General features: G+C 39.0%; 1 protein-coding gene and 2 pseudogenes across 3 annotated transcripts; 2 read left to right on the top strand and 1 right to left on the bottom strand.

Annotated features, from left to right (window-relative positions):
* Positions 1-69,986: 69,986 nt before the first annotated feature.
* LOC150004288 (large ribosomal subunit protein eL42-like) lies at positions 69,987-70,318 on the top strand (annotated as a pseudogene).
* A 45,499-nt stretch (positions 70,319-115,817) lies between these two features.
* LOC150004287 (uncharacterized protein C11orf16-like) lies at positions 115,818-116,447 on the bottom strand (annotated as a pseudogene).
* Positions 116,448-122,789: 6,342 nt separating this feature from the next.
* Positions 122,790-275,971, top strand: SULF1 (sulfatase 1). Of its 3 annotated transcripts, none has more exons than XM_090283593.1 (22): positions 122,790-123,079; positions 205,687-205,759; positions 206,064-206,295; positions 216,714-216,953; positions 226,326-226,477; positions 228,766-228,935; positions 238,940-239,090; positions 240,037-240,212; positions 241,506-241,634; positions 241,892-241,948; positions 242,733-242,862; positions 254,432-254,645; positions 256,840-257,092; positions 258,329-258,425; positions 258,872-258,966; positions 259,292-259,357; positions 260,391-260,563; positions 262,823-262,965; positions 263,060-263,183; positions 264,994-265,027; positions 266,679-266,744; positions 275,870-275,971. In XM_090283593.1, the coding sequence occupies exons 3-22, from the start codon at positions 206,109-206,111 to the stop codon at positions 275,898-275,900; spliced, it is 2,688 nt and encodes an 895-aa protein (XP_090139719.1). In that variant the 5' UTR covers positions 122,790-123,079; positions 205,687-205,759; positions 206,064-206,108; the 3' UTR covers positions 275,901-275,971. The 3 variants fall into 3 exon arrangements, with proteins under 3 accessions (XP_090139719.1, XP_090139718.1, XP_090139720.1); XM_090283592.1 differs by lacking the exon at positions 122,790-123,079 and adding an exon at positions 146,539-146,818; XM_090283594.1 differs by lacking the exons at positions 122,790-123,079; positions 266,679-266,744 and adding an exon at positions 146,539-146,818.
* Positions 275,972-288,358: the final 12,387 nt, after the last annotated feature.

Here is a 288,358-nt window from a genome sequence, read left to right as displayed (position 1 = left end):
TGTTCAATGGATAAAAATAGTTGCCCAAGAGAGCAGTGGAAATGAGAAACATGATAGAAAATGTGCTCAAAGAAGTAGGTAGACAGAGGCCAGATTCAGTAGGATTTTAAGGGCAAAGGTAAGAAGTCTAAATTTTATTGTAAATGCGATAGAGAGCCATTCATTGGAGGATTTTTACTCAGGGGAAGAACATCATTGATTTATGTTTTTTGAGATCCCACTAGCTGTGGAAGGGAAAACAGTGTGGAGAGGGGCCATTATTGGAAGCAGGATACCATTTAGGAACTTATTGCTGCTGTCCAGGTGAGAATGAGGATGTCATTTTCTGAGATGAGGAAACTGGAAAAATAGAACATGTTACAGAAGGTAAAAACCAAGAATCCTGCTTTAACTAAGTGTAAAATGTCTATTAACCAAACAAGCAGAAATAACAAGGAGTTTCATACACCAGTCTGGTGATCAGGGGAGAACTCAAGGCTAAAGACAAATATTTGGGAGAAACTAGCACATATAGTCTCTTACCTTGTGGGGCTGGTGACATACATAGAGGAATTATACAAATAAAGATGAGAATGAACCCTAATAACAAGCCTGCTGTGCTAATCTGTTGGGCAGAAACAAGAAAGTCATCAAAATTAAAGAATGAAAGATAACAAGGAGAGTGCTCTTTCATTAAATGCAAAAATTAACTGAAATACTAGAAAAGGACTCCAGACTACTTGGAACATTTTCCTAGACTAAAAGTATTTTTTATGTGTTCATCACATAATATTGTTATTTTATCCCTTATTCAAGGTGGCTTTTCATTTATACGTAGCTAATATTTTAAATTTTGTCAAAGAAAAACAAATCATGTCTTTACCCATTACCTGATATTTTTGTAGCTGTAAAAAGAATTCATGAACTTAAATATAAGAAAAGTGGAAATGGTTCTAAAAAGAAAAGTGGATATCTTCCTCCATGTTTTCATATGAAATGAGACTTGATTTGTATACTGTGGCACCAAGCTTAAGGCAGTGGTTCTGCTCAGGGCTAGGGAAGTGTGGGACAGGCAGTGTTTTGACTTAGGGCGGCAACTCGAGGCTGCTCAGGGGGTAAACTTCTCATAGAGGTGCTTCCTCTTGCAGAGACTCGGGCTCTTCTCATCTCCCTGGCCCACTGGAGAATCATTGTTGCAGTGAGCCATTACTTTTTATTAGAGTTTGCTGTCCATCAAGAGTGTTGAGGTAGAGCGTAGTTGATAACCACTGCCTTAGGCATTAAAAGGGAACAAAGCTTACTTTGGAGCCTATTGTTAACTATCCAGAGAGTAACAAGGAAAAATGGATTTGAATGTTTCATAAGAGAACAAAGTAATAATAGAGTCATTATGCTCTTAATTTCTATTCCATTTAAGAATATAATATATTTTTAAAACTCTTAGCCACCTAAACTGTTTTCATAACACAAAATGCACAACAAAGCTTAGTAAAAAGAAAACTTGACATCATAGAAGAACATGGCATACTGCAATATTTAAGAAATAAACAAGCCAACTTGGATGTGGGTGATATTATGGGTTGAATTATATCCCCCCAAAACTATATTGAAGTCCTAGCTTCCAGTTACCTCTGAACGTGAACTTATTTGACAATAGTGTCCTTGCAGGTATACTTAATTAAGATGAGATCAAAATGCAGCTAGGTGAGCCCTTAATTCAATAAGAAAAGGTGAGAGACACACAAGGAGAAGACAGCCATGTGACAAAGGAGGCAGAGAATGAAGTGTTACCTCTACAAGCCATGGAACAACAAAAATTGCAGGCAACACCAGAAGCTAGAAGAAACAAGGAAGGATTCTCCCCTTGCAGGTTTTGGAGGTGGCCTGGCCCTCCCACACCTTAATATTGGACTGCTAGCCTCCACAGCTGTTATCAATACATATATTGTTTTAAGCCTCCCAGTTAGTATTTCTTTGTTACAGTAGCCCTAGGAAACTAATACAACCTCCGCTCTGTCACTTAGTAGCTCTGTGATCTGGGACATTCCTTTACTTCTCTCTGCCACAGTCCTTCTAATGTGACATGGGGATCATAGTAAAAATACTTAATAGGATTGTGTCAAAGATTAAAGAAGTAAATATACATAAAGTAGTTATAAAAATGTTAGGTGCTTAGCCAAGTTTATATAAACTTATATTACAGTCATGAATATGTAAAGGACCAACGTCAGCACCTGATACACAGATGGCATTCAATGAACAGTTGTTTTCTTTCTACAGTTATAATTTCCTAATCATTATTCATTTAAAACATGGTAGCCTTTATAAAATAATAGACAGTGTTTTACTATTCAGATAACATTTTTTTGTCTCAGATAAGTCTTTTGATACACTTTTTAAATTTTTAAAATTTGTATCCTGAGCAAATGAAGACTACCTTCAAACCCACTCTTCACTACCCAATCCTTTGGTGCCAGCACATGGAATTTAAATTTGGTTACTAGACAAAGAAAGCTTTAAGTATATAGATTACTTTTCAACCCCATCACCACCTCCAAATCACACTCATTTCAGAATTTAAATCATAGAAACTTAGAAGTTTGTTTTTGAACTTTTGAGTTCCTGATCCTTCAATGCAGACATTTGAAAATTGATGGAATTCTTAATTTGTGTGAATGCTCACCCGATTTTGACCACACATTAATATTTATTAAGAGCTCTATGATCTCTTAAAAATTAAGTACCTTTTACATATTTCAGAGAGTAATTTTATGCTACACATCATATCAACTATTAGTACATAGCCATACTTACAAGCATGCACCCATTGTTCTTGTCCCTAAAATTTATTTTGCATACATTCATTCAGAAAGCATTTATTGAATTATTTTGTACAGACCACCATTGGGAAAAAATAAAGTAGAGAAATGTAAGAAACTAATAATATAGGGAAGAACAAAACATATAATAGGAGCAAGTATATGAGCCATCAATTCCTCTCGGGGCAAACAAGAAAAGCTTTATAGTGGATGTAGCATTTGATAGAACTATTGGAGGATATGAATTTAAAAAACATAAATTTTCCTTTTAACTTTTATGTTTTCATAATAATTTCAATGGCTTGCAAGAACTGCAATAAAAAAAGTGGACTCATTGATAATCCAAAGTATATGAAAATTTGTCCAAGGCAAATGTAAAACATTTGTCAGAATTCTATTGAGAGCATTTGACTTCAGAGCCTAAAAGCAAAATCTGTTCCTTAAATGACAGCGGTCCTCAGAGTAAAGGATGATGGGTGTGGGGTAAAGGAGAGGGACCTGTGCCGACAATTGCTTGTGAAACAGAGGTGGCCACTGAAGAGTCTTCTGACATGTCTTCACATACCACCTGCAACAGTTATGAAATTCAAAGAAATGGGAAAAGTTTATCATTATTTTAATTCTAGTGGTGTTTGAAAAGTTAATGGAAAACCACCATTTTAATACAGTCTTCCTTTTGGAGTTTGGCAAAACAAACCCATAAGAGAGATATTGGTTTTGCTTTCTTTGGCAGAGAGGTACAGTCTAAACTTCTTTCATCTGAAACTCTTTACCATGTTTGGAGGGAGAGCAGCTGAGATCATGACCCACTTTTGTATTCTCCAAGGGACCCACAAAGAAGCTTGAACCATCCAGAAAATATTGATGCTCAGCAGGAAGCTACAAGAACCATTACCAAAAAAAGAGAGGGAGAGAAATTTAAAAAGTGTATAAAGATATATATTCAGATGTATCAATATACTGATAAAAAGCTTTTAGATTGCAATATTAGTCATCTAAAAATGCCCAATGGAAAGTACAATGAAGCCACAGAGAGCTGCTAACCAATATCATTAGCTGCTTAAAATAGGAATTCATAACTAACCACAAGACTCTTAGAGAAAGCAGACAATGCTTTCACAGTGCCTAAATTGTCTTAATCAATTAAGGCAATTATGTAGATAATTAAAGAAAACCTAGCTAAACAGTCTTATAACCTGAAAATCCTATTTTGTCTTCCTAGATTTATTGAGATGTATTGTCCATTGTTGTTCAATTTTCCATTTCGTTTTGAGTTAGGGTCAGATGGAAGACCTTAGAGAAACATGGTCCTAGGCACATATTTCAGAGACTTTATGGCCTGACCAGAGAACAGGAGAGTGCAGGCCCTGGTATCAAATGCAGGCTCTTATTTCCCAACTCTGGAACCCTGGCACGTTTACTTGACCTCTCTGAGCCTCAATTTTCTTGTCTATAAAATGGAGTAAACAATACCTAATTTCTGGGTGCAGGTGAGGGGCAATGCACAGTGTTTGATCAATGAGAGTCATTATTATCCCTGCATGTTCAAGTAGCTTTTCAGTGTCTTGATTTAAGTACTTCACACTTTGAGTTAGAATTAATGTCATTTTTTAATCTGAAAAGACTTCAGTGGGAAACAAAAGAACATGTTTCAGTTACTTTTCTTACAAACCCTAAAAGCCTTAGGAAGGTCTCTCAATTTCAGACTTGAGAAACTGGCATGAATAAAGCCTTTTCTTTTTTAATAATAGAAATTACATGAAAAGCAATCCTCTTCATGCAGTCTCATGGGCTTTTGCAGACACTAATGATCCTGGGAATGAACACAAGCTAGCACCTGGACTTGCTGCGCTGTGATCCAGCTGCCCTCCACGACGAGCCACAAAGACTGGAAAGAAATGTGTAAGGTCATAGTAACATACACATGAGTGCCTCTCAGACACACTATTTCCTTTGGACAGGACAGTAAAAGTCAGAGTTCAACAATCTACTCATTGGAGATATTGAGATGTTTCCACAGGTGAAGATTTTTAAATAAAATTCTATACAGATTTTTCACAAGAAATCTAGGCAGACCTCTAAAGAACTGGTCTGAATGAAGTTCCATGAAAAAGATACAGTAAGGCCTGTGTTACTACTTGTCCACTCTTCCAATATATCACTCCATAAATGTTCTTCATATCCTTCTTGGGCTTATGGGATTGGCTTTAGGCCCTTCCAAAATGTCCTCTTCCCATGCCTTTACTAGGAATGGTTGGGTGTACATAACTGTCTACTTTTCTTTATTGCTTTTTGACTTAAAAGTACAGTGGGAATGGGACTTCCGGCCAAGGGAGGTGTAGACAGACACACGGCATCTCCCTCCACAACTAAAAAAGAATACAACTACCTCAAAACTAGAGACAACCAGAAGTTCCAGAAACTAGAGCTGCATGGAAGTCCAACAAACAAAGATATAAAGAAGAAATACTCATGCAGACAGGTAGAGGGGAGGAGCTGGGGTGGACAGGATGTGGTTCGATGGCAGCAGGAGCGGCAGCAGCAGCAGACCAGCAGAATGTGCAGTCACATGTTTTTAAAAGTCAGGACAGACACCTGGGGAGCACTCCCAGAACCAGCACCAGCACCAGCACCAGACCAGACCATGCAGTTCACGGTCCCAGTGCCAGGGAAAATAAAGCCTCATTGCTTTGACTGTGAAGACCAGTGAGGGTTGGGGTGAAGGAAGAAACTGCCAGTCCCTCAACAGAGTCCTCTTGTTTAAAGGGCCCTCATGGTTCTAGAATGTCTGCAGACTCACCCACTCTGGAAATGACAGCCAGGGCAACAGCTAGAGAGGTGCCAGTCCCATACAAAAGTGGGGCGAGTGCTGATCAAGTGGCATTGTTCCCTCTCAGAACCCTCCCCAACACACAGCACCACAATGTGGTGACACAGTTCACCCTGTACTGATGAATACTTAAGGCTCTGCCCCTTACATCATAACAGGAGTGACAGCTCTACCTAAGAAAGAGAGGCAAACTAACACAGGAGCCTGTCAAGATGAGGAGACAGAAAGTATTGCCCAAAAGAGGGAACAGACTAAGGTTCCAGTGGGAGAACTAAGTGAAAAGGAGATAGCCAACCTAACAGATACAGAGTTCAAAGCACTGGTGATAAAGAGGCTCATAGACTTGACAGATATCCTTAAGTATGGCAAATGCATAGGGAAGAAGTGAAGGCTATGCTAAGTGAAACAAAGGAAAATCCACACAAAACCAATGGTGAAGGGAAGGAAACCAGGGTTCAAATCAATTATTTGGAACATAAGGAAGAAAAAAACAGTCAACCAGTTCAGAATGAGGAAACATGAATTGAAAAAAAATGAGGAATGGCTTAGGAATCTCTGGAACAACTTTAAATGTGCAAACGTCTGAACCATAGGGTTGCCAGAAGGAGAAGAAGAAGAGCAAGAAATGGAAAACTTATGTGAGAAAATAATGAAGAAAAACTTCCCAAATTTGGCAAAGGAAATAGAAATACAAGTCCAGGAAACACAGAGAGTCCCAAACAAGCTAAACCCAAAAGGACAACACCAAGACACGTCATCATTAAAATGCCAAAAGGTGAAAGATAAAGAGAAAATTATTTTTTAATATGCTTTGTTGATTATGCTGTTACAGTTGTCCCAATTTCTTTTTCCTCTGATCCCCTCCTCCAGTGACCCCCCTCTATCCAGTTGTCACCCCTTTTAGTCCATGTCCATTGGTTGTGCATATAGTTCTTCTTAACATCTTCCTGTCTACTCCATTTCCTCCTACTATGGTTCTTAATTCCTGCATCATCTCCCTCTCTTTCCTCCCTCCCCACGGACCTCCCCCGAATATGTTCCTCGTACCTATAATTCTTTTTTCACTCTTGTTGCCTACTAAGTTTGCCTTTGTTTTGATTCTCTAGCTTCTGTTGTTGGTTCTTGTGATACAGTTTTCATTTTAATGTTCGTAGTTTTGATCCTCCTTCTTCTAAACAAGTCCCTTTAACATCTCATATAACAGTGGTTTGGATCTAATGAACTCCTTCAATTTTACTTTGTCCTGGAAGCACTTTCTCTGCCCTTCTATTCTGAATGACAGGTTCACTGGATAGAGTATTCATGGCTGTAGGTTTTTGGTTTTCATTACTTTGAATATTTCTTGCCAGTCTCTTCTTACCTGCAGTGTCTCCTCTGAGAAATCAGCTGATAGTCTAATTGGGACCCCTTTGTACGTGATTCTTTTCTTCTTTCTTGCTGCTTTTAAGATTCTCTCTTTATCTTTAATTTTGACATTATGATTATAATGTGTCTTGGAGTGGTTCTCCCTGGGTCCAGTTTTTCTGGAACTCTCTGTGCTTCCTGGACCTATAAGTCTATTTTCTTCCCCAAGTTAGAGAAGTTCTGCTTCATTATTTTTTCACATAATTTTTCCATTTCTAGTTGTTCTTCTTCACCTTCTGGCAACCCTGTGATTCAGATGTTGGTCCCCTTATAGTTGTCTTAGAGGTTTCTGTGCCTCTCCTCATTTTCCTCACTTTTTGTTTCCTCTTTCTGCTCTGGTTGACTATTTGTTCCTTCCCTATGTTCCGATTTTTTTTATTTGATCTCTGGATTTTATTTCCTCGCCACTTGTCTCGTATGTGTTTTCGTTCATTTTAATATGACTAGCCTTCATTCCTTCCCTGTCTTGTTCAATATCTTTTGTTAATTCTGCAAGCTGCCTTATGACTATAGCTCTGAATTGAGCCTCAGAAAGATTTCCTATTTCTTCATCGCTTACGTCTCGTATTTGCTGTCTGGTGAGCTGCGTCACCAGGATCTCTATCATGATCTGTGTCATCCTGACAGTTTTGTGTTTACCTTTGCTTCCTGCACAGAGCTGTCACACTCCTAAGCTACAGAGGGTGAAGCCCCGTGCACTTGTCACTACTGGGTGACCCTTCTCACCACACTGGTGCTTTGTTTTGGGCAGGGGTCCAAGATGGATTCTTGCCTTTACTCTTCGCTGAGAGACTGGGAGCCTCCTCCTCCATCTCCACACCCTCTGGACCTCACAGTCCGAGGCAATGGGGGTCTACCTTCCCCACCATTAGAATCGTGAGCTGATGGGTCTCGACTGCCACAGGGAGTACTCCCCTGGCAGTTTCGCCGCCGGTCCCAGCAGCTGCTGCTGGCAGCACAGCTTGATCTCTCTGCCCCTGTTTCGCCCCTCCTACCTGTCCGGACGAGCACCACAGGGTTATAACTTCATACGTTGGACTTCCTGTAGTTTTATTTTCTGGAAACTGGTTTTTTCTGGTTTTGTAGTAGTTGTAGTCCTTCTTAGTTGTGGAGGGAGACAGAGCATGTCAGTCTAAGCCTCCATCTTGGCTGGAAATGAAGAGAGAATCTTAAAAGCAGCAAGAGAAAAGCAGAGACTTATTTACAAAGAGGTGCCTGTAAGACTCTCAGCTGATTTCTCAAAAGAAACTTTGCAGGCAGGAAGGCACTGGCAAGAAGTATTCAAGGTGATGAAAGAAAGGACCTACAGCCTAGATTACTCTATCCAGCAAAGCTATCATTTAGAATGGAAGGGCAGATAAAGTGCTTCCCAGACAAGGTAAAACTTAAGGAGCTCATCATCACCAAGCTCTTATTATATGAAATGTCAAAGGGACTTACTTAAGAAAAAGAAGATCAAAATTATGAACATTAAAATGACAACAAAGTTGCAACTATCAACAACTGAATCTAAAAAATAAAAACAAAATTTAACTAAGCAAACCAGAATAGGAACAGAATCATAGGTATGGGGATCATTTTGAGGGTTATCAGCTGGGATAGGGAAGGGGGAGAAATGGGGAAATGGTGCGGGGGTTAAGAAGCATAATTGGTTGGTACAAAATAGACAGGGGGAAGTTAAAAATAATATAGGAATTGTGAAGCCAAAAAACTTACATACACATGGACATGCACTAATGGGGGTGGGATTGCTGGAGGGAAGGGGGGTACTGGGCAGAGAGGAGCAAAGGTAAATAAAATGCTACTACTGTAACAGCATAATCAATGAAATATAATTTTTAAAAATGTACAGTGGGACAAGGACCAGCAGAGTAGGCTAGAATAATGGCACCCTCCTTGGGGACCATTGTAAATATTGACTCATGACATGTTCTCACCAATCTTGCAGAAAGTGCAGTTGCCTTTAAAACTTCACACATAACCCCCCCCCCAAAAAAAATTCCACATATCTTAGGCACTGTAGTAGTAAGTTATAAGGTTATAATAATGAGCAAAACATTGATCAGTGGATTCAGCCCATGCACTGAAAGAGCAGTGAAGCATGCCCATCTTCACAAGACTAGGTCATGCTCTTCAGTGTAATTGCTACAGGGTTGGGGGTTATTGATGAACTTCTCTATTATTATGATGAATCAGGGGAAATAGGAAAATTACAACCCTAGGAAGTCAGACCGAATAATTCAGAGTATTCATATTTCAGTGGGAAAATATTTTTAATGGGGGACAATTTCTAATCAGCATGGATTCTGATCTGCATAATGAGAAAACTAGATTTGGTTAAGGATAGTACAATGTTCCATTCTACTATTAAAAAAAAAAACTCTTGGCTTCAAAATTAACATATATCAAAAGTCTTCTTTAGTGATTTTTTATATTCTTCTAAAACCTCTCAGTAAACACAACAAATAGAAAACAGAATTAATGATTCCACTGGCTTTCTTCCCAGTCTAAGTACTCACACAAATGAGATTTTAATATTTCTAAACATCTGCATTTCATTCACATCTTCTCCCAAATAGAGAATTTGAGACAGAATAAAGAAGGAACTGACTCTTCGTCTACAGAACAAGGGTGCTCTGGCCTGAATGGACCAAATGTCTTAGAAAGTCCATCCACTGAGAGAAAATCCATAAAGCACACCTCACGCTTCTATGCAGTTCTGTGCTTCCTCCTACTCAGCGAATTGTCCTGGGTAACTGTTTAAATTCTTTAGATTTGGTAATAAACAGTTGCCATTTTGACCATTTCCTTTTGTAAAGCCACAAACTACAGAATAAATGAATAGCTCCTTTCCTTTGATGGCCCTGCCCAAGGGCTGTTTTAGCACCCCATAAATCCTGTAATTGTATAGGATCATTTGGCAGCGTGTGGATTTTTCTGCTAAATCACAGTGAGAAGAAGATCAGGAGGAAACCTGAAAAATAAAGCATTCGAATGGCACGAGATTTATAGTGGGAGGGAATGGAGCTGGCAAAGCCCCAGCAAAGCCTTTATTCCTGGTAAGGAGAAGGCATGGCTAAGCATCAAGCATCTTCCATGTCGGCCTGGAGCAAAGCTGAGAGTTGGATCCAGTTCTTTTTCTCTCCTGCACATCGCTGGTGTCAGTGAGGTTGTGATGGGATTCCAAAGCAGGCTTAGCTGTCAGGGATATGGACTGAGTGAGTTTTTGTTCTTTTATATAGATGTTCTGTAAATGGACTTATTACACGGTGGTGGGAAAACAGGCATGGGAAACAGCACGTAACCATTTGTGCATGCCTTGTTTTTTGTTTGGTGTATGTGTGTGTTTTCCCCCGAGGGTCTCTATCAAATCAATGTGTGTAAAAGCACAGTAGAGTTCTGCCAATATTTTATAAACGACATTTTCATGTGTCAACAAGAAGTCAGTGTGGGGTAAACTAAACTATTCCAGCTCTTAGGGGGATGCTGATAGTGGGTTTGAAATCCAAAATGTACCCTATTTAATAAAATCTGTTCTATTGCTTGGTTAAGAAACTTCAGTTGCTTTGTTTATTACTGCTTGGAGAACTGCGAAGTAAGAAAAGACATAAACTATTTCCCCTAATGGTATCAAATTTAAATGTTTTCTAGCAAGTTGAAACCAGCATAAAGCTTTAGTAATTAACAGATTAAGATCTATCAACAGACTCTTTACATCAGAAATGGAAAGGAAAATTACAGGTCTTTTAAGAAGTTAAGGCTTCTCATAAAGCAATGGCAAGGAATAACTGCATATCTTAACGGAAATTTTTTTGGCAAAAGAAGCAGTGCTAAATTATATGAAATGTGTAATTCTTTTGAACTCTCTGAGACTGGGGATTCTATAAAATAAAGTTTCAGGTTTTTGAAAATGATAGCTAATACTTAAAGATACACATTGGAACTAACTAATTATACATGTTGCCTGCATTGTTACTTATTCAGGGCAGAGTCTGGGGCCTCCCTCCTCTCTCTCTCTATACTCTTTCCCCAGGTGATCTCAGACACTCCCAGACCTTTGAAAGCCACATGTGTGCTAGTGAATCCCAAATTCAATATCCCACCTCTGAGCTCCTACTTGAATTCCAAACTGGTGTGTTTTAGTTGCCATCCTAACATCTCTAATGTCTAATTATCAGGCAGCTCAAAGTGAACTTGTCCAAAACAGAACATTCTCGTTAGGTAGCAGCTAGGAATGAGCAGCTAGAGGAGAAATAGAGGCAGGGCCCTCACCATTACAATCTAACAAAGAACTTAATACAGGAGGCAAGAAGCAAAAGAAAGACATGTCTCACCAATTGACTCAGCAGCCCTGAGCTTGGTTTGATAAGATTACCGGGTTCCTGAGCATGACAAGCAAAATAGTGTAGGAGGGAAGAGTCCTTGAGAATGTGCTGAGAAAGGGGCCTTCTGTAACAATCTTACTAAGACTGTGGGATGTCTTGAATATCACAAGGAGGAATCATACAGAAAGTGAGGGACAATCCTTGAGATTCTATGCTGGGAAAGGAAGGTCCTGTAACAATTTCATTAAGACAAAGAACCTTCACTAACTGAGACACGTTTGTCTCTCATCTGAATTCATGTCTTACAGGCGAGACAAGAACTGAGGCAGGGGAGAGACCCTCTTGACTCACGTCTCTCTCTCCCATCTGTAACAATTTGATTTTCAATGGCACTACATACACGTACACATGCATGTGTGTGCACACACACAAACATCAAAACAAAACCAAGACTGTTTCTATCTAGGTTTTACCCATCTCATTAAAGAGTATCACCATCCTCCCAGTTACTCAGACCAAAACCTAAGAATTTCTATTAATTATTTTCTTTATGTCTCGTATGGAATCCTTCAGCAAAATCTGTTGACCCTTCCTCTGCAACACATACCAAACAGTTCCACTTCTTCCCCGGCTACTGCCCTTTTCTAAAGCACCATTGCCTCTCTGGCTCCTTAGAGGTTCTCCTACTTCTATTCTTGTACTCAGTACAAGGAAAGAATTTGGACAGTTTTCTATGAGAAAAAGGAACCAACTGAAGGTTCTTGAACAATGGTACAGAAATTTAACAGTCGGTAAAGTCAATTAGCAGAATGACAGGATTCCACTGTGACAGAGGACTATTGAAAAGGTGCAAGAAGATGGATGATTGATAATTCAATCATTGCTAACAGAACAGAGCAATTTCACTAAGTGGAGTCAACCAAACTAAGTCAAATATGAGGATGTCCCCCTACCCTCATCTAGTCTGTCCTGTCACTATTGATCAACTGGCAGAAACCAGACACTACATTTAAATACTATGCCTTTCTTTACTGATGTAATCAGTTAAATTGTCAGTCAACAAACACTTATAGAGCAAGTTTGCAACTAGGCACCATAGTCTACATGAATGGTACAAAGATAAATGGCAGAGGGGCTTCTAGAAACTAACAGCCCAGAAAACAGAAATGCAAGCAACTCATTACAATTCCATGTGACAAGTGCCATGATAGTGGTGAGAACAAGAATCAGTTGTAGAAGCATCCAAGAAGACTTCATTGAGGAAATGACATTTGACTTGGAACATGAAGATTGAATGGGGTTTACTGGGTGGCCAAGGAAAAAAAGAATATTATAAGCAGAGAGAACTACATGCAAAAATGTAAAATCAGTGTTTTGTGGGATTGGTGAGTAAAGACTTAGTGGTCAAAAGAGAAGACTTTTCTTTTTAAATCTAAAATTTTTTTTTATTTTTTTTTTATTTGTTTGTTTGTTTTGTAGGGGTAAGGTACTTTTGCTTTGGGTTTCAGGGAAAAATCAGTGTCTTTTTTGGGCTCTAAAATTTTTATGTCTCCAGCTCAGGAGCATTGCAATTTAAAGCCCCCTAACCAATCACATACTGCATATTGACTGTACCTGCCATGTTCAGAGGTGCAGAGCAAGGGATACAAAGATACATGATGTAGCCACTGCCTTCAATCAAGTGACAACTTAAATAAGTCATCCAGAACAGCAGGACAAATTAGAAAGAAATCCCCTTCAACTATCAGAAGTTTAGCGGGAACTGATTAATTTGTCAATTAAAAATGTAGAGCATGGTAAGTTAGTGAGAAAGAAATGGATGGATGTAAACATCTTTGCCCTAGGAAAGGGAGATAAGCATTATGCTTTTACAGCAGATAAGGGAACAGGATGTCAATTTTGTAGCTCCAGCCTCTGCTTGCTCTCTGCATTGCCAAAGAAGATCCTACCTGCTCAGACTGGGAGGGCTGTATGGAGCATGGTAGGGAAGGGGGCCGCAGGGTCATAGGGCCCTGAAGTCCACAAGCTTTGCAAGGAAGTGGGCCTTCAAAAGTCCCTGTAGCCTTGGAACATGAACTTATCAGAGGTAATCAGCATGAACTAACACAAGACTGAATGTTTACTGGGCTCTTAACTGTTTACTCTCATCACAACCCTGTGGGGTAGCACTAACAGTATATCCCCCTAACAAACATGAGAAGTGGATACAGAGAAGGTAACTGACTTGCCCACTGTTTCCCAACTGTGTTAGTTTTCTGTGGTGGTTGCAACAAATTACACAAACTTAGAGGCTTAAAACAGCAGAAATCTGTTTTCTCATAGTTCTGGAGGCCAGAGCATGAACTTAAGGTGTTGGCAGGGTTGCGCTTCTGGAGGCCAGAGCATGAACTTAAAGTGTTGGCAGGGTTGCGCTCCCTTCAAAGTCATTATTGAAGAAGCCTGCCTTGCTTCTTCCAATTTCTGGTGACCCCAGGGGCTCTATGGCTCATGGGTGCATCAGTTCACCTTCATTCACATGCTTTTCCTCTCTCTGGTCTCCTCTTCTTCTAAGGAGACTTGTCCTTGGCATTAGAACGGGGATGATCTCATCTTGATATCCATAGCTAAACTGTATCTGCAAAGACCTTTTATTTCCTAATAAGGTTACATTCACAGAGTCAGGGTACTAGAACACAGGTATATCTTTGGGAGAGCCACCATTCAACCCACTAAACCTGCTATCAAGACTTGACTCTGACCCATGGGGAAGAGGATTTCAGTAATGACTGATAATTCATTACTTCATAGCCCAAGAGAATGGGGGCTTGTGACAAAAGATGATATATCTTTTACCCAATATTGTGAAGTGAAATTCACACCCACAACTACAGATGTCTAATGCATAAGGCTGGGCCAGTTTTACCCCTTTCCCAAGGAAACCCAGTAAATGTTTAAAGATAAAAATTCACACCATGTTTCCCAGGCATCCCAAGGAGCTAAATGATTTTGCCAATCTCAATAAAAGAGCTTTTCTAATGTGAAGAAGAAACAGAACCTTTTGAGTTGGGGAGAATTCTCGATCTCCTGATGAACAGGGAAGCTTAAATTATTTAACTACAAGAGACTTCTGGCTAAGATGGATACACTGCATCTCCCTCCACAACTAAGAAGGAATACAACTACCTCAAAACTAGAAACAACCAGAAGTTCCAAAAAATCAAACTATATGGAAGTCCAGCAAACAAAGACATAAAGAAGAAATACTCATCCAGACAGATAGGAGGGGCAGAGCCAGGGCTCTCTAGGGCACTGTGTGGTGGCAGCAGTAGCGGCGGCAGCCACAGGCCAGTGGAAAGCGCAGTCACAGGTTTTAAAAAGTCAGGAGGGCCACCCGGGGAGCATTCCCAGCTCCTCACCGGACCTCACAGCTCACAGTTCCAGCACCAGGGAAAATCAAGCCTCATTGCTTTTGACTGTGAAGACCAGTGTGGGTTGGGGTGGAGGAAGAAACTGCTGGTCTCTCAGCATAGTCTGCTTGTTTAAAGGGCCCCCATGGTTCTAGAACATCCACAGACCCACCCACTATGGGAATGATGGTCAGGGGAACAGATAGAGAGGTGTTAGTCCCATACAGAAGTGGGAGAAGTGCCTGGAAAAGCGGCAAGTGCTGAGCAAGTGGCACTGTTCCCTCTCAGACCCCTCCCCCCATACAGTGCCACAATGTGGTGAAATGGTTTGCCCTGTACTGACGAATACCTAAGGTTCCACCCCTTACATGTAACAGGTTCAACTGCTCTACCTAAGACACAGAAGCAAACAAACACAGGAACCTGTCAAGTTGAGGAGACAGAGAAGTATGGCCCAAAAGGGGGAACGGATCAAGGTTCCAGTGGGAGAACTAAATGATGAAGATATAGCCAACCTAACAGATGAAGAATTCAAAACACTGGTGATAAAGATGCTCATAGGCTTGACAGATATGCTTGAGTATGGCAAACGCATAAGAGAAGAAATGAAGGCTATGCTAACTGAAACGAAGGAAAATCCACACAAAACCAATGGTGAAAGGAAGGAAACCGGATTCAAATCAATGACTTGGAACATAAGGAAGAAAAAACAGTCAGCCAGTGCAGAATGAGGAAGCAATAATTGAAAAAAAATGAGAACTTCCCAAATTTTGTGAAAGAGATGGACATACAGGTCCGGGAAGCACAGAGGGTCCTGGGCGAGCTGGATCCAGAGGGGGCCATACCAGGACACATCATGATTGAGATGCCAACGGTGAAAGATAAAGACAGAGTCCTGGGGGCAGCAAGAGAGAGGTGGAGGGTTGCCTACAGGAGGGTGCCTATAGGATTATCAGCTGATTTCTCAGAGGACACTTTGCAGGCAGTAAGGGACTGACAAGCAGTATTCAATGTGATGAAAGGCAACCTGCAACCAGGATTACTCTACCCAGCAAAGCTATCATTTGGAATGGAAGGGCAGAAGAAGTGTTTCCCCAGACAAGATAAAGCTAAAGAAGTTCATCATCACCAAGCCATTATTATATGAAATGTCAAAGGGACCTACTTAAGGAAAAGAAGATCAAAACTATGAACACTAAAAAGACAACACTCACAACTATCAACAACTGAATCTAAAAAATAAAAACAAAATCCAACTAAGCAAACCAGAATAGGAACAGAATCATAGGTATGAGGATCATTTGTAGGGTTATCAGCCGGGAGGGGCGAGGGGGAGAAATGGGGATGTGGTGCAGGGATTAAGAAGCATAATTGGTTGGTACAAACTAGACAGGGGGAAGTTAAGAATAATATAGGAAAGGGTGAAGCCAAAGAACTTATATGCACAACCCATGGACATGAACTAAAGGGGGTGAGATTGCTGGAGGGAAAGGAGGTACTGAGTGGAGGGGAGCAAAGGGGAAAAAATTGGAACTACTGTAACAACATAATCAATAAAATATAATTTAAAAATTATTTAATTGCAAGACCTCTAGCTTGGGAGTTGAGGCCCCTAGTTTTCCAGGCATTTAGCTACATGATCCTGAATAAATTTCTTTGCCCTAAGTCCTCAGTTTCCACATCTGCAAGATAAGACAGTTAGAACAAGTAACTCTTAAGAGTTTATGACCTGCTTAAAATTTTTTACTCAGAAAGGTTTTTATGATTTTCTAATTTTTACTAAGCAAAAAGATCTGGAAGGAAAGCTGTTATATTTGGAGCCCTGGCTGCTGTGGCTCAGTGGATTGAGCATCGGTCTGTGAGCCAAGTGTTGCTGGTCAATTCCCAGTCAGGGCACATGATTAGGTTGCACATTAAGGTCCCCAGTTGGGGACATGAGTGAGAGGCAACCACACAGTGATGTTTCTCTCCCTCTCTTTCTCCTTTCCCCTCTCTCTAAAAATAAATAAAAACAAACAAATAAATTATTTTTTTAAAAAGCTGTTATATTTGAATATTCATTTGTCTGTTGAGGTATATCATATTCCACTTCATTCTAATATAAACTTTAAAAAGAAGTTTTCTTTAGAAGTTTCCTGCAAACTTGAAACTGATATTAGTCACATCTGCATTGAAAGTTCACCAAAGAATTCCTTTGTAAATTAGTCATTTTAATAACTTCTGAGAAACTTCAACTTTAATTTATGACCTAAAATCACAGAATAATTGTAATGGTACAATTCATACCAATAAATTGTTTTTTGGGGATACAAACTGCCATTTCTGGGAAGTCATTGGTGATTCAGCTTAAGTTGCTGAAGTATTTGCATACAAAATTGCAGAAGATTCTGGAGCTATTTTAATATATTCAAATTCTTTCATTTTTGCCCAAGTAATTTATAAATATTTTTGGAAGAGAGAATGTATGTCGAATGAATCAGTATGTTTGAGTATCAGCTTCTCATATTTGAGACTATAGGTAGTGATTTCACAGAAGCCAGGTCACTAGCTTTAGGAAATGGTTCCTGTCCCTTCCCAGCACTACCGGAAAGAACTGTTAAAAGAAATGGTCATCTTTTCCTTTACAACCACCACCATATTGTAGGCACTGATAACACAGGCATTCAGTGAAAGTGGTCATTAAACAGAAACTCCAAGACACCTTTATTCTGCAGGTAACATATTGAGACTACAACTGCCCCTTTCCCGTTTTCTCTGGATGCATTCAGAACTGCCAAACTCAGCCTGCAAGAAAGGACAGGGGATAGAGAAGTGAGAACAGGGGATATTTTCAGTCCTAGGAACCACTTCTGAGCAAATGCCTTCATTACTAATGACTGGGGCTTCACCAGCTCATCCTGCAAACACTCAGGGTTCCCAGCAATAAACAAAATTAACCAAGAAAAAAAATAATTTTCTATTTACCAGAAACCAATTTCCCTACTTATTTCACAGTCAACATTTATAATTTCATCACTGTCATTTTTAAAAATCATTACTGTGCTCAGTATCCCACCTCAATCGTCCTGACAACTGCCCTCATGTAACCTCCCAGACACACATCACCATCCCCACTCTTGACTCCATCCTCCAGAGGAAAGAGATGAAGTTAAAACCCTCTGTTCACTTCTTTACCAGTTTTGCTGCCGAGATAGATCATTCCTACATATGCCTAGAAGGAGAAAACAAACAAATAAACATGTTATCATAATCTATGGGTTGGATCCACAGTGAAACCTCCACAGACTATTTTTTCCCCCTTTACAGCATATGCATCCCCTGGAGTGAGATGTATCTTTTTATATAAAGCACCATCGCAAGAATAGGGAATTAGAAATTATGCCATAGCTCATTGCTTGGTATAGCTATACTTTGAAATAGAGTTCTCTGCCCTTGGGAACTTAGAAATCTCACTGTGAAAGACAACACACCTCCAAATCAAGTAGATACACAGAGGTGTGTGTGCTACAGAAAGTAGAGGTGGGAGAGAAGGCAGGGTGAGGTGCATGGTTAGGGAAGGTGTCATGCAGAAAATAGGCCCAGAGTACACATGGAAGAGTGAGACCCAGAGCTGGTCTGCCTGAGTCTCTGTCCACCCAGGGGACTGGGCAGGAATAACCTGGACTGTCACCCAGTCCCAAATTTATTCTGCCCTCTGCCATTCTTTGTGTGACTTCTGCTAAATTATCATAAAACTTTGAGCCTCTGTATCATCTACCAAGTGGAGATGACAATATTAATGTCATCATTTAAAACCCACTTCTTGTGTTTATAGTCTTGGTCTGTCTGTGACTACTGATATTGTAGACAATAGCTTCTTTTGGAATATTCTTTCCCTCTAGCTGTTGAGATACCACTGTTTGATTTTTCTTGGCTCTAAGATGATGTCTTCTCTCTCCCTTGAAGAGTAGGGTTCCTCCACTCATGGACAAGAACAACAATATGGTGATTGGGAGGTGGGGGCGGTTGGAGGTAGAAGAGGATATAAGGAGGATAAATGGTAATGGAAAAAATACAATAAAAAAAATTAGAGCTCCTCAAAATATGGTCTTTAACTCTTCTCTTATTCCCAGTAATCTCCTCCTTACCCATGGGTTTAAATAACTTCTCTACAGTTATGGTTCCCAGATTCCTAGGTTGGACTTAGCCATCTCTTCTCCATTACATGTTTATATATAATTCTTACTGGACATTTATACCTGGATGCTCCCCAAGCACCTCTACTCAACATGTTCAAAACTGACCTCACGTTTTCCTCCAAATCCATTTCTTCTCATGTATTTCCTAGCTCTGTGAATAGTACCACTATTTATCCAAGTGATTACTTATGTTCAGAGGTCCCCAAGACCAGAAGCAGATTTAACAGTGGGTGCACCAGGCACACGCCCTGGGCCCAGACTTCTGAAGGGCCCCACAAAACCCCAACTTTACACTTTTTTCTAATGACACCAAGTTTGGTTTCATTACTATGCTTCATAAAATATGGTTAACATGTATTTTTATTTTTCCTGTCTCTCTCTCTTTTTTTAAGGGGCACGATATTTTCTTCTGTGCCCGGGGCCTCAACTGACCTTAATCTGCCTCTGCCCAAGACCACCCTCAGTTTCAATAATTTGTGAGAAGGACTCAGAAAAGCTGTTACACACATGGTTACAGTTTATTGTAGTGGAAGAGTACAGATTAAAATCAGCTCAGATAAAAGACACACAGAGCAAAGACCAGGAGAGACCAGAGACACAAGCTTCAAGTAGTCCCCTTCCAGTGAAATCGTATAGACAGAGCTTATTTCTCTTAGTGATGCTGTGTGACAATACACAAAAAGTGTTACCCTCCAGGAAATGGTGTATGTACATCCTTTCCCTGCTCTCATCTGTTATTATAATTTTCCCAAAAATAGGAGTGCAGAAGTGCAAGGGAAAACATTCTATATTTCACATTTTAAAAAAATTGTTGACTTTAGAGGGAGCGGAAGGGAGAGAGAAAGAGAGAGAAAAAAGAAAAGAAAACATTGATTTGCTATTCCAGCCATCCATTCATTTAATGGTTAATTCTTATATGTGCCCTGACTGGGGATAGAACCTACCACATTGGCATACTGGGACCATGCTCCAACCAACTGAACTACCTGGCCAGGGCCCATATTTTACATTTTTTAAATACATGCTTTTTGCCTCTCATTTCTTCTCTATGGTTTACTCTGAAATAATCATCAGAGATCATGCTTTTAAATTCCATAATGAGCCTGGCGTATCTGATACCAGATAGAATATGAAATATAATCTCAGTTAATGAGATCACATGAACAAGCCATCTAATCTAGATACAGACACATCTAAAAAGTGGGTTTAAAGAGTTTTTGGATTCCTGCTACTGTTTGCATTATTTTTACTAGTTATGGGTCTAGAGTAGTTGCAATATATTGTAGCAATGTTCATCATTTAAAAAATAATAATAAACCTTTATCACTGAGAGCCTATAAATGTATAGATCTCTTTAGCTAAGATGTGAAAATTTCATTTTCATTATATCCTCTTTTAAAAAAAAGATTATGCTTTAGCTTTATTGGCTGTCTGACAAAGTAGCAGTATAAAAAATGGAACAAACAAAAAAGGTTTTGCTCTTTTTTTTTTTACCTTTTTGCATATAGATTAGTATTAATTACCGTGTAATGAGCTGAAAATTCCTGCCAAGAAGCAGAGGTTTGTAGTTTCTTTAATGAGTATTTTCTTCCCACTGGGTGAAGTAAAAATTTTAAAGTGTTAGGGATTTGCACTTGGAAAACATCTCTAAGCTATTTATACAAGCAAGTCAACAGGAAAAGCACATTTTCCTTTTACAGCCTTTGTAGTGAATTCATGGGCCTGGCGTTTCTGGCAGTGAGCTGCTCTTAGTGGGAGCTCTGAGTTGTGGCATTGGACAGGGTTTGGTATAGCGGAGGAGTGAACAGGACATCCTCCACCCACCAGCCTCCACCCTCCAGCCTTAGGCTGGCTGTGACTTAATCTACGCTCCAAGTCCTCACGTCCTTCCCATTTACTCTCCAAACTAGGAGAAACCATAAAAGTGTGCTTTCTTACTCTCATCTGCAAAATGGATTCAGCCTAAAACAGGTGCCCCAACCACTGAGGAATACTGGTAACAAGATGCCACCAATGACATAGTTTTTTATCTTGTCCCAATTTAAATGTTTGGGGACAGTTTTCCACCACTGCCATTGGTAAGAACATTTTTGAGGAGGAGGAGTCTACACAGAAAGATATATAAACAAAACTGAACTACTCCGGAGTCTGTGAAAATGCACCTCCTCCAGTTCTGCTACAGACATGGGACTGATAAATACCCAGTTTCTGTGATCTGAATCTATTACTGCACCTGCTCCCAGCCAGACACTGGGCTACATGGCAGATCCATGCCTGTGACAGACCAAACCTGAGAGACGCTGGGCTCCTCACATGGTCAGCTTTGGCCTGGCCAAAACCTCCCCAGTAGAACTGATGCTCTGCCTCATCTTCCCCCTTCTCCTCCCTCTTCCTTCCCTCTTTCTTTCCAGGGTTTTTCTCCCTATGTCTGGCTCCTTTCCCTTTTCTCCCACCCCACACACCTTGACTTTTACCACAATAGATCTCCTACATCTCCAATGTTGCCTTGATGTCTACTTCTGTGGGAACTCAGATTAATGCAGTTTTTGTTATCAGTTGCAGTTACATTACCTTGACTATATTAGAAAACCCAAAATAGCACTCTATCAATGATCACCAAATCCTATTTCTCTCCAGTCTGAGGGCAAAAAGTCCAGTATTGGTGTAACCAAGGAGCAGTCTTTTTGCCCCATTATCTGAATGCTGGTTTTCATCCTCAAGATTGCCTCATGGTACAGAATGGCTGCTAGAGCTCCAGTCATCCCATCTGCTCCAGGGGGAAAGTAATGGAAGAAGGACCAAAATAGTATTCTTCCTAATAATCCGGCTCCCTTTAATAGTCTTCTGTGAGGTTCCACACAACTGTCCTTTTTCTTTCATTTTCTAGAACATAATCATATAATCATTGGGCATACCTATAGGCAAGGGGGTCTACAAAAGATGAAATGCTACTAACATTGACATTCAAAATTGCATTGGATGTTCTATTACTAAAGAAAAATGGAAAATAAATATTTGTGACAACTCTCAGTCTCTTGCACCCTGCTTTCCTTCTCCTTGCAAACATTAAGAAACCGGATAATGCCTGGCTTTCTAAGAGGAGTTCTGACATGAGCCCCCAGCCATCTTTGCTCAAGGCAGTAGGACCATGATCCCTTCTTCCTTCATTCCTCAGGGGCATAGACTCAGGATTTGGGGGCATAAGTGAAAGTCTTTAATTATCCTGACTACATGCAAGTATATATTCTACATGTCTTCATAATTATAGTATCGCGTTTAAAATCAAATGAACATAAATATCAGGAAGAATTAAAACCAAATCCCAGCTCTTTTGTTCTCTAAGAATGTGAGCTAATGACCAAGCAATTAAGCTTTTCTGCAACATAGTAAGTGCTCAATAAATGCTAGTTAGCTCTTGGTTTGATATTTTCACAGGAGATGAGGACTTTAAGAATAGGGTCCAATGAGTGGAAGAGATGCCATATGAGGAGTCCATGGCAAAGTACTTTCCAAAGTCTCTTGTCAGTAGCCTAAAATTTACAGCAAAAATGGCTGAGAGTATAGAAAGATGCTTGAGTAAATAGGTATTGGACAGCAACCTTGGGTAAATATGCATTATTAAGTTTATAGCTAAATAGCTCCTTGCTTTCTCCTACACTGGAAACCAAGGAACAAATACATATTCTGTTATATTTCTTAGCATTTGTATTCCTCATACATTGCCCTGCTTCTCATAGGCTAGCAATAGCTTCCTGCTCAACTGTGAAAACAAATGTCCAACTCGAAACTGAGAAAACACTCATTTCGTATCGAATTTTTAAACAAAAAAGCATAACTTATACAAGATTATTTTTATAAACAAAAATATGCACAGAAAGCATTTTGAACAAAATAAGTTTAAACCCCACGATATAGTAAACACATTTAATCAACTGAGTTGAATTCATTATAAGAAGAAAAGAGAGTACCTGGCTTTGATAGTCAACATATGTCAGCATAATTTTACAATAGTATTTTTATAAAGCCCAAGAATGAATTGTTAATCTGTTTGCCTTGGAGGGAAATGGATGAATAGTTGAGTATGTTATAAGAATTGACAGGGCTCTGGTCTAAGCATACTTATCATATAAGGAACAAGATGGAAATAATTCTACATGGGAAGATTTGCTTTGTGTTGTGTAGTTACATAAATTCCTTCTCTGCTTTATATATCAGTTCCTTAATTACCATGCTGAATTCTTGGCAACCCAAGCTGTATTATCTAGAAAAAAATAATATGTTAAATTTTTGCATTTATGTACTATGTTAGTGTACTTTAACACAATTAATCTGACCAGTTCTATTTTTCCTACAGTTCCATCTTTTATTGATATCTTTATTTTTCCTAATTGAGAATCTTTTTGAATATAAAATATATACTTCTAAGAGTTAAATAATTGTACCACTTTAGTAACACACACATACACATGCACACAAGCATGCACAAAACTTCCTTAAGTATTTTTATCCAGAAACATTTTATTTTCTTATTTGGATCAATCAAGCTCAGCAACATAAAATATGCCTTGATAACATGAAAAATAAGAAAGAGATTAAGAACATTAATCAATTTAGACTAATTAAAGAGATATTTATTTTATAATATGGTGCCCAACATGTAACTTTTTATCTTTATTTTGTTATAGGATGAGTATCAAATTGGTAAAATGTATAATCCTCTTTCAAGGGAAAAATCATGATCTCTCTAAAACTATTTTCTGTTTAGAGAATTACAGAAAATGACAGCTTTGAATAGAACAACCTAATGAAAGCAGTGCTGCCCTTAGACCCAGACTAGAGAGGCAAAAGTGTTCTACAAAGCTCTAGTAGCATAAACCAGGCGCAAAATAAATTTATCAAGTGACATGCACAACTCTTTCAAAACTGATAGAGGAATTCAAGAGTTAAAGATTTTAACCTTAGTTACAGTTGATAGGCTTAAGTGATTAATCCACGTGGAAAGCTATTATTCCAGGATCTGGAATGCAAGACCTACATGACTCCAGGAGGTGGACAAGTGATACAACTTTTGTGCCCTAGTCGGTCTGCAAGCAATTGGGATAGTATCTGAACCATTGTGTCCCAGGGAGGGAACTTTCAGTGAAGTAGATAAAGAATTGTTGATCAGCAAATAAAGAAATACTAGGAAAATCTCACAGGCCTGAAACTATTATCTGATTAATTTTTTTCAAACCCCTTACCTATCATTTTCTTCTCCATATAAAAAGGTCAGCTTGGGATGAGATTAAGATGGTTTTTAAGGTACATAACCCACCATTTCCTCAGATCACCAGCATCTGAATAAAGCACGCATAAAGATTCTATCCTTGTCTCTACTTATTGGTTCTGGTAGTGACAAGCAGCACAAATGCTGGTTTTTCTGGTTTCATAACCAGTGCTGATTGGTGCTTAACAAACTGCTCAAAGGGATAGGGAACCTTATTTGTAGCATATGCTGATTTCCAAGGTATAAATACTCCCACCCATCAAAGATTTCAGGCTCCCAATGTGATATCGTTGACCTCAGAATTGGGGAAGATGTCACGATGGATTCACTTCAGGGTCCAGCAATGCCTGTGACCTTGACCATCCCTTCTAGTGACTAACATAGCCAGGCCATTGGATATCTCTTGCCCTATGGTTACTAAACAAAAAGTAACTCTGTCAAAATGTCATGAAGTTTTCTGTGTTGGGTTTCTGATGGCATCCAAGATAAACCATGCTGTGTAGTGTGGGGAAGGTTTGAGAGGTGAAAAGTTTTAGGTAAGAAAAAGGAAAAATAAATGAATGTGTCAAATATTTCCTCTTTGTAGGTGGTGAAAAGGGAACACTTGTACATTGTGAGTGAGAATATAAATTGTTCCAGCCACTATGAAAAATAATATGAAGTTTTCTCAGAAAAATTAAAAATAGATCTACTATACAATCCAGCAATTTCACTTCTGGGTATATAACCAAAAGAAATGAAAAGAGGGTTTTGACAAGATATATGTATTCCCATGATTTTTGCAGCATGATTCACAATAGCCAAGATATGGAAACAACTTAAATCCCATTAACAAATGAATGGATAAAAAATATATGATACATATACACAATGGAATATTATTCAGCCAAGAGAAAGCAGGATATTCTTCCGCTGTGACATGGATGGACCTTGAGCACATTATGCTAAGGGAGGTAAGTCAAACAGAGAAAGGCAAGGACTGTATGATATTACTGATATCTGAAATCTATAGAAGTTAAACCTGCAAAAAACAGTGAGGAAAATGGTGGTTACTAGTGGATGGCTGGTGGTGGTTGAGAGATAAGATTGATGGTGTTTAAGGTAGCAACTTGTAATGAGTAGTAAATAAGTCATAGAGATATAACACATAGTATAATGAATGTAGATAATAATATTGTACTATAATGATTTAATGTGGTAAATATCACTGCAATGGGAGTTATAGTACAGTATCTAAATGAATCAAAGTAACATGCTATACACTTTAAACTTATACAATATTACATGTCAAATTTATTAAATTAAAAAAATTCCCTCTAATAGCTTAAATTCAATAGATTCTTACATAAGAAAATTTCATAATTTAAGCAAAAATAACATAAATCATATGGATCAAGTTTATAATAATTTATAAAATATGTATGTTTTTATTTGATTACTTCTCCAAATATCATTAGCCCATCAACAAAACAATTGAGTAAACACAAGAAAAAATAAGTCACCTGTGATATTTTACCTAATTTTAATTATATTAATAAAGTAACTTTACACATATAGTTTATTTTGTTACATTGTCTTATTTATTAAGGTAGGAAGCTAGAATAGATTTTACTGAAGAGATGAATAGCTTCATATGTAACTTTAAGTATTTGTACATTGCTAATTAAACAGCTGTTATTTATGAAATTGATTTTCAATATTATTATATTCAATATTATATTTGTATGCAAAGGTACTACAAATAAATCCTTTCTGAAAAAATTTTTAATTAGCCAAATATTCCTGAAATATGAAATAGAAATTTAAAAATTCAAATTTGAATTTTTAAAACAAAAATTATTTTCCTTCCACAATAGTTAAATGTGGTATTGACTATAAATACAGACATCATAGTATTCCCATGGAGGATATTTTGATGTCTAGAACCAGATTAAAGACATGAAAATAGTACATAGTATTTTTATTTTCTTCAAAGATTTTCTGAAAGCCAACTGTTTTCTCTTGAATTTCTTTTTACCCAAAGCCTGTGGATTTTCTTAATTGAATCATAGTCATTTGGGACTGTGTTAGAAAATTCAAGTCAAATAATTGAAACTCCCTTAGTCTTAAATATCTTATTTAAAAATGGGAACTAAGGATAGTAGTACATGTATAGCATACCTCCACTGTGGTTTTTGGTGTTTTGTGAGATGGTATATTGGAGCATCTAGCACAGACTGGACCTTTACTAAATGTCTGTTGCTCTTGCCTCACTAGAATATAGTTTCTGTGGCAATTATTTAGTATACTTTTATAGTCCTCTGTTACTATTTAATTCAATTTTGATCCATGGAAGACAGAGACTATACCTCATTCATTTTTAAATCTCTGTTTTTAAGCTTGGGGGCAGGTACATTTCCCAGTGTTGGACAATATCAATACCTTAAGTGTAAATCCATTAGGGTATATACATTCTCTTGTGGAACATGAACCATCAACATATAGGACAGAATAAGTGTTTACCTGTGTGATGTGGTGTGACTTGAAGTAATCCAGTTTTTAAAAATCCCATTCCATGGCATCTCATATTCCTAGAACTTAATTACTTTGAGTTTTCTTTGCTTTGGTCTTCTTTTAATATACAAATAATCCTAAGAACTTTAAAAACATTTATTCTCTTTGTGGATACAGAGGCAATTGCACCAAAGGCTGGTTAAAAACTAAAACTAAGGCAAAGAGGAGATTTTGCTAGTATCTTACCAGAACTCGCTCTAGGGACTTACAATGATTGCAAACAGCTGAATACCGAAATTTCACAGTTGGTAATATTAATACTTAAAACAAGCAGATATTACACTTTGGAAGCCATAAAATTTTCTAGCATCTCAAACTAAAACAACCCTTTAGTGTTCTTCATTTTGCTTCCACACTGCAGGCCCTATATGTGGCTTCTTCCATCCAGAATCATAAAAGGAAGTGATAGGAAATAATTCTTCATTCTCACTCATCAAACAAACTGTCATCCTTTATAGACATGCCAATCAAACAGAAAGATGAAAAATACAAGATAGAGAATATCTGCCAGGATCTGGAAAATCACAGAAGTGGAAAATGATATAATAAATGGAGTTAATGCAAGGCTTCATTGCCTTGGTCAGGAAGAGAGATGGTGGGCAAGGGGTTGTGCATTAGACACACGTGTTACAGAAAAAGCCAAACATGACTAAAACCAGTTAATTTAAACCCATCTATTCAATCATGCTTGTTTCTTTGTTTTTTTAAGTTACTGTTGATGTTTACCAAGCTATTTAAGGCAAAGTCATTCAAGATAATCTTTCATTTGCTCTGCACAACAAGCAATAAAGTTCTGGTAAGCAATGAGCTTATTCAAGTCCTGGGGAATGAAAAGTGTCTTCAAACAGGGCCATTCCGAGTCCTGAGTGAACCCAACCTCCTTGTATGGAAATACGGTGTCCGCCACCTAGACTGTGGCTCTCTGTACACATCGCCTGTTTGCCAGTTTAGAGTCTGCCCAGGAAACCCTTCTCTTTGTTATGCTGCCTTGTTGTAGCCTAGTTTTAAGAACTTGTTTCAAGACCCTAGGCACAGAACACTTTTTAAAAGCTGCTCTTGGGGGGTAACCAGAAACGGAAATATGGAACTTGGTCCGATACCTACTCTCGATATCCTTGCTTGCTCATAAGAGAAGATAATCTAGTAGGGCAAGCTGGGACTCCTCAGGGGTGGTGATGCAGAAAATTAGTTTAAAATACTGCGTAAAATTACTCTTATTGATGATGCACCTTTACGATTTTCAATGCATTTCCACATACTTTGCCTCATTCAATACTAACAACCCTGTGAGGTATCATGCTTTATTTCGCAGATAAGGTTTGGCTAACGACACATAACTAATAGGATTCCAGTCCAATTTCTGCATTTCTCAGTCTGTGCTCTCTCTGCTATGTCACGATACCACACACAGCAAAAAGCTCAAGTCAGTCTTCAACTGAGGAACTCATAGAATTGCTGCTCAACTTTCTTTTCCATTTTAAAATCAACTAAAAAAAAAAAACTCTGTTTTATTATTTCATTAATTGCTCATCTTTTCTTTTCCCTGTTTGCATTCCTCCTTCATATCCTTCATCTGAAATAGTTGTCACTGTATCAAAGATTTTCTGTGGGAACTGGGAACTGGTGAACAAAGAGGCATGAAATTATAAATGCTTTTTTCATATTTTATTCTTTAATTTTACATTCATTAATAAATTTTTGGAACTAAACAAGCTCACTTTTTAAATTAATTTATTTTTCAGTTACAAATTGACATACAATATTACATTAGTTTCATGTGTACAATGTAATGATTAGACATTTATGTTCCTTATGAAGTGATCCAGCAATAAGCCTAGTACCCACCTGACACCATACATGGTTATTATAATCTTATTGACTATACTCTCTATGACAAGTAGTGCACACCCCGCACATACAGAGAAGGAGTGTGGTCATGCTTCCCATAGGGCAGTCCTGAGCCTGGGCAATTAGGAGTAGTGTCCCTCTGACTCTCAAAACTGTCCTGATTTGAACAGTAAATGATTCCCTCAGGACCAAGCAAAGCAGATCACCTTCTGAATAAGCAAAGGATAAAGGAAGGCATTTCCGTCTTTGCAAAATTGCTCAAAGAACTTGCCTCTGTGGGTTCCTCCAGCCTACCAGTCGCCGAGATGGCTGCTCATTGATCTGAAGCTGCAATGCTGATATACTGGAGTATGCTTATTTCAGTTTGATGGACTGCAACCATGAAGGGCAGGGGTGCCCATCATATAGAATGGCATGTGTTCCAAAGGTCATTTATATTTGACTTTGGAGAGCAGCACAGCTATTTTCATACCGTTTTTTCTTTGGCAAAAATAACCTGGACTCTATTCCAGGATCCAATAACACATTAATAGCTGTTCTTGGAAAGCTGTTTCTTCATTAAGCTTGAGAAACCCCAAGTTAAACAAGTTTTTAAATAAACGCTTAGACAACCATTTAATTTCTAATGTGCTTTGTGCACCTTTAGGGGTGGATAGATTGTATGGAATATTTACCAAAGTGGTTTGGCCACAGACAACAATTTGGGAAAACAGTGGCTTAGCTTAGGTTTCAGACAATATTAAAATAGTTTTAATAGTGATTTGCATATTGTAGTAATTAATAAACATCTTTAATTGATTTTAGCTTCACAACCACACACTAGCTTAGTGATGAAAAATTGCAAATTATTTTGAGTAAGTGTTTTCAGCTAAAGTAGAAAATCTGCCCTATGAACTCCTCCTGGAAAATCTTAGGAAATCTTACCAGGAAGAGAAGGTATCTAAGGTCACCACATGAAGGACTGTTTAATTTTGTATTTTAAAAAATGCTCCTCACAAATTATTCTGCTAATGTTACCTGCTACGTGTAAGACAGTAATTGGCTGAAAGTATTATAAGGAAAAATTCTACTGTCTTTCCTTTGAATTTGCAAATAAAGTTAGATTCAGAACCAATATAATTTATTTGTACATATATGCACTTGTGTGTGTGAGAGAGAGAGAGAGAAGGAGGCTGTCTGTGTTAGGGCACTCTGTTCTTGCCTTAATGTAGCATTTACCACATATTATTTGTTGCCATTTTGTTATTGTTTCCAACAAATCAGGAACAGAGTATGTCTTTTCTTCATCTTGGCATTTCCCAAAACCTAGAACAGCGTCTTTCACAAAAGCATATGCATTATGTGGATTTTCAAAAAATCTCATAGCATTTTTAGGGCAATTAAGATCACTAATCCTTGTTGTTTGTTTGTTTTTAAAAAATAGTATTGTCGGGTCACCATTGAAAATGACACTAATCTTTAATATATACATAGTCACCGAAGTTCTTCTTGTCAGATCTCTTTTATTCATTTGGTAAAGAAAACTTTTCTTCTGCAAGTATTTACCACACTGATATCTCTTTTATCTGAGGGTCTCAGCTGTTGTACAATTAGTAGTGAACCATTTTGGTACACTACTGAATTTCCTTGGCTCCCAGGAAAATTGTGTCTTACTCCAAATTAAACTTTACAGCTACAAAGCTAATAAGACATTATTAAGGTAGACACCTCTTCAATTTTTGTTGTTTTATTTTATAATCTATAATTCAACCTATCATATCCTAAATTAATTAGAATGTTTCATAGTTATATTCCTGATATATTTTCCCTATTCTATCCTTTTTATGTGCAACATATTATTTCTGTTTTCATTGGTTATTAAGTTTAACTGGCCAAATTTTGATCTTCTATTTACAACCTCATATTATTTTTAGAATGAGGCTAGATATAAATAGATATGTAAACAGAAGAACAAGTAAATATGCTTAAACATTTTTCTTATTAAAACATTTCCAACCAATTACATAACTACCCTCTCTCTCTGTATCCCAGATGTATACCATCTTTTGAAATTTTCTCCACAAATTCACAAAAACTTGATAAAAGTATAATAACAATTTTTTTAAAGTGTGAAACATTTAATCATTTGTGACTTTCCAGGTATTTTATAAGAAAAATAAAACTATTGTGGCCAGTGTATGTTGAGTTTAGTTTGAAGAGATTACTTTAAGCTTCTTTCCCTGGGTTTTATAACTTTTTAAATAATTTTCTGCTTACTCAAGATAATAATAATAATAGTTATGAGAGCTTCATTAGAGTTGTAGTACTTTTGTAGTACTTTTTGTTTTAATCCTCACCAAGGATACGTTTTTACTGATTTTAGAGAGAGAGGAAAAAAGGAAGGGAAAGAGAGAGAGAGAAACATCAATATGAGAGGGAAACATCAATTGCCTCCCGTACACAACCCAAACAGGAATAGAAACCACAGCCTAGATATGTTCCCTGACGGGGGATGGAAACCACCTTTGTATGGAATGATGCTCCAACCAAGTGAGCCACCTGGCCAGAACAGAGTTATAGTGCTTTTTATATGCCAATTACATATATGATTTATTCCACTTAATTTTTAAAACAAGCCAATGAGAAAGATTCTATTATTATCTCTCTTTGATATATAAGGAAAACGGAACTGTGTAATTTAAGTAACTTTCTCAATGTGACCCAACTTGAAAGTTATGGGGCCAAAATTTGAATCTCTGACCCAAAAGCATATCATCGCAATCCTAATAAGTCATAATTTCATAACAATTTAAGTCCCAATGGTTATACTTCATAATAAATTTTTGAAGAATTTTTTAAGTTTAATTTTTACTCTCAAAAATATAAGCTTCTTGTTTCCTAAAAATATCATTTAATATCTGTAAATTTGAAGGAAACATTTGTTTTAATTAGCAAGACCGACCCTGTTACTAAACAGAGAAACCAAAGTCAAATTTCTCTTCCCCAATAAAAAAGTAAATAAATTGAAAAATTATCCTTCCATAAAAGATTAAAAATAAAGTGGCTCATAAGAACTTTATTAATACATTGTTAAATCGGTTGCTAACAAGATTTCTTTTTTCCTTTCAGCTGAGAACAATTTTATTTTTCCATCAAACACTAATGCTGGCTGGGTTTAAATCCCTTTCCTTTGACAAAGGAATTGGATGAATTTGTTATAGCCCTAGGGTTTGTCAGTAGGTAGATTCAATATTATGTTCACACATTAGGCCCCTGAATTTTATTTTGAAAGGGGGGGAAGAAAATAAGAAAACAAAACTCTAGAAAACTGCTGCAAATAGGGATATCAAATCCATTCATATGTAAACAATATCTTCTGTTATCAAAAAATACCACTTTAAGTCCTCAGAGGTACCATTGTATCTGAGTACCTCACACCTATGACTGTCTGCTGCATCTCCAAGTGGACAGCGCCCTGTCTGTAGGAAATATGGTTTCCCTGTTTATTTCACATTTGGAATGTTATATCTGCCAATCTGTGACTTAGGCATTTTAAACCTGGAAAGGAAATGACTACAAAATTTAACAATTCTCCCATCCAATTCTAATGGAGTATCCAACATTATTTGTTATGCAGTTTTCTTTTACTGACATGATCATCAGTGTTTCTTTTGTGGTGCTAGAATGTTGACCTGGGGTGGCAAGGGCAAGGGTGGGGAAGGGGAGGGTGGAATGTCACTATACTTGACTGTTTTTAACCAATATTTCATGCTTGAAACTCTCCCACACCTTCTAATTGGGAACATCAAATCTACATGCTCTGAAAGCACTTAGAGTGTACCATGTCCAACCCCTTGTATCCCACTGATAGCCTAAGAGAACTGCCCACAGTTAAACAGGAAGTGGCTGAATCAGGATTACAGTAACTCCAAATCCAGTCTTCTTTTCACTTTGCTGTCTTTCTTTGATTACTCTGCCTCTTTTTCCATTACTGACTTCTCTTTGTCTTTCTATTGCCTCACTGAGGCTACCCTGAAAATTAGGTTCCCAAGCCTTTTCTTCAGAGATGATTAGATAAGTCTGGGTGTTCTCATTCACTCCACATCCATACTTCTTATGCCTTTTCTCGCATGTGCATCACACTTCATGTGAATGGAATATACCATATATGGAAACCAGCACGTGGAAAACTCAAAATTCTAATTCCCCCCAGATCAGCATTCCTTCCCACCACTTTTTAGTGCTCATTTTATCACTATTTCCTAGTCTCTTAAATTCATATTTAAGGAATCATAGTCTTAGTTAAGTTTTCAAAGAGTAGTAAGAGTTTAGTCTTCAAAATGTTATGTTACAGATAACTGTGTTGTAATAAAATTGAAATGGTTTCCTACGTACCTCAAAGTAATTCTGTAGTAAAGTCTTTCCAAATATTTTCCATAATGTCTCTCAGATTCAACCAAAAGGTTGATTATTTTTTCCATTCTCTAAGTCATTTCTCTTGCCTTCCCAGATTTTCATGCCTAGCTTATGACAAGTGAGCTGTTCTCTTTTCCTTTAGACCAATACCTAACTGGTGAGGCGATTAGCCTTAAAATCTCTTTCATTTCATCTCTCCTTCCTTCAAGAACTTCCCCTGCCTACATCTTGTCCATGTGATCGAACTGAAATATCAAGCCTCCAACCTAATAACTGTTTCTTCCTTGCTTATCTAATACCCCTCATTTATTTCTGACATGACCCCCCAGGTAAAAATAACTAAAAAAAAAAGAAAGAGTTGTAGGTAGAAGTGAGCAGAGAGAGATGAAATTAATGGCAGAATGAGAATAATGTGTCCCACTAGAAAGCATGAGCTTCACAGCCAGGCAGACTTGGGTCTGAATACATGTATATCTATATTTCTATACATTGTACCCTCCTCATCTGTGGTTTCACTTTCCATGGTTTTAGTTACCCATATCAACTGCAGTCTAAAAATATTAAATGGAAACTTCCATAAATAAACAATTCATAAGGTTTAAATTATGGCATGTGTCCTCTATGCTTGCTGCCCAGACAGGAGCAGGTATGAGACAAAAAGGGAAGTTGGATTCGAGGTCAAGCTGGGAAGAAGTGATCACATAAGAATTTGAGAATCTCTGCTCATAAACTGAGCTACCTCAGGAAGAGAAGAGAGGGACCTGAGACTGTGGATAGATAGATTCTAATAGCTAATTTGCAGTTTTGAAAATAGAGGCAAATTGCTATTATATACATAACATTTGGCTTGTTTGTAAAAAAAAAAAAATGCTGGTGAATTATTCCTTTTTTCCCAATGTCTGTGCTACTCTAATTAAGCATGACCTTTTATTGATAGAAGCCTCCACAGGGTGCAAGGAAGAGTACCTAAGAGCCATTTGATACGTTTACTCACACATTGGGGGCAGAAGAGGCACATTAGGACAGTATCCCCTCAGTTACCAAGAAGCTACGTGACCTTCTGTGGAGCTCTTCAAATACACTGTGAGCTGTTCCATGGGTCACATGTGGTCCTGTGGAAATAACAGGATATGGATATAATATGTTCTCTGGGAGCAGTTTGCATACCTGCTCCCTTTATTTTTTCCTATCCTTCTTCAGGAGGCTTTCTATCTAGAAAGATAAAATAAAAGAATTGACATGATAGAATCTATGCTGACCATTTAAACCTTCAGGAAGTAATCTTTTCCTCAATTTTGAAGAGACTCCAGGTGACAACGGAAACCTATAGATAATCACCTCACTTTAACCCTTCCACTTGCACACATTATCAGAACAGGAGAAATCAAAAAGTGCAAAAGGAAGCCTTGCACAAAATCATTCTTTCTTACAGGAAGGTAACCCCAGTCTTTGTAAAATGATTACCTATTTATAGAATTACATTTAAAAATTAAAATAAGTGGTGGTTTTTATTGTAAAAACTTGAGCATCGAGCCTCAGAATGTTTCCCAATGAAAACTGGCCATTCACTATTGTCTTATCCTAGATTGTAATAGTTCCCTACTGCTGCAGTAACAAATGACTGCAAACTTGGTGACTTGAAAACAACACAAAGTTACTATTTAACAGTTTTGTAGGTTACAAGTCAAACACAGCTTTCACTGGGCTAAAATCAACATGTCAGCAGGGCTGCACTCCTTTTTGAAGACACTAAGGGAGAATCTGTTTCCTTGCCTTTTTCAGCTCTTCCTCCACATTCAAAGCCAGCAACTGTAGGTTGAGTCATTCTTACACAGCATCACTCCACCCTTCTCTTGTCACATCTCCGCTGATTCTGTTTTCTCTGCTCTTCCATCTTCCACTTTAAAGACCCTTACTGGACCCAATCACATCACCCAGGATAATCTGCCTATTTAAGGTTAGCCAACTAGCAACCTTAATTCCATCTGCAGTCTCCTTTCCCCTGTGCCATATATCCCAACATATTTACAGTTTCCAGGTTTAGGACATGGACATTTTTGGAGAGGTGGGGGCAGTGAGCATTATTCTTCCTATCATTCTTTTCCAAATAGCAACTAAAAATACCTTATTTCCCATAATTGCTTGGTCCCTGCACAGAGAAGTGGTTTAGAGTAAAAGAAAAGCAAGATCCATGCCACTACCTACCCAGAGATCTAATAACAGAAGAAGAAGAAAGTCCAGGGGAAAGAAGAGGGTGCCAGTTCCTATTGCTTTAAAAAGGGGTGGCTGAGGAAGGCATTCTAAGCCCTGAAAGATTCCTGGGACCACTTGTTAAAGAATCAAAAGCAATATCCCCTATGAGTACCAGCCAGACTAACAAACTGCAGGGATTAGAGTGCCAGTTCTGTTAGCTTGGGTATTTCTTGGGAGCCATGGCTTGATGTTACGGCAGGTTTTGCAGAGCTACTGGAGAGTGGTCAGCAAAGACAGATGGACTGCCATTCTCAAGTTGCTATTAAACCTTGGAAATTATATACCTGAAAATCAGTTACACCTTTACACATCAAAAATGTATTCATGTCAGAATTTATACTTACTGTAACCAATTTTTCTTATGCCCTACTGACTTTGAGTATTTTAGGAAACAGTTTGACAAAATCTAAAGAAAATTCTGTTATAAAATGTATATTTTGGAGCTCGTAACTGCAAAGGGAAATTGTCCTGCAGACCTTTTCAAAATATGTTTCAGTTGAAAAAACTTATAATCTGAATAAAAGGAAGTAATCAGGCATACCATTTAGTTTTGCATGTATCTCCCATAATCAAAATAAAACTGGAAACATAAAATTCATTCTGGGCTTTAATTTTTACTTGGGAAATGTAACCCATTTATGCTCATTGTGATGATTAATGTGTAGTTACATATCTGTCTTATGCTTTTTGATTTTTATTCTCATTTATCCTTACCTTTATTTCCTGTGTCTTACTATACTAATGGTTTTTCTTTTTTGTTTTTTTCTCTAGTGAAATGAGATGTACACTTATAGTTTTAAATTTTGCTAGATACAAACATTTTTATTTTAGAACCCATATATTAAGTATGTTTGTCTATCTTGTATTTAATATGGGTTGAAGTTGCAAAAGAGAACAAGATTGGATATGAAGTAAACAAATGAAAAAGTAAGCAAGATGCAATGGGAACTAAACAAAGATAAACAGTAAATGGTGGTGCCATTAGTTATTATGGAGACCATTGAAAGAGGAAGAGGTAAAGGTAGAGAGGTAACAAAGAGCTCTGCATTGAACACATTATCCTTGATATGCTTTGAGTCTTTCAAGTGGAGTTACCATTAGCAGTCAGATATAAAGTCTATAATTCAGATGAGAAGCCCACATGGAACAGAAAACTTGGAAATCATCAGCCTTTAGGTGTTACTTAAAGCCCTGGTACTATCTGAAATAATCTAGAGAGAAGAAACTGGAAGGAGTGGAAGGAGAGGGGTGGAGAGAAGAGAAAAAGGAGGGAAGATAAGATGGCTCAAGACCAGGTGTCAAGGTGCCTCAAAGTTCTGTCAACCTAAGAAACATTCATAGAATTTTGTGAGTTTATTTGAGATAATGCTCCAGAGAGTGGCAGTTTTACACTCTATTTTATACATTACAATCAAAAGGGGAGGTGTAAGTGGATTACATGAAATCCTTTGGTGATAGATTAGGGAGATGGGAGGCAGCAATGTGGGGTGCGGGGGGACATCTGGAACTGGATAAAAAGTAAAATAATAGACACATCTTTTACATAGGTGGGTACAGAATAGTTAACAGTGAACAGTTAACATGATAACAATAATAATGAGAGTATTTGTGACCTCTTTCTGGTGCAATACCTGTGGTTTGAGGGGTCTGGAAAAAGGAAATTTGATATTCCAAACATATGTTATTGTAGATGCCAAAAGACAACAGACAGGCTCACTTAAGGAAAAGATTGACCTTCGTTAGGGAAAAATTTCAACGTAGGTCATGACTACCCAATATGACCTGATTTTAGTTAGAAAGTTTTTAATTTCAGACCATCCTATGTGGTTACATTAAATCTCTTGAGTTTGTAAGACCACCACGCAGGCTTACCCTGAGCTTGTCAGGTTTAGTACGTGACCCCTTTTCTTCCACACTTTAAAGGTTGGTAGAAGTGAAAGAGCCATCAAAGAAAATTGGTAAACATGTTGGGGGCCCTAGAATGTGTGAGCATGCTGATGGAAATGATGCAGGAGAGAGGGCAGAGCCAATAATTTAGGAGAGAGGGAATTAAAGTAGCATGTCTTAAAAAACAGGAGAATATAGATACAGAACAAAAAAGGTAAAATTCTCTCTTTACCTGAATCAGATTTGAAAAGGTACTTTTGATAGCCCTAACACAAGAGAGAAATGTTAGCCCTGGCTGCTGTGGCTCAGTGGATTGAGCGTCGGCCTGAGAAAAAAGTGTCACTGGTTCGATTCCCAGTCAGGGCACATGACTAGGTTGCACATCAGGTCCCCATTTGGGGCCATGTGAGAGGCAACCACACAGTGATGTTTTTGTCCCTCTCTTTCTCCTTTCCCCTCTTTCTAAAAACAAACAAACAAAAATAAATAATTTATTTTTTATTAAAAGAGAGAGAAATGTTGGGTCCTTTTCTTAACCCACCCCTTCCATCAACTTCCAAACTTTTGTTAACCTGATATATGACTTTATACCTAATGTTGCATCACTTAACGTTACATGTATTTACTTTTAAGGAACACTTTTTGTTTTTATTTATTCTTATTATTTAGACTCAGCACCAGATTAAAATAGTTTGTTATCATCAACACTGAAGGAAGTGTTTTACATTTATTGCATCATTAAATGCTAATGCTAACAAAGCAATACATTGATATGAATTTTGTTCTTAGCAGAACAATGGAAGTGCTAAAATTTAACTCAGCTGTTTTTTTTTTCTTATCTGATAAGAGTCTTTATTTGGCACATGGAAAGAATTCTTAGAGCTCTACAGCAAGTGACAAAAACTCCAATTAAAAACTGGGCAATGGACCTGAATAGACACCTCCTCAAAGGAGACACACAAATGGCCAATGAACACACAAAAAGATACTTAACAACAGCATTCACCAGAGAAATCCAAATCAAAACCACAATGGGATACCACCTACATGCACCAGTATGGCTATAATTTTAAACAATGAAAAATAAATATTGGCAAGGATGTGGAGAAACCAAGACCCTCTGCATCCCCTATGGGGATGCAAAATGGTGCAGCCAATGTGGAAAACAGTTTGGTGCCCCCCAAAAAAGTCAAACATAGAACTACTATATGACCCAGCAATTCCACCCATAGGGTCACGTTCACAAGAATTGAAAACAAGGGCTCAAAAAATACTTGTACACAAATGTTCATGACAGCACCGTCATGACAGCCAAAAGGTAGAAACCACTTGAATTTCCATCAATGGCCAAATGTGGTATAATATGTGTTACTATATGATAAAGGTATAAACAAAAACTGACATATCCACACAATGGACCATCATTGAGAAGAGCACAAAATACCGATGCATGCTAGTTAGTGGATAAACTAACTCAGCTGTTTTTGTTTCACTTTTTTGGCTTATTGATGAGTAAGAAAGAACTTAAAGGAAAATAAATTATGGATTGCCCTATCTTCCCCTCTTCTCTATGTCATTGTGTTCCACATAAGTGACTGACCCACACAGACAACTAACATGGTAAGTATATTAGTTTGCTAGGGCTGCCGTATAACAATGTACCACACAGGCTAGATGGCTTAAACAACAGATACTTGTTTTCTCACAGTCTGGAGACAGAAGTCTGAGATCAAGGTGTTGTCAGAGCTGGTTTCTTCTGAGACCTCTCTCTTTGGTGTATAAGTGGCTGTTGTCTTCCTATATCTCAGATGGTCTTCCCTTGGAGTGTATCTGTGTCCAAATTTCCTCTTCTTATGTGGTTATTGGATTAGGGCCCACAGTAAGAAAGGATGTGATAGCCCTGGTGTGGCTCAGTGGATTGAGTGCCAGCCTGCAAACCAAAGGGTCACCAGTTCAATTCCCAGTCAGGGCACGTGCCTGAGTTTCAGGCCAGGACCCCAACTGGGGACATGCGAGAGGCAACCTCTCCATGTATCTATTGCATATCAGTGTTTCTCCCCCTCTCTTTCTCCCTCCCTTCTCTAAAAATAAAATACCAAAATCTTTTTTTAAAAGAAAGGATGTAATAGCGTTTCCTGGTTGTTCATGCTTCTTAGAAAGGCATTGCCTTCTTTCTGCATTCAAAGTCAATTCTGGTTCTAGTGGAAAGTATGTCTCTGGGGGTTGTCATTCTACTTACTTACTCAGAATAACACACTTACTTATACTCTCTCTGAGTCCCACTGAACTGTTATGCATTGTGCGTCCACTGGAGTTCCGTGTTCCTGGGGCATTAAGAAGGCTGAATGAGAATGGTATGGCAAGAAATAACATACACATTGCATGTAACCCTTCTATTCACACCCATGCCCCATTGTTCCTTACAAAACACAAGTTCAGATGTAACATTATTAAGAATTTCAAGATGGCAACAACAGAACACCAAACCAGGTGCTTGTAGGCATGAATCCCTGTGTGGTTGTACAGACTGCATGCCCAAGAAGCTGGCCTTCAAAACAGATGTGATCACAGGGTACAGGGAAGACTTCTATGCTTAGCCTCACTTCTGACTTGGCCCAAGACATGGCATAGTTGGAAATCTTTTCTCATCATTCCTAGGATTGCTGTGTGATTTCAGCAAAAATACCAGACACGACTGATGAAAATGTGTAGACTGGAATACATCCAGTAAAAATGCATAGATCAGAAATGCACAATTAAAACAGAAAAAAAAAAAGTTAAAAAATACACAATCTGCAAACTATGTTAACCACAACCTGTAACTATGTTACTGTTTTTTTTGCAGAAAATACTAGATCTTATATTTTATAAATGTATCTTATATGCTTATAAATATTAGACAAAATAAAACAATGTGCTCCATGTCACTAAATGTAGATCCTCTTATAATAAAATAGTCTTAATTTTTTAATGGGCATTTTTATATCTCATCTTTATTTCATCAGCAGAAGCCCCAGACAGGCTGTCAGTTTCCAAGCGGGACACCTGGGTGCCCTAAGCTTTTTCCTGCCTGACCCTGCTGTTCTGTTTCAGCAGTTTCAAAGTATGTGTCAGCCACTAATGGTTGGTCAATCCAGGCCCATCTGTGTGGTAGTTACTGCCATTCTTCCCAGTGTCTGGCAGTCCATTACTTGATATTCCTAGTTTCCAGTGTTGTAGGAGCTCTGCATCAGTTTTTAAGCCTTCAAGAGGATTCAGCAAAGTGGCAGGAAAGGCAAATCAGCTAGCTACCTTCAGAGCCAATAAATCTACCTGTTCTCTTGTTGTTGAAAAAACAAAGAAAGAGTAATGGATTTTCTGAGCTCAAAGTGCGTGCCTTATACTACTACTTTATCATATTGGTTTGGAACACACACACACACACACAATTATATTCTCTTTGGACACTGACTCAAAGACACAGACAGGACTATATTTAATTCACCGAATTTCCCTCTTCCCACTCCTGTGTGTCCTTTTTTAGAAGCTAGAGTTCCTGCTCTTATGGGATAAGACACAAACAGAAAAATGTAACATGTCAGGAATTGGAAGTGTAATAAAAACATTAAACAGGGATGAGAGTTATGTGAGGCATGGGAGGTGGGGTGCTATTATAGGTAGAGTCATCATGGACACTCTTTCTGATGGGATGGCATTTGAGGAAAGACCAGAAGAGAGTGAGGCAGCAACCACACAGAGACGTTGGGGTTGGGGGAGGGGGGAATGAGTTCAGCAGGAACAAGAAGAGCAAAGGCTCTGAGTCAGGAGCTTCACATGTCTGAAGAAGGGCAAGGAAGCCAGTGTCCCTAGAGAACTGTAGGAGGAAAAGAGTTCTAGAGTTTAATTGTGAGTAAGATGAGAATCCATTAATGTGTTCCTAGCAAGGAGGGATGTGACCTGTTCATTGCAGAGGTGTAGATCTAGACGGCCAAGGACTAGGTGAGAGACATGGGAGAAACCTTCTGTAATTGATCAGAAGCAAAATGATGGCAGGTTACACCAGGAAGGTAGACGGTGAGGTGTGATAAGGTTTGGGGTATAATCTGAGAGATTTTCTAAATCAGATTTCAGAAATGAATGAAAAAAATTGTCAAGGCTGACTCAAATTTTTTAATCCAAAGAACTAGAATAGAATCACCAACTGTAATTCCATACTTTTTGTTTTCCTTTATCAATAAAGTATATTGCAATGCAAGTATGCATTTGGTGTGATCATAATGAGCAATCTGCAGTTTATTCCAACTTATAAAATAAAATAAAATTTTAATACCTTGGTTTTGTTGACTATTAGGTAATAAAGTACATGTAACATACCTCACGACTTATAGTTTTCATTTCAGTGTATTTAACACCACTTTTAGACTCTTCTGCCCCTCCTTTATGGGGACACCTAAAGAATAAACCAGCACTCTGTGTTCCCCAAATGTAAGCCCACTTTAGGCTACTGTTTTCACTGGAAACTACTTTGGAGAATACTGAGTATTTTTTTATAAAAATGAATAAACAAACATAATTTATAAATGATCACATTATTCATCCCCAAACTAAGACATATTTAAGTATGAAAGGGCATGTGATAATAATTATACTGTACTAGTGGACATAACCCTGGCTGGTTTAGCTCAGTGGATTGAGCGTCGGCCTGCGAGCTAAGTGTCGCTGGTTCGATCTTCCAGTCAGGGCACATCAGAGAAGGAAAACTCTGATTCCAAAAAACCTCCACTGCCTTGTGGCATACCTCTTCAGGGGAAAGGCTAAGGGAGTAAACCCCGACAGAAAATCCGGAGCCGGAGTCCCTAAGGCGGTTTGACGTTGTAGTCAACACCGGCAACTCCTGCGGCGCACCTGAAGCCAAGCTGTATTGACTCCGTCTTTCCCTTGGATCCTTCAGCTGCGAAGAGAGGGGGGGTCTGCTGCATGGGCAACAGCAGACCCTCCATATCACCCTGCCCAGGCTCTGTAGCTTCAGCTTCACTGGAGAGGACACTCCAGCGTCATCGCAAGATGTCGATTCAACACGGGAGGAGACATATACCGTGTCACTCCCGAGTTGGACTGCACAGCCATTCTCGGCGGTGCAGATAGACTCTTAAGAAGCTACACCATCATCTCTCGAGACGGACGGCTGCCGACGACTAGTGGACATATACAAGGATGGTCCCAGGTAGCCACGTTGGGCAACATAACAAGAATAGACAGAGGCATGAACAAGTGATAAGTAGGTCCCAGAAGGGTGATCTGCTGCAGAGGGCTGAGGTGCGTGAATTATCAGACTTGACCCTGGCTGTTTCTGCAGCACAAGATGACCTTCCTTAATGGTGGGGCATGGAGAAAGTGTTTCTAAGCAGAGGCAATTATGAAGGCATATGTTAGGAAAGGCACCTGGTTTGGTGCAGTACAGTGTGGAGAAAAGAGAACAGAAATTGCAATATCAGAGTCTGGTCAAGAAAGCTGATTCAGGGCAAAGTTGTCATCCCAGTGGCAGTCAGAACCAAAGTGGAAGTATAGTCCTTCACCCAAGAGTCACAGTCCTGTGAAGAGCCCTCATACAGCTTAAGACAGTTCAATGTCCCAAACATCACCTAATGATTGAGTGGTGGGATTCCTGGTGCTCTATTAGCCATATCTAAATGAGCCTCAAGAAAGCCAGAGCTTCGCTGGGGGAGGGAGATGCTGGGGGGAGGGGAGTAAAGGGGAGAAAATTGGAACTATTGTAACAATATAATCAATAAAATACAAAAAAATAAAAAGCTTAAAAAAAATAAAAAAATTTTTTAAAAATCCAAAAAAAATAAAGAAAGAAAGCCAGAGCTTCAAAAAGGAATAATGCCTGAGAGAGACTCACAATCTACATCATTTTACACAAATACAGATAACAAGATATGGGACACATCCTATTAAATACATCAAAGGCTACTCCCCAAAAGCATGAAAATGCCTTCACGTTTTTCCCTGTGGCTATATGAGAGTTTCTCTTGAGCAGTGGTTCCAAATGGGGTAGGATTACTCCCTAAGGAACAGATGAGCATTTTATGGGGGAGACTGGGTAGCACTTTTGACATTTCCCTATGCTAAAGCCAAGGGAGCACAAAGAATTGCCTTATAATCTACAGTAGTGTAAATCTGTTCATAAGCAATCCAAGCCTAGAACCTTACTCCATCTTATATGTATAAACACAAACTATTATTCAGGATGTTCAAGGAATACAACTACTATGTAAATTGAGGAAAACTGTATTTTGTTCACAAATTTATTAATAGCTTTTTGACATTTTAAAAAATTACATTGCCAACAGTAACACAATATTTGAGTAGCCAAAACAAGTCTGCGTTTTAGAGATCCCATTCACATAGTATTTGCAGGCATGTCCTACCTCATTATTTCTTCTAGTTTAATGTGCCCAAGCATGTACATATTGAAATATGTACATATTTCATCATGTTACTTTATTTCTCCTTTATGTCTATGTGATGACATTATACCGATTTCAGTTTGGAATCAAAAAGGGATTCTGTGGGGGTGTTACAAAATATTGGTTATAAAAAGAGATCATTGGGTCTGATAGGCAAAGAATTGCTACCATAGTTAATACTGTGTGCATCCTCAACTTCACTGTATTTTACCAATATTTCTTCTAGGGCACTTGTTCTGGTTGATTTTCCCACCAGCAGTGAGAACTTTAATTGTTCCACATTTTCACTTCTAAAAACTTATTGCCCTATCTAAAAGGTAGGACATAAAGCCAAATTGTTGTTCAATTTCTATTTCTCTGATACTAGAGAGACTGAGAAACCATTTCACATATTTGTGGGCCACTCAGGGTTTCTCTGAGAATTTCTGATTCATATCACTTACCAACTTTTCTCCAAATGCCCTTATATGTTCCTGACCTCACCATCTTTTCAATGTTGCTTTACCAATGTTTACCACTCCCTGAAATTTCTTTTCACTTTGATTTTTGATTTGGATGTCTTTTATTCTATGAAAGTTTTCCATTTTAATGAAAACAGATTTGTTAAAATGTCTTTTTTGCTGATGCTTTTTTGTGTCTTTAATTTTTTTCCTATTTCAAGTTTAAATTTCTACCAAAAGTATTAACTTTTGCTTTTTACAGGTACATCTTTAATTTTTATTTTTGTGATATGAATGAGGTAGGAATCTAACTTTTTCCAATGAAATAACTAATTTTCTCCATTATTCTGTATTAAATTATTTATCCTGTACCTATTTATAATGTCTCCTCCATCATATCTGTGTAGAACAATCTCTTCTGTTGATCAGTTTATCTTTCTATTACAGAAATAATATCACTGTCTTAATTAGTTCAGCTTTATAGCAAGTATCAATAATCAATAAAATAAATTCCCCTATTTCTACTACCTATCTTCAAAACTGTTCAGGCTATTCTTAATTCTTAGTTTCATCATATCGATTTTAAGATCAGCTAGTTACTTCCATAAAAAAACCTACAAGAATTTTAATTGGAATTGCATGAAATGGATGAATAAATTTAGAGAAAAATGACACCTTTGTAATATTAAGGTTTTCCATCTATGCATCTTTCTTTTTAATCAAGTCTTCATTTGTAGTGTGGCAGATTCTGCCACTTGCCTTCCCAACAAACTCCTTCCTTTTCTTCCTTGATAACAAAGTACAAATATATTTTTTAGAGATGGCAACATGCCCAGCCTTGGGTGACGAACACAAGGCTGGTATTCAATAAGTGGCAGCTACTTACTGTCATCACTCTATGGTCCACCATTTCGTAACCAAAGCAAAACAAAGCTCTACACAGAGGTCCACAAATTATGGCCCACAGGCCAGACCTGCTCCATTTCCTGGTTTTGTAGAGAATTGTTTATTGGAACCCTGCTATGCCCTTGTATTTACATGCTGTCTATATCTACTTACACACTACAGCAGAAAACTTGACTAGTTGTAACAATCTGACTACATGGCCACTGAATTTTATCTGGCCTTTTTACAGGAAAACTTTGCCAACTCCTGGTTTAAACAGTGTTCTTAGCCAGATATTGACTTGGATCACTATATCCTCTTCTCCAGATGCTTACTGTTCTGCTCTACTTTTCAACTTAAAGTGTCCACGAGGCCCAGAGCTGGCTGAAAACTTTGGGAAGACTTTAAACTCCTGATAAAGGCAATAACTATCAAAGAAAAGCTTGCTGTCACCAACTCTTCCACCTTTTTCCTGCCTCTGATATAGACTTGATGTCTGGAACCTTGAGAATGATCTTGCAATTACAGGGCAAGCACTAAGCGGAGGATGCCAGACAGAGCCAGCTAATAATTTGCAAGGCCCAGTGCAAAATGAAAACGCAGGGCCCCTTGTTCAAAAAGCAGGAAAAAAGCGATGCTGCAGGTACTAAAATATAAACCTTCTTCCTGTTTTTCATTGTGTCTCTCTTGACTTGCCATTTTTAATTTGCTATTTAATAGTGTTCTCAGTAAAGAAAAATTGAAACCTCAACTTAGCATGAATTTCACGATTTTCTTTGTATTGTGCAATGCCAGTTTTAAATGAAAATCTGAGCATTTAGCTCATATGAAGAACCCCAAAATTACACAATTTGTATTTCATAGCTCAAATATGCATATATATTTTATTCTTAACAGAACAACAGCAGTGCTAACTCAATTGTCTTTATTTCATGTCTTGATTTGCACACTTCCTACCAACACTATCTACCCTGGACTTATCAAAGAGCAAGGAAGGACTGGCATGGCTCAGTGGACTGAGCACCAGCCTGTGAAACAAAGGGTTGCTGGTTCGATTCCCAGCCAAGGCACATGCCTGGGTTGCAGGCCAAGTCCCCAGTTGGGGGTGTGCAAGAGGCAACCACACATTGATGTTTCTCTCCCTCTCTTTCTCCCTCCCTTCCACTGTCTCTAAGAATAAATAAATAAAAACTTAAAAAAAAAAAAAAGGAAGGACCAAAAGGAAAAGACACAATGGGTTGCCCTATCTTTCCCTCTCTTTATATGTCATCATTTTCATTATACATAAATGAAATGACTAATATAGGGAAATGACCTATAAGTAAGAAAGGATATGACAGAGTTCTTTGGTTGTTTGTGTTTCTTAAATTTGTGCCTTGTTTCTGTATTTGAAATAAGTTCTTGTTTGAGTGGAAAATGAAGCCTCTCTGGGCTTCATCATAGACGTAACAACAAGTCTAACTAGTACTTACTTTGAGCCTCAGTGAACTCCAGCATGTATCATGGGTCCACTGTGATTCTGTGCTTGCTCACAAAGATGATTCATAAGTGGAGTCAAAGGAATGACAGACACACGTATTGCATGTGTCTCCTCTGGTGACACACATGTCCCTTTGTCCCATTGGACTCCATTTACTAAGCACAAGTTCAAAAATAAGTTTTTAAAGATTTTCAAAACAGGAATAGCAGAGCACTAACCCAAGCACGGAACCCGGTGTGATTTTTATGGGTCACACACCCATGAAGCCAGCCCGATGGCAGGGCAAAAACAGTGCAAAGAGCTGAGATCATTGTCTCATTGTTGAGCTGCCAAAACTAACTACCTTCAGATATTTTCTTAACTAGACAATAAATGTCCTCCTGGTTTAAGTCTCATTTTCTTTTCTAACAGCTAAAACTACCTTATGACTTGTCAGATTTATCCCTAGGCACATCAGAGATTTTATTGCTATTACACAATATAAACTTTTCAATCATACTTTCTAATTATTTATTTCTGTGGTATGTAAATATAATTGATTTTTGAAATCAGAATCTTAGCCAAATTATCTTATTAGCTCTAAGAAGACTTTCTTTGACTCTTTTAAATTCATTTGGGTCTTAATCACAAATATATAAACATAATATATAAATGTTAAAAGTATTGCTTTGTCTTTTCAATCTTTACATCTTTTTTCTTCTGGCCTGACTATAACTAGCATGTACCTCTAGTACAATGATGAGCAAGGCTCCTGCTTTTGTTCCTGACTTCAAAGAGAATTCTCTGTTCATCATTAAGCATGCTAGTTGCTATAGAATTTTGATGAATTCTTGCTATCAGCTAAAAGAAATTTATTGTTATTTCTATTTCATTGAGAATTTTTATAATGAAAGGAAGTAGAGTTTTATCAGATGATTTTTCTACATCTATTGAGATAATCAAATATTTTGTGTCATTAATATTTAATGTAGAAAATCACATCAAATCTTTAATTTTAATCCTTCTTTATATTCCTGACCTAAAGCCAGCTTGATCACAATACATTATAATATTATACACACATACTCACACACATACCCATACACAAATATGCATATGAATCTAATATGATTATCTATTAAATAAATGTTATTAGAGCATCACTTTCCTTTCTTGTCTGGTTCTGTTATCAAGGTTATATTAGGCTCATAATCAGAGAAGGAAAACTCTGACTCCAAAAAACCTCCGCTGCCTTGCGGCATACCTCTTCAGGGGAAAGGCTAAGGGAGTAAACCCCGACAGAAAATCCGGAGCCGGAGTCCCTAAGGCGGTTTGACGTTGTAGTCAACACCGGCAACTCCTGCGGCGCACCTGAAACCAAGCTGTATTGACTCCGTCTTTCCCTTGGACCCTTCAGCTGCGAAGAGAGGGGGGGTCTGCTGCATGGGCAACAGCAGACCCTCTATATCACCCTGCCCAGGCTCTGTAGCTTCAGCTTCACTGGAGAGGACACTCCAGCGTCATCGCAAGATGTCGATTCAACACGGGAGGAGACAGATACCGTGTCACTCCCGAGTCGGACTGCACAGCCATTCTCGGCGGTGCAGATAGACTCTTGAGAAGCTACACCATCGTCTCTCGAGACGGACGGCTGCCGATTAGGCTCATAAATGGAGATGGGAAGCATTCCTTCTATGATTATCTTCTTTACTTATTCAGTAATGCACTTATTTAACCAATATTTATTTTGAACATGCTATAAAACACAGGAATTAATTGTTCCTTAAATGTTTGGGGAATATTCCTATAAATGAACTAGATAGTGTGTGGGGTTTTTTTTATTTGGTTTGTTTTTAATTGCTAGTTTAATTTACTAGTTTATTTCTTCTTGATTCCACTTTTTCCTAGAAATTTTTCTTCTCACTTAAGTTTTTTAATGTGCGAATAAAGTTCTTTATAACTACATCATGTCATTATTATGTTTCATACGTTTATAAGTTTATAAGTTCATATTCGCACTAGGTTATAAACTCCTTCAGGCCAAGCACTAGATCCATTCATCTGTATCTGCCTGGGATCTAGTACATGACAGATCTTCATGTACTGTTAGTTGGGTGAGGACTAAATGAATGTCCATTTAAAGAAAACTGTGGGAAGTCTTTTTACCTCCAGTTCATATGCTGTCCTAATATACAATTTTATTTTTATTATTTACTATCTTTCATTACAATGCAGAAATGAAAGCATCTAATTTCAGCAGCAGATTTAGAAATATTTTACTACACTTAAAGAATAAATCAAGCCCACTTTAAACAACCATTTTACTACTTTATGTGATTTTTTTGTATTTTTAATAACTTAATACTCTAAAACCAAATTTTGCGTCAACACGTTCAGAAAGTTTCTTTTTTCTTTCATAAATTGAACCTTTTTAACCAAGTAACAGTTGCTAAGAGATTTGGAATAGAGATTAGCGTAGATTTAGGCAGCACAAACGATCCTTTGTGCATAGTCAACAGTCCACTTTTCAGTTAAAAAATTAATATTTGTGCCTGTAATGCTCACTAAGACAAGTTTGAAAATAAGCTAAATATAATCCTCCTTAATTTCTGTGAGGACAGAACCACTTGATCTGATTATGTAATGTCAAAACCTCCAGTTTACTGTCTAGATGCAAAGCGCCTCTAAGTTGTGACGCTGACAAGAGCCTTAGGCAATAAACTATCTCTTGAAGGAGCCGCTGAACACATGCTCAGGAGTGGTCTGTCCAAAGAATCTTAATATGAAAACCTTTTAATACTTTTTCTCATAATTTTAGAAATAACTCAGTTTTTTTTTTAGTCTATCATTTCGTTTTATGAATTCCCTACACTTCTTGCCAATTTCCTGCACTTGAGATCCTTAATGCCTTTCCCCAGGGACTGTCTCCACCAGGCACAGGCCCAGCCACAGCAGCAGGGAGATCAGCCTGGCTGCTTCCATGAAGTCAGCTTCAGGACAAGGTCACCTGTGGTACACAGCCCATGACTTCTCTTTGGACAACATACCTAAGCTTCATTGTATACCTCTGACTCTCATGTTCTGGAGATTCCCAATCTCATCACAAATCTTCAAATAAACAACTCAGTTTTACCAATAAGACCTTTTTAAAAATGCTCCTCAAAGACTGCCTTTCCATAGGCACAAAGGACAATTGTGTGAGCAATCAAAATTTGCAGTGTCAACGAAGAGATAATAAAGCTATTCCAAGATGCAGAATGAAAACTACGAACCCATAGCAAAAACACTCTTCAAAATGAACTGTTAATCAGTGGCTGATATATCATGTGAATGCATATATGTGTTAGAGAAGGAAACTTAGATATTAAAACATTAGATATTCACAAACTTTGTGATTCATTTATTCTGCAATATTTATGGAGCATCTGCTATACAGTTGTCACTCTAGTAGTTCTTGGGAGGGGTACAAAAATCATGCTTCTGTGGAGTTTGTAATCCACTGACAGTGATACAATAGCTCCTATAATCATATTAAAATATGTGAATTACTTTCAATTCTACCATTTATTCTTGAATCAAAAATGCAGTTGTACACATTTGCTTTCATATTCTTCACAGCTCCTAAATTTCTAGCCTTCTATGGGGAGAAAATGTTAGATTCCTCCAGAGTAAACCATAAGCAGCTGAAGTACAATGAAACAGTCATACTGGGGACCAAGGGAGAGAGAATTTTATACAATGTAAGTTAAGGACTGGACCAGTGATTATAAAACTTGACTATACATTGGCAGGACTGGCTACATATGGGCCCTTGTTCAAACACAGGAAGGTGCTAAAACATAAAGATCTTTCCCTTATTTCCACCTTCTTTATCTTGGCTAGTCATGGTATTTTTTATTTAAAATGTTCTAAACGAAGAATATTTTATTTTATTTTAGTATATTTTATTGATTATGCTATTATAGTTGTCCCAATTTCCCCCTCCCCGCCCCCCCGCTCTGTACCTCTCTTCCCTCCAGCAATACAGTAGTCCCTCTCTATATCGCAGTTCACTTTTTGCAGCCTCACTGTATCACGGGATTTTTAAAAATGTTATATTTAATTATTTATCACGGATTTTTCACTATATCGCGGGATTTTGCGGTACTGTATACATATGTTGTTAAAGTTACGTAGGTTTAAGAGTGTAGGATATGTTTAAGAACATAAGTAGTGTTTATAAAAGTGTGAAAAAGGTTAAGAAGGGACTGGGAACAGTTTATAAGTGTGTGGGAAGGGTTTATAAAGCCTTAAAATATATATAAATATTAAAATAAATGTAAGGTTCCTACTTCGCGAATTTTCACCTATTGCAGGGGGTCTAGAACATAATATCTGCAATGAGAGAGGGAAGATTGTACCCTCCTCCCTTAGTTCATGTCCATGAATCATGCATGTAAGTTCTTTGGCTTCTCCATTTACTTTACTATTCTTAATATCTCCCTATTTTGTACCTACCAGTTATGCTTCTTGATCCCTGCACATTTTCTCCCATTCTCCTCCTTCCCCCTCCCAGCTGATAACCCTCCAAATGATCCCCCTACATATGATTCTGTTCCTGTTATGGTTGTTTGCTTATTTGTTTTTGTTTTTATTTTTTAGATTCAGTTGCTGATAGTTGTTAATTTGTTGTCATTTTAGTGTTCATAGTTTTGATCTTTTTTTTCTTAAATAAATTCCATTAACATTTCATATAATAACAGCTTGGTGATGTTGAATTCCTTTAGCTTACCTTGTCTGGGAAGCACTTTATCTGCCCTTCCATTCTAAATGATAGCTTTGCTAGGTAGAGTAATGCTTTTAATCACTTTGAATACTTCTTGCCAGCCCCTCCTTGCCTACAAAGTTTCTTTGAGAAATCAGCTAACAGTCTTATGGGAACTCTTTTGTAGGTAACTCTCTTCTTTTCTCTTGCTGTTTTTAGGATTCCTTGGACCATTATCTCCTCCACTTAGTTGTAGGTGTAGCATGCAAAACTTGGGACCGTGAGTTGCCAATTTTCACTGTACTATTAGAAGCATTGGTTTGTCATTAAAACCATCTAGTATGCTGACAATGCACCTTCTCAGAGGTTCTGCTGCAATGAAATTTCTGGTGGAGAGGACACATTGGTAGTACTCATCAAACTTCTAAATGTTAATTAAAGCAACATTGTTTGGAGGGATAAAAAGAAAAATAGAAAACAACTTAAATGTCCAAAATAAGAAAATGATTGTGTAAATTATGGCACATCCATATAATGAATTACCATGCAACTGTTGGTGAAAATGGCACCAGGTCTTAGACTGGTTGAGCCACAACAGACTTTGGTTCAGCAACCTCGGTACTTGAATTCTGCCTAAGAAAGAATTCAGAGTCAAGACTCAAAACTATAGTAGAAAGTTTACTTAGAAAGTCACAGAGATAGAAGAAATGAGCTGTAGAAGAAATGAGATCAGAAAACAAGTTTCAGAGGCAAAGGAAGGGCCCTTGGACCTTTGGAGAAAGAGAGGCAAAAAAAAAAAAAAAAAGTGCCTGGTGGAAGGGGTGGGGAGACAGCCACACTGGGTCCTCTGTTTTGAGGGTATTAATCTGGAGGTCTCAGCGGAGGATCGCAATAGAACATTCATCAGCTTTCCAGGTGTGTCCTTTCAGGGTAGTGGTTTCTACTAATTGGTTGGTGCCAGGGCAGGGGATCATTAGTCAACGCAGCTGGTCCTGATGTCAGTCATGGCATTTCTTGTCTAGTTTTGCTGCTTTTCTGGGCCTGAATCTAAAACACAACTGAGGCCTAGATGTTATTCCTAGGGGTTAATACTTAAGGGAGGAGTCATACAAGGGCCTGTATGGAGTCACAAGTGGTCACTCTTTAACCCCTTGTTCCCCCTCCAAGGGAGTATACCGCATGACTAGTGACACATCAGATGAGGAAAGGGGAGGGGAGGGTCGAGCCATATGATCAGTGATATGAAAGGTGAGGGGGTCTAACCTGCATGGTCAGAGATATGAAAGCTCAGGAGAAGGTCCAATCTGCATGATCAGCATATGTTAGAGGAGGAAAGATTACCCTGGGGCGAGGTCCTTGTTTTCTAAATTTTGCCTGTTTCTAGGCACCTGGGGCTTTCTGCCTTGGTAACTTTCTGTACCTGACCCATTATTCTTGCTCTGCTCATGCCTATCTACTTACCACACAACCATTAAAAAAATAAAAATAAGAAGATGTAAATCTGGATGTTCTGACCTAGAAAAAAGTCCATGTTATATTGTCAAGAAAAACAAGTTTCAAAACTATATAACTTATAAGAGCCCATTTTTATAAAATATAATAAATAAATCATCTATATATCTGTGTATGTATATATAGACTAAGAAAAAAATCTGGAAGGATATCAATTAAAGAGATATCAATTGTTAGCTATCGGTAATGGAATTTGTGTAACTTTCACTTTTTAATGTATACATTTCTATTTAGTTTAACTGTGTTACAGTTCTGCATTAACAAAGAATAAAAAAGAAAAAAATATGAGAATACAAAAACAAAAGTTGGATTCCAAAAACATTATGTATACTCAAAGACCTTATGACTTACAGGGAAAAAAGCAGGAGAATGATATTTTAGGATATTTAACATGGAACAGTCTCACTCAAGTCCTTGCTATTGTTCCCAAGATGTCCTTATTCCTTCAAAAAAAAAAAAAAAAAGATAAATAGTTGCAATTGTCCATATTAGGGTGGAGAATAACCAAAAGGAAAGCCCTTCCTCACTAATTCCCATCTCCATAGAAACTGCTTAGCTCTCCAAACCTCTTGTCTACAGATATTAGCCCACAGTTTCCTGATATTAGGCAGACTGAGCCCAAAGCCTATACTCTCTTACACTGTGACACCTTGAAGAGTGAGGTGGAAGAACAAAAAGACTCATGCCAAATTTTTTAAGACCCCACTACATCAAACTTAAATCTTTCCTGTTTTTTGTTTTTGTTTTTGTTTTAAGTTTTACTTAGAATTTGGCCCTAACATAAATTTAAGAGTCCCATATAAAATGTGTTATCACAGTTCCCTTAATCCTGAATATCCCTTTCTGTTATTTACACTCAAATAGTACATTGGTAAGAATTTCCTCTCTTCCCTACATTTTTTTAAATATATATATTTTCAGAAAAGTGAGGCCAGGCTGTGGCAATTTTTAAGTCACTTTAACGTGGGAGTGATAGATGAGCAGTATTTACTCCGCATGTCCCTTTGTTCCTATTCAAGATCACAGGTTGGGGGGTCGTCGGCAGCCGTCCGTCTCGAGAGACGATGGTGTAGCTTCTTATGTGAAGCTACAGAGCCTGGGCAGGGTGATATGGAGGGTCTGCTGTTGCCCATGCAGCAGACCCCCCCTCTCTTCGCAGCTGAAGGGTCCAAGGGAAAGACGGAGTCAATACAGCTTGGCTTCAGGTGCGCCGCAGGAGTTGCCGGTGTTGACTACAACGTCAAACCACCTTAGGGACTCCGGCTCCGGATTTTCTGTCGGGGTTTACTCCCTTAGCCTTTCCCCTGAAGAGGTATGCCGCAAGGCAGCGGAGGTTTTTTGGAATCAGAGTTTTCCTTCTCTGATGTGCCCTGACTGGAAGATCGAACCAGCGACACTTAGCTCGCAGGCCGACGCTCAATCCACTGAGCCAAACCAGCCAGACAGGTTGGGGGATGTTATGGTAAATAGCCTAAAGCCGTTGGAAAATAATTTAACTCAGTGGTTAATTGGATTTAATAATTGTACCAGAGCTTTCAGTGCATTGAAGTCCACTGACCTGAAAAAGAGTTATCAGTCTAGAATTCTGGGGTTAGTTGGATTGATAGACTCTTAGAGATCATTTAAGTCAGAATTCTAAGCATAGGAGCTTTAAAAAACAAAGCAAAACACAGATTTGGAGACACACAAATATCCATTAAGTCAGAATGTTACAGAGCAAGGTCCCCAAAATTCCCCAGCGCCTGCGGTTTGGGGATGGGGGAGAAGACTCAGTGGAGCACAGCCATTTTCTTAACAAATACCTAGTTTCTTAATATATAAATAGCTATGGCCATTCCATGCGCCAAGGAGATGGGACGGGCTTTGACAGTAGAATGGTGATGAAAAACTTACACAGCCTGCATAAAATTCTACAAGTGGCCTTGACTGGTTGCTATACATAGACTGCATTACAGGCTATGGTCAGGCACTTAAAAATAAGGTGGCAGCCATTAAGCGGGGAGCTCCATGTGGTCTGTAAGGAGGTAGAAGAGAGCCACATGGGTGGAAAGAGAGCAAAAACACCTCCCAGCCAGCCTTAAAGTCAGGTAGATAAAAAGATGCCATGTGGTTCTGGATTAAAAACTGAAAAACACCGCAACACAGGCAAAACCTCCCCAGTCAGGCACAAATGATTGGCAGCTGCTGGTAAAGCTGAACTGTTTCCGGGAAATACAAAGCCATGAACTTCTATTTTCCTGGAGGGAAACAGTACCTCTGACTTTTCTCTTCTAAAACTAGTCTGGTTTGGCAGAGGGTGGCAGAACTATGTATTTGCGGATGTTTTAAAGAAAGTAAGGCTTAATGGCAGAAATACACCATTAACCTAAATCTGTATAACCTTTAAATAAACAATTCCTTTTCTTTTCACCAAAATCTGGTATTGAGAGTTATGCTTTTTGGCGGCGGGCAATCTAACCCCTCATAAGTGAACAGCCCGTGGATTCTGCTTCAATCTGAACAGCCCATGGGCTGTTTCAATCATCCATGTGAGTGAGATCCAAAAATTTACATTTTTATTAATATATCAAATTATTTCTAATCAACTAAATTTGGAAAATACTTTCCTAGTATCACCTGCCATCCTCCCCACCATCCGTTTTACAGATAATATTAATGCATGGATATCTAGCTCAGAGATTGCAGACTCAGGGCCATGCGGACACAGATGGTAAATGAGAGGGGTGACCCTAGTTAAGACAGTAGAAAGTAGTGAGGACAGTGGTCACCAAGACAGCATATGTTCCAGCTCAAGGAGCTGCTCCTACTCAGTTCTGGTCAAGTGTCATGGAAAAATGTAAGCCCAAGATCAACAGATTATCCTTTTTCTTTCCCCCAAGAGAAACTGAAAATCCAGATTTTTAGGTGGAATCTTTCAGTTCCCTAAATGCTGTGGGTAAAACAAAACATATGTTTTGGACTGAATCTTGGTCTTTAACTATCAGCTTACCACCCCCTAATCAAAAAAAAAAAAAAAAAATGATTCATCTAACATCCTGCTAACGGGAGTTCACCAACAGGAGTGCAACTTTGAGAGAATAATTGAGGTTTTTTATTTCTTCTACCCTGTGCTCTCATTTCTTCATATACAGCAACTTGTAAAAGTCAGAGGGAGGATGATCTTTAAATTTCCTCCCAACACTAGATTTTATTATTTTATCCTAGTCAACACCTAGAGGGTTTTTTTATAGTGACTTGTTATGAGAGGCTTGCTTGGCATTAAAAAAAAAAAAAGCATAGTTTACACAGCGGTTAAAGTAAAAGTTAATATCTTAATGAAAGTGTAAATCCATTCCCCTAATTATGTCCTTTGCTCCAGACCAACAATCAGAAACAAACTGCTCAGTGGCTCTATTTTCATTAAACTTACCTTGGAAAACAGTGAATTTTCAAAGTTTACATGAACAAAAATGGACGTTAGGGAATATTATTCATGAGAAGTATAGGTAAAAAGCTTAGCTGCAAAGCAATGAGCAAATTAAATACTGCAATCCTCTCTGGTGTATTGGTATTTCCTAACACTTGTTGATAACCATTTGTAACCAGCTCCTGCCCTGCCCCTACCCGCCCCAGCAACACTGTTTTCCCAGGTCCCTTCCACTTCCTTGAGTGAGGGAAACCCAGAAGCAATAATCACAAGGTACTGAGAAGACTTCCAAGGCTAAAACTGTCTTCCTCAAGAGGCATAAAATCCCACACTTCACTTCCTCACATCCCTTGAAATTCTATCCCTCAGATATGCATTTTGGTTAACTTGCTGACCTCTATTCAAAGGTGAACCCCCCGCTGGGAAGGCTGCACCCTAGGGTGGATTGGTTTAGCAATTTGCTTTATTTGAGAGCTGCTGAAGACACATGGTCACAATGCATAGGAAAGGGAACTTAGGGACCTGAATCACCGCAGAGGGTCACAGACCAGCTGAGACCAGGAGACAAACAGCAAAATTACCCAGACACTTCAATGTGAAGGAAACAAACAAAAAAGGAACTAGAAATAGACCCAAAGCAAACTTAATCTTACCCCAAGACTTTACCTGAAGATATCTCACAGAGGAGTAGGGAAGTAAGACATAGACATTGCTGCCGCCATATTGAGGAAGCTTCAAAGTCCTAAAAATTGTTCCTTTCTCCTCATACACACCTATTCTCCCCTCCCACCATTTCTGTTTTTCTATCTTGAGTTGGTAATTCCCTTTTAGTCACTTACACTGAAATTTTGCAAAGCTTACCAGGGTTTGTTTTCAATTCATATAAAGACCAGTTATTAATTTTCTAATAAAACCTAAACCAAGAAATAGCCTTACATTGATTACAAAGGCACACTTAATTCATTTTTAAATTAGTGAATGATCTTTTTCCTTAGAAACATCTCTGTATTGTTTTATGTACTAGAAGAAAAAAAAAGCTTACCATTTTGTTGTTTTGATAACAATAAATATTGAAATTATAATTTTTGAAAGTAGCTGACTTTAGAAAGGTTCTTCTTGCCTGGGGTATCAGCTCAGTTCAGACTGACTTTTTGGAGCAGTGTTCCAAGTGCCCAGGGCCTTTTCTTTTTTTAACTTAAAAAAAAAAAAAAAAAAAAAAAAAAAACTATGGGTTTGTCAATGAATTCAATAATAATAAAGACTTCCGTGTTTGCTTTTTTCCCTTCTTTCTTTTATTTAAAACTGACTTACTGAAGGCCAAAGACATGCCAGCCATTGTTCTAGCTTCTTAGATTGCAAAGACAAATAAAACACTCTTCTTGTCCTTAAGGAAAAAGATGTGTTGATAAAAATCACCAGATTATTTGTTCATTCCAGAATGTAAGAATCAATAAATTGCTCTATCAGAGAGGAGAGAGTGATGATCTCACTCCTCACTGAAGTAGTCAGGAAAGTCTGTGGGGAACACATGAGAGCCATGCTAAATGATGAGAGGGGTTTGCTAAGTAAATAAGAAAAAGGGCATTTAATCAGTAAAAGCAGGCTGAGTAAAGGCAAAGTGTGGCCAAGGAATTGTTCATTGGTTCCATGTGATTGAAAATTAGTCAAAGACCATGGGAAAGTACATTGAAATAGCAATCATAGTCTAAGAAAGAGATAGGGGTGCACAGCTAAGCATACCATGCTAAAGAACTTGGACTTAATTCAAGGAGAAAATCGGGAGTTGTTGACAAACGTTGAGTGAGACCAAAATTGTATTTTACAACATTCCTTTTAGATTAGGGGATGGGGGGAGAGGGAGTGCTGGGGGTGAGGGCAAGGGTTGAGGGGAGGGCAGGGATAGACTAAAGGCAATATTTTCACACACATCTCTTTTAATCCAATAAAGAACTCTGAGTAAGGCAAGACTTCCTTGTCCTCTCTGTACAGATAGGCGTTCAGGATAAAAAAGGTTAAATTACTTGCCCAAGGCCAAGTGGTAGACAGAGCACTCAACCCACATCATCTGATTCTCATCCCAGTGAGAATCAACTGGGCCCTGCGGGCTTCATCCTCTCAGTGGGATAGTAATAGCTGTTATATAAAGAACACTTCCAGTTGGTCAGGCACTGTACTGGGCACATCATCTTCATTAGCTCTTCTAAACTGCAATCAAATGTGAAGTATAAATCATTATTCCCACCTTATAAATAAGGAAATGGAGTGAGTAAACCAGTACACAAGGACATATTATTTAGTCATAAAGCTAGGTCTCAAAACTGGCTTCCTGCTACTAAGCTATAGTTCATCCCTATGTTCAAGAAGAAAACCAGCAGTACACCATCAGCCTGCCACCGGAGAGGCATTCACAAAGGTAGGATGTTGATTGAAAGTTTGAATCACGTAGCAAATTAGTGGCAAAGCTTCAACTAGAAAGAAACCAGATCTATCTGCCAGCATTCCTCCCATAACCACAGTTGGCAACAATCTAATCGAGACCTGCTTCAGTCAGACGAAATTGGCAAACTCGCACGGAGAAAAGTTACAGAATGTCTGACGTTGGGTGCAAATCTCCAGCCTCTGAGATAAATCTTTCAAAACCTCATCTTCTTTCCGGTACACTGCCAGCTCAGTGGGGTGGCGCAGGCAGGAGCTGACCCTTTAAACAGCCTCATAATCAGACCTTGAAAAATCCAACAGTAGCCTCTGAAAGCTAGATGACATGGGAATAGGTACTTGTGACCTTAAAGAGCCTGAACCAATTTATAATTTTTTGTATAAAATGAGCTCAGCAAAGTAACAATGAAAGCACTTCACAAAGAGAGCTTTCTTATTTCATACCAGACTTTGAACATTACCTAAAACACAATTTCTCTTCAAAACGATCTGGAAATATGTGATTACACCAGAAAGAAAATGAAGGTATATCGTGAGGAGACATTTGTCTTTTAGGGTTCTAACTACAAAATAATTAAAATCAATGGAGTGTATAATTATACAGAAATGAAACCTGATCACCCTAAAAATTTCTCTCCTGCCCTACCTCAGGGGGAATAAGCCAGACCCTGTGTTTTTTCTTGCTTATATTTTCTGTATTAATCTTGTCATGATTTGTAAAAAAAAAAAAAAAATCCCGGTATATTGCAGATGGATTTCCCATCTCCTGAAATTCCCACGTAGGAAAAAAGTCTCTTCTGCCTTGGTGTGTGGGTGGCACTTTTGCTGCTTCCTGGCAAGCAAAGGTGGCCAGAGGCACAATGGCCCCATGGCTGTGGCCCCTCTCTGGGCCTGAGACTGTGGCTCTTTGAAGAACAAAGACCTTTCTCCTTACAGGTGCAGAACTGATAAGAATGGTCTTTTTCTAAAACTATAAAATTCAGATAAATCTCTTTAAAATGCTCATGGGCTAAAGTCTTAACACAGAATATGTCTTTTGAAAAGTCCATTTCATGATAACCTTATTTACCATTTAGCTGCTTGTTAAATCTGTAAGGAGATAAGAATGGAATTCATTTTTCAGATTCCAGTCAGAATTTGTACTCTTCTAGAAACTATGCGACCCACACAGATTTAAATCTTGTTTAAAAGTAAAACTTGACCTGCTTTTTCCTTTACATTTTCAGCAGTACTTCAAGAAACAGTCTTGGTCAGTATATATCAACAATTTTCCTGTATCTAGTGGCTTTGAGTTAGTTTATTACTTAGGAATTACTATTGAAGGTTTTTTTTCCCCCCAGCTAAGTTTTCAGTCATCATGCGAGGAAGTGTGCAGCCTCCAATAAATAAGCATCTCTCTACAAGCCATTCTTGCTCATGTGACAACACTGATTTAAGAAAGAGACAGACCCACATATACTATTCTCTCTGTTTGCTTATTTCCCTATTCCTATCCCTTTTCATCTATCCCTTTTAAGGAGCTTTAAGAAAAAAACAGAACAAAACAAAAACTATGAATTATAACCCAAGCTCCTAGAGGTGGACAGGCAGTAGTAAAAGAGGCATCACCATAATTCACTGTATCTATTTTCCTAGCTTTCTTGCTGAAAACATTACAGCAATTTTGGGATTCTAGAGCCTGCTGCTTTTGAACGCTGAGTTGGTTCTGCTCTGCTTTCCTCTGCTGTATCTGGACCATTTGCTTTTTAGGATCCTAAATTGGCCATGACAGCCCCAAATCAGAGGTTATAAATTAAGGGAGGCATAAAAAACTTCCCATTTTTCTCTCCCTCAAGATAAAGCAACATCCTGGAGAATGCTAGAGTCCCTAGGCTAGCTGCTTATCAGTTCCAGAAGAGGCTGATTTTTTAAAAGGTCCTTTGACATATATTTTAAAGCAAGACTTGGGAGATTTCTCTGGAGTGAATTTTACATGGATATTTAAAGCCCAATAGAAATGTTGATTAACCTGTAGTATTTGGGAATAGCTACTATAATGAATGCCCAAGTCAAATTTCAGCCGTTTTCCAGGAGCTCTGTGGAGTTTACAGATCAGTTCAGATGCAGTTAGGATCTTTTTACTGTGATCCTCTTTAGGGAAATAAAAAAGGCAGGGCCTCCTGGCTTGCACTGTCAGAGTAGGAACAATAGGTCTTAATTAAGTTCTTTTTTCTTTTTTTTTTTGAATGACTCCTTGTTACTTCAATGCAGAAAGTTTTCAGAAAGGACGAGGAAAAACATTCCTTGTTCTGTTTATGTACAAGCACGTGTATTTAATAATTGTGGGTCAAAATATATCACAAAGGTTTGGTCTTTGAGGAAGGGGCTGAATTTCAGTCTAAAGAGGATGGTTAAGAAACAGAGAGGTGGCCCACTGCACCATTTAGCTCAGTTTTGGGGTTTCAATCAATTGCCTCTTCTCAAGAGATTCTGCCCCCACCATCTTTACAGGCTGAGAAAGTGGGAAAAGAGGGTTTTCTTATTTTTTATTTCTTTTTCCCTTGTCTTTTTTTTTCTTTCTTTTTGATAAAAGAGTGAAAATCATGAGTGAAGTTTCAGGTATACAACGGTTGCTACACAAGTATCAACTGACTCTTTTCTGACTACAGGATGTCTGTGGGTGCCCAGCAATTTAAGTTTCAGTTCCTTGCTGCATATTCCCTATATTACAATGTCTACATTTACCAGACCCAAACAGAGAATTCCTTATGCTAGTTTATGGTTTTCATACCTAAAAAGGTATCTATTAACTATTTTTCATTCATGAACATCCCTGGCTAGAAACAACATTTTCATGTAGAGTCTGACAAAGTTAAACATTAAATTTAAATGATTTAAAACTAGATGACCAAAATCAGCAATAAACTAATTTTAAACTATTTCACTCCTGGACACTCTTCTAACCATAATAATTTTGTTTCTCGGTGTTTTGAGATTCTTAAACTACTGCATTTCATTTTCCATTTTCATAATTGCATATACAAATGGTAAAATGTGTCAGAAAATGAGGGTCTGATTTATTTTTAATATGCTTTATTGATTATGCTGTTACAGTCGTCCCAATTTCTTTTCCCTTTGTTCCCCTCCACCCAGTGACCCCCCATCCCTCCTTAGTCCCTCCCTCCTCTTAGTCTATGCCCATTGGTTGTGCATATAGTTCTTCTCAACATCTTCCTATCTATTCCACTCCCTCCTACTATGCCTCTTAATTCCTGTACCATCTCCCTCCCTTTCCCTTGTTCCCCATGCCTATAGTTCTTTTCCCACTCTTGTTGCCTACTGAGTTTAACTTTGTTTTGGTTCCCTAGCTTCTGTTGTTTGTTGTGATACAGTTTTCATTTTAGTATTCATAGTTTTGATCCTCTTTCTCCTAAACAAGTCCCTTTAACATTTCATATAACAGTGGTTTGGATCTGATAAACTCCTTCAGTTTTACTTTGTCCTGGAAGCACTTTCTCTGCCCTTCTATTCTGAATGATAGCTTCGCTGGATAGAGTAATCGTGGTTGTAGGTTTTTGTACTTTATTATTTTGAATATTTTTTGACAGTCCCTTCTTGCCTGCAGAGTTTCTTTTGTGAAATCAGCTGAGAGTCTTATTGGGACCCCTTTGTATGTAATTTTCTTCTCTCTTGCTGCTTTTAAGATTCTCTCTTTATCCTTAATTTTTGACATTTTGATTATAATGTGTCTTGGTATGGTTCTCCCTGGGTCCAATTTTTTTTTTTTTTTTTTTTTTGGAACTCTCTGTGCTTCCTGGACCTGTAAGTCTATTTCCTTCCCCAAGTTAGGGAAGTTCTGCTTCATCATTTTTTCACACAATTTTTCAATTTCTAGTTCTTCTTCTTCACCTTCTGGCAACCCTATGATTTGAATGTTGACCTGCTTATAGCTGTCGCATAGGTTTCTGAGCCTCTCCTCATTTTTCTCACTTCTCGTTTCCTCTTTCTGCACTGGTTGACTGTTTGTTCCTTCCCTATGTTCTGATTGGTTGATTTGATCCCTGGTTTTCTTGCCCTCACCACTAGTTTCATATGTGTTTTCATTCATTTCTACAGGACTAGCCTTCATTCCTTCCCCATCTTGTTTAAGATCTGCTGTTATGTCTGTAAGCATTCATATATTCAAAGCTTTGAACTGTGCCTCAGAGATTTCCTATCTGCTGAGCTGTTAGATTAGATATTTACTGTCTGGTCAGCTGCATCACTGGGATCTCTATCGTGATCTGTGCCATCCTGACAGTTTTGTGTTTACCTTTGCTTCCTGGGCAGGGCTGTCACACCTCCTATGCTATAGGGAGCGGAGACCCGTGCACTTGTCACTATGGCTACCGGGTGACCCTTCTCATCACACTGTGGTGCTTTGTGTGGGGGTGGGGGTCCAAGATGGATTCCTACCATTTACTCTCCACTGAGAGACCAGGAGCCTCCTCCTCCGTCCCCACGCCCTCTGGCCCTCACAGTCCAAGGCAATGGGGGTCTGCCTTCCCCAGCATTGGAATTGCAAGCTGATGGGTTTGGTCTGTCACTAAGGGTGCTCCCCAGGCACTTCTCACCTTCCCTTAAATACAGATGTCTGTGTTTACCGCCGTCCTGCCACTGTTGCCACTGCTGCTGCCGCCAGCACAGCTTGACCTCTCTGTCCCGGCTTCACCCTTCCTACCCGTCCAGATGAGCACCACTTCTTTATAACTTCATACATTGGACTTCCATGTAGCTTTACTTTCTGGAACTTCTGGTTATTTCTGGTTTTGCAGCCGTGGTATTCCTTCTTAGTTGTGGAGGGAGACGGAGCATGTCAGTCTAGGCCTCAATCTTGGCTGGAAGTCAAGGGTCTGATTTTAACCTTAAAAATTCAGTTGTAAATTTTGAATAAAAAGTATTCATATAGAAAAAAAGAATAAAATCCTTTTTCTTTTTTTTTTGTCTTTTTATTTGTTTGATTTAAAACTCTTAAGGAATTTTGTATGGCTGATTTAAGCCTCATATATTTAATGTAACTTCCAAATTTTTGTTGCTGTTAATTAAACTGAAGAGGAGAGAAAAAGGAAGATGCCAATTTTAGGAACTAGAAATGTGCCATATGGGCAATGACTTTGTTTACATGGGGGTGGAGCTCCCCATCATCCTCCATAGTGCCCCCTGGGGTGGCTGTCCTCTCTTCCTGCTTTCCTCTAACATACACTCTTCCTTCTCCTCTCCAAGCTTTTGCTGTTATCAGAGGACAGAAATAAAACATTTGCTGAGTCCTTACATGTACCTTACACCATACATACAAGTTACTTCTACACACCATCCTGTTGAACTCGCAAAAGAACACTCTGAGGTAGGAATCTCTATTTTACAGGTCCTAATCCGGGCCAGGAAGATAAATATATTTACTGGCCCAGTATCACAGAGCCAATAAGTGACAGAGAACAAGTTTTCAAAATGCTATAAATTATTGTAGCTAATGTACAAACAGTATATGGCGGGAATGTCATGAGGATGATCCATTTCATTCTACCTGATGAGGAGGAAGGATTGAGGTGTTAAAAAAGACTTCATAGAAGAGATGACTGGAGTGAGCTCTGAGGATGAGGAGAAACAAGAACAAAGAGAATGGAAGAGAAATTGAGAGCTACCCAATTCTGGAAGCAGAAAGCAGAAGAATGAGTGACAGTTGAATTAACTAGCAGCTCTACAGAAATTAAATCCTTGACCAGCAGGGGAAAGTGAAGAATTAGGCCAATTTTTACCATAGAACAATCCCAGAAAACCTTAAGAAATGAAAACACTATGTATTTCTGGAACTAGTGATGAAGTAGGACCAAAAATGGCAAGATCAGTTGAACGTTTGCTGTAAAACCAAGTCCTATATCCTTAAGGGGAGAGCATTAGTCTTTCCCCACTGTGGCAGAAGACAAGAGCTATATTTTCCAGAAAGAGAGCCTGAAGAGACCAGGTACAATAGAGAACAGGAATATATCATCTGAAAATAAGGGGGATTAAGTGAAATTTTACATGCCATGGGCAGAGACCCTATACATTCTTCCCCACCTGAGCATAAAGCTGTTCACAATATTCTTTTATTATTTTCATGATATCTATAGTATCAGATACATATGTCCCTGTTTCATTCTTAACACAGGTCATTTAGCATTTTTCTTTTTCTTGATCAGTATTCCTAGAGGTTTATCAATTTTTATAATCTTTTCTATTCTTGGCTCTGTTGGTTTTTAAATTATTTTCCTACTCTATTTTATTGATTACTATACTTCTTTTATTATTTTCTGTCTTCCACTTTCTTTGCATTTACTTTATTCCTCTTAAACTTAATAAGGTGAAAGTTTAGACAGTGATTTTAAACCTTTCTTCTTTTCTAATACACGCATTTAAAGCTGTACATTTTGCTCTGAGCACTGCCTTAGCTGCATTCCATGAATTTTGATATATGGTATTGTCATTATTATTTAGTCAAAATATTTTCCCTTTTTTTTACTATAATTTCTCCCGTGTTTAGTGAATTGTTTATAAGTGTGTTAGTTAATTTCCAAACACTTGGGTTTGTATTTTTATATATTTGAAAGAGAGGAAGAGAAATATCAATGTGCGGTTGCCTCTTGCACACCCCCAACTGGGGACTTGGCCTGCAACCCAGGCATGCGCCCTGACTGGGAATCGAACTGGCAACCTTTTGGTTCACAGGCCAGTGTTCAATCCGCTAAGCCACACCAGCCAGAGCTTGGGAATTTTTATGTTAAGTGACTTCTAATTGAGTTCCACACTTTGCATGGTTAAATTTATTGAGATTTGCTTTATGGTGTTGCAGGAGATCTCTTTTGGTAAGTGTCCCATAAGCACTTGAGAGAATGTACATTCTGCAGTTGTGGGTCTAGCGTTCCATATATGTCAATTAATTCAAGATGATTCATTACTTTGTTCAGAACTTCTCTATTCTTACAGATTTCCTTGCTGGCTCTATCAATCACTACGAGCGGCATATAAAAATTTTCTACAGTTATTTTAAAGTTCTTGTCTGGTGACTTCAAATCTATATCATCTCTTGGCCTTCTATTGTTTGTTTTCTCTCATAATTATTAGTGACATATTACTACTTCTTAGTATGTCAAGAAATTCTACAACCGACATTGTGTATAAAAACAGTAGAGACTTCAAATAGCTGATTGCCTCACTTTAACCAAAAAATGAACTGGATCAAGAAGGAGTCTTAGTAAGATTCATTTTGCCTCTGCATGTTACCTTTTTCCTTCAGTGTGGCCCACAGCCTCCTGGGTCTTTGTTTCCTTAGACCTGAAAGTTCAAAAGAGATTTGATTCTGCTCCTTAGAGGTTTTGACCTTAGCTTTCCCTATAGATTGAATGTTGTGTCCTCCCAAAATTCATATGTTGAAAGCTAATCCCCAATGTGAGGGTATTAGGAGGTGGAGTCTCTGAGAGGTTATTAGGTCATGAGGACAAAGCCTCCAGGAATGGGATTAGTGTCCTTACAAAATGAAGTCTCAAAATAGGGAATAGAGAAAAAAAGAAAGAAAGAGCCTTAGCCAGGTGGTTCAGTTGGTTGCAGCATGGTCTTATGCACCAAAAGGTTGTGAATTCAATTCCCAGTCAGGGCACATACCTAGGTTGCAGGTTCCATTCCCTGTTGGGGTGCATACAGGAGGCAACTGATCGATGTTTTGCTTTCACATTGATCTCTCTCTCTCTCTCTCTCTCTCTCTCTCCCTCTCTCTCTCTCCCTCTCTCTCTCTCTCTCAAGTCAATAAACATATCCTTAGGTGAGGATTTTTTTTTTTTAAGAAAAAATATGGAGTGTCAGCGCCCTCGTTTTTCCACTGTGTGAAAACACAGCAAAAATATTGCCATCTGTGAATCAGGAATTGGTTCTCACCAGATGCCAACACCTTAATCCTTCATCTTAGACTTCCCAGCCTCCAGAACTATGAGAAATAAATGTCTGTTGTTTATAAGCAGAGATAAGTATCTGCTGTATTTTGTTATAGCAGCTTGAACAGACTGAGACCAAAATTAACAGACTAAGCCTAAGAAGTGAGTTGCAGCAGTAATAAATACCCAAGAATGTGGGAACAGCTTTGGAACTAGGTAATGGTTGAAGACTAGAAGAGTCCTGAGGTGCATGCTAGAAAAGTTTACATTGCTATTGTTACCTGAAAGGAGACCCAGCCCAGAACAGGCCTGCTTCAGGCCAGCCTATAGTTGTGCGGGTTCTTGACTTCCTGCAGGAAAGATGCCACAGCACAAGTCCAGGTGATTGTGAGAGTGCATTCATTAAAGCCAGGAACGGTGAAACAAGGAAGGGCTTAGGACAGAAGGAGCAACAGGAGAGAGCCTAGGCAGGGCTGCTTTGGCTCTCTAGAGATGTTATAGGAAAGAAATGAGCCAAGGTGGGACTACAGTTAGCTCACTGGAAAGTCAGAGAAAAAGGGGTCTTGGAAACAGGTTCAGGGGGTTAGCCCAGGACAAGATGCTGCTGCTCATTGCTCCTGTGGTTGCAGTTCTCATGGGGACCCTTAAGTCTAAGAGCAGAGGCGAATGAAGGTCAGTTGAGGTCCCGGGCACAGAAGAAAATAGTGGGCCCCTTAAAAAAAGAGAGAGAGAGACAGGGAAAATTAAAGTATTTATTTAAACACACAAAACACTATTTTTAAAACTGTAAATGACACAAGTTCATATCCACGAACTAATTTATATCCCTGCGTATCTGCAAAATCATAACTCTGCACTGCAGAAGAACCTTTTTAAGTACAAAGTAGCAAATACAATTCTATTGCTCCAATGAGCAGTAGAACAGCCGCGTGGGGCCTATGCAGCGTAGTATATATATAGTATGTAGCATAGTAATGAAATCATGAAAATAAGCAAATATAAATATACTATCAGGTTTTACCGCCGATTGTAAACTTGTATGTAATTAAAATTGCATATATGAAACCAAACTTGGTGTCATTAGAAAAAAGTGTAAAGTTGGGGTTTTGCAAGGCCCTTTAGAAGTCAGGGCCCAGGGCGCGCTCCCGGTGCACCCGTCGTAAAATTCACCTCTGTCTAAGAGAAGGAAAATTCACTAAAAAAGGAGATTCCAGCGGGAGTGTCCCAAGGACAGCACTGGCTTCTTTGTCATGAGGGGTTTTACCTGCTTTTCAAAGGTGGGGATTTTAGGGGAGATTTCAATAGAATATTCATCAACTTTTCCAGGTGTGCCTTTTCAGGGTCGTGTGGTCTCCACTGATTGGTCAGTGCCAGACCCAGGGGGTCATTAGTCATTGCAGCTGGTCCTGGCATCACAGCCTGGTTTTGCTCCTTCTTTCAGCCAGGAGCTGAAATACAACTGAGGTCTAGATATTATCTCCAGGGAACGAAGGTCACAGGGTCTAAACCACATGACCAGCGATATGCCAGGGGAGAAAAGGCAACCTGTGGGCAAGGTCCAGCACCAGTTTTTCCCATTGGTAGGCAGCCGGGGCTTTCTGCCCTGGTGACCTTCTGTATCTGGCTATAAATTGCTTGGCCAGTTTGTTCAGCTCTTTGTCTCAGTTTCCCCATTCCACTTGCCAAGGAATTTTCCTAGTTTCTTAACTGTCCTGCCTCACCTGTCCTGCAGCGTAGTATGTGTATAATATGCAGCATAGTAATGAAATCATGATAATAAGTGAATATAAACTTTGAAATGAAAAATCTTTTAAAGGTTATTCTGGTGAGGTCTCAGAAAGAAAAGAAAGGTGGTATAAGAAAAACCTCAATCTTCTTAGAGAATACCTAATTAATTCTGAACAGAATTTTAAGGATGAGTTTTCTGAATTGCTTCTGGGGTTTCTGGATTTAGCAGTCTGATCTGATTAGATTTAAAGTAGTTTGAATCTATTTCTAGTAGTAAAGAGAACAATCCATGGTGTGATGAAGTGTTTACAGAAATATGCAAAAAATTTGCACTGGATACTCTGAATCAATCACTTGTCAGAAGCAAGGAAAACAAAGAGAAGCAGAAAGGAGTTAAGTGATTCTATACATGCTTTCAAACATATCTGGAAAATAAGAACTATAATAACATGTATTAGTTGCTCCTAATATTGCTAGACAAAGAAGCAAAAGAATGAGGTCAGAGAATCAAATTCCCAGCTCAAAGGTCACGGAAACGGCCTAACAATATTATGAGTGCCCTGATGCAGAGCCTTATCTTCTGCAGCTGCAAGGCTAAATTTGCTGAAAATCAAATGCAGAACCTTATCCTGTGACTGGTGAATTACAACAGAACCCAAACTCCCAGCCTTGCAGGGTGTCTACTGTTAAAGGGAAGGCACTGATTAGAAAAGAGTGGGATCCTGTAAGGTGGGAAGACCCTGACGAAGCTGGGGATATTGAGCCCCTAAATTCTGAGGAGGCTTCTTTGCCAGTGGGAGAATTCTCTCTACCTCAAGGGGTCACCACCTCCCCACCTCCAGTAATATGGGCCTCTGCACCTTAGTTTGAGGAGATTAATCCTGCATTGCCTGAGAAAACAATAAGGATTTCCCCTGAGGCTGCTGCCACACAGGACAATGCTGATTCTCCTCAAGATTTCCCTCCCCCATCATCCCTCTTTGCTTCTAGACCTGTGATTAGACTCAAGTCCCAGCAGGCCCCTAAAAGTGAGGTACGAAGTGTGACCCATGAGGAGGTACACTCCACTCCAATATAACTATTGGAGTTGTTGACATTTATAGAAGCAGAAATCTGGGGACCATGTGTGGAGATGGATACTAGAGGTATTAGATAATAATGAAAGGAACATAAAATTGGATCAGGCCAAGTTTGATATGAACTCACTAAGCAGAGATTCTGCATTTAATGTGCAGTTTTGGGAGCTAGAAAAGGCTCTAACAGTTGGGTTGGTTGGCTGAAACCTGGCCCAAAAGATGGCCCACTGTTGGCAAATTGGAAATGTCTGATGTGGAGGCTAAAAAATATTAATACTTTTCTACCCACCTTCTAAGTCCTTCTGTCTGGGCTAATCAAATTACCAGAGACAGATTAACAGGAGAAAATCAAAGTTTTAATTTGTGCATTGGGAATTCACGTAACTATAAAAATCCAAAGACAGTGAGGCAACATTGGGTATATGAGACATTTTTGGGCAAAGGAGAAAAGTGGAGAACAGGGTATTAGATTTCAGAAATGAGAACATACATGGCAGGAAAATTCTTGCTAGGCAACTCAGAAGCAATGGGACACAGGGAGTAAGTATTTAGTTAACAAGCCCCTGCCTGAAGCCCTTTTGTTTACTATACTTAATTCAAATTAGGCTAAAGTGACATTTTAAACTCTCCTTCCTGATGCCGGTTTCTCTGAATCTCTTGGGCAGGAAAGGTTGTGGTGTTGGGGGGAGTGGGGGCAGGGAGGGAGTCAAAGTCTCCCTCCAAGTCTTTTTTTTTATTTTTTAAATAAACAGCTTAAAATCAATATCTTGCTTTCTTTCCACGCAGATAGCACTCTCTCAAACATGGTGAATGTTCCCAAAACCTGCCGGCCTTTCTGTAAGAAGTGTGGCAAGCATGAACCCCACAAAATCACACAGTACAAGAAGGGCAAGAGAATTATTCTCTGTATGCGCAGGGGAAGCGGTGTTATGGCAGGAAGCAGAGTGGCTATAATGGGCAGACTAAGCCAATTTTCTGCACACAAAAAAAGGCTAAAACCACAAAGAAGATTGCACTGAGGCGTGAATGCATGGAACCCAACTGCAGATTTAAGAGAATGCTGACGATTAAGAAATGCAAGTGTTTTGAAGTGGGAGGAGACAAGAAGAGAAAGGGCCAAGTGATCCAGTTCTAAGTGTACTATTTTGTTTTATTATGCGACAATAAAATTTTGAGGACTAAAAATAAATCAGCGTATCAGAAGGGCAGCTTCAGGGTGGCAGAGTTTTGGTTCCCTTCATGAACCTCCTTTGGTTTAAGGTAGAGGAAGTGGACCACCTTAGATTGGAATGTTAGATATTTGTCACTTAGGACATACCCACACCAGGAGCATTCCAAAGACATACCTTGCACCAAGACTTTAAGAAATAAATTTGTGAGGGGAACCCCTTCATCCTTGAAGAGTTCCATGATTGGTCTTCCCTGTAGGCCACATCTGACAGTGTGAATTATAGCCACTCAATTGTAAAACCTAAATGCAACAGGAATAATCAGAGTGGTGGCACCAACCTCCAAAGGCAAGGTGGGTGGGATTCCTGGAATGGATGGCAGAGCCAAAGCAGAAATCAGAATAATCTGACTCTCACAGGACTAGGGTGTTGGCTACTTGGTCATGGCATTCCTGAAAGTGAGACAGACAGGAAGCCTACTAACTTCTTGATTGGTATGAACAATAAAAGTTCTAGAGCAAGTGAACAAAAATCTAACTCAAATCATGATAACACAGTCATTGCCCAACATGCTGAAGACTCCCCAAAACAGCCCCCCACACTTCTCTCCTGAAGTCCAGGCTTATATACGTAACTGCAAACTTGTTATCTCCACCTGGATCTCAACTACATATCTCTACTTTAACGTGTCCAGAACTAAACTGATGTTTTCCCCAGACCTCCACCCACAGCCTTCCTCATTTCAGCAGATAACATATTCGTCCCTGAGTATCTCTGACCAAGATCCATGAAGTTTCCTCTGTTCTTTATTTCTCGCACCCTACAACAAATCTATTAGTAAGTCTTGTTGGCTCCTGCTACTTACTATACAAGTAGCTGTAAGAAAGTTACCTCTTTAAAATAATTTCCCAAAGGGCAAAGAAAATAACTGCTATTTAAATTTTATGGTATGGGACTTAGTCATATTTCCATGCCTAGATTCAAAAGAGGGAAGAAATGTGGGCCTCCTTGTTCTTAAAAACAAGTCAGATGTCTTTTACTCTGGAGACCAGATCCCTAGAGTCAACCCCACCACAGATTCTAAAGAACCACAAGCCTCTATAGATTGATCTGTGGGCTGATATTCTCTAGAAAACTAGCATTAAAACCAATTTTCTGAATACTAGATGTAATACTGTGTTGATATTAATGTATACCAAGAACACCATAGAAAGTTTATTTTCCTACCTTGTCCAGCCAAATTCCCTACCTGTTTTCAGCTAGGAATCTGTTACAGAGAGGAGAACCACTCTAGCTAGTTTATGAAAGCTCATTGAAAGATTGATTAATGGTTATTAAATGGCATATGCAATTGTTGGCAAGGCCAAACAAACATAGGTCTAGGTAAGACAGGCATTCCTCAGAATTACAAGGGGGTGAAGCTGTCCTCTGCAATCAATAAGTCACCTGCAAGATTGGAAAAATCTAGAACCACACCACTACTGTCACAGTCAGGAAGCTGCCTAAGAAACACCAGTAAATGCCACACAGTATCAGCTAAGAGAAAATAGAAACAGTGGGAATACAGTTTCTGTCTTGCTTCCAACTTAACAAGAACAGCTGAGCATCTGATTGACAAACGTAAGTGATATTCAGAATCCTAGCTGAAGAGAGTCTAGGATGAAGTTGGAGTGCGTGAAATGAAAAATCCTATGTAAAAGATATAATGTGCACATTTACATTGATTACAAAAGAATTCTGTTAATTAGAGTGGAGAGCTAAAACAAGGGAGCATGGAAAACTATTTTCAGTAGCACTTAAGATGGCCTTTCCCTGAGTGGAAATACTAATAAGTGGTAAAGTAAGCGTTTTGAGTTTTATTTTTGCCTCTTCACACCTCCTTCCACAATGCACTAGTAAGTAGTAAAAAAAGCTGAAAGACATCAAGAAAAGAAACAAGATCCCTCATTTATTTAATAATCAACCAAGGAAAATCTGAGCCTTGGATGAATGTTTCTCTACTGTGAGGTTTACACCAAGAATAAAATAGTTCAGATTATAGAAAAAGACAGATGTACAAAGAATTTTAAAATTTAGGTTTTTAAGTAAAATAGTTCAAAATAATTTTTTAAATAGATAAGCCTGGAGAAAGAAGTGAAAGACAAAGGGCCTTGAAGCTGTATTTGAATCTAAATCACAGCACTTGATTAAAAATGTTTGCAGTGGATCTAATTTGAGTTTCAGCCCAAAGAGCATCAGCCACCTGGGAGTCTAGCCTATCATTGCCTTTCTGTGAGCCTTGGCTGGTCATTTTAAATAGACTGTAAATGAGCCTCCTCCAAGGTTCTTTCCCTGAGGCTTGGCCCTCTCTTCTTACCCCCATTTACGTCCCAAATTCAACTGCTTTTCTTTCCCTCTCAGTTTAGCCACCAAGTAGGCTTCTTCTTGAGGTTCACCCTTACCCTCAACTGCCACATAGTTGCACTGAAGTGTTTGTTGAATTGATTGATTGATTAATTAAAGAATAGCTGAAGAGAGCAGTCTCCCCAGCCTCATATTTCTTTGCTGTCCCCCTTTAAAAGATCAGCGCCTCATCAGTATAACAGATAAGAGAAAATTACAAGGTTCTAGGCTCTTAATAAGTTCACTTCGTCATTGTCCCTTTTTCTCCAATCCCTGAAATGTTATTTATTAACCGATACTCAGTAGCCTCTCTCAGCTGGGAGCTTCTCTCAGCTGATCTTAGATTTGGAGCTGAACTGCTTAGACTCTTCCCCAGCTCGGAGCAGAGCATTCAAGTTCAGACTGGCTGTGATCACCTGGAGAAAGTACTTTCCTCACGCCAAGGGTTCTTCCCCTGTTCTTCAGACCTTTCCAAACCAAATTTATAGACTCCTGTCTCACTCCTTTGTAGCAATTGTAATTTCCCCACAACGGCTGCAAAAATAAGTTTCCATCTTACATGTTCTTACAATATGATTCCGACTCTTCTAGGTGGGGTGTGTTCCCTCTCCTTGAATCTGTAATTATGGTAGGAGTGATGTCATGTGACTTCTGGGACTAGTTCATCAAAGGTGATAGAGCTTCTGCTTGGGTCTCCTGGGTTGCTTGCTCTTGGAAACCATGTTGTGAGGCAGCCCAAAGTGGCCAACTTAGAGAGACCTCATGGAGGGGCCAGGCTGCTCCAATGGACAGCCGCAGGGAGGGCCTAGAGAGCAGCCATTTCTGATATGTGAGTGAAGATATCTCCAGATGATTCCAGCCTCTACTTGTAGGAACTGTGTCACTCGGAGAACCATGAGGAGACAGCGAGCAGAAGAAAAAAGTTTATTGAGGGAATTAGTAAGCAGGGAGGAAGCTGTGCTGCAAATGGCCCGACTCCGGGGTCCTAGGGAAGAAGGGGCTGCTTTATAGGGGGAAGAAAATAGAAACTATTGAATTCAGTCATTATCTCGCAGGTGTGAGTCTAGGGCTCTCCAAGGCCAAACAGAGCTTGGGTTGATGTACCTCACTATCATGGGAAACTCCCAGACAGCTGCAGTTGGGCTGGGGGAGAGGGGGTGGCATGGGAACCAAGGCTGTCACTACCTACCCCTTAAGTCATCCAGACTTTGGCAAGCCACCCCTACTCTGGCCTATGCAAATTCCTAATCTTCACAATTCTTGAACATAATGATTGTTTTATTCCACTAAGTTTTAGGAGCACTTATAATGTAGCAATAGTTACTAGAACAACCACTCATCCATTTTAAAAAAACATATTAAGTTTCTAATATGTCCTAGATGGGCATTTTTAGTCCCTACCAGGGGAAATCTGAACGACACTTCCTGGTCCTCAGAGGAGTTAACAGCTACCTCTTCCCCTGGTATAAGTCTGGTTGGCTTTAGTCCTCAGAAAGTCTTTTCCTTGGCCCAGTTCTGTCTTAGTGTGTGTTTGTGTGCCACACAACAGCGATGTCATTGCTAAGGCTGACCCACCCTTCAGTGATTCTGGGATCCTTCACCATTATTCTAAGTTAATGTTAAGCCAAAGCTTCCTGGTTGCCATTGGGTCCAGGTGGGGAAATTCTCTTCCCAGGAGTTTATTTGTCTAGCATGTTGCTTCCACATGCTTACTGCTTTCTTTTTCGGCAACATTTGGAGGATACTTACAACTATATTATAGGATTATTTTGAAGGGTCAATAGGACACATATGTCACCTATAACACTGAGCACTCTAGGTACTCAATGCATAATAATTTCTTGACCCCCTCATCACTAGTTAAAAGGTCTGGAATTCCCAAAGGATATTCTAGAATATTCTTGTTTCTAATCTGAGTAATATTCTAAGTTCAAAGTCCATTTCCAAAGCCAAAATGATTGTCATGCTCTGTGACTAGAGTTCGATCTGGCTAATTTTTTTAACCTGGGGTGGGGAGGGTCTTCAGACATTTTCAGGATCCCACAAGTTTACCAACATTATTAAATATTGCATTCTCAGCACTATGACAATCTTATAAATATAATTATTTTGCAGTGTTAATGAAGAATTCAGAGAAATTTTTATAGAGTTGATTTTAATTTCTTCAGATGCTGTTTCTCCTATGGGGGAACCAGAAGTCCATAGATACGTTCTCTGTATCCTGAAGGAATTGTTGTTATTGTGTATTGTTGTCATTGACGTTGTTTATCATTGTTGTAAAATAGACTTGACTCTTTAAATATAATTTTAAAGCAATGGCTTCAAACCTGTGGTCACTAACCTTGAGAAGGGCCAAGTCGGGAAAGTTCTTGAATCTACATAGGTCCAACAAATTTTTAGACTAAAAAAATAATATATTGCAAACAGCTTTTCTTTTGTTCCTCAAATGTATGTAAATATCATTAAAATTATTAATTTATTTTCAAATGCTACTGAATTCATTCATATTAGTTTTAATACAATTTATTTTTCCAACCAATGGCTATTGATAGTATAATGACTGTGATACAGGAACACAGAAAATATTTTCTCTGTGAAAAGGGTTCTTCTGCTCACAACAGGAGTTCAAGTGTCATTTCTACCTATCTCCTCCTTCTGGTATTAAAGATGATGGATTCAGTCAGCCACCTTAGGGAACCAGGGAAATTTTAGAATTACAGCTTTTAATACAAAGATTGCTTAACCATATATAATGCTCATAATTTTCACCAAGGGAAAACAGGAGTTATTTCATAACATAGGTCACATTATATTGCAACAATCCAACTTGAGTGGGGGATGGAGGTTGTTTCAAAAAGGGCAATGGCTATGTTTTTGTACAGATCTCTGATTTAACAATATACAATGTGATGGCGAAATAACTGGGACACATTAATCAGTCTGTGACTACCACCACAACCCTGAATTGAGTAAGATATTCTTCATAGGAAAATATTCATTTCCCTGGGGAAAAAAAAGTATTACTGTTAGAACAAGACTGAGTTTCAGATAGCTTTTATCTTCCCACACTTACATGACAAAGAATAATGTAGCTAATCTTTTCTATGGTATTTCTTGCTTATTTCTTAAACAGAAGGATTCCTGTTTCAAGAAAATCTAAAAATGTCCACATCTCTTTCAAAAACCTGGGTGACCTCTAAAATGATTTCAATTTTATGAAGGTGGGGGCACAGGGAGGAGTGGGTGAAGGGAATCGCTTAAAAGTTATTGGTTCACTGCCATTATAATGAAAACCATGTGTATAGGGAAATTTACAGCCATAAATCTCTCAGTGCACATAACTTCTAATTAAAACCTCATAACAATCTTTTCCAAATAATGGACACAATTTTGAGATCTAGTTTAATTTCATTATTTCAGAAATGACCGTGAGAAATGTGTGTCTGAGAATGTGTTACTGCAGTACTGTCACTGGGACATGAGAATAGAAAGGCATAGCCACCATCTCTCCCATAAATGTGGGAGAAGGGAGGTGTTGACTTTCTAAAAATAGCATTTACTGTACAGAATTCACATCCCGTGGGTCTCAGATATCCTATTCGGTTAGAAAGGCACCAAATTGAGATAACTGGTCTGTCCAGTTATTGAGCCTTTACACCCTAGACAGAATTCATATTGTGTTGAATAAAAATGATCCAAACTATGCCTACAACACAGATCAGAGCACATGGTATTTTGTTGGTCAAAGGGACAGAGTGAGTGTTGATGAAACCTTGAGTCCATTCTTGGATCCTAACATCTCAAGCAGTTCAGTTTGCCTCTTGGCAACTCCTTCTCACCAATTCAGAGTGTTCACAAATTCCAGGGAGGGCAAGTGTTTTCCGGAGGAATACAGATTGCACTGAAGGTCACACAACACAGGGTCAATGGTTCCAGTTTAAGCCAAATTTCAAAATCATTCTATGAACAATGAAGAAAAGATTTTCTTCCAGTCAGAATCATAAAGAAAGAACAATAATTTGGCCCTTAATGTAGAATGTTAGCCGCCTTCTTTATTCGGGATCATTTCTTGTCTCAGTTGGATGATATTGGTAATAGTAACAAACATGTTTACTCTCATTTAAATGAAGCACTTATTCTGCCCTAAGAATTCCTTATTGAACTCCTTTTCTTTCTACTGAAAGTCATCAACAGGTCGTCGGCAGCCGTCCGTCTCGAGAGACGATGGTGTAGCTTCTTAAGAGTCTATCTGCACCGCCGAGAATGGCTGTGCAGTCCGACTCGGGAGTGACACGGTATCTGTCTCCTCCCGTGTTAAATCGACATCTTGCGATGACGCTGGAGTGTCCTCTCCAGTGAAGCTGAAGCTACAGAGCCTGGGCAGGGTGATATGGAGGGTCTGCTGTTGCCCATGCAGCAGACCCCCCCTCTCTTCGCAGCTGAAGGGTCCAAGGGAAAGACGGAGTCAATACAGCTTGGCTTCAGGTGCGCCGCAGGAGTTGCTGGTGTTGACTACAACGTCAAACCGCCTTAGGGACTCCGGCTCCGGATTTTCTGTCGGGGTTTACTCCCTTAGCCTTTCCCCTGAAGAGGTATGCCGCAAGGCAGCGGAGGTTTTTTGGAGTCAGAGTTTTCCTTCTCTGATGTGCCCTGACTGGAAGATCGAACCAGCGACACTTAGCTCGCAGGCCGATGCTCAATCCACTGAGCCAAACCAGCCAGGGGCCATCAACAGGTATAAATAACTATACAAATACAGTAAATCTAGTGGGTGTATTAACACTAAGTTAATTCATCAACTATGAATATGCTTTAATAATAGTTGATAGAACTTATTAATAGTACTTTTATTGAAGCAAAATACCATTTAAGTGTAGGTAATACAGGTGATAAACTTTGAGCACCAGCTCAACTAGAAAACATATGCACTGCCTCTGTGCCAATGCAAATAGAGTTTTATTGAGTGCACCTGAGTTTAAGCCTCCTTTTAGTATTCCCTTTTAATGGCTTAATAAGAACCAGTTATAACCTAGCTAGCTTGTGCATATGTGTTTAAAATTCAGATAGCTACATGAGACAAGCTTATCAGTTTATAAAAATTCATCAGAGGCAGCATAACATGGATTTAATATATTTTTTTTTAATTCTATTTTTAAATTAACCTGGCCCTTTGTTGTAAATTATTTTCACAATCTGCTTAGAACATCTAAAGCCTGGCCTATCAAAGGTTTCCCAAGACCCTTAATTCAGGCCTGGCCTTTATGTTAAAGAGCTCAAGCTGCTGTTTGCAACAAGGACTTTGGGATTACGACTGAAGGAGCTACCTAAGAGTGATCATTCTCCACAAACATCTGCAGCCTTTGAGATGGCGACCGCTCAGAGGGCTGGGAAGCAGGCCATTATGGCCTGGCCTCTGTGTCCTCTCAGCTGCAAGCAAACCCGAGGGCCAGGTGCAGAAGCCCCACTCAAGAGGAGACTATAGACCATCGTAATAGTCACAGCGATTATGAACTGATAATTATTCCCCCTCTATTTCCTCATTTCAACCAACTGGTCACTTCACTAATTATTTTCTCTTTACTACTGAAAATGGTATCCTATGGCTCAGGGGCTGATTACATTTTTCTTTCTGGCAAGACTTTTATTTCAAAATTAGGTAGCACGTAATTTGTTAGATTGTACCTATTAGTCACAAAACTGAAGAAATCACCCTATTGACTATTTCATAGTGGAAAGTTGGAAGGTTAATGCAAAATATTATACTCTTCATTTTTTAAAACTATAAATCCATATGTAGCCCACTTGATTTTTTTTTTATTCTGTTTGTATTGGTTGAGCAACTGCTCAACTTATCTTTGTCAAGCTTTCCTTATTTTCAGAAATAAACTTAAGAAGCTGTATTTTATTTCTACGCACCCACTAAAGCACGCCACTGTGCTTGCATTCACAATGAAATAAGCATTTTTATAGTCATGCGCTATATGGCCAAACACTAATTAAAAACAGAATGGAGCTTTTATTTCCCCCATTAGAAATATGAGGACCTAAGTGTCTTTAGTAGAACAATGGTTTTCATTGCTATGCAACATAGTTATTAAAGGCTGAACACAAGAGTTTCAAATGAATATGATGCCAGCAAAAGGGCTGCTCAGTGATGTTAAGCTAAGTAACTGTCTGCCAAAATTAAGTGCTGAAAGAGGACATTTGGAATGAGATGTTTAAAAATTAAATAATTGAAACAATTGTAAAGTGGGCACAGTGCTCTCATACAAATGAATGTAAATCCTTTCATCTAGACTCTCAAAACTTACCAACTTGCCAAGTTTTCATTAGTACAAGAAAATTCCAAATCGTATAGACAATTTCAGCCAACATCAGTGACATCTTAAACAGAGATTTAACATTTCTGGACATTTTGAAGCTATGAAGGTGAAAAAATTGTTTTCCATTTTTTTGTTCTTTTCCTCACTGGGGGAGGGAAGGAAGGAAGGAAGGCAGGAAGAAAGGAAGGAAGGATGGAAGGAAGGAAGGAAGGAAGGAAGGAAGGAAGGAAAGAAGGGAGGGGAGGGAGATAAAAGATGAGGAAAGAAAGATAACAGGTTAATGGAAATATTAAAATCATGCAAATAATCAAGGATATTTCCTAGAGCTAACATAATTCTGCTACCTTATGAATATTACCTCTATTATGTAAAAATTGGTTTGCTTACAAAATTGTATTTATTATATTAAATTTTAAAATAAACCCTTCAGGCAGCATAAAAATTACTTCTTGAATTTTTCTTTTTTGTAATAATAAATAGAAGCTCATGCTGTTGAATATTATGGAATCCAACACTTCTTTCTTACTTAACTTTTCTAGAATATAACAAGCAAACTAAGACTATAACAAAGAATAACCAATATTTTAAAATGTACCTTACTGTGTCAAATGAATTCAGAAAGCACTTTTAAAAATAAGTTGTTTGAGAATAAATAGGGGAAAGATGCAAACTTCATTGACTATTACTTTTACTACATGAAATATTGTCTAGGACTCTCCGTTGGAATTGTATATTCCATATAACATTATTTCAAAAATCTCGTTCTTTCTCTCTTGCAGTGTGGAAACGTTCCCATATGTTAGGAGTTGGTCTAACCATTTTGCCGAGGGAAATGAAAACAAACAGCATTTGGTGGCCAACTTGAACATAAACACCAAATAGCAAACATTAGGTACAGATCCAGGGCACATGGCCCCTCAGAGTTAACTGTGCCCAGCTCTCCAATTCCCCAGGATCTGTCTCAGCTAAGACCGGCTTGTGAATTTTCCATATTGGGAGGGAAACTCCAGATTGGGAGGGATTCCACTAGGATTTATACAGAACTTGCAAAAACACTCATTATTGAATTTAATACATATATTGTGTGTTTAATTCATATACTGTACCTGCTATGATTCAGATATCTAGGTGTTTTCACACGCCTATTAATCTAAAGTTAAAAGTGATTTAAAAATGTGCCAAAGGCACTTATTCTTTATTTTTTTTAAAGTAAAAACATAGTACATTTTCCAAATACCATGTTTGTCATCAGGCCACAGGTAGTAAGTTCCAATTTATTTTAATATTTGCTCTTGGTTTTCTGCCCCACACATTTTCAGCAAACAAATAAATATGTTTTTAAAATTCTAACTTATTTAAGAATATATGCTTATCATAGCTCTGACTCTAGGTCCAAGATCACAGTATCTATAAGTGCCCTGAATTCTCTCTGTTTCCTTTCACAGAGCAATGTGACTGTCACTTTGAGGCAGAAATACTTTGGCTCTGGCCATCTAGACCTCTGCAATGGGGCTGATATTCATTGGATATAATATTTAATAATCTAAAATCATGGATTATTTTATGAAAGAGGCTTCTTAATGCATGCCTTTTGGAGATTTTTGTTCTTTTCTCTCACTCTCTTACTTTCTTATTCTCTCATTGCGAACTAAACTGGAGATGGTAACATTGAATCTATTCATGATGTCGTAAGTTCTTTAAAACAGCAGTGACCTGAGTACACCCAATTGTCCAGCATGTAATCCTGCAAGCAGACAAACTGCAGCACACCATGCCGAGGGAAACTAACACTCAGCATCAACTACTTAGACTGAGCAAACCGAGCTCCTTTTGCTAACCACAACTCACTCCACTGCCTCATAATTGGACAATTACCCTTAACTACTTTTCAAAAGTAGTACGTGCCATCTGTCTCATGGTGAAGCATGATTTTTACTTCTTACTTTCCTCAGGGGGATGCCAGACGTGGGGGATGCTAAACACATTAAAATATGGAAAAAACTTCAGGGCCAAAGTCTATTTTCACTTGTTTGTTGTGGACCTGTTCACCAGTTAAGAATGCTAATAATATGAAAAGAATTCCCAGAAGTTTTTTGTAAATTTCCAGTTATATAGGAGTTAAAGATAGTCACTTGGAGGAGTCAAGTATAGGTCAAAAGCAAATACTGTGGCTGTGATTCTTAGTTAGCTGGTCTTTAAAGGGGCAGTGTTAAGTGGCAACTATTCAGTTTAACCTCTCTTAACCTCTACACTATGTGTGACTTGCAATTTTCTTAGTCATGATGACATCACAGTATATTTAAACTCTACATTTTAGACCCAGATGCATAATTAAACTACACTACCTTCTTTCTCACCCTAGAAACACCCACACAAAATCTCATTTATGAAAAATAGAAAAATTATTTTGCTGACTTTATGTTAACTTGATATCCTTGGTTTTTATATTTTCTCTGGAAATTCAATGAGTTCTTCAGATTCACAAGATTTTTTTTTCTAAAAAAGTATAAATTAATAAGATACTTGCTTAATAAAAAAATTAAATTTTATCTTGTGTTTGTTGGTGATCAAATTTAGAATAAACCTAAAACCTGAGATTCTGGTAGGCATGTACACCGCTATCTGGCCAGCATTCCACTTCTTCTGGAACTTCTCCTTTCCCAAATGCAACCACCAGTGGGTCCAAGAAAGAAAGGCAGTGATCTTTCATGACTACCCACACCCCTCAAACACAGGGCCACAGTCAATTGGTCTAGGATTGGGTATCTGATCTGAAATAACCAATCAGATTACTTCTGCAACTCTTTTGTCCTGAATGCAATGTGGAAAGTTGGTCTGTCTCTAGTGGTAGAAGTTACATAACAGGAAACTCAGTTGCTTTTAATGTTCATGTCCCCTGACCCATAGAGGAGGACAATCAGCTGTTAGAGGGGATGAAACTAACAGAGAAATAATAAGGTGAGAGACAGAATGTAAGACACCTGTCAGCATTCATGTCCCTAGTTTCTGGTTTCCTTAAGACCAGTCATATCTTTACCCTTGTGGTTTAGCTCCTGAACCCTTCCCCTTAGTAAGTTCCTCTGCTTATTTAAGCTACTTTTCAAGATGGCTTTCTGTCACTTACAACTAAAACAAACAGAATCAATACACTTGTGCTGAATCCTAAGTAATATAGATTTTGAAAATAAGAAAACTATGATTACAATGAAAACAAACTATTTGACATTGGTATTTATCTTCATTTGTTCTTCAGCACAATAATAAAGAAAAAGGCTGTGAAAAAAATCCCAGAATGTCCAAGAAGTCCAGCCCATTTTGCCCTCACTTCACCTCTAAAATCTTTTTTTTTTAAATATGTTTTATTGATTATACTGTTACAGTTGTCCCAATTTCCCTTCCCTCTGCTCCCCTCCAGCCGGTCACCCCCCTCTCTAGTTGTCCCCCTCTTTTAGTCCATGTCCATTGGTTGTGCATATAGTTCTTCTCAGCCACTTCCTGTCTACTCCATTCCCTCCTACGATGTTTCTTAATTCCTGTATCATCTCCCTCCCTTACCCCCTTCCCCCTCCCTGCTGACCTCCCCCCAAAATGTTCCCCATACCTATAGTTCTTTTTCCACTCTCATTGCCTATTTAGTTTGCCTTTGTTTCAGTTCCCGAGCTTCTGTTGTTGGTTCTTGTGATGCAGTTTTCATTTTAGTGTTCATAGTTTTGATCCTCCTTTTTCTAAACCAGTCCCTTTAACATCTCATATAACAGTGGTTTGGGTCTAATGAACTCTTTCAGTTTTATTTTGTCCTGGAAGCACTTTCTCTGCCCTTCTATTCTGAATGACAATTTCACTGAATAGAGTATCTGTGGTTGTAGGTTTTGGATTTTCATTACTTTGAATATTTCTTGCCAGTTCCTTCTTGCCTGCAGGGTCTCCCTTGAGAAGTCAGCTGATAGTCTAATTGGGACCCCTTTGTACATGATTCTTTTCTTCTCTCTTGCTGCTTTTAAGATTCTCTCTTTATCTTTAACTTTTGACATTTTGATTATAATGTGTCTTGGAGTGGTTCTCCCTGGGTCCAGTTGTTTTGGAACTCTCTGTGCTTCCTGGACCTGTATGTCTATTTCCTTCCCCAAGTTTGGGAAGTTCTGCTTTATTATATTTTCACTTAATTTTTCAATTTCTAGTTCTTCTTCTTCGCCCTCTGGCAATCCAATTATTCTTATATTCAGTCTCTTATAGCTGTCCCAGAGGTTTCTGATCCTCTCCTCATTTTCCTTGCTTCCCGTTTCCTCTCTCTGCACTGGTTGACTGTTTGTTCCTTCTTTGTGTTCTGGTTTGTTGATTTGAACTCTGGATTTTATTTCCTCACCATCTGTCTCGTATGAGGTTTTGTTCCTTTCAGTATGAGTGTTTTTCAATTCATTCTCATCTTTTTCCACATCTTTTGTTAATTCTGTAAGCCACCTGATAACAATGGCCCTGAACTGAGCCTCTGACAGGTTTCTTATTTGTTCATCTGTCAGGTTCTTCATCTGTTGCCTGGTGAGCTGTGCCACCAGGATTTCTATAGTTGTCTGCCTCATTTTGACAGATGCGTTTTGTTTTCTTGGGCCGGCTATAGGGGGCAGTGCCTGTGTACTCGTCACAACCCAGCGACCGGTGGCGATCCGCAACCTTTTTTGCCATGCTGTGGCCCTTTGTCATCACTACCCAGCAACCAGTGGCGATCCACAACATATTTCATGGCGCTGTGGCTCTTTGTATGGGGGCGGGGATCCAAGATGGATTCCTGCCGTTACTCTCCGCTAGACTTGGGTCCATCCTCCCACCCTCTGGGCCTCACTGTCTGAGGCAATGCAGTGGCTGCTTTTCCCAGCGTTGCGGTCGGGAGCTGCTGCAGCTCGACTGCAGACAGGACTCTTCTCCCTGCTGCTGTCCCTGGCGCCACCGCAAACAGCACCGCCCACCTTCTCTCCTCTTACCTGCCCAACAAGCGCCACTGGTTTATAACTTCATACGCTGGGCTTCTGTGTATTTTTATTTTCTGGAATTTCTAGTTATCTTTTGTTTTGACGTAATTGTATTCCTCTCTAGTTGTAGAGGGGGACCAAGCGTGTCCGTCTAAGCCTCCATCTTGGCCAGAAGTCCTCACCTCTAAAATCTTGTATCATATATGTTGAGAGTCAATAAATCATCATTTGGTATTTTCTAATTTTCTCACGACTAACAGGAACATAAGAGAAAAATAAAATATGTCTCATTTCATTACATTTGCCTTATATGACTGACTTTGTGAAGAGTTACTGCCTTAGTAATTTGGTTAAGTCACATGGGGAGCAAATCTAAAATAAGCCAAGATTTAAATGCAGGACTTATTTCAGAGTCTAGATTTATTTTTAAACCACCAACTATGCATTATCTCTTTTTAACCAAGAACATTTTATCCCTCCATGTCACTTCCTTTCTTTTTTTTTAAATGAATTTTCAACTTAAATAAAAGTTGAAGGAATAAGACAATGATAAGTCCAAGAACCCTTTATCTAGATTTGCCAATTGAGGTACATTTACTCATTCTCATGATAGGTAGGTAGGTAGGTAGATAGGTAAGTAAATAAGTCAATAGATTGATTGATAGATGCTAAATTACTTGAAAGTAAGTTGCAGATATGACACTTCATCCTCAACACTTCGGTGTGAATCTCTGAAGATTCTAGACTGAACAAATTTCCTCCAGCTGTTTTGTTCTTAGCAGTAACACTTTTGAAAGGGTCAGGATGGTTGTCTTACAAGTGTCCTACAGTCTGGATTTGTCTGATCATTTCCTCATGAGTAGATTCAGGTAAAACATTTTTGGCAAGAGTACAGCATAGCTGATATTTCGTGCTTTCCCCTAAATTACATCAGGATGCATATAAATCCATTTACTTAATAGAGAGAATGCTAAATTTGATCACTTGGTTAATCTTGTTCCTGTCAGCTCTGCCATGTAAAGGTACATTTATTTCTTTGTAATTAATAAGTAATTTTAGCATCAATTGCTAATCCTTGCCTCAATCAATTATTATGCTTATGATTATAAATTAGTAATTTGCTACTTGTATTCTGCATTTTACCAGCTAGAGAAGAGCTTTTTGTCCCTGATTCCTCACCTTTTCTTTTTTGAGTATCGTAATAGATTCATGGATTAATTTGTGTTGAATGTGTTATGATCCCTTACCATACTATTCATTTTGATGCTTGAATTTGGTCAGGGGAAGCCCCCATTAAGCCAGTAACTGTGTCCTTTTACCATGTTTCCATTACTCTTAAAGCATTTTCTTTCTTTTTTAGCACAAGGTATTCCAGGCTCACCTCGAAATTCCCTACTCCACACCTGGAATCAGACATTTTTTCTTGGAGCCTTGATCCTTTTACTGGGGAGTGGTATTAGAGACCAAGATATGCTCATTGCTTCTGGAGTGTAACTGCTTTAGGCTCTTTCAAAGGAAAGAGCCATGAAATAAATGTTTAAAGATGAGTTGATACTTACATCTCTAATACAAATCCTGTACCACAGCATTTTTCCATCTTTTACAAGGCATATTTGTGTATCTTCCCAGAGCCCTGGTTCCCAAGAATATCAATATCATTTACTCATTTGCTCTAATCTACAATGCATATAAAATCAATAAACAACTTCAATGTCAATAACAAACCTGCTAAGTTCAAGTTTTCTCTGCCGTTGTCTTAGAATACTTACTGCTAACAGTATAGAACCAGAATACTGTGTAACCTGGGCAATCAGGTTCTCATTTTGAGATGCAGTCAAGTTCATTTGTCCTTTAACGCCATGACTTCCTCATTCCTGAATTTTGAACTTTCATTTATCTTTATTTTTGACTAAATTATGTCTCTAAGTAAATTTTTTCAGTTGATATATATTATCTGAGTCCTTGCCATATCTCTGAACATTTTTGGCTTTCGTTATGCATGAGTGAAAATTTTCATCTCCTTGTCCATTTTTTTTCCTTTTTTATTGAATTTATTGGGGTGACACTGGTTAACAAAATTATACAGGTTTCAGGTGCACAATTTCACAACACATCCTCTGTACACTGTACTATGTGTTCACCATCCCAGCTTCCTTGCCAATTTATTAATTTTATTCCAAGTATGTTATAAGTTTGATGAGATTGCTAAGTGGAATTGTATCCTGTTGTTTTTCTGCTTATAATAATAGATCACCAGTGTATTTGTTTTGAAAGAGGCTACATTATTAAATCATCTTATAGCTCAAATAGTTTTGTTTTGTTTTTTTGCTTTTCTGAAAGATGAATACATCATCTGAAAATGCAGAAGCTATTCTACTTGAGGACAAGCTCACTTCCAAAAAGTTGTTCGCTAGCCCAAATGTTTGTTAGTCCAAATTGACAGCATATGAACAGTTGTTAGCATCCATCGGTGTTAAGAAAAGTTGAAGTACTTTTGCTCAAGTGTGTTAAAATTAATTCACATATATAGCACTAAGTTTATATGTTAAACACCTGCAGAAACAAAATCAAATGCAAAAGCTACTGATAAACATTGAAAGGAATGCAAAATACAATTAGATTAGGTTAATTATTTAGTACCAATTGCCAGTGTCTTTAATAAATTAAACACTGATATACAAATGGAGTTAGGAAGAAAAAGTAAAAGCAAGCTAAATAATTTCCCAAACATTATAGGTGTATTCTTGACTTTGTTTAATAAAGAATTATTACCAGATATTGAACATTGCCAGATGTCAATGTAATATGTGTTTGCTATCTTGTTTGAGAATATTCAACTGCTAGAGAAAACAGGCAAAATAAATGGGATGAAGAAAACCCGTAGGAAAGGTTAAGCACAGTCATTAAGCGACCACTTCATGAGACAGATGAAACTCATAAGATTTGCTAATTGTAGCTAATGAGTAAGCTGGAATCTTGAGAGACATAGGTAGCATATCCAAGGTATTTCATATCTTCCCTCCTACTTTAATATTTTCTTGAGACTAAAGATCAGGTTCTAACCTATTACTGTATCTCTGCTGAGCATCTTAAGTTAGTGCTTTGAAGAGAGATATTAAAGAAGTTTTTCTGAATGAGTAAATATATGAATAAATAAGTATTATATCAAAGAGCCAATACACTGTCTGAATCAACTTCTACTAAAAACTAACCTCACATTCCAAATTCAGACCTTGATACTGTAAATACTACTTTTGATTTTATCTGCTAATCTTAGTATAAGGGTTCAGATAAAAGAGTACCATTTCCAAGTGGGAATAATGCCCCCCCTAAAATCTTCCATGGTCCATAGCTCCATTAAGACACCACCCCATCTCTCACCACCAGTGTACTGTCGATTTCTCGAAAGGAGTTGTCTACACATAGATGAAATGGGGACATTTGTTTGAAAAAAGAAAGGAAAAAAAGAAAAAAAGGCAGAGCAAAGATAAGTTGGAGTGGAATAGAGGATAGGCATATGTTACATCTGAGATACCTGTGAGGTGCCCAAGTGGAAATGCAGACAGGCTGTTATGTGGTCAGCTTCGTCTCCAGTTCTTCACTGTTTCTTCTCACTATACCCACAGACATGAGCCTATTCCCATCCTAGCCCTATTTCCACATAATAGACATCAAGTAATTGCTGAGTCAGATAAGTTAATTTAGCATGTCCTATTATGCCCTCTTCTAATACCTCATTATTTTCTTTCTTTTGTTTGCTATTTTCTCCTTTCCTTCTTCCATTCCTTTTTTCCTCTTCCCCTTTCAACAAATATTTATTTGAGTGCCAATTAAATGCCAGACACCATGCTGAGGCTCAAAACTATAGTATTTAGCTAAATAAACAGGTAATTTCCCCTCTCCTCTTGGAACTTAGGATATAGAGTAAAGACTGGCCCTAATTAAATAAGTTTGTAAATAAAATAAATAATAAACAATGCTGATAAGTGCTGCGGAGCAAAAGCCCACTATACATTATATTGAGGGGGACTGATTTAATCTAGCCTGGGTTGGAGGTAAAGGGAAATTTCCCAGTGACATGGCCTGTGAGCTGAAGGAGCATGGACATGAGCTTGGGGCACAAGGACAAGAGCAAGGAGGTGCCTGGGCAGAGGACCAGTGCTTTCAGGGAGGTTCTGGTTGAGGAAAGGTGGATGTGGGTAAAGAACAGAGGATGATGGAAGAGTTCTGTGAAAAGAGATGTGCTCATTGTCCATTTCTATTTAATTTTTTTGCTTTTCCTTGTCCTTTTTCTCTTTAGGTTTTTCTTTTCTTGTGTGTTCTTGTGTCTCTGTTAATTGATTTTATTTTTATTTTCAAATAGCCCAAATATTGAATAACCAGTACAAGATTAATGTATTTAATTTCCTTCCCAAAGTTTAAATGTGTGCCCTAAATGAAGATTTGGGAAACATTGGAACTTGGGAAAGAGTTCATGGGGCTTTATATTCTTGAAGGCTAAAATGATATTTAAAATACTTAAATAATTTATACCTTAAAGAGAAACAATTTAAGAGTCCCCAGTATATATTGAGTGAGGCTGTATAGTGAATTAATGAGAAAAATTTAAAAATCTGTTTATGATTCAGTCTCTTTAGATTTACCATCCACCCATACATCATTAATGACCATGGAAATTTTGATGATTATGAAGGTTTTACTTGCTTTGGTTCGTAACATATATTGATCAATTTATACCAATATGAGATATTGAATAATATACAAACCGTAAGAAACACATCTTCAAATATAGAACAATAATGAAGACCATAAAAATAATGAAATTTCTGCACAATTATCCCAATGTACTATTCAGCAAACCTGTAACAATAAATCTATCTAATCAAAATATTTACGCCAAGCTATCTCTGGTAATTTAGAACTACGGTTTAAAAGAGTAACTATAGTGATTAATATATCTAAATTTTTAAAGTATATTTTATTGATTATGTTGTCACAGTAGTCCCAATTTTTTCCCCTTTGCTCCCCTCTTCCCAGTACCCTCCTTCTCTCCAGCAATCCCACCCCCTTAGTTTATGTCCATGAGTCATACATATAAGTTCTTTGGCTTCACCCTTTCCTATATTATTCTTAACTTCCCCCTGTCTAGTTTATACCAACCAATTATGCTTCTTAATCCCTGCACCATTTCCCCATTTTTCCCCTTTTCCCCTCCCAACTGATAACCCTCCAAATGATCCCCATACCTATGATTCTGTTTCTATTCTGGTTTGCTTAGTTGGATTTTGTTTTTATTTTTTTAGATTCAGTTGTTGATAGTTGTGAGTTTGTTGTCATTTTAGTGTTCATTGTTTTGATCTTCTTTTTCTTAAGTAAGCACATTTAACATTTCTTATAATAATGCCTTGGTAATGATGAACTCTTTTAGCTTTACCTTGTCTGGGAAGCACTTCATCTGTCCTTCCACTCTAAATGATATCTTTGCTGGATAGAGTAATCGTGGTTGTGGGTTGCTTTTCATTGCATTGAATACTGCTTGCCAGTCCCTTCTTGCCTGCAAAGTTTCTTTTGAGAAATCAGCTGAGAGTTTTATAGGCACCCCTTTGTAGGTAAGTCTCTGTTTTCCTTTGCTGCTTTTAAGATTCTCTCTTTATATTTCACCTTTGGCATTTTAATGATGATGTGTCTTGGTGTGGTCTCTTTGGGTCTAGCTTATTTGGGACTTTCTGTGCTTCCTGGACTTGTATGTCTATTTACTTCACCAAATTTGGAGAGTTTTCTTTCATTATTTTCTCACATAAGTTTCCAATTTCTTGTTCTTCCTCTTCTCCTTCTGGCACCTCTATGATTCTGATGTTGGTATGTTTAAAGTTGTCCCTGAGATTCCTAAACCTCTCCTCATTTTTTTTCAATTCTCATTTGCTCATTCTATACTGGTTGACTGTTTTTGTATTCCTTATGTTCCAAGTCATTGAATTGAACCTTGGTTTCCTTCCCTTCACTATTGGTTTTATGTGGATTTTTCTTCATTTCACTTAGCCTAGACTTCACTTCTTCCCTTATGTGTTTGTCATACTTAAGCATATCTGTCAGGCCTATGAGCATCTTTATCACCAGTCTTTTGAACTCTTCATCTGTTAGGTTGGCTACTTATTCATATGTTAGGTTGGCTATCTCCTTGCCACTTAGTTCTCCCACTGGAACCTTGATCCGTTCTCTCTTTTGGGCCATACTTCTCTGTCTCCTCATCTTGACAGGCTCCTGTGTTTGTTTGCCTCTGTGTCTTAGGTAGAGCTGTTGCTCCTGTTATATTGTAAGGGGCGGAGCCTTAGGTATTCATCAGTATAGGCAACCCTTTTCACCACATTGTGGTGTTGTATGTAGGGGAGAGTTCTGAGAGGGAAAAATGTCGCTTGCTTTGCACTTACCCCTTTTTCCAGGCACTTCCACCACTTCCTGTATGGGACTGGCACCTCTCTAGCTATTGCCCTGGCTGTCGTTCCCAGAGTGGGTTGGTCTGTGAACATTCTAGGACTGTCGGAGCCCTTTAAACAAACAGACTCTACTGAGAGATCAGCAGTTTCTTCCTCGGCTCCAACCCCCAGTGGTTTGCACAGTCAGAAGCAATGAGGCTTCACTTTCCCCGGTGCTGGAACCGTGAGCTGCGTGGTCTGTTCTGGGGCTGGAAACACTCCTCAGGTGTCCCTCCTGACTTTAAAATGTGTGACTGTGCTTTCCACTGGCCTGCTGCTGCTGCCACTACTGTCACCAAACCGTGTCCTCTCCACCCTAGCTCCACCCCTCCTACTTGTCTGGATGAGTTATTCTTTATATTTTTGTTTGTTGGATTTCCATGCAGCTTGATTTTCTGGAATTTTTAGTTGTCTCTAGTTTTGAGGTAGTTGTATTCCTTCTTAGTTGTGGAGGGAGATGCAGCTTATCTGTCTAGGCCTCCATCTTGGCCAGAAGTCCCTAATATATCTAAATTGATTTCACATTTACTGTAAGTAAAAGTTATATATATGCAAGATATATAATTTGTAGATAGATGCTACAAATACAACTCACATATGTAAATGTCTTTCAAAGCTTCAGAAAATGCTTTAAATTCATAAAAAATTAATTCTTACAAATTTCTGTAATTTTACATTTTTATGTATGAAAATAAATCAATTGATCAATTAAAGTTTACAGCAGACATTTCAAAGACGTTATAAGAACTGTTTGATATATTTTGAATGCTGGAATATGTTAATTATATTTCAGTCTACTTTTTAACATGTGTTAAATCACTAAATTTTAAGTAATATGTTTTTTACAAATTATTCTTTTATTTAATATTTAAATTAAAATAAATATTATGTGTCATTTCAGAAATGCAGAAACTTTTTAATTTACCTCTATCTTATGAATTTTAAATGTTAAATATACTTTCTAAATACAATTTTAATTGTGTGATACATAATATTTTTATCTAAAATAGTTTCTTTATAAATCACTTCATAAATACGGGTGATACGATTACAAAATTTATAAAGGAGGCCTGTGAGATTATATATTACAGTGAAATGAACTCACTGATCAAAGGTGTTGGAGAACTGTTCTACTCTACTTTAATTATTTTCCAAAAGGTTTGAGTACACGCAGTAGGTATAACATTGAAGGAGCACACACACTTGCTAAGCACATAACACTATTCATAAACTACCACAATTTGTTTATTCTTTTCTAATATTTTTAGAAAGTTAAAGGTTTTTTTGTTTTTGTTTTTTTTAATTAATTTTTTTTAACAAGGTTACTTTTATTTTATTTATCTGTTTTTAGAGAGAGGGGAAAGGAGAAAGAGAGGGAAAGAAACATCAATGTGTGGTTGCCTCTCATGTATCCCCAACTGGGAATCTGGTGTGCAACCTAGTCATGTGCCCTGACTCGGAATGAAAGTTAAAGTTTTAATACACACATGTATATATACCCACACTCAGACTGTTGGTGAAAATGACATTTACAGATCTCACCAATCAATGGCATATACATCTCAGTAAATAAAAATAATCTCTGAGATTGTTTTAAGGGGAAAAGCATCTAAGAAGTCTTTAAAAAACTTAAAATGATAACTATAGAATTGATTTATCCTCCAAGTATTCAAGCAGACAAGGTCAAGTTAAGCCTTGATTGGCATGTAGAATTGTATGTATTTCAAAAAGTGTATAATTTTAATTAAGTTTTAAGTCACTTTAGATGAAAGTATGCAAAGAAAATTATTTTCCTACTACAGAATCACAGCGCTTTAGCTTGGCTCCCTGAGGTCTCTACAAATCACTTAATCCCTTTTCCTCAGTTTCTGGCTGGGAATTATATCCCCACCATATAGAGATGGGATAATCAAATACTCTAACATCTATAACAAGCTTTGAAGTTTGGTAATACGATGTACTGGTTGGGGAGCAGCACTATTGTTTTCATTGTGTTTCTTTACTTTTTTGACACAGGCTTTCTGTGGATGTGTGTCCACACAAAGCATTCATGGTGTGTGTGTATCAAATTGCCACATTGGCGGCTGCCTGTGTTTACACACAAACCATCCGCTTACTCTTTGGTGAATATCTATGAACTATTAATATTGGATATTTCCCATTATTTTAGCTTACCTCAGAGTCACTAGAGTTATCGCATTAATAGAGATCAGAAGTGCTCTTAATGTGCACACCATACATTGGAAAACAACACTTATTCACAGGTATAATTTGACAAAAAAATAGTGTGATTTTATAGTCTGCCAAATGATTACATCATCAAGCAGGGTTAGTTTTTAAATATGTATACATGATGAAGTCAAATACTGCCAAACATATGTGACTTCCTGAAATCCCAGTGAAAATAAAAATGGGAAGACTGTTTCATTGATAACCATTAGAAAAAAGAACCTTAACAAAATTAGACATATTTCTCTTTCCTTTCTTTGTCAGTTTTCATCTCAGAGTGATATGAAGGCTTATGTTCAAACTGGAACTGAGAAACACCTCTCCATTATCATTGAAATTTAGACCATTTTGCCAGACCTCTCTTTCACAGAACACACACAATGTCTTCATCTGCAAAAAAAGATGTAAATTTTGTTAAATGAGTTTATCACACAAATAAAGACTCAGTTGAAATATTAATCTACTTAAAATACTACTTATTTATTCCTATATTACATTTACTCTGAAAATTTTAAACTAACAATAATTAAAATTGTTTTAGTTAGATATGATACTTGTTTATGATAAATGACAATATCTTGAATACATTCCACACAGAAAAAATGAATTCAGTCACATCGATGTAGTCGCATTAGGAAATAGTTTTGTAGCTTTTGCTTTGTTTTTATCAGGTGTTCATTACTTGCTAAATGCTGAAAAGATGAATGTGTGAGTGAATGAATGAATGAATGAGTTGTACGGCTTCAATAGAAAAAATTTTTGTTTTTTCACAGTCTGGAGACTGGAAGTCCAAGACCAGGGTGCCAGGTGGTTTGTTTCTGGTGAGGTTCTCTTCTGACCTTGTTGAGTCCTGCATGGTGTAGAGAAAGAGAGTGCTCAGAGCTCTCAGGTGTCTCTTTCTACAAAGACACTAATCGATCAGGGACCCATCCTTGTAACATCATTCAACCTTATTTATTTTCTTATAAACCCCATTTCCAAATATAGTCACATTGGGGGGGACTTCAGCATATGAACTTTGGAGGGACACAAACATTCAGTCCATACATCAGGTAGCCACCATTATAGTATCATAGACTAGAAACAGAATAGTTTCATCATATAGTTGGAATCATACAATATGTAGCCTTTTTAGATGTACTTCTTTCATTTTGTAATATGCATTTAAGTTTCCTCTATGTCTTTTCATGACTTAGTAACTAGTAGCTCATTTCTTTAGCATGGAATAATATAGCATTGTTCAAATGTGCTATAGTTTATTTATCCATTAACCTACTACAGGACATCTTGGCTAATTCCAGTTTTTGATAATCATGAATAAAGTTTCTATAAATATTTTTGTGCCAGTTATGGTGTGGACATATGCTGACAATTCATTTAACTAAATTCCTAAAAACATAATTGCTGGATGAAATAGTAAGACTAAGTTGAGCTTTGTAAAAAACTGCCAAACTATCTTTCAAAATGGCTGTACCATTTTTGCATTCTGATAAATGAGAGTTCCTGTTGCTACACATCCTCACCAGCATTTGATTTTAAGGTTTTTATATTTTAGCCATTCTAATAGATGTATAGTAGTTTATCATTGTTTTAATTTACAATTCCCTAATGACATTTGATGTTTAGCACCTTTTCATATGCTTACTTCCCGTCTGTATATCTTCTCTGATGATGTGTCTATTCAAATTTTATGCTCATGTTTTAATTAAGATGTTTGTTTTCTTGTTGAGTTTTAAGAAGTTTTTTGTTGTTGTTGCATGTTTTGAATAACAGTCCTTTATCAGTTATGTGTTTTGTGAATATTTTCTCTTAGTCTGTAATTTGTCCTTTCATTCTCTTAAATGTTCTTTATTTTTTAAGACTCCATTATGTACCAGGCTCCGTAACTAGAGACCAACATTACAAAAATAGATAAGATACAGCACCTATCCTCAAAGGGTCCATAACCAAGTTGGGGAACAGACATTAATAACTAATATCTACATTTCAATTGAATTGTGGAGAGCAAGACAGATGCCATGTTTAAAGCATGTGCAGTCCGACCTGGTAAACAACATGACACAGCAGAGTTCCAGAAGCAACATAAAGAGCATGTGTTTATCAGAGCTGACATAAACAGCATGTGCTTATCAAGACTGAGCAAAACATGTTTATGAGAGACTGTGCAAAAACAACATAACTTCACAACCACGAGGAGCATAAAAGCAGAATCCTTGAACAGACAGCTGAGATGGCCAAGAGGGAGAGAGGGTCATGCAGCGATGTACTACCACTCCAATGCACCCTGCTCTAGTCATTCCAAAGCACTACAGACTACCTTGTAAGAGTCTGGCCAGCTGTCTTCTGGACCCAGACTTTGATCTGGGTTCTTGGAACTTTACTTCTTTAACCCCCAGTTTTCTTATGTGATGTTATTGCTGATTTTTTCTGAGTGATTATTATTGTTATTGGGTTATTATAGATTTGGACTGAATCTGCATTAATAAAAGCTGAGTGAATAGCGTAGTTCCCTGTGTTGACTCACTGTTATTCCTTGGAGCCAGTATTACCTGTAGGGGCTTATGGTTGTACAGGTAAGTGTCCCAGGGCTTTCAGTTCCTAAGGCCCAGGTCAGATGACCCTGAGAGAGGTTCAAGGACTGACTTATAGGAAAGACTACGAATCACAAAACACTTGCTCATGACAGACATAGTGCTTTACAAATATATATAGAATGTATTTTTGGTATAAATTCAAATTAATAAGGAATCATTGATAATTCTTCACAGAGAAGATAAAAAAATAATGTAAGATTTATAGAATGAGTCAGTATATCTTAAGTCGAGAATGGAAAGAGCACTGTAACAAAAAAGAGCGTGTGCTAAGACATGAAAATGTAAAAAAAAAATGAAATTGTTCAAGGTATTGCACATAGTTTTACAGTCCTAGAAGGTAAGGAAAGCCCATATTATTAAGGCCTTGATAGTATTTATAAGGATCTCAGAGTCATCTCATAGTTGACCAAGAGTCTTAGAAACATAAACTTGTTACAAAGAAGGAGGGATATGGTCAAATTTGTAATCATGTGGAAGTTGGACTATCAAAACAAGTGGCAGAGGGGCCACTTAAGCATTAGGAGTGACAAAGATGAGTATATTTTAAAAATAATTATGAGATAAAATTGATAATATTTAATAATTGAATGTGAAGGTAAAGAAGAATGAATCTTTGAAAGCATCATCAAGGTTTTAAGTTGGAATGATTGATGAATGGTGTTGCATCTAGTGAGGAAAAGAAATACTCAAGTTAAATGAAATAATAGTCTCCATTTTTCAAATATTTAACTTGGGATGACTTTGAATATTTGTCTAGAGCTGTTTCTGTCAAGGTCCCAACACAAGACATATGGTGTACTCAAAAAGAAACTGTTTGAATAGACTTAATGAGTAAACTACCTACCGAGTTGTGAGTAGCAGTAGAAGAAATCAGTAAGAAATTATAAAGCATCCCAATTCTAGTGTCATAAGTAAGGCTCCTCCACTCCCAGGCTTGAAGGGATAAATGAAGGGAGCAGTTACCAATTCAAAGAGGCTTTTAGCTATAGCTGTAGACAAAAACTGTGGCCATCAGTACAGGAACACAACCACTAACAACACACTGGTTGAGAGAAAGGCCACCAAGGGATAAATATGCTCTCCTCTCTGCTCTCCCACAATTCCTTGTCAGTGGTTTTCATTGACCAAACACAAATGGAAGGATAAGGAAAGAGAGCCTATTTATGTGTCCATAAAGGTGGGCTTCCTGGGGCCCATGGCAGTGTATGGAAAGGGGAAGATGGATCTGGAGATTCAGAGAGCTGGAGAATATCCTCCACAGAGAATATTCTAGAATATTCTAGGTTAAAGGGAGATCTATAGATTAAGTTTGGGGATTTATCATCATGCAGGTTACAATTGAAATAATAAAATAGAGATGAGGTCTATTTCACAAGTTAGAAAACTTAATTTGTAAATAATTAATTCATAAAGTTTTAAAGTTATACATACTTATAATATGTAATATAATTTTAAGTGTAATTCAGAGTTATTTGCCTCAAGACTGTCAGGTAATAAAAACTGATCTTCTGGATCCTAGGCCTTCTCTTTCTCTCTTTTTACACTAATGATCTTAAACAACGATAGCAGGCATTGGCCATCAAACTCACTGATACAATTTTTATAGTGTGCATTAGAATACTTTTTTTCTCCTCTATGCCAGTTTTCATGGTTCAAATTAAGATGAGCCTATGTCCTAGCTTCAGGGATGAGCTCTTGTCCCAGACTCAGCCAATTAGAATAGACTATTCCTCTGAACATATGTAGGTGATTAATTCAGGGATTATATATCCCTTACTACCCCAATTAGAATAAATGGTTGAAAATGTTGGCAAAAAGGCTTTCACCTGAGATTGCTAAGGTTTAAAGATGTGAACCCAGAGTTGCTGAAGGCCTTTTCTGCCACTACTGAGAAAAAATCTAAGATTAAAACCAAAACACACATAAAAAAAATAAGAAAGTGGAGGGAAGAAAGGTTCTCTAGCCTGCAATAGAGAAACCAATTGAAACTGGACTTCATAATTATGGAAAGAAAAAAATAAAAAAAGATATGTCTTCCTTTTCATCCCAATGTCAGTTTGAGTTTCTTGCTGTCACTTGCAACTGAAGGAATGCAGGCTAATATATATGAGAATATATATGTTAACTTCCATTAATATATAAAATTGGTTTCAAAATTGTATTTGAACTTAACTGTTGAAGATCCAAGGTTATATAAGTTGCTATTTTTTAAGAGATTGTCATTAACACATGAGCCCTTTAATTATGACCCACAAGGTGAAATTCACATAAAACTCTGAACTAAGTGAGCTATCCCAAACCTTCTGGGCCCTTTCATTCAGGCAGATTTCACAATAAAAAAGAAAACGACAAACTATTTGAATAAACCTGGTCGTTTAATTTTCACATTTCTGTTTTGTTCTGGCAAGTCATAACTTAGAACCTCAAAGCATGAATAACATAAAGCAAAATTGTGGTAATGAAAATTTTATATTATTAAATACTACTTCTAGAATATTTAAAAATTCAAACAAACTAATAGCTCTTAGTTTTCCATTTGCTTTTATGTTTTCAAAATTCAAATGGGACTGAATTATTGATAGATTATATTGTGTAATTATTAATTTATATATAAATAATTAATGATATTCAAAATTGAAAAGTATTGCCTGATATATAATGCAGTTCTCATGACAGCAGAGCTATTCTCAGTTACAGAAGTGTCTTTTCAATTTGCAGTACAAGGTTATTTCAACATTATAAAAATACAGTTTTGTTGAATGTAAGTAGAATTATTTTTAACATATGCATAAGATGGCTTCAAGATTTGGGGATAGAAAAGAGTAAAACGGGCGTTCCTACAAAGATGTTTTCTTCCAGACCCAACAGTGACAACATTAAACCTGCCCTCTGTAAATTGTGTCATCTGGTCCTGCCGAGGAGAGGCCCCTTGCTATGTGGCGGCCATGACCTTCTCCCCTTCACGCTAATTTTCTGGTTTGAGTGCACGTGCTCTGAGGCATAGAAACTGCTTTACTTTCCTTATTAAGATGTTGACACAAGTATCCCCACAGTAGTGAAGAAAGGCTTCAAAATTGAAATGAACCACACTTGGAATTCAATGTTTTTGTCACGTGGGGTTTCTTCTTTTCTTTCTCCCGTTCCTTTTTCTTTTGTTTTTATTTTGACGAAGACTGTAACAGCAGGGAAGGTATGGACCCTGAAATCGCTAGAAAACTAAATATTTCCGCAGCACTGAGAGGCATTCAGTGCTAAAACAGAAATTTAGGTCCTTTTATTGTTCTTCTGTAAGGAGGAGTGTTTGTTGTTGTTTTTAATACAAATGAATTAGAAATAATTTCAGGGTAATGAGACAGCCCCATGTTTCAGGATACCCTGCTCTCTTATCATTTACAGGGTGTTGGGTGGTAAAGTGAAGAAAAACGGGAAATTGCCTAATTGGAGTTCCAACGACTGAGTTGATAAACTAGAGAAAATAAAAATGATCAGTTTTTTACTGATTGAAGTGACTTTTCAGAAGAAGGGATTTCAGAATCAGTGTCACTGAGCGCCTGTTGATAAATCCATTGTTGATTGTTCCTTGGAACTTTTTGTTTTATGTACTGTTCTCTGTTTTCTTCTTCTGTGGCATAGCTTCATAATACATACGTACATAAACATACAGACACAGATAATTGTGTCTTTTTAAAAAAATTTACTCTCTACCTGGCTGCTGTGGCTCAGTGGATTGAGCATCGGCCTGCGAACCAAGTGTCGCTGGTTCGAGTCCCAGTCAGGGCATATTACTAGGTTGCACATCAGGTCTCCAGTTGTGGGCGCAAGTGAGAGGCAACCACACAGTGATGTTTCTCTCCCTCTCTTTCTTCTTTCCCCTCTCTCTAAAAATAAATAAATAAACTAACTAATTAATTAATTTTTTAAAATTTACTCTCTAAATTAAATTCAGATTGCTGATATTTCATTGTTCTGCCAAATCACAGTCAAAACAAACTTAGGGGTTTATAATTCAAAAAGCAGTGAGTAATTCGATAAATATATTTTAGTTCAAAAAATAAAAAAGAATATGCCATACCCTTTATATATTTATTCTTTCTATTCTCAAAAATTTCTTTGGTATTTTTCAGGGGGAAAAAAAAGGACAGATTGTTGGTCTACCTGAACATAGATAAAAGAACAGATTGCACACAGATTCACAAAAAGTAGAGGAGCCCAGCAGGTTGGTGTATAGGAGGGAGTGGGGTGAGAAGTAGGCAGGGATTAGAGGACAGGTAGCTCAGGAAGGTGAATCATAAAAATTAAGGAAAGAAGGGTAGGTTCTGATAAGTCTACCCATCTTGATCTATCTTTCCTTATGCCTTTTAACTCCTAAATTACTCACTGCCTGCTTTTAGATATTTTTACAGTACTTCTAAAGAACAATTCAAAATCTAAAAATAAACTTACACAGAAGCAGGATTGCTTCTCTTGGTTTTTCAGCTGGAACACCTGAGATCCTGAATGGTGCTTAATGGACAACATTGGCTCCCTAGAGTAAAAAAGAAACTCTTCCCAGAGCCCAGAGCTGTGAACCCTTGTGTGATATTCTCCCACTCCCCTGCTGATACCTCTATTTTTTCTAAGGACCGAAATGGAAAGTTCAATGTTTCAGGGATCATCTGTGTTGTTGCATGTGTCAGTACTGTTTCTTTTAATGGCTGAATAATGTTCCATTGTGTGGATATGCCACATTTTGTCCCTCCATTCATTTGTTGATGGACATTTGGGTTGTATTTAGCTTTTAGCTCTTATAAATAGTGCTATGAATGTTCATGTGCAAGTTTCCATAGAGTCAGAAATTAGATTAGTGGTTACCAGAGGCTGGGGGAAGGGAAAGTGGGGAATGAGTGCTTAATGTATTCAATATCTCTTTTTGCAGTGAAGAAATATCAGCGAGACCAACAGTGAAATTGAACAACTTTGTAAATCTACCGAATGCCACTGAATCATGAGCTTAAAATGGTTAAAATCATCAATGTTATATTATGGGTATTTCACACTAAAAATGAAGGAGTAGCTCACTTTTTCAACTCTGTCAGAAGATAAAATTCCCTTCTCGCTCCTACCACCTCTTACTTGCCCAGGCAACTTCCTCTTCCTCGCCTTTAGTAAACTCAGTCTTTGGCTCTGGGCAGTGCTGGGGCAGCACATCCTGCACTTGGAGCCCCACATGCTCTCCTCCTTCCTTGCTTTGGGAAGAGGAAGTTATCTACATGTTCTGTGTGCTGCTAGAGCCACTGGTCTTCATCAGGATGAGCAGTGAGGCAGACTGACCAGCAACAAGGTGCTAAGAATGTGTGATCCCTTACGTGTTACCAGCAGAAGTGAAAGAAAGAGATCCAGCTTTCCTCAGTTATTGGGAATTTATAGTACATCAGACCTGGCAACCAGCTGTGGAACTCCTCCCTGCCTTACCTGCACCTCAAGTTTTCTTTCTTGAGAACAGTGACAGTAAAACTACTCTGCTCACTCCCTGTTTCTCAGTTTTTGTCTTTACCAGCTGATTGGTCAAGACTTATTTTGTTTCTGAGAAGGGTTTTATTGTGCATTTTTTTTAACCACCATGGGTAAGATTTTTCACTGTGCCTAATAATTAGAACAATACTAGTGGTAAGAATTACAGAAGGATGTTTAGACACTTCACATTAATAAATAGATGACTGTTACCTGCTACACACGTATTGATAAAAATCAGTTTAAAATTAGTCTCCAGGATAGGTTTGCAACACAAAATTATTTGCTAAAACTGAAATCGGAGATCCCAGAATTAGGTATTTGTGTGTCTGCAAAGAAGGAGGAAGGAGACTAATTACACAGGGGAACAATTTTTAACATAATTCCTATTGAATTTGATTTTTCAGCTGTTTTAGACTTAAATAAGCATGCTGATTTCAAAACTGCAGTTAGTTTTCTTCTATCATGTCAAGTTTTTTCTGTATAGCTTATCTTAATGCGACCACTCTAGGCTGGATCAAGCCTGGATCAGGGGAAGCACTAGTACTCTCCTATTGGCTGAGAGCAAACCTCCCTTGAGTGGGTAAGGGTGGGGGATGACCATGGGGACCAGCAACAGGTTCATACTTGTCTAGGCTATTCAGTTACACATGAGACAGTGTGGTGAGAGGTTGTGTGTCACTCTGTAGAGTGAATCATATTCTGAAGTATAGTCTGAGTTCTTATCTGTATACAAGGAGAGAGCAGAATTTATTTTTTTATTTACATACCTACTTATTTCTTTTCCTTCAGATCATGTCTGCCTCTGCTATTTCTCATCATAAGTGCCTAAACAACCCTGATTCGTTTTGTTATATCTGTGGCAGTTTCACCATTCTCAGTCAAAGGACAAACATCAGCGCATTTGTCAGGCAAGCCTATTTTGCATATTTTAAAGTAAAACTTGGTCATCAAGATAAGACTTGGGTCTCTCCCAAGGTTTGCAAGCAGTGTGTTGAGAGTTTACGGATGTGGACGAAGGGAACACGTGATAAATTGCCATTTGGTATACCTATGGTTTGGCGAGAGCCCAGAGATCATTCAAGTGACTGTTACTTTTGTATAGTGAAAACATCAGTATAGATAAAATGAGAAAAATAAATGTAAAATAGAGTATCCTAGTCTACCATTAGCTATACACCCAGTGTCTCATTCAGCTGAAATCCCAGTGCCAATTTTCACTGAACTACCCTCTTTCAAAAAACAGGAGTATGGTGAAGAACTAAATGACAGCAACGATGAGGATTTTGAAATTGAAGATGACTCAGTTCATAAGGGATTAGATCAGCATGAGTTGAATGATTTGGCACAAGATTTGGGACTATCCAAAAAAGCTTCAGAACTCCTAGCATCTAGACTGCATGAGAAAAACTTGCTTGAAAAAGGAGCAAAGGCATCCTACTTTTGATCAAGAGAAAGTGCATTTCTGCAGTACTTCCGAAGTGACAGTGGCTTTGTATATTGCCATAACATTCATGGTTTAATGGAGGAATTCCAATCTATAATGCAACTGAATGGTGACTGTTCGTCAATAGCTCAAAGCAGAGCTTGAAATGTGTCCTCCCCCACAATGGCAACTTATTTGGTGCAATCCCAATGGGCCATTCAGTTTGCTTTCATGAAGAATATGAAGACATAAAGATAGTCATTGATCTGTTGCAATATCATAAGCACAATTGGATCATCGGTGTTGACTTTCAAATGGTCTGCTTCCTTCTTGGTCAGCAGCATGGATACACCAAGTATCTCTGTTTTCTGTGTATGTGGGACAGCAGAGCTCATGAGAAGCATTGGGTGGAGTCGAACTGACCTCCAAGATCTGACCTCAAACCTGGTGATCCAAACATTCTACATGAGCCACTTCTTGACAGAAAGAACATTATATTCCCACCTCTGCACATAAAACTGGAGCATCAGGTGAGCTTGTCCACAGATTGAACACTCCAGGAAAAGCTATAAGCATAAATTTTTATCTTAATATGTATGTTTGGTAGCAGAACGTTACTACTTGTACACAATTTGACATACAGTAACAATATATAGTCTTTATATGAATAAAATAACTCTAAATAAACAGTCTATTCAGGTAATTTTTTCTTTATTTTCCTTCGTATGTACATTTTATATGATTTTTGGGACAAAGGAAAGGTATCCTGTACCTTAAAAACTTGATGTGATAGAGAAAAACTCGTTTATTTTTGGATTCAGACACCAAAATTTAGTCAAAAACAAGTGTGAGATTTAACTCAACAAAAATTGTGTTCCCCAGTGTTATTGCCTTTATGATCTCATAGACGACTTGGGTTAACCTCATTGGTAGAGGAATTTGCCTTTAGGAATTAAAATAAGTATTTTGAAAATTTAAATTCAGTGAAGAGCAATTCTAAATGGTCAGAATACTCAGACCATAATTATTTTTATTTATCACTAGGGAAAACCTCAGAACACTTGATACAGATTTGTTTGGCTAGTCACCTTAATTTTTAAAAGTAACAGTTTCAGTCTGCCACCTACACTATGACAAAATTCAGTTGCTGTATTCTTTTTCTTTTGTCTCCATTCTCTCTGAAATTTCTTTTTTCCTTAATGGAAGACACCAAAGATATATTTCTGACTCATTGTTGACTTATAGACATTTTCAGACAAGCTTGTTTTGAATCACAGGAAGTTCCTTTGAAACTTACCTAGAAACTGAATGAGTCACTATTTTGTTCTCAGCATCTTTTTCAACTAGAATTTTTTTAAATAACAGCTTTATTGAGTTGTAATCCACATACTGTATAATTTAGCTATTTAAAATGTACACTTTAAAGCTATTTGGTATAGTCACAGAGTTGCACAACCATCATCAAAATAATTTTAGAAAATTTTAGTCACCTCCCAAAGGAACTTCATACTCATTATCAGTTGTTCCCCACTCTCCCCTCCCCCATCTCCTGGCAACCATTGATCTACTTTCTACCTCTATGGCCTATTCTGGATACTTCACATAAATGCAATCATGCAGTATGTGGTCTTCTATGATTGGCTTATTTCACTTAGCATAATGTTTTCAAGGTTTTACCATATTGTAGCATGTAGCAGTACTTCATTTCTTTTCATAGCCAGTTAATAGTGCACTGTATGAATATTAATTTATCTATGCATACATTGGTGGCCAGTTGGATTGTTTCCAACTTTGGCTATTATACAAATGTTTCTCTGAACATTTGTGTACATGTTTTTGTTTGGACATATGTCTTCATTTCTCTTGGGTTCACATATAAATTTTATTTTATTTTTATTGTATTTTTTCATTGCCATTTATCTCCCTTACACCTTCTTCCATATCCACCCACTCTCCCAACCCCCACAATCACCACAGTGTTAGGCTAACTTGACTCTGAATGACGTGGGTAGATACTCTGAATGTGAGAATAAGTGCCTGAGAAGATTGAGAAGAGGGAATCAAAGGACATTAAAGAGTAAGTGGATGAGGCTTAGTTCATTGCTTCCTCAATTTCCAAATCCCTCTGAAGTAATACCATCTAATAACATAATCTCTTCAAATCATAAAATTACATGTGGGAAACTGAGGACCCAATAAAGTTAAATAACTTACTCAACCACTTGTTGAAAACCAAGCAGGACCTAGAGCCTATGGCTTATAATTCCTAGAACACTGCTTTTTTAACTACCTGCATTGTATCAGCATGCTCTCTGATCCAAGTGGTGTCTCATTAGACAAAATGTCTGAGTATCCTATTGGAAAAAAAGTTTAGAACTGGGTAGGATTGTCTTTATTTCACCAGGAAGAGAAATAACAATTTCTCAGTTAATCAAAGATAACACTTATGGAAGGCTTATTATGTACTATGCATCAAGCAATATGCTTTGCTTGAGCTACCATATTTAATTTTGAAAACAACCCCATTTTGCAAATGAGGGAACCAAGACTTATAGATAAGAATTTACCCAGTTTAATATATGATGATGAAGAAAGTTAAAGCCAGACGCATCTCACTCTAAACAACTTGGTTCTTATGTGTTCTGCTCTACTGGTAGAAATAGGTAAAACATTCTCTGCCTGCCTTCCTTGTCCTTCCACTCCCAACTGCTGTTTTCATAGGTTATGAGTTTTATTGAAGTTTGTGAACTAGTACAGAGACCATATTTTCCAAACTTAAATTGGAACACAGAATCCCATAATGATTTTTTAAACGAATGACTAAATATTTGGTATAAAGGTATTTTGCAAAGATATTAAAATTAAATAACACTCAAGGATGTTTTAAAGAAATCACCTTTATATCAAAGTTGATATTAAAAATATATATAAGTATATTTGGGAAAGGTCCTGGAAAATGCAAGAATGATGAATTAAATAGCATAAAAAAAGTTTTGGAGTGGCTGCTCTCTGATTTCCCCAAAGAAAAATCCTTATACCTTTCCAGACCCATCACCTCCCTGAAATTCACCCACCTCCTTTACCTTCTGGCTGAAATCATACATAGAAGATCAATGTTCTCATTAGCCATAAACATACATTTCTTTCCAGAATGAGCTAATATTATAAAGAACAAACTATCAGTCTGTTTTTAAAGGTATAAAGACACCACTTCCTATATGAGCTGTAATTTCAAGATCACGCACATGAAGATTCTAGGTTCTTATCCTTTTATACTCCTTAATTCTCCCTTTTAAGTCATCTGCTTATTCTCCAGGGTAGGCTTAGTTTTAGCTTTAGGTTTAATTTTCTTTTCTCTGGTGACTAGGCAATCTGTTATATTCGTGAGTGGTCTAGGAATTCTTTAGTAGAGTATGAATTGCTCCAAACTCTGGGTCTATTGTCCTTGCTTATGACCTTTAGCCCCAGTTTAAGTCTTTTTTCATAGCTTCAGGACACTCCGCCAAGCCCATGCTACAAAGTCTTTCTAAGTTTGGCATTGCTTGTCAGATTGACCCTCCGTGACAGTTTTTTTTTTCTTTTTCCTGCAATAAATATAAAAATGGGTGCCAGTTTATTAACTAAATCAGACTTCAAGGTAAATCAACTACCCTTGCTTTAATGCCCATCAATAATCCTTTCATTTTATCATATTTTCTTGCCTATTTCTACCTTATTAGATATTTATGCTTAAAGGTTAAATCAAGCTTCTCTACTCCTCGACTTCTTTCTTTTTATTCTTTGATCTTACATTGAAATCATAATGCTGGATTTGTGACGTCACTCTCAATTGTTTCCAGATGGTTTCTCATGATCAAAAAGAAGGTGAAGCCAATATATGTTAGTAAAAAAGTGGATCTTCAAACAGGGGAGATGGTTGAGAAAAAAAGTTTCAATAGAATAATGTTGAAAATACAAAACAACTATAGGTAAATTGCCTTTTCTCTCTGTCTTAAAATAAAGTCTTTGATCAATTGTGCCAATGTATGAAAATTTGAACTCTAAAGAGGCTAGGCAGCTTTCTAAACCCAAACATCAAAAGATTTGCTTCCATTAGAAAAAATTAAACTCATGATACTTTGAATGGATTTGAAATTCTCTAAAATGAGCTCTAATAATAACCTTTACAAACAGAAAAGAAAAAAAAACAGTAGGTTATGTGGCTTCGTGCTACCATTTTCTCTGGTACATTAGCTTTCCAAAGATGGCATTTTGGCTTGTACCAAATAAAAGGGCAAAGGTTACCAAATGCAAGCCTGGGGAAGCCAGAATGGAGAAGAGCTATTACAATGGAGGGGGAAATCCAAGCTGTCAGCCCTGAATGGACAGAAATAGCATGTGTGAAATTGGCAACCAGTAGCAGCATGGCACCTTAAGAAGGGCCAGGAAATGAACTCAACCAGCGTTCTTATTTACTGTATTAGAGCTGCAGTTCTGGTACAGATTTAAGATTCATAGAGAGAAATGTCTGGGTCTTTGGTAACTTTGGTAATATTCAGTTCAGAAAGCAATTTAATAAATAAAATATCAATAAAAATGGTAGAAAAAATGATACAGAGAAAAACACAGATAAAGAATAAAAATCACCCATCATTTTTCCCAAGAGGCTCTGTTAACAATTCAGTACATTTGCCTCCTCTTACACGCATTGCTTTACAAAGTTTTAAGCAACTTGTATATATAATTTTGATTTCTGCCTTTTTATTTACTATTGTATCATAATTATTTTCCCATATCATGAAAATGTCTTCATAATCATTGTTGTTTATGTTCATAGAACATTCTGCCATATAAATATACTGACCTTAATTTACTTAACCATAATTAATTCAGCTACTCTTTCCCCATTTTTTTGTCCTCTTCTAATATATTTTCTACTGAACAACTAGAGCGATTCTTTTAAAAATTTGAAGTTGATCTTGTTACTTTCCTTTTTCAAACCATTTAATAACTGATTATTCTTAGAAACTACCACTATCCCTAGCAGGCTCTGTGGGGCTTTAAGTCCTTTCTACTACGTACATCAGTATCACCTGGGAACTTAGAAATTCAGAATCTCTACCTCTCCCCAAACTTACTGAATCTGCACTGCATTTTTATGAGATCTCGGGTGATTCTTGTGCACATTAGGCTTGCAAAGCATTGGTCTTCACGATCTGGCTCTCCTGCCACTGCACTAGCATTTTTGGGACCAGACTCCTCAGGGACCCCTATGGTACAGCAGCACTCACTCACCATGCCCCTTTCCCAAACAGAACCTTGGCAGGTGCTATGGACTGAATGTTTGTGTGCCCCAAAATTCATATGTTGAAGCCCTCACCTCCAATGTGATGGTGTGTGAAGATGGGGTCTTGAGGAGATAATTAGGTTTAGATGCAGTCAAAAGTTGGAATCCTCATGATGGGATTAATGCCCTTAAGGAGCAGATACTCTCTGTCCATCTGTCTCTCTCTTTCTCTCTCCCTGCTCCCCCCTCCCCACCCTTTCATGAGAGGACACAGATTTAAGGCAACAATCTGGAAGCCAGAAAGAAGATTCTTACCAGAATTTGACATAGCTGGTACCCTGATCTCAAACTTCTGACCCCCAAAACTGTGAGAAAATAAATGTCTGTTGTTTCACCACCCAGTCTATGGTATTTTGTTATGGCAGCCTGAGCAGACTAGGTCAGCAGGTGTGCACTGCACTCTCTGCCCAGAAAGATCTTCCCATTACTTTCCACCAAGTTAATTTCCACTTTTCCTTCAGAGCCCAGTTTAAAAGGAGATGAGAGGTCTAGTATCCTGAATATATAAGGAGCTTTTACAACTTAACATCAAAAACTCAAAACAACCCAATTTAAAAATGAGCAAAGAACATGAATAGACATTAAAAGAAGATATCAGTTTTCCAACAAACATATAAACAGATGCTCAATGTCATTAGCTATTAAGGAAATTCAAGTCAAAACCACAATGAGAAGCAAACAAACACAGGAGACTTCCAGCCAAGATGGACACTCCGTCTCCCTCCACAACTAAGAAGGCATACAACTACTGCAAAACCAGAAATAACCAGAAGTTCCAGAAAATAAATGAAAGTCCAACGTATGAAGTTATAAAAAAGTGGTGCTCATCTGGACAGGTAGGAAAGGTGAAGCCGGGGAGGAGAGGTCAAGCTGTGCTGTCCACAGCAGCAGCAGTGATGGAGGCAGGACAGCAGTAAGTATGGACACCTGTATTTAAGGGGAGGCGAGAAGCGCCTGGAGAGCACCCCCAGCTGCAGACCAGACCCGTCAGCTTGCGATTCCAAAGTCAGGGAAGGCAGACCTCCATTGCCTTGGACTCTGAGGTCTGGGGGGGGTGGGGACAGAGAAGGAGGCTCCCAGTCTCTCTGTGGAGAGTGAATATCAGGAACCCATCTCGGACACCCACCCCCACAGAAAACGCCGCAGCGTGGTGAGACGGGTCACCTGGTTGTGACGAGTACATTGGGGCTTTGCCCCCTATAGCATAGGAAGTGTGACAACCCTACCCATGAAGTAAAGGTAAACATAAAATGATCAGGATGGCACAGATCATGATAGAGATCCCAGTGATGCAGCTGACCAGACAGTAAATATCTAATCTAACAGCTCAGCAGATAGAAAATCTTTCTGAGGCACAGTTCAGAGCTTTGGTTATAGAAATGCTTACAGACCTAACAGCAAATCTTAAACAAGACAGGGAAGGAATGAAGGCTAGTCCTGTTGAAATGAACAAAAACAAATACGAAACTAGTGGTGAGGGCAAGAAAACCAGGGATCAAATCAACAAATCAAAACATAGCAAAGGAACAAACAGTCAACGAGTGCAGAAAGAGGAAATGAGAAGTAAGGAAAATGAGGAGAAGCTCAGAAACTTATCAGATAGCTATAAGCAGGCCAACATCCAAATCATAGGGTTGCCAGAAGGTGAAGAAGAAGAAATAAAAATTGAAAAATTATGTGAAAAAATAATGAAGCAGAACTTCCCTAACTTGGGGAAGGAAATAGACTTACAGGTCCAGGAAGCTCAGAGAGTTCCAAAAAAACTGGACTCAGGGAGAACCACACCAAGACACATTATAATCAAAATGTCAAATATTAAGGATAAAGAGAGAATCTTAAAAGCAGCAAGAGAGAAGAAGAGAATTACAAACAAAGGGGTCCCAATAAGACTATCAGCTGATTTCACAAAAAGAACTCTGCAGGCTAGAAGGGACTGGCAAGAAATATTTAAAGTAATGAAAAGCAAAAACCTACAACCACGATTACTCTATCCAGCGAAGCTGTCATTCAGAATAGAAGGGCAGAGAAAGTGCTTCCAGGACAAAGTAAAACTGAAGGAGTTCATCAGATCCAAACTCCTATTATATGAAATGTTAAAGAGACTTGTTTAGGAGAAAGAGGATAAAAACTATGAACATTATAATGAAAACTGTATCACAACAACCAACAACAGAAGCTAGGGAACTGAAACAAAGGCAAACTAAGTAGGCAATGAGAGTGGGAAAAGAATTATAGGTATAGGGAACATATTGGGGCGAGGTCAGTGGGGAGGTGGAAGGGGGGAAAGGGAGGGAGATGGTACGGGAATTAAGAAGCATAATAGAAGAGAGTGGAGTAGATAGGAAGATGTTGAGAAGACCTATATGCACAACCAAAGGGCATGGACTAAGGGTGGGGGGACAACTGGAGGGAGGGATGTCACTGGCTGGAGGGGAACAAAGGGAAAAGAAATTGGGACAACTGTAACAGAATAATCAATAAAGCATATTTTTTTTAAGTTAAAAAAATACAATGATACACCATTTCACACCCACTAGGATGGCTAGAATTTAAAAATATAATACTGAAATTGCAAGCATTAGTGAAGATGTAGAGCAACTGAAATCTTCATTTAATGCTGCTAAAAATTTAAAATGTGGAAAGCAGTTTGGTGGTTTTGCAATGAGTTAAACAAATAATTGCCATGCAGCCCTGATGGGTGTGGCTCAGTAGGTTGGGCATCATCCTATAAAGCAAAAGGTCACTAGTTCAATTCCTGGTCAGGGCCCATGCTGGGGTTGCGAGTTTGGTCTCCCACAGAGCACATGTGAGAAGCAATTGATTGATGTCTCTCTCAAATTGATTTTTCTCTCCCTCTCTTCCTCCCTCCCTTCCTCTCTCTCAATAAATAGATAGATAAATAAATAAATAAATAAATAAATAAATAAGAATAACCGTACAACCTAGCAATTCCACTCCTAAGTAAGTACCCAAGAGAAATACGCAAATACAGCCATATGTCCACACAAAACTGGTATGCAACTATTCAGAACAGCTTTAGGAATAATAGCCAAATATCCATTGATTTATAAATGGATAAATAAAATGTGGTATATCCATACAATGCAATATTAATGGTCCATAAAAAGATATGAAGTATTGATACATATTAAAACATGGGTGAATCTTGAAAACATTATGCTAAATAAAATAGGCCAGACATAAAAGACCATATATTGTATGAATTCATTTATATGAAATATCCAGAACTGGCAAATCTATAGTGACAGAAAGCAGATTTGTGATTGCCAGCGGCTGTGGAGAGGAAGGAATTAGGAGTGACTGCTTTATAGTATTTTGCTTTGTGTGTATGAGGATACCTCTTTTTTTTTTTTAATGATTTTAGGTGAGGGGAGAGAGAAAGACAGGCAGACAGACATCAGTTTGTTGTTCCACTTATCTATGCATTCATTGGTTGATACTTGTATGTAACCTGACTGAGGTTTGAATCTGCAATGTTGGTGCATCAGGACGATGCACTAATGAACTGAGCTACCTGACCAGGGACGAGGCTACCTCTTGAGTTGATGAAAATGTTCTGGAACTAGATGGTCATGATGGTTGCACACATTATGAATGTAGTTAATGTCACTAAATTGTATACTTTTAAGTAGTTAAAATGTCAAATTTTGTTATGTATATTATACCAAAAATAAAAATAATAATAAATGAGAAGAGGGAGAGAAGCAGAAGGAAAAGAAAACAAAAAAAGGGCTGGGAGAAAAGAAACAAAACAAGATGAAATAAATAGGCCAAGATAAAAGAGAATTCTAAAAAGTATTTATTTACTGTGAAGCCCAACCGTCCACATTTTCTTTGGCAACTCTTAATATTTGATGCTACTGATAATCAGGGCTTCTTAAAACTTTCCTGTATTCTCATATGTCAAAAGGAAATGCTTCTTTCAATCTTAGTCCCTGGGCACAGATCTGCTCTTTATATTTTTCCTCTCTCAGAAGCTTCAGCAGTCGACATGCAATCATCCAGCTTGAATTTTCAGTCCTCACCTCTCTCCTGAGCTCAGAGATGGATATTTCCAACCCCCTCACCATCATCTCATGCTCAATACATTCATAAATCCTGAAAAGTTTTCCCATTGCTGCTTTTCTCTTATACCATTTTAGCTAATCATCTGAACTTATAGCATCTAAAGCCATGTATATGGCTAGTACACTAAACTCAGAAAGATTGCGGTCATCTTTCACTCAGTATTTTCCTTCATCCAGGATCTCCCACTAGCCAGTAAATGGTGTTGATTTTTCCTTCAAATAGTCTTTGTATCCACCCGCACCCTTCTATCTCCACTGCCAAGTCCCAGGTTCAGGTTTTCAACACCTCCAGCCCCATTGCCTCTGGTGGCCTCCTGGCAGGTCCCTGTAAATCCATCCTGCACCTTGTGGCCTAAGGAGCATGTATGAAACCACAGCAAGCTTGTGTAGAAAGGTTTTGGGAGATCATCAAATCTGTTGCACTGAACAGAAAAAATGTATGAGCCAAAACAAACCTCTATGTCCTAAGTCCATGTCGATTCCCTGACTATTAAGATATGGGAGGGGGGAAAGTAATAAAGGATGAATCTCAAGATAATCATGGCCCCAGTGGTCAGCAAAGCCAATCTCTGCTTGAAGGGAGTACACAGTCACAGAGTCCCATAGAATCACAACAGGGAGCTCAAGCACACCTCTGTGCGCCATTTGAAGAACTTCACAATCCAGGCACAATCTGTGCCCCTCCTGCCAAGTGGGTCTGCAACATGAGAACAAAGGAAATAATAAGATTTGGCCAACAGTGAAAGTTTCAAGAATTATTTGGGGGGGGGGGTGGGATTTGGGAGCCATACTTTGTTAGTATATGGTTGCCTGGTGGAGGGTCTTTCAGTGCCTTGGGGGTTGCAGAAAACTTTAAAGTGGAACTTGAAATCTTCTAACATTCTCATTTTAAAATGCTAGAACCTTTTACATTTATCCTTTAGTTACTTTTAAATCTCATGTATAATCCCATAATCAAGTTCACAATAACCTAAACTGTTCTCAAGCGTATTTTAGGGATTAGAACTCACTTCTGGTCCAAATGAAGCATCATGCATGGTGATGTCCTGAGAAAGCAATTCATGCAGTTAAAATTCCCCTGGGATTAATTAAAGGAGTTGGAATGATTACAAATGGGATTTAAGGACTGCCATGGGGATACTTACCATATTTTAAAAATGTCAAATGCATGTGACTGTTAGGCCCTGCAAAAGATGTCAAGACTTAGGAAAATGAAAAATGTCTGAGAATCTAATATAGAGAGTGCAGGTGTACACAGATGAATGTACTTGTCTGCACATTATTTAATATTACCTGAGCATCTTTGGGTTCTAAGTGCTCCAGTGCCCTTGAGTTGGTGAAGTGGGGAAATGAGATCCCTCCTACTAAACTCAAGAGATGGCTCATTCATTGTAGGAAAATTCTTCTTTAAGGTTGTTAAACAATTCAACTAAGTAAATTTTAAAGATTTTATTGGTTTTATTCAACGATTCATGAATCAAGCAGCATCCAATCTAGCAGATAGCAAGGAGCTCTAAGGAGCTTTAAAAAATTATTTTTTAATAGACTAAAGGAAGCAGGAACAAAGAATTTATACTAGACACAAAAAAAGTGGGTTGGTTATTTCAAGGTTACTTTTCTTTAGGGGATGGCAGGAGTCTATCAGGCAGATTATCTCACTAGTGCTGATCAGGAGGCTCCTAATAGACAGGTTTAAGATTTCATTTCTGAGAGGGCCAGAACTGTAATTAACTTATGTCTCATTTTGGTGCTGTGGGGTTTAGCATAAGAGACTCCATTTGGGGCCTGTTGTCTTGTTTTGAGCAGGGTTCACTCGCATCTGTCATTTCAGAGCAACAATGGGCAGTTATTTCTACAATTTATAGAAACCTCTCCATGTATAAGGTACCCTTAGACTTCATAAACACATATAGAAGCATGAGGGGAGTTAGGATTTAGCAAAGTGATAGAGACTTGATAAAGGATCTTACCATCTTAAAATTCTCATAAACAGACATTAGAAAGTTGAAACAAGGACAAAATTCGTTAGTGATATCAACTCTGAAGGTAGGTGTTCAAATCCAGGTTCTGCTTCTTGCTAAGTGTTTGACCTGTAGTAGAGCACTTTATATTTCTAAATCTCAGTCTTCTGTGTATATAATACAGATAATATAGGATCTTCTTCATTGGAGTATTTTGATGGTTAATTAAGCTGATCTGATGAACATATTGAAAAGCCTCAGTCATTGTGAGTGTTCCAAGACTATTAGCTATTTTTATTACAGTAAGAATTTAGAAGAAAGTCCTCTTAATAGTATAGGTCAGGAAAAAAATAGACAACACTAAATAAATAGCAAGAGCTTTAAATAAAAGGATTGGTCAATGCTCGCAAGGTTTACTTTAACAGGAAAAAATTAAATAGTTTTTAAAAGTAAAAATCATTTCAAAGAATGGAGTTTTTTAAATCAATTTTACTTGCTTAAAAAATAAAAACCATAGTAACAAAACTCTACAGTGTATTGTTTTATAGCATCTGGCTTTAGTGTTGTAATTGATGACAGTTAGGAGCAATTAAACCATTAATTGGAAATCTGCATTGATGCAAATCAGAAAGGAAATAAACTACTTCAACTTTAGCTTCTGACATATTTACACTGGAAATCAAGGCTTTTGTTAAATTAAACCAGAAAGAGCTACTTAGCATAAGAAAGAGTTAACACTGGTTCAGGGATATCCTATTTTTTAAAAGGAGGTTTGTTGGAAAATACTTGACAAATCTGCCTTTTAAAGCAACTGCAAAAATATTGTGACTGTTCTTTTGACAGTCTTCCTAGGAAACTTAGCCAATGTGAAAAAAATTGAGGTTGTCAAAATAACAAGCAAACTACATTTTACAAATATCAAGAGAAAAAGAAGCAGAGTTTTCTATTTTATACAATTGTGGTTTTTGCATATCTTACTGCGTGAAAACTAAGAAAAATTAGCATTAAGGATGGGTTAATAATGTCAATTTGTTAGATATCTTTCTTAAAAGATCTAGCAAAAAAATCTAGGCTTTTATTTAGCTTGCAGAAATTACATTGGCCTACTCATGAACAACTGAAGATTGCTGCTCATTTAAAAAACTATATATTTATGGAAATAAGCATTTTTATTAACATCTGTAAGTTTTGGTTTCTTAGTAAAGACGGTAATAGTAACAAGTATGAGTGTGCAGCTGTTTACCATCTGTTACTCGGAACTTTTACGTAAGTACTTACTTCCCAGTAACGTTAAGTGAGTACTGGAACCATATTACCTTCCTCAAAATGAGAAAGGCAGGTAGGTAAGGGACTATATTCTGCTTATGAACAGCTATGTACTCAGCAAGTCAGCTATGTACTCAGACATAGAGGCCTTCAAGCTAACTGCTTAATCTCCTTAGACAAGCTGAGCTATGTTGTTCAAGCAGCACTTGGAAATTCTACCAAGACAAGCAACCCACTAGTATTGGAAACTTTTTATTGAAATCTGTTGTCAACAAAAGTACAACCAGCCTAAGGAAAAGTCTTATAAGAGTTTATTTAAGCCAAACTGACGACAACTGCCAGGCTGCAAAATCTCAATGGATTGGCAAAATGCTCCAGAGAATGACTGTTTTGTAACTCCTTCTACACATTAGGATCAAAGTAGGAGACATGAAGATGGTTACATGAAATTTATAGGTGGTAGATTAGGGAGGCAGGAGAAAGCAAAGTGGAGAAATCTCGGGGATTAGGTAAAAAACAAAACTAAGAGATACATACTTTTACCTTGGTGGGTGTAGGGTAGTTAATAATTCACATTTGCAGCACACAGAGATGGCATTCAAGGAACAAGATTCCAATGAGAGGTTCTGTGGTCTCCTGCTCTGATGTACAGGTTGTATCCTGAAGGGTCTGGAAAAGGAGATTACTCTGACATTTCAAAGGTATGTTATCTTAGATGCACAAAGACAGTAGATAATTTGAAACGTAAAGAAGCTACAGGCCTAGGATGTGACTAGGAACCATGATCTGCTTTTAGTTAGAATGTTTTACGTTTACACCACCCTATGTAATTACTTTGGTCTCTGGGTTTGTAAGACCAGCCATGCAGGCGTCCCCTGAGCTGGTCAGGGTTAATATGTGGCCCCTCTTTCATCCACACTATTACGCCTCTAAGCGGGGGCACCTACCTGACTCCACCTAGAGGCACTGTAGCTATCTTGCTATTCCAGAAGTGAACAGTAATTTCTTCTTTCCATGCTCTGGGGGGATCTCTCGCCTCCATGCCCAAGACAGTGGCAGGGCCATACCGCTGTCTGTCTGTCTCCCAGGGGTCCAGCACCTTGCCCCCAGGTTGTAGTGAGTATTCCATGGATGGCGAGAACGGAATGACATCTTCTCCTAAGACAACGCTCTGCCACTGGGCTGGCAGCTCTGGGCCTGTAACAAGAGGAGCCTCAAATTCCACAAGCAGGGCTTCCTGCCTTTCCAGCTCTGGAGCAATCTTGATCTCAGCCCAGTAATAAAAGCCAACCGGTTCCCTTTTTGCCAGGACCCACGAGTCAGCAGCGTCTCTTGCCCTCCCCGGTCAGCTGGGTCCCTGCCATGCTGGGTCAGCAACGTGGAGATACGGTTGATAAGATGCACATCTGGCGAGGGGGTTGTGCCAGGTGAGCCAGGGTGTTTAGAGGGCGAAGGAGCAGGTGAAGGCGAGGTTCCAGGGAGGAGTGGTGCCGGCCCAGGCGGAGACCTCCAAGGTTGTGGCCACGCTGCAGTATTTGGGCAAAGGCATCCCAGGCTCTGCAGAGGATTCCATGTCCAGGAGAAACCAGTTGCCTGAGAAGAAGCACCAGCATCATCTGAGTTGCAGCCCAGCAGAGGGCACCGGGCTGGGACGCGGCTCAGCTCTGTGGTTAGCGGCCTCTCTGGGGGCCCCACTCGCTCGCACGGTCGCTCGGGGTGTCCTCTGAAGCACCTGTCCCGGCACCTCAGTTCAGGAAAGGGCTGGAGAGAAGGGTTACAAAGATGAGTAGCATACATTTTGTGCTCCCAAAGAGTTTGTCATTTTAAAATGGATTGGCTTGGGACCCTAAGAGAAGAAAATTCTACCCATTTTTTTTCCACTAACAACAGTTTTGTTTTGTTTTTTTAATTTTATGGAATTACTTTTGCCCTGTGCGTCCAGTTTTCTATTGTATTGGTTCAGTGATGTTGTTCTACCACTAATTTTTTTGGCTTCAATTTGCCTGAGGCTCAGCTTTACATTATAAAGTTTTCAAATAAACGTAAGAAAAGCAGTAAACTCCACTTTTAAAAATATGATTCTGGTTGAGGAGCAATAAGCTGTGTTAATGTTCCGGACATTAGGCAAATGACAGGGAGAGGTTCCTGCCCTAAGTGACAATTACGTTGTGGCCCCAGCAAGGAAAAATTTCAGTTCAGGATCTGATGTCGATTTCTCCCAAAATCAATATAGCTTTAATCTCATTGACATTTCCCCAAATCTCTAATCCTGTATATTGTGGGGGGGAGGGGGGGGTGCAGACACTCATGAAAGTAAGAAAGGAAGATGATGTGTCCCATGGAATCTATAGCTTTTTATAATAAAATATGACCACAAGAAAAATAATTGTACCTAATAATTAAGAAAAGCTCTGTTGCAGTTATAATCATATCTACCTAACAATTCTCATGTCTTTAAGCACTCTGGTAGCTTAAAAAAGAAATACTGCATAACAAAAGTCATATAAATTCACTATAACTTCTCAAATTATGTAAAATAAAACATAATTACTCCAGTTTAGGAGAATCTTTGCATTTTAAATTTTGTTTGTAATGAAAATACCTGTTACAATGGAGAGAAAAATATATGAAGTAGTAGTTTGAGTCATTGGGTTTATTCCATATTCCAATGACTTAGACATTTTTTATCCTTCCCAAACCTTGCTTTTCTTATCTCTAAAATAAGGAATTCAGATTTTTTTTGACGGGAGATAGAAAGTTTCCTTTACCTCCAAGTTTCTTTTGGCTGGTCTAATAATTAATTCTACATTTAACAAATTAACAAGAAAAAAGCATCAAATTTAATTGCATACATACATATGGGAACCCCACATACATGTGAGAGCCAGAGACAGAAAGGAAGTACGAGGTCTATATGGCATTCTAAGCCAAGGATGAGGTAAAGCACCTTGGGGTTTCAAAGGGGAGGAAGGTCATTCTCAGGATGATAAGAGCAGATGTTTGGTAATTAGAAGTTTGCCCTGCCTTATAGATAGGTCATAAAAAGTTATTTCTGGCAATAACTCTATGGGAAAGGCTCCTAATTTGAATTCTTTAAGGAAGAGGTAAAAGTTTCTCTTGAGCCCACAGGGCCTTAACTGCCTTCATCTCAAAATAATCCACACGTCAAAGTGGCACATCTAGGGAGACCTGCTCTGAATCCCTTCAATTTGTCTGTTATTCCTTCCAAAAGCAAAATTCTTCCATACTCCCTGGACATAAGTGATGTCCACTCTTGCATCAAATTTTCTACTTCTTTTCCACATTATTTACCATAACTGGGAAATATATGTATTCCAAGTGAAAGATAATTATTTGACTCATTAGCTTTAAGATATACTCTACCTCAAATATCCCCAACCTCACCTCTAGGGAAATCAAACAAAACCTCCAGTTCTTATTACCAAAATTCACATTTTTCTCTTACTTGTTATCCATACTTCCTAACAGTATGTCTCAAATTTATTATCTGTTCAAATGAGGACTAATACCCAAGGCCCCAAACATTGGTTTCTACAAATATGTATTTTAAATAGATTTTTTAAATTTTACTACCTTTTTGTCATATTCTATTGGATGTAGTATCTTTCGCTAAATTACCCTATTTATGGGTCACTGTTTTGTCCTACGTACCTTAGCACCTCACCTCGTCCTCCTATCATTATTTACAGGACAGTCACACACATCTTTTCAGCATCCTCAGGCTTGTGCTTCCTGGAGGGAACATCACTTAAGTAATAAAACCATTCATCTCATATGAAGAGGACCACTGACCCCAGCGTCACCTCCCATATACGTATGCAGTCATCAGAAATATGAGCAAGTCTAACGCTTGTCGCATGGCACGTGACTTCATCTAACAAGCAATAATTTCCCCTCTCTTTCTGAGAAGTAGTTGGTTCAATGTGACTAAAAGCAGTAAAGTTTAGTGAAGGACAATAAGTAAATGCCTGAAGGTATGTAGCCATGAGTGATTTAGAAGATTTATTGTACATCTACAGATACTCTATATGATATGAATAGCAATGAGTTAATTGTTATAGATATTTCTAACATGGAATTTCAGATGACATTTGTCATTTGTTTTAAATTTTTCAAAAATCTACAAAAGGAACATTACCATCAAAGAATTCATCTGTATAAGAAGCTTCACGCATTCCCATCCTATCAGATGGGGTATCTGATAGGTGATCAGAACTTTTCCTTGACTAATACTTAGATCACAGATAACTTCAGAGTCAACCTGAGACACAATTTTAAGAATAAGGTATTTCATCAGAATTAGGGGAACCTTATTCTCTATTACTATTTATGTCAAAGCAGGTGTTGGAGAACTGGTGGTAGCAAAGGTAACATAAAGAGGAGAAATCTCATGCAACCATTTGGTCTTACTCTGTCCAAGATAAAACATGGCCATCACAAAAGATGGGCTTCTAAGCTGTTGGTATCTTCTCAATTCTTGTAAGTAAGGCATGGTTTACCTAAAAAATAACGCTGAATAGAATTGAGTTACATCCAAAGTAAAGACAGCACAAATTATGAGAGCCCACCCTTGCTGAGTTCATCCTCCCTGTACAGCAGATTCTACTCTAGTCACACTAACTTCGGGGACTCAGCAGCATCGCCTATCCACAGACCCATGGCACAGGGCCGCCTGTGACAGCCAGGATGCTGCAGACCCCCGTTCCCTCGCTCCCCACTAAGTGAGAGGAGTGCTCTCAGCCTCACTGATCATTTGTTTACTGCTCTAAGTCGGGATTCTTGGCCAATGGGCAGCACAAGGGGGAACCATGGTGTCTTAAGTGCGTTAAATCTTCATATTAGCCCCCTGGCTTGGTCAATCTTTATGGTGACTTTGTTCTCTTTTTTCCAAGCATGACAAACAAGTGGTTTTTCTTTTTCACTTTAATGATTCTTTAAACAAAAAGGGGTAGTTTAGGACTTTCTTCAAGGTTGATAGGTGTGTCTGTTTAATTAGGTTTTTATTATACTGTATTGGCTTCCCTGAAAAGAAATTACAAGCAGCAAACAGGTGATAATAGAACAAGACTGGAAGAAACAATAACCAAGGGGGGACATCAGTGTGGCAGCAGTTGACCACAGGCAGTTTAGGGATTAAATGCCGCTTGCATCCTCCTTGGCCACCACTCTACTAGTGATAAAGTGGATGTGGACATTTATGTGCCAGTTATGTGTGTGCATAGGCTATGTATGTAGATACAGACCCCGCTAAATGCCATCTGTGGAGGATGAAGGCTGGTGAGCTCAGTCTAGACAAAGATCAGTGAAGCTCAGAGTACGGGTTTACAAGGGTTGGTCGGTTACCATGGAAACTAATTGGCGCTAATAAGTAAAGGGACATTTTAGCGGTGGGAACAGAATAGGAGGGGCTATTTTTCAATATCAGCGTTATCTAAATTAATCTTTCATTTTTAGGAGTATCCTTACTTAATTCCCATGTTAAAGCTCTTCCTTCCGCACGCAACCTCACCCTGATCAACAAGCATTACATTCAAATGCCGAATATCGTCTTTTAGAATGCGCTGTATTTCACGTTTAGATCTTTCAAGACAGAATCAATTTCACTTTTTTTTCCTTGAAAAATAAACTGTTTGCAGATGGCAAGGAGAAAGGAAGGGAGGTAATGGAAAATTCTTAACTTCTACACTGACACTCTGCTGAGCACTGAAGCTGGCTACAGGGAGAGGGGAGCTGGGACCTTATCCTACAGCACCAGCTTCAGGTTTTTGTTTGAGTTGATTTTCCCTAACAAAAGCATTTCAGAACATCAACCAAAAAAAAGAGTGCTGTTGTGGCCTCATTTTACAAAGGTAATGTTTATATACACTGCAGAGAGGAAGAATTAAGATCATAGCAAGTGAGCAGTAGCTATTGCTCAACTTGTACTTTTTAAAAACATGTTTTAAGTAGAACAAATAGCTGAAGTTCTCAGTCAAAGAGAAGTAGTGACTGAGATTTAATGAAAAGATTTACAATTAAGTTAGAAGCAAAGTGTGTTAAAAAGCACTTTCAACAACAATGTGGGTCAGAGCCGAGGACACTTGGGAAATGTCTTTTAAAAGGTGTGTTACAAGAACAGAGTTGATAAAACATGATTCAACACCTTCACAGTTTCTTAGGTTTTACTTTTGTAACTCAATTTCCAGTTTAAGAGAATGCAAACTACCTTAATAATGTCTCCGGGGTCTTCAAAATCTATGCAGTTGAGGTAATCCAGATTTCCAGACGTGAGTCTGGTTGGAATAACCAAAAAATAAAAAAATAAAAAATAAATTTTAATGAAAAAAATTACCTTACAATAATTGGCACAATTAAAAATTTTATGGTGCCCAAGGGAAGTTTTAGCCCCGTGGTGCTCCGTGCCATTGCTGAATGTCTCTGTGTTGATTATGTATCTGGATTTAGCTGATTAATTGTAGTGGTTGCATGAATATACTACATATTGTGAAACGGACGCCTCATAATCATTGCTGGAAAGAAACTGACTAAATGAATCAAGGCTCCAGCCTCTTATTCTGTTTTTCTCTCCTTCTTCCCTACAACGCAGTGACAGGAAAAATTCACTGTCTGAAAATTACAGTTCTCTAATCCTGTGCTTCAAAAAATGGCACCAGGAGACACAAAAATTCATGAAAAAAAAAAAAAAAAACATGATAATCAAGTCCATTTTGCTGGATATGGAAATAATTCTGTTTGTGCTACTGGAGCTCCAAGTATTAGATATCTATCTATTCATAGTCTAGATTTTAATGCTTTGAGAAGGTTTAAAACTGGGGCCTTTTAATCCAGGGTCCCGCTCCCAGTTCAAAGAAACTAAAAATTTTAATTGTTGACTTCTCACACACATGGTCAAAGAGTTGATAATATTTCAAATTCCTGATTTTCAAAATTCCTTAGAAGTCTGATCAAATTTTTAAAAGGTGAGATTTGCAGCAATTAGTAGACTTTGAGATATCTCCTAAAAGTGGTGTAACAAGTATAGCCATTTTTCTGGTTCAGACTGCTATCACATTAATTAGTTCTATAAAGCCATTTAGAGGAGAGAGAAAGAGAGAGGAAAAGAGAGAGAAAGAGAGAGAGAAAATGCACGTAAGAAGGAGGTATTGAAATGACCCCAAACTGAAAACATTTCAAAGCAAAATTGTTAATGAGCTGTTTGAGCGATACGGACATTATAAGTGCAATTAACTAGAAGCCAATAAAAATAATCAATGACAGAGTGCAGCCCTCTGGTACCAAGTGCTTTTACAAAGAGATGTCTGTGAAAACAGCAAGTGATTTAAAAAGCCACCTCTCTCTATGGGTGCGCATGCTGTTTTGCACGCGTAGAAACTAAAATGATTTTCATTGACTGTTTCTGAGGTTCCGCCTGTGGCAAACAGTGAAGCCGTATGTGGGAACAGAGAAGTTTCTGCTCTGCGCTGCACTCCCACCCCTGCCTCCCAAGGAATGCTGGAGGCAGCCACCAACCATCTAATCAAAGGAAGGTAGCAGTTCAGATTTCAAAATGTAGATGTCACATTTCAATGCAAACTGCTCCTACATTAGCACTTTATCAGGGTGTCAAAAATAAATCTTTTATTTCGGGGGCGGGGAGGGAGTGCTCGCTGAGGAAGAAGATTGCCGTCACTGGGTTGGCAGGAAAATATTTTGTGTGTTTCTGTGCCTCCTTCGAGGGTCCCAAACGTCCCCCGGGGGCTCAGGGAGTTGAGAAAAGTAACGCACAACTGGCCACCAGGAGAATCCATGTCCTCCACCTTCTCCCTAGCACCTCCCACTTCTCTTTTTATAGCAGTCCTTTCTCTGAGCAAATCTCAGGTTACTTGACCGGGAGTTCTCAGACCTCCAGTTTCAGCCCTGCCCTCAGCCTCCCGTCGGTGAGAGACACCAGCCCCAGCAATTGGATTGGGCAGCCCGTCTTGACACACCACTGTGCTGAGTGCTTGAGGACGTGTTTCACCAGATGGTTGGGGTTAGTGTGTGTCATCACGTTCGAGTGGGGATTAGGAGCAGGAAGGCTGCCTTGCTGGAGCTGTGTGGTCTTCTCCAAGTGAGAGTTGCAAGCATCAGAACGACTTTGCCTGTGGAACAAGAGGAGGGATTCATTTTCTGCAGCCCCAAGAAAAGCAGGGGTTTTTTTTCCAGGTAAAGTCAAAGAATGCATCTCTCTCTCTCTCTCTCTCTCTCTCTCTCTCTCTCTCTCTCTCTCTCTCTCTCTCTCTCGTTTGAATGGAATGCTAGCTAGCACAGCACACTTGTCAAAGGCAGTTATTACTATCTTCTCAATGCTGCTATTGTACAGCTGACAGATAACAGTGAATTTCGCTTGGTGCTTGGCTCTCTTTGTAGAACTAACACTCCTCCTGCCTTGCTCTTGAAGGTGTAGCTGCGAAAATGCCTTTTGGAGCCGTGTTTCGACCCTTTAACATCTTTGTTACATCCTAGACATTGTTTAAAAAGGATGGGTAAGGCCGAGAATGCCTTTATTTTCGCTTTCAAAATTAAAATTCACTTTCAAACTGTTGCATTTTACTACTCCATTTATAAAGATTCTTGCCAGGGTCTATTCCTGAGTAGCTGGCAGAGATGAAATGCTTTCTTAACCGATTTTTGCAATGTTGATCATGTCTGATTTACAATGGACCAAAGTGTTTTTAAACAATTTTGGAGATGGGCTCCAAAGTTTGGAAACTCCTTAAGGGCAGCGGCGGTCCTCTGAGCAGCTGATAGAATAGCTTGAAAACAAAAATGCTTAGAGCTAGAAGAGAAACAGAAGAGGAGGAAGTAGGAACATGCTCTTTAACTCAGCCCTCAGCAGCCGCAGGGGAGCAGTGGGCGGTAATTCATTTGCAGATCTGTTTGTGAAAGTTTTACAAGTCATTGAAAACTAAAGCAGCATCTCTGTAATGGATCATTAAAGTCGCTACATTTATGGGTTTTAAACAGGCTATCTGAAGTGTTAATTAAATGTAAATAGATTTTCTGGCTTGGTTATAAACAAACGCTTTTTTAAAAAAATAAAAAAGGTTTTAATTATAAATTAGTCATTGGAAATTAATGTTGATCCGGTGCCTGAGCAACATAAAATGAGTTGTCATCATACATGTGAGGAGCCCGTAACGGAACCACTCTGCCCAAGGCACCCACCAAAATGAAATCAAACTGAATACAACAATGGGTGTATGTTTAGCTTCGGTGTAAAAAGGCCTTTCGAATGGATGCCCTGTTTTTACAGGGATCAAAAATTAAATTTCCAGCTTCCAAATGTTTACTCAGGCTAGTTAAGTCAGTGAGTTACTCCTTTTGCACCCGAACCGACTTGGCTTCCCACATCAATATTCATATACCTGTGGCGCTCACGATTCTGGCTCCCACTGGACGTTCACATTTGGTTGAGAAACCCAACACTATTGTCACTCGCCGCAGGTGAAGAGATTCAATGAATAATACTGTATATAAGCTTTTCTGAAACAGGAGCTGGTTAATAGGTTGTGCAACAGGATTTATGGCTCGTGCTTTGTGATTTTTATATTCATCTGAATAAAGATGCCCGTAAAGTTATGTTTCAAGTTGCATTATATACATTTTTTACAACAAGACAGGTGGTATGTTTAATGATTCAAACAATATTTTAGTGATTCAGAATGTTCTCTGGTTATGGTCTTAGACATTCAGTGAGAAAATATCCTCATAAATAACATGCAGTTATTAAGACTGAACATTATCCGATTTCCAATATTACATAACCAAAATAGGACTAACATTAGCTTCAGCTTTTGGAATTCCAGTCATTCCATTTTTGCTTTACAGTGGAACTGGGATTTTTTTTAAAAAGGCAGAAAGGCCAACCACTGGCCCATGCTTTGTAAGGCTTAGATCTATACACATGGCATGTCACAGGTGCAGTGCTGACGAGCAATGCCATTTTTCACTATCGCAGAAATGTTTCAGGAGAGAGTAAAGTTCCTCCTCACAGATGGGCTTCTCCATGAGATGCGGCGTGATGACATCGGACAAAGGCTAGTCACTGGTTAGCCACTGGAGCCCCACAAGCATGTGTTGCTCATGTCACAGACTGTCCACCAGGCTGCCTGCCTGGGATTCTGACAGTATGGGAGACTCTCACCCCACCCCCGCCCGTCCCAAGTCAATTATTAGCAGGACTAGGAAGATGGAAACGAGGAAGGAAGTGTTGAAGAATAATAAATTCACACCTTAAGAAGGCAAAGGTGCATGTAAGTCCCCCTACTATGAAGTCACTGAGCAAAACTGAGTCTGCTTAAAAGACAGTTGCCCAGAGGGCAATCCCAGTCTCTTGTCAAATTCTGAATCTACTGTTCCAGATGGTAAACATTCAGAGACATATTTATGGTGACTTCTACATACCTCAGTTTGACATTTGGTTTCTTCCTGACAGCACTTGGGCTGGTAACACACATGAATTTCCCATCAGTATTCTAACAGCTGTAAAAGTGTTTAAGCACCAGGGATCTCCGGCTCAGGGAAGTGAAGAATAACTGGGGTGCCGATCTCAATTTGCACTGTTGATGCATCCCGCTCTCGTGGCATGCAATAATGGGACACATCCTCAAGGCGAAAAGTGATCTGAAAGCTGGATTTATTAAGTTACAGAATCCATCTTTATGGTGGAAGGGAAAACTAGAGTACATTAATCCAGGGAGTTACTGAGCTCAAGGTAAATTATGAGTATGGACCTTCATCAAAGGACTAATAGGGATTCTATTCTGTTTCTTACTTAGAAAATTTATGTGGCTCAGAGACACTGCTGTGGTCACTTTCATTGTAACAGTAGAGACGAGGCCAATGTGACACTTGACTTATTTTTTCTCTTAATTATACCTGTATATCCATATGGGAATGGATAAGAGCTTGGTTCTTTTGTGTTTTAGATTTAAAACAGTTTATTTTGTAAAGGTCCATAAACTGGATTTCTGATACTGAATATTGAGCTTTCCCCAACCATTTCCATGTGTATGGGGCCAACCAACGCGTCAGGTCAAGACATCTGGGCCTTTTGTCCTTGTATAATATTTTTGTATGGAGAGCATAGAACAAATTTAAGGGGATTGAACTTCTTAAGAAGCTGATTCTAAATATGTTTTTATTTTTATTACAATTATTAACTTTGAGGGAAAAGAGGCTTATATATGAAATTAAGTCTATGGTCATATGGTTAGGTGAGATCCATGGAGGGGAAATGGTATTTGAAAGAAGATATTTTTGGGGAAACGTTTGTCCTGAAATATGTTGCTTATTTAAAATATTTTCAATTCTGTCTCCATGTGGGAAGGAGGGGAATTAGCCTTTTAGCTTTTTTTCCCCTCTGATATCCCTCTTACCCTCACAGCTAACTTGTCATCAAATTCAGTGAGTCTTTCCTTTCAAATGCCTCCCACAACTGGCTTACAGATACTACTCTAGCACAGTCAGCTCATTACAACAGCCTCCTAACTAATCCTCTGCCTCCATTTCTCTCTTCTGTCCACCATTACAGACTAAACTTCCGAAAACACTTCTTCCATCAAAGCTTCTCCCAGCTGAGAAATCCCACATGGACCCGCAGTACCCACAGGATAAAGTTTGAATTTCTCAGTCTGATGGACTGACCCACTGCTATTTGGTCCCAACTTTCTGACCATATCTCCTACCAAATTCCTATAGCAGTCTACCCTTTCCTGCAGCTGAAGTGGCCAGCTCAATGTCCCCCCTTCCTGGTCTATGCTCCAATCCCAACCCACTCTAATTTTCTGTCTGGTTCTCTGCAAAATGAGAATTTGTCATCACATGCAATCTGTGTTTATAAGACTATGTGTATAAGAAGTATCATCATTCCATATACACATCCTTCAAAGTTTCAGCTTAAGTTCCACCTCCTCCAAGAAGCCTCCCCTGACTACTACATCTCCCAGCAATGTTTTCCTTACCTTGAAGCTGACCATTAATTATCTATGGGCTGCACTTAGTACAATCACCTTGTTTTTTTTATCCTGCTTTCTACTTTGCCTTTTATCCCTTGACTCCTCAAATAGGGTGAAGTCTCCTAAACCAGAGACTGGCCTGGGCTACTTTTGTGTCCCCCCCCCCCAGAAGACATTCATAAATGTGTGTTGACAAGCTCACAGGGACATTCAAATATCCCAGGCACTTTTCTCTCTAGTTACCCCAAGTAGAGTGATTTGCTACCTCTAACAGCCCTCTCCCCATGAGAAGAAAGAAAAAAAAAATGATGAAACTTGGTTGGCTGTTTTGGACTCGCTTAGGAAAAAATGACACGTAAGAAGAATGTAAAATTATGGCCCAAATTAAGCTTGTGTATTATATGAAAAGCCCTTATCTATTTTAGTTTCCTATAACTATGGTAGACATTACATCTATTAGCAGCCCCTCTATTATATAAAATTTCAAATATGATTTCGGAAGCAGAAAAGTACAGTCTTTGGGTTTAGACAGATTGGTTTTCTAATCCAGGGACCACCTGTTACTAGCTGTGTGGCTGTGGACCGGTGAGTTAACTTCTCAGCTCTCTCCTCTGTAAAGTGGATATGGGGATACTTACCTCGGGGATGTTATGCAGAAAATGCTTTAAGCACCTGGCACAGTGCATGTGCAATAAATGGAAGAGAAAGAAGGTTAGTAGGTGCATATAGATATATAGATATAGATGGCATGAATGTGTTTACTTCAGTTATGTAGATCATTAATTTTATCTCTTTATGGGTGCCTTTAGCCTTTTCTTCTGCCACCAAAGGAAGGGGCATGGGGAAGAGAGAGAGAGATAAAGAGAGTGAGAAAAAAAGGAGAGAAAGAAAAAGAGAGAGGGGGAGGGGTCTGCTTTGGGCATTTAGGGATTTGGAGCAACTGAGTTAATGGATCTGTAGAGACAATGGTGACTGTTGAATACACTTTGCGGGAGGAGCAGAGTCCTGGGTCCTACATGAAAGGGTAATAAAGAGCAGGCACTGGGCCGCAGTGCTGGGGAAACAAAGGACTGAGCAGTGGACCCCAGCGGGGAGTGGAATTCACCAAAGGGTCATGTGCTCCTCTTCCTTCCTCCTGGCTCACTATTTAGAAAGAAATAATAACTTGGCAAAACATTGTAGAGAGTCAGGTCAAGCTTCCAGAAGTAATTGGTAAAGCAAGATACCATTTAGACAAAACAAGGGCTTGGACCTTTGCCATACCTCACCTCCAAACCAAACTTAACAAAAAGCTGAAAGCAATTGGCTCAAGCTCTGGTCTGTTCCCAAACTCTGCATCCACCATCAAACATGCATGCCTTCAATCTGTGGCCTTTCCCCAGAAGGGCACCTGACTGAAAAGTTACCAAACAAAGCAGGGAATGCCACGAAGCAAATATGTCCTTGGACATTGGTCATTCAATTTCAGTTTTCATGATCTTGGGTTAGATCAAAGGATATTCTTTCTGATCCTGATCATCTGGTGTGCACCTGCCCCAGGCAAGGGACAGGAAGAAACGGAACTCTGCTAGGATGAAGGGCAGGGCAGTATTTCTAGAGATCCCTCCCTCTTGTGACTATAAACCTTTCAAAGAACCCATCTTCAGCTGTAGCACCTACACTACCTCTCTTTGCCCTCAAAATTTGTAATCCATGAGCTACTGTACAATAACGCATGACAACTTTGTTAATTAAAAAAATGTGGCTCTCCATTTATCTTCAAAGGTAAACCCTTTTCTAATATAATTTTTTTTTATAGCTACAAATTGGTAGGAAACTATTTCTATGTTTTCTAAAATGTGAATCTAAGGGACTTTGACATGTCACTGTTTAGCGGTCATGGGTGAGGTTGATATTAAATTGTGATGGTCAATAAATGAACAGACATACTGTGTTTCTGGGTGAGAAATCTTCATCAAAAAACATAAAATCTCCAAAAATTAGTCTACGCAGTTCATGTACTGCTAATCAAATTCTCACACAAGGTTAGGTGGCTGATGGTGGGAGCGGAGTTCAGGACCTTGGAAGAGCCCAGATGGCTCTGGTTGAATGTGACATAAAGATGTTGAGTTTCAGCTGGATAATAAACTCATGAGCAAGCCTAGACACTTTTGTAAGAAAAGAGTGCCATAGTAACAAAGAGACCTGTTTTATCATATAACTAAGCACATTATAAAACTGCAATTTTTGAATTTTCTGTTCCTAAGCAATTGACTCTGATGTAGATTTTTATCTACTGTTGTATATTTTTGCTTTTATTGTATTCTCCTTAGTTTCACCTCCATCATTTTGTTGCTATTGTCCAACTCTTCCCTTCAACTACAAATTGCTGCTGATAGATACTAGTTATGTTGCTACAACTAACTGAAACCCCAAACCAGCATTTTCCCATCTGCAAATATAGCTCCTAGTAAATGTATGTAACTTGTCAAAGTCACAGAAAACAGAAAAGGCCCGAAACAAGTTTTTCTCGGGAACTCAGGAAAATCTCCCTGAATCCATTCACTTGATGGAAGAGGCCTAAAACATGCCAATCTATGCATTGTCCCATTTTTCTAGCAGTAACAACACATCCCTAATAAACAAAATGGAAATCTGAATTACAGAGAGTTTTGTTTATTGTCCAACTTTGTAATGTGGTGGTATAGCTCAAAGGCAACACCTGCTATATTAATTTAAAATAAAACTGAATATTAGGCCCTTATAAGACATCCCAGGGTCATGGAGAGAAATGATTAATTGCATGCCGACTGTGCATTTATTGGTAAATTAATTTAAAGTGTGCACCTGTGGATATTTTCTTCACACTCCTATCACTAATAGGGCTTAACACCAAAATCACCTTTCTATAATATAACATGTCCTCTGGACAGACTTCCTGCCAGTTTAAAGCCTCCCCCGTTAACCCTCACCTGCCAATAATCAATCTTCCCCTAAATAGAACGTCCTAGTAAACAGATGTGCTTCGCATTGCATCCAGAAATTCTTGAAACTTCAGCTTTTAACTTTCATGTATAAGAAATGCATCCCAGGAAAGAGAGGCCCCTACAAATCAATATGCTCCGTTTTTCCTCCTGAGAGCTTCATGTTGCTAAAAGAAAGGAAAGTGTTCTGAATATAGCAGATGAATAAACACACAGGGTACGTAATATTTTTTATTTGAGACACCTAGAGGCTTCACATGTGTTATCACATTCTTTTTCACATATAACATCTATATTTAGTAAAAGAGACTTGGGGAAATATACTCAATATCAAACGGCTTAAATTACTTTTTAGCAGTTGAATTGATACCCTAAGGAATAACCATAATGTACCTTCTAAACAGAATCAGAGCCAAATGGAACAGGTTTAAGAAAGCTCCATCAATGTGTTAATTCATTTATTCCATGTGGATTTGAGAATTTCCTGTGTGTGTATTTTGGTCCTAGTGCAGAAAGGAATATAAAATAATATAGGACACATCTTTGCTCTGAAGTTATATCTAGTTAAGTTGTGAGGGGAAGACATGAAAACAAGACAATTCTTAGTAGCCTTGAAAAGAATTTTGTGGTTAAATATAAATTATTAGTACTAATTAAGTAAAAGGGATGTCAACAGAGCTCCCTATTGGAGAAGCTGGAACCTGAGCTGGGCTAGACTTCACTCAACGTTCATAAGCAGATGTATCAGAGCAGTGATTCATCTGCATCTACAAACTGTGTGGGGACAAATTGTTTACCCTCTTTTCCACTCAGTTTCCTTCTCTATAAAATGTATATGTGGTTATCACAAAAGGCTGTTATAACGGTTAAATGAGATAATAAAAATAATATGCTTAACACAGAGCATAGAACATAGTAAGTGTTCAAATAGCTGTATTTTTTTTTCCAGGTGAAAGAATCGCTTGAGCTAAGGCTTGGAGTTAAAGTGAATACAGAATTTTCAAATAAAAACACAGTATTTTTAAATTAGAGGCTTCTCAGGGATGCATTTTGGGAATGCAATGAAGGAAGGCACTGAGCAAAGAGGAAAAGAAAGAAAGGAAAGGGGATTGGGAGAAACAAGAAGTGCTAAAAGACAAGAAAGAGAAAGGAAAGAAAAGAGGAAGAGGAGAAAGTGTATGGTCCTTTGACGCCTCTGCTCTGTGCCCTTTTCTGTTTTACACATGGCATATTATAGCTAAATTAAGACACATTCTAGAGTCCTGACACAACAGGTAGAAAGATTGGACTTTATAGTTAAACAGGTACCTTAGGAAGTTTAAGTAGTAGGGTTTTCAGGAATGGAGGGAGACACAGACACAGACATAGACATAGGCATAGACATAGACATATAGACATAGACATAAAACATAGACATAGACATAAACATATAGACATAAGACATAGACATAAGACATAGACATAGACATAGACATAGAAAGGTACCAAAATTTTTTTAAAGTTAAAAAAGAAGTTGCCTAGTCTCACTGATGACATTGAGAATGAGAAAAAGATAGATGTAAGAAACATTATGAAGAAGTAAATAACAATATTAACAACTTAGTGACTGATCAAATAGAGGATAAAAGAAAGACAAGACAACTGACTTAGAGACACTGACATCAAGTCCAAGAAACGGGAATGGTGACACCACCTAAGGAAAATGGGTGCAGAATTTTATTTTGCAACACCATAAATTTCCAAAGTGACAATAGCCATTATGGAACAAATCTTGATCTGTTATCTGTAAATTACCACCTATGCTTGGGATGTTTCTAATGCAAACATGGTAAATATGTGTATATATAAATGTTTAATAATATAATTTAAACAGATAAAATCTAGTTTTCTGATAATCAATGGACATTAGAATACACAATTGTGATTTTTTTCAATGACATATTCCTCCTTAGGTTAAAAATATATATATTTTATCAGATTAAGAAAATAGTTGACCAGATAATTCTAGTGTTTTTAAAACTTTGGGAAAGTAATGAATTTTCAAGTCAGAACAAGAAAATACTTCTGCAAAATACCTACCATTCTCTTCTTTCAATTAAGAAAATGTTGGTGGTAGAAAGGGGTATATACTTTAAAGAGACTGTAGAAGCAAGAAGAGATGAAATATTTCAGTTGTTTCTGCTCCTAAACTTTCAACTTCTACTTTGGCAGAGATGGGTTGACATCCATTTGCCAAATATATGAATAACTTATTTTATATATGATATAGGCACTCCCCTTTTCACTCACTACAAAGACAAATCATTCCTAATTTTAAGCTTTGAAAAAGGTCTCCCCCCAACTCCCTCTTTTCTTTCTATTCCATCTTGCTTGGTCCTATTCTTTTATTTCCTTCAGCCACACTCCATTTTAAGATCTTCTTCAAAATTGGAAAGCCATGTCTTATTCACATCCTTATACATTTTATTAGAAATCAAAGGCTGTATTTGTCATTTCAAACTCTTAGGGGCAGCATAATTGAAAGAACACCCTGCTTGACTCAGCAACATTTGGAATAAAAATGTAGTCCTGCTTCTAGAAATTTGTGGAAATAGCATTGACCTGTGGAGACTTGACAGCATTTCAGTTCCTCAAAAAAGACTTGGGTTCCATTCAATTTTTTAATGAAGACTTTGGCATGATTTGTTATACTCAACTGAGGTTTCTGAACCGTGATCCCTGGTTCCTATGGGAGAGATGCCTGCGTAAGTACAATATTAGTACCAATAATCTAGTTCTCATTCAGGATTGCCACAGGAGAAAGTCTAATTGGTGAGAATCAGTTTATATTTGGGAGCTACTAATGACTAATGACTGAACTGGTAGTTCTTTATTTTTTTTTAATTTTATTTATTTTAGAGCAAAAGGAAAGGAGAAAGAGAAACATCTATTTTTTTTGTTCCACTATTTATGCATTCTTTGGTCGATTCTTCTAAGTGTCCTGACTGGGGATAGAGCCCACAACCTTGGCATATTGGGACGATGCTCTAACCAACTGAGCTACCCAGCCAGGGCCCCTTAACTGGTAATTCTTAAGATATCCAATTCAAGGAACTAATGGGGGAAAGATAGTGACTATTATGCATAAATTAGGTCAATGAACATAATTTGAAATGAGCACAAAAGTTGGGCTTAGTGTTGAGCTTAGTACTAGATCAAATCCCTTCATCTGGTACTCACTTAGGTTAAATGGCCTAATGTGCTCACGTGGAGATTAGGCTGTAGAACATGAGCTAATATTCCTGAACTGCTTAATTTCAGACTTGTCTAAGTACTCATACATATTCAGCATCTAGACTTGTCTCAGAGGTCCTTCTTGAATTGGAGAAGGGTAAAAACAAAGTGTAAAAACAAAAAAGAAAAATCAGTGGACAGGAAGGATGAAATAAAGAATATCAATGGAGTCAAACATGTTCTGTCAGAGTCGCTTTTTTGACACAAGTATAGGGACAAAAAAAAAAAAAAAGACAGAGAAAGTAAGCTCTATTCGTCATGTATAGTAATTATTACTCTCATTGGCCATTTTGCTCCAAAAACCAACAATCCATTGATGTGCTGTTCTGGCCCACCACCACAGTTGTCTCAGACGTGAAATGGGAGGTGTTCCTGCAATTGCTTCTGCCACTGTCACAACCCCTTTGGAAGCTTAGGACACCCATGGGACTGCCTCTTTGGTTTCAGGCAAATCATATTTCATGCTGGGAAAACTTTAAATTGAAGTGTTACTAGCAATAAAATAAATTTTGCTGAATAATGGGAGTTGTGTGATAGTTAGGAAAGAGAGGCAGGGTGGTACAGTGAAAAAACATTGGAAACCTAGATTCTAGAACTTGGCTGCCATTAATAGTGTGATACGGAGTGAATTAATTAACCTTTTGGGAACATGCCATCCACCAACCTCTTTGCCTTTACTTTGCTGTTCCCTCCATCTAGATTACATTATTCTCCTCTACTTTCCCGAGGAAAAGCCTAAATAAATACAACATCCCCATAAGACTAAAAAGCATGAGGGTAGAGGGGAAGGACTTTAATCATTCTGCATCACTCATGTTTCTAAATTGAGCTTTATACTTTATCTCTTTCTTACATAGCCCCGTTAAACTTCTCTTCCTTCAGCATTGTTGCATGCTATCATTCTATTACTCTAAAACAGTCGTCTTTCAATTTCCTACAGCATGCAGCCTAACTAAAATAACGGCACTTAAGAACCTACATAACCTTTCACATTTTAACCACCCCATCTCCTCTATGCTCCTTCTGTCTGTGCTTTGCTAAGCTGGCCCAGCATCTCTAAAATCGACATCGCTCACTTATACTCATACTGCTAAGCATTTGCTCACACTGTTTTCTAAAAGGGCTGGACTGCCCTCCCATCGTGGTTCTGAATGTCCAAATTTCACCCATCCTTAAAGAAAAATTGCCTCCATTACCTTAATGGAACTTTATTTCCCTAGCTATTCCAACCGTCAATAGTGTCCTTCTCGGAGAGGGAGAGAAGGGGGATAAGTAAGGGAAGGGTTTAGTCAAAGAACCTGTATAAATGACTCATGGACATGGACAACGGGGAGGGATATGATTGCGGGAGAGGGGGTGGGTTGGGTGGGGGAGAGAAATTAGGGGAAAAGGGAACAACTGTAATTGAAAAACCAAAATAAAAAAAATAGTGTCCTTCTCCTAGGTGCTCTTTCACCACTTAAAATCTTGTCATATAAATTTAACTCTTAATTAGATACAATTTGCATTTATTCCTATTCTTCACAGATATTTAAGGGCCAATGGGATAGAAAAGAGCATTTTAGTCATTAAGAAATTTTAGGAAACTAATCATCAACAAATCCATGGAAATACCAAGCAATTCTTATGACAATGTGGAAAGCACTATCTCATGCACTGGTTCTCTGACTTAAATTTTTTTCATCTTCTATCCACATCACTCTTCATGGCTGAATCTGAGCCAGCTGGATTCCAACAGATTCAGACAGACCATAAGCCAACTAGAATTCCCATCTTCCTTGATTAGATGTGAAATAGTATAGCTGGGTGTCATTCACATGCCAGCCACTCAGGACTCTATGTTATCAATTAATTTCTCCTGAGAGCTGAACAGAGGAGAGTGTGACAATTCTGTTTTTAAGGACCTGTAAATTTGTGACTACACCAGCATTTCAGAGATACTGCCAGATTCTATACTTGTCTCGCCTGAAAGAATATATTCACTGTCTGCTGCATAACAAAAATTAAATGCCTTATAAACTTAATAGTAAATAATAATTTTGTTGTGGGGTTTGATTGTAAAAAATTCTTTTGTCTGGGACTCACACTCTCATTTGTAGAACAATTAGTCAATAAAATGAAAGGCTTTAAATTACTTAGGAGAAAAAGGAAATTCACACATTCTATCAAAGCTTCTGGATCTTATTTCTTATAGTTTACTTAAATAATTTGGAATTAGGGATGATTTTTCAGGAAAGGCATGTAAGATACCATAGAAACATAGAATGTTAATGGTATACCTTTGAGATCATATAAGTAAAATTCCTTTTTTTTACATCTGAGGAAACTGAGGCCTTGGGAGTGTTCAGAGACCTGCCTAAAATCATAAAACTCATTCTCACCGGAGAGAGTTCTATAAGCTAAACTTTATTAAAAAGTGCAAATCAGTGAAATTCTACCAGGGCTAAAGAGAGTTCATGTGTCAGTTTTACTTAAAACCTAACAAGAACTTGAAGGTATGAACCCAGCTCTCTTTGTGACCATGGACCCTCGTGCTGAGTGCTAGGATGAATAATTAGGTACTATAGAGAATTCTTGGGATTGAAACAAATACCAGAAAAAGCACTTATTGTTCATATGGAGCCCTTGCAGAAAATCCAGTCTAACACAAATACCCAAGCACTGTTGCTATGGATGATCTGAAGATATGTAGCTTTATTACAGAGGACCTTCTTTGTAAAGGCATTTTTTTAATGCATGTCAAAATAGTGTTGCCCAAGTCATGATGACAGTATTAACCATGATTCATATACCACTTCTGCACATCAGTGAGGATGAGCCTGAGTCTGAAGAGCTAGTGAGTGGAGCAATCAGCATTAGAACTGATATCTTTGAACTCCTACTTCACTGCCCCGTGCTTCAAGTGATTCAAAATATATCATATCTTCTCAATAGCAGGGAAACCTCTTATGTAAGAACGGTTCAGCTGCTTCTCAGTAATGTCACCTCGTTGAGAAACACTTGAAATACTTCCTCAAGTTCGAGAATTGTCCCAAGAGAAATATGAGCGATATTCTTTGTAGCTTAGTATATTATACGAATATATATGCCATTATGTATCTGTATAATTTATGTTTAAAACTTATTTGTCAATGAAGTAAAATCAATCATGATTGGATTGTAAATGTATTTCATAGCCATTCACTTACATTTTCACTTTGTACTATAAAGCATAACAATTTAAGAATTCAAAATAAAAGGTTAATTTAGACTACTTAAGTATAGTTTTGACTATCTGAAAACTAGTTGTTTTAAAAAAAACATGTTCTAGATTTTTGTTGTTGTAACTGTCTAAATGAAACCATTATGATTGCCATAGAAATGAAAGAAATATGTCTCAGGAAAAACAGAATTTTTATTCATATTTTTTAGGTTATTGGTCATATTTCAATCCACTGTAGAATGTGATTGAAAATCTGGTTAGAATTAGACTGAAATCATGAATAATAGTATTATGTCTTCTGATGAAAGGGAAGGACTCTGTTGAGAATGTGAAGATAATGTGACAGAATTATTATCTGTTTGTCATACAGGTAAACTTATTACAGTGAATGATGAAAAAAGGATTCCATAAAAAATTACATCTTTGGTCCATAAGAACACTTTGTTCATACTATTTTCAGTTAAGCCTCTGCACTGCACACCTTGTAAAACACGCTTTCCTATTTCCTATGTATATCTCAATTGTTGTCTTAAATGAAAGTAAAGCAGAACTACTCAAAGGGAGGACCAGCAGAAATGAAGCTGAGCTCCTACTAAACTCTTCACAACTCTAGTGTTCTGCCATTGAGTAGCAGCTGCCCTTGGGTTTCTATAACCTTCTCTCAAACATGCTCAAAACTTCCACCCACAATACTACATAAAATGGTCAACTGTTAAAGTAAAAAGCAGAACAAAAAAAGATGTAAATCCTGGCAGGGGAAACATAGATCAAAAGGTAAGACACAGAGTGGGAAAACAACTTTCCTGATTTTTTCTTCACTCATCACAGGGACTCTTTAAGTAGCTCTAATCTTGTTACACAGAGACAATGGACTTTCTTAGTTTTTAACCTACTACAGTAATTTGTAAATCCTCTAAAGTTGTATTTAACTTGACTCTTCTTATGAATCCAACAGCCTTTAATTTTATATAACAATCTATATATACTTTCCAAAGTGCTTTCAAACATTTGATTTTGACAACCCTGTGGAGCATGTCACATAACTAAGTACATGCGCCCCTTTTAAGAATAAGAAACAGGGACATTTTTAAATTAATACACACTGAAAAATATTTAGAAGTGTAAAAACATAATGAATCTGAGTAACTGGTATTTAAGTGTTTTTTCTGTTATTCTTGCAACTTTTCTATAGGTTAGCTCAATCCTCCAAACCTCAAAGGTGTTTTGTAATTATTTTCAAATACATTTTTAAAAAAAGGATACTGAGACACAGGGGAGTTAAATGATTTGCATATTCTAATAGAGCTGATTAGAGACAAAGTTAACCAGAATCCAGGTCTTCTATTTCAGAACATTTCCTCCAAACCTGTAATCCATTTCTGTATAAACTGAAAAGTAATTTCCACTTAAAAGTATTTATAAACCATAATCACACCTTTTGCCAATCAGTCATCAATAATCAATCCATAGCCCAGGTAAAAATCATAATTATTATTTAACTATAAGATGTATTTATATATTATATTACTATTGCAAATCATTTTTAAGATTTTGTTTATTTATTTTTAGGGAGAGGGAAGAAAGAAAGAAAGAGAGGGATAGAAATATCAGTGTCTGTGAGAGAAACATCGATCAGTTGCCTCTGGCAGGCCAGCCATGTGCCCTGACCAGGAATCAAACTGGCGACCTTTCAGTCTGTGAAATAACACCCAACCCACTGAGCCAACCACAGCAGTCAGGTCCATTGCAAATCATTTTTCAACCTATTTTATTTGATCCTCATCATGCTTTAAATGAAGTAGATAGCACAGACATTATCATTGGACCCACTCTACAGATTAAATGTTTTTTAAAGTTGATTTTTAGAGACAGAGGAAGTGGGAGGTGAGGGGGGAGGAGAGAGAGAGAGAGAAAGACATTGATTTTGTTGTTCCACTTACGTATGCATTCATTGGCTAGGGACCCCCTACTCTATGGATTAAACATCAGGCTGTGGAGATTATTTGTATCATTATTGTTCATAGTTATCAAACTGCAGAGCCCCATTCTGTAGATAGATACTCAAGTCCTAAAATTCCAGCACCAGCACCCTTCCCAATATATCCTCTTGACATTTCAGTGCCTTTTCATCCCCTTGATGGCCATATCTAAACCCTCTAGGGCTCATGTTGTATTTAGCAATAAAAAAAAATCTCTTGAAGAACAAAACAAAATGACTGAGAAAGATGCCTATATTTTATTTACTAATATTATATGTAACAGCTAAGGTTTATTAAGTACCTACCTACAGTGTGGAAATGAGTGCTTTATATACATTATCTAATTTAAATTTTTCAATATCTATGTGACATGGAATTCTCATGGTCCCTATCACACAAACAAGGAAACAAGTTCTGAGAGCAGGACCAACTTAATTGCTGTGATTGACTATAGAGGCCAAGGCAGGACCTGGACAACTCCAGGACCCTTAGCATTAATTAAATAGCCTTATTCCACTTTTTTCCTGTTTTGTTTTGTTTTTTTCCCCTTTAAGCTCAATTAACAGTTTAACCAATTTCTTTCCCACATATTCAATAGTTTTTGAATTCTGGGATTAACAGAAGTCTTTCGAGGAGTATAGTTCGTAGGGAAAACATGTGTGAAAAAGCAGGTGCCACATCTTATTTGCACACATTAAGCATTCAATAAATGTTTGTTAAATGAATGGGAGATGTTTGCAGTTCCCTATTTAAAAGTTTTTAAGATGTCACGATCTAAACAACACTTAAAAATTAAGTTGGTTTAGTTCACCAAACCTCAGCTTTTTAACAAAGCACTGTTTCAAAGACAGAAAATATAAATAAAAGAAAACAATTTAGTGGGTTTTTAAATCTTTTTTATTTTTATTTTTAAGCCATCCATTGGAAAGTTAGAGTGCTCTGTCAATAATCTGACTGCCTGGATAACCTCTTTGAGATTATAACCTCTGGTCTACATGACAAATTTGATACTCAGTCTCACGACTGGTAGGACTTCATGATTTTTCCCCTTGCCACAACCAGTTTGGATAAAAAGAGGTGGACACAGCTGGCTTTCTAAGGTGCCCACTGAGCAGTGATGCAGGAAGGGACCAGTCCAGAAAGACATGAGATCAAGACAAGTGGCAGGATACACGAGATATCCTTTCCCACCTCTTTTCATCCAACCCAGGCTTCCAGCCATCCGTTTTATGATTTCTTCCCTCTCCCGTTTCTGATAATATTTATTCATCTACGTTTTTCAGACTAGAATGGTTAGGTGAGGTGACAGGACCGCATTCACTACCTCCTTCCTCCATTTGTAATACCGCCTCTGCCCTGCCCCATGCATTCCAGCACGGCAGACACCTGAAGTGCACAGCTTAATCTTACTGCAAAGTAAGGGAATTTCAGGGTAAAACCTGCATTCATGGAAGTCAATCACACATCAGTCTCAGGTTACTCAGCTTGGCACTGCTTTAAAGCATTAAAGCAATTCCTTTCAGGCACTGCCCGTTATCACCCTATTGCTGTCCATCACCCTTGCCTCAGTCCCGGGCTCTTAGCCTCTGGTTCTTCTGACTAATGCACCTGCCAGCCACAGTCAAGGTTACTTGCAGATTCTGCAGCACGAGGCTTTTTCCTGTCTCGGTCTCAGCATATCCTCTAGCAGTCTCAGACAGTGCAACCTCTGCAGTTAGCTATGTCCGGGGCCCCACCCCCATACCTTCTGCTTTCTCTTCGTTTTCTCTGTGCTCTTACCTATCGCCCCTGCTCCCCTTCTCTGGGTTATTTGCTTGTCCATTTGCAATGTATTCCTCCACCTGCTCACAAAAAGGCTGGTGGGAACAAACTGGATTCAGGACACACCAAATTCCTTGGATGATATTCCCTCTGTTCATTATTTCTATGTCTCTTAAGTTTTTCACTAAAGTTTTCTAGTGAAAGCTTTCTTTGGGTTTCTAAAACAACCCTAACACCTTGAGTTCACCTGATTCCATGAATAACAGCCTGCCCCCAGGGCTAAAGTCACAACAATAGCATTCAGGTTGTATTGTTAATTATTTCCAATCACCATCTTTTTTAAAAGATCCCTATTATTTTTCTTGTATGTCATTTAATATTTATATTCACACAGAGAGACCTCAGCAACTGTTGTCAGGAGTACCCTTCAGCTAATGCTTACTGAAAAAAAGGAATAACGCGTTTTACTCACTCGGGGCAACTACTCCTGAACTAGTGCTTAGGACGTGAATAACCAAAAGCTGTTCAAGGAAGGAAAGAGAAACTGAATGTCACTTGAGTACCCACCACACACTGGACACTGCTATTCACTTTCTGACTTTGTTATTTCTCTTCTAGTCATTCTAGTTATATGCAATGAAACTAACTAAAAACAATCACACACCAGTGGAGCTAGGATTTGAACCCAACTCCGTTTTTCTACAAAAACCAATGTCATCTCTCAAAAGAAAGGTCTGTGTAAATGCTAAACAGTAAAATCCAGTCATTAATGACATGGAGGCAGTTTACATTTTCCTGTAATTCACACCTTTTTTTTTCCAGATTAATTAATTTCCAAAGCTGGTAAAGTGCTTCTTCTCACAATTTATGAGGCTTTGGGGTAAAGAGCTAAATGAATGTTTGCTGTGAAGCTGGCGAGCAGGAGAAGACTGAGATTCCAATAAAAACGTGTTAACTGATGTGCAACGTGGTGCCTATTAAGTAGAACAACTGCTCCAGAACACAGACTGGTCTGTACGTTGCTTGTGAAAAGCTGGCCTACGTGCTCGTCTCTCTTAGACTTGTCCCCTGTGCTCAGACCCAAACCACCCCTGAGAGGGTTAAACAAACCCCCATGGAAACATTATTTGTTATTGAGAATCTAGGGCATCACAACGAATGTGCTGCTCAGTGTTTTTGGTTAGGCATTAGTACTACTGCTCCAAGCAAGCAAGACATAACGCACGCTTAATGTGTTTTTCCGTCGATTTACATGCCCTTGCTTCTTAAATCATTTCCAGAAATTCTTAGGAAATGTGAAAGGAATTTACCAAGAAAAAGTGTTATCTTTTCCTTCAACAGAATGTCAGCTCACTTCTTGAAATATCCTTTCCAAATTCTTCTTCAGTTCAAACTGATTTTAACAAATTTGAATATCCACACCATAATTAGGAAGCCAATTTATTCAGTTAATTTGCATCAGTCTAAAGAATTTTTCCTGACAGATGACTTCCGTTCTTGAGCACCAACTACTTTTTAATCTTAGCCAGGTTATTGCTAAGGATAAACGATTTCACATTTCTCATAAAGATGCCGTCATTAAGAATATTAACACAAATTCCTTCCCCTTGAATGGAAATGAGCTGTCATTTTAGCCATGTTGCTGCGTCAGCCTTTCTATTGTCAAACACAACAAATGATGAGAAAATCAATTTACTCTTTAGAATTAGTCAAGTGAAGAATCCTTTGAAGTGGGGGTGCAGGGTTTTGCTTGGATCCTATAATCACATAAAAGCGAGCACTATATATATTGGTAAAATGTCGTGAAATTTAATAAGAACTATTTGCTGCCATAGACCTTCCAAACAGAATCTATCTGAAAAAGAATTGCCCACTCCTAAAATAGACATTTGATGGGCAACAGATGTTTAAATGAACCCTTGTTCAGCTGAACCAAGAATATATTTTGATCTGTATGAGGCACAGTCCAGAAAAGAGAAGTTACTATGGCATGGCCTTGATGTTGAGGTTGGTTGTGGAGTTTGAATATAGATTTTTACTCCATAAAGCTTCTCTCATAAAGCAGAATGCAAATGAGCTTGTAATTTATAGTTTCTAGGGGTTGGAGGTTGCCATACATGCTGCTTATGAAAAAATTTACAGTTTTTTGTAGTCTAAGAATATGTGGAGAAAAGTGATTCAATGGTTAGCCACAACTTTTCAAGTGATGTACGTCCCGGCAATGATTTACAAATTCCACAACTTAGTTTCTCCTCTCATTAAGGGAAGATTAGGTCATTGTTCAAGAATGACAAGCATTTAATATTTGGAAATTACTAAATAATGAAGTGCCTGGATTCTATAGAAATACTGAGGAGAAAGGAAGATTAACTTAAAACCAGAATCTAGTACAAACATGACCTTCTTATTGTAACTCTCAGGAGTAGGAAAAGAAATTACATCTAAAGCTTTGTTCCTAGGGCTGAGAATTTGAAAATATATCAATATTAGGATGTTTCAGATGGAAAAAAAAGATCTGTTTATTATAATCTCTTGTCTGTGGAGATGAGAAAAATTCTTTCTGCTGAAAGAATGTAGTTTGTAAAGATTTAAGTGACAGGAATCGAAGGGTCAACTTTTTATTCCTTTGCCTTTAGGCAGGACTAGATAAGCCATCTCATAAAAGAGAACAATGCTTCAGTCCCAGAAATCTCCAGGTGAGCGTGATAAAAATTAAAAAGAGCAGATGGGAAAACTCAGGGGCCTTGAAATTAATAAAACTTCCAGCTGATATAATTTCAGTTATAATTCACTTCTATTTGCAAATAGTTTGACAGCACAACTCCAAAGGATGTGCTATTTGATACTAATTCTCTGAAAATTCCACTTAGTAGTAGTAGTAATGTCTGGTCATTGTTCTTTTCACCTCCTGGTCATCTCTTTGATAAGAAAAGGAGGCTTGTTCTTTGGTTCTAAGATGATCAAACATAGGACATGTGATACTGGACACAAGGGATAAATAGCAGTTTATTAGTCACCTATACTACCAGCTAAGGAAGAAGGACACTACATGCCATGTAGGGGCACACAGAGGAGGACTTCTGAAACAGTGAGCAGGAAAAAGCTCCTGGGGGCAGGCTTTGTAGTAACAAGAGGGTGAGGTGTACTCGTTTGGAGGGAAGGGTGTGAGTAGCTAGTTTCAATAACTTTGGGTTGTCAGGGAAGTGACACCTGTTTTGTTGAGGACCGGGTGTAGAGGAACTAGCTAGGTGGGGAGACTTCCACTAGGGGTGTGAGGTTATCAGGTAAAAGTAGGGGAACTCACAGGCCTGTGGGACCCTGTGAAACTCAAAGGTGTTCAGGCAGCCCATGAAATCTTAGGCCTTACAGGCTTGTCATTCATACAAGCTACATTGGCGTATACAATGTTCATGTTACTTGGCTATACCTGACCTCTGAGAGTAATGCCTTTGCATACCTGTTGAGTCTCATGTGAAAAAGAGGTGCTTTTGACTGGATTGATAAACCTGGGGAATTAAGAAGGTTTGTAGCAATACTTGCAGGCCAAGCCTATATATATCATTAGCTAGATGATTGTGCAGATGTATCCTTTGCTACTTGCTTTGTACATTAATGAAAACAGGAAGAGAGACCTAAGTCATCCAGATAAATTGCATATTTACCTCTTCACCTAATTTTAATTTGTCACAAGGTGAATGTTGACCAACTTCAGACTTTTAGCCAAGGGCCAAAAAATGGTCTAGCTTGCTGAAATAAAGGTTTTCCTGCCTCTCATTGTTCAAGTAGCTTACTGTCACAGCCAGGTCAGACTCTTGTCACTTTCCATGGGATTTAACAAGTGAGGAGAAATGACATGGAGAGGCCAATAGTTTCCGGCAGACCCTGGATATCTGAAGTTAATGCTGGACCTGTTACAAAGCCTTGGGTAGGACATTTAGTCTCCCTGAACCCCAAGTTCTGTACCTTTTCACATGAGGAAATTAAACTAGATCAAGAGTTTTAAAATATTTTTTAGTAGCAAAACCATTGTTTCAAACAAATTTTAAAGTCACTATATAAAATGGGTTGAAATGAAGCTTCTTTGTTTGAATCCAATAAATGGGGTCTAAGCCCAATTGACCTGACCTCCCCTTCACATTTTCTCCTTCCCTATCTGCCCCCTCACCCCAAGATTCCTGAAGCAATTCCTTGAAAGCCTAGGGCTCCTCAGAACCCAGTTTGAAAATCAGCAGGTGAGATACTATCCAAGCTTCTAGCTTACAGGAGAATGGAGAAAATCACAGACTATGGAGTCAGACAGATTTAGCTTCAGATCCTAGTTCTGTCACTTCCTAAGCTGTATGACCAATTTTTCCATCAGTAGAGTGAAGATAAAAATAGTTCTATTGTAGAACAGTTGTTAGGGTAAGAATGAATGTAAAGTGCCTAGTTCTCACCAGTGGGGACTCCAAAACGGTAGCTGTAGTAAAGCTTGTGTCTCTGACTTGAGCAGAACATTGTGTGGGAAGATCCTATCCTTGAACTACTAAACTGCAGTGAGACCTCTATTATTCCTGAAGCTCCAGCCTCAGGAACTTGAGGCTAAAATTCCTCTTTAGAACCTGAATTAGTTTTTATTTTTCCAAATTAGTGGAGGAGGTAAAATTCCTCTAATTCACTGAACATTCTGTATACCTTAGAGAGTATGTACTGTTCAGACACACCCCAAGTCTCTTAAATGACACCATGGCTGATGCAACCACTTCTAATGGAATTTAAAGTATATTGCTTTCATCAAAAAATAACAGGGGAGATGTCAGTAAGACCCCTTTAATACTAAGCCACAAGACATTCAGTACCTAACAGCTCACGTTTGATATTTCATACCTTGTCATAAAACAATTCAGTAGAGAAGCTATTGTTCATTTGTTGAGCTGCTGTTGTGATAGACTGCATTGTTTTAAAAGTGGAGGAGTTCCCCCAGAAAATGCATCCCAGAAGTCTATGATTTCTGAAAACCATACCTATGGGGAATTTTCCTGACATTCTATTAAAAGCAAGCACCACTTTATAGGTCTTCTAATGCGCAGGACAGCCGCTCAGTAGATGCCAGCATTCCCGTTACCCTCACACACTTACGTTTTAAAGGGAGCTGACTCAAAGTTTAGACACTTCGCCACAAAAGTTTAGATGCTCCTTGCCACATTTTATAAAGCTTTCTAAAAAGTCATTTATAAGAATTTGTAAGCTTACATAACAGTGAAGGATGTCACAACCCCCTCTGTAAGCCTCATGCACAGTGTCAACATCAATACCTCACCACCATGTGGCAGCTTTCACATGAGCCCACGGAGGTGATGTAGGGCACATTTCACTCTGAGACTCACGGCTCAGGTAAGGTCAGGTCAGCTGTCAGTTAACTCAGTCAACACACATTAAGTGCCTGCTATAGACAGGCCCCTGTCCTCACCACCCAGGAGAACCACTCTGGTCCCCAAATTTATGAAGCCACATAACACGTGAGGAATTACAACAGAAAAGCACAGTTGAAATTTGGGCAGGCTTTTGTGGCAGAGATGGGATCTGAACTAAAGTTTGAAGGACGTGTGAGTGAAGATACTCCAGGCTGAGGAGGGGGATTTGAGGAAGGGTGGGAAGTGAACTGCAGGGCCATTTTGGAGACTGACTCATATTTGAATATGCTGGGGTAGGTGAGGCAGCAGGAAATCAGCTTTGAATGCCAGGATGAGGAAGTTCCTTACTGTTGGGGAGCAGTGCCAGGAACAGGGCAGGATAATAATAATCTAAAGAAAACAGAAGGTCCACAGGTGGGGCGGGAAGGTGGCAGAGATGACCCTAGCTCTGGGGTAAAGAACCCTCCTCCCGGGTTATTGCTGCCACCAGGAAAAAAGCTGAGACGGATGGAGGGTTGAAATAAAGGGCTGGCCCTGGCACGGGGAACTCCCTGCACACCGTCATTAAGAAAACAAGAGGCCAGGAATCAAGAGGAGCGGGCAGGAGCACCTGGTCTGACTCTAAGAAACATCACTGTTTACTAAGCACTTGGTGTCTGGAACGCCTGCCTTTCCAAACATCACATCTTCCTCATCCACTCCATCCTGCCACAGGCAGCTACTGTGCGGGGTGCTGGGGAAAGGGGCCAGAACACGTGCCTGGAAACCCCGACTCCCCTCCCTCCCTCTCTCCCTCCACCTTGGTCCCTCCCCCCAGCAGCACCCCACCCCCACCCCAACACTGACGCCTGCGGCCAGCTGCAGCTCCCTGTTTGTTTGCGGAGGTTTGCATACACAGATTGAGTTCCTTTTTTTCCAGTCAGTTCAGTGGTGTCCTGAAATTCACCCCCAGTGTAACTTCTGCCTCTGCTCCTCCTCTTCTTGGAACTGCCTTTTGTTTGGCAGCCTTGGTGCTATGGGGGTGTGCGATGATTATAATCCTCCGGCTTATATAACTCTCTTCATCTTGCAAGCATTTGGCAGACAGTCCCTAATGAAGCTTCAGGCTGGTGTCAGGCCTGGCGGCTGTAGCAGCTAATAGGCAACTCCAGCTTGAGGCTAGGAGGCCAGGAGGCCAGGAGGCCAGGAGAGAGGGCAGCGAGGGTTAGAGGCCAGGTCTTCCTGGCTCCCTCTCCGGGGAGGTCAGGGGAGTTCAGGAACAATGAGTCTGGCCTTCAGGAGGAAGAAGGTGCCACTGTCACCTTATCTCTGCTCCTCTGCAGGCTGCCAGTGTCCAGGGCTTGTCCTCTAGAGAAGATTTGGAAGGCAGCTGTTGTAAGTATGATGCTCTGCTTTTTCTTTAAAAGGGAAGGAAATGGACTTTCCTCGCTCTCTAGTCCATTTCTTGTTATTTATTCACTCCCCTCATTCATATTCTTAGATGATGGAAAGTGTGTTTCTGACCAAAGTTCTCCACCCAATTGGGTCCCTCCTACAAATAATAGGAGTAGGAGGTTTCAGTGATAATTCACTGAACCAAACAGCACCCGGGTGAGGTGCTGGAATTGGCAACTTTCACTAAGTCCTGGTGGTACCCATCTGTTTTACACACATTTCACCCCAGAGAGGAGCCTTGGTTGTTCACCTGGCTTTTTAGGCAACAACCTGAATCTTCAGTTTTCCTACTTTCGTGCCCACAATCTCAGACAAATATAACTGTTGGAAGATTTTTTTTTTTCCATACTGTGAACTAGATGTCATCTTTCCTTGTAGCCTTGAAACTTGCAGCAGCTTGTGTAAACTCTATAAAACACTGACTCTCATGGACCAGTGAATTAAGTTTTTCATTACATAGCTGAGGGGTCTAAAGATTAAAGGAACGTGGTCTGGCAAAACCCAAAGCTTATGTCTCCATAAAGAATGCTGAATTAACAGTAGTTATCTCATAGATGATGCTCATTGCTTTGAGAAATTGTTTTTCAACAAAAAGGGAATTTAAAACTCTTGAATTATACTGAGAAACGTACAATTTCTGCACACTTAGAAAGTATGATTTGCTAATTGAACAAGCCAAGAAAAAAGTTCTGTTTTGGGTAGTTGTACAATTTGCCTTTATAAAACCACAATTATAACTTAGTGTACTATGAGATATAGAAAATTACTGTCTTTATTTCATGTAAGAAAACTAGGAAATATAATTTGGTAATAATGTAGAAAAGCAAGACCTCTCACTTTTAATAACATATGTGCTATGATTAATTGACTGAGCTTGTCTTTCTCTTTAGATATACAGATGTGCAAACCACATATAATGTATATATGTGTGTGTATATAAAATATATATATTTAATTATCCTGAACTCTAACATTTGCTTTATTTATCTAAAGCTCAGTATTTTACATGGTAGTATAATACCCAAAACTGGAAAGATTTTTTTAAACAAGTTTCAGAATGCAATAAAGCCTTTTTTTTTTATCCAATAAACATGGGAAACATAATAAAGTTATGTTTATATTTAAGAGTTTGTTTATATGACATTTCCACTCAGAATTCTTTGGGGCTTTCAAGAAATCCTAAGGCATAATTAAAGTTGAAAATGAGACTGAATTCTAGTTGTTTTTATCCCTAAATTTAAAAGTGATCTGTCAACACTAAAGTCTATATTCCAGCTAATTTAATTAACCAAGATCAGACACATAATCTCAGCATTAGCCTCAAAGGCATACTAAGCCATAGTAGATGGAACATAAACTCTGATGGGATCCGATTTGAGGCTTGTTTTTTGCCATCACCTGGTTATATGACCAGCAGCAAGATCTTTTAAGATTTTCAGCCTCAGGTTTCACCTCTATTGAATAAGATCAAGACTATTAACCCCAAGGAGAGGATTGTTGAAAGGAATAGAAGGAAGTAATATGTGTCAACTATCTAGCACAATGTCTGAAAATAGAAGTGTTTCAGTCAATTTTAGGGCTTTTCCATTAACTTTGACTCGATTCAATTCCTTTATTTATTGAGCATCTACTACGTACTACCTGTTACGCTAAGCATTAGTGATTCAAAGTTGAATAAGATTAATATTCTGCCCTGGAAGAGTTCATAGTCTGAGGAGACAGAAAGTTTTCTTAACCTGCAAAAACAAAAGTGAGTTCAGGATTCAGTGACAGAATTGAAGCCAGAGTGACCATCTCTCCTAGTGAAAGTCAAAGGAACTTTCACAAAGATGATATTGATTGTGTGCCTTTTAAAGGACCGGCAGGAATGTGGAAGGACATTCCTGATGGGGAGAGCTCTGGAGAACAGAAGGTATGAGAAAGCCTGAGGACAGGAACTGGTTTCAATTGGAGCTGGAGTGTTGAACCTAGGGGGGCTGAAGATTTAGTCAGGGACCCAGTCTTGGGTGTTCTGGTGCTTTAAGCTGAGGTGTTTGGACCAATTACTCTAGTGAAACTCAAACTTACAAATGAACCAGCTCATGATCCACAAAAAGTTTGCTGAAATGTAAGTCAACTACACCACTAAGACATTGGTTCAACAGACAGTGTTGTTTATTTGATTGTTTGTAGCAAAGCTATCTCAGTGATGGAAACATGATAACACAAGCTCCTTAGCTTACTCAGGTTGGGCACTTTCAGGATCACTAATCAGTGGAGGGATAAGGGAGGACTTCGCATGAGGCTGAGTGAGAAGGTGGACAGTAGATATGATCGATGTTTTGGGGAGGTTTTATGTAGATCATATGGTATCCATTACGGAGTTTAGGCTTGGCAAGTGCCTGAGGGTGACAATACTATAAGCTAGGAGTCTAGTTAGAAGACAATTGTAGAATACAAGGGAGAAATGCTGAGATCCTGAGCAGGGTGGGTCGACAATAGGGCACAGATGCAGAGATATTTAGAAGATAGAACATTCCTGACTTGGGGACTGAATGAAGGGAATGAAGGAAAAAGAAACATCTATGGTATTAGTTTGGGCTTGGGCAACAGGGTAGCTATAATGGAATCCCATAAAGCAAGAGAAAGCACACGTTTATAGGAGAAAATTGAGTTAGTTGGGTAAATATTGAGTTGAGATGTCAGTAAGTGGTTAGATTGCAACATGGAGTAAAAATCCAAAGGAGTTTTAATTTTTTTTTTTAATTGCTAAATATTTCTTGGAAATTTTAAAGAGGAACAAAGTCTGGACTCTCCCTGTTATGCTCGATGCCCCCAAGAAAAATGTCAGTATCCAGGTTCCCTGGCCTCTGAGCTTTCATCTTGTGTCCCTGCTGTTGAATAGATTATTTTCCCATTAACTTTCTAACAGGAAGGCCATGTCTAGGGCAGTCTTGCCAATAGCTATGTATACCCTCAAAAAGAAAAGTAATTGTTACTTCCACTGAGCCCTCAGAAATAAGCAGAGACTAGGAAAAAATCTGTGGGCTAGAAGCAGTCCTCTCCTTAGTGGAGCTCTTTAACTTCCCTTGAATTGGAAAACCCACTCAGAGACTAGATAAAGGAGGTGATTTCTAAGCCTAAATCATTGTTTAGCCTACAATCATTTCCTCCTTCTTCAATGTGAGCGGGAGGTTTTTCCCATATGCTTGAATGGTGCAAAATAGGGAAGAAGGAATGGGTAACATTTGAGAATTTTTAAGAGATGGCAAGTGGAAGAATTTTAACATTTAGAAAGACTAGAAAACAGTCCAATTAGCAGACAGGAAGCTGTGACTTTTTAAGTCTTTGAGGTCTGATTACTTGATAACTGTAGTTGCTTAATACCCTTACAACCATCTCCTACTCAGCACTCAATCTTCACGGCAAAGCTTCTACCAGATGTCCTGGATTTCAGAGTTCTTACCTCACTTCAGAGAAAATAACATTTATTACAGAAGGGGCTTAGCCCCAGACTTCATGACTAGTCTCAAAAAGGCATATAATATGTCTTCTGATGGGTAAACTGTATCAACCTACGTGTAAACAGGTTTAAGAACCTGTGTCCACCTGTAAATACAGAGTTTCATCACTCATCAGAAAGAGAATATTTGTATAAAAAGGGAAGGGGAAAAGGTAGTATTTGGTTAAAATCTGAATTCCATTTGGCTTCTGATGGCTCACTTCAAAATTCCCTAAACTCCAGAAGTCATCTTTGGCTTTGAAATGACTTTTAAGAAAAAAGAAAGAAAGGTTTCTATTGTTGCTAAATGCTTCCTCCATAAAACAACGACAAGAAAAATGAAGAGTCCCAAAAAGGAACTGTGACTATCTCAGTTATACAAAATAATCACCAAATATATACTTTAGAATAAGGTGAGCTTGCATCATGGGAAAGCTTATTGTTTAAAGAAGGAGCAGGATATACTTGGGGAATTCCCATTAGCACAGTTGAAAGTATAAAGAATATACTGAGCTTCCATATATGGTGCTAGACATTCCACAGTTAAAGTCTTGGCTTTAGAAGCAAGTGCTACAACTTCACAGTCTTTTGGGTTTGCTGACATAATGATTCCCTCCAGGCTGGGTGCTCCCTGAGCCTCTGTGCTCTGTGTTCAGCGTCTGAAGAGTGGATAGGGTACAGCTGTGCAGTCCCCTAGACACCTGAGTTCAGAATATTTTTGCATTTTGCTTTATTTCTGAGCTCCATGGAAAGCTGGAAGCTCCCCAATTCGCTCTTGGGTTTGGCTTCCTGTTCACATGTTTTGTAGCCTCATGTCATTGTGCATGAAGTAATCATCCCACATGCATGCACCGTCACAATGGCAAGATTCATGTGGTTCAATGCAAGTTTTCTAACGAGGACATTTGGACCTTCCAACAACTCCTTAGGGAAAGCAATTTGGAACCAGTTATTTATTACTTAACAAGGCCAGGGAGCAAGGACAGAAAGCACTTCTGCAGCAAGCCTGAAGCCATTTGTAGGAGACAATTAAAATACAACTGCCTAAGAAAAATAAACTTTTACCTTACACATCTGTCTAAATGTATATATGTGTATAGCATAGAAAAATACCTCCAGTTCACAGTTTAAAAATATCAGTTACTGTTTCAGCATTTCACCCTGAATGGTGCTAGTGTTTTCCACTGAGGACTGTTATTTTAGTGACATTTTTCTGCAGCAAAATCTGATGAGTTTACGAAGTTTGAGAGCCAGGAAATGCAGCTCAGTTTCTGAACAACTGAGAAAGCCAAGAGAGTTAAGTTAAGTGCAATCATCTACTTGCTTTATGGCATGGATTCGTAAGTGCTAAGTGCAGTAACACTAATACAGAGACAGCAGCCAAACCAAACTTTTCAAGTACAGCTCTTAAACCATCAAGCTTAACTTCCCACTGTATTATCAGCAGGTGAAATTCTGGCACACTTCCACACTTAGTTATGGATGGTAATGTCAAATCAATGGGCATACGTGCCAAAGTTTTATAGAATTTTAGAGCAGGAAGGGATTTGGAGCTCTTCCAATCTTATATTTTATTTTACCAACAGAGAAACTGAGACTTGTGAGTTCCTTCTCTCTCTCTCTCTCTCTCTGAACACACACACTCACACACATTTCTGAGTTTTGTGCTGAGTAATTGCTTATAGAAAATGTCATAGCTCTGGTTGAAGAAAAAGAAAGGGCAAATGACCCAGAGCAAGGCCAGTGGTCCCCTGATCCGTTCAGGTTTGTGTGGTCTGGCTTCAGGGCTGTGGACTTACAGTTTACCCTTGCTTCAAGAACCACTCAGGGTCTCAGATTACTTATTTTTGGCTGAAACTTGAATAAACTCCAAAACAAACCCAGGATCGCTATGTGACTAGGTCCTGACTATCCAGCAATGCTCAGTCAGTTCATGGTAGTTACTGGGGCCACATTATGATGAAAGTATACGATGTAGACAGAGCCTAAGGGAAAACCCTCACACCGAGGACCCTTAAGACTTTCCCAGAGAGACAAGACCTTCACCCTGCAGGCAGCAGAGATTATATAACTAAATGCTGCATTGTGTAGCACAGATTTTAAGTGTTCTAGGACTTCTAGCAAGAGAAATCGATGGAAATTGAAGATGTCAGGATATGGGACTTCAACTCAAGTCCCAGAATGATGCTTCAAATTTGCATATGTGGAGGAGGTAAGGGTAGACTTTTCAAGGTAAAGAATAGCAGAAACGAAAGCTTGAAAGGGGTCTCATGGGTGGAACCCCAAGAAAATCAGGCTGATCGGTGCTTCCCAAAAGCACTTCCCAACTCAATCAATGGACCAAGGAGCCCCCAGCATTGACTTACATTATTACCTACTAAAATATTACTAAATTAAGTACCCCAAAAACCTAGGTATAAATTACTTGAATTATATCACTATATTTGGATCATTGAAAATCCAAAATAAATTGCTAATTAAATACAAACAAAACCACAGACCAATAATATTCTAAGGAATAATATTAATTACTTTCCAGATGATGCTGTTTTGCTGCAACTACAGAATAAATTTGTTTTAACTGAGTGTTCCTTAATGAAATTCTTAAAAAAATATATTTTAATAAAAATTTATATTTGCACACTTAATATTCTGCCCATTTATAATTAATTATCACAAGTTGGGACTTATAAAGGAGGGAAGGACCCAGGCAATATATCTGCTGTGGTTGAGATTATGCATTCAAAAAATGTGATGGCTCAGTCATCCTATCATCTTGCTCTATTTTGGCAAATAAAACTTCATACAGCACAGCAGGAAGTATTTGACTTATGAGCATACACATATCAAGCAGGTGTTTAGGCTGCCTCTGTTCTTTCTTTAATAGCCTATAGCAACTTAATTATTACATTATTCTCCCATCCATTATAATTTTAATGATGATAAATCAAAGTCTCTATTTATACAATTTATGAAAATGCTGGTCTCATTCCATGAAAATGTCTTTTGATTGCAAATAACCACTACAAGGGAAGTTGTATCATTACTACTGGCTAAAAAAAAAACAATTCAATCCAAGTAATAAATATTGCTAGTGTTTTTTGAATGATTATCATGGGCCACAAACTTTTCTAAATGTTTTTACATGTATGTTCGCATGGAATCCTCACATCAGTTCTTTTAGGTAGATATTATATTTAATTTCCATTTTTTCAGAGGAGGATACAGAGCTGAAGAGAAATTAAGTAACCCATTCAAGGCCACACAGCCAATAAATGCTGCATCCTGAAATTCAGGCATCTAATTCCAGGGTCTGCTGCTCCCTATAGAAGATTCAGAATAATTGCAGAAAGTTGTTATTCTAACATTAGGCTATGCCAGCATGACCACAGCCAGATGCTTACAGGCTCACATTCAAATATAGACTTTTACTTCAGGAGATCACAAAGTGCCATGCATAAGTATAAATATGAACATTTATATGTCCTGGAACATATTTAAAAAGTGGACATCTATGTGATGCTTATAATAATTTGTATTATTATCAGTCATGGAAATAGAGAATATAAACATTCTAGAACACATCCACTCCCAAGAGAGAAGCACAGGGGTATGATCAAAGGGCTGACTGGGTTGGGTGTGCCCAGTACAGAGGGTGGTGTGAGTGGGTGGAGGAGTCGAACTTCTGTTGGGAATGGGAAGAGATACGATAAGGGTGATGTGGGGGGAAGGGTCCTGATGCAACAGGGCAGTGCCAAGGAGGCCCAGCTGCAGCAATCACCCCACAAGAGGGAAGCTTCTAGAACAGAGGGAAGGACCTGGAACTGCCCACATTTATTCTGAATCACCAGGGCCAGTTCAGAGCAAGAGGAGATTCCAGATCTATTATTGTACTGAGGAAAATAATCTCCCCTCATCACCTCCAAGATTCCCCTCTTTATATTCTGTATACCAACATACACTTGCATTCACCAGTGAAGAGGTAAAAAGAAAGTTCCAAATCAATGTCCTAATAGTTACATGGGCAAGAGATATATTTTTAAATGTAAAAGGAATTTTGAGTTGTTAGTGTTTGTCATTTTCCTATTCCTATATCTTATATTTCCTTATATATTATATGTCTTATATTTCTCTTCTATTTCATATATTATATCCACATTTATATATAATGTGTACATGTGAAATTGCTTTTCGTGGCAGCAAGATTGCTTCATCAAATATTTAAATTATTAAAATAGGTGTTTCCTCTTATTCAAAATATCTAAGTTGATTTTAGTCACTTACATTCTCAGCTGCCATAAATGCAGAATAGAAACAAATTTAACCACTTACAAATGCTTATTTTGCTATTTATCAGATGATAGCTTGCAGCAACTTTAGTAGATTTTGTGATTCAGCACGTTTTCCTTTAAAATAGATCTCATAACCTAAAATAAGACATCATCCAACTTTTAAACCTGAAACACTTTGTAAACTTTTAAAAGGAAACTCTTCTTTATTGGTTTTATGAAATCCAGTCAAAGAATAATATGAAATGAATTGAATGGAAAGTCTTTCCCTTGAGGAGAGAATCAAATGGAAACTTCTACAGAAGGACTAAATTACCTACAAAGCTTCAAAGTCTCTGGTGCGTGATTATAAAAAAATCAGTCTGGATGAAATTTGGAGAATATTATTCCTAATGATGTCCTCCTTTTAAGCTGCAAAAGGGCAGCATCTGAGAGATAAATCACTGATAAAACGCTACTGACAGCACTTTCGAGTTCCTCCATTGTAGGTGTTGACGGCCACCCACCATCATCTGAAGAAGGTGAATTTGGCAAATGATATGCAGGTTTTCCAAGGCAGAGTAATTGCTGAAAACCTTCAAAGGTACTCATATCAACTATTTATCTCTTGATTAACTGAACCAAGTCACTAATTAAACCTGAGTACTCCATGTCCCTTGCTGAGTGGAACAGTTCATGGATTGGGAATTTCTAAGACACTGAGGTTCCTGTCCCCTCCTGTGGGTCATCCTTGTTGCGTGAAAGCTGAATGGGGCCTTAAATGTGGCAGAGCAGTTTCATGAAATTAGTCTTCAGGAATGGCAAAAGAACCATCCGAAAAATAGGTATCTAAAGAATCCTGTGACTCTATTAACATGCCATGAGCTGTTCAGGAAGCTCGGGGGAATTAAGGGACAGTGAATGGCAGGCCAGCTACATCCAGTCACCACAGACTCAGGAGTCAAAACTGTACAGATGGCCCATCTTCTTTATAGCTTCATAGTTTCTTGCCTTGGCTATGTAAATGTTAGTGCCAAGACTGCCTTGGGGCCAGACAGAGTTATGGAGACCCATCTCAGCAATACAACCCGGGTTGCAAAACATTCTTAGTGATCTGGATTCACATGATTTTACAGAATCCATGAGTCTTTTCTCAAGTGCTAATGTTGAAAGAAGTTCCTTTCCACCCCCAACCAAAACTATCGCAATAAAAACTGTTGAATTCCTCTTGATTTCCAGTTGCAGCTCTTCAAAATCTTCGCCCTTTGTTTGATTTCATTTAAACTTTGTATTGGCCCTGGCTGGTGTGGCTCAGTTGGTTGGGTATGGTCTGGTAAACCAAAAGGTTGGGGATTCGATTCCCAGTCAGGCCACATGCCTAGGTTGAAGGTTCATCCCTGTTTGGGCATGCAGGAGAGGCAACTGGTCCATGTTTCTCTCCCTTTCTGTCCTGGCCATCTGGTAGCCAAAAGGTCATGGCTGGGTACGGGCAAATGCCTAGGTTTCAGTTCGATCTTCAATCCAGGCATGTGTGATCCCCAGTCCAGGGCATGTGGGAAGCAACCAGTAGGTACTTCTCTCTCTCCTTTCCTCTCCCTAAAGGCAATGAAAAAAATGTCCTCAGGTGAGGATTGAAAAAAAAAAAAATTAAACCTTGTATTGGCCCAGGTTGGCTCAAAAGAGTCTTATAATCACTAAAAGTTAATGAACCTCACACAACAAAACAAAATGTCTTCAACAAGCCTGGCCTTAATTTAGGTTTGTCTTTTGAGTATTATCCAGTTTCTCTTTCTAATACTTATGGAATTAAACATTTTGTCTTCATGCTACAATTGGCAAGTGAAGATGGGAAATGGCTGGAAGTATATGGGTGACTGCAGTTAGTTCCTTGACATAAAATCATGATCGCTGGCAGTTATGTGTTTCTCAGAGCTTTGTCTGCCCGTGATCTGGGGTATCATCAGTTATGTATTGGATGCTGATTATCCACAAGTTCAATCAACAGTGAGAAAAGACAAGCTAAAGTTTAGGGCTCCTTACTTCAAAGCTCTAAACAGGAGAGGAAAAATTCCAGACAGACACTAAAAAAGATACCTGTTTAGGAATAAGTTCAATAAATAGTAGAACTGTGGCTTCCTAGGAGCTATTTCTTCATCTTCTAGAGTCAGTTTTCCAACACTTTTCATTGTGAACCTCTAGTACAACACATCACTTTTTCTGTAGGCAAGAAAGAAGCTGGCCTTCAATATCATGCCATTCAAAATTAACTATATAGAAGAATCTGGAAAACCCTTAATACTGGAACTCTCCTATATCTTCCCAAGAGGTCACTGAAGACCTGATTTCTCAATGCCATCTGTCTCAGTTTCTCCTATGTATGGAGAGGCCCCTTCTCTGCGGTTCCATGTTATTTATTATCTTGCCGGCAATCTTTCACACTTTTCTTCCTTCAATGGGTAATTTCACCACTTTAAACATTATATTCTTTTCATTTCTCAGCATGTTCTTATTATGAGAAAATAGAAATGTGTTTAATATGGGTCAAGTTAGAATCGCTTGTTCAGATTTAACATACATGACACCTTTTTTCTTAAAAATCTGCAGACCTCCTATGAGAACAGGCTCCAGTCTGCTTTTTCTGTCTTTGGACTGGAAAATTCAAAGTCCAACCCACGTCAGAAATCTCTGCCACTCCTCATCTATCATTTGAGAAGGATTAGATAGGTAGCTGAGTCACTTCCCACCACCACGCTGTATTCATAGATCTACAATCCTCCCATTTGGTAAAGTCTGTAGAAAGAAATTAGTCCTTTCTGCATGTGCTCTGACAGGTTTATAAAATAAGGACCACTTTAATGGCCCTTAGGGTTTCAAAGTGCTGCCCTGTGCATTTTTGATTGCCTGTCTGCTCGTGTCATCTGGGTAATAAAGTTCTTTCATTTAATATTTTTCCAGCTTTAAAAACCACTTACCTGCAGTTCATTGAACTTGGCCTCACCTCCAAAATACATAATGCAAGAAACAGAACCAGGAGATGTTATAAGCAAATCTCAGAAGCTGCCCAAGCATCTCCTGACTGTTCAATTGCCAGAAGATACTCTCTTGTTCCAAGCAGACATAGGATGTATTCACATATAATAAGACACCAAAGGACAATTAAATTTCACAGCTTGGGGGAGATTTTGAGAGTTCTTGTCAAAAATGTTCACACCTGTGGAACAGACTGCTATTTTTGTGGAGCCTAGTTTTTGGCTTGAGATACACCTGCCAAAATCTGAATGGCTGCTATTGTACCTTCTGGACTCAAACACTGCCCTGTCAGACAAGGTTTGGTGTGCACAGATGGATAACTTAGAACAGCGACTATGTTGTTTGTAAGGAAATTAAGACATTTCCTAGCCCGGTTCATGCTTACTTGGGATGGAAAATTTTATCATAAGCCCTCCTTAGCTTTGCCTCTCTGGTATTTTTTAAAATGTTGCTTTAATTATTTAAGTTATACTCAGTACATTAATTTCAGTTTAAGTGATTTAAAAACAAATAGTCCATAGGCTATAATACTAAACTAAATCTCATCCAGGAATTGAGTTCAGATTTGGACCCTAAAAACCTCTAAAATTATCTTCATCTTGGTATCCAGTGAGCATTAAACTCTTGGTATAGAATATAAGGAGCTGAGTTGGGGTGCTAAGAAGCAACTCTTACCTTTGTGATCATTTCTCATTAACATTTCTCATTGAAGAGGGTAATTTATTACACAGAATCCTAATGTTAGTTAAAATATTGTATTTGCTGTAAAAACGCTATACTATCTACCTAATATGTAATTATTTAAGAGTTTAGAAAACCACGACACTTAACCCAAGCTTGTAAGTCTTTCCTATATTATTATATATTATATGGGATCATAGAAAATTGCTGCTATTTGACTGTTTTTGACCTACAAAAGTAGCAGTTTCATATGGTACCACCTAATATTTTATATAATTGGCATCTTGGAGAAGGTACAATTTTATTCTTATTTCTTCCACTTACCTTTATATCAAAACTGTGTAATTTCTGCATTGTCTACACAGTTCATAGTTTAAATTCATGCTTCATGTTCATGATGGGTATGGAACATATAAATTGACGTGGTACATAATAGATGATTTTGCTTTTTTCTTGTAAAGGTAGCATAAAATACTCCACAATCAATACCTTCCTTCACACAGCCATTCTATTTGGTTGCTTTTTTTAATGCCAGTTTTAAACTAGTGTCTTCTCCTGCATCATCCTTTCATCCCTCTGAAACTAAATACTTTCCCATGTGAGTCCATTTACAAACCCAAGTGATAAAGCAACCTTAGTGTGCACAAGCATACAACTCTGCACACATGTGTGGGTGTAGTTAAATGGATCTGCTTAGACAATACACCAACAAAGCCGACCAGTTTGTGTTTAAAGAAAATACCAAACTCCAATGGGATGAGAATCATTGTACTCGTCAGGCTGTGCATCTCGTTAGCTGGATCCTCTCCATTCTTATCTGACTGAGACCTGTCCCAGCAGATGGCCCTCTCAGGATGCTTTGGCGGCTGATAGAACTGTGCTTTGTCTAAAATGATGAGGAAGCAAGCCAACCAGAGGAAAACCCTTTGCTCTTGCCATAATGATACATTCAGGCAGGAAGTTAAGGGGAAAATAGCCATTTCCCTAGGGATGAAGGGTGGGGAATGGGAGGGAGGGAGGGAGCAGTTTAATTATGATGAGGGTGGGTGCTGGGAGACTGGGACAGTCACAAGTGAAGATCAAGAAAAAAAGAATGGAATGATGTCATTCTTTACTGGGACAGTCACTTAAATGAAATCAGGTCACACACAATGGTCTTGTTCTATGCCCAGAACCATAAGTGTTACAAGAGATTACTTTGTATTGTAGTAAAGCTTTTTTAGGAAGGGTCTAAGGCCCTGCTCACATTAAGATAGCCCCAAGGCATCTTTTGGACACAGGGGAAGGCCGGAGTCATTCCATCCAGTGCTGCAATTGCCTACCCTAGGTTCCCAACATTAGTTTAAGGTGCTTAAGTCACAGTTTAAGATAGAAAAGGTGTCTGGATTTCTACAACACAGTTAATTTCAAGAAGCAGAATGCAACTACACAACATGTCATCAGGCCAGTTATTTTAAATCGGTGTTTTATTTTTTGTTTTGTTTTATTTTGTAACATAATTTTGAATGGCAATCTGAAGTTAAGACAGAATCTATTTATCAGTACAAAGTTGGCACTACCTGAAAAAAAGATACTGCTTTGTACCAACTTAGGGTATTTGGGGGACTGATTAATTCTGCCTGCAGAGGAAGCATTTGATCTGTGTTGATCTTGAGTTCCCAGAGCCACTGTGGGCAGATATATTCACCTTGAGGCTCCTTCTCTCAGTGGTGTCCTAATTTCACCTCATTCATCTACTCAGATTTCACAAGAGGTCATAACCATTACAGATGAAGCTTAGATTTTCTAAGCAGTTATCCCTGGAATAGTTAGGTGATAGGCTCAAATCCTGTTATCGAGATTCTGTTGTTTTTATATTAATAGGGCTTAAAACAAGTACGACATTGATGGATGCTTTTATTGATTTTTTAAAGGATATTTTTGCTGTGTGAGCCTTTATAATAGCAGGACTAGAATAGTGTGGGCTTTTTACATTAGCATCTTCAGTTTAGAGAATTTGCAAAACTTAATGTTCAATTTTGATAAAACACCGGTCTTCAGGTTCATGTATATATGTATTCAGGGTCAAGGTCCTTCTCTCTCATAGACTACAAAAATATAAAATTAGATAACAGTGGGAATTCATATTTATTTTATGATTTTACTCTCAATTACTAGGGAATTTTGTGTAGTAACCTAGGGTAAAGGGGAAGTAAGTGGTGGGTTGTGGCTATCAAAATGGAAAGAGGCACCTTTTGAAGGAACCTTTTTGAGGGCAGATTCTAACATGAACTTCAGTGATTTCTGCCTCCCTTATTTTAAAATTAAAGGTAATTAGGCTATAGAGCCTTTGAAATAGAATCGTTATTTAAAAATAAAAAAGATAACCAAAATATTTTCAAGCAAATGGTCAGCATCAGCAGAAGTTCCCAGCTTTTCAGGACAGTGTTTAATTTTCTGTTTATTTTTTAGTAGGCTTTAAAGGACTCTAAGTCCATTGTCCATAGCCAGTTGACAATAGCATCTAAAATGCAGGCGTTACTTCAAGCAAATCCATTATATACAAAGCAAGTAAATCAAGCTTTTTACAATGGCTTCTTACAATGATATTCATTAGTTTACCCCCCCCCAATATTTGATACATTTTCTGCATTAAAATGTACTTATTTATTACATAAAGTAGGAATGTCCCAGTAGATTAAATCCATCCTGCATATCTTAGGAATCGGCCCAACCAGACATGGCGGTGGTGTCAGAAAGGCCCAGGGACTATGGGAGACGGCCTAGCAGCCTCCCTAGCAGCCATTGGGAGCAATCAGAGCCCGTGCTCTGGGGACATAGGTGTTCTGAGTATCTCTCTTGGTGATAACTGTGCCACATGATAACCAATCACAAAGCTGTGCTGTCTGAAAAACACGGCACTGAGAGTTGGCTCCAATTTTAGACATTATTATTTACTAGGCAACTTTCTACAAAATTAAAATATGCTTGTCCCACTGGCCCCACCAGGCTGTCGTAAACTTAAAGAAAGTAAAAGTACATTTGGAGGAAGCAGATGTATTGAGCCACTCAAACATGACCTATCGCTCTTGTTGCAATATTAAAAAGCTAAGGTATTCATGGTAATCATTAGTTCCCATCATACTGTGCTATTCCCAGCACCTTCTTTCTCCCTCATTATTTTTTTAGTTTTATGTCTCTGCCAGTAAACTAATCCCAATGTGTATTTTTGATGGTTGGCAAACATTCAAAAATGTTTTTGCAAAGAAGGTAGGCTATAGAATCACTCAGATTATAAGTACATATTCAGCGCATTTTAAAGAAAAGCTTGAGAATTAAGTTTCTTTATTTTCTGAAGCATTAAACATAGAAGTGAAAAAAATTAGCATGTACTGTATTATACACTTGTAGATGTTGGAATTCAGCCAGGGATTGACTCCAAATAATTTTTATGATTAGAAAAAAGATGTAAGATGAACTCACCACAGACGGGTGCTGTTGCTGTAATGTCTTCTTGATTGTCTCCTGTTGTGTCCTAACATGGATTGAGAAATTGTCCACATCTGTGTTCCCCAGGCAGAGGCCAGAGACAAAAATTGACATCACTCTGCTCACTGTCAGCGCCATCTCAGGGCAGCCTTTCTCGTACGGAAATCTTCAGTTTTCTGGTTGCTTCTCCCACCCTCAAAGCATTGATTTATAGAGGAATTTCTTTGAAACATCGGCTACAGTATCAGCTTAGTAGTTTGCAAGAGCTGAAGTGCCCCTTTTGGGTGAAAGGAGAGGAATATAATTTATATTTCTCGTTTGGAAGTCCATCTCCCATTAAAGAACTTGCTCTTGGTTTGGAAATAATAAGACAGTTTGTATAGTATGACTTGTGTGTATACATATGAATAATTATTGCAGTGACAACCAGTTCCTAAATGTGACAAACAATAATTTTGACTATCAAAACATTAATTGTTTCTTTCTCTATGACTCATGTAAGTTCATTCATCTCCCTGGCAATCTGTAGGCTGAACCGTGGCCGTGTGGGTGTCTGAGAATGTTGTCCGTGCTGTTAGAGTTGATGTAAAAGGAACCTATCCTACCTTACGGAGCCTTTGGGGGAAGTTCAAGTGCTATTACCAGCAAAGGTGATCTTGTCTTCTTAAAATGTAAAACTCTTTTCTTTTCTCATTTATAATGACACATGAAAGAAGTGTAGCATAGTGGTTAAGAGCACAGATTTGGGAGCCAGACTGCCTGGGTTTGAGTCCCTGCTATGCCACTTATTAACCGTATGATTTAATTTATTTGTGCCCCACTGTCCTTATCAGAAAAATGAGGGCCAATAATAGTACCAACTTCACTTACTTGTTTAGAGGAATAGATGATTTCACACTCACAAAGGGCTCCGAACATTGCCTAGCACTTAGTAAAGTGCTTTATGCTTGTTAACTATTATTCATAGACATTTTAAAAATCCAGAAATGCACAAAGTAGATAAGTTTTCATAATCTTATTCTGCCTACACTTCCATACACATAAATACACACATACACAGAGTCAGTGTACCAGACATGTAGAGAAACCAGTTACGGGCCACAGCACCCATCCTACGGAAACTAGTGCTGGTCAGGAGGAGGACACGTGCTTCCCAAATAATAGCAATAACAATCCCCTATCTCCATACACTTAAGATGTGCATCTGCACACTTGTAACAGCTGTTGAGAGAGTCAGATGCCATGATGAATGGGAACACATTTTGGGAGTGTGTTGTCAGCATACATATAGAAAACTTTTTTAAAACCAGCTTTAATTTTCTAATTTCTGATTTCCCTTTAGATTTGTTTAGCCTTCAGTTCAGCTTTTCCCACCATTCAACCGTGATTTGGCTAACATTAACAACTAAAAAGTAATAACCACTAAAATCTAGTACAAATATTCTCCTGATAGGGGTTGTGATGATTCATCAGGCATAGATTCTGATCCCAGACAGACTAGACATTTTTCTCTAGTCCAGACTCTTTCTTAGGCCAGCTTCATGGAGCTGGATGCTGAGATCCACAGAAGTGTGAAATGGGTTTGCCTCATGAAAACTTGTTTTAATCCTTTATTTGTAAATTATATGCATTTGATGACTTCTTACAGCTATCGCTATTGAAATGATGTAATTTCAAAGGTCCAAGTTGACAACTATCAAGCACCTTACTTTTCTCTTTGTGCCATTATTAAGTTCCCTTGTTTTAAGAAGAGAAAAAATATCTTTTAAAAATGATGCGTAGAAGAAGTCTCAAAGAGAGGTTTTCTACGTATTTTGGAGATTTTTCACGGAGTGGAAAGCACTATTCTGCCTGTATTTTATACTTCTTAAAAAGACATCTTATATATAAAATTCAAAATTCTGATCTTAAAATAATAAACTTGGGGTTTGGCATTTCCACTTCTCTGTCTCTATTGTGAAGTATGTAGGTGTGCCAAAGGCTGGCAAGTCCCTGCTGCATCAAAGAAAGTAGAAAGTACTTTGTGAGCGAGTATTGTACTCCCCATCCTCTCCCCTCAACATCTCCCAAGTGAAAATGAAAGGTGATCATTAGCATGGCACTGAATGAGCATCAGTGCAGTAGTTGCCCTTCATGTAAAGAATCAAGTGCAATCCTGTATCAGGTCATCTCGGTATGAGAGAAGAACGTGATACTGTGAAAGACAATGGAGATACTCTGCCATTTTACCGTCTTGTGGAAATGGGCAAATTGAATAGCTTTTTGAGCCTCAGGTTGCCTTTTCGTAAAATGTGGGTAACTGCATGTAGCTCCCAGTGCTGTTGTGAGGGGCCCAAAGAGAAGGTGGGTGCAAACAGCAAGCCCAGGGCCATGTGGACAGCACGCATCTGAGAAGCTTTCATTTCTCTCATCTTGACTTAGCACATAGCATCCCTCCTCCCCCTTCCCTACTCATGACTTAGCTATGCGTAACGTCCCAGCCTGTTCCTGCTAGGATCCCTCTGCCCCCTACATGACCCTCCAGGCAGGTCATGCTTCCTCAAGCCCACGCTTCATGGATGGAGCTCTGTAATTCACACAGGACCAGAATTCCCTTTCTAGCAAGAGCTAAAATGCCATACATAACCTTTGTAAAATAGTTCTTGATTCTCTCACGGCCAAAATTTGATTATTTTTTCTTTTGAACTCCTGTAGACTTTATACTTTAATTATGGTTCATATTTATTTAAATATTGTTTGTACCACACGGGCATTTACATGTTCGTTTCTTTCTGCTTTTTAGTACAGTGTTTTGCAGGTTCAGTGCACAATATATGCTTATTTTTTATTTAAAAAACGAAGTTGAAACTTCTAATTTAAGAATATTGAGCTTTGTGATTCGCCAAAAGGAGGAATCTATGCTTTGGTTCAGGCCAGTTCCCTAGTGGTAAATTGCAAAAATCACATACATTTTTTTCTTCTATTTGCTTAAGTATTTGCATATTTAGAAGGCTTTTGTGCAAATAAACCCAGAATTAAATATTGAGCAGGAACCTGTGGCTCAGCAACTGTCTCGTGGACTTGCATGAAAGACACTAGGTACATATGGAGCTCTTATGAAAGGCAGGAACCTCATGGGATGAGAAATGAAAAATCCCCCAAACCTCTTTGCCATACATGAGCAATTTTCAACTTTTTTCATCTCATAGCACATATAAACTAATGACTAAAATTCTGCAGCACACTGAAAAATATATTTTTGCCAATCTGACAAAAAATAGATATTATTTTGATTCAGTCACACCAGATGGCTATTGTTGTGTTGACTGTTGTCATTTTTTTTTTTATTGGACAATTAAGGGAAAAGAGATTAATGTCCCTGACTAAATAGTCAGGTACTGCATGTTTTAAAAATTCCTGTGGCACGCTGGTTGAAAATTGCTGCCATACATCAATGTTTCTTATAAATAGCTTGTTACAAGGGACCACTCTAAAAGACCAGAATCCTTTGGCCAAGGGAACACAACAGAGACAACAGTAAGCCTAATGGAGCAACCACTCATGGCTGAGAAACACCAAGATGGAGGCAGTAGAAAAGCCACATTGGTGGTCAGCGCCTAAAATGAGATGACTTTATGTGCACAAAGCACTCCAGGGCTAGTTGACCATACTCTGAAATCTTGATCTTTCTGAGGTCTCCACTGAATGCCGCACCCACCGCCCACCCCATCCCCCCGCCCTCGATATGTGTTCAATGAGTTTTTTCCACTTTCTGGTCAGAACTTGAAAATCTCCCAGCCACATATAATGGTCGTTTTTCATGATACAACCCCTTGGTAATTGTGGAGTCTCACCCCACACATCTGTAGCTTAGTGTTCAGCCAAGGACTCAGGGGGATTCCATACGGATTTCTGGAGCTCTCTCTCTTTGTTGCTCTGTCCTTTATACTCTACCCCACAAATTCTACCTCACCTACCCAAATATCTTCGTCTCTACCTGGGTTCCCCTCTCTATGTCATATTCCAGAAAGTGTTTCTTGTGGGACATACCTCACTTGTGTCTCTTCTCTTGAGGATCACACTCTGTTTCCCATCTGGAATAGTTACGTCATATATTTTGTTTCCTGGCTGTTATAGCAAGAGGATTAGTGTGCTATCAGTTACTCCACCTTAACTGGGAATGGAGTCCCACTACATTTGTATTCAAACTTCGTTTCTTTTTTTTTTTCTCCCCACTAGTCATTAAGACCTTTTAGGACAGTGATAGGATCTCATTCAACACTGTTTCCAATGCCTAACACAAAGTTTAGCACATAACGGACATAATGTTGAATGAAAGAATGAATGACTATTGTTAAATTGATTCACAATATTTAGGGTGTCTATATTTAGTGAGACATTGATGTAAATATCTAAGAATGTGCTTTTATAAGCAGCAGAGAAAACTCTGTTAAACAATTGAATTCATATGCACTGGAGATCAATGCTAGGGTCAAGCTTACTTAATATCCCTTACAGTTGTAACATGCCACTCTCCAGAAACAGAGATCACATGTTTTCAGGTACCCATGGGAGAATAATGACAAGTTATTCTGGAATTAAAAGTAGTGTTGCCTGTTTTTAACATTCAGTGTGTGAAGTTGACAAATGCAGTTATATCTCTTCAGGGATATCTGCCTATACACATATACCAAGATTATCAACTTTAGTTTTACTTAACTATAGTCTTTTCAGAGGACTGTGATGGCTTTTCGTTTAAATAGCAAGATGAATTAAATTGGTCTCTCAAAATCTATCTCTTTTTATTTATATTATCAAAAAGTAGATTTATAAGTTAAAATTATGATCAAACTACTGTAAACTACACAAATTGAGCAGGAAAAATGTCTTGTATTTTCATGTTAAAGATTTCTCTCTGAAAGCTTAATACAGCACCTGTACAGGGAGTTGTATGTAAGAAATATCTAGATGTGGAAGTCTCTTAAAGGTTGATGATGCTTAAAATCTTTGCATGTGGGTACATTTCTTATAATTAGAATGCTTTAACGTGATTATATAAAGAGTTCCAAAATTTCAAAGTATTCCAATCCCCCCCACACACACACATACACAGATGTGCACAGGAAAATCACATTACTGATAAGTTATTCCTATTCTATAGGTCACTTCAGAATTCACACAGTATTTTTGTTATCAAAAACAAAGTCTTTTAGTACTTAATCTCATTTGATCCACTATTCTTAAAATTCCCTTTTGTTTCTTGTTGAGAGTATTTCTGGTTTCCTTCAATGAAAGAAGGCAGGATTTTTTTGTTGTTTTTGGTTTTGGTTTTGGTTAAGGAACTCGACTGTGAATGAGATAGTAAACCAGTTGGTTCATTCTTCTAGTTACCTTTGGCAAATCACCTTTTCATCTGTGTTCTTTGATTACACAACCAACCAAGTGGAAATAATAATTTGATCTCCAAGTGAGAGTGAAGGACCCCTGAAATTCTAATATAGAATAACAAAAAACTGGTTCATTATTGAGGGAACTTTTTCAAAATAATGATTGTACTTGTTTAAAGCCTAAGTGAGATGACGTTTAAAGAGCAGTTATTTAAGTTTGTGGTCCCAGAACTGTTCAAAACGAAAGGTTTTATTTCACTTTGTTTTTCTCCGGCATTCACTCCCTTGGTTTACATTCCCCAGTTAGGAATTTAAAGTGAACCTTTGCCAAAGCCTCAGGTTCCACCTGGTTTGGGGTTGAAACCACATGAAGCCACTGAATTTTGCATAGTTTCCATTTGAAATGGTATATCAGCTTAGGTTCTTTTTCAATGTGAGCCAGGTTTGCAGGAAACTTGGCCAAGCTTTAGATGAACCTGCTCTGAGTTTTATTTTATATCAGACTCTAAAATGAGGCCACTCACCTAGTTCAGTCTTTCAAAAAGCTCTTATTATAATGTCCCCAGAGCGTGTATAATCATTACTAGAGGCAGAGGCAACACCTTGTTTCAGTATAGTGTGGGGGAGAATTTCTCAGTTACTTGGAACCCATTCTAATTGGGAAACCAGACAGACTCAATAATAGAGGCTCTGGTGTCAGGCATAACATTTAGGGAAAAGAATTTCTTCTGAAGTCTTAACAAAAGAGTTTTCAAGTAAATAGCTCTGAGTGACCAGGTTAATTCACTCTTTCCTTTGTCCCATCCTTTACTTATGCATTCATTAATTCATCAAATATTCACCAAGCACGTACCACATTACATGCTAAGCCCTGTTCTAAAGTATTCACAATACATCAGTGAGCAAAATACATAGAAGTCGCTACTTGTGAGGAAATAGTAACCAGATTATCTTGAGGAAGAACATTCCAGACAGAGAGAACAGCTAGAGCAAAGGCCCCAGTGTGGAATTAGTCCTCCATGTTAGAAGAATCACAGTGAGACCATTGTGACAGACAGAAATGGAGCAAACAAACAGAGGCATGGTAGAAAATAAGGTCAAATAAGTAACAATAGGCCAGCATATGACCTGTAGGCCATGAGAAGGGTTTTGGCTATTTCTCTAGGTGAAAATGTAGGCATTGTGTGATTTTATATAAAGAAGTTGCACATTTTGACATATATTAAAAGGCTCTCTTTATCCGTCATGTTGAGAGTAGACTATAGATGGGCAAAAATAAAAAGAGAAGATTTATTACAAGACTACTGAGATAAGAGTGCTTCAGATTTGGCGATAGCAGTGGAAGTAGCAAGAAGTAGTCCAATGCTAGCTATTTTTGAATATAGAGGCCACAGCATTGCCCAATTGATTGAATGTGGTGTGTGTGTGTGGTGGGGGTGGGGGTAAAAAAAAAAGAATCAAGGATGTGTCAAAGGTTTTGGCCCAAGAAACTGAAAGGATTAGAGTCACCATCGAGTGAGATAGGAAAGGCTACAGTTGGAAGAGTTTGGGAGAGGAAGATGAGCCATTCAGTTTTGGAAGTCAAGTCTGAGGTGTCTAGACCTCCAAGTGGAGATATCGTTGAGTAGGCATTTGGACTGCTGAGTCTGGATTTGGGAATAGAGGTTTGCCTTTGGGAGTCATTAATGAGCATGGACAGATGTGAGTATAGACAGAGAAAAGAAGTAAAGACTAGCCTCTGGGGTACTTCAACATTAAGAAGTCAAAGAGAAAAGGAGAGATCAGCAGCAGAAGACACTGAAAAGGAGCCCAGTTAAATAGGGGGAACAGAAAGGGGGGGGTCCTGGTGTCCTAGAAGTCAAATGAAGATAGGGTTTCGAGGGGGAGAAAGTAACCAGTTATGTCCAGTATGATGAGGACTGAGAACTCACCATTGGATCTCTCTCCTTGGTAGTCATTGTTGGCATGTATGAGAGCAACTGTGGTGGAGCAGAGGGAGAGGAAGCCTGATTGTAGCGGTTGTAAGGGAGAATGGGAGAAGAGAAAGTCAGGCAGAAATACAATGGCTCCTCCAAGGAGCTTGCCACATGGGGAGGAGAGAAATGGGGCAGCAGCTGATGAGAGAAGCTAGGTCAAGAATGTTTTTGAACGGTGGGAGAAATAACAACATGTTTATATGCTGATGCAATTTTTGGAGGAAAATGATGATCTGAACAAAAGATGGGAACATTGCTGGAGTATGATTTTTCTAGTAGGTGAGAAGAAATAGAACCTAGTACACAGTGGAAGAATTGGCTTCAGACAGAGAGAATGTGGGTAATTCACATACTTATAAAAAACAAGAAGGCAGAATATAGGAGAGCAGATGCTGGTAAATGAGCAGCCTGAGGAATTGGAGGTAAGGCTATGGAAATTCTCTTCCAATTGTTTTTATTTCCTCTGTGAAGTATGAACTGGGGTTATCTGCCAAGGGTGAAGGTCAAGGAGGAGTGTTGTGGGCATAAGGAGGGAGAAGGCGGTGTGAAATGGATGTAAGACCAAGAGAATGGAGGAGTAACAAGACTAGGGGACTAAAGTGTGGTTGCCTGGCAGCACTTAGAGCTTCCTTGAGGTTAATAGCACTGCACATGACATGAAACGTTCAGGGTGATGTTTTTGTCCTGAGGCACGTTCAGTAGCACAGGTGCAGCTGTGGAGTAAGCAGGCAGTTGGATTTAACTAGGGTTGTGGTGTGTCAAGCAAGGATGGCAAAGTGATGGAGGAAGAAGGGAACTGAGAGTATTATAATGACTAAATGTGGGATTTAACTGATAAAGAGGGAAGTGAGGACATTAAAGGAATAAGGGCCAGTAAAGGAGTGGTAGGATCAAAGGCCCAATGCCCTGCTGCGTCAAAAAAATTATTGGGGTTGGTACATGGAAATACTAAGAGTAACATCAGCAGGCAGGATGCCTGAAATTGAGATGCCAGGAAGGGTGGCATCTACCAGTACTGCTAAGGGCTAGGGATTGAACAGATTGGCCTAAAAATTAGAGGTAAGGTGATCCAGGGTACAAGTGGTCCAGGAAAGGTGACCCAGGGTCCAGAAAGGAAGAGGCTATGTATGGGGCTGGTGAGCTCAAATCCATGAATTTGAAATTTCCAAAAATTCAGACAGGTATGATACTGGAGAGTGAAAGTGAGGCGAGAGCTAAAATCCTTAGATATGAGGAGGAATAACTTAGGTTCAGTTTGTAACTATGGAAGTAGTAGGCTATGTAATCTGATAACACGAGCCAATTTTTTTATAAAACAAGAAAAAAGAAAGCACACAGATTTAAGGAGGAAACTAAAGAGAGGGAGGGAGAGGTCCAAGATGGGAAGGATAGAAGGAAGGAAGAAAGGAAGGAAGGCTGGCTTTAAGAGAGATTTTAGTATAACATTGATTCAATGCATAACCCAAAATTGTATTCAATGTTTCAGAATTATGTTATTCAAAGATAGTTACCCACAAACCTGGATAAAGCATCACATTTTGTGTAAATGAACATTTTGCCAAAATGAGATTCCCCTTTCCCCTCCAGAAACTATCAAGATGCCCAATAACATGCTATATCTTGTTCTGTAGCAAAATAAACCAGAAAATTCCTTAGACAAGTGTCAAACAATGGCACAGAAGAAGGAATCTAACTGAAATATATAGATGGTCTAGACTTGCTTTATGGCAACAATAAACCAAATATCTTCCCTGGGAAAAAGATCTGAAATCTCTAAAGGACGATGGATAGTTCTTCATATGTATAGTGGTGACTTTATTACACCTTTTATGGCTTTCCATCTCATCCTTACTTTGACAGAAGATCATTCCGATGTGAATTTATTTTGATGATGATATTATACAGACTTCAGGCCTGCAAAAATAATTCACAGTATTTATCCCAGTGGTGGCTCAAAGAAGATGATCAAATTTTTATATTTTCATAGTTAAGCCACATAATATTCTTGATGCCATAGAATATTTGAAAAAAAAATTCTGGAAATCGGGAATGACACCTTGGCCAGGTTCTGTACCAGTGTGACCCCACAGAAACTCAGAAAGTACTCAGTGGCACTGAGTCACTTGCCTGTTAATCCGTTGTCAGTTCAATTTTGCAATGGACATGAATCCTATTTTCAGTGGATTGAAATCGAGAAAGATGGCCAGGTAGAATTTCCCTGGAGTAATTTTCTTTTTCATGCTTATGAGTTATCTCTTTGTCTGTGATGAGCAGTGGCAAGGATGATACCAGGTATGTATGTTACATGCCATTGAGTGGGCTCCAACTCCTGGGATGACGTCCACAATGTCCTGTCCTCTAAAACCCTGTTCAGCGCCTGTAGACACATGCCTGTGGCTTTTTTTCTTTCTTTTTCCTTTTTATATAAATCATTTTTATTGTTATTCTATTACAGTTGTCTCAATTTTCCCCCTTTACCCTCCTCTGCCCGTCCCACCCCTGCTCCCAGAACCCAGCCTGCTCATGATGTGCCCAAAGCAGGACAGCTTCGGTTTTGTTGTTTTTTTCCCTCTAGTAATGTTTCAGGCTCAGTTTGCTCTAGGAGCCACCTATTCATCTTTCTGGTTATTCAGGGTATCCATGGAGCTCTCCTGCAACACCACATTTCGAATGAATTAATTTTTCCAATCAGCCTTCTTCACTGTCCAACTTTTGCATCCATACATAGGAACTGAGAATAGGAGGGTGTGGGTGGTCCTGGCCTTGGTCTGTAATGACATATCTTTGCTCTTGGAGATCTTTCCTAATTCTTCTATTGCTACCTTTTGAGTCTCAGCCTTGTCTTGATTTCTTGCTACAGTCTCCATTGGAATTGATGATTGAACCAAAGTAAGCAAAATCTTTAACAATTTCAATGACTCGTTTCAAAAATCAGTAAACCAGAAGAAAACTTTTTCCTTGTACTTTTCTAGCCAATCAGTGGGGAGAAATAAATATTTAAATGAGAAAAGAATGTTCAGTAGAGGATTTTTAATAAGTTAGGATCTTGCTAGTGCTTTACTATAAATAGCAATAATATTATAAATTACAATAAGCTTGCCAGGCAGCCAATACTACGTGAAGTGGATTTGGGGCTTCACCTGAAATGGCAACTGTCAGTCATTCATTCGCTTAACAGATATCAATGCATGCCTTACATGGGCAGGATATTGTTCTAAGATCAGTGACATCACTGAGGCTATAATGTCCAATGTGACCTACAGGCTCTGTTCTCAGGGACCTTACATTCTAAGATGACCATAAGACTGCTCCTTGTGAGCCAAAAGCTCCCTATCAAATTAACTGCTAAAGGCCATGCATCTTTACAGGGGTAATGAACAGTCTTTAGCACTTGGTATGTATTTCTTAAAGCTCTTCAATGGATGTTAACTTCACCTGTATTGTTTGCTAGAATATACTTCAGAAAAAATGATTAGAAATTAATCATGACGATTTTCCAGATCCTGCCCAAAACAATAGACTTCATAAGTACAAATTGCCTCATAACCAAACACCAGGCTTCTGCCTACCCTTACCAGCTTAGGGATGCTTAGTAGGTGTCTGGAAATATTTCCCAGTAGCATTCTCACCAACCAGGTGTTTTGAGTACAGTGAAATTCTTTTCCTCATGTGGCCATATTAGAAGTGCAAATAATATCCCGTGCAGAGAGCTCTCCTTCAACACTTTTCAAACATAAAGGACTTCTTCCCAGGGCTCTTGGCTGTGTTTTAGTGCAAAGGAGAATTCAAATTTATGGACTTTTGTTCCCAAAGATCAATCTATCTTTTCTTAAATTTTAATTTATTAGTCAGTCCATTAAAGCGATTGACACTTTTAAAAAATGCTTCTATTTCAAAATGTTTGTTTCCTGAGGCTTATAGAGACTTCTTGAGTTCCACTCAAGTTATAGGATTTGCTTCATGAGAAAGTTAGCAAAAAAAAAAAAAAAAAAAGTTTCTTGTAAGTGTCTGAAAAGTAGGACTAATCCAAAAGTACTTTAAGCACTCAAGAACTACAATTAATAAAATGTCACTGTGAACAGTTTTGTTTGGCTTCAGCTGGTGACTTGATATTCTCAAGAACTCCCCTCTGGTTCACTGACGACTCTGCTTTTCCCAGGATGCCACTGCAGGCAGGCAGAGTGTAAAAGCCTCTTCAGGACAGACACTTCAGATGCAAAAGTAGCTTGTAGTCAGAGCTTTATTTTGACAGTTTAAGACCATATTCTCAATCTGTAAATTGGCTATACACAGAAAATACATAAAGAGAAAATAACAGAGAAAGACACCTCTGGCTAGCAGAGTATTCCATTGAAGACCTTGATGTAAAAATCTCACAATAGCCATGTCATTGGGGCAACTGAAAAGACAAGGAGAATGACCAGTAGAGCAAGAGGGAAGAACTGGAGGTCAGAAAGATAAAGGGCTCTGCAGAGAGGGGGAAAGACTTTATTCCAGATGCTTGGAGTCTGGTGATGGTTGGTGGCCGCTTAGGGACTAAGCAGGCACAGGGTTTTGGTTTACATAAAACACTGGTTTCACAAAAACCAGAATTGCAGGTCTCTCCAATGTATGTATTTCTCCACATATTCCTAATCAAATAGAGGATAGACAAAAGAATAGTCAGATTAAATGAAAAATAAACACCCATTATCCATACAGATTTAAAGACTTAAAAACGAATGAGAGTCCCATTGTGTGGTTTCTGTCCATGTAGTGTGTGTCTTTTTCTGTAGAATTGCAGGGAAAATGCATTAAGAAAAAAATGATGCTTGACTAACAAAATCCTTATGTGATTCACTGGGGAGGGGCAGAGAGACTATGATGAAGGAAATGAGAAAGAGGAAATTCGTATATAGTTTGGTTAAAAACTCCCCACCCCCAGTATAATGCAACAAACTAAAGGAAAGCTACTTTTGAGAGGATAACGTTTTTAAGTTAAATAATAAAAATGTGATCTATCCAGCCAATTTCTTGCTTTCTCCAGTAACTCCTTGACTTGCAGCTGCACAGTCTCTCTCTTCCTCTAATCCTTTTCATTCTTGCCCTTTGCCCTCACATGACCTTTGGCACATTGCCTCCTAACCTTAAAAATGAGGAGTTTAGAGTTTCAGGGAGATTTTGATGAAACCACCTGCTGTTCTACTCTACCCTTTCCCCCAGCGCTGAATTCAAAGAGAATGGCAGAGTGTATAATCATGCTAATATGCTGAACCAGCCTAAATCCCCAACTCATCAATTCCCATAAGGTAAGATAGTTGAAGTGATTGGTTGGATTCATAATACTTCTACTACTACCCAAATAAGAATGGGAGTGAAAGATCTTATAGATAGCAGTGGATTGTTTTCTTCTCTTACACAGAAAAAGTGAAAAAGTCAGACCAAAGTCTCCAAAGATAAGTCAACTTGATATTGTGCTTGGGAATTGAGGCAACTTGATTTTTTTTTTTCTTACGATACTTGGTTTTCTTTAATCATACACTGGTAAACCCTGAGTAGAGAACTGGAGTATCTGGCTATCTAAAATCTTTCAAAAACCCTACTTTGGATATATAGCTCTTAGAAGACAGAGTCATATCAATGTATCCTGAGAGATGGTGTCATTTAGGTATGGGACTGAAAGAGACAGCAGCGTGGCTTTTGAGTTGTCACTACTGACGAGATGTGTCATCAGCTGAAGAAGGTATGGCGGAAAGTAGACAAGATGGCTAATGAGTCGCAACAGTTCTCTCAAATAGGACTTCCTTGTCTATTTTAGTTGCAAATTCAATTTGGAAAATATTTTAGCTGGTTGAAGGGCACATGAATTCAGTTAAAAATACAGACACATAATCTGGTCCTTTTATCTTAGAAAGAGGCAAATCTAACTAAACCTCAATACTGGCATTGACCCATAACTCAATGAACATTTTCTGCCCTCTTTGACCAACATATTGAATTAGACAACTATAGTTTCCAAAGGGGTTGAAGCCATTGGTATCCTACAGAAGTGAGTTCTCAGAAAGGGTGGAACAGAACCAGAAAAAGAGAAGATACTCTTTGAGGGCCTCCTGTGTGGCAGGCAGAATGCTAGTTCCTTCATACCCATGCCAACTCTTTCATCCCCGCAAGAGTGATATGAGGTAATAGGTATGATTATTTACCAGTTTTACATAAAAGAAAACTGAGAAGCACACTCAGGGATCAAGAAGCCCATTTGGGACTTAAATCCAGTTTTTCTGGGCCTGTGTTCTTACCAACCAAGCTGTCCAAATACAGGTTTCTCCCGCTATCCAAAAGTAGAAACCTATGAAACCTTTCAGCAGCTGAAATGGCATAAAGCAAAGAAGCAATTACCATAAAGCACATCTTGCCAATGGATACACAGGATAAATCTAGGTGGAGCACAGATATGCACAGACAGTTCAGAGATCTGGTGGTTTGATGCTGAAATGCTGACTACGGTTCCCAGGGTAGGAGCTTGGTGGGGCCACCTGCCCAGGGTCCTCATTGCCTCTATAATAACTCACTGCCAAACAAACACTGAACACTGTTTTCATGTTTCACCTTTTTTTGTAAAAGTAAAAATGCTCTTGGAGTTTCTTTTGGTTAAGGAAAACAGGTACTAATGCAGGTCTTTCGTAAAAGTGAAGTGGCATAAAATGAATTTTTGAAAAGTGGGAGATACCTGTACACCTTGAAACTGACCTCTCAGCAAACAGGCCCAGCGATGCCTATGCTCTCTCCTCAGATAATCCCATGTGGCTTTGTAAGTGTTGAGCTTTAAAATGTGATTTTATCTTCATGTTTGTATATGTGTATAAATAAAGAATTCCCAAATATATTGCCATCTCTTTAATAACAGTATTCCTTGTTAATTCCCCCTATCCCCATCAATAAATAGGGCACGCTGCCCAGTGAGTGCTGAAGATAATTTTTCTACTCATGGCAAATTTTCACCCAAGGCACCACCATCTCCACCCATCTGCATCCCACCCATGGAGTGTTCCCTTCAGGTGGAGGAAAAAAATGATGATTTTTCATTTTTAAGATCACGTATTTTCTGCCAAAACTTGTACATTTTTACATCCCCCAAAAGTCTCTCTTAGCCAGTACATTTATCTGCATCAGAATTGTAATTACAGTAATTAATATGGAAGCTGAAAATTCAATTGTATTGTGACCAAGAAAGGTCCCTACTGAAGGAATCTTACATCTTAATGTCACCTTAGAAGTGTTGTTTATTCTTGGATCATTTTTTAAATGCAGGCACATTATAATCAGCGCTTTCTCTTTCCTTTTCTCTGTAATTACCAAGAAGACCTTTTCTTCTTTGTTTCTGTTTGTGTACTGGCTCCATAGCTCAGCACTGCCACAGGGAAGAGAGAAATTTTCTAAGCTGATTAAATACACCACCACCCACCTGTGGGGGAAATTCTTGCTACTAAGCTCAGTAACTCACATCCTTAATGGCAGTGTCAGCTCTTCAGCTGAAGACCTGAGACTCACTTGCCAGCTGATGACATGTGATAGAATAATTTTTGGTTAGTTTTGTTGAGACTCCAAGAGGAACAAGTTAAGGGCTAGGAAGCAGAAGTATTAACGAGGTCACTGCTTCTCCATTAAAGAACATTGAGAAATAAGCCCTTAAAGGAGCATATTCATTTAGATTACAAAATTAGTCTTCAGGTCATGATGTAGGCTCAAACTTTATATATTTTCATTACAAAGTCTTTTTGCCTGAGGATCTTGCAAGGGAACAAGTCATTTCTATGTCTTAGAATAATTGTTTCAAAACAAACAGATACATGAGAAAGCTTTAAGCCTCACTGAACTTTAAAACAATTTTTAATATTTAGGGGGAATTAAACAACCTTCAATTGTTTAAAAAAAAACTGGGCAGCAATATGAATAGAATAGATGCATTAGCTTTGTGAAAAACAGGTCACTAACTCTATTTTTCTCCAAACAACAACAAATACTTTGCTGCTATTAATAACTGTTAGAAAAGTCTACTTATAAACAAAAAGGAACTAGTGCTTTCACAGCCCTCTGAAAGAAGAAATGTATGATACACTCTTTAGACACATTCTCCAGGAGGAAAATAAAGAAAAGAACACAGGAAGAAAGTGGACAACTACCCATTTGACTGGAAAACATCACAGATTTATTACTAATTAGAATAACTGTGAGTACAAATAAGATTTTAAGAATGCAAGTTGATTAATCAGGATGTACAAATGATTGAGAACACTTATGTGTTTCTTACTGTCTTTAATACAATCTTGTACTTGCTTGGTTTTATGCAAAAGCTGTAATCCCAGCGAGGCCAGGGTTGCAATGGGCTGTGCACCATGGTAAAACCCCCCTCTCAAGGCCCTTGGGCCACTTGTCCCAAAACCAAACAAGTTAGAAAGAACTAGTTATTTTTACCCCAAATATGTCTCTATTGTCATACTGAAACCAAAAGCTTTTTGTGAATCACCTAAAACTCCATAAACAATGTTAGAAGACAAACAACAGAGTAGGAAACAATATTTGCAAAGGTCACTTGTAAAGTTGACCATGTTCACTGGCCTAAGGGAGTTTTATTCTTAGCTGCTATGATAATGACAAAAACTGGTGACATGGAATGGGAGTGATAAGGAAGCTGTCAATAGTTTCAGAAAAATCTGTTAATGACGTTAGAGCCACATGATGGGAGTTCATCTTAAGGCTGAATACACTTGCTAATGTACATTTCACATTATTGAACCCTTGGTTTGCTTACTGGCATTTCTTGCAGGAAGTATCTACTAATTAAATAGGCAATCTCCAAGGTCCAGATTGAAAATGAAAAAAAATGCAGGAAGCATTTACCAATGGTTAAAATGTCTATAATGTTATATTACATCTTTAGAGCCAAATGGCTTATTGAGAATAATTAAGAGATACATAATAGCTACTTTCACTAAATTATGCATGGTCAATTTCTGGGTGACTTAGTATTAACTCAGTTTTTGAAGGAATTATTTGTATACCAGAAGAAGCAAGAATCCAGTGCACTTGAAAACGCCAGCTCTAAAGAATAGGGATGTGTTTCTAGAAGCATCATCAGTCATTTGAAGTTTTATAATACACAAGAATAAGTGCCAGAAAAGCAGGAATACTCAATTCCTTTTACTTATATCTGTTTTATTACCAATTCAGACTTCAACATTAGTGAAGTCAGTTTGATCTTCCATATGTCATGGACTGTGTTTCCTTAACAAATGCATGAGTTTTAAGACTTTATTTTACCGTTCTTTTGAGACTTAAGAGAAATGAGACAATATAGTGGTATCCAGAAGGCAATTTGGGAGGTTCGCAAGATTACAAATTTCCCAGACCCATGAAATGAATGTGTGACATTGATACAATTAGTGTCATACATGTTTAACACAAACTGTATTTTTAAGTTGTTCTGAACACAAAAGTAGCCATTCATAATTCATTAATACTTAAGTGAAATTTTTAAAAATAATTCAGATAAGAATGTGCTGATTGGAAGTGACATAGTATTAGTATTAGACTTCATAAGGATTGTTTCTATAACAAAAGCAAGCTGTTTTTTAAATTAAAGTTTTACATGGGGTGTGTGTGTACCGATTAGAATGCTTTGAGCAGGTACAGGAAAGCAATTGGCCCAAATTGCCTTAGGCAACAGGGACTGTTTGGGCTCAGTTTAAATCACCTGCGCTGTTTCCTTTCCTCCGTCTCTGGGCTCTGTGTGCTGAGGAGGGCTCTATGTATAGCCATGTTTACCTCCTCGTGTTTACAATGCGGCTGCTGCAGCTCCAGAGTCACACTCCACAGTGTTAAGTCCGTGGACAGCAGAGCACTGGCTTCCCCCACAGTGCAAACAACGAAGCCTCCGAAGTGAGTCTCACTGGCTCTGAATGACCTGGTTTGAGTTAATTATGTCTTTGAAACAATCACTCTTGCTGAGGGCAAGGGAAAAGGAATGTACAGCAGATAATGTGCCCTATGGGGGAAGGGAGAGAGGTGTAAATACTCCTGGAAGCACATGAGATACCGAAGGGGGAGAAATTAAATAAATAAAAATCAAGGCCAGTTATAAAAATAGGGACATGGCATATGAAGTTGCGTTCTAACCTATATACCTATTAATATGAAACCCATGAAACGGGCTTAGGTAAGATTAGGGTTTCAACGAAAGAGAGGCAGTTCAGAACAGACACTAGAAAATACATGCAACCTGTCAGGCACCAACTCGTACACCAGAAACTCACTCTTCTGATGGTGAAAATCTCTTAGATACTAGAAATTTCTATCAGTGTGATTTGATGGTGATTTTTTAAAATAGTATTTATGCCCAGGTGTTTTCCATGCCTCATCTCACTAGTTCTCATGGTTTTCTTCTTAACAGCCCCACCCATTTTTTTATTTGGTGTAGAGAACGACAGCAGCTGCCCATGCGGGTGTCAGTGAAGCCCTGTTCACGTGCTTAGTGCATACACTCATCACGCAGCTCACAAGAAGGCATCATCTAGTTCTCAGTCAAACAATATTTATAGGATCAGAAAGTGAATGCTACAGAAATCCATCTTTTTTTACTTTGTATAAACTCCAGGATCCTGAGTAACATTTGCAATTTAAACTACAAATAGCTGATGTCCTACATATCAGAGGACATTGGGATTTTCTTTGCAGCCTGCTCTTCCTGTGCTCTAGTATCTGTGGTAAGTAGGATACCTCCCTACTAGGTGCATTTGTTTGGGGCGAGAGGCAGAAGGCAATCCTTCAGCCACAGTCCCCAGGCTAAAGTGGATTGCATTGTACATTAATCATTTGACAAAACATAAAATCACTGAAGATGGAGCCCCAGGACACAGATGCTTCAGGATATTTCCTTTTCCTCGGGGTATTTGGTATGGGGAGTCACTAATTTCTATCATTTAGAGCAGTGTGGTGGATACATTTTCCAATTTTTAAGCCAGTTTTTCAGAAGAATAAGCTACAGAAGCAAGACCTAGAGTGGTAACTGCCAGGAAGTCCAGGGAGAGGATAGAAAACCATGTTTCTGCTCAAAGTGGCCCTCCTTGAAAGACTGTGCAGTGTCCTCGCTCACAATTACCTGAGTTAACCCCGCAGCGACTAGCTGGGAAACTGTGGAAAAGCCCTTTACCTCCATGTACCTCAGCTCCTTCTGCTGGAAATGGAGAAAATAGTCCTACCTCCTCGGTTCTGTGGGGAGCTGCTGCGCCATTCCTGGCCCATACTATTAACCCGTGCTCAATAAATGTCAGGCTTTATCAATTGAATCTCTGACTCCCATTGTGAACATCTTTAAGGCCATCTGTGTCCTCAGGAGAGAGCGAAGCCCTGGAGCTGGGCCTTTCAGAAACTTCTCTCTGTTTCTCTCCAAAGGTGAAAGGAGATTAGCTAGCAAACTGGGTGCAAGTGCCTGGATTTCTGGGCATCCCGGGCAGTATGTGGTACCCAGTGGGGCTCCATGGCGGTATCTTGAGTGACTGCTGCTACTCTGGCTGAAAACTGCTTCTCATTTTGTATCAATTGCCTGGTAGTTTCATACATTTCTTCTCAAACCTGATGTCCAACGAATGGATTCCTATTGCCAAAAACTATCATTAAATATGCACTATTCTGCTAAAAGATTTTATTGATCCAGCTTCTGGTCTCCAAAAGTATATATACCATATTAAATAGATGTACAGATTTTTAGCTCTGCTCTCAGGTGGGTATGGGCATCTAGAGGTACCGCAGGAATATGAATCATTCAGGAAGGTTCCCCTTCATGACTAGAAAAGTTACGTGCTTCCCTTTTTTTTTTTTTTTTAAACTACAAAGGGTTAAGCAGCCTGCAGAAATGCTAACCCTGCCAGAGCATGGGGGCTAATGTTTGCATGTCTGCAATGAGTCTGTATGTGATATGTAGTTCTTCGTACAATATAAGATGGCGACTTTGACTTGTACCTTCTCAATTTGGGGCAGGGAAGGGAGATGGAAGCAGCCTACTTTCTGTTGTGTTCGTTTGCTTATTGGTTTTTGGTTAGTTGTGCCTACTCCTTGTAACTTTCATAGGACATGTAACATAACAGGTGATCACAAGCATTTTATGCCTGTCTACTAGAATCACTCTAAACTAACCCAAACTAATCTGAACCCCAAAAATCTGTAATTTCAATATGTCTCTATAACTTAAAATCTCATAACCTTACCTATATGGTACAGCTAAAGGATTCCCAAAAAGGGGGGATTCAGGAGAAAAGGAGGGGAGAAACGAAGTGTGTGTTGAGGGGAAGGGAGATGGAAAATGATAGGACGAGAGTGGAGAGGACAGGGGCAGGATTTACAGGGAAGAAAGGAGTCTCTGGGTCTGTACAGTAGTCCCCACTGAATTCCATCAAATAGAAGTGACATCCACGTTATACAGAATTGTGATAGTAAAGCATATCAACTTGAAATGATTGCCATTTGTGGGACCACAGCACCCCACGTAGACTTAACCTAGGTAGGGGCATTTCCTCTAAGAAGCGTGATGCCAGCAAGCCTGCCTAGTGTGTGAGAGATCTTCAAACTTGATCTCTGTCTTTAATCAGAAAACTGAGGAAGTGAAACTAAGGAAAATGCGGGGAATTTGAGGATTCCCTATTCTATATTGACTCTTATAGCAAAAGGGAGAAATAGACCTGGCTCTGATGAGGAAGTGTACAACATCGTTTTCAATCAGATGTAGTAAATGAGAAGGAAGAGAAAGTAGACAGGAAAGATACCCTCTTCTAACTGTTACATTTTTAAGGCAAGCACAGTGGTCCCTGGACATGTATTAGAAAGCACAGGTTGTCCTGTATAATCAGGCTGTCATGGAATCCCAGCTCTCAAAGGAAGGAGAACCTATGAAGAAAGTCTTTCCTTCTAACTATTTGTTAGGGAGAACAAGACATTTGATAAAACTTGTGAGTAGATGCATGTGTGGCTAAAGACTGATGTTTGTTTTCCAAAGCAAAGGATTAAAAAAATGAGATAGAAAGGTTTCAAGCTCAGATCTATAGATCCACCGATATGCAGATCACTGAAAACGTGACTTTTCATTCGTCTTCCTCAACGCCACTGGGTCCAAGGCGCTGATGGGCAGGGGTTGGAGAGGGAGCAGAAGGAAGAGTATGAGGCAGGGGTGTCCTTCCTTAAACTTAGGGCTTCCTGAACTGTTATCGTGCACCTCCTTTACTATGGAACCATGTGGTAGAGGGATCAGATGATACACACACTCCCTAGCACCTTCTGCCCAGAGAGCTGAAGACATACAGTCCATTGCTTTTCTCCCTCTCACACCTTCATTGGCATAACTTCTCTAACTTCTGGGAGTCTGGGCTGTAAAACGAGGGGAGTTCCATGTACTCTGAAGAATGTTGGGGAGGTTTGAACAAATTTTAGGCATGTGGGTGTGGTGGGGGTCGAAGACATTCTTCCCAGTACAAATGCAGTGTGCTCATTTGAGCAAGTCCCTTTACTCAAGGCAGACTAGCTTCAGTGAAAATATTCATGGAAGGAAACTGCCTTCTATTAGCTTTGCATTAAGTGTAATATATAGCTCAGACGTGATCATGATGGCATGTTCTGTGGTGCCATAAGAAAGAAAGCACTAAAAGTGGGGTTCCTTCTCCACTTTGAGAAACAGTTTTTTGGGGTCAGGGATTTAGCCTCTCCTAAACACATTTGATTTGAGTGTGTATGCATTCATTTGAGTTTACAAAATCTTAATTTGAGGTATAACTGATATAACTGAAACATACATGAAATAGATCATTTTTTACATTTCTTTAAAGCACAGAGACCTTGAGTTTTAGGAGTTTGAATTTTTTAGGAAATCCTTGTTATTCAAGTAAAGACAGAATCTTATTTTCAACCAAAACCAAAAGTCATATTTGCAAGAGTTAGAAGCGGAAAAGGGCAAAGGTATGCAGGTGAAGAGAGATAATTAAGAATAAACATGTCCCAACATTCCTGTAGAGGAGTTATTTGTGTTATTATCTTTATATTCAACATTAACATTTTGCATTTAGGTAAGAAAATAAGATTTGCAGACATCAATGAAAACATTTCTAAATCCTATAAAAGGTATTATTGTTGTCACATCACATTTAGAGATAACACAATTTTTAGGCTTTCATTTGGCTAATTTTATTTTATTTTGCAACATTGCCCTGTACTTTTCATTCAGCAGTTGTAATGTATAAGAATACACTCAGGGAACAGGTTAGCAATTATTTGAGTGTTAAAAAGTACTCTTTTTTTTTTTTCCATTTCAGTATTTTACAGATTGGGAGGGAACAAGATTTAAATTGAGTCTAAGGAATGAGTTATTTCAATTTTTCTTTTTTCCTTCTTTCTGGGTTTGATTCATTTTTATGATTATAATGTTGCAAAAATTCTATTATAAAATATTAGTAATCTTACTTGCTGTATATTCTGAAAAATTAACTTCACACAAAGTAAAAATTTGATATAAAGAAAAAAAGAAAAATAATAAGATTTGCTTTGTGAAAGTATGAAAATTTCTCCTTTGGGTGTGAAATATGAAAATCCATCATTGGGAGTGACCATTTAACCTACTTCTAGAAAATTCAGGTAGCCTTCTGCCTTGTCACATCTGTAAAAGCAAGATGGGTCACCAGTAGCTCTGCAGCAGCCATTTGAGAAAATTCAGCCAGGGTTCTTACTCTTGCCTAGCCGGATCAAATTGGCACAGTCTGATCTGGAAATGTGCATGGATGTAGGCTTCATGAAGCTGGAGGAAGTGACCTTGATCTGTCATCTACCTGGCTACAGAAAAATGTTAGCAGAATTGTTAAAGACTACAGTTCTCAATGTTTTAATGTAAATGGAATAATCAACTGATTATAGAAATCTCTGTTTTATAATTTACTATTAACCCTCTCAGTGGATACAAAATACGTGGCTTATTTTCCCTCAGTTATATAAAAGTATTCGTGTTGAAAAAAAAAAAAAAGCCCTCAGGTGACTACTACATAAAAACTGCAGGCTTTTTTTTCCTAAAGATGCTAAAGAGCAATTTATACCATAGAAAAATCCCTTGAATCCTTGGAAATCACCAAAACAGAGGAATCCATTTCTGTTTTTTATTCCATAGCTAATGAGAGATTTCCAACATTCTTTAATTGACCCAGAAACCTTAAACTGGCTTAAATATTAGTTAAATATTAGTTTGGAGATTAATGCTTGCTGAGAGGATTTCATGTTCCCACTTGTCCCTATGGATTTCATAGCACTTATCATAAGTTGTAATTATGCTTTTATTTGTGTAGTTCTTTATCTCTTCAAATCTCTCATTAACCACAGTTGTTTTTTTTTTTTTCCTATTCCAAATATAAATCAAACTCTTCTGGTTTTGTTTTAAAAAGCCATGTTTTTCTAATATTTTAAATCTAGGATGGTGATAGAATGAGTAAAAAATCTAAGAGCATTAGTTAGGAGATACAACTGGGAATTTGACTACACGTAGCAGAAATCAAAATAGTGCCTTAGCCACAAAGGTTTTGTCCTCTCAAATAGAGAGTCCAGAGTCAGGCTTTCACAGCTGTGACAGCAGTCACTGGGGACCCAGACTTCTTTTCTGTCTGCTCCACTATGTAACATTCCATCAATGAGAGCATCTCATGGTTCAAGATGACTATTGATGCTCCAGCCACATATGACAAATGGCCAGTCACCCTCTTTTATGGAATCATGCCAGAAGTCCCACACAGTCTTTATATTACATCTCATTGGAAAAAATTCAGTCATGTGGGCACATAGAGTTTGGAAGAAAGCAGGGAGATGTCACCTAAAGCTGGGCATAATGCCACTGCAAATAAAATCAGGGTCTTATTATAAATGAATGAGGTAATGAATGATGAAGTAAGCAATGAGCAGCCCATGCCATATAATTCAGAACTGTTTGCATCAGTCAAAAATAAAAATGTATTTTTCCTTTTAACAAATGGCAACAGAAATTATGTAAGCTCAGAAGTTGAGAAAAAATAGATTGTTTCCATCAGACAAAGTTGTGTCTTAAAGTTGTTGTATTGAATATTGTTTTGATCTCTACATTCAGCCCTATGATTGGGCAAAGCATTGACTCTAGGTGAGGTGAATTTCCAGGAATAACCACACTCTCTCCCATACCTACTTAGAAAACTACAAGTTTTCCGGCCACTGTCCACTGAGGAAGGTGCTCTCCTATTTGCAATTCATGTCACATACAAATGCACTTTCAACAGTGTAATCAATCTATCTTTCTAGTCTGTTTTTGTGAAAAAGATTGTTAAAATCAACATATCTTCAAGGTTTTCTTCAAATTATTAATCCTTGAATTACTTAATCCAAATGATTTCATGGACATAGCTTAACCAAAAGGTTGCTTTTCTCACTTTTTTAACCTAAGATTCTACTAAGGGTTCTCTGAGCAACATAATAGTATTGCTAAAATTATTAGAAACCAGTATTACTACGGACATCATTACTTCTTTGTAGTTTTAGTGGTTGGTGGTTTTGTGAAGAAAGAATAAGGAAACCTAAAACCAATATTCTGTTTGCTTGAGTTGTAGTGAAAAGTAGCAATGACATTTTGAAACTACTGAAAATACATTTTTCTATGCTTTTTTGTACATTAGTCTATATGTTTTAACCTATATGTCCATAGGTGATCAAGTTGGCAATTATTCACAATATAGCAAGATAAAATTGAAAAGAATTGGCTTATTAAGGGCAAAATCCACCAGCTTCAGAACAGATAATTTGAGTGTGTTTCACCTTCAGCTTTTTGAACCTCCTGGTGTGGGGGATGGAGAGGGATTGGAGAAACAAAGATGGTGCCTGCTTTTCTTTTTATATAAGTTGTTTGAAGAGCAAATTTTATCATTTATACCAAAGTCTTTCCTGAACTGTGATGCATTTTGAACATAGAGTTATTTTATTCATGAGAAAACAAACATATCTTCTTTTTAAAAATATATTTTATTGATTATGCTATTATAGTTGTCCCAGTTTTTTTCCCCTTTGCCCCCTGTGACCAGCACCCCAATTCCTTCCAGCAATTCCCCACTTAGTTCAAGTCCATGGGTCATGTATATAAGTTCTTTGGCTACTCCATTTCCTATACTGTTCTTAATATTTCTGTCTATTTTGTACGTGCCTATTTGTACTTCTTAATCCCTACACCCTTTTCCCCCATTTACTCCCTTCCCCCTCCCAGCTGGTATCCCTCCAAATGATCTCCATATCTATGATTCTGTTCCTATTTTGGGTATTTGCTTAGTTTTATTTTTAGATTCAGTTGTTAATAGTTGTGAATTTGTTGCCTTTTTAATATTCATAGTTTTGACCTTCTTTTTCTTATATAGTTCCCTTTAACATTTCATACAATAATGGCTTGGTGATGACGAACTTAGTTTTACCTTGTCTGGAAAGCACTTCATCTCCCCTTCAATTTTAAATGATAGCTTTGCTGAGTACAGTAATCAAAGTTGGAGGTCCTTGCTTTTCATTGCTATGAATACTTTTTGCCAGTCCCTTCTAGCCTACAAAGTTTCTTTTGAGAAATCAGCTGACAATCTTATGGGGACTCCTTTGTAGGTAACTATCTGCTTTTCTCTTGCTCCTTTTAAGATTCTCTCTTTATCTTTAACCTTTGGCAATTTAATTATGTTGTGTATTGGTGTGGTCCTCTTTGGGTCTAGGTTGTTTGGACTGTCTGTGCTTCCTGGACTTCTATGTCTATTTCTTTCACCAAATTAGGGAAGTTTTCTTTCATTATTCTTTCAAATAAGTTTTCAACTTCTTGCTCTTCCCCTTCTCCTTCTGGCACCCCTACAGTTCGGATGTTGGTACATTTGGAGATGTCCCAGAGGCTCCTTATTTTATCCACATTTAAACAAAATTTTTTTTCTTCTTGCTGTCCTGATTGAATGCTTATTTGTTCCTTATGGTCCAAATCATTTTTTTTTATTATTATTATCAGCTTTATCCCTCCACTGTTGGTTCCCTGTAGATTTTTCTTTATTTCACTTAATGCAACCTTCATTTATGCCTGGGTCTTTTTTGTGCTGTTGCAGTACCCAGTGAGTTTCTGAGCATCCTGATAACCAGTGTTTTGAACTCTTCATATGATAGGTTGGTTATCTTCATTTTGTTTAGTTTTAGTTTTAGGTTTTTTGGAGGGTTTTTTTTTTGTTTGTTTGTTTGTTTGTTTGTTTGTTTGTTTTTGGAGTTTTGTTCTGGTCTTTCATTTAGGCCCTATTTCTTTGTCTCCTCAATCTGGCAGCCTCCCTGTGTTTGTTTCTGTGTATTGGGTAGAGCTATTTTGACTCCCTGTCTTAATAGGGTGGCCTGTTGTAGAAAAGGCACCTGTAAATCATGTGGGGGCAGAGCCTTAGGTAATCACCAGGGCAGGGCAACCCGTTTCACTGCTTTGTGGCTCTGTGTTGGGGAGGGCTCAGAGAAGGGACAAGGCTACTGCCTGGCCTCTGGAGATTTGCCCATGAGGAAACTGTCCATCAGCACTTACACTGTTGGCAGTCACTTCACTTTCTCCCTGAATGACACTTGTGCTCTTCCAGCGTTGCCCTGTTGCTGAATCCCAGACGGGGTGGGTCTGGGTAAGTCCTGAAACTTTTGCAGACCCTTTAAGAGGAGTCTCCTAAGAATCCTACAGTTTCTTCTGCTGTCCCAATCCCCACTTGTTTTTACAGCCAGGAGTTATGGGGACTTACCTTCCTGATGCTGGAACCCTGGACTCAGTGTTCTGGTCTGGGACTGGGTCACTCTCTCCCGAGGTATCACCCACCCTATTTTTATTCACTACATGTGAATGTGGGACCACACATTCCAGCACATCTCCCTGCCTCTCCACTTCTCCTTGACTTTCTACTTCTTCACCCCTCCTCCCATCTGGATGAATGTGGCTTCTTTAAATCCTTAATTTTGAGGCTTCCATACAGCTCTGTTTTCTGAAGAATCTGGGTGATGTTTGTTTTGTAGTCTAGTTGTAATTTTTGCTGTGGTTGTACAAGGAGGCAAAGCATGTTTACCTTTGCCTCCATCTTCAGAATCCAAAGATATCTTCCAATGGAGTTTCAGATACAAGAAACCACCTAAACATACAAAAAAATCTTATTCACAGTTAATTATTATCAGTGTAAGGTCTGGAATTCAGAGTATAATTAAAAGTATGTTAGAGGAAAGTGTCAGCTAAGAAATAGTTGTCCACTAACCAACTTGGAAATATTTGACTTTCCTATAACTTGACTGGCTAATATGGTTTTGGGGGATTTATTTTCATTAGAAAAAGATGAACATCAGACGACTTCACTGTGGTGTTCAGGGTAATATCAACCCAAAGTGAGTATCGTGCACATTCTAGGGTACCCTGGGGCTTTTCAAAGTGTGCTGTCTGCCCTACCTTAACAGAGAGGGTAATTGTTGGCACAACCTGGAACTGTGATACCCAGCACTGTATGTAACTATCCAATTGAAAGCAAAGTTCTTTTCTCATTCATCCATTCATTATTTCCAATAGTGCTGAACAATGTGCCTTACACAGGTGTACACCAGAGGTTGTTGAATTAAATGTGTATGGTGATTAAAATCAATGGAAATGGACAAGATTGGCAGGTAGTTCTAACACTTAGTCAACTATCTAGGAAAAAAGTCCTGTTAAATATGGGAAATGGCAAAACAGAGTGCTCCTGTGGAACTTAACCCCAAACCCAGTATCTCCTAACTTCATTTATCTAACACCCCCAACCAGCCAGACACTGGCAAAAACACAAAGGAATGTAATAATCCTATGAAGCATCCCAGTGTTTGTCATAGAGTCCGTGCACCAAACCTACAAATATAGGGCATTTGAGAGAGACCCTCATGTCTTTATTTTTATTTTAAACATGGATCTAAGAAGGTATCTCCCTGATAGCTCTCTAGCATATTAGAAGAGAAAAGGTGGAATTATAAGAGTTAAATACACTTATAATAACAATTAGTGATAATTGATAGCAAAGGAAGTAAAAACAATACTATGAAAAGCATCCATAAAGAATTCCAAACAATACAGTTCCAGTACATTGGGCAGCTTTACACATCCCCAGAATTCCTTAAGGAACATCTGAATTATAACTAAGGGCAGTATTTATATTAATTGTGATGACCCAGAGCCATAAAACAAAACAAAACAGTGACATCATTCCCAGTATTTTTTAAAGATGAGGAAATACTTCATTAGCTGTTGAAAGAGCATGAGGTAGATTAAATCACAATCCCCAAGTATTGCCCCCCACCCCGAGAAATGAATATAGTTTTAATATCACCCAACCACCACCACCACCACCACCGCAGTGGGACTTGCAGAGCCTTCCAGGGAGCCTCCCCTCCCTGCCCACCACATGGCTTGTTTTGGCCATTGAAGGTAAGAAGGTGTGCAGGATCCCATGTTCAAGCAGGTGTTTTGAGTGGCACTCCAAGTTTCCACGAGCACTCCCACTCCTGCTGTCTGTCCTGAGGATGGCATTTCTCATACAGGAGCTGCTGTCCTGGAGGGAGAAGGCTCTGAGAGCTACAGCCTGAGGCAGAGGCCAGCCATCACCCTGCCACCACCATGTGACACAAGAAGAGATCCTTTCTTCTTACAAGCCACTGCACTTTGGGAGGCCTTGGTGCAAATTCAGTGTGCTTTTTTTTTATTATTACTGTTTGTTTGAAGCACCCACTTTTAAATAGTTAAAATAAGAGGTATCATGGAAAGTCATATATTTGGAGACCCTCCTTCCCCCTACTGTGATAGATAATTGGGGTATTACCTTGAATAGCCTGAGTTAAAACTGCCCTTGAGAACATGGTGGGAAAATGGTCACAAGCAGCCACATGCAATCAATTAATCAGATTGTGCCTCCTCCACCCAGCAAGGCAGGAAGCAGAGCTCAGGGAGAACTTCTGTGGGCATGCCTTCTCAGGGCTGGGGAACAGGCTTGCTGGGGTGGGTGTTGAGGGGTCTCAGGGAAAGGGATTTCCTTGGACTGGTGATATTGAGGATGATGTCATGAGGGTATGAGTTAAGGACAGCTGGCAGCCACCTGCCCTCCTTTTAGAAAATTTCAGGATTTGGTGCAAATCTCTCAGACCACAGGCACAAAGCAGAAAGTCAAGTCCAGTCTTTTTTCTGTCTCTGGAAAATGAAGCACTCTAGTACTAACTCAGAGCCTGAGAATGACCGACTGTGTGACTATGCACAAATTATTTCACCTTCTGCCTGGGCACCAAGGATTAATTAATCACTGCAAGTTGTCTCGCGACTACACAATGCTAAATACAAATAGAGGAGACCCTCAAATTCATGGAGTTGCGACTCATGGTCTTGAATATTCATGTTTAGCCACGCCAGTCCACTCTCTCACCCAGCAACAACTCTTTGTTTCACTGAGCTCTGAGGGTCCCCTTCTGTTTGTAAGGTGAAAGGGGGCCTGTACATGGTGTATGGCTGCAATACTGATGCCCTGTTTTGTTCTCCTTGGGTAGATACCATCAGGCACAGTGGCAGATGCCTGGAGACCCCAGCAACACCTGACTCCCATTTTCACCCCCCAGACTTCTCGTTAGTTTTGCCAGTTCAGAATTCTCCAGGCATACAAACTCTGCTAAAATGGACATGCACTGCAAGAAAAGACACAAACACAGAACAGCTGAGAACAAAGGTTCTGGTGGAAAGTAGTCCCAGTCCTGCGCCTTGCGATGCGATTTTGGACGGATTGCTTCACCTCCCTGAATCTCAGTTTCCAATGAGTGATGTTAGTACTGACACCATAGGCATGTGAGTAGGATAAAGTGAACTGATGACTTGAGAGGTTTAATATATAGTACACACTTGGGGATATTCACAAAGATATTTACTTTTTTGATAAAATGTAAGGTTTCTTCCACGTGTTGGAAGTTGTGGAAATTTAGAGACTTGGAAATGCAGAAGAAAGAAGAGAGCAGTGAAGGACTTTCAGTAGTCAAGGGGGAAGAATGGGGTGGTGAGGTCTGAGGAATGAAGAAGAATCGGATGAGAAAATGGGGAAGGGGGAAAGGAAGGAGAAGAAAAGGCCACAAATTCAAGATGTGCCACTTCTCAGAAGCATCCAGATTCCAGCAGCAGTCCATGTGGTACTGAAATATACTCGCTGAAGTCAGACAACTGGAAAACCCAAACTCCAGAATTCTTGCACCTTCTCAATGGGACATCAGACCACTGGTCCCAATTTCGTGCTCTGAGAAGTGGCTGCTACAGGAATTAAGAGGCACAAAGTAGTTTGGAAGGTTGCAAACCTGACTTTTGCTCTGTTTCAACCCTCTCTAACTCCAGCCGCAGTGAGTTTTGTCTAACTTTCCAGCTCACTTTTGTGTGGCCACACACCTTTCCTGACTTTATTCCACTGTGTAGGAAGGAGAATTCAGCGTGAGGCTCCCCAAAGCCCCTAATGTGTCCTGCACGCCACGGTGGGTTGATATATATTTTGGTATATGTTGTTGAATTGAGTCAGAGTTTGTTTTTTATGGCAACTATATTTGTCTACCAGAGCCTCAGAGGAGGTGATGGATGGGGGTAAAACGCCCAAAGTGGATGATTGGCAGAGACAACTGGACAGAATTGAAAAAGTGAGGAAAGGCTTCATTAAAACAAAGCAGGTAACTCACTGTGCCTCCTTAACCTCTAGGAATAATTTACCTAAACATGTATAATAAAATGTTGTGACAGTAAACCTATCTTTGTGCATCGCAGTTGTTTAATAAATGTAAAATTCTCCTGGGTCACTGCCAGACTGCATTAGTTCATGGATGTCAAGGATTTGTGGGACCTAGTTTCTTCAGACATTGAGTGAGCATATTTAGAAAAGGATATTAAAGGGTCATTTGAAAGCCACTCAAAAGAACATTTTTGTTTATTTGCCGAGGGAAGTTTAAAGGTCTTCAATGGATAACTTTCCAGTTGCTCATGCCTAGTGAAGACTGAGTACGTTGGAATGTTTGCTTTCCTGTCAACTGTGCAAAAGATGGCCTTACAAAAGTTCTTTCAGCTATGAAATAACTGAAATATCAATAGTCTTGTCTTGTGAATGTGCAGCTGCCCCAGCCAATGCACAGGTCTGAAAGACCAACCTTCATGAAGACTTGAAACACCTGTCCCGGGCTTGGCTCTAGCCATCTTTCCTTCACTAGTGTTAGTGTGTTGATTGCTCTGCCTAGACCAGTACTGTCAGCATTAGCATCACCTAGGATCTCATTAGAAATGTCATTTCTTAGACCCAACCCTGGAGTCAGGAACTCTGAAGTAATTAATAAACTTATCAGAGGTCCCTGTTCAACCCTATAAATTAAGTACTTGAGCTTGGGACCTTTGTTTAATGGTGGAATGGTTGTTCTTGTCTTGCATAGCTCTTGTAAAGTAGCCAGTATTCTGAAGTTAGAAGCTGAATGTGGTAAAGAAGATAGTTCTTCTTAGAAGAAATACTTTCTCAAAATCTAGAGAGAAATCAATGATTAAACTGTCAAGTAATGACAAAAATCCAATACTTGGATGATGACTCTTTTTTTTTTTTTTTTGGATGATGACTCTTAATCTGGATCTTTCTCTTCCTTGCCTGGCTTTACTCTCCAATAAAACTGATTAACAAGTTAATTATGCAAATTTTGGAACATTTTAAAATTGAATTTTGTCCAAACAGGAAAGCAGTGGTACATAAGAAATTTTTTCTTAGTGAATTTGGAAAACCAAATTCTTTGAGCCATAGGAGCTTTGAATCTGCTGGCTTCATATTTCTGTAATTATAGCTTTATAGGATCTATTGATCCAATACTTAACTAATCGATCGCCAAATCCAAAATAATCCCTTCACCACTCTCCCATAATTTACCACTAAACCAACATATAGGTATATTTTGCAAGAAAAGAAGATTTAATAGTTAGATAGAAACAATTTAAAGCATTTGTTATTTGGAAGAATATAGAATTATATTATTTTGTGTGGCTTAGAAGAACAAAGTAGGATTAAATAAGGAAGGAAAGCAGACCTTCATTCAATAAGAAGCAGACTTTTCTAGTCTTAAATACTGCCCCAAAACTAAACAAGTGGCCTAGGGAGTTCTGTGTTACCTAGATGGATGTTTTCATCGCTGCTGTAGAGAATTTTTATTTTTTTTAAGTATATTTTATTGATTATGCTGTTACAGTAGTCCCAATTTTTTTCCCTTTGCTCCCCTCTACTCAGTAACCCCCTTCCCTCCACAATTCCACCCGCCTTTGTTCATGTCCATGGGTTGTGCATATAAGTTCTTTGGCTTCACCCTTTCCTATATTATTCTTAACTTCACCCTGTCTATTTTGTACCAACTGATTATGCTTCTTAATCCCTGCACCATTTCCCAATTTCTCCCCCTTCCCCCTCCCAGCTCATAACCCTCCAAATGATCCCCATATCTATGATTCTGTTCCTATTCTGGTTTGTTTACTTGGATTTTGTTTTTATTTTTTAGATTCAGTTGTTGATAGTTGTGAGTTTGTTGTCATTTTAATGTTCATAATTTTGATCTTCTCTTTCTTAAGTAAGTCTCTTTGACATCTCATATAATAAGGGCCTGGTGATGATGAACTCTTTTAGCTTTACCTTGTCTGGGAAGCACTTCATCTGCCTTTTATTCTAAATGATAGCTTTGCTGGATAGAGTAATCTTGATTGTACATTCTTGCCTTTTATCACCTTGAATACTTCTTGCCAGTCCCTTCTTGCCTGCAAAGTTTCTTCTGAGAAATCAGCTGATAGTCTTATAGGCACTCCTTTATAGGTAACCTACTTTTCTCTTTCTGCTTTTAAGATTCTCCCTTTATCTTCTACCTTTGGTGTTTTAATTATGATATGTCTTGGTGTGGTCTTCCTTGGGTCTAACTTGTTTGAGACTCTCTGTGCTTCCTGGACTTGTATATCTATTTTCTTCACCAAACTTGGGGAGTTTTCCTTCACTGTTTTTTCACTTAAGCTTTCAATTTCTTTCTCTTTCTCTTTTCTTTCTGGCACCCCTATGAATTTGGATGTTGGCATGTTTAAAGTTGTCGCAGAGGTTCCTAAGCCTCTCTTCATTTTTTTCAATTCTTGTTTCCTCATTCTTCACTGGGTGACTGTTTTTTTCTTCCTTATGTTCCAAATCATTGATTTGAACCCCAGTTTCCTTCCCTTCGCCACTGGTTTTGTGTGGATTTTCCTTTATTTTATTTAGTATATCCTTCACTTATTCTCTTATGCTTTTGCCGTACTTAAGAATATCTGTCAAGCTTGTGAGCATCATTATCACCAGTGTTTTGAACTCTTCATATGTTAGGTTGGCTATCTACTCATCGCTTTGTTCTCCCATTGGAACTTTGATTCGTTCCCTCTTTTAGGCCATACTTTTATGTCTCCTCATCTTGACAGACTCCTGTGTTTGTTTGCCTCTGTGTCTTAGGAAGAACTGTCACACCTGTTATGTTGTAAGAGACAGAGCCTTAGGTATTCGTCAGTATGGGTGACTCGTTTCACCACGTTGTGACGCTGTGTGTGTGGGAGGGGTCTAAGAGGGAACAATGTTGCTTGCTCAGCACTAGCTCCTTTTCCAGGCACTTCTTCCACTTCTGTATGGGACTAGTGCCCCTCTAGCTATTGCCCTGGCTGTGGTTCCCAGAGTGCGTGGGTCTGCAGATGTTCTAGGACCATGGGGGGCCTTTAAACAATCGGACTCTACTGAGAGATTGGCAGTTTCTTCCTCTGCCCCAACCCCCACCGGTTTGCACAGTCAGAAGCAATGAGCCTTTATTTTCCCTGGCACTGGGACCATGATCTGCGTGGTCTGGGAGCACTTCCCAGGTGTACCTTCCTAGTTTTTAAAACGTGTGACTGCACTCTCCGCCCCAGCTCCATCCCTCCTACCTGTCTGGATGGGTATTTTTTCTTTACATCTTTGTTTATTGGACTTCCATGCAGCTCGGTTATCTGCAACTTCTGGTTGTCTCTGTTTTTTAGGTAGTTGTATTCCTTCTTAGTTGTGGCGGGAGATGCAGCATGTCTCTCTAGGCCTCCATCTTGGCTGGAAGTTATGCCAAGAAGTTATATTCATTAGTTAAAAACTTATCTAGGTAAACTTTAAGATCTCATCTGCCTAGGTCGTTCAGATTGCTATAACGAAGATACTGTAAACTAAGTGGCTTAAATAACATTTATTTCTCACAGTTATAAAAGCTAGAAGTCCAAGATCAAGGCACCAGGAGATTCAGTGTCTGGGGAGATCCCACTTCCTGATTCACAGATGGCCATTTCCTCAGTGTCTTTGCACAGAAGAGGGAGCTCTCTGGGATCTCTTTTACAAGGGCACTAATCCCATGCAGAAAGTTTCCACCCTCTTGACATAATTATCTCCCAAAGTTCCCAGTTCCTAATACCATCACATTGGGGAGTAGAATTTCAACATATAAATTTGGTGGGGGGTGGGGGACACAAACATTCAGTCCATAACATCTTCTAACTCATAGATCCTATAATGTTTTCTAGACTGTCTCCTTTAAATGAGTTCTCTAAAGAGGAGGTTGCCAGACTTTCTTATATATGATCTGGTCTGAGAAGTGATGTTCCAATGAGGAAAAGCAGCTTGTCTGTGTGTCAAGGTGTTGCTTTTTGCTAATTTCAAAACCAGCTGATGATCATGTACTGCTTTGTATGTGTGTGTGTGTGTGTGTGTGTGTGTGTGTGTGTGTGTATTCAAGGATATAAAGTATGCAGATCTTGAAATAGAAGATCAGAAACATACCAAATCTAATCCTTTGTATTCTCATCCATGATTGAAACCAAGTACAAACAGGAAATAGTTAAAGGATCAAGAAAAATAAACAAGCTGACAAAACCTGCAGAAATCCACCAAGCCTGAAGGTCTTGGTCAACTTCTTAGGCAACCAGACTTACTTAGTAAGTCAGAATCCAGTTCTTCAGGTGATGACAACTAATATTTTGAAGTTGTCAAATGCTGTCATATGACACATTTTGATAATGTTTCACCAGAGCAAGCCAAAAAAAATATCAACTAGAGAGTCACAACTTTGTAAAGAATTTTCTAAAGCACCTCACTATTTTTAGTTATAAAATAGGTGTATGCTTTGCTAATCTACCAGTGAAAACTGTTTGAGTTTTTCCCCTACTTTTATATGCAACTTTAGAATTCAGATAATATTTTTTATTTTTTTCTAAATAGTCGATAGTCTACTTTTGTGTGCTTAATGTTTTAGTAAGCTTACAAATATAATTAAAAATTGGTTTCTTTTTTGAAAACTGAGATATTAAAATCAGGCCAACCCTGTCACATTATAATCTCTAATGTCACATCAGGTTTTAATAAACCTCCTTTTTGTAGAACACATGTGCTTAAGACTTCATGGAAACCAAATCAATAGAGAGAAGGGATTACTGTAGATTACTTTGAAATATGCATTGTTTGAAATAGCCTCTGGTGACCAGCTTTCATGAATGGCTGATTTTACTTGTGGGGCCCATCCTCTGGTTAAATTATATCAGCTTCTCTGTGTGACAAGTACTGTTCATGTGGGCACTGAGAAATGGAAGTTTAAAACAAAGTAGAGTAGTTAGTGAGAAAATAAATTCTGGAAGTGGAACACCACCAGGTATTTGTAGAACAGAAGTCTAGATAAAACCTAAAAACTTGTCCAGCTGTAAATAGCTATTTATAAAGATACTACAATGACAATAAATAGAAACTCACCCCAAAATCCACAGATAAAGATCATAACCTGACTTTTTTAGGAAGATTATTTCACAAGTATTTTAAATAACTGTTTAGAGTGACAATATGGCTCTTATCTTTTTTATTTTATTAATTCCTCCAGCTTACAATTTCATGAAGTTTACTCTTTTACAGTAATAGAGGAAAATACAAACTTTCACTAGCTAAAATGTTTCTCAACTTCTGTCTGGACAATCAACTAAGACAAGTCATATTTCAAATTTCAAGTTACTACAAGCCTTTTGATGCAAGTAGCACCATGCAAATCCATAAATTTTAGTGAATTTATGATTTTAAAAACCCCCTACTGCATCTCTTCAGTTGCTAATCTATGTAAAGACATTGATAAATAATGATTTGAGGTAAGAAAATGAATTTGATTGGGCAAGAATACCATATATCAAATGAATAGCAACAAAAATAGATAATTTGCATGTATTGTATGCTTTATGGCTAAGATTAATAAATTAATTGCCCTAGAAAGGCCTCTAGTTACCCACTTTGTTTTACTGTGATGATATTTTCCAAGACTTCTGGGCCTGAATTTCACTTGAAATTGTAAGAGTTGCTTTTTTTATTTGACAAATGTACAGCTATGCATGTTAGTCATTGGGAGATGAGTATACAGGTAAAGGAGAGACAATCCTCTGAGGATAGCTGAGAGAGTTAGGTGCATATAAAACAAATGTTTAAGGTGATTTTATTACTAAAAGACTTGGAATTATATATCTAACCAATAGTACAAAAAAAATGCAACACAGTATTTTACAGTACAATTTATGAAGGAGTATTTTTAAAATATCAATACATGAATGAATCTAAGCCTTAAGGTTTCCTCGAAAATGTCTCTGAGCAAAGAATTTGACTTAAATATGGATGTTTTATTTTTTAAATGTTTTCCTGTAAGTAACACATTTTTAAAAAAGAAACGGAGCTATTTTTCATTATTTTAACCCCTAAGTCTTAAGCCAGGAAGTAGGCTTGTCTTTCATTGTCTTTTGAAATGAGTATTTATTCTTTACTCTCTGTTGCCCAGATCTCCCTTTCTTGGTCATCACATGAGGTTGGCAGGATCCCTCAGAAGTCACTTGTATCCCCAATCTTCTGTATTAAACCCTTAGAAAATGATAGAGATTATTATTGGTGGTGAGCTTGACCATGTAGAAAGTAGTCCAGTGGAATTCTCTTGACTATGGTTTATTATAGAGTCAAGCCAGATGTTACTCTTTCCTCACATAGATTTTAACTACAAGAAAATGTTTGGAGAAATGCTTTTAAAATATAAATAGAGTAATTGTCTTTAAAATATTTTCTTCAACTTAAATGTATCACAATTGTGGATCTTTAAAGTACATGTGTATTGTGCCAGAGTATGTACATCAGGAAAACAAACTAGAAGTAAAAAATGTCCAAAAAACATGTCCAAAAAAATCTCCAAATCTGTTAAAAGTACATTATTAGTACCTAAGAATGGTTGAACTTTAAGCTGCAAAGAAGACTGTTTCTTCATTACTTGAAATATGTGTCTGTGTGTAAATACATCTATGCACATACCTTTTTTATTGATTTTAGAGAGAAAAGGGAGAGAGAGAGACATCGATCTGTTGTTCCACTTATGTATGCATTCATTGGTTGATTCTTGTATATGCCCTGACCTAGGATCAAACCTGCGACCTTGACACAACCTTGGATGATGCTCTAACAAACTGAGCATCATCCAGCCACAGCCTATACACATATCTTAAGTGTGCGTGTGCACAAAAATAAAGACAAATGCATACAGTACTGGTGAAACTTGATGCTTTTGATATAGACTAGTGCTCAACACACACTTCATCCACTCCACCAAATTTCCAGCCTTCTTGCAGCTGAATGGTGCCATGTGACTAGTTGCAGCCAATGAAATATTACAAGTGATTGGGCCACTTCTAGCTTGAAGCCAAGAAAAACTCCTACAAGATTCTCCAATGTGTTTTCTTCCTCGTTTCTTGGACCAATTATCATAGCAACAAGACAACAGCACCCCAGTCAGCCAGGGTCCATGCATGACTGGCCAGAGCAGATCTTCCTGCCACCCTGTGTGTGACTTGGAGTATGAGTGATGAATATACTTTTGTTGTGTTAAGCCATTGATATTTGGAGTTTGTTATTATAACAAACTACTGCTAATTAATGCAATACATCAAGATACTTAAACACAAATAAGGTATAAGTATGTGAAACCAATGCAAATGTAATGAAATGTAATATAATAAGCCATACACTTTAAGACCTAGCTAAGATGCCAAAGACCACGTCGGTAGTTCTTTTTATCAATATTGCTATAGTTTCATGAAACCCATATTAACTAACATTTCCGGTGTCCCCTTTTTTAAAACTCCAGTAATCTACTCACAACTATCAACAACTGAATCTAAAAAATAAGAACAAAATCCAAGTAAGCAAACCAGAAAAGGAACAGAATCATAGGTATGAGGATCATTTGGAGAGTTATCAGCTGGGAGGGGGAAGGTGGGGGAGAAATGGGAAAATGGTGCAGGGATTAAGAAGCATATTTGGTAACTACAAAATAGACAGGGGGATGTTAAAAATAATATAGGAAGGGGTGAAGCCAAAGAACTTATATGCACGCCCCATGGACATGAACTAAGGGGGGTGGGATTGCTGGAGGGAAGGGGGCTACTGGGCAAAGGGGAGCAAAGAGAAAAGAAATTGGGAAAACTGTAACTACATCATCAATAAAATATACTTACAAAAATAAAATGAAAACTCCAGTAATCTCCTTGTTCTCATTCCCTTGGCTCACTCCCACCATTGAAACTAGTGACCATTGTTAGACCCTTTACCCTTCAGACACTTTGTAGCATCTGCTTTAGGAATATCAACTCCTTCTGGTTCTTTTTATAGTTTTTAGATCACATTGTTTTCTTTTGTTTTGCTAATTCCTAAAGAAATGGGACAAATCTTAGTCTTAGACTTTCTGCATTCTCTTAAATGCCCCTGGTACAGTCATTTTATGTGGTTTTAGTTCCTACCTTTGTAGGACTAAATCTCAGAACTACAGTTCTTGCTACAGCCTCGCACTTCATTCTTATCACTACCCAACTCCTACCTCTTTTCTTCCTCTATAAGAAGACAGAGGAAAAACCTAGAAAACTTAAATTTACTTATTTCTACTTTTATAATGCAACAGAGCATTTTTTAAAAAATCCAATATAGGCATGAATGAAGTAAAATACAAAATCTGTCTGTCACCCTCACCAATACCCCAAGGTTAGCTGACACTAAACTTTTCAAGGTTCCTTCTAAATTCCAGATTCACAATGTTGGGGGCAGGGGAGTGGTTAGAGGAGAAAGGGAAGTAAAGGAAACATTGTTCAAGGAGGAGCTCATCATTTTAGCCAAGTATTTTCCCAAAGGTGCCCCAGGTCAGAACTGCACACTTTTTAGCTGACATTAGTTTTTGGAAGAGATTTACTATTAGAGGGGTATAAAAATGTTACTGCACCAGAAGGAGACTATTCTCTCTCTTCTTTGCTTAGAGTTGTAATAAATTAAATTGGGAAACAGACTTTCTGGGGATTATCAGTAGATGAACTTTGCAAGCGATGGAGTTTTAAAAAGAAGTTAGCTCCTTCGTGCTTTCACATGTGTCATAAAGAAGGTAGCATGTCCTGAGGGCTTTCACTAAAGGGAAGTGATATTTGGGAAACCTGAAAGCCAAAATTAAGAGAAAGGGACCGTGTAAACTGACGTGAAGAAATGTATGCAGATTGGCGGTGAGTGTGGGCTGGATGTGATTACCAGCTTTTTGCTGGTATAAATCCTATTTTGCTTCACTCTGACCAGAAACTACACGTGTTCTGGCTATATTCAGCTTCTAATAATTGCATACTGCTGGCCTCATTTTCCCTGCTGTGTTGATTAGGTGTAGTCTTCCTTTTTTTCTGTCCTAACAATGGAGTGCATCACTTTGTTCTAAAAACAGTTCTTTGCCTCTTCGCTGGGAGGTGTATGTATGTCTGTGCTGAGTGGGTGGTTCTGATCCTATCATGTGCTTTAGCTGTGTGGCCACTCATTTGTAAAGTTTGGTGTTATCCTCAGATTTTTTTAAAAAACAGAATGTCATCACTCATTATTAACAACTTGTATGTGACACCAGGCATTGAGAACATAGGGAAGTTTCAAGGCTTTAAGGGGAAAAAAGCGAATGAGAAGTTTTTGAATAGGGCTAGGTCTGTCTACATCCTTTGAAGTGGAAGTCTGGGCTGAACTGTGGAATCAGGTATACCTAGACCAGCAACTCAAACCCTTTGGACTCAGGATTCCTTTACATTATTAAAATGTATTAAAGACTCCCAAAAACTTTGGTTTATGTGGATTATAGCTATTGATACTTAAGACATTAAAGCTGAGAAATCTTAAGAATATTTATTCATTTGAAAATTAAAATAATAAACCTATTATATGTTGACTTAAGTAACATAAATATTGGTGAATAAAGTGGCATTGCCTTACATTTGTGCAAATCTCTACTTTTTTGGTTCTGATATCAGCTTCTGTGTTCCATCTCTTGAAATATGTTATTTTGGTTGAAGTACAGGAATAAAATTCAGCCTCACATGGATAAGTAGTTGGCAAAGGAGAAATATATCAATAGCTTTTTTGGGTACATGTAGCTCTTCTTAGATACTATATCAAAACTTGACAAGCGGTCATTTTTTTTTTTTTGTAATTTCTTTAAAGTACAAAGAAATCTGAAACCATATCAGTGAACATTTTAGCTCTGTTACTTTAAAATCCAAAGGTCATTTTGTACTTTGAATTTTTTTACTCCTGTATGATTTTGTAGCATTGTATTTGGTCATTTGGGAAATATTGGGTCACTGAATTATGCAAATATTCTAAATGTTGACATATTTTATTTTACCACATAAAAAAATAACCCTTGTTAATGAGTTAATATCAACACCAATGTCATCAGAAAGGTTTTATGTATCGAAAAGCTGCCAAGCTCACAGTGGTGGATACAAGTTTTCCAAATTTCTGATTTTAACTTGAAAGCTAGATTTCTATCCTTGGCAACAAACACAACAAATCCTGCCAGTTGTTTTCCTTGAAAACACAGTCACATTTCATTCATTATTTGAGAAAATGCCTGCCAGATATCTAAGTCCAACTAATTCTTTCAAGTAAAAATTATGTTTATGAGAAAAAGTAGTATCTCATTCAGCTTGCAACTCAGCCACACAGGTGCCTTTCCTCATGACCATCACACCACACAGGCGGCAGAGGCCCTTCTATGTATTCCTATCTCCTAACACAGGAAATGGGAGAGAAAAGATGTGCACCACAGGGTCCAGGTTTAATGAAATTAATCATTCCACTGCTTTGTCTTAAGCGAAACTGGCTTTTTAACTATATGTGATACTCCCTCCATTCGTAATAAGGCAAAAGCAGTTTTACCCACCGTTGCTCTTACTCCATTAGCGTAAATACCAACGAAGTTTTAAAAAGCAAATAACATGTCAGTATTTTTATTAACATAGTTGTGGCCTTATGGTCCACCTAAAGGATGTCAGGGTCCCCCAAATTCTCAGCTGACACTTGGAGAACAGCTACGGTTTACAAAACAGGAGGACCCTTTCAGTATCAGGCCACCTCAGCCCCAGGGGCTGCAACCAAGGGGTCTTGGTGAAGACAGAGATTCCCCGTAAATCCACTAGGACATTGACTGTGGGGTATGGTACACAAGCATATGTGAACTCAACTTTCCAGTTGGCTCAGAGTCTTCCAGTCTTTATTTTTCTTTTATATGTGACTCGAAATTTTGAATGTCACATTCCAAGTTTGGGTTGACTGCTCTAAAAGTCCTGTAAACTTGCCACACCGATTGGCTGTAACTACAATTGGTGTTTTCATTCTAGGGCTTGGAGCGCCGTTCCTCAAGCTCCCTTCCCATGTGTGAGAAAAACCTCTTTTCACATTTCTCCCACTTTCTACTACTTCTCAAGACAAATTGTTAGTCTCTAAGGACACGTGTCGTCCGCCGCAAAGTATCCAATTCAAACATTGCATCCTTGTCCCCTTTGTCAAGTTCTGCATTTTGTCTGATGGGTTTTTTCTTCTTCTTCTTTACTTCTTTTCCTTCTGGAGCTGGAAACCAGGCAGTGAGAGGGTGACAGGTTTTCAAAGGTCATTTTTGAATAAACAATTGTCTGTGTGTGGTTTTTGCACAGTGGTGTGTTTTGTGTATTTGAGTGAAGGGGGTGGCATGAAGGATGGAGTTCTCTCGCTGGCCAGACCTGTCAGAAAGTTCTTTACCACTCAGTTCCAGGCTTTTCCATTAAAATCCCCTGAATCGATGATAAACTGTGGCAGAAGAAATGTAGGTCTCTTCTGCACCTTAAACTCTCTGGAAAGGAAGGCCATTTTATAGGGGGAAAACACACACACACACACACACACCAACAAAAAACACCTACTCCGCCTCTCTTTTTATTAGGAAATGATTTTCAATGTAGTTTATGTGAGGGATCATTAATGCTAATATCCTTTTTCCTAAAGGAAGAAGTAAAGTAAATAAGATAAAGAGAAGAATAGCCAGTAATTTTGATTGGATTCCGGGGAATGTTATCAGCATCTTAATTGTCAAGAATTTTTGGTTGTGTGTGTGGCTGATTCGTTAAACTCATGACAGTGAGTCTGACTGCCCTGACTTGTCAGTACCATCAGCAGAGGTTGGTGGATAAGATAGTGAAAGCCCTGCTCATTCTCTTTGCACACCCTTGCAGGATTTGAGAAGCGAGCAAAGTTTGACTACTTCAAGGACCCACCCTCTAAGAAGTTTCTGTATTTAACAGAGCCCGGGGCATGCTCTGTGGGAGAGAGCCATTGTTTGATACCTTATTTCTTTCCTTTTCCTGTCTTTTTGTGCTCATATCAGTTTTCTCATGATTTAAAACAAATGCACAGAAACCAAAAAGTTGGTGCGGAGCAATTTTGGGCTTTCATTTTTCAGCATGTTCAGTAATTGTTGAAATAACCCTGAGTTCTTCCCAAAAAAGCCCTTCCACGTACTCTCAGAGCCACAGGACCAGTCTGTGATGGCTTGTTGGTTGCTTTGCTCTGCAGATCATGTAGTCAAGACTGCCTTGCTGCAGACACTAGATTTTTGTTTAAAAACCTATTTCTTGTTGAGTTTTTTTTTCTCTCTCCCCCCCTTCTCCCTCTCTCTCTCTCTCTCTCTCTCTCTCTCTCTCAGTAATTGCAGGCTGCAGAGTGAAAAGCATTAGAACTGTTTATAAAACAGCTCATAAAGTTTTAAATAATAGGGGTTTGTGTGTTTATGTAAACAAAATGCTGTGTGTGGCTGGGGTAAACAGTACACAATCTTTCTTCTTTCACACCCCCACGCCCCCATGCCACCCTCCAGAACTGAAGGCACTGAAGTGAGCCCTGGAGACCCTTTCCTCCTGCTACCACAATATTCACACTTCATTCATCATGTGTATTTATCTGACGTCAGTTTATTGTTACAGATCAAAATACAGATCCTCAGGTGTGTGGGGACAGAAGAGCTGATGAAGGGGCTGCCATCTAATTAATTTTAGGGCAACCTAAATTCCCATACAGACATTCCCTCATGACATCCTAGAGACAGATTTTTTTTTTTAATGGTCCTTTGCCATCTTTCAGAAATCCAAGAGAAAAGCTTGCAGCAGGTTAGTGTTCCAAAGTGAAAGGGCATTTTCCAACCCTTTCAGACTCTCTCCTCTTGTGCAGATTGGCAAAGATTTTGCAGTGCTCCCTCTGGATTTTATTTATTTCTTAATGTGAGAGGGTAGCCTCTAACCCTCAGCATCAGAGCCAATCAATCACTTTGCTTTGCAGGTTTATATCTGCAGCAGCAAAGCACAACCTCTGTGCTGGTGGCGCTGCACTGGGTCTCGATAATAGGGAGGCTGGTGCTGACAGTCAAAGGAAGGCTCTGTCCCCTCAGGCGCCAGCGCACTGAGGACACGGACTGGACAGAGAGACCAGCCTTGCTCAGAGGAAGCGCCTCTTACCCTGGTGATTGATGGAGGACAGTTAGGAGGTTTTCAGAGGCTGGGAAAAATTGCCCTCCTTCCTATGAAGTCTTTGTCAGCAGAAAGAACTCTCCTGGGTAGTGAGTGACATAATGCAGATGACAAATGACAGCTTTGAGTTTCATTCTACTCGATAAGTACTCAATATCTTATGCAGGTGAGTTAACGCTCCCCCGACAGGCCCCCTTGCGCCAGACGCTCCCCAGATGTGCTCTGCAGATACACTGTGGTTTCACAGTCACTGCCGGCTCTTCCTGATCCGTCATGAGTTTTTGGGGGGGGGGGGGGGTGTTTAAAGTACAATTAGGGTGTGAATGGGGATGATACTCAGCGCCGTTTTATGGAGCTGACTATGGAATGAGGATTTTTTTGAGTCATTTGTTAGCGGTTCTGAATGTTCTTTACTTCCAGTTTCTTCATTTTGGAGAGCAGATGAAAAAAATATACATGCATTAATATTATGTATACTACACATGTATATATAATATATATTATTTTGTGCTGTTTTAAGAGACTTCAGACCAAAAACCTGTATCAAAATCTTTGACCGATGTTTTCTTTGTATTTTTTTTCTCCCCCTTCCAGGTTCCCATCTACAGATGTGCTGAACACCTCTGAGTAGAGAAATTGATTCTTCAACCAGGACACCTAATTCAAGGTATTAGCTCTTGTCAGAAAGCTTTTGCATTCGAGCCCTGTGTTGGAAGTGATAGTTTGGCAATGAACGGAAACAGGAAAAGTTGGAATGAGAATAAAGGACAAAAGTGAATTTGCAAAATAATCAAGTGCTTAAAAAACGACCCAGCGCCTGTGAGTGTTTGCCGCTTCTGACTCATATGCAGCCTGTTCTCCGCCAGCGAGTGTGCCAGGTCTCACTTAGCTGAAGCCATTTTTCTGCAACTGTGTTTGGGGTTTGGATTTCATTTCAGTCTCTACCTCTCGCTTTTTCTCTAACTGCTCAGACCTGCAGAAACCAGGAGGCTGAGACATTTTGTCGGTTTTGCGACATGGGACCAAACATAATGAAGTATTCTTGCTGGGCTCTGGTTGTGGCTGTCCTGGGTACGGAACTGCTGGGGAGCCTCTGTGCGACTGTCAGATCCCCGAGGTTCAGAGGACGGATACCGCAGGAACGAAAAAACATCCGACCCAACATTATTCTTGTGCTCACTGATGACCAAGATGTGGAGCTGGGTGAGATGCCCGATTTTTCGCTTCTTAGTCTCTTTTGCTCAAGTGATTTGCTGACCCTTCTCATGATCAGTAACTGTCAGTGAACATTTGGGGGTTTGGCACTTAATTATACCACCTTAAGCAACAACCTAGTTTATAAAATGGACTTGTGTTGAGTATAAAGCATTTGGTTTGTGTTTCAACATTACTTTTCTGTCTTAAGCTTTTAAAACAGTGTGGGGAGGGGTTTAGGGGAACAGGAGAAAGGAGGAAGGGAGTAAGCCCAGAGTAAATATTATAAAAGTCAAGGATCTGATGGTGGACCTTGGAAATCCTTGGTCAAAAAAATTTTTTTAATATGTGGGCAAAGTTGTTTCAAAGAGTATAAGATTATGACTGGAATTATATGCAATATATATGAACACAGATAGTTGCAAAGAAAGTTACAATGGTTTATTAGTATTAGAGTGAATGATTTATTCATAGCTTATAATAATTATTAGGTAATTGAAATTTGCAGTATTATACATACTTCTGGTAATAATTCACTACTACTGTCTTAGTTGTGATGCCTTACTGGAGACTTAGCTCATCTGAGTCAACTCCAGAGCACTTAGAGAGCCTGCCAAAATCTGATAGTTGCAGTTTAGCTTCTAACTGATTGGGTTTCTCTTCATCTCACCTTTCGATTGGGCCAGCCCCATGGTCTTGCCTGTAAGCCTGGGGTCAAGTTCTTCTAGGTTACCCTAGGACAGATAAAATAAAAACTTGCCCTGACACTTGTCACCACATCTCATTTCCATTCCTGGACTCAAATTCCTCACTGTCAGGCATCACTCAGCTAGGCTTATCTATCCATCACACTAACTTGGCTGTCCCTGGTATCTTTTAGATCCGGTGCTAGCAGAGCACCAGCCTTCTTTACAGAGCTCCTCTGGCTTAGGGTTCTTGAGGATAAAACCCTCTGTGCTGGAACTTGACCTACATGGAAGAGAACTTTGGTTTCCTACTTGAAACCAAACAGTGAAATTCCAACAAAGTTAACTCCTTGGGTTCAGTGGGAAGCAAAAGCACTAGAAGCCAGCAGGGGTAATGATTGTTGAGGTTGAGCCACAGAGTCTGTTCTTTCTCACTTCACTTTTTAAGTGAGAATATAGATTTTTTCAGGCAGTATGCCAAAATGAAACGTCTTGCAGGTATGACTTTAGTATGTATGTGGCTGGTGGTTTCAGGTTTTAATCACTTACAGAGCAAGTAAAATGATGTGAACATGTTTGAATTCGCCTTCCTTAACATCTCTCATATTCATCCTTTTTGCTAAAGCCAAGATCTACAGACCTTCCCCCACCAGATTTTTCCTCTCTTCTCTGCTACAAGCAAATGAGCTCTGGGCCATCTGGCTCCCACCTATTTCTGTGAGGCTACTTTCCTTCCCCCTACTTTTGTTCTGTGCTTTGGGGAAACAACTTACACTTCCCTGAAGGTATCTGGTTGTTTCAGCTGCCTCACCTGTACTTCATGCCTTTGCACATCTGGTCCCCACTCTCTTCTTCTCCTTTCTCAACGGTCTTCATGACCCAGTTCCAATGCCGTGCCCTCAGGGGTCTTCCTTCACCAAAGCCATTCTCCCCTCCAGCAGGGTTGAGGGAACTGTCCTTTGCACCAGCTTGGACATGCCTCCAGTGTGGCCCTCAATCCCCCATGTGATTCTGTAATTGTCTTTTCCACCTGTCGGAGAGCAACTAGAGGCCAGGGATGTGTTTTGTTTATATTGCATTTCTGATGCTGAGACTGCTGGAAATATAGTAAGTGCTAAATAAGCTTGAAGGAGACCCACAAGAGTCAGAAAAAGTTAAGGCAGTTCCCAGAAATGAATACAGGTATCTGTCATGATCTGTTGAGTATACAGTCCTTGTCTTTAAAATAAATTAAGGAATTAGTCAATAAATTTATTTTCACAGAATTCAGAATTTCACCCTTATCCTATAGTTAATGCATTCATTCAGTAATTATTTACTGAAAAATTACTAAGTACTGGCCCCTATTGGAGCTACATGGATATAATGGTAAAGGGTTACAGACCAGGTTCAAGTTTCTTACATATTTACCTTTATCTCCTTCCTTGATTTTTCTAGCCTGATACCACACTAAGCAATTGACTACTTTATCTTCACAGTAACTCAATAATGAAGCTTAGAGAAGTTATGTAGGCTGTGGTCAGCTAGTAAATGGTGAAACTAGGATCTGTGTTAGGTCTGGATCTTCACAGCTACCCATTTAGCCAAGATCCCTCCCATCAATCAGTCCACCAAGAAATATTTTTTGAAATCTTCCTAAAGACAACCTGTAAATGCTTAGCAGTGTTCTAGGTTCTGAGAGAGATGACAGATGGACGTGTTGGGTCTTATTACCTTGTTGGCAAAATAAGTTGGTGTTGAACCACATTGAACTGTGGATAACCTCCTTTTGTAGCAGAAAAGTTATGCTCTTGGTAGCGGGTACTGCTTGATGAAGATTTTTGCCTAGTCTTTTTTAATGTTCTCAATTTTTAATGAGCCTTACTGCTATAGACTGTAGGTGGGTGTTTTTTGTGTTGTTGTTGTAGTTGTTTTACTATCTTAATCATTTTTACATGTATAGTTCAGGACATTCACATTGTTGCATAACCAATCTTTAAACTTCTTTCATCTTAAAAAATTAAAATTCTCTTCCTCAACAGCCATCCTAATGGGTGTGAGGTAGTATCTCAGTGTGGTTCTGATATGATGGGTTTTGTTTTATTTACTTACATGTAATTATGTTCAAGTGCTTGAATAAATCTTCGCCTAAGCAAAACTTTCTGCACCTGTAATACTCCAGGCAGTTTTGGCTACTGTGCCTCCAGAAACGTATAACAGACTTAGAAAGCCTTGAAAAACAATTAGGAAAATAGCAATAGATTACTTTTCCTTTTGGGAAAATATAAAACAATTCTACCTCTTTGTCTGGAAAGACAAAGTCTGAGAAGGGTTTTAATCGAAGTTTATGAAATTATGCTGGAGAGGAAAGCTCTTATTCAGGAAGAAGAATGAGGGCTACTCCCTCAATTCTGTCTGAGGACAAATAAACTAGTGCTTTGTGAAGGGAGTAAGACATATGAGGAATCCATTAATAAAAGTGCTAGAACTTTGCATGTGGATAACACTCTATCTTTTTCCAAAGAACATTTGTCCTCATTATTGCATTTTATTGTCATCCCACTCAAGTTGGGTGGGTAGGACAAAGATCATTATTCCAGAAGAAAACTTAATTATGTGAAAAGATTAAATGAGGTCAGTAGTCTCCTGTTTCTGGATTTGTTTGTTTTTTCTACAACTTAAGAGGTTGTTCAGGTTGTGTAAATAGTTTAGGTTTTTAGACTAAACTAATCGGTGGAAGATTAACACTATTTGAAGCTAGGAAAAATTCATAGACATAATCAACATGAAGTTTGAGATGATGGCAGCTCTGGGGAAGGAGGGGTAACAAAGAACATTGACAGCATCCACATTTTATTTTAAAATTAAAAAAAAATTGTATCGAAGCAACTATGATGCGAAGCTTTGATAAAGCTAGGAGGTGTGTTGTTTATACTGATATATCCATACTCTTGGGATATTTTATGAATCAAAAACAAGAAAATCATAAATGCTTATGAGACTCCCCTAACTTTTGAGGACTAGAGTCAATGAGATTAGGGTCTAAATCTTTCCCAAATGCTTCCTTAGTACCATTCGGAGAAACAAACTATTGAATTGATTGGAACATTAATCTGACTCACTGTGGCATTCCTTATATTCCTAGGAGATAGGGCTGATGCTAACTAACATCTCAGTGATACTGACCCCACCAATGCTTCTCTTAGATCACAGTGGAATTGAGAAACCATGAATACATGGAAATACTTCATTTCTTTAAAGCAGAGGTCATAAATGGGATCTGTAGTGCAGAACTAGCACATAGATATGTTTTACTTGACCAGCATACTTTTTAAAATCAAGGCAATATGTTAAAAATCAGGTGAGTTTATGTTTTAAGAAAAATCCAGATTTCTACTGTTCTTAAATTTAGAGGAATGAGGGCTTACATTCCCATGAGGCAGCCACCTGTTAGATTTGAAAGGGAGTTGAAGCTGCCCCCAGGAAGTGGGGCATCTCCTCCCTAGACCATCACGTTCCCCACAACTCTCCATGGCTCCCAACATTTAGACCAAGGAGCAGTTGCTAGTTATCAACATGTCCATACTGTGGTTTCCCTTATAGTCAAGGAAGAGTTCTGTACACCCATATCTCTATCAAACATGAAAGGACAAAAACCCTGTGATTTTTCTTATAGCTGGCTGCCTTCACCTGCTTGCCTTCTCTGCCTAGCTCTGTAGACATTTAATTTCCATCCCCCAAAGAAACTAGTCTCCACTTTCAATAGCCTTTTGCTCTTTGGGGAAAAATATAATGAGTCCTAGAGACCTTGAAACATTCCAGATAGATTTATTATCTGCTTCTTGGTCCCTTCTCCCCCCAACTTGATTTTCCACCTCTGGTTTTAGCTGAAACATCTGGGTTTTTTTCTACCAATTACATAGTGGGGGTAGAAGAAGTTACACTATTTTATTATGTTATTTTTTTCTTTTGCTTTCAGAATCAAAATATTCAATAGACCAATAAAACCATTTTTAATATGAGAAATGTCATTGTTTAAGGTTCCATTCTGCATGAAGAAATAACAGTGATGTGTTCAGTACTGTCCATTTTTATATTTAAAGCATTAGCCTCTCCCCATCATAAAACAATGACACCAAGAAACAACCCTGTGCAATTAATGAGTTGTATTTGCTTGTTGTTGTCACTCATCAAACCATGTACCATTATAATCCACACAGGGATGTGTCTCTTTAGGAATCCAGGTGTATATGAATCCCACATGCCTGGGATTTCCTTAAGGGGTGGTGATGACAATAGTAGGTGAATTTCAGGTTTTATGAGTTTTCCTTGACATGATAAATAGGCTTGATGAAAAATTTAATGTTTGACAGTATAAAATATTGAATAATCAAATGCTAAGAAAGTTGAATTAGGAAAAATAAAGCTTTGCTGGAAAATTTAACATGTAAATAAAATAACTCAAGCTCTCTATGTGATTTTGGTTAAGTCATTCAGATTAGTGGGACACTTTCTCTCCAGCCTTTTCACGTAGGTGATTTAGGAATAAATGAGTCAGAGTGTATAGAATGACTTAAGTTCCCAGCTGTGGTTCTTTTCTTCCCTAATAACTAATCACTTAGTCCATCCAAAGTACTCTTCTTGGAGCCTGGATTTGTAACTCTACCAAACTTGCAAACCTGGTGGATCTTGCAGGATCCCCAAAGAGTGCCACTTCTCCTCTCCCAGTCACCATTGATCTAGCAGCATCCTGATCCATGGCCGAATGCTGTCACAGCCTTCCCGTCACTGCAGGGGCAATGGCAGATGTCCACAGTCCCAACCTGGAAGTCTGGCACTGGGACAACTTTTCTTGCCAGTCCTGAGACTCAGCTGTGGCCTGAACCTTCCCTGTCCTCAAGCCAGCCCAATTAGCAGTGCCTCTATGCCAGCTGCTGGACCTAACTTCAGTCCCTTCATTGAGTCCCTGCCAGGCTTCCACCTCACAAGACAACTTTAAACAATAATGAAGTCAAAATTCTTGCTTAAGGAGAGATGGCAGTTTGAATGGCGGTGGGGGTGAGGGGAGAAGTGCTATTTTTAACTGTTAAGCCAGCATTAACATTTTAAGTCTTAAAGAATTGAAAAAGTAGTTTGGCCTCTGTCTTAGTCCATTTGGGCTGCTAAAACAAAATACCTTTTATAGATTGGGTGTCTTGGTGGCTTATAAACAATATTTGTTTGTTTCTCACAGTCTAGAGGCCGGTAAGTCCAAGATCAAGGTACCAGCAGATTTGGTGTCTGATGATGACCCATTTGCTGTTCATAAATATCTGTTCACTGTGCCCTCACATGGCAGAAGGAGCAAGGAGCTCTCTGCAGTTTTGTTTTTTTTTTAAGGGCACTAATCTCATTCATGAGGGTTCCACCCTCATGACCTAATCATTTCCCAATGGCCTTACCTCCTGCTACTATAACTTGGGGCCTTAGGTTTTAAAATATGAATTTTCAGGAGCACATGCAGTCTATGATAACCTCTTTACTCTCATTCCAGCTTTTGGAATTGAGATGTAGATTACATAGAGAGAGATGGGAAAGGTAGGAGAAAACTAAATGTGGAGGTTGAGGTTAGCACACCTCATCGTACTGTCAACAAGGCAGGGGAACTGTTTTACAGATGAAAAACACAAATTTAAAAAGGGTAAATGACATGCTCAAGCCAATTTGTGGCAAAATCAGATGCTGTCCCACAAGTTCACATATAGGGCTCTTTCCCCTCTCTTCTTATCCTCCTAAGCTCTGCTGTGAGAATATTGTTATGAGGTTTCCATGTTAAGCTTCATATCATTCCTATGAAATAAGTGTTCTGATAAATAAGAACCAGCACAATTTGCCTTTTAGGCACCAAAGACCTGAAACCCAGAGAGGTGAGGAGCTTCAGCTTAAAACAAAGGTCATTGTTGCTCTTCTAACAATAGGATATTGTCCCATCTACTCCTCTCAACAGTCATAAATGCACAATTATGAATTTTATTAGAGAATAGTTTTTGGTAGCATTTCCCAATGAAATATCAATGGCTCAATCACATGGCAATAGATGCAGTGCAAGGCAGTGTTATTGGCCAGCATTAATCATTGCACAGCCATAAAAAAGAAGGTGCTTTGTGCTAGCTCAGCAGAGGGAAGAGGTATGATTCCTGCACTCCATCCTCTGCACCAAGCCAGGCAATCCACAGAGATCAGAAGCCGTGTTCAACACCAATGTGGCTGTCAGCTACTGAATGAAGACAGACTCATCTTCAGCCCACTCGCCCTACGCTCAGGCCTCAGCTACTGAGAGCCCTTCGGCCCTTAGGAGGGCAGGAGGCAGGCATTAGTGTCTGTTAGTATCTCCCCTAAGAGGCCAGGTGAAGCATAATATGGGACTACATGAAGGGAGGCATATCTTGACTGCAAGCAGACATCACTCCTGTTTCTCTGTCTTGAAAGCATCAATGTCACAGCCAGTGCTCAGCCTCCATAGAGCTGAGGAGACAGTCTCTGGAGCAGGCTGCCTGGATTTGTATGTGGGCTCTGCGCGGCCCTACACACATTATTTAAGCCCCTACACCTCAGTTTTAACATCCCTAATATGGGAATAATAAATAGTAGCACCACTACAAAGGGTTATTGTCTGGATTAAATGAGTTGCTGTATGGGGAGCACTTAGAGAACCTGAGAGTAAGGATAAAAATCAGTGTTTTCTTTTCCTGCCACAGCATCTCATAGCCTGGGAAAGGCTCTAAGCCACTTAGGTCTCTTAAAACAAGGCAGCCACTAAAGTCTCTTCCAGCTCTAGGCTTCTCTGATTCTAAGTCGAACCTAGAATACTTCTCCATGTATGGTCCACAGACAGGGAGCTTGTTTGAAGTGCAAATTCTTGGGTCCTTCCCTGGAATTACTAAATCAGTATCTTTGGGTGGGCCCAGAATTCTGTGATTTAACATGTTCTCCAGGTGATGTTTAAAAGTGAGGAAGAATCTTCTCTTTATTGAGAATCTTCAAGCCAGTTGCCCATTTTCAGGAACTCCAAATGATGGAACTGCAGTGGTCATGGTGACAGCAGGGACCAAATATCAATAACTTTGACATGGGTACTAGTTGGAAGCAGAGCATTGGCAGGGATTGTTAAGGACTCCAACACAATCATCTCAGTTAATTAAGAAAAGAGTGATACTTAGAACAAGGTGAGTCCTGGCTGGGACAATTCCAGAGATGTGAATTGGGCTAAGTTTTAGCCTGTTTTTATATTATTTGACCTTAGATCGGATTTCTACCTGCCGTCTCATATTTGCAGTCTAGATGAGTCTATAAACTGAAGTTTGTACCTTTGTGATTCAGGACCTTGAAAGATGGCTTCCAACTGCAATTTATTTATTTTTTATTTAAATTCAGCTAAGCCGATAAAGGAAACTCTGAGAGCTCATTCTTTGAAATAAGGAGACTATTAGGCAATGAAAATTCATCAACAAATGAGTTTTTCCAAAATTTAGATTATTACAGTAAGTAAGCACTGTGGATATCTGAAGAGGAGAGGGGACTAAGTGATAGACTTCAGCATGTACCTGTCACTCACTCCCAGGCCCATGTCTCTAATCTTATATTCATCTCCAGAAGGTTCTCTATAGGATCAACCAACACAAAAGGCAGTATTTCTAAAATGAACTTCTTTGATTTATAGGCCATATTTCATTTTAGTTATGTTTTGACCAACAGTGAACCAATTTTTTTTTTCAGTCTTTCTTCCAATGCTGAAAACTTTGCAGTATTAGTCAACTCATGATCTTCCTGTGCATTACAAAGTCTCCTGGATCTGCTTCTTAGAGTCATGCTATTTTAGTGACACAGTCCAGTTCAGCTTCTTATCATTTTGTGGCCTGATGGCTTCAATTACCTCTGGGCTGTACCCTTGATGGACCAGCCTATTCTTTCTCTGCACATCCCCCTGCAGCCACATGGCCACAGCAGCACCTCTCAAAGCCTTTTTTTTTCTTACCATGTTGTTTATGCCCTTGGCAAAGAACCTACTCTGCCTTTATTTTGTCTTTTCTATCCAATCCAAATATCTCTACCCAGCCTTCAAGCTCTTCGCTAACTCTGCTTCCCACAATTCAAGAGAATTCTTTATATTCTTTTCAATTGCAGGAAATCAATGTGATGTGCTCATCACTCCACTTCTTAGCCTCCTCTCCATTCTCCCAGCAATCCACTTCACCCATTGCACATTTTTCTCCCTCCCTCCATTTGTCCTCAACTCTTGTTTCAGGGCCTTATTAAACATTCAGTCCAGGTCCCCTCAATCCTCAGAGGTACTGCTACTGCTGTAGCCACACTCCTGTGTGTACTGCTTTGCAAATTCCCCAAGGATTTTTATATGTAGGTTCTTTTCTTGGTAGTTCACTACCAAAGCCCAGAGGCAGCAGACAATTTGCCATTTCCTTTGTTAATGCTACACTTGTGGACCAGCCCAGGGTACAAAGCTGGTAGTGCTCAGCATGAAATGGGTGCTCATATTATTCGCTGATTACAAAAAGATTGCAGGATCCCCTGAAGACACCAGTAAGAGGAGAAAAGGCAGTTAGGATCCTCCGAAGTGAAGCGCATTTTAGGGAGTTCTAATGAGACCCAATTAGAAACCCTCCTGTTTGCAGGTTTCATGTGCACAGTAAAAGCTAGTATATGAAAAAAAACAGGCAAACTGTGGCTTTTTGGACAGTGCACACTTCTCTCTGCTGTGAGTACTTGCCTGGTTCGCATTACGATTTCCTTCCTTGCTGGAAAACTACATAGACTTTCTCCCTTTCTTTGGAAGAAGTGGGACCTGTTGGAAATGTGAGGCTCCAGGATTCAAATGCAGTGGGCTTGGCGGTGGTGCTCTGTAGTGCATTTCTTGACAAGTCCTGAAAAGCCTATTGAATTCTGGCCTGTGCTTTTTTCTGCATTAGTTGGATGTGTTTCAGCTGCAGTGTTTGGCTGGATAGAGTAATCGAAATAGAATTTTTTTTCTTCCTCAGCAATCTTATGTTACAGTTTTATCTTTTACAGTGTAAATGAAATATTTTTCTACTATGCAAATACTTTTGAGTGCAATAGAATCACAGCTCTTTCACAAGCAAACAACCTGTCTCTTAAAATTACATGTAAACAGGTGAAAATATAAACTCATCCTCATAGCAAAACTGGCAGGCATTTGGTGAATTTGCTAGAGGATACCAAGTTACTGGAAGATCTTTTTTTTTTTTTTAATTAAATACAGGCATTTTGGAGAGACTGTTACTTAGCAGAAAAAATGTTTTCCTCTTTTATTTCACATGATTAAAACACTATATCTAGGTATCTCTGCAATGTCACTAGCTTTGTGCATGTGTGGTGGGCTGGGGGGTTTGATGCTCTGTGTAACAGGCTATTGTTCTCTGTAATCTTCAAAGGGCGGCTGGCCTTTGAATCTGCTCCATATCTATCTAGAATTCTAGCTTTAATTATCAGATTAGCCTGCATTTTTTTCCCCTTTGTGATTAAGGAGTGGGGAAGCTGAAATGTGTTTATTATTCTGCAAAATACTTGAGATGGTAGGATCCCAAATGTTTAATTTTGTTCTGGGAATGAGAGCTGGTCAAATTATAGACTGCTTCAAACCAAGGGAAGGAAATTAATAAACAGGAGAACAGAGTCACTGAGTGACAAGACACAAATGTTGTTCATGTGGCTCGCTCTGCTAAACCACAATGGAATTGTGCTTTTCAGGGTCCCTGCAAGTCATGAACAAAACGAGAAAGATTATGGAACATGGAGGGGCCACCTTCACCAATGCCTTTGTGACCACACCCATGTGCTGCCCCTCCCGGTCCTCCATGCTCACTGGGAAGTATGTGCACAACCACAACGTCTACACCAACAACGAGAACTGCTCCTCGCCCTCGTGGCAGGCGTTGCACGAGCCTCGGACTTTCGCTGTATATCTTAACAACACTGGCTATAGAACAGGTAAAGAGTGAACTCTCTGGCTCATGACCTTTTGATAACACATCTTAAACACAGGAAAATGCAGCGTGTAATGAAATGTATGAAGTTCTAATCAGTTCCTCGATGGAAGTATTTAGGCTGCTCTCGTCTGTATCCAGTACCCTCCCTATCCCTCACTTTTTCACTCTGAAGCATGTACCAAGGAGAGGTGCCTTAGAGAAAAGTCACAATGACTCTCAGTGGACATGTTATGAAAGTTGACCCATCGGAGCACCCAGCACTTGAGATTTTCCAGGAGAACCTACCACAGATAAGTTTTCACCCCATTTGCCTGCTTACCTCAACCTCCCAAACCTCAAGGGATCATGGTACGGCCTGAGGTTTGTCTTCAGATGTCGGTAAATTTCTGTTGATTGTTTCAGTAAGAAATTGTCAACTGCTTAGCCCCTCCCCCAGGGTCTGAGACATAGATGATCACAATTACTTACTGAGTTAATAAATCACTGAATGAATCAACCAATGATGTGTACCTTATTGATGCATTTATTTAGTCATTCATAATTTAGTAAGATTTGGAGTTCTTTTTAGCTTAAGTAGTGGCCATTTTGAGGTTTCAAATGTTCACCTCCATCTTCTAAGAAAGGAAGGCAATTGCTCTACCCCCTCTCATTGTTTAACCTCCATAAGGCAAGGGGAAGGTTTGGGTTAGTTGGTCTTCTGAAAATTGGGCACCTCTTTCAAGAGAGATCATGAATGTCATGGCAGTCTTTCAAAGAAAGAAACAAGGCTCCTTCTAGTAAGGTTGCTCCCCTAACCCCCCACCAAAGCCTTTTTATTCTCCCAGCATTTAGATGCTCTCAGCATGTCTTCATGAAAGGAAACAAGGATGTTTACAGTGCAGAATAGGTTTTTTAAGACCACCTGGATTTATTCATAAGAATTAATGATATTATCATTAAATCTTGTTGGAAATGATTTTATAGATTCTCTAGTCTGAAGATTTAAAAGTAAAGGATTTCAGATAAATGTATTCTGTTAAATCTCTTCAAATAATGGAATCAATCTTTCCCACTGATCCCAGGAAACATGTGGCCATTTGCTTCTTCACAGAGTGCCCCGTGGACACTTAATACTTGTCATTTATTAGTGAAAATATTCATTGTGAATATGATAGCATTGTCATTCACAGATATTTCAAGATAGCCACTCATAGATGGAGATTCTCCCATGAATCCCAATGGTGCTTGCTTATGCTTAGGAAAGAAACTAGGTTACTCAGAGTGCCTTTTCCTGAGTGTGTTTTCTCACATAAGTGACTTAAATTTATAGCACCTGTCATCTGAGAGCTCTAAAGCAATTTGCAAATCCATCAAACATCCCTGTAGGTTTATAGACAGCAAATGCACTTGGTTCTCTTTTATAACTGAGGTGATGATTTCAAACACTGTTATGACCTGCTCAGGAGCAAAATCGGTGATGGTCCCCTAATGCCTGGTTCCTGATTTTAACCACCCAGTTTTGTTTTGTTCCTGGAAAGCATTGTGTGAGATCAGCACCTTTCAACTCCTGGGCTCCCTATAATTTAATCCCTAGCAGTGGACAAGTAGCTTGGAGGGTTGGGACTGTTACCAGATTCAGAGCAATATGGCTGATCTCCGTGATAAGCAGAGATGCGAGGTGACTCAGAGCACCCTGCCAGGACTGAGAGTGCTCAACTAGTGTTTGCTAATTTGTTCCAGGGATAATCCAAGAGAGGGGGAAAAGAAGGTGTGATTAAGTTTTGGAGACATGGTATATAGTGATGTGGCTACAGTTGACAAGATTGTATTGTGTACTTGGAATTTGCTAAGAGGGTAGATCTTTGGTGTTCTCACCACGGCAGAGGACGGGGGAGAAAAAATGGTGAAGGTGAGGTGATGGATATATGGATTGGCTTGGTGATGGTAAATATTTCACAGTGTTTATGTATATTGGGCCATCTAGTTGTAGATCTTAAGTATATACAATTTTTGATTGTCAATTTTATTTCAGTAAAGCTGGAGTGGAAAGAAAGGGAGGGAAGAAAGAAAATAGCTGTCGTTTACCAGGCACTTTAGCTAAGTTTTCTCACCAAATTCTTTTTATTGTTTTTATTATATTTTATTGGTTATATTGTTACAATTATTCCAATTTTTTCCCCTTTGCTCCCTTCCACCCAGCACCCCCCTCCCCCAGCAATCCCCCACCAAATCCATGCCCATGGTTCGTACATACAAGCTCTCCCACTTCACCCTTTCATATATTCTTCTTATTCTTTTTTTAATAAATAAATGATTAATTAATTATTTTAACAATAAAAAATAACAATCCCTCCCTCTCAGATATTAAGACCCTTTATAATCTTATAAAGGACAATGGGCGAAGGTCTCAAGCTCCTCTAACTGCTTCAAGCTGGACATTCTCACCAAATTCTTATAGAAACCTTGAAAGAAAAGATTTGTCCATGATACCAGTGAAGAGACAATTACTCAAGAGAATTAATTGTCTAAGAACAAAGCTAGTCAGTGATAGAGTGAATCCAGCACATGTGATTCCCAAGTCTTTCCTCTTCCCATTTTCTTATTTCATTACCTGTGGACCTATCATGCCTCACTCCAAAGTGTCTTACAGAGACACATAAAGCACAGTAAGGACCCTGTCAAATGAAAATGAAAAGAAATAGTTAAAGTCAAGGTGAAGGCTGGTATACAACCTGCATACCATGGAGTTATAGAGAAGGGCTGAGAATTTAAAAATAAGCTTTCCTTTTGACAAAAGCAAAAATGGAATCACCATCTATTACAAAGTACGCTGGGTCACAAAGATATAAACAACTCAGTTGCTTCTAAGAAACATAATGTATTAAGGTACTTGTTTTGAATTATGTTATGCTGTATCCACCCTACAGTGGATTGCAAGAGCTTGGATAAAATTCAGACATCATTTAGTTCGATTCCCTTATTTTCAGACAAGCAAACTTAGACCCACAAGATTAAGGTGATTTGCTGAAGTGATACATCTGATGTTCTGATGGGAAGACCAGGCATCAGGGCTCTTTCCAGTGTGCTACCCTAACCTCATGCTTAGGTCTAGGATGAAATTGCACATCATAAGGCTTTGCCCGTGACAAGTGTCTGACCTTTTGTTCCTTCAGTTGTCTTATCCAGGGAGAGGAGGTTTGTTCTTGGAAACTAAGACAGATTGTGGAGCCAATCTTCTCCCCAGGGGTCTAGATACTTAGGTAATAGTGGAAATTCTAGTGAGTCATCATACAAAATAAAAGGAATTTTCTAAAGGGTAACAAGGACTTACCCAAATACTTAGTGCAGAAAATACATTTGATGTGCTCATTAGTAAATCATAAAAATTATACATAGAAGACTAAAATGGCAGTGATAGAGATCTGTGATTTTAAATTTATCTTTGATGGGGACATATTGAAGTATCTGAGACAGTTAGGAAGTAAAGATGTGTTTGTAACAATAGTTATTGATCTAACCAGGGAGAGTGACACAATTGAAAATAGACAAATAAGCATATCAAGATGACAGGCATCATGGGAAATAAAGAGAATTAGTGAGTAGGTATTAAACCAGCATAATTATTTATGAGCCCCTAGGCTACTCAGAAGAGTATCAACATATATTTTATTGTTTTCTTAATAATGAATACATTATTTGGAACATTTAGCTGAGACCCTAAGAAAAATAATGAAGGGAACTAAACTATGTATTATACATAAATATCCATTGAGAGAAAAGCACAAAACAGCAATCAGATTTATGAAGAACAGCTCAGAGATGACAAATTACTAGGAGACTTATTTTGGGAAGAATCCAGAATACATGGACTTAAACGAATTGAATTGATCCAATAATATATTTACTGTTGTATGACATGATTTTTCTTTTTCAGAACAGAGGCATATTTTTGGACTGTCTATAGCCTAAATTTTTCTAAACTTACTCATGGAAAATATGAGTCCACAACAGCTTAAATGCTCGAGAAGGGGAAAATACAGTAACAGGTCTATTGCATTTTATGTTCTGACAAGTGAACTGGGAATGCCATCGGATTATCTATCACCATAAAGATTAACACCCTGCCTAACTTCATGCTCAGAATGTTTTTAGTTTAAATTTCTTGTGAGGGAATAGACATACCTGTAAAACCTGGCATAGTTTTAAAGTAAAGGTGATAATCCACATTTCAGAGGTAACATCGAGTGTTAGCAAAAACCCTGAACAAAAACTGAGGAGCCCTGGCGTCACATGCTAGGTCTACCTGCGATTTGTTTTGAGGACTTGTAGAGAGGCCAGTTTTCCACCAGATAAAATGCAGAGATTGGGCTAGAATGATTCCTGAGTTTTCTTTTCTGCCCAAAATTATACTGTAACTTTAGTATAATCACTGTAATTACCATATTGATTCATTTAAAATTTTAGTGTTCAAATTATAATCAGAACACATGATACATGAAATCTCATGTGAATTAACTTTTAGTCTTGCTAATTCATTTGTACATATCACTGGTGTCAGAGAGGCAATATTTAATAGAGAGCTACAATAAATCTTTTTGTAGAGAATTCTTTTGTAACAAAACAATTTAGACAAATTAGTCAATTTTCTAATTTCATGTCTTTTTATATTATAAAATTTATTTATGTTACTTACGGTAAGTATATTTATTCTCTAAGATGGGATCTCTTTAAATGTAGAGTTCACTTAAAGTAAGACAAGCTAGTATTCTTATATTTCTAAGTTATGGCATTATAGAATTTTGTGTTAAGTATGTAAACATAAGATATAGCATACCACACTATGCTATTTATTGAATGACAGCATGCTTAGAACTACTCTAAACACTGGGATATGAAGAGATATAAAATAAGAACCCTGTCTTTATTAGACTTACAATTGAGTTGGGGAAATCAAAATCGTGTATACAAGTTGACATAGAGGAAATCATAATTTTTAATTGGCTTAAAATTATGTATACTTTTAGTTATAACCAGTGCAATCCTGTGACCCAAAGCTATCAATTACGTAGAGCAAGAGCTCAGTTAGTATACCATTTGTTATATTAAATAAGATTTAACTCATCCACAGCATCAGAAATCCTTTTGTGTAGTTACATTAAAAGAAATGCCTTGGCTTCAAATAGTTCAAGGGAAGTTTTCTATGTATTATGGCACAGATAGTCCTGGACAGAGTAGCATGGCCTGAAGTCAAAAATAATTATACTCAGGTGTTTGCGATAGTTCTCCTGGCACTTAATCCTCACCATCACCTTCGTAAACAGCTGTGAAGCGACATGTTCAGTGGCATCCCAGAGAAGAAAATGACACAGAAGGAGAGTCGGTGGCATGTTAGTGATATATTCAGATAATATATAGTAGTCAGTTAAGTTGAATGACCAGTGTCAAAGGAGACAAAATCTTGAAACTACACATAATAGAATGGCAATATGAGCAAGAAACTGAAATCACCTTAGGGAAGGAGAAAGAGATTTAATACATTGGGAAGAAAATAATTAGAAGCCCAGATAATCAATTGCAGATCGCTGCCAGGAAGCATAATGTTGAAAGAGGCCAGGGGTGATTACAAATGAGTCTCAATGTCAGGAGGCAACAAGAAAGGCCAGAGTCACTTGAAACTGCCAGCACTGGGGTGTCGCTTTGTGACGCATGAGATCCCGGTCTCTCTTGGAATAGTGTGATGGGTGAGGGCACATCTGGAAAACTGAGTATATTCTTTACACTCCATTAACACAAAGACACTGAGCACCTGGAGGAAGTTCTAATGTGAATAATAAGCACTGTAAAGAGACTTACAGAAGTAGTTTACAAGGAGGGGATGAAAAGGAAGGGAATAGCCATGGAAATGGGTAGAAAACAGTACAAAATAACCTCCATGGGGAAAACAATGAAGGGCTTGGCATGGCTGCCCTGAGAAGAAACACAGAAAAACAAAAAATAAAACTAAGAGTAGCAGGAAAACTTTTAAAACTAATCAACCAAAAAAATGGAGCCAAACGGGAGAGAATTTATTGTCATAGAATAAGTCAGATCCAGGAAAGATAAATACTGTAACCTCTCAAGAAATCTTTGCAAATGCACAAGTGCAGAACTCTAGGATGAGAGTTCCTTGCACTGAAGAATGGTAAATTATTTAAAATCCAAACACAGAGCTGAAAGGATAAAGGTACCAGTGATGCTAATAGTAACAATAGCAGTAGAAGCACTTAAAAAGCCCTTGTTTTGTGCCAAGCACTACGTTAAACACTTTATGTATGTATTAGCTCATTTAATCCTGACAACAATCCTGTCACTATTATTATCACCATCTTCACAGTTTTAGGAAAAGGACTTGGAGTTAGTTAAACTTACCCATGGACACATAGCTAAGCAAGTAACAAGCCAGGATTGGAACCTAAGCAGGGTGGATCCAGGGTTTTTATCCTGAACCACTGTGCTTTTTTACTTCTTTGAAAACAAAAGGAGAGAAAAATGGAATAAACCCCCAGGGATGAGGCGCAGGCCAGAGGAAAGAGCTGGGCTTGGTGTTATTAAGTGGAAGGTTCCTGGAAACAGTCACAGTTGGGGTGTGGTATTGGTCAGCTGCCTGCGACTCCAAGTCATTGTTGCCTTTTGTCGGAAAAGGAAACTCATCTTGTGGTTTTGTGTGAAAAGGTGGTTAGTCTCTGAAGACAAGAACCCCTCATTAGAAGAATCCCCACTGCACAGGGACAGCTCGGAAGGAAATCCTGAGTCATACCTGGCGTGAGAGCTTCTGACACTTTGTCCTGCACCCGATGATCATCTCCTGGGTCCTGGAAGAATCCTCAGGCAATGGCCATTTGGCTAAGGGACAGCTTGATTCATTCACTCATTCACAGATTCAACACATAAACATTCATGCACATTGCCTGGAGTCAACTCTTCAAAAAAAAAAAAAATCAATCTGAGAACTTCCAATTTCAACTCTGAAGTTCTGTTTTATGAAAATATGTAGACAAACATTAAAATTACAGTCCAAGTGAAAACAAAAAATTTAACAAGCACCTGTGGAAGCCCAGTTCAAGAAACAAAATTTATGGAGCCCCTATACTGGCTGGGGTGGGGGCGAGGGTACAGAGATGAGGCAAAGGCTATGTTTGCCCTCAAAAACCTTACTGCCTCCGAAGGATTAGGCTTCCATATAAACATGGAACACGAGTCTACCTCTAGGAAGAAAAGGAAGATGTTGTTAAAGTCACAGACACAACATGCTACAAGATTGGGGCAAAGACCAGGAGGGGGATGGCATGTGCTCTGGCCTTGGTACGTAAAGAGGGAGATGAAGGCAGTAGCACAGACAGAGGTGGAAACGAGAGCAAACCAGACTGGAGAGAGGCACATGAACTGAGAAATGCAAGATGGGCTTAGGAAGAGTGATTTTGTTCTGACCCAAGAAAGACCCTGGGCGCATTCTATCAAATTAAACTGGATCCTGCAAGCAACAAGGGTCTGTCTGGATTGTGAGAAGAGGGTGGTGTGACCAGAGCTGGTCTTCAGAAAGGCAGCAGGGTTTGAGTGTTATCATGCAGATAGTGTAGAACCTATAGGCAGTGGCAACCGCCAGGTGAGGAGCAGATGGAAATCAGGGAAGGCTCTGTGTTGCCAAGAAGCCTGGTTACCCAGCAGGGTGATTATGCCACTCGGAGAATTAAAGGATAGCTGAGAAGTAAATTTGGAAGGGAAAATGATTCGTTCCATTTGGATGGCTGCATTAAAGGCCAAGTCAAATATTCAGGTGGAGATACCCTATAGGTAGTTGTTGTACATCAAAGATGAAAGCAAAATAAAGAGCTAGCCCTTTAAGATATGGAAATGATGTACAGTGAATAAGAAATGTGTGCTTTAAGAGCAATACCAGTGAATTGCCTTGATTCTAGGGTCTGTTTCATCATCCCAAGCAAATCATGCAGCAGCTACCTTTCCTCGTGTATGTAAGTTGAGGAACCTGTAAAACCTGCTTAATGAAGCTAGGAAGTGGCTTTGACCTGGAAGGCAGAGGACATGGTCTCTCCCTAAAATTAAAGTTGGAAGCCATCAAAAATCAGAAAAATTAAAACTTGCATACTTTCATTCATGTGTGGATATATGTATAGATATAGGTGTGTGTGTAGGCACACACATATACCTACATGCTTACGTATCCCTATATATGCACATATAAAATATTATGTTCTCTAGTCCTTCATAGTTGAGGGGAAGGCTGGGTATGTGTCTAGTAGGGTGATCAAACATTTAGGTTTAGCCTGAATAGTGCTTGTTTATACCTGTTTTCCTGGCGTAGTTAACAACATTTACAAATGGCACCCTCCTTCTCTCTCAAGAGTCTACCAACAGTACACTTAGGGCTACCTTCTGATAGTTACAAGGTATCCAACCTCAAGATCGAACCCATTTGGTTCCTGAAATCCCAATCCACCTCACTCCCCTGTGGCCCCTCTCCAATCCTTATCTTTGGCAGAGGACAGTATTTATGGTTTGCCTCTCTGGAAGGATCAGTAAGCCTTGTTGCACAATGTCCTTTCTTGAATGTGACATGGCAAAGTTACAAATGGGGAGTCCTTCCAGTGGCCTTTTCAGTGAGCAGCGGAGTAGTTATGGTGCACAAACTTCAATTATATTATTATTCTATGAAAATTAGCCTTCTACATAGCCAAAATTTTTGATTATGAGAAATTAGCCATACACATTTGTAAAATATACATAATGTAAACAGACGGCATGAAATACACGGCACATAAAAACGCTGGCCATGTTCCGTAACAGTGAAGTTTACCATGGTCCCTTGGTTTAGAAAATTTGTACTCTCCGGCTATGCAAAAAGAAAGACAAGCTTTTCAGTGGTGTCTCTGTAATTCACAACTCTCCAACAGTAAGTTAGAAAACACAGTTTATTACAAAGACTGAACTTTCACTTCTCCAATATGGGCGTGTGCAGGAAGGAGTAGCATCCTAAATCTCACACTGGCTCCTTCTCTCATTGTTACATCAGTCAACGACATGATACGTCGTTCTGCTGGTCTCCCAGTAAAGCAGCAAGAATAGCTGCACCCAGTGTGCCATGATCATGATTTAACTGAATTATAATCCATGTACTGGGGCAGCTACTTTTATTTATGCGAAGGGAAAATATGTGTATGTCACTTTGGTAAAGGGCTGGAATATTACACTAACGCTATTTTGGCCTCCACTATTACCTAGGTTAACTTTTGTTCTGCCCTCTCTTTTTCAAGCCATCATTTCAGATGAATGCATTTATGTATTTATTTATGATTAATCGTTTCATATGAGAAAAATAATCCTTTTTTTCCCATTGCAGCCTTTTTTGGAAAATACCTCAATGAATATAATGGCAGCTACATCCCTCCTGGGTGGCGAGAATGGCTTGGATTAATCAAGAATTCTCGTTTCTATAATTACACTGTTTGTCGCAATGGCATCAAAGAAAAGCATGGATTTGATTATGCAAAGGTAATTTTCAGGCACTTTTACACTGCATCAATTTACTTTGTGCATAATGGGGAACAGCCATTTTCAGCAAATTAACCTATCCACAAGATTGGCTTTCTATGTTCTCACAATGTTAGAATGAGAAATTTCAAGGTAATTTTAAACTCCAGGCAAGAAAAGACTCTCAAGGAACACTGACTTTACATAGTGATTTTTTCCCTCATCAGAACACAAGGCAATCAGCTTTTGATGAAAGTATCATCAGGAAAATCATAGATGCCTCCACTCCGTCTTGTGATAATTTTTGGTTTCCCTCCCACACCCAGAGGACTTATCCACATAATCAAATGTTCATCTTGTATTGTGTTGCTCTCCATTGGGATGAAAGTCAATTTTGTCTTCAGATTTAGATGTAAAAATAAGAGTAGACAAGTGGAATAATCAAAGGTTGGGAACCCACACTCCTCCCTTTTACTCCCATCTGACCAAACTGAGATAAGAAATGAGGACACCTGCCCACCACAGCCAGGGTCCACAAGTGTCTCTAAAGCTGCCAGTCCTAAAATCTCCAAGTCAGCTCCTAGAAACAGGAATTGACCTGCCCCACAGTTCTCTAACTAATGGATCCTAAATTAGACTTTAAAATTCCCAACAGTTCTATGATTGTCAACGTAAATAAAACAATTTTCTGATCACAGGAGTGAAGGGGAAACTATCTTTACATTTCGCATGCTCATTAGCCTAAAATATTCCCGTCCCTCCTAGCCATACTCATCTCTTCCTCATTTACCTAAAAGAAGCTGAGAACCTACTCTATCTAACACAGATCGCTACAAAAAGAGTCACTGGTAGAAATAAGAAAGAGGGAAATTGATTTAATGTGGTCCCGTTTGCTGTCTTTATGCTTGGCCTGATTTAAGTAACAAGGGACTTGGTGGGAGATAAGGTGTAAGTCTCCTCTTTCATCCCCTTCAGAAAACAATGAGTGCAAATGAATTCACAAACACTGCTAATAGGTTTCCAGACTCATCAAAGTTGAGAGCTGGCTGGGACCTTGGAGGCAGATTCGCTGCTTCCTACAAAGTACACTGATTGTCATCACTATCATTTTTTATCTGTGGGGATGCTTTTCATGCTCCTTGTTCAAGCTATTAACCTTTCTTTCCCCGTTGTCCTAAGGAGAGCAAAGTAATCAAGATTCCCTCCCAAGACTAAATCAGCGTAACTTGCCCATTACCACAGCTGATTAAGTGTCAAAGACAACCGTGTCCAAAAAGAATATATCTTTTTTTTAGCGAGGAAAGGAATGAAACAGACACTCCCATGGAAGAAGGTGATAGCCTGTGGGCTTGTCCTAACAATGACATGTGACACAGATTTTGTCTCTTGGGCACTGCTTTTGCAGCTGTTCTGGTCTTTAAATCTACATGCGATTAGTCATGAAGGAAGCCTCTGCCTCTGTGGCCTTTGCCTGGGCACTTGCTGAAGTTCATGCTGGAGCTCCAGGCCATTGACACACACTTAGAGAGGCAGGTGGTTTAATTTAAGTTTTCATCTTTCCTTTTCATTCCCTTTCTTCCCTCCCCCTTATAGACTTGCATCAGCCCCTCTGACTGTGGGTTAAGTCATTTTATTAACAAATCAGGCTGTAATCCCAGCAGCTGTATCATTTGAGTTGTGCAATTAACGGAGGATAATCCGCAGGAAATCAACTGCTTCCCATATTTAGTGTTTCAAGTAAATTAATTGATAAAATGTTGCAGCTTTTCCCTGTGTGCACCCAGATTTTGGCCAAGGTTTTTCTTAGCAATTATTGTATAATTTCCACAGGTGAATTTTTAATTCAAAGAAATTATATTTTGTTTATTCATTCGTGTGTGTATGTGTGTTCTGCAACTGTGAATTTGTAGTGGGTGTGGATATTTCCTGCCCTTGAAGTAATTAATTTTTTGTCAATGGGTTACATCAACAAATTCTGAGAGTGAAATATGTATCCGGTATTTCATGTACTCTAGCATTGCCAGATCTGATCATTATCTTGGGCAAACAGGACTTGACTTTTTTTCTTTCCTAATTGCTAAATGGTGCATTTCTTGTGTGTTACCAAGCTAGCAACTCTAGAAAGTCACTGGCAACTGATTTTTCTGTTAGGGAAGGTGTTTTGCTGCGTTGGGAAGTCCAGTGTTTTTTCCTGCTTTAAGCTTTACCTCCTCATTCAGTGAGTTGCTTCTGAGGAAAGCAGTATTCAAATGTGATATGATGAATGTCACCTTTTGTAATTTCTGTTTTGTGTCAAATGTATGTTTCAGGACTACTTCACAGACTTAATCACTAACGAGAGCATTAATTACTTCAAAATGTCTAAGAGAATGTATCCCCATAGGCCCATTATGATGGTGATCAGCCATGCTGCGCCCCACGGCCCCGAGGACTCGGCCCCACAGTTTTCAAAACTGTACCCCAATGCTTCCCAACACATGTGAGTAATACCGTCAGCTCCGGGACCTGCTGAACATGGCCTCTCCTTTGCTTGTCTCCCTGCCTTTCACCCTGTGTCCTTCCCCACGGCAGCAGCAGGAACACCAGCTTCTGCTGGGTCACCTCGGCACAGGCCTGAAACAGAGGGCGTTGTCTAGGTGGTGTGATTAGGAATCACATTTCCAACATTTGTAAGTCGCTAAAAGGAAAGGAAGAGAAGCACACACGGTGAATGGGGCGATTTTTATCAAGTGTTCCCCTCAGTTGTCTTAATATTCATGAGTATCATCTAAGAATAATAATGATCCAACAGTTTGCTTTTCATAGCAGCAGAGAGGTGACCCCGGTCTGGTTATAGAAACATGGTTCATTTTCTAAGAGAAGTCGGTGGCAGTTTCACTACAGGAGTGCAGTTAGGATTGTTCCAGAAAGCAGCAGAAGGGGCTTGCCCCAGCGCAGGGGGTGGGGAGGCACGGAGACTGGGCAGACTGGATAAGAGCAGAGACCTGTATCCTGCTGATAGTCCTCACTAGCCAATGGTGGGAAAGCCTGGGTGCTTTGACAGTGAAAAACAAGATTTTGTTTTTGACTATTGACACATTTTCTTCTTATGCGTTGCAATACTTCCCAGTCTTCCACACAGAGAGCAGTGCGCTCTGGCTCTGCTGGAAGTTCAGCCCTGAGAGAGGCTGGGAACAGGACTCAGTGTATGTTTTCTTTATCACTAAAGCTCCCAAATTGATTGTTAATCTTTCAGTGCTTAAATACTATCCCTTCTTGTCCTCACTGATTTTCTAGCCACAATCCCGGACAAAAATAAAATAGATTAGGTGTACATTTTACCTGCGGAGGTTGGGCCTGCTGAGGCCCATGCAGTTGAAAATCCACGTGTAAGTTTTGATTCCCCCAAAACCTAACTAAAGTCGCCTCTTGCTATCTGCAGGGGATTGCTTCCAGGACATCCACTTCCCCTATGGATTCTACACTCTGTGGATGCTCACGTCCCTTATATGGAATAGGGTAGAACAACGTACACAGTCTGCCCTCCATATCCGCAGATTCTCAGTGACAGATTAAAAATACTGTTTCAATACACATTTGGTTGAATCCATGACACAAAATCCAGTAATACAGAGGACCAACTGTGTATGTCCATTGAATAAGTGGATCAATGCATTTCAAGCCATGCTGCTCAAGGGTCAACTGTACTTCCTTGTGTAAAGAGAGAAGTAACTACTGAAAGCCCTCTGGTTGCTGCTGGTCATTACACATTCCTGGAGAACATTTTTATGTTCTTGTTTTGTCTCTGATTATAACAGACTGATGACTTCTTGTCGGTAGGCTATAGATCTTTTTCTCTGTGTATCAAGTGATTTAGAAAAAAAGGAAAGAAGTTAGAGCTGAGGACAGAAACTAACAATATATATGGAGCCAGAATGAATAACCTACTGAGCATACCTGGAACTTGTAGGACAGAAGTGTTTTAATGCATAAAACATCATCAAGGAATAAAGAAGGGTGCCCCAGCCTCTGGGGCTATGGTTTAGGGGAGTCACTGTGTTTTGGAATTGACCCTGTGGATGGATATACAAACCTCTGAAGATCTACTCTGCATGTAATCATGCAGCTAAATCCGTGGGTGAAGCCTGTGAGTGGCAAGTACCTCTCCATTACAGATTACTTACCAAGTTAGTAACCAGCTGGTTTGTTGAAAGAAAACGGACTCTGTGAGCTTCTTTCTGCCCTGAGACCCACTCTTCCTTTGCTTTTGAGTCAGAAATCACCTTGCGTATCTTCTTTTGTTGCATGAGAAGATTCCCGGCCCAAGGTGACTTCCTACAACTGCAAATTTTACTGGTGTTTTCTCCAATTTGAGAAGGGGTTGGCAAAATGGGTTTTGTGGCTCTTCTGGTGTCCCTGCCTTTGAATTTCCCAGACAAGCCTACAGGAAAATCAGCCACAAGTGAAGAGGTTCTGTCTGGCAGCTCAGTGTCAAGCACAGACAACAGTCACAGGGAGAGAGGAGTCTGCAGAGTACTCAGGGCCTCAATGATGACTTGAAAAGCATCTCTGGTTCCAACAATTAAAGGTTCTATTTAGTTCCACAAATATTTATGAATGCCACCTGTGACACTGCTGCACAGCAAGTAGACATGAGGAAGACACAGTTGTTGATGCTGGAGAACCAATAGCTAGAACAGGAGTTGGCGCACTCAGGCCCAATCCGGCTTGCCAAGAGTTTTGTTAATAAAGTTTTGTTGAAATACAGCCATGCCCACTCGTTTAGTGATTGTCTGTGGCTGCTTTCACAATACAACAGCAAAGTTGAATAGTTGTGGCAGATACTGTGGGGTCTGCAATGCCTGAAATATTTACTCCCTGCAAAATAAGCTTGCCCAGATCCCTGCTCTAGGGGGAAGATGGGCAAGTGTCCAAGGAGCCGTATCACCAATAAGACCAGAGTAATAAGCCTCAAACAGGCATTCAAGAGGCTGTGGGAATTTGGAGGAAGAAATCTTCACATCTTTTAGGAAAACCAGGAAAAATTCACAGACCAGGAGGCGTTCAAAGCGGGCCTCAAAGGACAGATAAAATTCCTGTAGCTGATTCTACAGATTAGGTTGATGATTTCGGGAAGAGAACGTGGCTCGGACAAGTGGTCACCATGTAAATGAAGCGATCTAAGATGTGACCTCGGAAGTGGAGAACAGGGTGCAAGGAGAGAATGGGGGCTAAAGCTAGGAGGGGGAATGAGCAGAATATTGAGGACTTGAGTGAGTTTGTACATAATCATAAGCAGAGAGTCACTGGGGGTCATTTAATAGGGTAGTGCATAATATCTGACTTGGACATCTTTACACAGAAATAGTGTCAGTTATTCTTTAGTTTAAATGAACCACCTGTGAGCCTTATGAGTGATTTTATAAAGTGAAATCTCCACAGGGCAGAGGAAAAGTATTCAGGCCTTAGAGGCACACAAGAGTGGGCTCCCATCTCAGATGTCCTTACTAAGTCTCGGGTCAATTTCTTTAGCCTCTCAGAAGTTCCATTGTCTTGTCTGTAAAATGGGGAAAATACTAGCAACTTGACATTATGCCCTGAATGAAAATTAAGAGAAGCAACATAGCTAAAGTTCCCACAGAGGGCCTGCGACGTAGAAGTCACTTCATTGATGTTAATTCTCGTCAATTCTTTCTATTAAGATGAACCATATAACACTGTTCTCATTTTATATTTCTTGACCTACAAAAACTGTGATTTCATTTGGTTCAACTTAATGTTTAGGGGAAGCAGCTAGCAAAATGACAGGTGGGTACTCACCTACTGTGACATAACAAATCTCTTGAAACACTAAGACCCACATTGTGCTGTGTCTCCCGCACCTGGCCATTCTAAAAACACTGGCAGGATAAGCAGCAACAGGGGCTGTGTTATCTCCTCCAGGTGCAAAATGTGGCAACCAGCAAGTGCCAGTTTGGAGAACAACCTTAGCCATAGAAAATGAAAACTCATACTGTTGGTTGAGGGATTCAGCTTCTATTTGCCGCTATGCCTTGGGCTTTGGTGCACCTAGAATGTGGAGACCAGCTGTCCCCCTGGAGGCCTTACGAGCCTTGGATGGCTGGCATCTTTGTTATCAAGGTCTCCCAGCTGCTGCAGGAGGAAGGGGCTGGAGTCAGTGTGCGTCTCTTGTCACTGTGAGTGACGACACAGGTTCACAGTTTAGTCCGTGGACAAAAGGTGTGAGACACATGGAAGACAAGCTGCCATTTGTGGTGCACAGAGCTCCTGAATGGCCAGTGCCCTTAAAGGAAATATTAAGTACTCTGCAGAAAGATTTGGTAGGCCCAGTGAAAACAGAGCAAGAAGCTGTAGACTCGCCCCCATTGAGGGGACCCAAGTAATGTGAACGCTTCCTTTAGGTCACCTTCCTTGGTGGTCAAGCATTATCAAGATGCCTTTCATCCGGCTCTGGGTAATAGCTATGTGACCCTCTCAGCCTGGAGCAAATGTATCGTGTTTCCACGGTGTTTGCCATTCCCAACAAAGGAAGGAAGCCAGGCTAATATTGGCTTGTTGGCTTTACAGACTGAGGCTAGAGGTTACGCCTACCAACTAAGAAGGAGAGCAGATTATCAGCCACTCGTGACAGGAGGCACTGTTCAGTCAGACCGTAGCTCAGCCGCTCCTGGATTCTGAGATATCTGAGGGCGCCTCCATTGTAATAATACAGAGAACTACCCTTTTCACAAAGCCCTTCACTATGGCTGGGACTCCGCTGTACATTTCAGTAAGTCATTTCTCCAGTATCCTCAGAGTAACGCTGTAGCCTCGCTCTGGCTTTAACATACTTCTTTCTCCTGGCTTCTGTGACAGGGAGATTCCACTGACCTACCAGATGATTCAATGGGAAGTTACAAAGCTCCCTTATCACCTTCCTGCCAGCAATGCCCCTACCAAAATTTTTGTTTCAGCAGTTCTTTCTGCCCATACCTGGGAATGTGTCACTGTGTGTGTGAACACACAGGCACAGGTTCAAGTGAAATCTAAAATCTCCATAGAACAATCCACGTCCATTAACTTGCAAGAACTGTTTTGAAAGCAGAGCTTTCACATAAACACAGTATGTTAAATGGAAAACTATCTCCTGTGTAAGCCTCCAGAGAAAGTTTTTGAAACACCTTTGTTATCGACAGTTGGAAAGAAATGATTTGGCATAAAAAGAAGTTGCACATTCTTACTTCATTTCTTCCACAAATACCTAAAGGGAAATCCTTTTGAAGATGAGAGAATGTTTACATCTCCATAAAAATTTCTGATGAGAGAATTGTAAAATCTCCATTAAAATTTCTGATTTGGGCAGAACTAATGGCACCCTTTCCTGCATTCCCACTCTGTTCTTCTCTCCATCTTTCCTGCTCAACCTGTCTCCTGAAGTCCAATTGCACAACTCCAGGGGGCAGCCTTCATACAAAATACCTTGTAAATGGTGTCCTCAAGTGATGCAGCAGCTCTTTCCTGGTGAGCATTGTTTAGCCAATGGATAAACATGTTAACCACCCCAACTAAAACATTTTTAAAGTAATGTAAAAATAGCGAAATAATCAGTTTTATGAATTAAAAGGACACCTAAAAACAGTATAATTCCATAAATGTTTAGATTAAAAAATGAAGACCTAAAGTCTATGTTTAAAAAAAAGAAAAAGCCCCAACATGTGTTTGCCCTGGGTCACACAAGTAGAGACAAAGCTGGAGCCAAAACTTGATTCTCTTGGGTCTAGCTGATCTTCTCAACCAGTCTTGCTCAGTGCCCATCACAGTCACAATTAATATTGGAAGCGGTTTCTGTGTCTGTATTGGCAAAATTCTAATTGGCATTTGTAACATTGTTAGAAGACTCTTTAAATTAGTTTGTGATAGAACTATAATCAAGATCACTTGGTATTCTTCTGCATGTGTTCAATGTTACCTACCTAAAGACATTTGAACTCATGTGGGGACTATCTCCACAAAGTCAATTAAATAAATTCAATTTTAGTGAAAGCTGAGATTGTGTGGCTTGGGAGATTAAGTATAGAATTTCCAATTTAATGCTTTGAGCGTGTGTGTCTTAAATCTGTGTAACTGGCTTATTCTGGGAACTGAGACCTATTTCATTTCTCAGCAAATGATGGCCCTGCTACCAATACCCTTTAAGAGTTAGATTATTAGGGTTTTTGTTGTTTGAGACTAAATAACAGATGAAGAAAACACATGTTCAACTGTAACACACTAGAAATATGTTTATTTTCACTGGTGACAACTAAGGCCATCAGTGGTAAGAATGAACTGCTAAAGTCTTTGCGTTTCCCCAAGTACGGATTTAATCTACAACACATGCTATTCTTGAAACTGCTTCTTTGCTAGTAAGAATTATTCTCCTAAAATACCCACCCATCGAAAAGAAAGATGACATTATTGATTTTTAGAATTTTTATTCCCATTATGTCAATAAGCAATCCTGGAAAGAGAATCAAAGGCAAAGAGAATTGCCACAAAGGAGCTGTGCTCTAGCGGACTGAGCAATCAAGTCCAAGGAGTACTGACTGGAGAAAAACAATGCGCAGGGAAGCTTGCTGGGGAAAGGTAACATTTTCAAGTACTGGAGTAGTCTATTGAGGGTTACAGGCATGTTTTCTCGAGAATCTAAGGTCTGGAGTGCACAGTCATGGGCAAAACTCCACCTGAAGAGACAACAGAAAGTTTCACCAGACCAGGCACGTGTAACCGGGACTCACACGGATTTTTGTTTTTTCTTTTCTTTTTTGTAAGAAAACAACAAAAATTCAAAAAACAAACCCGGCAATTCAGTCCTTTGTCCTCTCAATTTTAAAGCAAATAGCCAGTGTCACCTCCCTTTTTCCACTGAGGCAGCCAGGGTGCCTTGCAGGGTCAGACTGCATTCTGTATTTGCAACAGAAGTATCAGCTCAGCATCTGGTGGGAGGTATCTGAATGGGAAGCAGAAGCTGCTGATGTTTTAAATTAGGAGGAAGGCTGAGGAACTCAGGACTTACTTTTTTATAGAACGAAATGTTTTTATCAGTTCTTTTGATGACAGGGAATTTGAGGTGCTTCTTGGAGACTGTGGTTCAGGACTCGGGCCATTGTGTCATGGAAAGAGCATCGGCCCCGCACGTTTTTTCTCTGCACTTCACTTTCACATTTGTAAATCGGGACTAGGATGCTCTGCCTGCCCCTCAGGGTGGCCACAACAGGCACACAAGTTAGGAAATAGGCTCTTTTCCAGCTACCCGTAAGTATGGGTATGGTGTGGTCTCAGGATTGTTCTCTCTGTCACTGAAATCCCGTTTCACCCTCACAAGAACTTGAAAGTTGGTATACCCATTATACAGGTGAGGAAGCAGAGGCTTAGAGAAAAAAAAAGTTGTCCATGATCACACACTAGTAAGGGCACAGATGAAAATTCGGATCTCATTTCAAAAACATTCTGAAACAATTGGATATGTAGTTTTCCACTTTTCCTTAAAATAATTACCTGCTTCTTTCGCTTGTGTTCCAGCCCACACAGCCCCAGCCCATCTGAATAACTGTACGTCAATTCTTAGGGAAGTAAGCCTCAGTTACCACTGGGGGACAGAAGGCTGCATCTTCCAGGAATTTGGCAGACCCCAGCAGGAGGCAACCACAGGCCTTTGGCAAAAGATCACTTTTCAACAACATTGTCAATTTCAGCGACCCCGACCTTCCACCTGTGGGTCCCTGAACAGCTGCTGTGCTGTGGGAAGCAGTGGCAGTCTGTCTTCCTTTAAAAGGCAAATGCATACCCCTCCCTCCTTGCCCCCTGCTGAGATTCCACCTGGGATTTCAGCCCCAGCGCTGAGGGTCATCTCCCACATCAAGAAATTAGGGGGAAAAAAGGCAGGGGAGTGCAGCTTTGACAACTGACCTGAACTCTCCCTTTTAATATAAGCCAGGTTTAACATATGTCATTCTGTAAATCCGGGAGTCCAATTTGAGGCTTGTAATTTGCTGTTCCTCCGAGTGAGGTGGAGCCGTGCCAAGCACATCAAGGTAACCTGTGGAAGATATAATTTGCCCACTGTGAGCCCGCATTTCAGTTCCCTATTGTAATTTTTATTTGTGTTGAGGTTTTGTGGTTTTAAAAAAGTCAACTAGATTTATTTTAAAATTAAGGCGAACGAACATCAAAGGCAGTCAGAGGAGGATGTTTAGGTATTATAAAGAAACCTGTGTAATCTTTTATGGCCGTATTCTTTCTCAGGGCACGTATCAGTAAATGGTTAGGGACCTTTCACCGCCAACTTGCTATATTTCTCTGACCTCAAACTACCCGCCACGGGTGAAAATCCCTTTCCAATGGGATTTAGAAGCCCCCTCTTGGCTCCTCAGCCACTTAATCTAATCCTGTTTGTAACTTGACATGCTGCGTGAAGAGTTAAGAAACGGGCTGATGTCCCTTCTTACCGCAGGAGCTCCTAAGATAATACACAAGCCCAATTCAGCTGGGGGTTCTCTTTCAGATCCCACTAGCCCTTTCAGGCACAAAAAACAAAAAACAAAAACAGGACCATTTGGTTCATGAGTCATTTATTTAGTAAAAGAGAAGAAAGTTTATATTGAAAGTTTCTCTCAAAAGAATGGCAGGTGATACCTGAAAAGCTTGTTTGCTTTTTAATGCTATAGGATTTTTCCAGCCCAAATACTTATATAAAATGTATTTGTTTACTGGCTCATTTGGAAACTCCTGTGCTTCCTCTGTGCTAGGCACTTTTAAGTGATAGAGATGGATAGATGATAGATAGATATAACTAGACAAAGTTGTTCCTCAAAAGAGTTTTTTAAGAGAGGTGCTATTATCCTCATTTACAGATGAGTAAATTGAGCCACACCAGCTTCTCCCACTCTACAAATCTCTCTCTTTAAAAGGGAGTTGACGTTACACTTCTGAGCATAGGTTGTGCAGTGCCTACTATGCTCAGTGTTATACTGGCTTTTGAGTTCTTGCACTGCTGCTAGTTAACCAGCCATCCATGAAGGTCATCAGTCTGACTTTTTGCTCCAAGAAGGCCAGTGGTACCAAAACAGCACTGAGACTGGTTGTTTGTAAAGTTCTGGTTCATATGAAAAGCAATCTTGGAGGCAGGGAGTGGCTCTCGCCTCACTTTTCTTTCATTTTGTTAAAGGAAATAGACTTTGGATTCGAGTCCTGGTTCTTCCACCTGCTAACTTTGTTAATCTGAGGAAATTAACTTTGCTAAACCTCAGCTTTCTCAGCTATAAAATGGAAATGATAAACCTATTTCCCAGAAGAGCTGAGATAATTAAAGGAGCTGATGTATATAAAACTTTTAACACAATACCTGACACATGGCAAATACTAAGTTTTAATATTTAACTGTTTCTACATGCTTAATAACATCTAAGGAGAAAGTTCAACTACATAAGAGTCTGATGGAGAGGTCAAATATATACAAATAATTCTCAGTGTAGAGTTGTTGTAATATAGGTATGTTCTCTGGGAATACGAGGTGGCAGCACCTCCTTGTTGAGGGAGTCGGGTAAACTTCAAAGAGAAGATGACATGTGTTTGTCCCCAATGGAAAGTGGGGGCTACCACTGTGATCTCGCAACCGATTAAATGTAGGCTTGAACCGATCTGTCCTAGAATACTAGGATTCACTCCCCTGTATATAACAAAAATTATGCCTTGCACCTATATTGAATTTTCCATAAAATGAACAGCTTTATTTGTAAGCATATATATTGCAGAACAGGCTTGGTTATAATTTCAGTAAAGCCAATTAAATTAATGGAATCTATATATGAGGTTCAGAATGAGAAAAACTAGTAGAGGCCAGATATACAGGAGGGAGCAAACGCAGGTTTACATTTGTGAGTACGCAAAACGCAGTTTATTCTTGTATTATTATTGATTATTGTGTCATTTTCCATATGAACAACTGTAATCCAACTTTTGCCCACCCCATATAAATGCCCTAGTAAATTCAAGAGAAAAAAATGTGTTGAAATTATGATTCACCATTCCACATAACATATTTGTGACTATATTTAATAGCCTAGTTAGCAATAAAATTTTATGAGTTAACATCATGATGAGAACATTTTCTTCTACATTACTGAGTTTTATCTGTAGATTTGTAACATTACCATTATCATCTTAATGTGTTTCTACACATTTTGTTCAGTGAACCCAAATGAATTTGCACTAATTAGGTTTTTAGCTGCCAGTCTAACTTTTATAAGGTTGAATCCATATAACTTCAGAGGATGTGTGCTGTTTGGGGTGGAGAAGACTTCAAATCTTCCTAGATTCACAGATAGAAGACACGTGAGAGAGGAAAATACTTTTAGCAGAGTCTAAATTATCTTTCCTAAATGACTATTTCACAGCCTTTAACCTGAGCTATTTCTCTAAGGGATTGAAAAATATATAGTAAGACTCCTTTCTGGATATTTTCAGAACTCCTAGTTATAACTATGCACCAAATATGGATAAACACTGGATTCTGCAGTACACAGGACCCATGTTGCCCATCCACATGGAATTTACAAATGTTCTACATCGCAAAAGGCTTCAGACTTTGATGTCAGTGGATGATTCTGTGGAAAGGGTAAGCATGTGAACTTGCCTCAGTTACAGGTTGTGACCCAACCTCCCATTCTTGCCAACCCTGCTTTGTTGTTATTGTTTGTTCAGTTTTGTTTTGTTTTGTTTTGTTGGGAGAGAAGTAAAAGAGAAAATTTATCAGCCGTTCCTTATCTTGTGTTTTCTTCTATTACATCTCTAGGCTTAGTTGTTAAAGAGCCAGTAGCAGAGAAGAGATAAAAATCAAAAAAATCATAATTAAGGGCTACCCTCACAAATACTTTCAGGAATTAAGCAAATAATGTAAATAACTAAAGCATGTCTGGTGTAATGCAATAGGGAATGGTGAGGATTGTGGTGAACTTGAAATTAAATGCTCCATTTAAAGGAAGAGCAACTATCCAGCACCAACTAATTTTTGCCATGTAGAAATGTGAATCCAGTATCGTCAAGTTTTCTGACTTTTTAAAAAAAGCCAGAGATACAAAAATTTTATTTGAAATTTCATTAATTTTAAAGTATAACATAAGTCAAGCAAGACCTACCTAAAGGCTAGAGCTAGCTGCAGCAGGCTCAGAAGCAGTCTGTTTTTAACCCTTGATAACTAGCTGTAAGAGTGATGATATTAAAATTTGCTTTAACAATGAATTTTTCAAAATAAAACGTATACGTTTGTTGGTGAAGGTTGTTTTGTGGGATTTTTTTTTTTCTTTCAAATAGGTGAACAGAGACTTTTAAGTAGCATGTGCCAGATTCAAAAATGTTACTTTTCAACTGTATTATGGGACTTTTTTCCTCCAGTATTGTAAGCAACAAGACAATGTGGTTAACGTTTGCGTTTGCTGGTCTTATTAAAGCAACTCTTGCCTTTTAAAAGTAATGGAAAAAAGGCTTGGGGGAAATCACTGCAACACTGTTGTCGTCTTAGGCTGTTACAGTTGCTTCTGACTTGTCCCTGTGCTGTGTTTCAGCTGTATAACATGCTGGTGGAAACGGGGGAGCTGGAAAACACGTACATCATTTACACTGCTGACCATGGTTACCATATTGGGCAGTTTGGACTGGTCAAGGGGAAATCCATGCCATATGACTTTGATATTCGTGTGCCTTTCTTTATTCGTGGGCCAAGTGTAGAACCTGGATCAATGTACGTATTTCTCTGTTTGAAACATTCAGCTGTCGTAGCTCATGTACATCTGAGATAATTCGATTACCGATCTCAGTGTCTGGTTTCCTTTTATCCAAAACAACAAAGGATGTGTGTAGGTTGGCAATTTAGAAGATGAAAACCTACACCTCCCCCCCCAACATGTTAATTTAACTAAAGTGTGCTATTTAAAGAGAAAGGAAAATAACTGTATCCATGATTAATTCTCTCAAATTGACTAGAATCTAAGATACATAATGTGATCTTTGAGAATGTCATCCTTACTTTCTTTGAATCAGAGATACACTGTCTTTTTAAAAATGAATGCCATCCTCTTAGTTTTTATTTTTTTAAATTATTACTAAAGAACTTTTCTTAACTTTTTAAAGCATGATTTTTTTTTTAAAGAAAAGAAACCTAAAGCACTGGAGTTTTATTCCTGTCATCTTATGCAAGACACCGCATCCCTTTGCATCTCTTTTCCCATTATAAAATGGGTTTCATGTGCCCTGCCAATCACAACAGGATGTTTTTTATAGAGTGAGAACGTGTGCCTAAAATAATTATGGGAAGAGTGAAAGAAAAGAATGCAAGAAAAATTCAAAAACTGGAAGGTCCCATACAGCGCACCTAGCCTGGACCCCTGATTTAACAATGAAGAAACTCAACCAACAGCCTTTCGGAGTCCCCGATCTTGGAAGTGGCAGCGTGGGGCCCAGAATCCAGATATCTGAATTTCTGTCATGTGCTGGATTCCCCCACCTCCAGGGAGAAGACAGTGGCCTTCTAGGAGGAATGGGATTTCTAGGAGGAATATTATTATATCTCTTCAGTTCATTAGAAACACCTCAGGAATTGTCAAATCTAGAATTAGAAAGCTTTATATTTGAAAGTCTCAGTGGCATGGATGAATTCAAATGTAAAAATCTCCTGTCCTTCCTTAGAAGTAGATTTTAAAGCCCTAGTTTAACAGAGAAGTTATGGGCTCTTGGGTTTTAGAAGAAAGTATACATCCTACAAAAACCATATGTCAGGCCATGACTTGTGTGACAGTGTGGCCCGAGCTCAGGGCTCTGGACATCTCTCATGACCCCTGTGAGAGGCAGTTGGTCTTGCTCTGTGCCTTCACTGCTGACCACTCAGCCACCCTGGCCAAATGCAGCTCCCTCCCTAGGAGACCAGAGGAAAGAGGAGAGGCACTAAAGGCCAATGAGTCATAGTGTGGAGAAAACAGCCCTATGGGGCACCTCCACTAGTACTGGGGCAGGGGTGTAACCTTCTGTCCCGTTGCAGAGTCCCGCAGATCGTTTTAAACATTGACCTGGCTCCTACGATCCTGGACATCGCTGGCCTCGACCCACCTCCTGATGTGGACGGCAAGTCTGTCCTCAAACTTCTGGACCTGGAAAAGCCAGGTAACAGGTGTGTCAATTTTCTTTCCCACAGCCAGCCCTAAGCACACTGGCTCCCACAACCAGCTGGAAGCTGACAGAGGCGGAGGCCAAGTAGCTTTACCATGCCGAGCGGAACATTTTTCGGTTGTTTGTGCATAGCATATTGATGGAGACACAGTCATGGTCTGCGGGAAGTGAGAGGTGTTCCTTTAAATAAACTGTGAGCACAGATCTGCTTGGAAAGACATCAGATGCCAACTGTAAATATTATTATTTTGCTTGCAGGTTTCGAACAAACAAAAAGGCCAAAATCTGGCGTGATACATTCCTCGTGGAAAGAGGGTAATTATTGGTTCCTGGGGTGCTTCTGGGAACCAGTCCTAGTGGGCAGCTCTCCTTGCTGGATATTTTTTCCCCTTAGGTTGGTTTACTAAGCCTACAGACTTCGCAAGCCTAGTAACAAAATTGAATGGTTTGCTAGTCATTCTTCCCTGGCCAGCAGAATAAGATTGTTACATCAGGACTGTAAAGAATACATTCTCAGAAGATGGGACCAAAGCCCTTACATGACTATGGATTTTACTGTTGGTTTCTCAGCCTTGGTTCCAAATCATACCAGTCAACTGTCTTTCTTAACCATCCTTCCCAAGTCTTACCTGGCACCTTTCTACTTCCTTTCCTGAAGTTCTTTTCTTAGTTGTAAGTACATAAACAGATGAGGCTGTGATTATTTCCACAGTTGCGTCTGGATTTCCCCTTTTGATTAATAATGTGCAATACTTTTGTTTTTCTCCTTACACATGTTGAAAGGAAGCATTTCTGTAATTGCTTTTTTAACAAAAAGAATTTTAAGTCTGTAAAACTAACATAATATTCCAAAGTTTTGAAGTTAATGCTTTGAGGGTAAATGATTCCTCCTATCGTGACCTCTCATCTTCACAGTACCCAGCTTGTCACCAGGGATTCATCAAATGTTGAATTCCTGTGATCAGAGCCTTAACATCTATTTCTTGCTGTTTGAAGGATGAGAAGTCACATGACAGGGAAGATAAAGAGAACAGGCAGGTCGTAGGGAAGGTGATTCAGATCACTTCTCATATAAGAAGCCTTTCCCTTTCTGTCAAAGGAAATTTCTACGTAAGAAAGAAGAGTCCAGCAAGAACATCCAACAGTCAAATCACTTGCCCAAATATGAGAGGGTCAAAGAACTGTGCCAGCAGGCCAGGTACCAGACAGCGTGCGAACAACCTGGGCAGGTGAGTGACACAGCTTTTCTTCACCACAATGCACATGCTCCTCATTTCTAATTGAAAGATTTTCAACCCTGGATGGTGTAGTTCAGTTGGTTGAGCATCATCCTGTGACCAAAGAGCTGTGGGTTCAATCCCCAGTCTGGGCTCAGATGATCCCTGGTCCGGGCATATACAGGAGGCAACTGTTCAATGTTTCTCACTTGCCTCAATGTTTCTCTCTTTCTTCTCTCTCCCTTCCTCTCTCTCTAAAAAAGCAGTGAAAAGTATTCTCAGGTAAGGATAAATAAATAAATAAATGAATAAATAAATAAATAAATAAAAGATTATTTTAACATGTAATGTACACTTACATATAAATAAGCTTTTCATAGCAGTAAAGGAGTGCTCTCAGTGACACCTCTGTCCTGACTGAGAATTGTCTAACTAGTCCAAGCTGGGCCTCCCCATCACTGCTTGAGCTTCTGCCAGTTAAAGGAGATGGTGCTCTCAGAGAGCATTCTAGATATCCACCCAATTAACCAACATCAGTTCAAAATACCAGACACAGGAAATGGTAGCCAGGTTAGAAAGATCAGAGACTTGTTCTATCTGAGGAGAGGTCAACCTCCCTGCAACTTTTCTTAACTGGTGGTCAAGAGAAGGTAAAAAAGCTGCTTAGTCAAGGTCATGCATGGGTAGATGCTGAGCCCCAACAGACATGATGAGGTCTTCTTACCATGAACTAAAGTCATACATCATCTAATTCAGAGAGGAGGATAGACTCTCTATGACCAAAGTTGGGGAATGACAAGGGAAATCATACTCTGTTTATTGTTTTTACTTCTGCTCACAAAATTTCTGACCTCAAATATTTCATTAGAATGAATCTTCTTCATTGATGAAAACATTAGTATAGAATTCAGAGCTACCCAAAACACCAACTATTGTCAGTAAGGACTAAAGGAAAATCACGTGATGAATGAGCATAGACCTGTTTTTAAGGAAAGTGAGACCATATGAACACAAACTATTTTAAGGGCTCTTGAGTGAAATCTCTATTAGCTCAAAGAAACGCTATGTCGTGGTGAGAGGAACTGAATTTCTGCCTAAGTCAGTGCAACTTCGACCAGAATCAGAGGAAAGAGAAGCATAACTAATATTTTTCAAGCATTTACCTTATGTGAGGCACTGTACATAGCATTTTATATGTATTATGCAATTTAATCCTCACATCTGTTGAGTGAGGTAGGCATTGTCATTACCATTTTACCAATGGGCAGCTGGTGAGTGGCAGAGGTAGAATCCAAATAAGTTGTCTGGCTCAAAAACTCAGGCCACTTGCTGCTTTAAAGGTAAATTACACTGTCTAGCTAAAGAGAAGTTCAAATCTTCTGTACGTCTCTTTTTTAAAAACTTATCTGACCTCTAGCTCTCCACACAATTAGCCAACACCAGTTCAAGATTGATCAACACATGAAATTAATAGCCTTGTTATTATTAAAATGGTCTCATTCATTATACTCTTTTTTTATATGGTATCCAGCTTATTGAAGAGACATTTATAATAAACAACTTGATCCTCCTGCTCTCTGTATTTCCTCATGCCTTTTGTACACAGGGATTCCTTTGAAATAGAAAAGGGGGAGGGGGGAGGGTTGTTGAAGGAAGGGATAACACCAGGCCTTCATGGCATTCTAGTAAGTCTTAATTTTCAAGTGTTTAGTGGAGAAGCTTAGACCTATTCATTATATTTTAATTTGAAGTCTTCAAATCCTTCTTATGGAAGCTCTAAGTATTATTATGACTAAAACCTCAGAATTGCTTTGTAGCTCTAGAATGATTTCTATGTGCCAGCTTCAATAGGCTAATTTACTTGTATTCAGTAGCTGGAAATGTTTAGTATTAAATATATTTCATGCAAATGGGTGATCTTGTTACTATTTTAGCTCTCTATTTGGCAAGCGTTATTACCATTTGAGAATAAGGTACACTGCCTCCTTTTAAGTATTCAATTTTGCAAACCTCTCCATAGGGCTTGTGCTGAAATGTAAATATATGTTCTAAAGGGCAAATGGAGCATAAACTCGATTAAGGTACTTTGGCCCAAGCTCTTCATGGATGTAACTAAATGCATGTGCTGTGGTGAACACTTCACTTTGCTCCCTTATATTTTTAAAAACTTTTTTTGCCCCCATCAAATGCTTCAATATCCGGCTTCTGCAATTTTTCTCTGCTGCTTTATTTCTGTGTTAAGCAGTTTGAATTTAGACTCACATGGATATATGGGGATTTTAACAGTGATCTCTTTTAGAAGCACCTGAAGTCATGGAACAAGGAATTCAATTCTACCCCTGAAGGTGATTTCTTTACGAGTCTGAGAACTTCAAGAAAATGTTAAGCCTCCTTGAGGTGATCATTGAATCTGTAGGTCAAACCTGACATAGCATAGTTGTGTTCTATGGAATCTTTATATTTTGGCTTTTTTTTGCTCTATCTGGCTACTTTGAATATTATCTTTTTAGTTACAATATCAATGACTTTTTAAGAAGGAAGAAAAAAAGTCCAGAGTAATGAGATTGTATTGTTCAGGATCAAGGTGACAGTTAAGGTTTGAACTAACTTGTCTGGAATCTCTTCTCTGGACAATGATTTCACACCTGGGCTGTACCCTGTGTCTCTTTCTTTAACCAAGGGTAACGGCCTTCATTCAAAGGCAATACAATCTGTTCTTTGGTTTGACTCTCCATGGGGTGTAGAGAAAAAATAAGCATGATTAGCCCCATTCTCTTCACTCCTAATCCCCAAAGAGATAATGTATAACCCCCTCCCACCACACCTCAATGCCTGACCTCCTAAGGATTATGTGGTACGCTCAATGCGGATACATGAAGTAAAGCACATTTTTAAAAGACAAAATCAAAGTTTGGGTTAGAAGATTGGCATCCACCACTTTTTAGTGGTGTGTTCTTGGACCAGACAATTTCTTTTATGTCTCAGGTTTTCCATGTCTTAAATGAGGAAACTTAATCAGTGTTAGGAGGATGAAGTGATACCATGTGTGTGCAGGGCTGGATGAACTGCGAGGCAGTGTGTGAATGTGGGGTGGTGGTTGGTGCCAGGCCCTCTCACCTGTTATCTTCATTCCTAGAAAGCCAACAGGGAATGGAAGTGGGCTGGAATCCCAGACATTTGGCATCCCTTCTCCACTGTGTGAACAGAACAACCAGCAGGGACTAAATAAGACAGAGTGGACATATGTGTGTGCATTACTTCTATATTCCTGAATTAATACAAGGCTGAGTGCAAATTCCCACCCTCTCAGCTGGAATTACACCCCTAGCACGTTTGTGTACAGACACACTACACACACACATACACACACTCATCTGCAAATCTCAACTTCTGTCTGAAGAGACTTCAGTTCAACAGAGAACATGGACCAGTGATGCTCAATTCCGGCTGCACATCAGAATCACCTGGGGAGCTTTTGAAACTATTGATGCAGAGCCTCACCCCACACCAATCAGATTTCAATGTCCAGAGGTGAGGTGAAGGCGTCAGTATTTTTCAATAAGGTTAAGAACCACAGGCCTCGAGTAAGAGAATGCCATAGGTGGCAGGGGTCTTAGAAATTCCCTTGTTGAATGATATCATTTTCCTAATAAGGAAATTTAAAGCCAGAAGACTTAAGCTAAATACAAACGCAAAGTCAAAACCTATACCTCTTCATTTCATGTTCTATCTTTTATTCCCCAGAACATGCAAAAATGTAAGATGCCATAACTGATATGGCTCAGTGGATTGAGTGCTGGCCTGTGAACCAAAATATTGCTGGTTTGGTTCCCAGTTAGGGCACATGCCTGGGTTGGGGCCAGGTCCCTGGATGGGGATGGGCAAGAGGCACCTGATATATGTTTCTTTCACACATCGATGTTTCTCTCCCCTCTTTCTTCCTCCCTTCCCTTTTTTCTAAAAAAATAAATAAATCTAAAAAAAATTTATTTTTTAAACCAGAAATGTAAGATAATAGATGTTCCCTTTGAAATTACAAGTGGCATTTGCCTGGCTGAAGCCATGGGTTTAGGACCCACCCACAGCATCTAAGACAGTGGTTCTCAACCATGACTGCACATCAGAATCACAAGGCACCTTTTGAAAAGCTGCTATTTAAATCCTACCCTGGACAAATTAAATCAAAACTTCTGGGAAGGGGACTCAGGTATCAGTGGTTGTTGTTTTTGTTTTGGATTTTGTTTTTCAAGCTCCTGAGTGATTCTATGAGCATCGAAGAGTGAGAATCATTCATGTAGGGTGAACATCATTTTCCCTTTTCTTTTAGGTATAGATGTTGACTTCTTGAGTTGGAATTACATAAAAAAAAGAAATTCCTTATGCATTCAATTCTGAAGTATATTTTTCATTTGTTCTGTCATTAAAGAGGACAAATTGTTTCATTTTTATACAGCAAATGCCATGAGCTTCTGTGGAATTGTTGAGTTCCAGCATCTCTGCAATGTAGTTTGCTTTTTTACCCTTGTATCAATATAAAATCAAAGATTTGTAAAATTCTAAAAGGATCCCAGCATTAAGCAAAGGAAATAAGGATGTAAACTGTTGAGTGTAACCTGGTTTAGCTCCAGGATTTATGTTCTCATCCAAAAATTATCCCTCAGACCTTTTGTGACCAGGTACAGAGCAGAAATAAAGGTTGTTTACCATCAAGACCTGGCTAGAATTGTTAGTTTGCCAGGAATCGACAGCCTGTTTCCAGAAACTCACTGAGCCCTGGTTAAAATCACAGTGTGGCTCCAAGGCATTTCCCCAGGTTCTCCTGGTTCCAGAGGGTGTGGTCAGAAGGACTGAGCCCCAGTGCCGTTTTCTATCTGGACCCTCGTCTGCACAGGGCCCGGGTGTGGACAGCTCAGCCTCCAAACCTTGCCTACCCCCTCCTCCACCTGCACAGAACAGTTGTGTATCTATTTCGACGATATGGTTTCTGTGCATTTTTCAAAATACAAATCGCAGGGTTAAATGTCAAATCATCTTTAATGATGTTCCCAACAAGTCAGAGACAAACATAAAGACAGCCACTACTACAGCCGCACCCTGTTTAATTGATGCTACCGTGTCTTCTCTCCCATAACTCCCTAACGCAGCCTGCTCCGGTCAGGCTTCCCTCCTCCCTGTCCCTTAAATACAGCTTTCTCATCTGCATGTAAGTGGTCACCTCTGCCTTCCCAAATGCTGCCCCTCAGCTCATGCCCATCTGACACCCCCCACTCTCCTTTTTCACTGTTGTCCTGGTCAAGGTGCCTTAGGCATCTCGGGTCCATCCTTTCTTGCTATGTGACACAGACAAGCTACTGAACCTAACTCTGCCTCAGTTTTCTTTATCTGTAAAATGGGTGTAATAATAGTACCTGCTTCAGAGGGCTGCTGCAAAGGATAGATCTGTTAACTATATTAAGTACCTCACATATAGCAGCCACTCGCCAATGCTGGCTATTGATTACTGGGCAAGGTCAATTCACAAATTTTATTTTTCCCTGAACTGAAAGAACCATACTTTTTCCAAAATTCCAACACTGACTTTTACAAATAATTATACAGAATAAAATACAGAAGAGGAAACATGCTCTTTCTTTTCTGCTTCTCCTTCCTTTCCACTTTTCCTCCCCTTATCCTTCTCACCCCATCTTAAAGGAAACAGAAGAAAAAGTGCCTTGGCATGAGTAACTCTATTTCACATTTGTGAAAAAAACTGACAATAGCTTCAGCTAAGTATCAGTTTGAACAAGGACATTTATATGGTCTTACATTCCCTCATGTTGAGATAAAAATTCTAAACACATACAGGTAACTGCTTTATATGCTGTTGGTACTGGCCTAGAAATTTGGAAAATTGCTGTATGGTTGTTATATTTTGCAGAATGTGATTTTACCTGAATTATGACCAAATTCACATAATAAGACATATAACAATGGAGAAATAACTGCATGTGTTTGTGTTTGTGTGTGCGTGTGTGTGTAAAATTCAGTTTTCATTGCACTGTACCTTAGAAAAATTTACAGTCAAATTTTTTGTTTCTTACTCATGAAAATGGGCAGGAGTTGGCATACATGAGAATATAGAATATTCGTAAGCAAACAGAAACATAGGCAATTCAAAATGTAGAAATTGTAATGATTACTTAGTGGTCACTCAGGAAAGGAAAATAACCAGAGTTCTATTATCACCTAATATTTTACATGGACCATTTACACCTGAAAACTATTCTCTAAAATACAATAGATATTGTGTCCATTTTAAATATGAAGAGAAAACACAGATAGGAAAGTAACTTGACCAAAGTCACATAGCTCTAAAAAATGACAAATATGAGTTCAAATTGAGATCTGTGTGATTAAAAGCCCCAGTCGCCCCACTAAATAATTATTATATAATACACAGTTTTTGCCCAAGAAATATTAACTTATCCAAGGATTGGATAACTACTTTTAAAAGTCAATTACAATGGTATGGCTCTGGATTCATATCTTTTCCCAAGAACTTTGAAAACTCTCAACAGTTTATTCTCATGACATTTCCTTGAGGCTATAAGGAGCAAGTACTATTTTACCAGATATGGAATCTTGAAGAAAATGAGATACTGCAATTTGCTCAAGGCCATAAAGTTAGCAGCAAAAAAAAAAAAAGAAAAAAAAATTAAAAGTAAAGTCTTCAGATCCCTAACCCAATACTAACCTCCATTTAAAATGGCTACCTCTCATAATGTTTACATTAGGTTAAACTCTTTGAGTAATAAGCTGTATGTGTATGATAATAATAATGGCAGCTCCTGTGTCGAGTCCCTAACACATGCTGAGTTCTTCCTTCGTGTTATCTCTAATACTTGGGATCCTGCAAAAGCACAGATTGTGTAGCTGACTTGCTCAAGGCCACATAGCAATGTGATAAAGCTGCTATTCAAATCCAGTCTTTTCTAGCTTGAAAGTCCAGATTTCTTCTATTAAGTCCCATCAACATGGGTATGAAATGCCATCTAAAGTCCCAGGCAGAATATAGACGATAGTCACTGCTACAATAAATGATGTTCCAACTCCAATAAATGAATTATGGCAGTACATTAAGTTGCTGTGAAGATTAAATGAATAAATTCGTATAAAGTGCTCTAGACCAGTAGCTGGCATCAAGTAAAGAGTTCAATAGCTAATGCTAATAATGATGCTGATGATGGTGTTAAATCAAATTATCTGAAAGGCATTTGACATATTTCTCATTAGCTTTGATTCCACCAAACTAGCTGCACACAGGAATCCTTATACCATAATTACCAGCCCATAGGTGTAAGTAATCAATAAAAACGCTAAGATGTAATTATTAAACACAGTGATTCGAAAGTGAGTAACATCAGGGTGCAATTCAGGAGGATGGGAAATGGTCCTTGCCATTAATCCCCAGTTCTGGTGTAGTTGGAAAAGGCTAAAATAAAATAATAATAATAATTTAAGAAATGATTTAAATAGTTTAATCTAGCGCCCGACTCACATGTAGGTGTGCGGACACATGAATGCATGCTAAATGGCCAAGTCCAAGAGGCAGGAAGAGACTTGGATGATGTTGTCCCACAGAGCAGGAAAAGAATCTGCAGGAGTGGGTGGTCAGAAAAGCTGGAGAAAATTGGATTTGGCCATGCACTGATTTCACTGATAAACTTCAAGAGTGTGGAGGAAAGTGAGACAGTGTAACATCAGTATTTCTGCAAGGGCACTTGTTAAACAAAGGCTGTTTCCAAGGCTGCCTCTAAGTCCCATTAGCAGCTGCCTTACCTGCGTTTGTGCCTCCAGTTGACTTCTGGAACTCTTCTGCAATGCAAAACCGTCTCATTATTTTGATCATCTGAATGGCATGCGGCATGAGTTCCAGTTTAAAATTTCCCCTTCTTCGCCTCAGTAACACACTAAGTAAGATGATCATTTTAGCTGCAGCTATTTCACGATTTTATTGCTCAGCCATAAATATTGTCATGATATTGACACTAAAATGACTGTGGCAAATGTGTGGCAATTACATTTCATTAAAATTCCTAGAACGCTTGCCACTAAGAAGATTTTCAAAGCCTCTAGCTAATTACTCTATCTATTAAGGTCTAGGATTTGTTCAAAGGGTTCATAGTATAGAAAGTAATTGGCATCTTTGTCCATGGCTCTTGTTTTATACAAGAATGTGGGTAGTATTTGTATTGTATATATGTAGTGTATGTGGGTATATGAAGGTGCGCATGTTTGTACATATACATGCATATATGTATGCATATTTGATATTTGGATATACATTATCAGTGCCAAGGACAGTGCCAGACCTCAGGTGTGGTTAAATTCAGCTCTTCAGGAAGGAAACAGCCTTTCCTTTCATCTCTGTCCCATAGGAAGTCAGCAGGAATTTGGCTAATGGAAAAATGCAGGTTGTATTCCAAATAGGCTGTCACTAAAGACTCTGCCTACGCTTTTGTGTTCTACAAGCATCAGCTTGTACCCTCAGCTCTTCCAGGCCAAGATTTAAAAAAAAAAAAAAAAAAAAAAAGGCAAAACTTTTTAAATGCATTGTGGTTATCAAAAGTGAAGGTTTTCACCATAGTTGTGTGTTTCAAAAATTAGTATTTGTACTAACGTTGATATAAATTGGGACCACAAAAAAGTCTTAAGGCTATTATTTTTTCAAGAATAAAATTAGCCATATCTTTCTATCTGATAGAAAATAGAACACTCTGTAAGCTTCTATTTGGCTTGAATTGTGAGCCCACTGACTGCTTCTTTTGCTACTATCGATGTTAAATAGTCAACTTTCAGTTTTTGAACACTTTAAATAGAGATTACCCAGGTGGATAGATATGTCCTAAACCATTTGGATTTAAGACAGACACTCAAGCACCACTGATTCCCAAACTTTATGGAACTATAAAAGGTTATCATTTATTTTGATGGTACTTTTCACCAGCAAAAATGCTATGTGTCATGTAGTTATTTTTTAATGGAGTTGTAGTTTAGTTTCTGCAAATATTTCATGGAACCTCCTTCAAGCTAATTGGGCACATCTGGAAGAGCTGCAAACCCAGGCCTGGACAGCGCTGGTGTCCACCTGAGATGGAAGAACCATGGAAGGACACATGCAGTTTTCAGCTATCAGTGGCTGAAGACTCAATTCTGTCACTTGTCAATTAACTGTGGAGAGAGGGTGAGGAGAACGGGTTACTCTTAAGTTTTGACAGTATACATGAGCTGGCAGCGCTCACCTGTTCAACTGGAGACATTTTCTCACCTGGTTACATCGGTACATTTGTAGACAGATTCCTACCACACCTGCACCCAAGAACTCTACAGCCCTCTCAGACTCATCCACCTGAGCTATTAGGCTTCCTCATGGGAACCATCTGCAAAGAAATCCAGTAACTAGACTGCGAATCTAAAGCAGTGGTTCTTAACCCCAACTACACATTAAAATCACCAGGGGAACTTTTGAAAATCCCACTGAAGAGCCAAGTGTGAGAACCATTGATCTGACATAACGTAGTGCACCTTATAAAGCTGGCTTCACATTTTGGGGGTTTTGTGTGTTTGCTTTTAGTTAAATCCTTAGACTATTCTTGTTTGTGTTGCTCTTTCACGGCTTTATAAATAGTTATTTCCCTTGTCTCTTCAGGATGGAGATGTTGTACATTCCAGACATTCTGTCCAAGCCACAAAAAGTAATCAAATAAATTCAGTAGCACCAAGAGTGTAAGGGGGAGAGCAAAATCACAGAACTAGTTCTCTATATTTGGGATTTGGGAACAATATAGTAGAAAGTCAAAGGCAGCTGAGATAATTCAACACCTACTGAAGGCAGATGACTCTGGTAAGAGAAAACAAACTGACTCCGAGTCTTGGTCCATTGTGAATGGCTGACACTATTTTGTCCAAAAGTGAGTGTCATTTGTCTGCTGACCAAGCCATCCGAGACCCTTAACCAAACTTAACCTTGCCTTAGGAAACTCGGAAATCAAAAAGGTACCCAAAGTATGGTACAGCTACAAGGGGCTGTATGAGACTTTATGCGGTGCATGAAAGAACATCTTTTATTTAATAATTTCATATTTATTTTAATATCTATGTGAAAACATATAACTTGCAAAACACATAATTTTATAATTATCATTGCTTTGGCCATAGTTTAGAAACGTATGTATTTAAAGAAAAGTATCAGTAAATAGTTACACACTGGTGATATTCTTATAGGGCAGGGGAGAAAAGAGCTTTGATAACACTATGTTATAGCATTTTTATAACAACTGTGGTCAACTTAAAATTAAGGTCAATATTTTTCCTGCTTCCCCAATTAACATTTTAGGAAGGGAGAAGAAGGAAAATACAAAGTAAAAGGATGGTAATTAGGTCTCTCAGATACGGTGTTTCCTATCAACTGACCCGCATGTGAAGCGCTATTATTTCAGCCAGATTGACTCGCAAGAAACAGGAACACTGAAACCCACTGCTGTGTTGTTATTTGTACAGAGTTAAGCTGGCAGTATCTACAACAGCCTTTTTTATTTTGAAAGTTTTGGGGTAGATATTTTTGTTTTTAATTTTAGAGAGAGGGGAAAGAGAGAGAGATTTGTTGTTCTACTTATATATACATTCATTGGTTAATTATTCTATGTGCCCTGATTAGGGATAGAAACCACAACCTTGGCATATCAGGACAACACTCTAACCAGATGAGCTACCTGGCCAGGGCCAAGCAGATTTTTTTCAACTACAGCTTACATTCAACATTTTGTATTAGTTTCAGGTGTACATCATAGTGGTTAGAATCATATACTTCACACAGTGTTCCCCTGATATTCCAGTACCCACCTGGCACCATACAGGGTTGTTACGATATTATTGACTATATTTGCTATGCTGTACTTTACATCTGCAGCAGTCTTGATTGAAGACTCCAACTACAAAACCAGTGCCTACTGCCCATACGTGCCTCTTGGGAAGTTGGTTGATGTCTCTGTCGGAGCAGCACTCTGCTGGGTGTGTGGCATCTTTAGCAGGATAAGGCAAGGCACAAAGGAAAACCGGACATGTCTGGGCTGTATGAAAGTTGGCTCGCCCAGGGATGGGCTCAGATTGAAGTCATCTCTGTCTTCCTCCTGCGCCACTCTTCTCTGACTCGCATTAGAAATCCAGGGGCAGAGAACAAAGCAGCCACATTTGTTTTTCCAGAGAAAGAGGGGTCTGGGGAAAAGTGCTCCGACAGCCGTGCTCTGTGGCCTGGTGAATGAAGGGCTTTTCCGTGATTGACTCAAAACTCTGTTTAGTCTGGGTGCTGAGGATTTATATATCAGTTTTTGGCTCTGGTGTCATTGAGGTAGTCCTGACTTCCAGCGATTTTGTAGTCGTCTGTACAGTATTTGCCTCCAGTGAAAGAGGACTGGGAGCCGACTTCGTGCAGGGCCACTTAAAGGCTTGCCTTTCTTCATGCACTCTCACTAATGGGGTTGCCAGTGCTTCTCAAAACCAAAGCAGCAGTGCTTAATACAAACCACCTGGTTGGCTTTTGCAGAAGTGGCAGTGCATTGAGGATACGTCGGGCAAGCTTCGAATTCACAAGTGTAAAGGACCCGGCGACCTGCTCACCGTCAGGCAAAGCACGCGGAACCTTTACGCTCGTGGCTTCCACAAGGACAAGGAGTGCAATTGTGGAGAGCCTGGTTATCGTGCCAGCAGGAGCCAGAGGAAGAGCCCGAGGCAGTTCCTGAGAAACGAGGGGACTCCAAGTAAGGCCCAGGCGGTGACCGTCTCCATGGCAGGCCCGGACAGAGAGGAGACGCTTGCTCCATCCACATTTTAGCTATTAGCAATGAATGCATAGGTTTGGGGCTAAACGTGAACCATCATTCTAATATGAAAGCTAAAATAAATTAAATTTTTGCTTTGTGAACATTTTCACTTAATCAGATGACACAAATTAATTCAGTAAAATCACCAGACACACCACACACACAAAAGAGCTACCAAGGGGTTAAGGGTATATAGTTCAGGTCAGTTTTATTTTATGTTAATGCTAATGTTTTGATTTGTCTGCCTTACGATGCTTTAAAACAAGAAAGAGAATAAATCCAAGGTTCCGTGCTTGTTCATTTAACTAATAGGAAAAGCATAAATACTATTTATAAAGGCATATCTGTTTTAGGACAAAATATTTTTTTAATTCCTCTTTTTGACTGGCAGAATAAAAATAGTTGAAGTCAGTGTGAAAATCACTGCCTAGTGTTTTCTTTATAAAAAGTCTTTTTAGAGGTTATTATTCTATAGATAGGAAAACCTAGTCCTTACCATCCATAAAAGAATGGGAGTCTACTGCCATCTACTGGCATCATGCAAACAGTGACTCGTTTCTGTGGTCATTCCTTTCTATACTGGTTTAGAAATGACCAAGATATATTAAATTCAATTCTGTGTCGAAAATTAGGAAATCAGATCATTCACTAGGACAGTGGAAGCCCATAAAACAGGCTTTTTAATCCTGAATTCCACAGATGAACTTTAGGAGATCACGAGCCCCCCAACCCAAAATATTAAGGATATTCTATGTGTATAATGCACCTTTTTCTGGATGTTCATAATTTCCAACAAATTCTCCAAAGAGTTCCTAACTCAAAAGTCTGAGAACCTTTAACCTGGAAGATTTTCTTTCCTCCCTGAGAGAAAATGCCAGGTGTAATATTTCACATGAAGATACCAAATGGAAAGCCCAGGAGGGACAAGGACCCCTGGCACCATCCCTTAACAGAAACTGAGTACCATGTTCAGCCGAGAGGTGGGAGCAGCCTCCTCTCATCCATGGAGCTGGATGGTTCTCCCCCGGACTGTCCACAAAGCATGTTGATTTTTCAATATTCAGCACAAACTAAGGAAGTCTGGGGTGCTTTTTCAAGCTGTGTGGATTCTTATATATTTGAGACCAGGGGGGCATTTCCTCACCTGGAAAATGCCCACAGAGCAGGAATCTGTAGAGAGAGAGAGAGACAATTCTGATTCCACAGCCAATAGTCTCTCCTTCCTATTCCAGGAGGGGAGGACCCGTGAGCATGTCCCACAGCCTAAGTGCATCTGATTAGCAGGGACAAATGTTTGCATATTAAAGCCCTGACCCAACACACTATGAGCCTTGACAGTGGCCTATAGTGACCAGTAGACAAGCTGGCCTTCCACTGGCAGGACCCTCCATCTGCCAGGTGTTGAGAGTCAGTTGGCTGATGGAAGCATTTGCCAAATTTAATTTCTCTTGGAGTGATCCTCTATTATTTGTGTAAATAGCAGGTGCCTAGAGCATTTGCCTTTTTGAAAAAGTGTCCTAAGGTAATAGGAAGACTATAGTTTTTAGACTCTGAATTACTTAAAATTTGAACCCAGCTCTGTAACCTTGCAAAATGTGGGTAATGTTCAAGGCTTCAGTTTTCTCATCTATAAACTAAGAATAACACCAAATTCATTAGCCTATTTGGATAATCTGATGTTTTATTAAAGATTTATCATAATAATACCTGTCTTTTAAGATAAGTATGAGATCAATAATACATAGCAAAGGGTCAAAAATGATAGTCATCATTATTAATATCATAATGGGGGCTATAATTTTATTCAAACTGCCTTAGCAGTTCATGATGGAAACTCACTGTAGAAGTTCACAGCCTACCATCAGTGGAAAGGATCTTAGGGGTCATCCAGGTCTAGCCCCTCACTGGAGGGATGAAGGGCCAGAGGCCATCACACCACCTGCAGTGACAAAGCTGGGACTAGGTACTACCCCTCCCAGCAGGAATTCCAGTGAGGTGCTCACCCCATTATGATGCCCCTCTGTGTACTGTTTTGCCCCTTTCCAAAGTGGTCATTGAGCCAGGTGATCATTTTTCTTCTCTCCTCAAGTACATCTGGACACTGTGTTAACATATCTCCCCTTATTTCCAGAGTACAAGCCCAGGTTTGTCCATACTCGGCAGACACGTTCCTTGTCAGTCGAATTTGAAGGTGAAGTATATGACATAAACCTGGAGGAAGAAGAATTGCAAGTGTTGCAGCCAAGAAACATTGCCAAGCGTCATGACGAAGGCCACAAGGGGCCGGGAGGTCGCCAAGCTGCCAGCGGTGGCCAAGGGGAGACCTTGCTGGCCAACAGTGGCAATGCTGTGGGCCTGCCCACCACTGTCCGAGTGACCCACAAGTAGGAAGGCTTTATGTGTTCATAAAGGTTGAGTTCACAATCATCCCTGTGTATCTCACCATTTGGTCCCCTTACAAAATGGCACTCAACTACATGATGTCCAAAGGCTGGCCTACGTAACAGTGGGGGTGAAAGATGCAACTAGGAACCCAAACAATTGTAGATTTGGATGTGGGCTTTGGGTTCGTTTTATCATTAATGCTGATCAGCTGGGAATTTAGCCAGAGGGATTTTGTCACATCTTGACTTAGCAGGCATGGAGCTCTGCTATTAAGCAGTTACCTTTGTGGGCATCTAGAAAACAGAGGGAACCATCAGCCAGACTAGTTAGGGGTTCTTTGTGATGCGTGGTCCCTGTGGCTCAGTGATGGCTTCAGAAATTAAATGGAGATCAAGGGAGAGCTGTGGATCCTGGAGAAGGTCCCAGGGAGATGGCGTATGTTGGGAATGGATGTTGGATGAAGAAACACCTCACCTGTCCAGGTCCCGAAGAGCACAGAGGGCCTAGGAGGTCATGGGGACAGCAAGGAGATGGTTCCCCACAGCTTTAATGGACTAAAATAGACTTACTCTCTTGACAGAGAAGTCATTTCTTTCTGACTGTATTGGCAAAATCTTTGTTTTGTCTTTCATTTCATTACTTTGGGGAGGCAGGATACCATAAGCTCCACCCAGATGTTTGAATCTCTGGGGCTGGTCTCCAGGTGCCTGTCATTGTTCAGAGATTTGGACCTGGATTTGTTTCTCTTACATTATTAATCGACTTCATATCCCACTAGCTTTCTATTGTTGGGGCTGCTTCTTTGCTTCAGACATAATGGGGTACTTCAGGCAGGCTTTTATAAAGAAATGAGTGAGATGAGTAACCCACTTCTAACTGCATTTTGTCGAACTAGTCATTTCCATTGTAATTGAAAACCTCATTCTTTTCCCCTACACTATGTGATGGGGCTTTCAAAGCTGAGTTTTGGGGTTTCATCTTTTCATGGGCACATGAACACTGACAGTTGCCTCGAAAGGTGCTCTTAGTGGTGATTGCTCTCTGGCAGCATCCTTGGCCCACATCAGTAGCCAGGAGACATTCCTTCTTATCTTGGTCTATGGGTCAGCTCCAAATTATAGTTTGTATCCAAATTAAGGATTTAGAGGACAGTTAAGTTCCCTTTGCTATTTCTAATATTGTTTTTAATATTAGAATATAGACCTATTTCTAATGTTTCTTGTTTGTTTTTACAGGTGCTTTATTCTTCCAAATGATACAATCCATTGTGAGAGAGAACTGTATCAGTCAGCCAGAGCATGGAAGGACCACAAAGCGTACATTGATAAAGAGGTGAGCCGTGGCCGTGTGATTGGAAGGAATATTCCCAATGCAGGCTTGGCTCTCCGGCCCTACTGCTAGTACACATTGTGTGTATACTTCATTTTTTTATAATTATGTGAGAAATAGAATGGCAAGATCTCTCTTGTTCTCCAGTGATATAGTGATAGTCCTGGCTGAAAACAAAATAGAGTGTGAGAGAAGAATGAAGACCAACTCAATGATCTTTTGAAGTCTCTGTGAGAAAATAATTCAGTTATAAGAGACATCTGTTAATGTTTATAATAAGACATCAGTTGGAATATAGAAGGAGATACATCCTATGCTCAGTTTGTTCCCAAATTAATTATCATCTCAGTGAGTGGCTATAATTATGGAAAACAGAAAATAAGGTGAAAGAAAGGTACTTAGCACAGAAAATCCTTAGAAATGTTATTGTTGAATTGTATGTTTTCCAGATTGAAGCTTTGCAAGATAAAATTAAGAATTTAAGGGAAGTGAGAGGGCACCTGAAGCGGAGGAAGCCCGAGGAGTGTGTCTGCAGTAAGCAGAGGTGAGCGTGAAACCAACCATGCCCCCTTTCCAAACTCACTTTTTGCACAGACTGCATCGATTATCATTGGGCTTGTTTTTCTCTTTTCCCAACAGAAAGATTAATAAAATGAATTATCATATATTTGTAATGACCTAAATCATTTAGGTCAAATTAAATGTCATAAATCTACACAGACAGAAAAAAAAAAGATTATAACAAGTCCCATTAAGCTCAGATAGTTAAAATAAAGTAACTGCTTTCCATTTTGCTTTCTTTTTATAAAATAAACTGTTTAACAAATGCATGATTATGAAGACTCACTTTTTCATCTTCTTGCCTGTAGCTATTACAATAAAGAGAAAGGTGTAAAAAAGCAAGAGAAATTAAAGAGCCATCTTCACCCATTCAAGTAAGTAATGCTGCTTCCCACATTTGCGGGGAGTAAAGGACTGTGTGCTGGGCAATTCTGAAAGGCTACAAGGCCTCCTGCGTGCCAAGGGAGCCTGCTTGGAATAAAGCAGATGGAACTGGGAAGGCATATAGCTCCAGAACTGGAAAGCAGACCCACACCTTGCCAAGGGAGTGTGGCGATGCCGAGGGCTCCTCTGGGGGAGCCGAGAGTATTCCTACACTAATTCTTGGTGTGCTCTCACAGGTAGATGTGTGATAACTGGGTTTTACTCTGTGCACGGTGTGGCTTTCTGTGCGCAGTGACTGGGAGATGACTTCTCTGGACTAGGTCTGTGTGTTCTGTAGATCAGCCAGGCATTGTGGTAAATTCAGAAAGTTGAAAGAAATATACATATTTTTTAAATAATAGTAAAATTTGCAAAGGAAAGGGATTTGGTATTTGAGTCTCAACAAAATTTGAGCACTTCTAGTAAAACAAAAAACAAACAAACAACAACAAAATGACAATTCTTCCCAAGCTCATACTGTCAAATTTGTCAAAGAATTTTAGAAACCCTGTAAGGCAAGTCATCTAATCCAGCCATTCTAAGAGAATTAAATGGCTTTTTTTTAGTCTTTTTTTTGTTTGTTTTGCTTTGTTTTTAAAGTATATTTTATTGATTATATTTTTACAATAGTTCCAATTTTTCCCCCTCCGCCCAGCATCCCTCCTCCCCCAGCAATCCCCCCTCCAAGTCCATGCCCATGGGTCATATATACAAGCTCTCCTGCTTCACCCTTTCTTGTATTCTTAAGAGAATTAAATGTTGATGCCGTTAAGACTCAGTAGAATTCTAAGAGAGCTGTCACAATGAGTTTGTCCTCACTATTACTGATGATATTTGAGGGTCTCTGTGGAAAATAAAGTTCGTCTATTATTGTGTGTCTGTTATCATGTGTCTGAACATTTGTGCGAGATTCATAACAATACTCCTATTTTTAACTAAGAAGATGCTTTCTGGTCATTAAAAATATCCCTTCTGTGGGAATAGGGAGGCCGCTCAAGAAGTGGACAGCAAACTACAGCTTTTCAAGGAGAACCGTAGGAGAAAGAAAGAGAGAAAGGAGAAGAAACGCCAGAGGAAGGGGGAGGAGTGCAGCCTGCCCGGCCTGACCTGCTTCACACATGACAACAACCACTGGCAGACAGCCCCCTTCTGGAACCGTAAGTCCCTTATTCTTTCTAAGTGCCACTTACTACCACGGTGCAGAGACACAGTGACTCATACTACAAGTACTCAGACGAGGAACTCAGCCACATGCAACGAGGACTCTAGAATCATCCAAGACAAAAGCATTCCCTTATTTTCTATACAGACAACTAGAATCATTTTAGCCAAAAATTACTTTTTTTATTTAGAATTTTGTTTGTCTGTTTTTGTTATTTTGTTTGAAAATGCCAAACTGTCCCTAGGTTTTTCTCCTGATACTTTACATGGTACTCAGCCCTTGATGGAGTTCCCACCCAGGAAGACTGCTCTATAATTAAACAATTAAATAATGGATGAACAAATTTGGCCCAGATATATGTCACTTATGCTCTATTTCAAGTGTATACTCTAAGTAAAATAAAAGGAGGTAAAAGTTCCTTAAATGCAGGAACCATATCCTATCGAGTCTCCGCCCCTTCAGTACATAGCACTGTGCTTGCAAGATATGATTAGGGACTTCACAAAATATCTAGCTTTACATAGAATTGTTGAGGATATGGAATAATCACAATTGTGCACTTTTGAAATTAATGCTTATATTTGCCATAGGAGTCTGGGTCACAGAGAAATAATACCCTCCGTTCTCTGGCATGTTATGTGATTGAAAGGTGATCATCCCATGGAGTAGTTGAAACACCATCCTGGTTAGTGTTTCTCAAACATCCAGGAATCCCAGAATATTCTTGAGGGGATCTAGCGCCTACTGTGAGAATTTTTGTTTTATTTTTCTGCATTGACGCTTGTTATTTTAGCGTCCATGTTTGCATCTAAGTCTACAGTCACACGCAGGCGGAGCAAACTCTTCAAGGCATAGCATTTAACTTTTAACATGCTTTGCTAAAGCGGAATATGGGGATCCCGGGGGTCTTTTGTCAACCAGGCCATGGGCTGAGCCCTGCAGACACAACAATCAACAAGACGCACCTCGTTCTCTGCCCTCATGACACTTATGTTCATTCTAGTGGGAGGCGAGGTATCATAAAAAGAAAAGTGAAATAAAGTAATTACATGGTGTAAGGAAATGGTGATCTTCGAGAGGATGCAGATGATGAGCCTTTCTGAAGATGTGAAATTTAAGCTGAAACCTAAAGTGTCCAGAGAAACAGTCTGTGTAAAAGGGGGTCATGGGAAGGAGGGGCAGCACCCCAGGCTGGCAGGACAACAGGAGCAGGGGTTCTGAGGAAGTAGGGAATTTGTTGTGTCAGGACCGGCAAGCCCCTTTAAAGATGAAGTATTTGAGAAGCACAAAGTTATAGTTTGCTCAGAACGTACACAGGAGGTGCCTCAGACCTCTATCAGCTTCTCCCCATCTAAGCCGAGACCATCCTGCCCAAGACACCACCATCCCTTACCTCAGCCTCTGAAAAACCTCCTGTGTGGTTCCCAGACTCCTCTTTTGCTCTTGCCAGTCTGTTCTGCTCAGAAGATTTAGAGTTCCTGATCAATGACAACCTGTTTTCTTTAGGATAAAGAGCAAAATCCTTAACATGTCTAACAAAATCCTTAATATGTCCACAGCTACTCTGGCCCATTTCCTCCCACACTCACCTACATCAGCCACTCGGCTTTTCTCTCTACCTCAAGCATCCTAAGCTCGCTCCCAGCTCAGGGCCTTTGCACACACCGTTCCCTCCCCTTAAAAGGCTTTTGACCCTATACCCACCTGAACCCCTCTGCCTACCACTGACCATACTTACCCTCGGAGTTCAACTGTAACATCTCCTCTCACGCAGACCTTCCCTGTGCCTCAGATGATGAGACCTTTTTATACACTCCGTTAGCCTATTTTTTTCTGCATAGAAATTATCATATTTGTAATTATACAGTTTGTAAAGGTTTTTTTTAGTTATTTTGCTTTTACTTTTGCTTAAAATTTGTCTCCCCTGCTACACTGTAAGTTTCTCAAGATAAGAGACAAGACCATATCTCTGAGATGTGGTACCCCCAACACAAAGGAGTGCTCAGTAAATATTAAGTGAATGAACGAACAAATAAACAAATAAGCAAGCCACCTTGTCCAAGGTCAAATCAACTCACTTCTCACAGAAAATCTATACAGAGATGGGGAAATTTAGTTATTTTTAACATCTACCCACAGAGTACTTTCAAGAGAGAAAATGTGAATCTTAAAGCATAAAGATAAGACAATGTTGGACTAGCTAGCCTACCTCCGTTTTTTCATTCTTTTTGCTTTGTTTCTTTTTTACCAACAGTGGGATCTTTCTGTGCTTGCACAAGTTCTAACAATAACACCTACTGGTGTTTGCGTACAGTTAATGAGACACATAATTTTCTTTTCTGTGAGTTCGCCACTGGCTTTTTGGAGTATTTTGATATGAATACAGATCCTTATCAGGTAAGTCAATATGTTTTCATTCTATGAAGATTATTGAAAATAGAATAACCAGAACATGGGCTTAAATATATCATCCTGGCCTCTTTGTCCACAGCTCACAAATACAGTGCACACAGTGGAACGGGGCATTTTAAATCAGTTACATGTACAGCTGATGGAACTCAGAAGCTGCCAAGGGTATAAACAGTGCAACCCAAAACCAAAGGGCCTTGAAGTGGGTAAGGAAAATAATTTTTTTCTATGTTACCTGGGAATTTCTTTGGGTTGTCAAGCTTCCTGCTTTTGAAATGTTTATATGCACAGAAACAGTTTGGGACACTTACAGGGGAAACTATCCAGGAGATTCCAAATACAATTTTTTCTCTAAATTTAGTTCTGGGTGCATTACACACCAAAAGATTTGGTGAGTGTTTTATTCCAGTCTCTCCCACAGGACTTTTATTAGTAAACCTCAGTTCCGGATTGAAGCATCTGTTGGAAGATGGTTGAAAGCGTTTGGGATTTATTTATTATTGCTGTCAACAGTCATAAGATATACCCTAGGTAAACCAAGATATCCTGTTTTTTTAAGAGTACCCTATTTTTGCTTACCACAGTCTGGCACTCCCCCAGCTGGACCTTTGCCCATGATACAGTGAGTTGATTTCTTTGGCCACATTTTCTATCTGAAACTAGGGATATTTGAGCCATTCATTGACTTGGGATCTAACAGTATTAGAGGGCCTGGACAGAATCAAGATGTCCCCTCCTTGGTCTGCTGTGTTAAACTAACTTATTTCTCCTCTGGCTCATGGGGATGCATTGTCTGTCCCACGGTTGATGAGAATACTTATAAATGTAAATGCCAACTATCTGTAGAAGGAAGTAGAAAGAGCTGAAGCTGTCCAGGGCCATGTTGTCATCATGGCACACCAACCCCCAAAGGAGGTGCAGAGCAGGGCACACAGGTTGTGCTGCCCATTTGCAGGGACCTCTGCTATGCAGCTGAGTCTTCTGTGTCCTTCACAGCCTGTGTCCCTGTGGACCTTCACAATCTGTGTCCCTGTGGACCCTGCTTAGATACGGAGGTCAGTCAGCAGCTCCCTGAGTCATGTGACTTGAAACGGTGGTGGAGCGCCCTAAAAGGGCCAACATCACCACCTGTCATTTCCACCATTGGGGGATCCTAAAGGTTTTCAAGCTGTGAGAGTCCCATAAGAAAGTATAAATCCTGTGAGAGAAGACCCATCTCAGCTGTCCATCAACACTTCTCAACACCTTAGCAAAATGAGTTGCCAGCCAGAAGAGTCCCGTCCTGACTCGTAAACTAGGTCATTCAGTCACTGACCCCACTCCACTCAAATCTTTTCAGATATCTGCTTACCTGTTGACCTTTTCTTCAATTAGTAAAAAAAAAAAAAAAAAAAAAAAAAAAAGAATAATAATAAGAAAAAGCCCACAAAGGCCTGGAAACCAACCCAACTCTTAGAGGCACTGGAAATATGACACCAAGATATTCCTCCCCCAAAGAACACAGCACTCTTATTGGTGATGAAAGAACAACTCTACTTAGTGAAACCTGACCCAGTGTATTCCTGGTGAAGTGGCTCACCAGGTGGGGCCACTTATTGCTCTTATACTGCACCTCATCCTCTCCACTTTCTAGACAATTCCTAAAGGAGATGATTATTAGCCTTTTTTTCCAAGTGTTTCGTCTAAAAATAACCGAAGTGTGACTTTTACTGAGACTTGCACAGACTTCTGGAAGCACTTTCTTGCTACTTTTACGTGGCCTCTTCTCTTGTCTCAATCCCTCATTTTTCATATGAAAACTCATGTATGTTTTATCTTAAACCTTTGTATTTTTAGCTTTCACTCCTCATTCTGAACCTGTCTAATAGAAAAACTCCGTTGGACTTCAGTACTGTCTGTATTTAACACAATATGTTTCTTCCTAGGATTTAGATGTTGTGTGTGGAACACTACATAGTGAATGGTTTTATGAGTCCTAACACTAACACAAATTACTCTTGTATTTTCCTATATCAGGAAATAAAGATGGAGGAAGCTATGACCTACACAGGTATTCACACTTTTTTATTCTCCCCAGTAGCGTCTTTCCCAATAATTGCATGATCCGGACGTTTCAACTAATTTCTGTTTCCCACCACACTGCACAGAGCACAGCTGGGGTGCATGCATGTCCTGACAGCACTCGTCACCTTCTCATGTCATTGGTTCGAGATTTGTCATTTTGTTTTTAAGTCAGCTCACTGTCACAGCAAGATGTCTCAGGCATTTACTCACTCCCATGCTTGCCTACTTGTTGAATGATGCTTTTAAGCATGGGATGATGTGAAGGGGGAAAACAGAATAACTTTTGGGAGCCCGGGGTAGAGGGTGGGAGAATTATGTTCCTTGTGGTGCTTACACACTGATTTGCTGGAGAGGCTTCATGGAAACTGGTTAGAGATTTTATGAAATATAACATCAGAAGCACAATAAAAGTAATGGCAATTTTAAGAGCATTCTAAAGCTGAAGTTGGAGAAACTAGAGGAGGTTCCTTGTTAACAGTTCTTAGTTAACTTTGCTGGTGAAAAGCAGCAGTTATATGATTCAAAAGGCTCTGCAGGGTGGTGCTCATGACTGAAGAGAAGGTGCTGGGGTTGGGGACAGGGTACCAGGAGTAACAGAAGCAGAAATGTCTCAACATAACACAAAACATGCTCCCTGACACACAAACTTCATGAGAAGGCCTCAGCCTAGTTATCTTGTCTCCCTCCAACCCCCACCAATCCCTCTTACCTCATTGTGCTCCGGACGTGGGACCCAGATGCCTGGTGGCCATGTCACTTGGTCACCCAGCATCATCAGCCCTTGCCCATTTTCCTCTCCAAGCATAGAACTCAGACAGGTTTGTCAGAAATATGCCGTGTGGGACAAGAGGGTCTGTCCTTATCACCTCTATTGTGGGTAAACTGAGGTACAATATGTCAGCACCCTAGATAATGAGTCTGCTCAGGAGAAAAACTTTCATCAAAGGCACGTGGACTTAACTGATGCCATCTATATTGATACTGTCTCAGAAACAAAAGAATATTGGTGTTTCTGGCATCCCTGTCCACCCACCATCGCCGTCCAGCCTCCTGAGCTGTGGTCTCAGATCCTTCCTTTTAGAAGACCACTCCACAGCGAGACCTGAAGTGAAACAGTAGTGAAGGGAGTGGGAAGATATACAGTAGTCCCTCTCTATATCGCAGTTCACTTATCACGGCCTCACTGTATCACGGGATTTTTAAAAATATTATATTTAATTATCGCAAATTTTTCACTATATCGCGGGGTTTTGCAGTACTGTATACATATGTTGTTAAAGTTACGTAGGTTTAAGAGTATAGGATATGTTTAAGAACATAAGTAGTGTTTATAAAAGTGTGGAAAAGGTTAATAAGGGAGTGGGAAAGGTTTATAAGTGTGTGGGAAGGGTTTCTAAAGCCTTAAAATATATATAAATACTAAAATAAATTAAGGTTCCTACTTTGCAGATTTTCACGTATTATGTCTAGAACGTAATAACTGTGATAAGTGAGGGAATACTGTAAACAAATGAAATGAGGAAAGCTGGACTTTAGAGGTTACTTGATAATATTTTTATGTCTCTTCTTTTTCTCTTCTCTCTTGTCTTCTTTCCTTTCCTCACTCTGCCCCCGCCCCATCCCCATGTCACCCGTAGCCCACGTGGGACAGAGCAGAAGAACCCACTCTTAAGCTGGTCTCAGCCGGGATATGGGCTGACGAGGTAATACCCCATACACCAGCACTGCTTCCTGGGGGACACTTAAGACACTTCCAAAGTGTGACATTTTAAATGGACCTAACACTAAGTATTGACTTGACAGTTATTTCATTATGCACTCAAATTTTACAGCTAAGGGATTTTCATGTGTGGCCTTTTTTTTACATCTGTCATGAGAGAGGTAAAGAACATTAACAAGTTATTTAGGACAGTCTGGTGAGAGCTGAGTCAGCGTTTTTCTCCATCATGTCATCCCTGGACACCTTTGAGATGAAAAACGCTTAATTGCACCCCAGTCAGAATTAAACGCAAGCATCTGGGACTCTCCCCTTTCCTGATCCCTGCCACCACCTCTAAATGGGGCCAAGTCACTCATTTCTGAGGTCGACTGACATAGCTTTGAAAGTCTCAGTTGTCGGTGGAGTCCCTTCTCTGGTCTCATGGCCATTGAAAGTGTGTGTGCAGGGTGAATACCTGTTGCTTTTTTCACCCCCTACATTTCTTACCAAAGGACAGATCTACGGATACTCTCCAACTCAAAATGACTGACATTTTCATCATCTACCATTCCATAATTAGTGAGGCAAGCTATCTTTCAATCACAAGCCAAGTTGCAGACAGGAATCGTGGAACAGGGTTACTGAGAGCATTTGCCTGTCACACCTGGGGACTCAATGGACACCGAAATGCAGTGTTTGATGTGGCCTTCCCTGCTCACTGTACCTTGTTGGATTAAAAGGGAGCAGGTGTAGAACCAGCCACTGTGTGTGTGGAGCTACAGAGAGAGCTGGCATTTCCGGACCCATTTACCAGCACGCAGCCCTCCAGGGAGAACACTGCTTAGGGCTACAGAAGTCTTGGTTCTTTCAGATTTTGATTTTATTTTATTTAGAAAACTAATTAAGATGCATTTTTAATCATGATATTTCATTACAAAAGCCTTTGAGAAAAATGGTAACATGCAAACCTGAAGAATTTGATATTTGAAAATTCAAGGGTATTTGAAAAAATTTATCTCTTACAAGATGGATTAAATAACAGTTTTCAAAATGCCTTCAACTGTGTGGATTTTCAAAAATTTTAATCCTTAGATTTATTTAAAATGTTCCCGAAAAGCAAGTCTGTTTCCTATTCATCTTTGTGATTTCTGCGTTTATGTGTTTTTTGCTGTGGTGTGTGTGCACGAGGCTGGGGCAGCTGACACAGTTCAGAAAGTGGCCCCCCAGACTCAGGAAATAATTTTTGGCCTGAGTTGAAAGCAACAATTTCTGTGTTGCCAAATAGTGTTTCTCCCACAGCCTGTGAAAGCAGCTGCTGCTGCCCTCTGCTGTCCAACACGCGCCCTTGGCGACCACGGTGTGTGTTCAGCTGGGCTGCGGGGCAGATAGTCAGCTCTTGGCAGCCTAAGGCTGAAGGGCTGCTTCCTGATCTTCCTTCTGTACCACACCCTGCAGCCAGCAGACCACATCAAGCTCCGCCCTCAGCAACCATGCTCCTACCACTTGCTTTTGCTTCTTTGATTCATCTCCCCTATAGCAACAGTCCATGCCTTGCAGACAGAAGCAGGTGATATAGCTGTGTGTTAGAAGCTGTATAGTACTGTGGCTAGAGGGCAGACACTGGAGCCAGCCTGGGCTCAAACCCTGGCCTTACTAGCAGCAAGCTGAGACTAGAGTCTGGCATGTATCAAACCCTGACAATGACGGGTGTTCTTAGTAAGGTGTACTAGGGGTGCACAACATTTAAATGAAGGAGACAGTATGTGAAAGGAAATAATAAGTGATATTATAAATTCAAGGCATGTTACCATATTTTATAAGAAAACTCAAAAAGAGATATTGTTCATCGGCACCACCACCATCTCCATCATCACTCACTGGCCACCAGGTTTCCGCACACAATCCATTTAACTGCCGGAACCTCTCAGATCACTGCTCTGCCCTGTGCTGCCCTAATGAAGCTTCCCCTGCTCCTCTTCTCATTCACATCTCGGGACTCCATTTATTTAAGCTGCCTTGATAGCAGCACTGCTAGACTTCTCTGTTTCAGGTGCTTGACCAAGAGATGGGTCATGATCAGGGTTTGGGGTTATAGGGGCTAGAAGTGAGGCCAGCATCCCAAGGTGATGTGGGGACTGAAGGTCTGAGTTGTCAGGATGTGGGCCAGAGATCCAGCGTCACTGTGTGAGGTTGTGCATTTTGCACCCTGTGCAGAAGCATGACATGGAGGGACAAGTAGGCACAGAAATGCAACCAGAGCTGTGCTAGACAAGCCACATCCACTGGTGAGGTGAGTGTTTCTTCACACCACAGTGGCCACCCTGGTCAGGATCAGTGTTGCTCTGAGCTCCTCTTCTGAGCTCTAAAGAATGTTCATAGTTTGGCCTTACTTTTGCGGTAGTCATTCCACCCACGGGCTTTATTTCTTGTGCCACAGAAGAGGAAACTAAAGTGTTGCATTTTTAGAACTTGAAGATCCTCCCTGAATGGAAGGATGAAATTTATCTTTAAAGGACTTCAATATATAGGGGGGGAACAAGAGGAAAAATTAATCCTCTTTCATCCATTTACTAAAGAAATAAGGAAAGAATCTAAATGACCACCTCTCTGCAAGGTGCAGCCTTCAAGGAGACCACAGTTGAGTCTATACTTACCGTACAGAACGCAGAGTGCCGTGAGCCATGTGAGAGCCCCTAACCCAACCTGAGAAACCAAGGGAGGTATCCCAAGGGGGTGCCATTTATGCTGCATGCTGAAGGCACAGACTAGTGAAAGGAGTCCGTCCTCCTAAAAGGGACAGTTTGTATGAAGGCAAGATTCGATGGGAGGACTGTGGTCAATTCAGCGAGAGTACCAGGGAAGGGAGAAGAGAGCAGTGAACTGAAGAGGTAAACAGAGCCTCTTTTATGAAGAGCGTTGTATGTAGGGGAGCCATATAACTTATCTTCCAAACGGGTGTTTTTGATCTTGGGGGTACTTAAATATTAAAGTTAAGTAAATTTGATATATGTATTTACTAACCAGTGAATTGGTAGGTAGATTTATAAAATTATTGTATTTAAAAACTGTTCTCTAAACTAAAGTTTCAAAAATTCTAGGCAAATCCTAAACTGATCAGGATGCCAGTACAACAAACACAAACTGGGATCATCCTGGGCAAACTCGACAATTAGGTCTTTTAGTTATAAGCTATCTCAGAGGATTTGGTCTTTATCCTGAAATCAATAGGGAAATATTCATGAGTATTCAACTAGGAGAAAAAATAGAAGAGAATTTGGGTTGATCAGATTAGGTCACATAAGTAGTTATGAGACAGTTTTGTGGGTCAGACTGGGCACACATTCCGGCTTCATCGCTTCCCGATTTTGGGACCATATGATAAGGGCGCTATATAACTTACTATGTTCCAGCACTCTCCTAAGTCATTTAATCACCACAATAACTTTGTGAGGTCGGTACTAAGATTATCCCCATTTTTACAGATGAAAAAAGTGAGTCAGGAGGAGGTGAAGTAAACTTCCCAAGATTATATAGCTGATCAGTGATAGAATAGGTAGTCAAACTTAGGGGTCTGGTTCTAGCAGGTGCTTTCAATCTCTGCACTTTACTGTTTCTCATGGACAATTTACTTAACCCTTTTATGACAATTTTCTCATTTATATAGAGGTGATAATAATATATATGTATAATAATACATAAGAGCTACATGAGCTAATCTGAAAAGTGATTAGCACAAGCCTAGAACTTATGTTATTCTATGATTGATGTTTCATTGAAAACTTAAGACCCAGATCAAATTCCATTTCAATCTAAAACATGTTTCCCGGACTGGTGTGGTTCAGTTGGTTGGGCATCATCCCACATAGTGAAAGGTCGCTGGTTCGATTCCCAGTCAGGGCACATGCCTAGGTTGTTGGTTCAGTCACCAATTGGGGCACATACAAGAGGCAATAAATCAATGGCTCTCTCTCACATCGATGTTTCTCTTCCTCTCTCTCCCTTACACTCTAAAGATAAATAAATAAATAAATATTTTTTAAAATAAAATGTTTCCAGCAGCACGAAAGTCACTCATGATGCACACTTAATTTAGTCTTAAATATTGGAAACCCTGTGTCTTCAGAAACACATTCAAAGAGAACCTAGAAAAACATGAAAGGGCTTAGCAGAAAAGAATGGATCCTTTAGTGCAGACATTATTCAGGCTCTCTCAATTTTGAAAATCAAATTAGTGCCCTCAGAACTAAAACTTGGGAGAGTAGTCATATTAATGAAAATGTCCTTCCACTTAGCAAAGGTCAATGAAACTACAATGCTTTATGAATTTCTGGTTGACGTATTCTTTGCTCCTTGAAATTGTAGACACCTAGCGAGGTGAAATTCAAAGCTTGCTATTGAGCACAGGCACCCAGAATCATGTGCAGAGGGTCATTGTAATGGAGGGGCTCACACAGAAGGAAACCCAGAGGAGGGAAAGGCTTTGTGGAGAGGGTGATGCCCAAACTGACTAGGGTGATGAGGCAGAGAAGCACATTCTAGAAATAAATACGGGTGCTGAAGAGGGAGTGAGCCTGGTGCTTTCAGGAACTGTACATTGTCCCCTCAGGCTAGGATATGGGATGTGGGGAAAAGGAGGTGAGCAGGTCCGCAAAGCGGCAGGAGTCAGGCCATCTATAGAAACTGTCCTTTCTGCTTCTTATGACACCAGTATCTCCTATTCCAGGAAGTTAAAATGTCACGCATATGTGATCTCCAAGTTACCCATCTGTAGACAACAGCATGAAATGATTATGCGCTTGTGTTCTTAAAAGTAAATAAATATCATCCAGAAAGAAACGTGACTTATTCTGAGACCTGCACAGATCTTTAATTTTTTCCTTTGCACTTTCACAACCTTTCTGCCTAGGGTTGGATGAGAATTACCTATGACTTGAAATCATCTTCATTTATTTCCAGAATTCACTTTTCCAAACAAACCCATTCACACCTTTCCTCCCTGAATAAACTGTGGAATGGCTCAAGAAAAGGGCATTGTTTGTGAGGACTGGCAAAAACCAGGACAGACATGTATATCGACAGCTATTGCTATTGATACAGAGGTGTGAATATAGCTATCTAAACATATTTTAAAATAATGTTTATACTGATACCTCTAACTCTATTTCAACATGAGGTTCACTGTAGCCTTTCTAGTTTCAGTATTACAACTTTCTCTTCCAACAGTGAGAGGTGTGGTTCCCATTATCCTCAATGAATTAACTCATTTGTTAAATTCTATAGTACATAGAAGGAAATTTCAGAATTACTAAATTATATATTACTGCAGAAACAAACCCACTAACTAGAGTTCAATACATTTTTCCACATTTTCAGTCTGTGTTCAAAGTTTTTTGGGTTCATTTCATGCCATCCCCCCCATCCCTGGTTTATTTGTTTGTATTCCGTTTTAGGTTCAATTTCTTTTTCTCGTCATTAATTTAATTTTGTTTTTGGTGTGTAATGCATTAACATAGTTCCAAAAGCCAAAACTTCAAAAAGCCTACACGGAGAAATACTGCTGCTTCCCACATCCTCTTCTTGCCCTTGCTCTAGAGACAGCCAGTCTCCTCCACGTCTGCTTTACCTTCCTGTGTTTCCTGCTGCAATAGTACCCAGATGTGTATAACTTATCTCTCTTACTTTTTTACAAAAGGTAGCATACTATATATACTATATTGCACTTGGTTTCTTTTTCACTTAAAATATGATTTTCAGCCCAGACTGGTGTGGCTCAGTTGGTTGAGCATCATCATCCCAAAAGGCGAAAAGTTCCTGGATCAATTCCCGGTCAGGGCACATGCCTGGGTTGCAGGTTCAGTCCTAGTCGGGACACATATCAGAGGCAACTGATCCTGTTTCTGTCTCACATGGATGTTTCTCTCCCTCTCCTTCTCTCTCCTTTCCCCTCTCTCTAAAAATAAAATAATAAATTTAAAAAACAAAATGATATTCACTTTAAAATATATCCTCAGAGAGATTTTCCCATTCTGTTTTGACACCTTCATAGTACTCCATTATGTGGCTGCACCATAATTTATTCAACCTCTTTCATGGATAGGCATTTCAGTTATTCTTATAATTTTGCCTACAAATAGTGCTGCAATAAAGACCTTGTGCAAATATATTGCCTATTGCTGAGGATATCTTCAGATTAAATTCTTAGTCATGGGATTACTGAGTCAACAGGTATATGGATGTATGAAACATCGCCAAATTCCCCTCCATGGTGTTTTATCATTTTGCATTCCCACCATCAATGTATCTGCTTTTAACAGCTGTCAAACTTTTGAATTTTTTTCTAATCTAATGAGAAAGAAAGGGTATTCAGTGTGGTTTTATTTGCATTTATCTTCTTATAAGTAAAGTTGAACATGTTTTTGAAAATGTAAAGGTCATTTTTTTTTTTTTTTTAGATTATCTAGCCATGTCTTCAGCCCATTTTTCTATATGGTTTTTGAAAGAATTATCAAGAAGACTTAATAACTTTATGATGCAGAGTCTTATACCCAAAAACAAAGGCTATCTTTCCACTTGGTCAAGTATACTTCTGGGTCTTTCAGGAGGTTATTAAAGTATTTTCTTATCCGTGTTGCATAGTTCTTAAGTTTATTCATAAATACTTTATCTTCTTTGTTACTATTGTCAATAGGGTTTTCCTTCATCATTAAAACCTCTGCCTCGTTGTTGTTAGTATATTCTTATTTATTTTAGTCCATTTGACCTGTCTTGGATTGAGTAACTCCTATTATTATGTTTCTATGCATTTCTCATTGTACTTTCTATAGATAGCTTCTTTATAAAGCTCGTTGCCCTTTTCCCCCACTTTGGAACTTAGTAGGGTTTGTATTTTTGTCATATTGGTTGCCTTTGAACTTAACACCTATTTAATGTCCCTAGTCCCTGTTTCTTACTAATCTTTTATTATCTCTTGGGTCAGTTTTTAATGGTGTTCTTTGACTCCCAGCTACTACTTGAACTATACTCTCAGTGAGCTGCTTCTCTTTCAGCAGGAGGCAACAGATAGATGTTTCTCTCACATGTCAATGTTTCTCTATCTCTCTCTTTCTCCCTCCTTTCTCCTCTGTTGCAAGAATTCAGATCTCTGGGTAGGGGCATGTTTACATGCTCCTCTGTCCAGGTGTCCTGTGGCTCAGGAGATAAGCTGGCCTTGTCTCCACCTGCGGCTCTAGGCTATACAGGCCACTGAGTCATGGAATCTTGAGATCAAAGAGGTCTGTTAAGTACTCCATCTGCCTCCTTGTAAATAAAGTCTTAATTGGAGCTGGCCTTGAGGATTAGTGGGTCTGCTTTGTATCCTTGATAGGTGCTATCTAAGTCCTAAGTTACGCTAGCTATATTTTACACGTTAATGATACATTGTAAGAATTCTTTCACTACTGGCTGTAGAGCCACACACCCTCCGTTCTATTTTTTGTAACTTTTGAAATCCTAATAAAAGGACGGTGGGGTCTCATGCTCTCCACTGACTGCCAGAGAGTGCTGCAGCCCCCCAATCGTGTTTATCATTCTGCTTGCTGGAATTATCTGCATGTCCAGGATCACAATTAAATCTACACTCCTCTCTGTAAAAATAAATCAAATAAAGTGAAATTCACTTAAAAAAATAAAATGGTTTTCACATCCTCACATGCTTGATTTCATTGACTTTGCAGAGCTGCATTGTGGCTTTTTTCACTTACTGCTTACTTTCGCAGGGGTATTTTCATAAAATGATGGCTTTTTTCTTATTATTTTCTTTTATAATAATTTTGTGTAGATTTAGGCTTCTTTTATTAATTTCATGGATTTGACATTTGCAAGATTCCTAATTTAGGAGGATCTTTTCTGTTGGTGTAGCCACGTACACTTTCTGTCTATGTTTTTATTTTATTATTATTTGAGGGTTGGAGTGGGAAACATTTTGTGCCCTCCAGTTTTTTGTTTCTCTATTTTTCTTGCAGGATCTGAAATTTCCCTTCTTTTGTTTTCTTGTTGCTTTATCACCGGAGTTTCCAAAGGGTGTATCTCTCTTCCTTTGCATTCTTTTCTCCCTGAAGCCATGACTTTCAGGCAGCCTCCTGGGGTCACGCACACTTAAGTCCTTTCTTCACGGTCACCTCTGTGATTTACCAGGACCCTACAGTATTTTATACTTAGGTTAATATTCTTTTCAGCAATTGATTCAAATCAATTTTAACTCTACCCTCACTTCCTTCTGCTCTTGTTCATACTGTTTTTCTAGAGTTGTGCCGGAAGTGTGACATATAACTCTGATGAGATTATTTTTTTTTAGTTATTGATGACTTAAAGCTTATATAACTTTCTGTCTTCTAGTTAAAATGAGATTTGGGGTTTTATGTAATTTTACTTATTCTTCCTGCCAACCTGTGTTGCTTGTAGGCCACCTCTTAGAGCAGTACTTTGGCACAACTAGGGAAAACATGTTGTTTTCTGCAGGTCTGTAGTCATCTTGATGATGTAGAAAGATCTAGAGAAAGTGGGTGCATTCTTTGCATACTGTGAAAAACCACTGAAAGATTGATCTCTCTAGGGCACTGAACTTTTAGGAAGAAAATAAAAACAAAGAAACAGATTCAAGCAATTGATTTGAAGAGTTTAATTGTACCCAGTTTGTTTTTATTCTAAGTACCAGGGGATATAAAATAAAGATATCTTACTAAGCACCGCCTATTACATCAAAGTACTTTCAAATCCATCATTCACCCAGCAAAGATATTATAACACAAGTATTCCCACATTGGACAGATGAGGAACCCAGACTCAGAGAGACTCACTCACATAATTTCATGGTAACAGAGTTGGCTTGACAAGAGCCAGGAGTAAAACACGAGCCTGACTGTGCCTCGTCATAGCAGTTTTCACTTGTTCGATCTCCTTTCCATTTTATTTTGTTATTATTCAATCACTTTTGTAACCTAAGGCCTCTCCTTGGTAACAAAATTACTGGGGGAAAATACTTTATAGTGTTATACTTCAAATTGATGTCCTCTGTAAAAACAATGTAAGTTGCTTCTCCAGAAACAGGAAATCTTTTCCCCACTAATGATCTACCTTCATGTCTCTTCACAGAGGACAGTTATGGGATGGATGGGAAGGTTAACCTTCCCAGTCCCACTGCAAACATCAGCTGGCAAGGCCTGGAGGATTCATACAGCATGAGTGAAAGCTTCTATGAGTACAAACAGAACTATAGACTTAGTCTGGTTGACTGGACTAATTACTTGGAGGACGTAGATAGAGTATTTGCACTGCTGAACGGTTACCACGAGCAAAATAAAACAAATAAGACTAAAACTACTCAAAGTGATGGGTTCCTGGCTGTATCTGCTGAGCTCTCTGCACCAGTAGAGATGGCCTCTGCTGAGTCAGATGAAGACCCGAGCCGCTTGGTTGGGGAAGCCCATCATTTGACCTTGCCAGCCAACCTTCGAACTCTGCATTTGAACCAACCAACATTCAGTCCGGAAAGTAAACTTGAATGGCATAACGACATTTCAGAAGTTGTTGTTTGAATTCTGAACACTGGAGAAATCATAAGACTGCCAAACAGAAAGAGCGTGAAGAATTGAGTCACCTTGAACCTGACTTCAGTGGCGGTGACATGCCCAAGCTGGTGCTCAAGCCCAGCCCCAAGCTGTGGCCTGTCAGCAGGCACCAGAAAGGACTTCCCTGGGATGGTGGTCCAGGAAAAGATGTTTTGAAGATCAGTGTATCTTCCTGTGCATTCTGATGTGGATTTCTCTCATCAGCTGGTCAGAGTGTCCGTCTTGGAGAAGTCTATTAACTCCAGCGATATGGAGAGCATGTCAAAGCAGGTGGAGAAAAGTCACAGAAGGGGGACTGATTAGATGCAATTGTTACCTTACCCTAAACACAGTATTGTTTTTAACTTTTTATTAGTAAACTAATAAAGGCAATCATGACAACCAACGTTCCAAGCTACCCTAGGTACCTACATGCAGTAGAATTCAGTGCGCATGTGAGCAGACATACAGGGACTTGGTGTTGTAATTCACTATATGTTGAGTGTAAGAAGAAAAGTTATTTTGGATTTTTGTTGGTTTAGGGGATACTAAAACAGTATTATCTTTGGAAAGTTGTGGGGACATGCATATATAAATGCTATCCTAACAAGATGGCTAGAATTGTGCCTTCCTGAGTTTCTGAAACTGGACATCCTTGGTGAAGTAACACACTTTCTACTGCCTGTGTCACGTGGAGTTTTTCAATGCCATCACTTTTTAGGTCAGTGATTTTGCACTTTGAGATCTAAATGCCATGTCTATTTGGTTAGTCTTATTTTTTTTACAGGCTTGTTAAAGTCTCACTGCTTGTTCTCAGTGTGACAAAGTAAAATAGACCCCCAAGGACGACACACAGTATGGATCCCATATTGTTTAACATACACTTCTGCCAGAAAATATTGCATGTTTTCCCTCGACTTGCTAAAACTGATTAGCAGAAAGGCATGGCTAATGATGTTGGCAGTAAAAATAAATAAGCAAAACAACGATCGCCTGCTCTGTCCATGCCTGGCCTCAAAGTGTTCATCATATGCTTAAGATTGCTAGATTTTTATTATTTTCATGACAGGATAAAAGGACTAGAGACTTTTTTCCATCTTTGTTTTGTTTTCTTGACCTGGCTAATAAGCTTAAGTGTTAAGAAAATATATTTCATTTTGAATTTACATAAAATATTTTTCCAATAAAACACAGTCATGACTGTTTCATAATTTAAACACACCATATGTGTTGTATGATTATTTTTAAGACCAAGTTCTGATTTTTAAAAGGCGTCATTCAAAACTGCTTTTCACATTGTGTTCTTGAAAATATTCTTGTTATGTGTTAGATTTTTAAATACCAGCAAAAGGATTACCTCATTGAAAGTTATCAGTATCCTAATCAACTTCCCAGTAATAGCTTAACAGTGATTTTCTTCTTAGATAATGCAAACACATAGGTAAATTATGTTTTCTTTAAGTGTTTAAGGTAAACTCTTTTAAAGAAAATTTAATATGTTATAGTTGAATCTTTGATAACTTTAAGTCTTTATTACAGACTCTGTACATATGTTAAAATTAACTAGCTCTTTATCAGATGTGTGTGTCACCGGCTGAATGACAGAAGAAACATATTTATGGTCATGAATGATGTGCTTTGTAAAAAGGCTTCAAGTTATTAGGAAGCATACTGTGTTTTTTTAATCTTGTGTAATATTCTGTGATACTTTTATAGAACAATTCTGGCTTCAGGAAAGTCTAGAAGCATTATTTCTTGAAATAAAAGGTGTTTAAACTTTACCTGTTTCAGAGAAATGAACTTAACCAAGTTTTTGTGGCACACATATTCGTTGCAAGTAACATGGAGTCCTGATCTAAATTTATGTGACTAAATATTAGCCATATTCCTAAGATGGACTCAAAGTCAGTTTGTTATAGAACATTCTCATATCGGGGATTCCAACATGGATTTGTCTCATTGTTGTCAGAAGACTGTGGCAGGCAGCACTGGGGTGGCTTTGGGGCATTCAGCCTGGGCCACTACACAAGGCTAGTGTTTAGTTTAATTCTCTGTTGTTGCCATCTTGAAATACTTAATAATTTTTGAAAAGGGGACCCTATATTTCCATTTTTCACTGGACCCACAATTTATGTGTTTGAATCCTGGGCAGTACAAATGAAGTTTATGAAAAAACAAGAGGACAGACCCACCAAAGGCAGTTTGGGTTCTTTGGGGACCATGAACTTGGGTGGAGACCTAACCACTCTCCAAGACCTCAAGTTTTCTGATTGACAGACCTCATGCACTGCCTTCTGCTCCAGCTCTCCTGAGGAGCTTTCTTTGCTCAGGTAGAGCTGCTAACAATCTAAGAAATGTCCAGAAATCAGAAATTTGCAGTAATAATAAAGAAAAAAAAAAGCAAAGGACATTGGGATCTGCCAATTCAGTCCTTGGGTAATTGAGGAAACCATCTGTATTAGATTGCTAGGGCTGCCATAACGGAACACCACAGGCTGGATGCCATAAACTACAGAAACTTATTTTCTCGTCGTTCTAGGGGCTAGAAGCCAAGACCTGTCAGTAAAGGCTGGTTTCCACATGGCTTTTCTCTGTTCCTGCCCTCTCTCTCTCTCTCTCCCTCATATGGGTTAGGGCCCACCCTTACAACCTCATTTAACTTAATTACCTCTTTCAAGGCTCCCAGATACAGTCCCACTGGGGATTATCACTTCAATATATGAATTTAAAGGGACATTCAATCCATAATTCTACTTTTATCAAGAACGGTGCCGGATAGTAAGGTTGTCCAAAGGCACATCACTGTGCCTTCCTCCTGTTCCTTTTTTGTAAAATGTGACCATGCCAAATATTACTATCCTGGAGAAAATTCCACTTTAGTTCAATTCAATAACTGGAGTACCTACTATGTGTAAAGGGCCCAAGAGAGACTATTTCAGATCCTGCAGGGCCCTTACAGATTGGCTGGCCAACTGGCCTCGATTTGCAGAAGAACTGAGCTGGAAGAGGAAGAGATTTAGCAAAGGCGAAGGGCCAGTCCCTCCCCACTTTCTCAAAACACACACACACACACACACACACGCACGCACGCACACACACACCAGATTAGGGAAAAGAGGGAGAGGCCACTATGGGACCCTATTCAGTAAGAAATAATGGAAAGAACAATGAACATGATCTAACTTCATGACAAACTCTTAATTTTTACTATCTATGTGAGCTTGGAAAAGTCACATAACCTCTCTAAAAAAAAGCTGCTTCAATTGTAAAATAAGAGGTTTGAATTGAAAATGGGAAATGCATAGTGTATGTGCATTCTTTCCCTATAATGTGCCCAGGGAAGTCATCGCTAATGCATCAAGACACTTTTCCATTAAAAGCCATAGCATCTGTGCCCTTAGAATTGTTCTCAATGCAGCTGGCTCCTTCTTCAGCCAGCAAGCACCAATGCTGCTGATTTGATATTGGCATGCAAGGCAGAAACCAATCTGCCATACCCAAACCAGATAATATCTGAGGCTCCTCTCAGCCTTCTAAAAAGAAATAACCTATAATCATGGGCATCTGCAGGGTGTTTTGATAGAGAGAAGGAAGGAATACTTATCACTCCTGTTCCACACCAAACAGACCTAAACTTGTTGATCTTCTAAAGATTTTTATTTTTAATTGAATTTATTGGTGTGACATTGGTTAATGAAATTACATAGGCTTTCGGTGCACAATTCTATAATACACCGTCTGTACATCACATTGTGTGTTCACCACTCCAAGTCATCATCTTCCATTACCATTTATTCCCCCTTGTCTTCTTCTACCTGCTCCCACCCTGCTCTCCCTCTGGTAATCACCATGCTGTTGTCTATGTCTATGACTTTTTTCTTAATCCCTTCACCTTTTTTACCCAGCCCCGCAGTCCCCCTCCCCTCTGACAGTTGTTGGTCTGTTCTTTCTCTATTAGTTTCTATTTTGTTTGTTAGTTTATTTTGTTCATTATTTTCCACATATAAATGAAATCATATGGTACTTGTCTTTCCCTGACTGGCTTATTGCATTTAGCATAATGCTCTCCAGGTCCATCCATGGTGTTGCAAAGGGTAAGATTTCCTTCCTTTTGTGGCCAAGTAGTATCTCATTGGACTGAAGATTTTTAAATGCTTATTTTTCAGGACTTGCTTTAGAGCTGATATGATCTCAAATTAGTCCAATTCTGCTTGATATTTTCGAATTTTATTTTAAGAGAAAACAAGTATCTTCGATTGATCATTAAAAACTTTGTGCAGCCCTGACCAGTGTGGCTCAGTTGACTGAGCATCATCCCACAAAGTCAAAGGTGGCTGGTTTGATTCCCTGTCAGGGCACATACATGGGTTGAGGCCGGGTCCCCGGTGGGGGTGCATGAAGGCAACCAACTGATGTTTCCTTCATACATTGATGTTTCTCTCCCTTTCTTTCTCCCTCCCTTCCTCTCCTTCTAAAAATAAATAAAACTTTTTAAAAAATGCTTTGGGCAATTACTATCTTGATTGATGTGGTCCACAAGCCTGGTTCCTTTGGGCCCTCACGAGTAATAGGAGATGCTGTGGAACTGTAATAGCCCCTCAGCCTCTCCCAACTACAACGCCACCCACACTCACTGTCGGGTGACTCTGTCATCACCATGGCTCAGATCTCGGCCTCTGACTCAGAAATTGTCAATGATTGTTTAATGTGAAGTTCTAGCCTTTTATCCACCCACCTGCTCCTCACCCCACCTCACCTGTCCTTACCAGCTTCCCCTGGCTTAGCGCCACTTTCCCAGGTCTGAATTTTTCTCTACTTTCCAAATCCCCATCTGGGGTTTATCCCCATTTCCCATCTCAATGTGTAGAAATCTCATCCATCCTTCAATTCCCATGTTATTTCAGTTTTTGCTTTTTCTCCCATGTAAACTTCCCTGAACTCCTCCACCCCCATTTTACATTCTACCCCAGTAAGGAAACACTGACGTTATACCAAGTCTGGGGCCAGCAGAGTGAGAATAACTGGCCATAAGTGAAACTTTGCTCCTTCCCCCATTTTGGACCAAGAAATTTACCTAATACTTCCCAGACCCTGGCAACCACCACTCTACTTTTTTTATAAAGTAATTTTAACACAATGTGAAATGTAGTTAGACATCCACAAAACACCACGAAGACATCAAGATCATAAGGACAATTTCAATCCGAGAGAGAGGATTTCTCAACCTCTGCTGACATTTTGGGATGGATATTTCTTTGTCGTGGGTGCTGTCCTTGTGTGGTAGAATGTTTAGCAGCTTCTCTGGTCTCTACTACCTTCCAGGTGCCTGCATACCCACACACCCCTACCTGTGACACCCAAAAATGTCTGTAGACATAGCCACATGTCCCCAGCAGTTAAAAAGTCACCCTTGAGACAGAGAGATGGTATCAAAGTGCTGAAACAGGCCTGAACATTAAAATTTACTTGAGCTGGATGTGTCTGTCTGAAAATGATAAAAAATATATATGTACTGTATGTAGGTCAACTCACCTAATTGTGTCGTGGCGTTGAACACTTAGCCAGCATAATACCTTGGGCTTCATAGTGAGCCCACTGCTGTATGAAGTAGAGAGAATGACTTTTAAAAATCAGAATTTTTCCTGCTGGGACCAGAATGTCCCTGATCCCAGATATTAGGGAACCATTGCAGAAGGTCAGGGACAACGGGAGCTACAGATGCAAAAGTCTTTTGCACTGAGCGCTGCCTCATACTTCTGCTGGCAAATGTTCTGAATTTTCAGGCCCCACCCAGTCAGCCTCCCAGGACGCTGGAGCTCAGAATCGCCATCCTCTCCCCCAGTCCTCTTCTCCCACATTACCCTACCTCTCAGCATCAACAGCACAGGTGACCCAGAACAGAATGGAACCAGTCCAGCCACTAAAAGGTCTTAGCATAGGAAGAGATGTCATAGATTTCGCCACCTTAAAATGTGTGCGGTCACTAAGGCCCCACACAACTCAAGCCCAGAAACCAGAAGGGCCCAGAAATTAGTAGAGCATGTGTTTTCCATAATGACCAATAGGTGTCACTGTAGTGCAACTGAAGACATCTTTGCTGGTGCCGGGACCTCCTCCCTGGCAAACCTGTCACTTAATTCATTTCTAAAGTAGCTTCACTACCGTTTTGACAAGAACACATCTAGAACAACATGGTCTGTGGCAGTTTTGTTCTTTCTTCAGTGCCTAGGATCCTAGTCATGCCAGCAGGCCAATAAACGGTTTTGGCGTTCCACTGATTTATATGGATATTATGAGCTGGAACTACATCAAACTTTGACATTTAAATCCAAAAGTGAGCACTGAATATTGATCTCCTTGCTTTCCAATGACTTTGTGCAATTAAAAATGTTTTTTGGCTCCCACGTGCTGAAGCTCCAGAGGCCATCTCTGCCCAGCTGACAATTTTAAAAACAAGAGAGGAACTGGATGCTTTTTAATAGCTCTTAAAATGCTGAGGTCTACCAAGTCTGGGGCTAAGGCAGGATGATGGCTACATCACAACCTTCCCTCTTTCCTCATTTCTCAAAAAGAAACTTCTTCTCATGTATCTATTACAAAAACCCCAATGTCCAGACTGGTTCTGCCTCTCTCTTGAAAGTGTGGGATTTTAAATTGCACACCAAGTCGAGAAGGTGACAGATTTGAGTTGGGGGTACTATGTGCTCTTTGCATAAGTGGCTCCCTGGTAGAAGGCACAAATAAAGCCACGGCAGGACAGAAGTATTTGCCCAGAAGTCAACAGACGTGCAATCCCCCTATCCCCAAAACCTTATGTATCTTGCGCCACTGTGACCCTTTAGTTTCTCTGTGCAGGAGTGAGCAACAGAAATCAATTAGCCTGCTTTCCACCTACAGGGTGCTCAAGGCAGGCTTCTAAATATAAAATAGAGCCATTTTGTGCTTCAGTCCATGAGTCATGCTGTTATTTTCAAGGCTCCTTTATCTCCTTCCTCCTCCTACCCAAGTCTCAGATGCTGGGGCACTTGGAAAACTCTGCCATCCATCAGAAGAGACCTCAAAATCCAGTGTTTTTCCCCCTGTGGATGCAACCTGAACTCACGTTTTTCCTCCAATTTCAGACCAGTTCCTGGGCCACTTTCACAATGATTAATTCAGTGGAGGTTGGGGAGAGGGAGTTTTAACTGTTTTGTTGATCAAGTGTTGACTGTCATTCTGTAGGAAGTCATTCTTTTTTAAGCTTGAGACTTCCTTTTGTTTACCAATTTTTAGAATAATAAGTTGAACTCCTTTGGGAATCATTTTTAATCTATTACGGTCAACTGTGTGGAGGGAAAGTGCCAAATGCTCACCATTTACTCCCCTACACTTCCAGGAGCCCAGAAGTTAGGCAGGGACGCACAGCTAGTTCAGACCAGTGCAGTGTGACATGTGTCACTCTGGGCTGAGAAAGCGAAAAGGTCTTGTGCCTTTCTCTGGGTTCTTCCTTTTCTTGCTCAGCAACCAAGACCAACCTGGAACATTCCAGATGGTGAAGCTTCAAGACGGTAGGAACTCTGTCAGGCTGGGTCCCTGAGGGACTATGTAGTACAGACCCATATAGCCACGTGATGGAAATAAGAAGTAAACTTTTGTGCCATGAAGCTACTGAGATTTGGGGTTAGCATGTTTTTAAGCATAATTCAGCCTATCCTTACCAACAGAAACCATATTTCAGGTACATAGTGTTGCTGGCCCAAAGTCTGTTTGAATTTAAATAGATAAGTGATGAACTTCTTACAGTTATTCTCTTTGGTGACTCAATGAAAAATGTGCTCTTGCAGGCTCTAAAAACTATAGCCCTAATAGTTGACACATAGGATATTTGGCTTCAAGGCAGAGTTATCAGTTATATAAGGAGTTCTTTATTATGTAACGAGTTCAGAGTAGCGGTGGCCTATTTAATCTAATTAAACCACAGTGTCTTCAATGTGTGACGGTAGGGGGAGGGGCGACCACACCAGCATCATCGCTCCATCTCTTCCAAAAACAAAAAATCGTAAGAGACACGCTAATTTCAATCCAACACACTTTATTCATTTTTTAAACTTTTTTCCTTAATTTTCAGTGATCAAGTATTCAAGATGTTGTAAACCAAGATTGATTAGTACATTGACAATAGATTTCATTAAACACAAGGAAATTACACATCTTTTAAATTACCTAAGAGGTCACCAAATAAATATGCTTTTAAAAATCACAAAATTAAACTTCTTTATGCACCAACTCAAAATAGCCTTTCATCACAAGCATACACACCTCTACACACAAACACACACACACACACACGCTGAACACACACTCTGCTAGGATCCGGATGCCAGTTGGCCTGACACAGTGTTACATTTCCTTTAACGAAAGAATTCGAGGCTGACTTGCCTGTTTCATGCTTCTCACTGACTGTGGGGTTCAGAGTAGAGGTATATATTTTAAGAAAAATGCCCACAATAGTCTTACCAATTATTCTTATTTTTCCTTTCTAGATACAAACTTTAAACTTCTTTTGCTCGCCCCTTTGGTTTAACAGTCCCTGCAATTACATTAATTTTAGTTTTTAATAGTATCTTCTCCTTTGATTTTAACATGTAACAGTGGAACACCAGAAAAAGACAACACCTTCAAAACCCCAGTATTAAAAACACCTGGCACAGGTGTACGTTTTTAGAGAACACATAAGAAAAGATTATCTGAAATATTTTCCCCTCTCTCTGAAATTATTTTTAGCATCTGATTATTCTTGCTAAAATAAATATCAAAAGCACTGAGTTTTTTATAGAAAAAAAGGATTCCCCCTTACACTCTTCATTTTTGCAATGACAAGTTCATGGATTAACTGTAGTAATGAGAGTAATGAGTGCTTGTTTCCAGGAAGTTCTCCGGATTTTCAAAAAGCAAAGCACATGCAGTCCCTTATCAGTTAAATACTGTGGATTCAGTGGCACACTTTTGTAGTGAGCATGCTTTATCAGATACTTCTAGCACCAAGACATTTTTTTTAACATTGCAAAAGCTAATACCCAGGGAGGGTTTTCCTCATATTTGACCCTACTTAGGGCTGAGTGAAAACGAGGTGCTTAAAATAACCTCTTCAAACATACACAGATCTGTTTCTAATGTAGCAAGAAATCTGGGACGGATATGGCCTGCAGCATCCTAGAAGATGAGGAAAGAAGAGAAGACAGAAAAGATAAAGTGCTCAAGGCCACTGATTTTGTGGGGCAGCCGGGGCACTCCATAGGCTACTGTGAAAGAAAATGCAAACACAGGTAAAGACTACCTCCTGGTCTGCGAAACAGAGAAGCAGCAAACCTGCAGTTTAGGCAGCTCTGGGATTAAACAGTAGCATGATGTCAATTTGCTTCATGGAATAATCAGCATGCACCGACACATCAATAGTTATGTTGATGTTTCTGTGCCATTTAGGATGTTTCACGTACGCACAAAAGCACAAAGCAGAATTGGCTACCACCCTAGGCTTGGGCACTCCTATGGCTCCTAGTACATGAGAGAATTTCCACAAATGCTTCAGGTACATTCAAACTAGGAAGCTTCTCTTTGGTGCACCTGGGGTTGATACATAACTGGCTCTGAAAAGACATGTTATGACCCCGAGCCCACCAAGGAATGCAAGCTGAAATTGCTGACTGAAGAAGAATTTTCCTGGTGGGTGATGAAAATGGAGGGTTGCCATTACCTCTGCCCAGGTCCATTCTCTGAAGGTTGACATTTCCAAGTGAGCGCTCCTGGTTGTTACTACAGCTACTAATGGTCACCACCGTGGTTTGGGATATTACATGTAAAATTTTGTATATGTTTGCTTAACATGTAACACTATATATATTCATACATATACACATATGAATATATATATATATTCATTTACAAGTATTAGGAAACTTAAACCAATTTTCACCAAAAACTAATGGAAATGTTAACATTGTGAGGGGGGGGGGGCGTGGAAAAGCATACATCTGAAATCACAAAGCTCAGATTCTACAAATCTGAACTACTTTTCCTCATAATGTTTCATCTCAGAAACTCTACTGAGACTCAACATTACCACCAAAATTGGATTTATTCTACATTAAGTACACACTATAAATAAATACTTGAGGTATGTTATGACAAAAAATTCTGACCATAACACTTAGCTAAATAAATGTAAATTTACCTTGCAAATCTAAACCTTAAATTTTAATGCTTGCTACATATTTTTTCTATTTTACATAAAGAAATAGTAGCTTCTCTTGTCTTCAGAAAAAGTAGTACATCAAAAGCCTAAACAATTTACCCCACTAATTTCTAGTCACACCTTATCTCTGTTAGTCAAAACTATCATATGCACTATGTAGTGTAAGAAGTGAGTCACAGAGGCAGAGAAACCTGCGTCTGAATGCTAACTCGCCCTCTACAATCCTAAACAAGTCACTTTACCTCTCGGAGCCTCGGTTTTCACGATCTGTTTTAAAAAACAACAACAGAAACAAAATAATAGAACATAAAGAGTTATCTTTCAAAATTACTAAGTGGGTTAAAACAAACAACGTATTATATATTAAGTGCTTGACCAAAATGCTCTGCAAATAGTCAACACTCAACAAATGCTAATTTGTGTCCTCTCTGCTCCTCCTTTCTTCCCCCACCGTGGTTCTGAATAATGTCTGACTGTTTTCAAGAATTGAAGCCACCTACAAAGGATCGGGATTTCATAGTAATGAAAATAATCAGAGAATGTGCTTCAACCCCCCACCCCACCACCCTGGAAATTTCTAAATTAATAGGTTAGAGTCAAGGATATTATATTTGCATATTAAAGCCAAATACTATATTAATCTACATAGTTTATTAATAAACAAGATGATCTTTTTCTAAAAGAAGTAATTATAAGCCTAAGCTCATGGAAAGTGGCAATTAAACTAATAGGAGCTGTGACTATAAAGTAAGATAACCAATTTATTAACAAGCATATAAGAATCTCATATACACAATTAAATGATGTCATCTATAAAATAATCACTTTAGTTGACTACATAATATTCCAGTCATGCTACCAGATCCCAAAGCATTTTCAGGACAACTCTTACTTGGTACACATTCCATAATTTTTACTACTTATTCTACATGTACCAATAACACATTAATGATATACCTGCTATTCATAAGTTTCAGATACTTGAGTAAGTACAATACTAACATTGTGATGTACAATTCATGCCAATTTCCTTGAATTCTGGCCTAATCAACCCAAAGGATTTCATAGAGTGGCAGATGGTAATGGGTCAAATGGTGCCTGGTAGTCATTGAATGCAGAACTGAATGACAGTTCTTGGTAGAAAAAGGGGGAGGAGCACCCTAATTATTCCTGATGACTCCGTCATTTCCTATCCTGGAGTTCTAAGAGTGGCTCCTTTTCAAAATATCCTACCAAGAAGAGAGAAATTGTAACAGTGTTGGAACATATTATCTTAGCTCAAAAAAAAAAAAAAAATGCAATCTCACCAAAATTTTCTCAATGCTGTTTCTTAATAATCAGAGAAATTAAGAAAACAGTACCTCTCCCCAACCTACCTATTTTTAGCTCCAACACAAAAGGAAACTTTCTCTTCAAAAGGCTTAAAGATTTCCCATAGATGGTAAAGGGGAACCCTGAGGCCCCAGAGTAGACACTGGGTTGATCAGCAATATTTTCTAAAGACCTTCAATATGTACCATGTTGACCGAAGTTTGATGGACACGAGCGTAACTACAGGCAACAATGACTTAGTCAAACAAGACTGCTCAAAGGGAAGTCCTTGTCACTGAGACCACTGGCTCCACCCCTTGGAGACATTATTCAGTCCAACAGTGATAATCCCCTCCACAAACTGCATGCAACCAAGAGAACCATTTGACTGGTGCCATTCCTAGCCAGAGAGCAATAACAACCCTGTACCCAGGAATATTCACACAACCCCACGGGGCAGCCCAGGGTGGAGGGCAAAAATCCTGATTCATG

This window comes from Furipterus horrens, unplaced genomic scaffold, assembly GCF_987537825.1.
Source record: "Furipterus horrens unplaced genomic scaffold, mFurHor1.1.pri manual_scaffold_7, whole genome shotgun sequence".
NCBI lineage: Eukaryota > Metazoa > Chordata > Mammalia > Chiroptera > Furipteridae > Furipterus > Furipterus horrens.
The sequence above is the reverse complement of the archived record's forward strand: the minus strand, read 5'-3'. Positions and strand labels throughout refer to the sequence as shown.

Bases quoted from the DNA above. Each gene is read 5' to 3' on its own strand.
- SULF1 (XM_090283593.1), top strand. From the start codon at position 206,109: ATGGGACCAAACATAATGAAGTATTCTTGCTGGGCTCTGGTTGTGGCT. The intron at 262,966-263,059 runs GTAAGTCAATAT...CTTTGTCCACAG, and splicing joins TGAATACAGATCCTTATCAG to CTCACAAATACAGTGCACAC. The intron at 265,028-266,678 runs GTATTCACACTT...TGTCACCCGTAG, and splicing joins GGAAGCTATGACCTACACAG to CCCACGTGGGACAGAGCAGA.